This window comes from Salmo trutta, chromosome 32 (genome assembly GCF_901001165.1).
Source record: "Salmo trutta chromosome 32, fSalTru1.1, whole genome shotgun sequence".
Taxonomy (NCBI): domain Eukaryota; kingdom Metazoa; phylum Chordata; class Actinopteri; order Salmoniformes; family Salmonidae; genus Salmo; species Salmo trutta.
This window is the reverse complement of record NC_042988.1, coordinates 10,961,208-11,249,565: the sequence shown is the minus strand read 5'-3', so window position 1 is coordinate 11,249,565 and position 288,358 is coordinate 10,961,208. Positions and strand designations below refer to the sequence as shown.

The 288,358-nt window shown below is 43.8% G+C and overlaps 9 protein-coding genes, 1 long non-coding RNA gene and 2 other non-coding genes across 29 annotated transcripts in view; 8 read left to right on the top strand and 4 right to left on the bottom strand.

The window, feature by feature from the left end:
- Window positions 1-34,034, top strand: part of LOC115171062 (rho GTPase-activating protein 23) — a 60,754-nt gene extending 26,720 nt beyond the window's left edge. For 3 of the 7 annotated variants that reach the window (XM_029727540.1, XM_029727541.1, XM_029727537.1), the window contains exons 3-25: window positions 3,668-3,692; window positions 4,207-4,293; window positions 5,175-5,253; window positions 7,840-7,900; window positions 9,552-11,139; window positions 21,502-21,657; window positions 22,422-22,533; window positions 22,667-22,706; window positions 22,907-23,044; window positions 23,498-23,806; window positions 24,045-24,106; window positions 24,223-24,341; window positions 24,508-24,626; window positions 24,846-24,998; window positions 25,284-25,362; window positions 25,503-25,576; window positions 25,813-25,902; window positions 26,126-26,251; window positions 26,404-26,445; window positions 27,080-27,173; window positions 29,207-29,238; window positions 29,467-30,923; window positions 31,393-34,034. In XM_029727540.1, the coding sequence (XP_029583400.1) occupies window positions 3,668-3,692; window positions 4,207-4,293; window positions 5,175-5,253; window positions 7,840-7,900; window positions 9,552-11,139; window positions 21,502-21,657; window positions 22,422-22,533; window positions 22,667-22,706; window positions 22,907-23,044; window positions 23,498-23,806; window positions 24,045-24,106; window positions 24,223-24,341; window positions 24,508-24,626; window positions 24,846-24,998; window positions 25,284-25,362; window positions 25,503-25,576; window positions 25,813-25,902; window positions 26,126-26,251; window positions 26,404-26,445; window positions 27,080-27,173; window positions 29,207-29,238; window positions 29,467-30,923; window positions 31,393-31,468 (5,118 nt within the window). In that variant the 3' untranslated portion in view covers window positions 31,469-34,034. Of the gene's footprint in view, window positions 1-3,667; window positions 3,693-4,206; window positions 4,294-5,174; window positions 5,254-7,839; window positions 7,901-8,719; window positions 8,924-9,551; window positions 11,140-21,501; window positions 21,658-22,421; window positions 22,534-22,666; window positions 22,707-22,906; window positions 23,045-23,497; window positions 23,807-24,044; window positions 24,107-24,222; window positions 24,342-24,507; window positions 24,627-24,845; window positions 24,999-25,283; window positions 25,363-25,502; window positions 25,577-25,812; window positions 25,903-26,125; window positions 26,252-26,403; window positions 26,446-27,079; window positions 27,174-27,501; window positions 27,527-29,206; window positions 29,239-29,466; window positions 30,924-31,392 lie in introns of those variants that run through there. The other 4 variants (XM_029727538.1, XM_029727539.1, XM_029727544.1 and 1 more) reach the window with 4 other exon arrangements.
- A 2,470-nt stretch (window positions 34,035-36,504) lies between these two features.
- On the bottom strand, window positions 36,505-38,485 carry LOC115171064 (protein HEXIM-like). Its single transcript, XM_029727546.1, has one exon. It carries the CDS (start codon window positions 38,124-38,126, stop codon window positions 36,996-36,998), a length of 1,131 nt encoding a protein of 376 aa, XP_029583406.1. The 5' UTR covers window positions 38,127-38,485; the 3' UTR covers window positions 36,505-36,995.
- Window positions 38,486-42,150: 3,665 nt separating this feature from the next.
- On the top strand, window positions 42,151-72,445 carry LOC115171063 (1-phosphatidylinositol 4,5-bisphosphate phosphodiesterase delta-3-A-like). The gene is made up of 15 exons (XM_029727545.1): window positions 42,151-42,889; window positions 57,121-57,288; window positions 64,075-64,303; window positions 65,252-65,381; window positions 66,230-66,455; window positions 66,789-66,990; window positions 67,104-67,248; window positions 67,716-67,868; window positions 68,092-68,232; window positions 68,348-68,501; window positions 68,737-68,853; window positions 69,238-69,416; window positions 69,605-69,740; window positions 70,197-70,346; window positions 70,440-72,445. Exons 1-15 carry the CDS (start codon window positions 42,793-42,795, stop codon window positions 70,586-70,588), a joined length of 2,376 nt encoding a protein of 791 aa, XP_029583405.1. The 5' UTR covers window positions 42,151-42,792; the 3' UTR covers window positions 70,589-72,445.
- A 3,215-nt stretch (window positions 72,446-75,660) lies between these two features.
- nmt1a (N-myristoyltransferase 1a) lies at window positions 75,661-89,953 on the top strand. Of its 4 annotated transcripts, none has more exons than XM_029727535.1 (12): window positions 75,661-75,821; window positions 78,047-78,158; window positions 78,427-78,571; window positions 85,286-85,404; window positions 85,583-85,674; window positions 85,879-85,995; window positions 86,187-86,357; window positions 86,468-86,576; window positions 86,734-86,904; window positions 87,155-87,322; window positions 88,011-88,148; window positions 88,533-89,953. In XM_029727535.1, exons 1-12 carry the CDS (start codon window positions 75,712-75,714, stop codon window positions 88,551-88,553), a joined length of 1,473 nt encoding a protein of 490 aa, XP_029583395.1. In that variant the 5' UTR covers window positions 75,661-75,711; the 3' UTR covers window positions 88,554-89,953. The 4 variants fall into 4 exon arrangements, with proteins under 4 accessions (XP_029583395.1, XP_029583392.1, XP_029583396.1 ...); XM_029727532.1 differs by having other exon boundaries at window positions 78,047-78,164; XM_029727536.1 differs by having other exon boundaries at window positions 75,662-75,821; window positions 78,050-78,158.
- A 10,414-nt stretch (window positions 89,954-100,367) lies between these two features.
- On the top strand, window positions 100,368-107,241 carry LOC115171060 (uncharacterized). Its single transcript, XM_029727531.1, has 8 exons — window positions 100,368-101,593; window positions 101,847-102,043; window positions 102,168-102,367; window positions 102,488-102,587; window positions 102,681-103,043; window positions 105,341-105,497; window positions 106,357-106,484; window positions 106,678-107,241. Exons 1-8 carry the CDS (start codon window positions 101,041-101,043, stop codon window positions 107,047-107,049), a joined length of 2,070 nt encoding a protein of 689 aa, XP_029583391.1. The 5' UTR covers window positions 100,368-101,040; the 3' UTR covers window positions 107,050-107,241.
- A 2,380-nt stretch (window positions 107,242-109,621) lies between these two features.
- LOC115171059 (all-trans-retinol 13,14-reductase) lies at window positions 109,622-123,007 on the top strand. Its single transcript, XM_029727530.1, has 11 exons — window positions 109,622-110,036; window positions 110,905-111,087; window positions 111,780-112,021; window positions 115,750-115,951; window positions 116,156-116,353; window positions 116,435-116,554; window positions 117,271-117,409; window positions 119,488-119,597; window positions 121,846-122,015; window positions 122,204-122,363; window positions 122,551-123,007. The coding sequence occupies exons 1-11, from the start codon at window positions 109,877-109,879 to the stop codon at window positions 122,694-122,696; spliced, it is 1,830 nt and encodes a 609-aa protein (XP_029583390.1). The 5' UTR covers window positions 109,622-109,876; the 3' UTR covers window positions 122,697-123,007.
- Window positions 123,008-126,787: 3,780 nt separating this feature from the next.
- Window positions 126,788-129,449, top strand: cdk21 (cyclin-dependent kinase 21). Of its 2 annotated transcripts, none has more exons than XR_003871140.1 (7): window positions 126,788-127,107; window positions 127,523-127,783; window positions 127,971-128,103; window positions 128,299-128,466; window positions 128,654-128,814; window positions 128,924-129,078; window positions 129,193-129,449. XR_003871140.1 is itself a non-coding variant. In XM_029727529.1 (7 exons), the coding sequence occupies exons 2-7, from the start codon at window positions 127,551-127,553 to the stop codon at window positions 129,268-129,270; spliced, it is 906 nt and encodes a 301-aa protein (XP_029583389.1). In that variant the 5' UTR covers window positions 126,907-127,107; window positions 127,523-127,550; the 3' UTR covers window positions 129,271-129,449. The 2 variants fall into 2 exon arrangements, 1 of the variants encoding a protein (XP_029583389.1); XM_029727529.1 differs by having other exon boundaries at window positions 126,907-127,107; window positions 128,946-129,078.
- Window positions 129,450-132,161: 2,712 nt separating this feature from the next.
- LOC115171054 (supervillin) lies at window positions 132,162-171,022 on the top strand. 5 transcript variants are annotated; one of them, XM_029727522.1, is made up of 33 exons: window positions 132,162-132,261; window positions 142,131-142,820; window positions 143,626-143,790; window positions 144,005-144,178; window positions 144,747-144,781; window positions 146,259-146,320; window positions 147,579-147,727; window positions 149,728-149,959; window positions 150,440-150,987; window positions 151,285-151,393; window positions 154,790-154,840; window positions 155,051-155,113; window positions 155,290-155,364; window positions 155,453-155,606; window positions 155,703-155,798; window positions 155,893-155,973; window positions 156,149-156,350; window positions 156,503-156,675; window positions 156,845-156,964; window positions 157,206-157,342; window positions 157,559-157,706; window positions 158,073-158,218; window positions 158,481-158,656; window positions 158,755-158,893; window positions 159,255-159,698; window positions 161,550-161,652; window positions 161,770-161,977; window positions 162,083-162,216; window positions 166,372-166,527; window positions 166,805-166,948; window positions 169,451-169,563; window positions 169,799-169,954; window positions 170,365-171,022. In XM_029727522.1, the coding sequence occupies exons 2-33, from the start codon at window positions 142,486-142,488 to the stop codon at window positions 170,422-170,424; spliced, it is 5,088 nt and encodes a 1,695-aa protein (XP_029583382.1). In that variant the 5' UTR covers window positions 132,162-132,261; window positions 142,131-142,485; the 3' UTR covers window positions 170,425-171,022. The 5 variants fall into 5 exon arrangements, with proteins under 5 accessions (XP_029583382.1, XP_029583380.1, XP_029583384.1 ...); XM_029727520.1 differs by having other exon boundaries at window positions 155,450-155,606; XM_029727521.1 differs by having other exon boundaries at window positions 132,164-132,261; window positions 142,134-142,820; window positions 155,450-155,606.
- Window positions 170,844-179,808, bottom strand: tmem98 (transmembrane protein 98). Of its 4 annotated transcripts, none has more exons than XM_029727526.1 (8): window positions 179,661-179,808; window positions 177,255-177,492; window positions 176,871-176,942; window positions 176,495-176,626; window positions 176,256-176,289; window positions 176,050-176,165; window positions 175,893-175,952; window positions 170,844-175,720 (listed from the first exon to the last, which is right to left on the bottom strand). In XM_029727526.1, the coding sequence occupies exons 2-8, from the start codon at window positions 177,383-177,385 to the stop codon at window positions 175,519-175,521; spliced, it is 747 nt and encodes a 248-aa protein (XP_029583386.1). In that variant the 5' UTR covers window positions 177,386-177,492; window positions 179,661-179,808; the 3' UTR covers window positions 170,844-175,518. The 4 variants fall into 4 exon arrangements, with proteins under 4 accessions (XP_029583386.1, XP_029583387.1, XP_029583385.1 ...); XM_029727527.1 differs by having other exon boundaries at window positions 179,667-179,808; XM_029727525.1 differs by lacking the exon at window positions 179,661-179,808 and adding an exon at window positions 178,198-178,324.
- Window positions 179,809-188,733: 8,925 nt separating this feature from the next.
- trnac-gca (transfer RNA cysteine (anticodon GCA)) lies at window positions 188,734-188,805 on the top strand. Its single transcript has one exon. It is a non-coding gene; the product is annotated as a tRNA-Cys (tRNA).
- Window positions 188,806-193,435: 4,630 nt separating this feature from the next.
- Window positions 193,436-194,803, bottom strand: LOC115170607 (uncharacterized). The gene is made up of 3 exons (XR_003871072.1): window positions 194,519-194,803; window positions 194,304-194,379; window positions 193,436-193,625 (listed from the first exon to the last, which is right to left on the bottom strand). It is a non-coding gene; the product is annotated as an uncharacterized LOC115170607 (long non-coding RNA).
- On the bottom strand, window positions 194,756-194,827 carry trnac-gca (transfer RNA cysteine (anticodon GCA)). Its single transcript has one exon. It is a non-coding gene; the product is annotated as a tRNA-Cys (tRNA).
- Between the last annotated feature and the right edge of the window lie 93,531 nt (window positions 194,828-288,358).

Genomic DNA, 288,358 nt, shown 5'->3' with positions numbered 1-288,358 from the left:
CAGGGTCCTCAGGGGTGACTGCCCATCATTAGGGCCCCATCAAAGACCTGTATGATGTAACTCCCCTCATCATGGATACATGCCTGATGATTGTCCTAACGGACTGATCAGTGCATGCATGGTAGCTGTCCCTAACCCTACATCTATATCCACAGAGAGAGAGAGAATCAGAGAGAGATGTAGAGATGAGGATAGTGCATCTCCGTCTCTCGGTCCTCAGCCCCACCACAGGCCCACATGTGTCCAGACGGGTGGTCAACTCAGCTGGGGAGCCTCCCTGGCTCCTGGCTCTATTCTGGGGCGGCAGCCCTCCTTTCTCTGGCCATAAACCCCCACTATTGTCTGTGGAGGCAGGAATGAGCCCACTCAGCTCTGCCTAAAGCCAGGCAGGAGCCAGTCACCCCAAACTGTCCACTCAGCTCAGTGTGTGTGTGTGTGTGTGTGTGTGCGCGCATGTTTGCGCCTACATCAGTCTATCACTCTATCAAACTGCACCTATGATAGACAGACTGTGTGCTCAGTGCTGCCCTCGTCTGTCTGATGCATACAACTACACGTGTTTGGCTCTGTGTATGACATCACCACCTGCAGACAGTCAAACCTGTCAGAGTGTCTCTGCTGTGTGTGTGCTGAACGTTAGGAGCTCATAAACCAGAACAGGTGTGTTTGTCTGAGAGACCTGGCTGGGATACCACTGAAGTCACTCTTCACATGCTAATCAGCTTGTAAAAGAAGAGCTACATGGTTCACGTGTCATGTAGCTTACCATGCTAATCACCTTCTGAGAATCCGGAGGCAAACGAGTAAACTCCTATTGCCTTCTATTCTTCTTGCTAATGTGCAATCATTGGAAAATAAAATTGATGACCTACGATTAAGATTATCCTACCAACGGGACATTAAAAACTGTAACATCTTATGTTTCACCGAGACGAGGCTGAACGAAGATACGGATAATATAAAGCTAGCGGGAGGTACCATGCACCGGCAGAACAGAGACGCTACCTCTGGTAAAACGAGGGATGGGTGTGTGTGTCTTTTTGTCAATAACAGCGGGTGCGCGATGTCTAATATTAAAGAAGTCACGAGGTATTTCTCGCCTGAGGTAGAGTACCTTATGATAAGCTGTAGACCACACTATCTACAAAGAGAGTTCTCATCTGTATTATTCATAGCCGTCTATTTACCACCACAAAGCGAAGCTGGCACTAAGACAGCTCTCAACCAACTCTATAAGACCATAAGCAAAGAAGAAAATGCTCACCCAGAAGCAGCGCTCCTAGTGGCCGGGGAGTTTAATGCAGGCTAACTTAAATCAGTTTTATACATTTTTACCAACATGTCACATGTGCAACCAGGGGGAAAAATTCCTAGACCACCTTTACTCCACACACAGAGATGCATACAAAGCTCTCCCCTGCCCTCCATTTGGCAAATCTGACCATAATTCTATCCTCCTGATTCCTGCTAACAAGCAAACACTAAAGCAGGAAGTAGCATTGACTTGCTCAATATGGAAGTGGTCAGATGACGCGGATGCTACACTACAGGACGGTTTTGCTAGCACAGACTGGAATATGTTCTGGGATTCATCCAATGGCAATGAGGAATACACCACCTCAGTCATCGGCTTCATCAATAAGTGCGTCGATGACGTCGTCCCCACAGTGATTGTACGTACATATCCCAACCAGAAGCCTTGGATTACAGGCAACATCTGCATCGAGCTAAAGGCTAGAGCTGCCGCTTTCAAGGAGGGGGAGACTAATCCGGATGCTTATAAGAAATCCCGCTATGCCCTCAGACGAACCATCAAACAAGCAAAGCGTCAATACAGGATTAAGATTGAATCCTACTACACCGGCTCTGACGCTCGTCGGATGTGGCAGGGCTTGAAAACTATTACGGACTACAAAGGGAAACCAAGACGCGAGCTGCCCAGTGACGTGAGCCTACCAGATGAGCTAAATGCCTTTTTATGCTCGCTTCGAGGCAAGCAACACTGAAGCATGCACGAGAGCACCAGCTGTTCTGGATGACTGTGTGATAGCGCTCTCGGTAGCCGATGTGAGCAAAACCTTTAAACAGGTCAACATTCACAAAGCCGCTGGGCCAGACGGATTACTAGGATATGTACTCAAAGCATGCGCAGACCAACTGTCAAGTGTCTTCACTGACATTTTCAACCTCTCCCTGACCGAGTCTGTAATACCTACATGTTTCAAGCAGACCACCATAGTCCCTGTGCCCAAGGAAGCGAAGGTAACCTGCCTAAATGATTACCGCCCCGTGGCACTCACGTCGGTAGCCATGAAGTGCTTTGAAAGGCTGGTCATGGCTCACATCAACAGCATCCTCCCGGACACCCTAGATCCACTCCAATTCGCATACCGCCCCAACAGATCCACAGATGACACAATCTCAATCCTACTCAACACTGCCCTTTCTCACCTGGACAAAAGGAACACCTATGTGAGAATGCTGTTCATTTACTACAGCTCAGTGTTCAACACCATTCTGCCCATGAAGCTCACCACTAAGCTAAGGACCCTGGGACTTAACACCTCCCTCTGCAACTGGATCCTGGACTTCCTGACGGGCCGCCCCCAGGTGGTAAGAGTAGGCAACAACACGTCTGTCATGCTGATCCTTAACACTGGGGCCCCTCAGGAGTATGTACTTAGTCCCCTCCTGTATTCCCTGTTCACCCACGACTGTGTGGCCAAACACGACTCCAACACCATCATTAAGTTTGCTGACGATACAACAGTGTTAGGCCTGATCACCGACAACGATGAGACGGCCTATAGGGAGGAGGTCAGAGAACTGGCAGTGTGGTGCCAGGATAACAACCTCTCCCTCAATGTGAACAAGACAAAGGAGCTGATCGTGGACTACAGGAAAAGGCGGGCCGAACAAGCCCCCATTAACATCGACGGGGCTGTAGTGGAGCGGGTCGAGAGTTTCAAGTTCCTTGGTGTCCACATCACCAACAAACTATCATGGTCCAAACATACCAAGACAGTCGTGAAGAGGGCACCACAAAACCTTTTCTTCTTAAGGAGACTGAAAAGATTTGGCATGGGTCCCCAGATCCTCAAAAGGTTCAACAGCTGCACCATTGAGAGCATCCTGACCGGTAGGCACTACAGAGGTAATGACATCCAGGACCTAAGCTTGACCTAAGTTGTTGTATTCAGCGCAGTTGTTGTATTCAGCGCATGTGACAAAGTTTGATTTGATATGTTTTGCACAGAGACAGACACTGCATGAACAAGAGCTTAGGGGACACGTTGAGCGTTTGGCAGCTTCCATTCACACAAACAATCACACGTGCACACCAGAGGAGGCTGGTGGGAGGAGCTATAGGAGGACTGGCTCGTTGTCATGACTGGGATGGAATTAATGGAACGGTATCAAACGCATCGTACATATGGAGACCACATGTTCGACTCTGTTGCATTTTTCCATTTCAGCCATTACGATGAGCCCATGTTTCGTCACCCAACTCCACCCTTCCTAATACCTGTGTCATTCTGGTTTCCTGGAAAGAGGTGGACGTTCTGTGAACAGGTGTTTAGCTTGCCATGGAGCTTTGTTCCCTGGGTGACATTGTCTGTATGGGCCTGGATATCAGTGTTGATGTTGTTTTTCGTTGTCTTCACAGGACGAGGAGAACGGGAATGGAAAGGGTAAGTTGTCTCCCTCACTCAACACCATCACCACTAGACTCTGGTCTCTCGATGATGTCACCGCCCCTCCTAGCCAGGGTCCCCCTCTAGCTACACTGCTCCCCCTGCAGGAGAGAGCCCCACTGCTGCCGATGACCTTGTGGCCCCAAAACACTGTTCCTAGAACAGTTTGATTCTTTAGCTTGTAATGCCTACTGTTAAGAAAAGGGGGAGTGAACCTGAACTTGGACCTGTGCATAGAGTTGTCCTTTTATTGAGTCTCAATTGGATTATTGCCAGTATTTATGCTCATGTCATGATATTGACGCATATAGTATATTCCCACTAGGCTCACACTGGTTGAATCAACGTTGTTTGCACATCATTTCAAAGAGATTACGTTGAACCAACATTGAATAGACGATGAATTGACGCCTGTACCCGGTGGGCAATGATTTATTTCATAGTTATCATCAGGTCCTATTTAATCAATTGAAGAATGAAGTGACAGTAACATACTGTATGTGCCATGTAGGGAGAAGTAGGTTGGAGCCAATGGACACCATATTTGTCAAGAATGTGAGAGAGCGAGGTCCCGCTCACCAGGCTGGCTTGTGTACAGGTAAGGAAAATGTCTGTTTTGAAAGAGAACGAGAAAGAGAGGGACGGGAAATTGAGTGTGTGCAGGAACAGTCTGATTTGCAATGGAAATAACCTTAGGAGCGTCAGACATGATCACACATAGATGATGAGAGGGAGAGAGAGGCAGGTGCTTCCAATGATTCAACAAGGATACCAGACCATGTTCAGCAAAAACACACACACACATTAAAGTTGCATTATCTTCTTAGGAAATTAGTAATGATACTGATGAGAACAGAATGACACAGACTGACAAATACCCAGCCGTGTAAGTTGGAGCTAATTAGAGATGTTTTCCTGTTGTGTCTTGCAAGCTAAGCTGTGCAGCATTCCGCCCCCTGCAGCCCAGCCAAGCTAAACCATTACGCCTATATAAATATATACACACAGTCTCACACACACACACACACACACACACACATACACACACACACACAAACTTGCACCATCAAAACACATCCACACACTAACGTGTGACTCATCCTTTCTCCTGCCAAACACACAAACAGATACAGGCATTTTGCCTCAGGCCTATGATCCGGTATATCAACACAACAAACCCCTAGGCGACACCGTGTCCTTCCTGACTTCACAGAACCTACTGCAAGCACATAGTTCTATATTTCCATACACAAATCCTCAGTCCCTATCTCAACCATCCCCCACCCATCCCCCAGCAGGAAGTCTGGGTCTGGGGTCTCCCTGACTTGACCCACCAGGATATCCCTCTGCAGGAGTCCTGTGTCTGGGTGGGGGGGGGGTTGCTCTCGTTCTTTTTTGATTGAGAGTGTATCACTGAATATCTGTGCTGTGTTTGGTCATACTGGGATTTAAATATGTATGTACGTATGTGTGTTGCAGGGGATCGGCTGGTGAAGGTGAATGGAGAGAGTGTCCTAGGGAAAACCTACTCCCAGGTGATTGCCCTCATACAGAACAGGTAAGAGCCACTGTACTGCGTGTGCGTCTGTGTGTACCCACAGTATGTACAGCGCATTCGGAAAGTATTCAGACCCCTTGACTCTTTCCACATTTTGTTATGTTACGGCCTTATTCTAAAATGGATGAAATAGTTTTTGTCCCCTCATCAATCTACACACAATGCCCCATAATGACAAAGCAAAAACAGGTTTTTAAAAATGTGTTAAATCCACTTCAATCAGTGTAGATGAAGGGGAGGAGACCGGTTAACGAAGGATTTTTAAGATAATTGAGACATGGATTGTGTATGTGTGCCATTCAGAGGGTGAATTAAAAATAAACTGAAATGTCACATTTACATAACTATTGAGACCCTTTACTCAGTACTTTGTTGAAGCACCTTTGGCAGCGATTACAGCCTCGAGTCTTCTTGGGTATGACGCTACAAGCTTGGCACACCTGTATTTGGGGAGTTTCTCCCATTATTTTCTGCGGATCCTCTCAAGCTCTGTCAGGTTGGATGGGGAGCGTCGCTGCACAGCTATTTTCAGGTCTCTCCAGAGATGTTCGATCGGGTTCAAGTCCGGACTCTGGCTGGGTCACTCAAAGACATTCAGGGACTTGTCCCGAAGCCACTCCTGTGTTGTATTGGCTGTGTGCTTAGGGTTGTGGTCCTGTTGGAAGGTGAACCTTCGCCCCAGTCTGAGGTCCTGAGCACTCTGGAGCAGGTTTTCATCAAGGATCTCTCTGTACTTTGCTCCGTTCATCTTTCCCTCGATCCTGACTAGTATCCCAGTCCCTGCCGCTGAAAAACATCCCCACAGCACCATCCCTACATGCTTCACCGTAGGGATGGTGCCAGGTTTCCTCCAGACGTGATGCTTGGCATTCAGGCCAAAGAGTTTATTCTTGGTTCATCAGACCAGATAATCTTGTTTCTCATGGTCTGAGAGTCCTTTAGGTGCCTTTTGGCAAACTCCAAGCGGGCTGTCATGTGTCTTCCATCTGGCCACTCTACCATAAAGCCCTGATTGGTGGAGTGCTGCAGAGATGGTTGTCCTTCTGGAAGGTTCTCCCATCTTCACAGAGGAACTCTGGAGCTCTGTCAGACCAAGGCCCTTCTGACCTTGCAAGGCCCTTCTCCCCTGATTGCTCAGTTTGGCTGGATGGCCAGCTCTAAGAAGAGTCTTGGTGGTGGCCACTGTTCTTGAAGACCTTCAATACTGCAGACATGTTTTAGTACCTTTCCCATTTACAATACATTTACATTTACGTCATTTAGCAGACGCTCTTATCCAGAGCGACTTACAAATTGGTGCATTCACCTTATGATATCCAGTGGAACAACCACTTTACAATAGTACAGCTATATCTTTTTTGGGGGGGAGGGTAGGGGGGGAGGGTTAGAAGGATTACTTAATCCTATCCCAGGTATTCCTTAAAGAGGTGGGGTTTCAGGTGTCTCCGGAAGGTGGTGATTGACTCCGCTGTCCTGGCGTCGTGAGGGAGCTTGTTCCACCATTGGGGTGCCAGAGCAGCGAACAGTTTTGAGTGGGCTGAGCGGGAACTGTGCTTCCGCAGAGGTAGGGAGGCGAGCAGGCCAGAGGTGGATGAACGCAGTGCCCTTCTTTGGGTGTAGGGACTGATTAGAGCCTGAAGGTACGGAGGTGCCGTTCCCCTCACAGCTCCGTAGGCAAGCACCATGGTCTTGTAGCAGATGCGAGCTTCAACTGGAAGCCAGTGGAGTGTGCGGAGGAGCGGGGTGACGTGAGAGAACTTGGGAAGGTTGAACACCAGACGGGCTGCGGCGTTCTGGATGAGTTGTAGGGGTTTAATGGCACAGGCAGGGAGCCCCGCCAGCAGCGAGTTGCAGTAATCCAGACGGGAGATGACAAGTGCCTGGATTAGGACCTGCGTCGCTTCCTGTGTAAGGCAGGGTCGTACACTGTTTTCTGTAAAAACAAAAAATACATTTGCAAAAATTTCGTGAAAAAACAGTTTTTGCTTTGTCTTTGAGGTATTGTGTGTAGATTGATGAGGAAAATGATTTAATTAATCCTTTTTAGGATAAGGCTGTAACGTAACATAATGTGGAAAAAGTCAAGGGGTCTGAATGCTTTTCGAATGCAGTGTATGTGTGGGTGTCGTTTATGTACGAGACATGTCTCGTGCCGTTTACTTTGCATTTTCTATGTATGTATAGCATGATTCTGGAATGTGGAACATGTTCAGTTGTGTAAGTCTTCCTTGACTTGTGTGAGTATTTCCTCCTAAAGAGAATAGCCTGGAGCAATGAGTGTCCAGAACACATCCGCTGAGAGCAGTAGAGTCACCAGGGTCATCGTCAGCAGGGTCTCCTGTGACATGGTTGCTGATCAACTCCTCTCAAAGCAAAACAAAACCCTTCGTCACAACAGGGGGAAAGTCTTCTCTTACTGTAACAGGATAGAGTTTGGAAAAAATGTGGAATTATATTGTTTTTCCTACCCTTCCATCTGTGTTCCTTTTTCCCTTCTCCCCTTCCTCCCTCCTTCTCTCCCCTCTCTTCGGTTCCCCCTCTCTTTGCCCTCTCTCCCTCTCTCCTTTCTTCTCATTCTCTCCACAGTGAGAGTGTGTTGGAGGTCTCTATAATGCCAAAAGATGAAGACGTGCTGCAGCTGGTAAGTGTGAGTATGATATTTCAACCATACTACACCCTAATAGAAATACTCATAAGTTAATACCTGATGAATTCATTGATCAATTCGTTGATTTAAGAATACTAATACTAAAGAGAGATAACATCTTGGATGTTCCATTACTTCGAGTCGAAATTCTCAGCTCTCAGGAACTAGCTAGGCCGTGACGCAGACGCTTTCTGGTCTGTCCTTAGATTACAACACACATTCATTCACGCTATTATCCAAAGTTCTGTGAAACGTCACATGAAAAGCAGCTACCTACACACGCGCACACACACACACACACACACTCACATATTTTGCCTCAGTTCATAAATTGCTCCACCACTTACTCACATGACCAGACATGCAGAGCATGTCACCGCCTCTCCTCTGGACCAGGAGGAGCAACCCAGGGGCACAACGCTGACACAACCGCCCAGACCTGGGCGCCCGACCTGGGCTTCTCTCTCACACACACAACCCCCTACCCACCAAGCACCCTGTCTTTCCCCTTCCAAATACTGCCCCTCCTTCAACCCCACTACCACTCCCCCACCCCTCCACTCCTTCACCCTTCTCTCCTCTCACTCCGCCCCTCACCACGGGCATCGGTTGCATTCCAGTGGTGACATCACCAGCTCTAGCCATGCCCCCTTCCACCCTCCCACAGGGTAGAGTGAGGGAGAGAGAGAGAGAGAGAGAGAGAGAGGGAAGAGGAGAAGGAGTTTGGAAGGGCTTGTCTGAGGACAGCACACTGAACAAAGAAGAAAGTTCGACAGACAGCAAGAAAGAACAGCGAGAGAGACAAAAAAAAGGAGTGTGAAGAAGAAGTCGAGACGTAAACTGGAGAAAGGAGAGAGAGGGAGAGCGCGGTAAATCGTAGCAACGGGAGTGTTAGTGTCTGTGGGAAGCAAACAGACTCGTGCATTGAGGAGTTCCCCTCCTCTCCTCTTCTCCTGACTTCAAGCCAGGATAGATCCTGAGAGACACTGCCAGACTGAGCGTGGGCCTGCCCTGCTCTCTGAGGTAAAGCCTGAACACTTCCTCTTTAAGTGTTGTCTTTTGATATGAATTCATTTTGGGCAAAGAGGTTTTAAGTCTGTAGCTTTGTAGTTTCTTAATCGGTGTTGCGGCTGTAGCTTGAGGGGCTAAACGCTGAACAACACTTTAGATGTGTGGTGTTGTTGCGGGTGTATTGGATCAAGCTAGCTGTAACAGTGAGATTCTGTGCTTGTTTTGATAGATCCAGATTTGTTGTTGTTTTAAGTCAGTGTTTTGTTATGGTGGTATATTTGGAACATTGCTCTGTGTCAGTGTGGCTGCAGATGGCTGCTGTGTTGTGGCTCTTGCTCAAGGCGCGTGCTAGTGCCTACAGCTAACTAGTAGCTGTGTTTGTGTTGGAGGCTGAGTTGGGGCCCCTAAGAGTCACTATGGCTGAGCAGACTGAGGTGGTAGGAGGATGAACACGGATGATTCTAGACGTCGCTTGCTGTGTAACATCATAGTTAACAAGGAGATTTAGAGGAATGCTGTGCCGGTGAAACCTGTGACTGTCAAAGCAATTGTATCGCTCCTTCCTCACCTCTGACCTCTGTTCGTCACCTGAACTCCTCCTGTTTGTGTCTCACCTCTCTCCCTCTGTCTCCCCCTACAGGCATACTCCCAGGATGCCTACCTGAGGGGCAACGAGCCTTACACAGGGGGAGCCCGGAACCTTCCGGTACCCCCGCCCCTCTGCTACGCTCCCCGCGCCAAGTCCCAGCCTCCCGCTGGGGCCCCGGCCCCCATGGGCCAGAACCAGCTGGACAACTGGAGCCGCTGGGCAGGCTCCGCCAGCCCTTTGTCCCCCCTGGACAACCGCTCCACCGTGGGCAGCCCGGCCAGCTGGCAGGAGGGGCGGGGCGGACAGCCGGTGGGCCACAGTACCCCCCCCCACAGGACGGAGGAGATCCAGTACGGTGTGACCGGGCAGCAGCCTACGGGACAGACCAGGGGCCGCTCCTACTCCTCATCTTCCTCCTCAGGAGGGCCCCTCAGCAGCCCTCTGCGTGTCTACTACGTCAACCACAATGCCACCGCCACCACCGCCTCCTCTCAGCCCCGGAAGGGCAGCCAGGCCTGGGCCAGCCCTCCCCAGCCCAGCCCCAGCCACAGCCATCACTGCCAACAGGCCCTGTCTGAGTGGTACTACAGCCAAGCTGCTGAGCAGCGCCAGGACCGCAGTGGCAGCATGCACCAACGCCACCGCAGCTATTCTCAGGACAGGCTGTGTGAGACAGGCCCCGGGCGCCACCGCCGGGGTCCGGGCGGCTGGCCCCACAGTGCCTCCCAGGACACCCTGATGCTACTGCAACAGTCAGGCCCCGGCCCCCACGGGGACCCTTCTTGGACCTACGGAGACTGGGAGGGGGCCCGGGACCAGAGTCACCCCTCCTCCTACGGCAGCAGAGCCCGGTCGGAGAACCTGCTGGTACAGTACGACCGCTATGGCCGCTCGCTGGAGATGCTGGGGTCGCCCCGTTTCGAGAGGCCTGCCTGGCTGCAGCAGGCCTCACAACAAGCACCCAGAACTGAGGCCTATCAGAGGCAGGGGAACCATTGCAGTGTCGCGCCGGCCCCCTCTATGGGCCGACAAGCACAGCCGCACCACAAAACCCAATCACAGTCCCACCCACATACCCAGCCCCAACAGCCAGCCCCCCAGAGCAGACGTCTGCCCACCGGACAGAGCCTGGACGACCAGCCAGTAGGTTACCGCAGCTACAGCCCCTCCTTCAACCGCAAGACAGGCCGCATCATGCAGCAACCCTCCTTCAGGGACCCCTCCTACCTTGGACCCCACCTCAGCTGGGCCCCCACCCCCAAAACCAGCCCCCCTGAGGGTGTTGTCCCCTCAGTTCCATCCCCCCTGGCCTCCACCACCCCTGAGCCCCTTGACAAGGCCTACCGCCCCACCAACCATGAGAGAGGGGCAGTGGAAGGCCAGGTGGAGGTGGTAGCTCAGACCCAGGAGGTCAAACTGAGACAGAAACCCCCCACGGGGCGAAGGAGTGCCCACGCCATGCGCCACCCCCACTACACCCTGCCTGTAGATGGCACGGAACCCCCTGCGTTCCCCCCTGACCCCCACAACGCTGCCCCCGCTCCTCGCCCCTCAGGAGATAGTGCCCCGCACCGTACCAATGGCAACCTGGCCCCCCTGTCTCTAGAGGATGACGCAATGGCCTCCATTCCCTTTATAGGTAAGCACCTCCACCATCACACACTCCTCTTCCTCTCCCTACCCCTCCATGTGACTTGCAGACCTCATCACTCCCACTTCTGTTTAAGACACAAACATATTCCTCCTGATTGATCTTACTGGAAACTAACTGTTCGTAAAAACAGACAAGAAGCTTACCAGAAAGATGGGAGGACGTAGACTATGACTTGGCCTGTATTTAGAGAATAGAAGTGGTCTGCCTATGTGGCCAGGCTCCGGGCTTTTCCTCACTCTGTCTCCAGTCTGTGTCTTTGTTTGTGTTGGGTAATACTGGCACTTCCCGCAGACATGCAGACGGTATTAGTAGTGTTTGATTGAATCATAATTTACGGGACTTCACTAACCCCCCCCCGCCCCCCACCCAGTCTCTCAGATTGCCTTTCCATTCACAGGAGATGAGGTGGAAGCTGACTTTATGTCTCACAGGCGTGTGTCTGTGATCGCGGAGTACGTCTGTCTGTCCAAATCTGTCGATGTGCCCTTGAGCAAGGCACTTAACCCTAGTTGCTCCTGTAAGTCGCTCCGGATAAGAGCGTCTGCTAAATGACAACAACAAAATCCTAATAGTATATATGAACTGGTTGGAAATCTAATAATAACCATAACTTTTGGCATTATGCCTGGATTTACTGAGATGACCCTCTGGGCTTTGTAACTGTTTGAATGTTTGTGTATTTGTGTACTACGTGTGTGTTCTACTGTAACCACACATTTGTATGTATGTATGTATGTATGTATGTATGTATGTATGTATGTATGTATGTACAGTGTGTGTGTATGTGTTTGTGAGAACAGAACAGGAAGTATCTGGTCGTGTCTCAGCTCGTTGCCTCTGCTCTGGTGCTGAAAGAACACATGATGAACATAACAGAGCCTCACTAAATAGCCAACTGCTCCAACATGTACAGTACTAATCAACAGACCATAGCCTCTAGCCCTACGGTCAAACCACAGGCAACCAACCAACCACAGCTAAGGCACGACCAGGCCAGGGCCACATGCAGTACCTATAGGAAGTCTACACCCCCTTGAACCTTTTTCACATTTTGTTGCGTTTACACAGTGGGATTGAAATAGATTTAATTGTGGTTTTTTTTGGCATTGATCTACATAAAATACTCCATGTCAAAGTGAAAAGAACATTTTGCCAATTTTAACAAATGAATAAAAATGGAATAACTCAAATATACTTGTTGCATAAGTATTCAACCCCTTTGTTTAGGCAAGCCTAAATGAGTTCAGGAGTAAAATGTGGCTTAACAAATCACATAAGTTACACTCTGTGTGAAATAATAGGGGTTGACATGATTTTTGAACGACTAACCCTTCCTCTGTCCCCCATACATACCACATATGTATGTATTATCCCTCAGTCAAGTATTGAATTTCAAGCACAGATTGAACTACAAAGACCAGGGAACTTTTATAAAGCCTCATAAAGAAGGGCAGTGATTGGTGGATGTGTATCAATAACAAATCAGACATTGAAAATCTCTTTAGGCATGGTCAAGTTAATAATTATGCTGTGGATGATGTATTAAATCACCCAGACACATCAAAGATACAGTCGTCCTTCTGACCTGAGCTACAAGACAGGAATGAAACTGCTCAGGGATGTTACCATGAGGCCATTGGGGATTTTAAAACAGTTACAGAGTTCAATGGCTATGATGGGAGAAAACTGAAGATGGGCCAACAACATTGTAGTGACTCCACAATACTGACCTAAATGACAAAGTGAAAAGAAGAATTCAAATATACAGAATATGTCACGTCCTGACCATAGTAAGATGTTATTTTCTATTGTAGAGTAGGTCAGGGTGTGACAGGGGGTGTTTTTCTATGTTTTGTATTTCTATGTTCAGGTTCTAGTTTTATATTTCTATGTTGGGTTTGTTTGGGATTATCTCCAATTAGAGGCAGCTGGTCCTCGTTGTCTCTAATTGGAGATCATACTTAAGTAGGGTTTTTTTCCACCTGGGTTTTTGTGGGAGATTAATTTTGAGTAGTGTATGTTTCACCTCTGTGTCCTGGTTTGTTGTTTTGTTTATACAGTTTATTTATGTATTGCATAGTTTCACAGAGTAAATAAAATGTGGAACGACACACACGCTGCACTTTGGTCCGCTCATTCCTACGACAACCGTGACAGAATAAAAATATTGCTTATATATGCGATAAGGCACAAAAGTAAGATTGCAAAGGAATACACTTTTTGGCCTAAATGCAAATCCTTATGTTTGGTCCAAAACATCACTGAGTAACTGCCTCCTTATTTTCAAGCATGGTGGTGGCTGCATCATGGTATGGATATGCTTGACTTGGGCAAAGAGTGACCAAGTTACAGTTTTGACTTAAATCTGCTTTAAAATCTATGGCAAGACTTGAAAATTGCTGTCTAGCCATAATCCCCAACACCTTGACAGAGCTTGAAGATTTTTTCAAAGGATAATAGGCAAATGTCGCACAATCCAGGTGTGCAAAGCTCTTACAAGACTCACAGCTGTAATCGTCTGCCAAATGTGCTTCTAACATGTATTGACTCAGGGGCATGAATACTTATCTAATCAAGGCATATTAGTGTTTTATTTTTCATTCATCTTTGACTTTAGAGGTTAGGGTATTTTGTGTAGATCGTTGACAAAAATGACAATAAAATCCATTTTAATCCCACTTTGTAACACAATAAAATGTGACAAAATCCAAGGGGGGTGTAGACTTTCTCTAGGCAAGGTAGGCTACTCCCTCAGATGGTCAGGACAACAACCGAGGTCAGCAAAGTGCAAAGCAGATTCAAATGAGCTGCGTCGGAAACTTGTACCTACGTTTGAAATGGAGAGATAGATAGATGCCCTCAATGTGGGGCCAAGCCGTGACGGAACATAGAGAGAGAGGGAGACCTATAGATGAAATGGTTTAATAGGGAAGAGAACCAGAAAACAGAGAAACTTCTTGCTCCTTCTCTTCCCTCCTGCTCAGAGCAGCTGAAAATTTACCGAAACTAGGCAGTCAGGGCGGCAAGCTGAGGCACGTTTCACGACCAAACACTGAAACTTAAAACTTCTCTCTTGCTGTTTCTCTATCTCTCCGTTTTTTCCTCTCCCTGATAGGATCTGTGATCTGGTTGTTTGGGAGCATGATTTAATAGGCTGCTGTTCTGTTGACTGTAGATGATGAGGCCGTGTAGTAGACAGACACACAAAAGCACAGAGTCTGTGCTGTCCAGGATGGTGGTTGGATTCTCTTGCCCTCTAGTATCGGTAGTTTGACTTAGCGTTCTCTATATGGTGCTTCCACTCACTGTAGTCTCCTTTTGAATAGTGTTGGTAGCTTGCGGTAACAAAACCAATGAAAGGAATTACATATTGGAGCATTTTTACTGTAAATCCTAGTATTGGGTCTTATTAGGATGGCAGGTTATACTGTCCCCCCTGAGCCTCCTTTTTGGGGGAACCCAGTGTTGTAGATGGTAGGACAGGGGGCCTGGTGGTAGTGGAACCCCCTGTGAGGCACAGTACAGTAGGGATCCAGACTGTCTCTGTCACACTGCCAGCCTCAGACATGGCACTCTGTGCCCACAGCCCTCAATGCTGCCTTTGTGTACCACTATGCCCTCCCCACAACAGACACACAGAGCCACTACCCTCCACCCAACACATACACACACACATACACACTCACACTGAGCTGGCCAAAACATGGCCTATTCTCTCAAAGAAATCTCTCTTTCATCCTCTCTCTGTGTCTCTGTGTGAGCGGGTGAGGTCATGGCGTCTCCTATAGAGAAGGGGAAGTGGTAGTAGGCTATAGCAGTGTGCTGTGGTAGTATAGAGCCCTGCTCCATTCTAAGGCCGGTATTGTGGTGGCTCCCACTCAGGGCTCCTCTCTCTACTGGCTCTGCTGTGCTGGTTCTGTTAATGATGACCTTTGTTAAACCCACAGGCAGCGAGAGCGGCTATTTCTGGGCTCGGCTGTAAACAGGCAGATTCCACATCCCAGATTGGAAATGTTTCCGCCTCAGCCCCTTCTCCTACTGCCTCTGTTGGGCTGGCCCTAGCACCGAGACTGGTACAGAGAGAAGAGGAGGGGTGAGGAAGATGTCGAGAAACAGAGGGAAGCAGGTGGAAGGCAGTGAAAGTGGAAGCAGATAGGAACGAAGGGGAGAAAATGATGTCTGCGGAGAAGTATGTATGTCAGAGAAGAAACATGGGGGAGAGAGGGACGAGTCTTGCATGACAAGTATGTTTTGAGCACCTTGTAACAATACAAGAAAGCATAACATTAAGTTTCAAAAGTTCATGTTAAGCCTATAGGGGTTGGTTTGGAGTTGAGAGCCAAGTCGGTTTTGAGCCGTTGCTTCCATTTGAGACTGAAGATCTGCTGCCCTCTGCTGTTTAGTGAAGGTACTCAGACAGGCGCAGCAGCCGTGGTTATTAGTGAGGACAGCATTAGGACCTGAAGCTACAAAAGTTAAACATGGGCAAAACCCTACCCTTCCCTCTCTACATGCAAACACTAGTCTGGTCCATAATCCTCTGTGTCAGTCAGAAAGTGTGTTGTGGCCTGCTGGTTTCACATCCCCTTGTGTGTGTGTTTTAGAATGGTTGAGATGAACGTTGTAGGGTTATCTTGGACAAGGTTGAGTAGGTTACTTTCTAAATGACATCCGTTAGTTACTAGTTACCTGTCCAAAATTGTAATCGGTAATGTAACTTTTGGATCACCCAAACTCTGTAACAATCTGATTACTTTCAGTTACTTTTAGACTACTTAAGAGGCATTAGAAGAAGACAAAAATGAATATTACCAATTGAACGACATCTGTTGCAGGATAAATCAACTTTAGAGTTTACATAGCTGGCCATACATGGATGTTGCGTTTCACTTTATGGTGTATGTAGGCTTCTTTAAACCCATTGCTTTGTACTTTAATACAGATAAGTTTCAAGTTTTGATGTTACGCGCACAACAGTGAAATGCCTTTCTTGCAAGCTCTAAACCCAACAATGCAGTAATCAATAATTAGTGCAAAAGATAACAAGGTAGAACAAAAACACACAAGAAAAAAAATCATAAATAAGAAGAACACTAGAAAGTAAGAAGCTATATACAGGGTCAGTTCCAGGGTCAGTAGCTATATACAGGGTCAGTTCCAGGATCAGTAGCTATATACAGGGTCAGTTCCAGGGTCAGTAGCTATATACAGGGTCAGTTCCAGGATCGGTAGCTATATACAGGGTCAGTTCCAGGATCAGTAGCTATATACAGGGTCAGTTCCAGGGTCAGTAGCTATATACAGGGTCAGTTCCAGGGTCAGTAGCTATATACAGGGTCAGTTCCAGGGTCAGTAGCTATATACAGGGTCAGTTCCAGGGTCAGTAGCTATATACAGGGTCAGTTCCAGGGTCAGTAGCTATATACAGGGTCAGTTCCAGGGTCAGTAGCTATATACAGGGTCAGTTCCAGGATCAGTAGCTATATACAGGGTCAGTTCCAGGGTCAGTAGCTATATACAGGGTCAGTTCCAGGGTCAGTAGCTATATACAGGGTCAGTTCCAGGATCAGTAGCTATATACAGGGTCAGTTCCAGGGTCAGTAGCTATATACAGGGTCAGTTCCAGGGTCAGTAGCTATATACAGGGTCAGTTCCAGGATCAGTAGCTATATACAGGGTCAGTTCCAGGATCAGTAGCTATATACAGGGTCAGTTCCAGGATCGGTAGCTATATACAGGGTCAGTTCCAGGGTCAGTAGCTATATACAGGGTCAGTTCCAGGGTCAGTAGCTATATACAAGGTCAGTTCCAGGGTCAGTAGCTATATACAGGGTCAGTTCCAGGATCAGTAGCTATATACAGGGTCAGTTCCAGGATCAGTAGCTATATACAGGGTCAGTTCCAGGATCAGTAGCTATATACAGGGTCAGTTCCAGGATCGGTAGCTATATACAGGGTCAGTTCCAGGGTCAGTAGCTATATACAGGGTCAGTTCCAGGGTCAGTAGCTATATACAGGGTCAGTTCCAGGATCAGTAGCTATATACAGGGTCAGTTCCAGGGTCAGTAGCTATATACAGGGTCAGTTCCAGGGTCAGTAGCTATATACAGGGTCAGTTCCAGGATCAGTAGCTATATACAGGGTCAGTTCCAGGATCAGTAGCTATATACAGGGTCAGTTCCAGGATCGGTAGCTATATACAGGGTCAGTTCCAGGATCGGTAGCTATATACAGGGTCAGTTCCAGGATCGGTAGCTATATACAGGGTCAGTTCCAGGGTCAGTAGCTATATACAGGGTCAGTTCCAGGGTCAGTAGCTATATACAGGGTCAGTTCCAGGATCAGTAGCTATATACAGGGTCAGTTCCAGGGTCAGTAGCTATACAGGGTCAGTTCCAGGGTCAGTAGCTATATACAGGGTCAGTTCCAGGGTCAGTAGCTATATACAGGGTCAGTTCCAGGGTCAGTAGCTATATACAGGGTCAGTTCCAGGGTCAGTAGCTATATACAGGGTCAGTTCCAGGGTCAGTAGCTATATACAGGGTCAGTTCCAGGGTCAGTAGCTATATACAGGGTCAGTTCCAGGGTCAGTAGCTATATACAGGGTCAGTTCCAGGGTCAGTAGCTATATACAGGGTCAGTTCCAGGGTCAGTAGCTATATACAGGGTCAGTTCCAGGGTCAGTAGCTATATTCAGGGTCAGTTCCAGGGTCAGTAGCTATATACAGGGTCAGTTCCAGGATCAGTAGCTATATACAGGGTCAGTTCCAGGGTCAGTAGCTATATACAGGGTCAGTTCCAGGGTCAGTAGCTATATACAGGGTCAGTTCCAGGGTCAGTAGCTATATACAGGGTCAGTTCCAGGATCAGTAGCAATATACAGTGTCAGTTCCAGGATCAGTAGCTATATACAGGGTCAGTTCCAGGATCAGTAGCTATATACAGGGTCAGTTCCAATACCATATTTACAATGTGCAGGCATACTGGATTGATATAGGTATATATGTATACGGGTAAGGTGTGTAGGCATCAGGATATATGATAAACAGTAGCAGCAGTGTAAATGAAGATTGTATGTGAGTGTGTGTGCGTGTGTAAAGTCAGTATAAATGTGTGTGCATGGTATGTGTATGAAGTGGTGTCAGTGTGTGTGATTGTGTAGAGTCCTATGAGTGTGCATAGGGAGTGCAAAAACATATAAACAAGTTTCTATTTAGCAGTCTTATGGCTTGGGAAAATTAGCTGTTCAGGAGCCTGTTAGTGTCAGACTTGATGCAACGGTACCTCTTGCCATGCGGAAGCAGAGAGAACAGTCTGTGACATGGGTGGCTGGAGTCTTTAACGATTTCCCGGGCCTTCCTTTCACACCGCCTGATATAGAGGTCCTGGATGGTAGGGAACTCAGCCCCAGTGATGTACAGGGCTGTCCGCACCACCCTCTGTAGCTCTATGCTGTTGGCATACCAAGCAATGACGCAGCCCGTCAAGAAGCTGTAGAACTTGAATTTCAGGGCCCCAACCTTTTCCAACTTCCTGAGGGGGATGTGTGTGGATCATTTTGAGTCCTTAGTGATTTGGATCCAGAGGAACTTTAACCTCTGAACCCGCTCCACTGCAGCCCCGTCGATGTGGATGGGGGCCTACTCGGACCCCCATTTCCTGTAGTCCATGATCAGCTCCTTGGTCTTAATGACGTTGAGGGAGAGGTTGTTGTCCCGGCACCACACTGTCAGGTCACTGACCTCCTCCCTGTAGGCTGTCTCGTCGTCGCCGGTGATCAGGCTTACCACCGTCGTGTCGTCAGCAAACTGGATGATGTTATTGGAGTGGTGCGTGGCCTCGCCGTGTTGGGTGTACAGGGAGTACAGGAGGGGACTAAGCACACACCCCTGTAAACGATTAGGCTATATCGTGACATTAAAAAAACTAAGTCTGTCAGATTTCCAGTCATTCCAATTAATTGAATACTCCTTGATCTTCAAGAATAGGACTTGGAAATATAGATTAGCCAAATAGTTTTACCTGAGCATGACGCAAAAACAAAGGACTTATTAGCCTACTCTGTTTATCATTTTGTTGTTTCGAGCTGAAAAAGAAATGCTGCTTTGAATACTGCCAAAAAGTGCTATTTACATGTGAAAAATGAATGCCATATGCTGAATTTGCTTTAGGCCTAATGTTTACGTTTCTGTTGGGGACACTATGATATCTGAATCATTTGTAGCTGTTTAAATCTATCAAAAGTGTGCAAGTTTGAGCATGTGTCTGTTAGGCCCAGGAATTTAGTTTTTATCAGCACAAATTAGATTGAGCAATAAAAGCCCCACTTGTGGTCTTCTTAAATTATGCTTGTTTTTGACAGTATGTGGAGCACAATACCACGGGGGAGTTTAGGAGGGAAGAAGTCCCTCAAACTGTTATTCCAAATGCTGGAATCTGCACCATGCAGCTGTTGCAAGAGTGATTTGTTTCACCTACTGGCTGTCCACCAGTCGCAAAAACAATACGTGATAAGCAGCTTAAACCTCTAAAATTCAACCATTATTGGGTTAAAATACACAGTCATCTACAACGACGACAATCCGTAAGAAACAAGTAGCTCGAGCAGCAGTGTGTGTCACATCAAAGCGTTATGTATGTAGATATCGATTATAGGTGATATCCGTATCGCCCGTAGGCTACACCGCTGCTGTCGTCCTTACCTCCAAGCCTTTATTCAAGTAGGATGTATAATCTTTGGATGCTGACAGCAGTCGCACCATTGGAAGACAGCTTGGACTAAAACCTACCAAGGCCTATTCCTGCTCTTTTCCCGCTATCCATCAAACGCATTTGGTGTGATCATCATAGGGGTCTCTGACTTGTGGTCAGACTCTCTCAGGTGGAACAAACTTAAACCTGCGCCTTTTTCAATGCTGATTTCAATGTCTTTGAGAAAACAGAAAGGTGTCATAAACATTTTTTTCGGTAACGTCCTTTCTGAATTTAAAAGTAATCCTACAAGTAATCAGCTAGTTTTTAATCATCTAATCATCTAGTTTTTCTAAGGAATCTGTAATCTGATTACAATATTTTTGCTGGTAACGTAACGGATTACATTTTTTTTTTTTGTAATCGGTTATATGTAACACGTTACATGTAATCCATTACTCCCCAACCCTGATCTTGGATATATTACTTATGGTTGTTTCATGTATATCTGTCATTCAACCTTGAAATGACTGCTTTCATTTTGAAAACGCATAGCAGCTAACCAAGACATTATCACTGCAAGCAAGACATAGTTTCCTTTTTTTGTGTGTGTAATGCACTCATACCAACGAACACAGTGAATCACACACACCCTTACACATACTTCTCAACCCACTAGTTGATAAAGAACTGAAACCTAGCGTTTTTACATGGTACCGAAGCCTTTTCCGTTTCTATTTGAAGAACTCTTCTCATGGAGGCAGCAGACACAGGTACAGCATAGGGCGTTGGTTTAATCTCTCTTTATGCCATTTTACTTTCCACCTTTATTATTTTGTCTATTGTCCGTGTGTGTGTGTTTTTACGCAATAGAGCTGTAATATTGCTCATTTACAGTTACGTTATTGAAGTTCTAAATGGCAGTTTTGCCTTCAGTCTTTTCTGAGTATTTTCTTCCATTTTCTCTTTGAGGATGCTTCATAGAAGACATGTTATAATCTGTGGGCATTGTGTTTATGTGTTAGGAGGACAAAGAAAGTGAGTAAGTAGTAATGTGTCTTGTCAGTGGTTTCTCAGAGAAGCTGAGCATTCCGTGTGAAAACAGTATCTTTTTCCTTTATAGTAACCCAGTGGTGGTACCTCATTGCTCTCCCTTCCTTCAACTCCTCGCCCCTCCTCCCTCTATCCCTCTTCTCCTCCCTCTATCCCTCTTCTCCTCCCTCTCGTCCTCTCACCCTTGATTCCGCCCTTCCCTAACCGTCCCTCTACTTCCATTGCTCCCTTCATCCTATCCTGTCTCCCGCCTCTGCCCTTTTCCCTCTCCTCCTCCCTCTATCCTTCCCTCTCCTCCTCCCTCTATCCTTCCCTCTCCTCCTCCCTCTATCCTTCCCTCTCCTCCTCCCTCTATCCTTCCCTCTCCTCCTCCCTCTATCCTTCCCTCCCCTCCTCCCTCTATCCTTCCCTCTCCTCCTCCCTCTATCCTTCCCTCTCCTCCTCCCTCTATCCTTCCCTCTCCTCCTCCCTCTATCCTTCCCTCTCCTCCTCCCTCTATCCTTCCCTCTCCTCCTCCCTCTATCCTTCCCTCTCCTCCTCCCTCTATCCTTCCCTCTCCTCCTCCCTCTATCCTTCCCTCTACCCCCTCCCCCCTCCATACAGATGAGCCGACGAGCCCCAGCGCTGACCTCCGTGCCCGCCACGTGCCCGCCTCCTCCGTGGTGTCCAGCGGCATGAGCTCAGCTCCCGCCATCGTCACCAGCCCCGCCTCCCCCACCTTCACCTTCCCCCTAACCAGGCTCTTCTCACACGACTGCAGTGAGTGCCCCCCTTGAGCCGGACTACCCCGGACCGACCCCCCTGCATGCAGCCATACCAGAACCCGGCACACCTCTCTGCAGTGTCTGGTACCATGCTAGCAGACATGCCACCTCCACATCTATGGAGAGAATGGCTTACTGTACACAGGATGCTCCTTTGTTTCTCTGCATGAGTTGATTGACAATTTTTCCATGGCGAGGAGGTATAATGGCCTCCAGTAAATAGGCCTTGTGTACTTCTTTGTGCTTGGTAAGATGCATGCGCGCCCTAAAGCAAATGTAGTCACTCCTCGGTGGACTAACCGCCTAGGCAGATGCATGTGCGTCATTGAAGTGAATGGGGTTACTCTCTACTTTTTGGAGAAAGTGTGTTTTGTACCAATGGGGTCCACATTTCCTCTGTATAGACTAGAGCATGAAGTCCAGTGGTCCTCGTACACCCAGCTTTAGTCCAGTCTGTCCAGTCTGACAGACCGACTCCCCTTGCATGACGGTAGTGAGCGAAGTGACCTGAGAAGACCTAACCTAACCTGACTCCATCCTGCCAGCCCACCTCTTCACCCGCTACCTCACGCCAGCCACCTCACCCAACCACCCTCCACCTCTCTGTCAACCGCTCTCCCACGTCTGTTAACCCCACACTCCTCTGACTACATCCTCTGACTACATCCTCTGACTACCACATCCTCTGACTACCATTACATCTACTTTCTTCTCTTTCTTTCCCTCTCTCTCTCACTCGCTCCGTCTCCCACTGAGCAGGCAGTATTAAATCCAGTCGCCGTTCCTCCTATCTTCTAGCCATCACCACGGAGCGCTCCAAGTCATGTGACGAGGGACTCAACACCTTCAGAGAGGAGGGCCGCGTCTTCTCGTGAGTAATGGATCACCGGGGGGAGACGCGGGAATCGATTAGGAGGGATTCATCTGAATCATATGATCAATTCATTTCGTAGTAAATCTTTCAGTAGTCATTTTAAATGAACCCTCTGTTTTATTCTCCATAGGAGGCTGCCAAAGAGAGTGAAGAGTTTCTTCACTGATGGGGTGAGCTTTTCCTTGTTTCACAATAATAGTTGGTTGTACCCTACACGTGACTACACTGCAGATTGCAGAGGACCTTCCATTTCTGGCAGCTAGGAGAGTGTGTCTGAAACCATTTAGTTTTTTAGTGTGTTTATCCTAAAAACCTGTCGCGGAGTGGTGTGTAACTTTTGACCGTGTGTGTGTGTGTGTGTGTGTGTTAGTCTCTGGACAGTCTGGGTGCAGCGGAGGAGGTGCGCTCCAAACGCCACTCCACCTCAGAGCTGGGCAGTATCAGCTACAGTGACATATGGAGAGAGGGATGGCTGCACTACAAACAGATCTTGACGGAGAAGGGCAAGGTGAGAGAGAGGGAGGAGAAAGAAAGAACGAACGAGTAGAGGAATAGGACCTACTGCATTTTAATGAACCATTTCTCCTCTCTCTGTCCTTTCTGTCTCTCACTCCATTTCTTCTCTCTCTGTCCTTTCTGTCTCTCACTCCATTTCTCCTCTCTCTGTCCTTTCTGTCTCTCACTCCATTTCTCCTCTCTCTGTCCTTTCTGTCTCTCACTCCATTTCTCCTCTCTCTGTCCTTTCTGTCTCTCACTCCATTTCTTCTCTCTCTGTCCTTTCTGTCTCTCACTCCATTTCTCCTCTCTCTGTCCTTTCTGTCTCTCACTCCATTTCTCCTCTCTCTGTCCTTTCTGTCTCTCACTCCATTTCTCCTCTCTCTGTCCTTTCTGTCTCTCACTCCATTTCTCCTCTCTCTGTCCTTTCTGTCTCTCACTCTCTCCATTCCGTTGTGTGTTACAGAAGGTGGGTAGCGGCATGCGTCCGTGGAGGCGGGTCTTCTCGGTGTTGCGCTCCCATTCGCTCTTCCTTTACAAGGACAAGCGGGAGGCGGTCCTGCGGGGCGCCACTCTGGGAGGCGATGCCGACGAGGAGCAGCCAATCAGCATCCGGGGCTGCCTGGTGGACATAGCGTACAGCGAGACCAAGCGTAAGCACGCGCTGCGTCTGACCACTCAGGACTTTTGTGAGTACCTGCTGCAGGCCGAGGACAGAGAGGACATGCTGGACTGGATCAAGGTCATCAGCGAGAACAGCAAGACCGACAATGAGGTGGGTCAGATGGCACCACTCTCACCTCTCAACTGACCTTTCCCCTCTCAACTCTGAACCTAGAACCCTCTGACCTCTCAACTCTGACCCTACAACCCTCATATCTTATGTCACACGCTGCCTTCTGTTTATAGATCTCCTGTAACATTGTTGTACATGTCACCTTTCTTCACTGGTGTTGCTACAGTGTATAAGGCTGTATTGATGAGGGAATGGACCGTGTGTTTGTCTGTCTCAGGAGCTGGGATTCTCAAGACAGGCTCTGATCAGTAAGAAGCTCAATGACTACAGGAAACAGAGGTGAGGGACACATGCCTGTCACTATACAGCAGTAGTGTTTGATACATCCATCTTGCTTGTCCTGCCTGGTAGAGTCAGTTTGTAACAGTCTTCTCTCTGTCTCCCCCTGCCTCCAGTCCAACAGGCAACAAGCCGGACTCCTCTCCCAGGGTGTCCCGTGCCAAGCCTTCCTTCCTGCTGACCAAGATGGAGAACGCTGCCGGGGTGCCACGCTCACCCAAACCTGAGGGCAAAGGTCAGAGACAGGAACCAACCAGCAGTGGTCATTCCAAATGGATGTTTGTTCTGACTCTGTCTGTCTGTCTGTCTGTCTGTCTGTCTGTCTGTCTGTCTGTCTGTCTGTCTGTCTGTCTGTCTGTCTGTCTGTCTGTCTGACTCGCTGTCCCTCTGTCTGTCCCCAGATGAGAGCAACCCCCCTAAGTCGCCATGGGGGATCAACATCATGAAGAAGTCCAAGAAGTCAGGGCCCAAGGCTTTTGGAGTGCGGCTAGAAGACTGCCAGCCAGCTGCCAACAACAAGGTCAGCCAGAGCCTCCCTTCCTCTAATCTTATCATCTGTAAATGTAGCATTTTGTGTGTGTTTATATGCCCTGTTAAAGTATTTACTGAAAATGAATGGCATATGGACATGCATGGGTCAGTGTGTGTCTACTGTTTACTATGATGTATCTGTGTGCTGGTAAGGTATGTGTGTCCACTCCTGTCCGACCCTCCCCTCTCTGTCTGTCTGTCCTCCCAGTTCATCCCGATGATCGTGGAGATCTGCTGTGGGCTGGTGGAGGAGATGGGTCTGGAGTACACCGGCATCTACAGGGTCCCAGGGAACAATGCAGTGGTGTCCAGCCTTCAGGACCAGCTCAACAAGGGGTCAGACATCAACCCTGCAGAGGAGGTGAGCGGAGCAGGACCCCAGTCGCACGCACGGGCACACACACACACACACACAACCTAATGTACAGTAAGCAATAGGCATAGTAATCCATGACTGGATTAGATAGACACAGTATATCTAGTCATCTGTGGGATGGTGTTAAACAGCATCAGTGGGGTACAAATGTTCAGCAAAGGGAAAGGATGGTATGACTATCAACTATTCTATCCAACCGTGTCTCTAAAGGCCCTTTAGTATTGCCTTTGACCTCTCTCTCTCTCTCTCCCTGTTCTTACCGCTTCACAGAAATGGCAGGACCTGAACGTGATCAGCAGCTTGCTCAAGTCTTTCTTCAGGAAACTTCCGGAGCCTCTCTTCACTGATGGTGAGTCCCCATTTTTGTTAGATGATCTGTCAGTAAAGGCATGAATAAACTCTCATTCATCCTCCTTTTAACAGTTACAGTTGAATGTTCGTTTTTATTTCAATGTTCTGTAACTGTTCATGTAACTCTTATCCTCACAGATAAGTACAATGACTTCATCGACGCTAACCGGATGGAGAATGCCGGGGACCGGCTAAAGACCATGAAAAAACTGGTATGTGAACGTTTGCATATCCGGTATAGTCTTTCCCTGGAAGGATGATATGTTCAAGGGATAACAGATTACACAGAATACTCAGAAGTGTTGACGTATTTCTCCTTCTCTCTCTCTCTCTCTCTGTCTCTCTCTCTCTCTCTGTCTCTCTTTCTGTCTCTCTGTCTCTGTCTCTGTCTCTCTGTCTCTGTCTCTCTCTCTGTCTCTGTCTCTCTCTCTCTCTCTCTCTCTGTTAGATCCGTGACTTACCGGACCATTACTACCACACTCTGAAGTTCCTGGTTGGCCATCTGAAGACGGTAGCTGACCACTGTGAGAAAAACAAGGTCTGGATACGTCTATCGTAGTGTTGTAACGCGAACGGCTTATTATAGGCTGCGTCCTAAATTGCACCCTATTTCCCCATATAGTGCCCGGCATTTGTCCCGGACCCAATGGCACTTTATTCCCTATGTAAAGTGCCCTACTTTTTACAGTAACAGATGATAGTAACGGATGATGAAGGAAGACGGATTTATAATGAGATGTATTGTTTCTGTGTGGGTGTAGATGGAACCTCGTAACTTGGCCCTGGTGTTCGGGCCCACGCTGGTGCGGACGTCTGAAGACAACATGACAGACATGGTGACTCACATGCCGGACCGCTACAAGATAGTAGAGACGCTCATCCAACATGTGAGTGAGCCTCTAATCCCAACCAATGACAAACCTGTTTACTGGCTTCATGTTAACTCTCCTCCGATGAGCTGGCGCTACCCTGTCGGAATATCTTCTCACAGGTCTCTTCTTTCTCTCTGTCTCCTCTCTCTCTCTGTTTCCTCCCACAGTATCTCTGGTTTTTCAGTGAGGACCTGGACAAGGATGAGAAGGTACAGTGGGACTTACTCTGCAAACTGTGGAAACTATGTGAACATTTTAACATCTTGACCATGTTCTGTTATAATATCCACCCGGCACAGCCAGAAGAGGACTGGCCACCCCTCATAGCCTGGTTCCTCTCTAGGTTTCTTCCTAGGTTTTTTGGCCTTTCTTGGGAGTTTTTCCTAGGGAGTTTTTCCTAGCCACCGTGCTTCTTTCACATGCATTGCTTGCTGTTTGGGGTTTTAGGCTGGGTTTCTGTACAGCACTTTGAGATATCAGCTGATGTACGAAGGGCTATATAAATACATTTGATTTGATTTGATATGTGGGGACAGCTGTTCAGTTCACACGGTCATGTTGGAGCTCACAGTGTAATCTGCTCCAGTAAACAGCCCAAATAGAATCCCGGGGATGTGCTATGATACAGTATATCTTACCTATGCGTCATTGCCTGCGTCTCATATTGCACCCTATTCCCTTCGTAGTGCACTACTTTTTTTACCAGAACCCTATGGGCCATGAAAAAATAGTGCATTATATGGAGGATAGGGTGCCATTTGGGACACAGTCACTGATTCTGATGCAGGACTTAAATCCAGTGTTCATGTGTTGTTTATGACTCGATGCCTTTCTCCCCTTCAGACTCCGGTAGACACGAAGGACCTGGTGCCGGCCCCCAATATCGACCACTTGCTCTCCAACATCGGCAGGACCGCTCTGCTAGGGGAGGCGTCAGGTGAGGGCCCGCCCACCACTGCCCAAATACATCCAATCACAACCTGCACTGAGCTACTGACAGCCTGTGCAGACCAATCACGGTTCATACTGTGGCCGAACTGGCCAATCAGTGACTGTCAATAGTCATTGACAGCCACACAGTTGAACCAATCCCATACAATCAGGAAATAGGCATGACATACATTTGAAATGATTTGCCCTTGCCGAGTTTCTCTCTTTCCTGATTTGATCACTAGACTGTGCTTCTTTCCTCTCACCTGGTTTTCTTTTCTTCTTTATTACTCATCTTTCACTTTCTCTTCTACATCGCTGCATCCCTCTCTTAGCTGAGCCTGTGGAGCAGCCACTGCGGTAGGATGGGATTTCCCCTGCCAATTCCTGTGTGTGTTTGTGTGTGCGTGTGCATGCGTGCGTGAGAAATAGTGAGTTTGGGTGTGATGGTGTTTGTTAGTAAAAGGTGGGTGGGTGTGTTTGGTATGTGTCAACATCTTCAGAGGAAGTTGCTCTCGGCTCCCTCTCAGTGTCCGCTTGACTAAGGCAGGAGTTGTGTGTGAGGATGACCCTGTACTGTCACCCAGTCTGACTAACGGATTAATGACTTTGTGTTCTCTGTCACTGAGAGAGAAAGCCCCTCTACAGTGGTCTCTCCATCTGTCTGTCCTGTTTACCTCACCTGCTCCACTCATTCTGTATAGGACCTCTCATGTGTTACTCTGGGGGTTTTGTGTGTGTGTGTGTGTGTGTGTGTGTGTGTGTGTGTGTGTGTGTGGTAAACAAACAAAGAATAGTAAATAGTAAACAAACAAAAGATTTGACCAACTGGGGATATTTTGTTGGTCCCCACAAGGTCAAATGGGGTTTAGGGTTAAGGTTAGAATTAGGTTTAGGAGCTAGGGTTAAGGTTAGGTTTTAAGGTTAGGGTTATGGAAAATAGGATTTCGAATGGGACTGAATTGTCTCCCCACAAGGTTAGTTATACAAGACTGTGTGTGTGTGTGTGTTTGAGTGAGAGCATATATGAGTGAGAGCGTGTGAGTGATTGCATGTGAGAGCGAGAGCTTGTGAGTGTGAGCTAGTGTGAGATAGTGAGTGTGAGTGGTGCTAGTGAGAGCTAGTGAGTGAGAGCTTGTGAGTGTGAGCTAGTGAGTGTGAGTGAGAGCTAGTGAGTGTGAGTGAATGAAAGTGAGAGCTAGTGAATGTGAGTGAGTGCTAGTGAGTGAGTGAGACCGTGTGAGCGAGACCGTGTGATCGCGACCGTGTGATCGAGACCGTGTGAGCTAGTGAGTGAGAGCGAGAGTGTGAGCTTGTGAGTGTGAGTGAGAGCTAGTGAGAGAGAGCTAGTGAGTGTGAGTGAGAGCTAGCGAGTGTGAGTGAGAGCTAGCGAGTGAGAGCTGGCGAGTGAGAGCTGGCGAGTGAGAGCTGGCGAGTATGAGTGAGAGCTAGTGAGTGGGAGTGAGAGCTAGTGACTGAGCGGTAGTGAGTGAGTGTGTGACCGAGTGTGTGGTGATTGAAAAACCCTTTACTCAACCTTGTTTTCTGCCTTCCCTCCTCCCGACGCTTCCTTCACCAGTTGATGTCATCAGTGTTTGCCGTGATTCCTTAATGCTGTTGTTTTTCCCCACCCTCGCCCCTCTCTCCAACAACCCTGGTCACATACCAGTCAGTTTGATCAACTCCATGACATTCGGTGGTTTGTGATGACACGTTGTTCTGTGTGTTAATGGTGTGTGACCAGTGTCTGTAAGGTTCTGTTCCCCGGGGGAAGGTGACGGGTAGAGGGTGGGCACAGAGGATTCACAACTCTCTCCTAATTGGATTGGTGTTACATTAGAGCAGTCATATTTCCTGTGTTATAACAGTGTCAAAATGGTGTGTTTTAAAAGCTCTAGATAGCAGAAAGGTTTGTTTTCTGAGCAGCAGCTCTGTGCCCCCTGATCACTGCCATTCACGCTCCTCCTCCCCTCAGATGTAACACAGACCAGCTTTACAGTGTACCTTCCCCTCTGACACTCTCTCTTTGTCCTCTCTTAGACTCAACCAACAGTGACTCAGCTAAATCTAAGGTAAGGCCTCAGATAGCCAACTATGCTGTTTTACACCTTTTTTTTAACATCTGGCCACTCATATCACACAGGGCACCTTCACAGACACAAAATAATCTTCTTCACTACCACAAAAAAACATTCAAAGAGCTGAAGCAAGTAACAACATTTTTCTTCACACCATCTAGTTATGGTTGAGGTTGTGTAAATCATCCGACCTTTGACCTATGTGACTTTGTTTTGCCTCAGGGGTCGTGGGGGTCAAAGCGAGACCTCACTGCCAAGGACTTTCTGACCCTGTCCATCATGTCCGCCGTCACCGGACGCAAGCGCAGGAATCGCCACAACGGCCGCCTCGTGGGCAGCAGCACAGACGACGACTCGGAGCACGAGCCAATCAAAGCCAGCCACCTGGGGGCGGAGGAGGGAGAAGAGGCGGGGCTGGTGGTGGCAGGAACAGACACCGCCCCACGAGCAGAGGGAGAGGAGGAGGAAGATGAGGAGGAGGAGGAAGAAGAAGAATCTGTAGTAGAGAGAGTGAGAGAGAAGGTAGAGGAGGTGATAGTTCCCAGCATGCCATGCGGTAGTGAGAAAGAGAAAGCAGGGCAGACGGTGATGCTGCTCCCTGAGGAAGAGGCGGTGACAGCGGAGGTGAAGGGCAGGGTGTGGCGGGGGCCAGAGGACGCTCGCTCTATCGTCTCCGGTTACTCCACCCTCTCCACACTGGGGCGGAGCCTGGCGTCTGAGGGCCGGTGCGATGAAGCTGACGACGAGCGCAGCGAGCTGGTGAGCGAGACGGACAATGAGAGCGGATTCGCCTCGCGCTCCCTTACCCAGGAGAGACCTGAGAAACACCCCCCTGCATCCATTACACCCACCCTCACACCCCCTACCCCCCCACAGCCCCCCACAGCAGCACAACGAAGCTTCCTCTACACACACTACAAACCCCACCCTGTCTCCCCCATGACCCAGCACACCACCCCCACCCCATCCACACATACTCAGGACCCTGGGGAGAGGAGCGAGGGTGGGGCGCGATCCACCACCCCCTCCTCCTCCTCCTCCTCCACCACCCACAGACTACACCCCCGGCCCTCCTTCAACTCCCACAAGCTGATCCAGTGTGACACGCTGGCCAGGAAGAAGCTAAAGGACAGAGGGAAGACCAAGGCTCATTCTCTGGACCTGCTGGACCTCCCTGGGCCTTCAGGAGAGGAGGGAGACGGGGTACCAGGGGCCCAGAGGAACCGATCCAGGACCAACCCTTCCTCAGGGAGCAGCCAGGAGAGCCTACGTCCACCCCGGCCCAAAGAAGCCCTGCCCCCCAGCGAGGCTGCATCTTTCACCCCCAGCGGGACGGGTCAGGGGCGAGGGTCTCTGGCTGACCAGGTGCGTGCGCGCCTGCTGGGCTCGGCTGATGACCTGCGTATCGTGGGGCTGAGGAAGCCACTCTCCCCGGAGACGAGGAGGAAGAGACGGGCCTGGAGAAGACACACTGTGGTGGTCTCACCTACCGAGTCGGGCGACAAGAGGCCTGCGCTAGCCACCAACAAGTTCCCCATGTCACTGGCCACTTCCAACCAGGGCAAACCACAGGGATCACCCCTCGACCACCAGGAGCTTGACCCAAGACACCCTCTTCCCCTGGGCCAGAATCCCCCCGTCACACGCCGAGCACCCGCCTCCAGGTTCCATCAGTACCTGTAAGTATGGACAAAGACTGATAGGCCTGTAAGTTACAAGGCCCCTGGCCTCCTTCTCAAAGTCTCCCTCCCCTGAGCTGCTGAGCCAGGGCTACTGTGTTAGAGGGTCAGATAGTGCTGACCCCGAGTCAGTTGCATGATGGCAGTGGGTAGTGGACAGCAGAGCCACAGACAGACACAAGGGGTCTTGAGACAGGTCTGAGAACAGTTTCCGGCCTCCAGTCTACTCCGTTTGCATGGCAAGGGGCATTCCAGTATTTGCCAAAGCTTATTTCTTTTGTGTGTTTTAAATAAAAAATTAAATAATGCAAAACTGCAATGGGGCAGCAGACACACAGACAGACAGACAGACCTCATCACAGTTGATATTAAAGCCAAGAACTCTCCCTCATGCAGGCAGCAGACAGACAGTGTGTTACTGAATAATAGGATCCTTCCTGTCCTCTCTGTTGCTTCCTGTCTGACACAGGAAGTGGGTTGTCCTCTCCCAGTGCACAGGGAAGAGCATGCCAAACCAAGCCTACCCAGGGTTCCTCACAGAGTGACACTTTCAACAGGACTGTGAGCTCTCTCTCTCTGTCTTTTACACTCACACACACACTAGCTGAGAGATCAGCACATACACTATAAGAGTACAAGCAGTATTGGAATGTGAGTTTTAAGGGAGAACTCTGTCTAACCTTTGGCCCCAGCACTGACTTCTATATCAGTCTTCCTTAATATTCTGTTACTATGACGACCACAGAACAACTGGCTCTAACACTCATCTAGTTGCCAACACACAGAAATAACATAACTCACACACACACGCACACACACACACACACACACATGCTCACACAGCAGTTATGGTCTGTAACCAAGATGTTTGTCTGTCTTCGTTAATGTTTGTCTGTCTGTACATATGTGTGTTTGCCTGACAATACTCGTGAGTATGTTTGAGTGTGCAGCTGTTTGTGTGTTGAACTATTTTGTAACATTTGTAAAAAGCCTTGTTAAGTTAACCTTGTAAATATATATATTACATTATCTTTATTTTTAAAAATTGTTTTATGGTTTACATAAGTGCACACAGGTGCACCATAATTTCCTTCAAGATGTTACTTGAAATGTTTCCCTTAATATATAATTTTTTTGTTGTTTTATATACAGTAAATATTCTATATATATTTTTTGTATGAAAAGAATAAGTACTTTTATTGTGATTTGACTTCTCGGATGTACTTGTTTTTAAAACAAACAAAAAAAGAAACAACCTGAACCTGACTTAAAGCCTGTTCCTTGTTTCCTCACAGATGGCCTTTCTCTGTGACTCACAGTACTATGCAGAAATACCTTCTCTCATTTAGCAAAGATACAATAACTCATCCAACATTAACTTTCTCCAGTCAAAATCCTTAGTTCTGGCCGTTGAAAGGCCTCTCCGTTTCATGGCTGGATAGCATCCATTTCCGCATTTGAAGAAAGCAATGTACTCTCCCCTTACTGACACTACTATCTACCTTATGCTGACAATGCTTATCTTATTTGGCAGCAAACAGGGCTTTATCTACCATAATTTAAGTCACAATAACCTAATTTAAGTCACAATAATGTTCGTATGCATCTCAGCTCTCTTATCAAAGAACGATCACATACTGTCCTTGCATCAACTCTATCATAACTGTCTTTTCAATTGGATTAAGTATTAGTTGGTAATAATTTGCTTGACCAAACCTGCCTATGTGTACCAGAGGAAACGTTTGTTTTCATTTTATGGGTGACCGAGAAAGCGCAAAATATTGACAACATGCCCTGTTAAACGTCAAGGAATATAAATGCAACCTGCATGTTACACAAAGTTACATTTTGTAAAGTCTGTCAATTATATTGTATTTGTTATATTATCAGGAATATTTCAAGTATTAAACCATCTACACATGATTTTTCATGTCATATTTTACATTTCCATGAGGTTAGACTCAAGTGAATAACCACTGTGAGTGGGGTGCTTCAGAATTCCTGGATACAAATGACTGATTGCAGAAATGTGGTTACCATAAGTAGCCATTTTGGGGTCTGCTGTGTTTCTAGACTGACATACCATTCTCTTGGCCATGGTCCAAGATGAGTTTCCATTTCCCAAATACTCTTTATTAACTGTCCCTCGACCAATGTCATATGGGACTTATTCTTTGGTTCCCCCTTTGACTGACAGGATTTTCGTCATCATAAAATGTCATTGACTTTTAGTTAGTCTTGTCTTACCTCAAGAGTTGCCCTACAAGTGCCTGATTTCTAGAGTGTTTTTGTTCTGCAGTGCCATGGTCAGACCTCACCTTCCCATTAACCCTCATTATTCCAGACTCTCAAAGCCAGAAGCCTCAACCTTCACATCTAGTTATAAGCCAGACTGAATCCATTCTCTTCTCGTTGCTGTGCTTACATCTTATCCGCTGAGCCAAAGACGTGTATCATCCATACGAGCAGCCTCTCTGGGAGGCCATTAAAAGCAACACTGTGTCTGGCCAAGGACTTGTCTATGCAGTCTGTTTGCATCTAACAAGCACTAACAAACAGCGGAATACCTGATGCTGTAAGGAGAGGGGAAGTATAGTGCTCTCACCTGCTTTTCTCACACACAGAGGTTCTTTCATGTGGACAGTGTTTTGTATGGTACACATAACAAGCCCTAAGTAAAGGGTAATCAATACCTAGAACAGGGTAATATGGTACCAACTCATTTGCATTAGATTTTGTTTGATGAACTAACTGTATACATTTAAACTGTCAGTCAATAGGAGACGTACAGCTGAGCTTAACAGAGCTGAACCAAACTGCTCATGCCTTCATCAAAAAGATAAATACAAACATTTTAGAAAATTTGGACAACACTCAATGTGTGTTTAGCTGTCTGTTTCTTGAAATGTGATATACCTTATGTTTGTTATTATGTCTGATAATATTTTGTACATATTGTATTGTGTAAAGTACGTTTTGAATTGCTTTGAGTAAACAATCTAAGAAAATTTCCTGACTAAAGGTTATCCACCTGGAACCATTTCATTCAATGGCATTTTGCTTCAAAGCAAGGTTATATGATGTAAATAAACAGAATTAAGTTTAAAAAAATGTTTTGCAGTTGCTTGATAATTTTGGAAATGTTTAATGTCAATAGTATTATGTGATCATTGCTGACATGTGCCATTCCAGGCAACAGTTTCAGATATTTCATTGAAATTGGGAAGGATGTCATTCCACATGAACAAAATGAATTCACAAACAAAAAAAGTGGAACCAGGTTTGTGACACCACTGATTGACATTCACCCAATGCATCCTGCACCACAATAAAAAATGCTGTACATTTATTTTCATCACGGATGAACCTTGGAACTACATTACCCATAATTATTCTGTAGAGCACTCAGTCTTGCACCACACTTCCCTGCAAGTATCCAGAGAGGACCTGACAACTCGAAATCGGTGCAAATTATATCAGATTCAATTAAGATTCCTGAAGTTTTGTATACATTTGTTTCAGTGTATTGTATGTCGGTAAACCTCGTTTGATTGGGGGAATTTAAGTGTGTAAATCTGCGTAAAACCTAGCTAGCTAACAAGTTAGCAAAGTCCTGCTAAAAACAACGAAGTCGTTAGTTTGCTAGCTGGCCTAGCATGGTAAATATATGCATATTTTGACCAGCCATATAGCTAGTTACCAAACTTGCGTTTTAAACAGAGGTACGTTAACAATTAGCTAGCTATCTAAGCACAAAGAGCTCTAGCTGGTAAGCGATTTCATTTGCTCTGCCCACAGCCCACGTTGAACCACGGATATATTTGTCAAATGCATACGGTTGCAAACTAAGCATGAAAATGAAATACACGTCCTACTCATTATCTTGTAGCCATCACTGAAATCAAAATTCGTAGCAGCAGTCAAATGGCTGCCAGTATAAGCTCTAGACAGGATCAATACAACGTCGAAGGAGGAGCTCAGGAAAATGTGTGGATTCCAAGTAGGCCACGAGAAAAGCTAGAGTTAAATAATTTATTAATCATACAACAATTTATCGCTGCAGTCTTGGTATTTAATCATAGTTTAAACATACATAAAATGTACCATTTTGGAATATATTGACACAGAAGTGTATTTCCAACTTTGTGTCAATGTTCTTGACAACATTTTATCTCTGAGTCTGAAACCAGGCTAAATGGGTCAGCATTACTTATCTATTTTTCATTATTAGCTTTCCTCTCTTTAAAGGGATAGTTCACCCAAATTACATATTGGTTTCCTTACCATGTAAGTCTATGGACAAGGTATGACAGCAATCCATGCATTGGTTTGTTTTACCTGGCCACTGTTTCATACATAAGTAACTTAATTGAGCAACACTCAATGTTGGATACTTTAGAATGATTTGGACCTGAAGAACAAAAAATACTAATTTCATTGACCTGCATTGGACTTGTTTATGAATGGTAGGCTTAACATTCACATTGAATTCAATCTAATTGTATGAGTAATGAAAAAGTGACAAAGTTCTTCCCTGACATTCGTTGATCACCCTTGGCCCAATAAGTTCCATATCCCAAATTATACCATGGAAGTAGGGCAATGCAACTCCAATAGGACCCTTGCCTTGTTTAGAAAGACTATTTTAGCAGTCGGAGTCATGTGCTCGATGAGCTTTAGCCTGCAACATTAGGTCCATTTCACATACCACTGAGACAGGTCAAGAAGTGACCTATTGAGCGTTGGAGTACAAAATAGCTTTTGTAAGGATATCATGTCGTGAGACCTCACAAAACCATCAGCTACAGCTAGACATATATCCAGGGTTGGGTACAGACCCTGGTTCGATTCCAGACTGTATCACAACCGGCTGTGATTGGGAGTCCCATAGGGCGGCACACAATTGGCCCAGCATCGTCAGGGTTTGGCCGGAATAGGCCGTCATTGTAAATAAGAATTTGCTCTTAACTGACTTGCCTAGTTAAAATAAAAAATACTTTCTAAATGTAATCCTTTACTAGTTACCTGTCCAACATTGTAATCAACGTAACTTTTGGATTACCCAAACTCTAACTTAATCTGATTACTTCCCCTCAATTAGAATAAGTCTAAAAGGAGCTATCGAATGCATTTGGTGTGATCAGCATAGTGGTCAGACTCATTCAGGTGAAACAAACTTTAACTTGTACCTTTTTTTCAATGCTGAATTGAATGTCATTGAGCAAAAATGTGTTTTTTAAAAGTAAATCAAGAAGTAGTCTTTTTCAAAAGTATTTCTAATCAGTTACTCCCCAACCCTGCATATCTAAATATATGGCTGTGTACATACAGCCTACTGTAGATTCTTGGCAGTTTTTGTTTACGAAGGGTTGCATTATGCAACCTGCATATAATTTCTATAGTGATCATGAGTGAAGCAGTCACAACTTACCTGATTTGGTAATGGCTCATCTAAGAGTATAGTAGGATAGTAAGGGCACATCTGAATGAATCTGGAAAAACTAGGGTATTGAGCATATTCCATCACTTTACTTCTGCCTAAATAGTGAAAAGAAATTGATGTAAGTCGATAGCTGTAAAATGGCTTGCAGATAATAGCCAAATACTTAGTTGGTATCAGGCAAAATCTTTATTTACCCCCTACGAAGAAAAAAAACAATTGTTTGCGTACATGTTAATTTGCACATTTAATTTTGGGAAAGTTATTTGAAATTCTCAAAAGAAGCATTTTTTAACAAATGTTACATTTGGACAAATAGTCCTGCTGATTTAACAAATTGTGGGATAGAGTATTTTAATGCATGCATACCAGGGAAACAAAAACGTATTTCCAAATACATTCTCTTTATAAAAAAGAAAATAATTTAAAATATATACATTACTTATTGAAAAAGTTTAAACAGGCGCCTTTACAGTCCAAATAGAAAAGAAAGCTCAAATATTGCAACGCAATTTACGGACTGTCACTGAACCTTCCAGAGTTAACAAACCGATTTCATAAAACTGGTGACAATTTTCTTAAAGTCCTGTTTAGTCCCCTCATTTCCATATTTGACCTGGTTCTATCCATTTCTAGTCACCTAATGTGACAATCTGCTCCCGCTCCTTGCTCTGCTGGTTATGCGGACGTTGCTCACTGTTCTGCGCCCTCAGTCTCTCCAATTCACCCTCCAATTCTCTGATCCGCGCCGAATCCGACTGGGGCACCTGGCTATCATCTGTGATGTCCGGATTGGTTACGCGCCGCAACCGGGTGTTCTCTTCCTCCAGACGGGACATGCACTTCTCCAGCTCCAGGTATTCTTGAACCAGCTCTTGCTTGGACATGTTTTGAAGACTCTCGATGTGGTATTTCTCGTAGGTCTCGGAAAAGTCTCTCTGAAGAAACTCCCCACCTGCGTTTCCAGGCCTCCCGATGCCATCGCTGCCACCACCGCTGCCGTAGTCCTCCTCCTCCTCTACATCGAAAAGCTCGTCCTCACTTGCGGAGTCCTCTGGGCGAGCACCAGTCCCCAACAGACGTCGGGGACCACTTTCGGTATTCAGATCCGGTTCCTCTCGGTCGTGTTCATCCATAAGGAACTGCGTTGTATTGTAGGGGGCAACGGGCAACCCCTTCGCGAACATCTCTGCTCTCACTCGGGACGCTCGTTCTGTCTCTCGCTCGTCAAGCTTTTTCTTTTCTTCCCAAGACAGTTTAAAATAGGGCTTCCATTGACGCTTCTTTTTGGATGGTCGACGCCTGTGTTTCTTCTTGCCCTGACGAGCATCTACTGCTGCCCCGGCGCCTGGAGAGCCAGAGTCGGTCCTCTTTCCACACTCGCCTTGCACTTGACTCAGGGTCTCCTCGTGCGGTCCATCTCCACTATTTCCGTGGGCTACGAGGCCTCCCTCTCCGGCTGCATCTGCTCCAGGTTCCTGGCAAGGCTGTGTTGCTGCTGGGCACTTAGGAAGTGCATTTCCGGCAACGAATCTTGGGCACACCTCCCTCTGCCCGCCTTGCATTTGCCACAACTTGTCTGCAGGGATAACCCCGCCGTCACTCTCTGCTTGCTGCTGTTTATCTCCATATCGCCCCCTACCGCCAGTCTCGAGTCCACGGCTCTCATTGGTTTGGGGATGCTCCACAACTCTTCCTCTCCCACTTGATGGGGTATCTGAAGTTTTCAGGTGATGGGTCTTCTCAATGCTCGGTTCTGTCATCCTGATGTATGCTGGTGGGCTGTTCGCCTTACCACATGTCAACCGTTGTCTCTGTGCGAATTAAACTAAATGTTAATTAAAATATATTTTGCGAACTTTTGCTAAGTATACTGTTTGTCTTAATATGAGCAACATTTACTTGACAAGAAATGTTTAGCTAACTTTCGAAACGTTCACTATCGCTACTCTTAAAAACAAAGTTATGAATGGTAACACTTGTTACTTCTCGAATGATTCGTCAGAGCTACTGTAGCTAGCTAGCGAACTAACGTTAACTATTTCGGTGCCGCTAGCAATCCTTCTCAAGTTCGTATTTCACCTCCACAACAGTGACTGTCCAGTATGCTGCCACAGAAGGAGTTCGCGGTTTTATATCAACTCTACCACCGCCAGTGCGCATGCTGCTTTTCTTGACTCTACTTGTTTTGTGGTATCTGTAGTTCCAATGTAGGTAAATTACTAGCGAGACCATCCATGACCAACTACCTAACCCACAATTCTAGTGCATTTATCGAAAGTTTAAGCCAATCAAGTTTTAGGATATAGGACCACCCTCTCATTGCTGCTATTGGACAAAATTGCATATTCACTGTTGCTAAGCTTAAACCATATTATTATTGGTTATCCTGAGAGTCAATCAAGTGCACATTGGGCCCAAGAGGAAAGCAGTCCGGGGCATTCTTTCAGACGCTACCATGTATAAATGGAGGGGGGGAGTAGTGAACGTTTTGAAGAGTCTGTGAATTAATCTTCATTAATCGATATCCCACTTATAATATATACTACTAGTAAACTATGTCAGAAGAGTATGTCGTGGCTTTTGTCTATTAATTATTTTTTTGCTGAGTATCACTCCCACAATCATTGAGACAATCCTTTCTTTCTAAAGGTAATGAACCCGTCATCCTGAACAAACTAGTCCTTTTTTACAGACCGTGTAGAAAAACGATTAACTAACGGCTATGCACTATGTTCATTTTGTTAATACTTAAACAATTACACAATTATTTTATGTGGTTTTAAATAGTGTAAGGTTTTTCTTTATTTGTTTTTTTATTATTCTATCTGGTGCGGAGCGATATTTCCCTCGCCTTCCACTAATGCGCAAGGATAGGAGTGTGGAACGATGCGTAAAGAAGCGACATTTTATTCATCGAGAGCTAGTTAGCCAGTAGGAAGTCACACTCAATTGAACGGAATAACAAACAATGGTGAAATGTTAAAATAACACAATTGCCCACTTTTTAGAGTTACGTTTAAGCTTACTGTCGACTGTTAGTTATCAGTTGATTAAACGTGCCTCTCTTTGACCCAGTTTCTATATTAAAAACTAAAGGTTTGCCGACTGAGGTTAGCTGACTAGCTAATGTGCTGACCAGCGTCACACATCATGCATGTGCAGTGAAATATACAACTTTAGACCCAAATATTGTATGGTCTTGGCAAACGCATTCATACCCGTTAACATTAGCATATTGTGAAATATACGCTTCTCATTGCAAGCTGGTTGAAATCATTAATTAGCATGTGAGCTTGCTCGACCAGTAGCTAGGTACCAGGACCAATAATAACTAGTTACCTAGCCAATTCCTTATTTTCATGGATGTTACCATAACCATGTTCTAACTAAGCAAACATCCTGCACTAAAGTGGGAGTATCGGTGGACACAGTATTGTAATATAGCTAGCTGGCTAACAACATTCAAAACATACAATCAAACTAAATGTTGAGCTAGCACTGATTTGCTAGCTAGTTAGTAGCATGCAGCTACTAGCTAGGATAGCTGGTAGTTAGGTCTACTGTGGTTGAAATAGCTAGTCTGTTAAATACCTAATATCTCTGCATAAATGTGAGCAGCATAGATCACTTCAAACTGTCATAATTTAGTAATTACCTTTTCAAACACAGCATATTGCATAACAAAAACACAGTTGAATGCATTTGCAAATCTCACTAAAAGTATGCACACAAGACAACAGAAATGACAGTGTCTGTATATTTTGACTGATATGCAAATGTGCTTATTCTCTGCAGGCTAAAGATTCCACCCACATGGAGAGGGCACATCTCAGTGGCATTTTACATGGTTCCTACTTTGTATGTGATGGCTGCTGTAGGCAATATGCATGTAGGTCTACTTTTCAGTGGGTAGGCATCCCCTCCCCCTCATACCATAGACCCTTCTCTCAATCACATTCAGTCTTATCCTGATTTTCTCCTAAATTGTCATCTTCAATCATTCCCCCACTCACAACCCCTTGCTCTCTCTTACAGTCTTTAGTCCTCTCTTTCATCTATTATTTTTGCTCCATTGCTTTCTCTTACTGAGCATCTCTCCCTTCTGTCCTCTTTTTTTTCTTGGTCCTTTCATCATAATCTTTCTTGGAGCAGTTGATGCAAGAGTTGGCTATGCCCGAATGTATAGGCCCAAACTAGGAGGAACTTTAGCTATGAGGCGCAATTCCTGTAATGTGTTCTCTGTCAACCTGGTTAAATAAGGGTTAACTAGTTTGGTGTGAGGTGCTTGCTAGCTATAACTCTCAGAATTAAAAAGACTAATATATAGTAAATATGCCTTTGTAAGTTGTGCTAAATACATTTCTACATATGTAGCAAGCTCACCAGTACAAAAATGTACCACACACTGAAAGTAGGCAGACCAGACGTTATTCAGTCCAAGGCAAACTTTTGGCAATTGACAGATACCAGCCAAACTTGTGTATCTATCAGCTGTCATATTACCCATTGTTTACTGAAAAGGGAGTGATTGCTGGGGGGGACCAGGGGGGAGGGTAGGGTTTGTCAAATAGGGTAGTGGGTGTTTACAGAGGCAGTGGCGTTCGATGGAAGCTCTAGATGCCTGGGCAGGAGCACAGCAACTCCTGGATCAGAGCCTCTGAGAGGATTATTGGAAATGAGTTAATCTCTCACCCTATATATACTGCAACATGGCTGGGTACAATTGAGAATGGGTCAAAATATCTATTCTATAGCCATTTGCGATTTTCCCATAACATATCAGAGCCATATACTGTATTTAGATAAATATATGGATATGCATTATATTGTTCTATCCTTTGTCTCTGTTTTGATATTACACATCAAAGCTTACAGAGCCTGAATGGTTGTTCTAAAATGGATGCCTTTGGATCAGGTGTCATTAGTTATTAGGGGACCCAGTGCCGTTCTGTGAGAGAGAGAGAGAGTGAAGAAGCTTGCATCTATGCTGTAGGGATAGGTCTGTAGATGGCCTGTGAAACATGCCTCTCTCCCCTGGTCCTGGAACCTACAGCTGAGCTCGCTCCTTCTCCTAATTATCCTCTTTATACCCTTATCGAAACCTAATTAAGTCCCAACCCCACGGGTTTGCCACTGCAGTATCGCAGACCAAGACCTGTTCATCTAATCCACAGTTAGTGTTTCCCCCCGGCTTACTTACAATGACATATAGCACATATTAACTCAAGTGCCCTTCAAAAGCATTTCTATTTGCACAAATTGACTTTGTATGTTAATAATATATGGATGCAGAAAAAGTAATAAATCATAATTTGGGCCCAGAGCTATTTGATCATGCTCATCACCACTGCAGCCTGGCTTTGAACAGAACAGCAGGATAGGCTATAGAAATAGCTTTATCTTCAGAATTAGGCCAGGCTACTTGCAGCCTCTGCGATATTATGAAACCGTTTAATCAATGTGTTAGAGGCATATTCAAAGTATACGGTTTATGCGTTTTGGCACTTTACTTGAATGATTTAACTGAATTTGGTTGTAATAAAGCGATAGCCAGATGATCCATTATTCTCATGACAGCGGCTTTCATACTTTAGTATTTCCTGCCTACACCCCACCCACCCATAATGGAGTTGAGATGACAGATTTGTACAACCATATATAACCGCTAGGTGGCGCCCAATGATAAGACTTTGAACGTGGGCTGCAGGTGGGTGGCGCTGTGTGTGTTAGTGGAAGTAGTAATGCAAAAAAATCCAGTGTGAACGTAGCCTGTGTTTGGAGTGCGAAACACTGCTTTAAGCCACCCGTCATTTTGGAGGGAGGAACTGAGCTAAAGAACACTAAATAAATGCAGATTGTAGGCTATATAGGATTAATTGCAATTCTTCATGAACCATGAAGTATAGTCTAGGCTATTAGATCGATTAAAATACCATAATAATAGACCCTACCTATGAAATAGGTCAGTGAGATTGTGAAACTTTCTTTTGTTCATTACCATAATGCCCCTGATAGGCTGCTATGTTAAAATAAACTAGGCTTCACCCTGATAGGCTGTTATGTTAAAAGAATGTAGACTATAGGCAGGCAGGGTATATGAACGTGTGACTGTGGGTACAAGTGATTTGATTTGCGTCTGTGGGTATAGTTTTCAAGAGTTTCTGCGCCCCTGGCTGAACTCAGATTACGCATTGCTATTAAATCACGCTGGTAGGGACTTCACATGGAAATGGAATTAATTACTGTTGTGCGCTACCCTGGTGACGCAACGGAGTAGCACACAACCCAAGACTTGCTGAAGAGTTATAAAAACGGCACCTGCACTGGGAATTTGCGCTCCCCCAATACATACCCCTGACTTTTTCATATCAGTCAAGAGAACAACGGACAGAAAACTACAACGAGAACAGCATTGGAACTTGCATCATGTTGGGCAGGAGCAAGCAACCTCCTATCGCCGTGCATCATGAACCCAAGGCAGTGGAATCCCAACCCAAGACGCAGGACCCACTTAGGAGACTGGGTAAGAGAATAGGGATTCTCATTGGTTTTAAAACGTTTCTTCTTCTGTCAATATTACTCTAATTTGTTTCCTTGAATCTTGTTTAACCTGTGTTCTGTCAACATTACTCTCTTTTGTTTCCTTGAATCATGTTTTAATTTTGCTACAACAGATATAAGAACACAGTTCAGTTTTGCCTGTTGATTGTTTGACAAGTTATTACTTATTGTTTGGTGTATATGTGTGTTGCTCTGGTCCATAAGGGGGAAGAAATCAGTGCAGGGGTAAGGTTAATGACAGTTAGGCTATTGTGTTCCACATCCATTGGTTTTTATTTTTCCAAGTTATCAGGAGGCATTGAATGTTTACATATGGACATTAAGACTTCTTCTCATTGACAACTTATAATGCAATGAAGATAAATGGAGAACAATATGCCTTGGCGGTAATCAGTTTTGCTAAACGAAATAAACTATTGCTTGAAATCCACTTATGCAATGGTCTTTGTAAACATACACACACAGAGGTAGAGAGAGAGTGTGTGTGTGTGTGTGTGTGTGTGTGTGTGTGTGTGTGTGAAAAGAGAGCTCAACTCAAGTGGAGAGTGTGTGTGTGTGGGAGCTGACAAGTGGTCATGTGTTTGTGCGGTGTCCAACAGCTCCCTGACCCCCAGGCTCTCCACCCCACTCCCACAGATCCTCACTCACCAACGAACAACTCTGACTCAGTGCCTAGCTCTCCCACCACCCTCTCACCATGGCCACCACACCCCCCTTCTTCATCCAACCCCCCCAGCTCACGGTCACACCTCAACTAAAATAGAGAACTGCTGAGGATGGACAGAGCACCTGTCAAAGCCTCTGGATAGATGTCAATCTAGATGACAGAACCATGTGAACACTATGTGTGTGTGTATTTACATGTCACACAATCAAAAATAACTGTCTGCGTTGAGTCTCCTCAATGAGCCCACACCCGAAGCCCAGGTGTGTCCCATTTTGCTGACGACCCTCCCGGCTCCGCCCACCGACATCCTATTAAGGAAAACAAGAGCAAAGAGAGAGAATTCAGCAGACAGTGGGAGGGTCGACACACAGAGTGGGGCCCCCCCCCCCCCATAAAACCAGGGACCCCAGAACACAACACCAACACAAAATACTGCAGACAGAGTGGAAGGGTCATCACATTTTTTATTTATTTTTATTTCACCTTTATTTAACCAGGTAGGCTAGTTGAGAACAAGTTCTCATTTACAAGATATGAGTCTCCAGCTTCAGTGAAATGTGCAGTTTGTTCCAGTCATTGGCAGCAGAGAACTGAAAGGAAAGGCGGCCAAAGTAGGAATTCTCTTTGTGGGTGACCAGTGAAATATACCTGCTGGAGCGTGTGCTATGGGTGGGTGCTGCTATGGTGACCATTGAGCTGAGATAAGGTGGGACTTTACCTAGCAAAGACTTATAGATGACCTGGAGCCAGTGGGTTTGGTGACGAATATGAAGCGAGGGCCAGCCAACGAGAGCATACAAGTCGCAGTAGTGGGTAGTATATGGGGTGCTTTGGTGACAAAACGGATGGCACTGTGATAGACTGCATCCAATTTGCTGAGTACAGTGTTGGAGGCTATTTTGTAAATGACATTGCTGAAGTCAAGGATCGGTAGGATAGTCAGTTTTACAAGGGTATGTTTGGCAGCTTGTTGAAGGAGGCTTTGTTGTGAAATAGGAAGCCGGTACTAGATTTAATTTTGGATTGGAGATGCTTAATGTGAGTCTGGAATGAGAGTTTACAGTCTAACCAGACACCTAGGTATTTGTAGTTGTCCACATATTCTAAGTCAGAACCGTACAGAGTAGTGATGCTGGACGGGCGGGCAAGTGCGGTCAGCGATTGGTTGAAGAGCATGCGTTTAGTTTTACTTGCATTTAAGAGCAGTTGGAGGCCACGGAAGGAGAGTTGTATGGCATTGAAGCTCGTCTGGAGGTTAGTTAACACAGTGTCCAAAGAAGGGCCAGAAGTATACAGAATGGTGTCGTCTGCGTAGAGATGGATCAGAGAATCCCCAGCAGCAAGAGCGACATCATTGATGTATACAGAGAAGAGAGTCAGCCTGAGAATTGAACCCTGTGGCACCCCCCATAGAGACTGCCAGAGGTCCGGACAACAGGCCCTCCGATTTGACACACTGAACTGTCTGAGTTGTAGTTGGTGAACCAGGCGAGGCAGTCATTTGAGAAACCAAGGCTGTTGAGTTTGCTGATGAGAATGTGGTGATTAACAGAGTCGAAAGCCTTGGCCGGGTCAATGACATCAGCCACACATTATTAACACATATCAATGGCTGTGTTTGCCAATTGTTGCAGTTTGGTGTATTTTAGTTAGTACATAGCCTATATCTTTTTTTTATTGTTGGACATAAAATCAAATTTATTTTTCAAATCAAATTTATTTATATAGCCCTTCGTATATCAGCTGAAATCTCAAAGTGCTGTACAGAAACCCAGCCTAAAACCCCAAACAGCAAGCAATGCATGTGAAAGAGGCACGGTGGCTAGGAAAAACTCCCTAGGAAAAACTCCCTAGAAAGGCCAAAAACCTAGGAAGAAACCTAGAGAGGAACCAGGCTATGAGGGGTGGCCAGTCCTCTTCTGGCTGTGCAGGGTGGATATTATAACAGAACATGGTCAAGATGTTAAAATGTTCATAAATGACCAGCATGGTCAAATAATAATAATCATTGTAGTTGTCGAGGGTGCAACAAGCACGTCCGGTGAACAGGTCAGGGTTCTGTAGCCGCAGGCAGAACAGTTGAAACTGGAGCAGCAGCATGGCCAGGTGGACTGGGGACAGCAAGGAGTCATCATGCCAGGTAGTCCCGAGGCATGGTCCTAGGGCTCAGGTCCTCCGAGAGAAAGAGAGAATTAGAGAGAGCATATTTAAATTCACACAGGACACCGGATAAGACAAGAGAATACTCCAGATGAAACAGACTGACCCTAGCCCCCCGGCACATAAACTACTGCAGCATAAATACTGGAGGCTGAGACAGGAGGGATCAGAAGACACTGAGGGATCAGAAGACACACAAAAGACCGGCAAATCAGCTCCAAGTGATTTTGATTTTGGAAATCTGTTTCAAAGTATTTTCACGCGTAATATAGAGATACTGTATATGTGAGTGTACACAAATTTAAGCAAGGTTTAAAGTGATTATTTTTGTAAATCTGTTTGGGCTTCTTGTGGTCAATATGCAGTCTATAAATTATTTGTAATTATGTTCCAGCCCCCTGACCACCCGCTCAAGAAAAAATCGTCTCGCAGCTGAATCTAGTTGATGATCTCTAGCCTATATGATCATATGAGAATTTAATGATCTGTTTTGGTTTGGGTGACATCATATGTATGATGTTAATTTTCTACACCCACAATAACACCTGCTAAATATGTGTATGCGACCAATAAAATGTGATTTGATAGGGTCAATGTTGTCTTGCGTGATCTGTGGCATTTTTCCTTAGCTCAAAGTTAAACATCACTCACTTTATGTGATATAACTATGAGGTAAAATGTCAATTAAAGTTGTGATCATTTTACAGTGGGGAAGTTACAATTTATGGTTGTGTATTGGGGATTTGATTTGCTGTGGTAGATATGAAAAGTTTATTTCCAAAACGCTATCTACCAATTTTTCACATTTTGTGTTTTTTCATCAGAAATGATTGCTTATAGGTACAGTGAGGGGAAAAAAGTATTTGATTCCCTGCTGATTTTGTACATTTGCCCACTGACAAAGAAATGATCAGTCTATAATTTTAATGGTAGGTTTATTTGAACAGTGAGAGACAGAATAGCAACAAAAAAATCCAGAAAAACACATGTCAAAAATGTTATAAATTGATTTGCATTTTAATGAGGGAAATAAGTATTTGACCCCCTCTCAATCAGAAAGATTTCTGGCTCCCAGGTGTCTTTTATACAGGTAACGAGCTGAGATTAGGAGCACACTCTTATAGGGAGTGCTCCTAATCTTAGTTTGTTACTTGTATAAAAGACACTTGTCCACAGAAGCAATCAATCAATCAGATTCCAAACTCTCCACCATGGCCAAGACCAAAGAGCTCTCCAAGGATGTCAGGGACAAGATTGTAGACCTACACAAGGCTGGAATGGGCTACAAGACCATCGCCAAGCAGCTTGGTGAGAAGGTGACAACAGTTGGTGCGATTATTCGCAAATGGAAGAAACACAAAAGAACTGTCAATCTCCCTTGGCCTGGGGCTCCATGCAAGCTCTCACCTCGTGGAGTTGCAATGATCATGAGAACAGTGAGGAATCAGCCCAGAACTACACAGGAGGATCTTGTCAATGATCTCAAGGCAGCTGGGACCATTGTCACCAAGAAAACAATTGGTAACACACTACGCCGTGAAGGACTGAAATCCTGCAGCGCCCGCAAGGTCCCCCTGCTCAAGAAAGCACATATACATGCCCGTCTGAAGTTTGCCAATGAATATCTGAATGATTCAGAGGGCAACTGGGTGAAAATGTTGTGGTCAGATGAGACCAAAATGGAGCTCTTTGGCATCAACTCAACTCGCCGTGTTTGGAGGAGGAGGAATGCTGCCTATGACCCCAAGAACACCATCCCCACCGTCAAACATGGAGGTGGAAACATTATGCTTTGGAGGTGTTTTTCTGCTAAGGGGACAGGACAACTTCACCGCATCAAAGGGACGATGGACGGGGCCATGTACCGTCAAATCTTGGGTGAGAACCTCCTTCCCTCAGCCAGGGCATTGAAAATGGGTCGTGGATGGGTATTCCAGCATGACAATGACCCAAAACACACGGCCAAGGCAACAAAGGAGTGGCTCAAGAAGAAGCACATTAAGGTCCTGGAGTGGCCTAGCCAGTCTCCAGACCTTAATCCCATAGAAAATCTGTGGAGGGAGCTGAAGGTTTGAGTTACCAAACGTCAGCCTCGAAACCATAATGACTTGGAGAAAATCTGCAAGGAGGAGTGGGACAAAATCCCTCCTGAGATGTGTGCAAACCTGGTGGCCAACTACAAGAAATGTCTGACCTCTGTGATTGCCAACAAGGGTTTTGCCACCAAGTACTAAGTCATGTTTTGCAGAGGGGTCAAATACTTATTTCCCTCATTAAAATGCAAATAATTTTATAACATTTTTGACATGCGTTTTTCTGGATTTTTTTGTTGTTGTTATTCTGTCTCACTGTTCAAATAAACCTACCATTAAAATTATAGACTGATCATTTCTTTGTCAGTGGGCAAACGTACAAAATCAGCAGGGGATCAAATACTTTTTTTCCCTCACTGTATCTTCATATGTGTGTAAAATAGATCTTACATTTAATTCATACATTTTAGATGTGTATGAAAATGTTTTTTATGTTGCCAAACACTATCTATTGTTTAGCTAGAATGGAATGATCGTATATGTGATATATATATATACACACACACACACAGTGGCAAGAAAAAGTGTGTGAACCCTTTGGAATTACCTGGATTTCTGCATGAATTTGACATAACATTTTATCTGATCTTCATCTAAGTCACAACAATAGACAGACACAGTGTGCTTAAACTAATGACACACAAATTATATTTTTCTTGTCTATAATGAGTACATCATATAAACATTCACAGTGTAGGTTGGAAAAAGTATGTAAACCCCTAAGCTAATAACTTCTCCAAAAGCTAATTGGAGTCAGGAGTCACCTAACCTGGAGTCGAATCAATGAGACGAGGTTGGAGATTTTGGTTAGAGCTGTCCCATAAAAAAACACTCACAAAAATGTAGTTTGCTATTCACAAGAAGCATTGCCTGATGTGAACCATGCCTCGAACAAAAGAGATGTCAGAAGACCTAAGATTAAGAATTGTTGCCTTGCATAAAGCTGAAAAGGGTAACAAAAGTATCTATAAAAGTCAGTCCACGGTAAGATAAATTGTCTATAAATGAAGAAATTTCAGCACTGTTTCTACTCTCCCGAGGAGTGGCCGTCCTTCAAAGTTGACTGCAAGAGCACAACGCAGAATGCTCAATGAGGTTAAGAAGAATCCTAGAGTGTCAGCTAAAGACTTACAGAAATCTCTGAAAGATGCTAACATCTCTGTTGACGAGTCATCGATATGTAAAACACTAAACAATAATGGTGTTCATGGGAGGACAACACGGAAGAAGCCACTGCTGTCCAAAATAAACATTGCTGCACGTCTGAATTTTGCAAAAGAGCACCTGGATATTCGCTACTGGCAAAATATTTTGTGGACAGATGAAACAAAAGTTGTGTTGTTTGGAAGGAACACACAACACTATGAGTGGAGGAAAAAAAGGCACAGCACACCAACATCAAAACCTCATCCCAACTGTAAAGTATGGTGGAGGGAGCATCATGGTTTGGGGCTGCTTGGCTGCCTCAGGGCTTGGACAGCTTGCTATCATCGACTGAAAAATGTATTCCCTAGTTTATCAAGACATTTTGCAGGAGAATGTAAGGCTGTCTGCCAATTGAAGCTCAACAGAAGTTAGGTGACGCAACAGGACAACAACCCAAAAGACAGAAGTAAATCAACAACAGAATGTCTTGAACAGAAGAAAATACACCTTCTGGAGTGGCCCAGTCAGTCCTGACTTTAATCCGATTGAGATGCTGTGGCATGACCTCGAGAGTGGTTCACACCAGATGTCCCAAGAATATTGTGGAACTGAAACAGTTTTGTAAAGAGGAATGGTCCAAAATTCCTTCTGACCGTTGTGCAGGTCTGATCCGCAACTACAGAAAACGTTTGGTTGAGGTTATTCCAACGAAAGGAGGGTCAACCAGTTATTAAATCCAAGGTTTCACATACTTTTCCCAACCTGCACTGTGAATGTTTACACGGTGTGTTCAGTAAAGACAAGAAAAAGTATAATTGCTTGTGTTTTATTCGTTTATTAAGCAGACTGTGTTTGTTTATTGTTGTGACATAGATGAAGGTCAGATACCAATTTATACAGAAATCCAGGTAATTCTAAAGGGTTCACATACCTTTCTTCCCACTGTACACAGTGCCTTCGGAAAGTATTCAGACTCCTCTTTTTCTACATTTTGTTACGTTACAGCCATATTCTAAAATGGATTAAATAAAAAAAATCAATCTACACACAATACCACATAATAACAAAGCGAAAGTAGGTTTTTAGACATTTTTTCAAATGTATTAAAAACAGATACCTTATTTGCGTAAATATTCAGACCTTTTGCTATGAGACTCAAAATTGAGCTCAGGTGCATCCTGTTTCCATTGATCATCCTTGAGATGTTTCTACAACTTGATTGGAGTCCACCTGTGGTAAATTCAATTGATTGGACATGATTTGGAAAGGCACACACCTGTCTATATAGGGTCCCACAGTTGACAGTGCATGTCAGAGCAAAAACCAAGCCATGAGGTCGACGATATTGACCGTAGAGCTCCGAGACAGGATTGTGTCGAGGCAAAGATCTGGGGAAGGGTACCAAAACATTTCTGCAGTATTGAAGGACCTCAAGAACACAGTGGCCTCTATCATTCTTAAATGGAAGAAATTTGGAACCACCAAGACTCTTCCTAGAGCTGGCCGCCCGTCCAAACTGAGCAATCGGGGGAGAAGGGCATTGGTCAGGGAGGTGACAAAGACCCGATGGTCACTCTGACAGAGCTCCAAAGTTCCTCTGTGGAGATGGGAGAACCTTCCAGAAGGACAACCATCTCTGCAGCACTCCACCAATCAGGCCTTTATGGTGGAGTGGCCAGACGGAAGCCACTCCTTTGTAAAAGGCACATGACAGCTCGCTTGGAGTTTGCCAAAAGGCACCTAAAGACTCTCAGACCATGAGAAACAAGGTTCTCTGGTCTGATGAAACCAAGATTGAACTCTTTGGCCTGAATGCCAAGTGGCACGTCTGGAGGAAACCTGGCACCATCCCTATGGAGAAGCATGGTGGTGGCAGTATCATGCCATGGCGATGTTTTTCAGCAGCAGGGACTGGGAGACTAGTCAGGATTGAGGCAAAGATGAACGGAGCAAAGTACAGAGAGATCCTTGATGAAATCCTACTCCAGAGCGCTCAGGATCTCAGACTGGGGTGAAGGTTCACCTTCCAACAGGACAACGACCCTAAGCACACAGCCAAGACAATGCAGGCTTCGGGACAAGTCTCTGAATGTCCTTGAGTGGCCCAGCCAGAGGCCTGGCTTGAACTCAATTGAACATCTCTGGAGAGACCTGAAAATAGCTGTGCAGCAACGCTCCCCGTTCAACCTGACAGAGCTTGAGAGGATCTGCAGAATACAGGTGTGCCAAGCTTGTAGCGTCATACCCAAGAAGACTTGATGCTGTAATCACTGCCAAAGGTGCTTCAACAAAGTACTAAGTAAAGGGTCTGAATAATTATGTAAATGTGATATTTCAGTTTTTGATTTTTAATACATTTGCAAAATTTCTAAAAAGGTTTTTGCTTTTTTTATACATTATTTAGAATAAGGCTGTAACATAACAATGTGGAAAACGTCAAGGGGTCTGAATACTTTCCGAATGCACTATATTTTAAACAAATACATGTCTGTCATTGAACAATGCCATGATAGTACAAAAACACACCAATCTCTCATTTCTTTAAACATCAAAAGCTAATTTACAAACATTTCTGAAAATGGATATATGGGGGTTTGGAATGAAACTCTTTATAGGTGTGATCTCAGAAAATCAGTGCCTTAATGTCAACCCTCTCAGCCTAGTTGTCCCATTCTTTGATGTGCTCTCCTCTCCTTATCAGGGTTCAACATTTTCCTTGGCTTCTGTCCCAGTCTGTGTCTGAGAGCATTGTTTTGATTGAGTTCAACACTGCTGTTTCGACCTCAGTTGGCTCATTTCTTACCTAGTATCAATACAACACTTATGTTTACAGCTGGTCCCATGGAGCCAGTACTTAGTTCCACAGACAGACATGGAGAAAGATAAAGTCTGAGACTGGAGTTGTGACTCTCCTACATCAAATGTACTACATGTTGACTGATATATTCAACCATAATTCTATCCTCCTGATTCCTGCTTACAAGCAAAAACTTAAGCAGGAAGTACCAGTGACTCTCAATACGGAAGTGGTCAGATTGCGCGGATGCTACACTACAGGACTGTTTTGCTAGCACAGACTGGAATATGTTCCGGGATTCATCCAATGGCATTGAGAAGTATACCACCTCAGTCATCGGCTTCATCAATAAGTGCATCGACGACGTCGTCCCCACAGTGAACGTACGTACATATCCCAACCAGAAGAAATGGATTACAGGCAACATCTGCATTGAGCTAAAGGCTAGAGCTTCCGCTTTCAAGGTGAGCAACACTAATCCGGACGCCTGTAAGAAATCCTGCTGTGCCCTCAGACTAACCATCAAACAAGCAAAGTGTCAATACAGGAATAAGATTGAATCCTACTACACCGCTTCTGACGCTTGTCGGTTGTGGCAGGGATTGAAAACTATTACGGACTACAAAGGGAAACCCAGACGTGAGCTACCCAGTGACGCGTGCCTATCAGGCACGCTAAATGCCTTTTATGCTCACTTCGAGGCAAGCAACACTGAAGCATGCACGAGAGCACCAGCTGTTCTGGATGACTGTGTGATAATGCTCTCAGTAGCCAATGTGAGCAAGACCTTTTAAACAGGTCAACATTCACAAAGCCGCAGGGGCCAGATGGATTACCAGGACGTGTACTCAAAGCATGCGAGGACCAACTGGCAAGTGTCTTCACTGACATTTTCAACCTCTCCCTGACTGAGTCTGTAATGCCTACATATTTCAAGCAGACCACCATAGTCCCTGTGCCCAAGGAAGTGAGGTAACCTGCCTAAATGATTACCGCCCCATGGCACTCACTTCAGTAGCCATGAAGTGCTTTGAAAGGCTGGTTATGGCTCACATCAACAGCATCCTCCCGGATACCCTAGACCCACTCCAATTCGCGACCGCCCTAACAGATCCACAGATGACGCAATCTCAATTGCACTCCACACTGCCCTTTCCCACCTGGACAACAGGAACACCTATGTGAGAATGCTGTTCATTGACTACAGCTCAGCGTTCAACACCATAGTGCCCTCAAAGCTCATCATTAAGCTAAGGACCCTGGGACTAAACACCTCCCTCTACATCTGGATCATGGACTTCCTGACAGTCCGCCCCCAGATGGTAAGGGTAGGTAACAACACATCTGCCATGCTGATCCTCAACACTTGGGCCCCTCAGGGGTGTGTACTTAGTCCCCTCCTGTACTCCCTGTTCACCCACGACTGCGTGGCCAAACACAACTCCAACACCATCATTAAGTTTGCTGACGACACAGCAGTTGTAGGCCTGATCACCGACAACGATGAGACAGCCTATAGGGAGGAGGTCAGAGAACTGGCAGTGTGGTGCCAGGACAACAACCTCTCCCTCAGTGTGAGCAAGACAAAGGAGCTGATCGTGGACTACAGGAAAAGGCAGGTCGAACAGGCCCCCATTAACATCAATGGGGCTGTAGTGGAGCGGGTCGAGAGTTTCAAGTTCCTTGGTGTCCACATCACCAATGATCTATCATGGTCCAAACACACCAAGACAGTCGAAGAGGGCACGACAAAACCTATTCCCCCTCAGGAGACTGAAAAGAATTGGCATGGGTCCTCAGATCCTCAAAAGGTTCTACAGCTGCACAATCGAGAGCATCCTGACCGGTTGCATCACCGCCTGTTATGGCAACTGTCGGCATCTGACTGTAAGGCACTACAGACGGTAATGTGTACGGCCCAGTAGATCACTGGGGCCAAGCTTCCTACAATCCAGGACCTATATAATGGCGGTGTCAGAGGAAAGCCCATAAAATTGTCAGGGACTCCAGTCACCAAGTCATAGACTGTTTTCTCTGCTACCGCACGGCAAGCGGTACCAGAGCGCCAAGTCTAGGTCCAAAAGGCTCCTTAACAGCTTCTACCCCCAAGCCATAAGACTGCTGAACAATTAATCAAATGGCCACCAGACTATTACATTGACCCTCCCCATTTGTTTTGCACACTGCTGCTACTCGCTGTTTATTATCTATGCATAGTGACTTCACCCTTACCTACATGTACAAATAATTCTAACCTGTACCCCCGCACACTGACTCTGTACCGGTACCCCCTGTATATAGCCTCGTTATTTATTTTGATTATTTTTTACTTTAGTTTATTTGGTAAATATTGTTCTTAGCTCTTGAACTTCACTGTTGGTTAAGGACTTGCAAGTAAGCATTTCACGGTAAGGTCTATGCTTGTTGTATTCGGCGCATGTGACAAATAAAGTTTGATTTGATTTTGATGTTTATTACAAATGAATGATCACATTTTATAATGGGTTCTCTGTTTTACCCTGAGACATCTGGCTGTGTCTCAGGGTATTAGGTCCAACAATGCCCAGAAATCTCCCTATCTATTCTGTATCTTCACTATCTTCACTTACTTATTTCCTGTCTTGTTCCTCTCTCCACGTCTCCCTCCTCCATATCCCAATTTTTGTCATTCACTTCTTCTGCTGTAGTAAGTCTCTTCTCTTTCCTTCTTTTGCTCTCTCTCTGTTTTGAACCCCCATCTTGTTGTGTGCTTGGTTTCACATACCTTTTTTATCGTTGCTAGCCAGCCAGGTTGTTATGCTGGCCCAAATGACAAAGTGCGTGTCAACAAAATTCTCCTTGGCTTGCTGTAGGAGCTGTGATGAACAGGGTACCCAGCTCATGGGCCTCAAAGCCCCTTCTTTCTCCCTTCACACCCACATGTGCTTCATTACAGCAGTGTTACTGTATGGAGTACTTGATACTAAAACTCTCTCCTTCTTGGCTCGGTTGGCAGTGGGGGTATCCTGCATCCCTGAACATTTGCATATGTAACCAAGTGCACAGATTTTTCATCCGTATTCCTGGATGGGGAGGTATAGGGACGGGACCGAGAGAAAACGATGGGGTTGAGGTCAGTGAGGTGACAACAGTAGGTCCAGGAATAATAATTTAACAGGCTCATAAGGGTTGGGGTTAGTGGTGTGAGGATGGGCAGAGCGAGAACACAGCTCAGTTAGGACAGCTTAGCATGGTCACTGACCTGCTGTTAATAGGGTCCTTGTGCTCAATGCTCAGCCTGTGGGAATTCCTGGCATGTGGTAACAGCTTGGTGACTGACTGTGTCAAAAACACGGTTGTTATGGTGGAGGGTTGGGGAGGAGGAGGAGAGGGGTTCTCTTTGTGTTTGACCAACGGCTTTGGAGAGAGAGAGAGACATGGCTGGGCTCAGTTTGCTTCCCCCCTTTTCTACTTAGAGGAGGGGAGGGGAGTGGAGTGGGTGAGAGCACTGAGCTGCTCATGGATACAGTCTCTCATAGCCCACATCTGCATTCCAAATGGCACCCTGTTCCCTATATAGTGCACAACTTTTGAGCAGGACCTAAATGCACCCTATTCCCTATAGTGCACTATTTTTGGTACTACTATGGGCCCTGGACAAAAGTAGTGCACTTTGTAGTGACTAGAGGTCAGCTCTGGAAGCCTGTGAAGAGCTCAGTCAGAGACTGGCATGGTATTGTCAGTATGAAGAACTCTAAAAGGGATTTTAGCTGATTCAAGAGAATAATAGATGAGGGCATCCATGGCCACAGTTTTTGAAATAAATCTTTGAGGATATACTTGAGAGACTTAGAGAGGAGGAAAGGGAGGGAGGACGGGAGAGAGTTTCTTTCAGAGCACTCCTTTTGAAATCCTATTTTCTAGGTGAAAACACAGTTGAACAGTGTACGAGGTCCCATTCATCTACTGCAGAGAAGGAAAGAAGCATCCAACTGTCAGACGGAGAAACAGAGGAAATACTGTCTCTTTGTTTTCAGTAGTGTCTGAATGCAGTTCCAAGGACAGAATACCATGTACACTTACAACATGACGGCGCATGTCTTGTTACAGCTCTGCCGATCTTTCCCCTCCAATTTTCCATATTTGTCTGGTAACTCAGCTCTTAACATAGATGATAAAGCTGCTCAACATTTCTGATGTTGGTGGTTGGTTTTTCTCTAAAAGGTCCCTTGTGACATGCACGTCAGGGATGGCAGGCTGTATCTGTGAATCACATTAGTATCAAGTAGCCATTAGCAGAGAGCGGTTTCCCTGGCTAGATGAGCTGCTGCAACTCCAGACTGACTGACTGACTGGTTGTTTGTGACAAACTGTTTCTGCAGCTCTGTAAACCCCTTTCCGGTTCTCTGTTGGACTGCCTCTGGCCTGCGAGGGAGATTCATCTGTGGAATATTGGCATTTGTTCCAAATCCTAGCCTTCTACTTCTTCTTTTTGTTGTGCAGCGTTCCAAAGTCTGGCTTGGCTCATGCCGCATACCGCAACGAACCATGGAAAATAAACAACATGTTCTAACACACATGTAGAAAAGTGTGTCTTCTCTTCAAGTCAGTCGATTCCGTGGTGATTTCCTGCTTCGGTAATCTGAATGTCAACCTTGATGCAGCGTTGCTCCTTTCAGAGGTTTGTATATGAAACAAAGTCCTATGTTTAGGTCCTAGTTATGAGATCATGGCCTGTGTTTGTGAGTCATGGAGACCGTGCTTCCAAAGGAAGATGACTGGTGTATGTATAAAGGTGAGTGAGTCATCCCTGGAACTCCCACTGCTGCCAAGCCCTCAACACACAACACAACCACAGTAGAGATATTGAAATGGGTTGTGCTTGACTGGTTTGTTAGCATACTTGTTCTCTTTCATAAATAACTCCCAACCCTCCCTTTTCATCCTCACATGATACTGAGTGTTTATGAGTCCCTATACAGTAAAATAAATGCCACAGTCATTTTACTGTAACAGCATGACGAGGGAAGGCCAAGAAGGAATATGGCTCAGACTTCTACTGCCATTTACGACAGTAGAGCAGACAGACTGAACTCTCAATGAACTGCCAGCAGAGCTTGGTGTGGATGGCCTACCATTGAATTAGACTAGAGTGAATGATATAAGGGTGTGTTAAAAAATGACATGGTATCAGTGACATACTATATTACATCCTACTGGAAAGTTCACAGTGATACTGCACGTTACCAAAAAGGGTATAACAGTGTATTTGACCATGACCTTGCGTGTGTGTGTGTGTGTGTGTGTGTGTGTGTGTGTGTGTGTGTGTGTGTGTGTGTGTGTGTTTCCAGGGGTGCTGGATGATGAGAATGTCCGTGCGATGATGCACGGTTCCAACATGGTGAAGGTACGCTCCCAGAGGTGGCAGAAGAGCCGCAGCCTGCGTCTGCTGGAGGACGGGGTCTCCGTGTGGTGTGAGTCCACCAAGAGCTCCCGCAAGGCCAAGGCACAACAGACCTGTGAGTATACAATGGGGGACAGATGGGTGGAGGGAGGGGTCAGATGAGGAGGGGGGTAGATGAGGGGAAAGGGGAGGTATGGGGAGAGAAAAGAGAGAGATGGATGAGGGGAAAAGAGTAGGTATGAGGAGGGGGAGAGAAAATAGAGGGGTGGGCGAGGAGAGAAAGGAGGCATAAGGGAGGAGAAGGAGAAATGATAAGGGTTCGGATTAAGGGAAAGGGAGGGTAGAGGGTAGGTGTAGATTGAGAAGAAAAGAAGAGAGTAGTGGGGATGGGGAGTGGTCACGAGAGGGGGATGTTTTGGTCTTTTTGCTTTTCAGGATCTGAGGCTTTCGCGATAGTTGGAAAGGAAGCTTAACCGGTATCAGATTAGGAGAAGTAGCCATGTATGAAGGGAAGACTATATACAGGAAAATAATCATGTATAAACAAACGAACAGGACTTCCATAAGCACACTCCCTGTTCTAGTCCATTCAACCCTCCTCTTAGACCTGATTCGGTAGACTAATTTAGCCAGCTCTTTGTCCTAAGCTGTTTAGGCTTTTCATGTTGACCAACAATAATGCCCTCTTATCTACATTTGCCTTTAATCATTTAAAGGGATACTATGCTGTGAGCCAGGATTTAAGTCGGATGCTATAACCTGTGTAATTGTATGATACAGGTAACTGCCACAATAATGGAACCACTTGAGTAAATAAGGAATACAAAGTATATTGAAAGCAGGTGCTTCCACACGGGTGTGGTTCCTGAGTTTATTAAGCAATTAACATCCCATCATGCTTAGGGTCATGTAAATAAAGGCTCAGCATGCCATTATTTTGGCTACCATGTCCCCATAGGATGACAATGCTCCCATCTACAGTGCACGAGTTTTGATGAGCATGAAAACGTTGTAAACCATATGCCATGGCCGCCTGAGACAGCGTTTCCACCACCATCAACAACACATCAACTGGTGGAATTTCTCTTTGAAGAATAGTGTTGTTATCCCTCCAATAGAGTTCCAGACACTTGTAGAATCTATGTCAAGGTGCATTGAAGCTGTTCTGGCTCGTGGTGCCCCAATGCCCTATTAACACACTTTATGTTGGGGTTTCCTTTATTTTGGCAGTGTCACCTGTAGTAATGCATCCATATAGTACACACAAAATCTCCATACCTGCTGAAGGTTCACATCGGTCAACCACTGTTACAAAGAGGTGTAAAAGGACACAAGCTGCATTAGAAACAATGAACATAGATTTGTTATCCGTTAGCCTCAACATATGGGTTTACCTCAGCACGCTAATCTTTTGCAGGCAATGAGCCAATCAGAAAGGGAAGCAGGCACTTCATATTAGTGCTCTAATGATCACAACCCCCTTAAAGAGAAAAAGGAAATGTTGGCAGTAATCCTAGATGTTTTGGCCCATTAAACTGTGGGAACGCTATTTCTAATCATAAACCTTTGACTGTTTCCCCTTCCTCACATGCACAGATACACACAAACACACACATGCGCACACAGTCAAACACACACACACAGTTTTGTATTGCTATCTTTCTGGGGACCAATGAATTGATTTCCTTCCAAAATCCTATTTTCCCTAAATCTAACCCTAACCTTAACCTAACCTAAACCCTAAGCCTAGCCTTAACCCCTAACCCTAAAACTATACCTAACCCTAACTCCTAAACCTAACTGTAACCCTGACCCGATTCTAACCCTAATTGTAAACCTAACCCCTAAGCCTAAAATAGCATTTTTTTCTCATGGGGACTGGCAAAATGTCGAATTTTCCTTGTTTTACTAACCTTGTGAGGACTTCTGGTACCCACAAGAATAGTTAAACAAAAAACACACACATACACACATTTAGGTCCCGTGTGGCTCAGTTGGTAGAGCATGGTGTTTGCAACGCCAGGGTTGTGGGTTCGATTCCCACGGGGGACCAGTACAAGGGGAGAAAAAAATGTATGAAATGTATGCATTCACTACTGTAAGTAGTGAATTTATTCCCATTCAAAATCTTGTTTTCCTGAACACTTAACCCTAAACCCGTAAACCTAAATATAACCCTAACTCTTAAACCTAACCTATAACCCTAAACCTAACCCATAACCCTAATTCTAACCTTAACCCTAATTTTAACCCTTAACCTAACACCTAAGCCTAAAATAGCCTTTTTCTTTGTGGGGACCGGAAAAATGTCCCCAATTGTGCTAACTTTCCTTGTTTTGATATTCATGTGAGTTATGGTCCCCACAAGGATAGTAAAGCCAAAAACACACAAAGTTCAATGGTTTAAGGAGAAGGATAAGTGGGCAGCCGGTGAAGCGCTTAGAGTACTCAGGCCTCCTAAAGCAGTAGTAAATCTCAGTATAATTTAATAGATATACACCTACAAGGTTTGCCTCTTAGATTGCTCTTGAAATATCCCTCCGGTAAATATCCCTCCTCTCCATGTTCCATAGGACAAATATAGGGCTCCTCTGCCCTGCCCATAGGAATCTGATGGCACAGGCTAATTATTGTTGTTGGCATGCATGACGAAGTGTGTGTGTGTGTGTGTGTGTGTGTGTGTGTGTGTGTGTGTGTGTGTGTGTGTGTGTGTGTACACGCTTATGTCATATTATAGCCCTACCAAATGGGTAAACCTCTTTGACCTCCCGATTGCAGAGTTTGGCCGTGACCTGCCAACCACCACTACACTACTATCTTTGAGATTTGTCATTTAAAGAGTCTAAACATGTCTCTGACTCACATCATTTTATGAATTAGTGCTGGCGGTCCTTAGAGCTTTGGAGTTGCCGAAGTCAATCTGATTATTTATTTTTTCTTTTCATTTTTGAGTCATGCTGTACAAACATATTATACTAGTGATCTAGATAACACGCATGCAAACACACCCACCTACACACAGAGTGGAAACACACATGCAAACACACCCACCTACACACAGAGTGGAAACACACATGCAAACACACCCACCTACACACAGAGTGGAAACAACACAGACAAGTTTATGTCCCCTCAATTCCAAAGTCGAGGTAATGATTACAAGGTTTAAGAGATGCTTTGTGACGGGTTATAAATGTCAAGGTCAGGAGAGTACATTCATCATGTCGACTCAGACAGCATACAGCCACATTGGTTCACTTCAAGTGGAACACAACACTTCCTTAATACCTTCTAACACCCACTAGTCTGTCTGATAGCACTGCTGCTAACCTAACACACCCTGGGCTGGGAGGCAAGCTGAGGGGCAAAGGTTAAGAATGGGATAATGCTGATGGGAGGTTGTAATTGCATGACATCCTTGTAACTCTCTCTTTTGCTCTACCTTCATCTCTCTCTTTATTTTTTTCTTTCGCTCTCTCTCTCTCTCTCCTCTTTCTCTTTTTCTCTTTCACTTGTTGCACAATAAACCCCCACTATGTCACTTCAGCAAGGACTATTCCTCGGTCATGAAATTCAGATTATGTCCCCAGTTCTCTCCCATCGCTGTCTCTCAGGGACCCAGGAAGCACCCGCTGCTGTGGGAAATAGATACGGCCAGATCTATGTGTTTAGAGAGTTGGGCCAATGCGGTTTCTGCATTATGATGCATTTACATGACACTTCAACATTCTATGGCAGCCATGTTAGCTCCCCATTAACATCACATGGGGAATATGTAAACAATGCTGTGTAACTGAATGTCTAGAATTCGAGCAATATTCAAAATTCTAAAAGTTTCCAAACTCTCTAAATATACAGTGCCTTCAGAAAGTATTCAGATCCCTTGACTTGTTCCACATTTTGCTACGTACACACAATACCCCATAATGACAAAGCGAAAACAGGTTTTGAGACATGTTTGCAAATGTATTAACATTTTTAAACAGAAATACCTTATTTACGTAAGTATTCAGACCCTTTTCTATGAGACTCGAAATTGAACTCGGGTGCATCCTGTTTCCATTGATCATTCTTGAGATGTTTCTGCAACTTGATTGGAGTCCACCTGTGGTAAATTAAAATGATTGGACATGATTTGGAAAGGCACACACTTGTCTATATAAGGTCCCACAGTTGACAGTGCATGTCAGAGCAAAAACCAAGCCATGAGGTCGAAGGAATTGATTGTCCATAGAGCTCCAAGACAGGATTGTGTCGAGGCACAGATCTGGGGAGGGTACCAAAAAATGTCTGCAGCATTAAAGGTCCCCAAGAACACAGTGGACTTCATCAATTCTTAAATGGAAAAAGTTTGGAACCACTAAGACTCTTCCTAAAGCTGGCTGCCCGGCCAAACTGAACAATCGGGGAGGTGACCAAGAACCCGATGGCCACTCTGACAGAGCTCCAGAGTTCCTCTGTGACGAAGGGAGAACCTTCCAGAAGGACAACCATCTCTGCAGCACTCCACCAATCAGGCCTTTATGGTAGAGCGGCCAGACAAGCCACTCCTCAGTAAAAGGCACATGACAGCCCGCTTGGAGTTTGCCAAAAGGCACCTAAAGGACTCTCAGACCATGAGAAACAAGATTCTCTGGTCTGATGAAACCAAGATTGAACTCTTTGGTGAATGCCAAGCGTCATGTCTGGAGGAAACCTGGCACCATCCCTACGGTGAAGCATGGTGGTGGCAGCATCATGCTGTGGGGATGTTTTTCAGCGGCAGGGACTGGGAGACTAGTCAGGATTGAGGCAAAGATGAACGGAGCAAAGTACAGAGATCCTTGATGAAAACCTGCTCCAGAGGGTCACTGAAGGATGTGTTTAGGGTTAGGGGTTCTCTCTTTTCTGGAGAGACCTGAAAATAGCTGTGCAGCAATGCTCCCCATCCAACCTGACAGACCTCGAGACGATCTGCAGAGAAGAATGTGAGAAACTCCCCAAATACAGGTGTGCCAAGCTTGCAGCGTCATACCCAAGAAGACTCGAGGCTGTAATCGCTGCCGAAGGTCCTTGAACAAAGTACTGAGTAAAGGGTCTGAATTCTTAGGTAAATGTGTTACTTCCAAAATTTGGAAAGATTTATAAAAACCTGTTTTTGCTTTGTCATAATGGGGTATTGTGTGTAGATTGATGTGGGGAAAAACTATTTAATCAATTTTATAATAAGGCTGTAACCTAACAAAATTTGGAAAAAGTCAAGGGGTCTGAATACTTTCTGAAGGCACTGTATGTCTCCGGAAAAGGCCTCATGTACAGTAGGATGAGAGGCCAGGTGGCTGATGTGGGGGTCAGGGGTTGTGACGTCATCTTCCCTCAACCAGGCCACAATTAGAGCCAGTGTGGTGGTGTTGCGGTATCACTTCAGTCACACCTGGCTAACGCTACAGAACATCGACAGGCTACAGGACAAAGGCAGGCTGACCACTTCAGCAGACAGCTACTGATAACACAAAAGCGGCTGTGTCGAAGGACATATGCATGCTCATTAACACACACACACATGCATGCAGACACACGCACACACACACACACAAATGCTGACTACAGGGGTCTCAAGCGCCTTTGGGGTCTGGCACCTGCAGCTCAGCATGATCCCCTCTGTTCAGATGGGCTTTAGAGAATATGCACCGCACTTAACACTTCGGCTGTGCCAGTTTCACACACACACCACACACACACACACACACACACACACACCACACTTCCCCCTACTCTCCGCATTGAAATGTCACCCTTGTCATGGAGCGATGGGTCAGGAATTTGTCAGCGATTTTGAGGAGGTGGAGAGGCGTGGGCTGTTCAGCAGAAAGAGGCCGTTGTCAGAAGAGACAGTTGTCTAGTGGCTGCCCCTGGCTCTGGCACAGTCAGCCCTGTGGCTGAGCTATCGTTGCTCTGTGTGTCACTATTTTCCTGGAAAGCTGATCCCAGTGTAGAAAGGCATTGCTAAATGTACTTAAATAAACAGACTGATTCTGAAAGCTACTCCACAAACCCAACCACAAATACATGATAATTCCATCTATTCAATTAATGAAGGGATATGGGGTTTGTCGTTGTAGTGGAGATAGTCTTATGTTTGAAACCTTCACTGGGCTCTATTCTGGATGTGTTGCAGGGAGGGTAATGGGGTAGTAGGCTGGTGTTGTGTTGCTGGGCAGAGGGTCAGCCATCACGTGTAAAGCCCTGCCCACTCCCACAGATGTTACTGTTTATAAATAAGAGCTGAAATACATGCTAATCTCTTTAGAAATCAATGAGAGCTGAAATACATGCTAATCTCTCTAGAAATCAATGAGAGCTGAAATACATGCTAATCTCTCTAGAAATCAATGAGAGCTGAAATACATGCTAATCTCTCTAGAAATCAATGAGAGCTGAAATACATGCTAATCTCTCTAGAAGTCAATGAGACGGCATCCTTCTTTCTTCCTTTTATCTCTTTACACACACAAACACGCCATGGCATTGGGCCAAAGGTCCTGCCTACACTTGAGTGTCAGTTTGACTGCTGTGCCCGGAGTGTCGTTGGATCTTGTCATGCAGATGAATGTAGGCCTGAGTCGTAAACATATTCTGCAGCCGCAGCTGACGCAGGTCTGTGTCTGTACAGGTCTTATTATTTAAGAGCCAAATCAGGACCCCAGAACCGAGATGCCATGTCACACTGCTACGTCGGTGTTACCACACTCCCCCTGAAGTTCACGACCTTTCAGCTCCGAGCCTCCCTCCAAGTTCCACGTGTTTTGGTGCCCTGTTTGTAATTCTGTTTATTCGTACACCCAGATTAATACAATCCCCCTCTCTGCTTCTCCCACCGTCTCCTTTCCCACCTCCCCTCCCCCACCTCTCCCTGTGCCAGTCTCAGTGACAGAGGTGGAGTGTGTGCGTGAGGGCTGCCAGTCTGAGGCTCTGCGGAGGCTATCCGGGTCGGTACCAGAGAATCAGTGCTTCACGGTGGTGTTCAGAGGAGCCAGGAAGAGTCTGGACCTCCTCTGCTCCTGTGAGGAGGAGGCGAGGCGCTGGGTCAAAGGGATACGCACACTGAAGGAGCGCGTGGCCAACATGACCCAGAAGGAGAAACTGGACCAATATCCTTTACCCCCCGTGGGCCTTTGTTGCGCTGTGCCAGGCTGCCAGCTTTCGACTCAAGGTAAATATAGTGCAGGCTGGGCAGCCAGGATCGCTATGGTGACTGACTTTGAACATAACACTGTCACAATCACCATCCCGCATCCACAGCATACCTAAGATGTGCAGCAATGGCCCAGCAAAAAGCACCGTCTAAATATAGTCTGAATATCCTGTCAAACATGATCCCTGGTCTAGCCGCTGGGTTGTTAGCGACACGGGGGTACGACAGACACACCTGTGTGAAACGCAAAGCCAGATCATGAGAACAGCTAGAGCAGTAGGTGCTCTGGGACATGTCCAGGCTAGAGCGGTGCGGTTTTAAACTGGCAGGTCCCAGCGGTGTTTGCAGTAGATTGATAAAGACCATCCTTGCAAAAGCTCCTATTGTTGTGTGTGTCCTGGAAGAGGGAGGTGTCATATAGGCTCCTCTCTCTACGTCAGCCCTGTGTTCTATTCCATTAGAGGCCTTGGAGGAGGCTTTTAGTATTCTGTGTTCTATTCCATTAGAGGCCTTGGAGGAGGCTTTTAGTATTCTGACTTCAGATGGATGTTGGCACAACAGGACGTGTGTATCTACAGTCAACACACATCTGAATCATAGGCTGGAGTGTATTCCATTTCAATTCCTGGTAGTTGAATTAGACACTGATCCTCCTCGGAACGGTTACACAATTGGTTTCTGGATTGCTGTAAATTAAGAAATGATGTAATTGACCCTTACCCATAGTTGGATGTGGGCTGTAATGTGCCTATAAACACTATGCATGTGCATCAACTCTGCCTGTATGTATAGATGTGTTATGTGTCTATACATACTGTATATACCATAGTATGTACTTTTAAGGATGTGTTTCGGGTTAGAGGTTCGGTATGCTCCCCTGGTTACTCTCCTTAACCCCCCACACCTGGATCCGTGGCTACCTGAGACGGGCTGATGAGAACGACGATGGGAAGATGAGTTACGACGAGGTCAAACGCCTGCTGCAGATGATCAACATAGACCTGAATGAACAGTACGCACGCTCGCTATTCAAGGTGAGCACGTGCTGTATGCGTGTGCAGCATTCAGCATGCTTGTACGTTAATGTGTATAGACCTTGACTTCATGGGTGTGCGTATGTGTGTGAGCGAGATGTTGTTGTTGGTTGAGGGCCATTGTTTACCCAGTGTGCTGTTTGGGGCTGCGTTTCACTCTCAGCCTGGAGTCTGTGTTCAATTACCAGCCCAGTGGCAAGCCAACCAGGGAGGCCTTTCGTTCTCTTTCTCACTCTCTTACTCACACTCTCATTCTCTCTCCCTCTTCTCTCTACTGCTGTCTATCTGTCTCCCCTTCCTCCATCTTCCCCCTCTCTCTTCTCCCCCTCTCCCCATCCCCTTCTCAAATGATCAGGCAGCCAGTCATTTCTCCATAGTTGAGGATTACTGCTGGCTAAGTCTCTCAGCTCCCCTCTCCGTTAATGTCCAGGTGTTTTCCTGCTCCTTCCTTCTCCAACCCTGCCTTCTCCAACCCTGCCTCTCCTCAGAGACTGAATATCAAACCAACTGCAGTGCAGTAATGTGTGGAGTGTATGTTTGTCTGTATGGTATGAATTATGGGAGTGGACGGGGTTGCTGGGCATTTGATAATATTAACATGGCTCACCTATAAGAATTGAAGATATTAACTTTGATCTAGTTCTCTGTTTTTAGGGAACCGCTTTGAAAATGTGTGGAGGGGTTGTCTATGTGAGAGTGTTTTAATCAGATCAGCCCTAACCAAGGTCTCTCTGTCTGTCCGTCCGTCCATTCGCCCATCTGTCTCTTTGTCCCTCCCTCCCTCTCCTCTGTCTGTCTGTCCCTCCTCCTCCTCTATTCGTCCATCCGTCCGTCCGTCCGTCTCTCAGAAAGCTGACCGGTCATGTGACGGCCGTCTGGACCACGTAGAGATCGAGGAGTTCTGCAGGGAGCTGATGAGGCGGCCGGAGCTGGACGCGGTGTTCAGACACTTCTCTGGTAACGGCTGTGTTCTGTCCACCGCTGAGCTGAGAGACTTCCTGGGAGACCAGGGGGAGGACGCTTCACTGATCCACGCTCAGAGCCTCATCCGCACCTACGAGCTCAACGACTGGGGTAGGCCGAAGAAACATCATTTTAGCCTTGGATTTTTCGGACCTTACATTTCACATTTTATTCATTTAGCAGACGCTCTTATCCAGAGCGACTAATCCAGAGCGCATACGTTTTCATATCTTTTTATACTACATTCCTTATATTCACTGTGCTTTTATTTATCTCAATGTTTTATGCATTTATATTTTACATCATTTAATTGCTGCAAATTCAGGGCCAGTTCCGCACCTGACTTTATTTTCCCACAATCGTATGAGCATGTCTATACCCGTCTCTTCCTGTTCATAACCCTCGTAGAAGGTTGATGATTTCATGTGCGCCTCTTCCCTGCAGCCCAGAAAAACCAGTTCATGACCCAGAACGGTTTCACCGTGTACATGCTGTCCCTGGAGAACCACGTGTTTAACCCCGACCACGCCAGGGTGCACCAGGACATGACCAGACCTCTGGCCCACTACTTCATCTCATCCTCACACAACACCTACCTCACCAAGGACCAGGTCACCAGTGCCAGCAGCGCTGAGCCATACATCAGGTATTGAATACACACACATGCGCACACACAAACATACATATGCATGCGCATAGACACAAAACACATAGACACACATGCACACACACACTAAGAATATGTACTGTGTGAACCAGAGCTCTGAACCAGGGCTGTCGCTGTGTGGAGCTGGATTGTTGGGACGGGGACAAAGGAGAGCCTGTCATCTACCACGGACACACCCTTACTTCTAAGGTGCCCTTCAAAGAGGTAATCGAGACCATCGCCCAGTATGCCTTCAAGGTGAGCAATTTTTTTTTTTTAAATTACAACAAAATAAATACAACAAAAAGTGAGCGCACCTGGCCTGTGAGAGCCCGTTAGTGGGTTGGGGGGATGATGGACAGATGGTTGTGTGGTTTATAGGGAGGCCAAATGTTTCACCTTAACCATCATGCCCATATGTCTTCCGTATGTGACTCTTTATGGAAAGCAAAGTGTTCCTCATCTCAACAAAATAGAGTTAACAAGTAAATGGCAGCAGGCCAGTGGCTGAAAACAAATCTAGACTGTTGACTTTCTGCCTCTGCCAACATGCAGTTCAAGATACAGTCATAGTCTTGGCTCAGAGTCTAATAAGACTGTCCAACAGCTTCTTGGCCTCAGTGTAGTCCAGAATAAACCCTGGCTTATTACCTAATGAGCTTATGGTTTCTCTTACATTTTAATGAGTGGCCTCTTATGAACCAACCCCTTGTTTTTTCCCGTAGGCCTCCCCGTACCCCCTGATCCTGTCCCTTGAGAACCACTGTACGGTGGAGCAGCAGACGGTCATGGCCAGACACCTGCGCACCATCCTGGGCAAGAGGCTGCTCACCAAGCCCCTCAAAGACCAGCCTCTGAAGGACCTGCCCTCTCCTGAGGTATGGCACACACCCCTGTCCCCAGCTCTCTACTCACCCCTGTCCCCAGCTCTCTACTCACCCCTGTCCCCAGCTCTCTACTCACCCCTGTCCTCTTCTGCCTAAGAAACCCGTTGTCTTTTTCTACTCTCTCTCCCATCCCTCGCATGTTTATGGGACGATTGTGGAATACTAACAGGAATATTTACATATGTTTTGAAGCATCTCTGTCTTCCCTCTGCAGGAGCTTAGGGGTCGTATCCTGGTGAAGGGGAAGAAGGATGTTCATCACCTGAACCAGATGGGGATGACCAGCAGCTTTGATACCAGCTCGGACGACGAGGCATCAAGCAGAAACAAAAAGGACAAAAAGGACCCTGCCAAGGTGCTACACATTTACCTTCCATGTGACTGAGACGGCACTGTAAGTCTACAGAAATTGATCAGGAACATACAATATATCAAGCTTTTCTCATGTGCACTCTGTGTTTCTGGCTCAGGCGGTCTCTTCTAAGCTGAGCCCGGAGCTGTCTGAACTGGTGGTGTACTGTCGAAGTGTCCCCTTCCACGGGTTCCAACACTCTGCCCAGAAACCACCCGATGAGATGTCATCCTTCAATGAGAATGACGCCCTCAAACACATCAAGGACACAGGCAAGGGGCTTATGAAGACATAACTCGAACCGAACCGTTTTCTGTGAATCAGTTCCTGTTGAGATCCTATAATGACTCATAGTTCTTACTGGCGCTGTAGTTGTAGAGAAAGTCCTTGAATACACGGGTGCATTTGTGCATCATGTTGTCGTGCATATTTGTGTGTGTGTGTCTTTTTATTTGCGTTTGAGGTATTGTAATGGAGCTCTTACCCTGTCCTCTCATCACCTTCCAGGAAAGCTGTTTGTCAGACACAACAGCAGGCAGCTGAGCCGGATCTACCCCTCCGGGCAGCGCCTCCAATCCTCCAACTACGACCCCCAGGATATGTGGAACGGCGGCTGCTCGCTGGGTCAGCACTCTGGGCTGGAGGGGGGGTGGGAGGTGGGATGGAGGAGGGAGTTGGTACAGGTGGCTCATTTATTTAACATTATCTAGCCTGGACGTCCCTGGAGATAGAAAGCTATTTTACATTGGGCCTCCTCTGAGAGCATTGCAAATGTTTGGTATTTGCCTCCTATTCCTCACTTCACTTGTCATAATAACTGACCTCACACTCTGCTGCCTGGTAAAGTGTGTTCTGTTGTTCATGTGTTGCGGTAGGTTGTTGTCTCTTTTCACACCCCTGCCTGTTCTCTCTCTCTGTCTCTCTCTCTGTCTCTCTCTCTGTCTTTCTCTCTGTCTTTCTCTCTCTCTCTGTGTGTGTGTGTGTGTGTGTGTGTGTGTGTGTGTGCAGTTGCTCTGAATTTCCAGACTCCAGGGGAGCAGATGGATCTGAACCAGGGCCGCTTCCTGCCTAACGGTCGCTGTGGATACATCCTCAAGCCCAGCTTCCTGTGCAGCCCCAGCTCCCACTTCAACCCAGAGATCACAGGAGGTGGGCCAGGACACATCCCCACACAGCTCACCATACGGGTGAGAAACCTGCTGGGAATCAGATTCTGTTGTGGTGGTTTATATGTTGGAATAGTAGGGCACATTTTAGTTAGCAGTGTTATGGAAGCAGACCAAGGTAGTAAAATACTTCACTTTATTAGTAATTTTCATATTAGAATTTTATATACAAAGGCACAAAAAGTAATTTTGGGGGATTTTGTGTTCAGATAATATCAGCACAGCAGCTCCCTAAGATCAACACAGACAAGCCCAACTCCATTGTGGACCCGCAGGTGTGGGTGGAAATTCACGGGGTGGCCATTGATAATTCCAGAGACAAAACCCACAGAATCGACAACAATGGTAACCTTCCACTCATCTATTGCACATCTATTATACTCCCATTATAAACATGGATCACAAGGGTTGTATACACCCTTGAGTTCACATATTAACCATATTAGAATATAATTAGAAGAACATAATAGTACTAGGAACACTTGACGTTTTATCATGAAATGACATAAGTATAGAGGGAACCTGTATGACTCCCAACACCCATGGCACTATTCCAAACAGAAAATTGATCCGGAACATTATTCTGTACTCCCATATTTATTTTTACCATAATGATAATAAAGCATGATAGATACCCCAGCTACTCCATTATCTTTGCTCAGTACAGGTTTTCTCAGACATGTGAGCACCAGAAAATGATACTTCTCACGTAGAGTGCCATTATCTTGGTCTGTGGAGTAGTTTCAGGCTGTGAATGGTGGTGGATGGCAGTGTCTGACAGCTCTCCTATGCCCCCTGCAGGTTTTAACCCACGCTGGGACAGCACTTTGAGCTTCCAGCTGCAGGTCCCTGAGCTGGCCCTGGTACGCTTTGTAGTGGAAGACCATGACCACAAAGCCAAGAACGACTTTGTGGGCCAGTACACCTTGCCCTTCACCAGCCTCCGTACAGGTACTAGGATACTGTCTCTGTATTGTAGGGGTGTTTGTGTAGCTGGTGTGTCTGTGAGGTGACACTGACACCAGTGGGTCTATTTTTCTCTAGGTTACCGCCATGTCCACTTGCTGAAGGCAGATGGCTCCAGCCTCTCTCCATCCACCCTTTTCATCCATGTCAAGGTGTCCGGTAAGGGGGTCCCCATCAAGACTGTGTCCGAGCGCATGGCCTTGGCTAAGAGCAAGGGCAAAGCATGACCCATATCTACCTGAACTTGTGCCACACTTATCTGATAAGCGCCATGCTTATCTCTTGGGGGGGAAAGTCTCCCTAATTGGGGGGGAAAGTCTCCCTAATTGGGGTGAAAAGGACAAGCTGCTGCCTGCCTATGTCCCAGTGCTCTTTTAATACACCCAATTTAGAATTGGCAGGACATATAGGGCTCCCTGGCTACAGAGAGGAAGACATCATTCCTTCTCAGTCAAACCTGGATGGGAGTCTTGCCTGTTGATGAATAGTGTTAGCTGGGAGAGAAACTCACTGGCGTGTTGCTATTGTGGGAGTATTCTGTACTCTCGTCAGTGAATTCAGAGTGTTCATGTCTGTTTCCATAGAGACATGACTTTGGCGCTGACCTGTTTTACACCAGAACTCTACCTGGCAGCCGTCTGCCTACTATGAAGCCAATATAGAGTTTTTTTTTTTTTTTCACTCAAAGCCAGGTTTGTGTCCTGGAGTCCCTGGAGCAGATTATGAAGATGTTTCCCAACATTTTTTACATATTTAAAGTTAAGAAGTATTTAACTTTTTTGCTACTTTTAGCTGATGTGTGGTGAGCGTTCTGGCACAAAAATGGTCACCGGCATCACCCAGGTGGGTGCCGCACATTGATGGTGGATGAGGTGAGTTTCCCCCTACCATGTAAAGCTCTCGGAGTACCTCAGTTGGTAGAAAAGCACTATATAAATCCAATCAATTATTCAAACTTTTTTACTATTACAGAATATTATGTTTGAAACTTTTAGAAACGTTTTATCAGGGCAAGACTTTTAGTTGTGCTCCTTTTTCCAGGACAACGATAGTGTTTATTGACTAAATTTAATCTGTAAATTAAGTCTAGTTGTTGTGGTATTGGTCTGTCACACCTGGCATGACACAGTCCAAAATACTGAATGAATGACTTAACCTTAGTGACAGAATTAATACATTTCAACACTTAATGTTTTTGTAATGTATTTGCAACAAATTGTGTTAGTTGCAATTGATGAAACACACTTCTTTCTGTGTGAAATTGCTGATAGAAGTTTTTAGATTATATTTAACATTGTTGTAAAATGTTATATTCTAATGTAGTTACAGTATTCTAATTCTCTCAGTAAAATGAATTCATTTGCATACTGTATGTACTTTCTCTGACACTAACTTCCTTTTGCTAAATAAAAACAGCATCAAAGTCACAGAGGGTCAAATCAAGACTAATGCATCAAAGAAGCGTTTTATTACCGGGCATCATGATTACGTTGAATACATATAATGGAAGTATTAGCTTTCATGAATTTCCAAGGTCAATTCTCATTTCAAAGCAGTAATCCATAATGCACTAGTAGAATGTATTGTTACTGGACTTTATTATGTGTATTCTTTCTTCTGATCATCTAAATTTAAATTCAAAGTCACTTTAATTTTGAAAACCGGCAAATGGTTTTGACAGTTTGAAATGCCTTATTTGCTTTATTTCAATGGAAACAGCTGTTAGTATTCTTTCTTGTAGTTGCTAAGACAGTATATACTTACCTGTTTACCTTAGTGTCTCTTTCATTGTGTACTTTTTTGTGACTTATTTCTGTGGGCATCAGATTCATATGGGTCAGTGTTAAATCCAGTCACCAAATCTGAAAGGTCTCCCAGTCTATTTAACAACAAAAAGCACTTGAATCCAAACTTTGAAGATGGTGTGTCTTTATAGTACTATAGAAACAAATAATTTCCCTGAGCTTCAGGGGCAATATTCTCATTGACATTAGTATAGTAAGTGACATTAGTACAGTATTTCTTTGTCTGTGTGAAAGCTAAGAGAAGCATGTTCAGTTTTTATAAAAAGTATTTTAACCCCATTGTGCCCTTCTGTATTTTCAAATTTGGCACACTATTTCAATGTTTTTGTGCTTGAATGGTGTTTGTGTGAGAAAACTGATTTATTTTTGAGGGAAGTGAAGTAGGAGATAGTATGCACAACATACTGACACACAACACACACAGAGCCACCACCTGCCATATAAATGAGTCGTATAAATGTCTAGTTAGTCTGTAGTGCTGGATTCATTGGAGACCATCAAACTCATTTAGTATCAGTGTAGATGATTAAACCCCCATTTGTAAGTTTTACTCGTTTCACCTATCCAGATGTTGTAAAGATGTATGAGTAATGTGAAATCAAGACAGAAATCAGTGCGTCATACTTGAGTAAGGGAATAGATACCTTAGTAGAAAGTTACTCAAGTGGAAGTCACCCAGTAAAATACTACTTGAGTTAAAGTCTAAAAGTATTTGGTTTTAAATATATTTAAGTATCAAAGGTAAATGTAATAGCTAAAATATGCTTAAGTGTCAAAAGTAAAAGTATAAATAATTTCAAATTCCGTTTTCTTGGTTTTAAAATTTACGGACAGCTAGGGCATACTCCAACATTCAGACATTATTTTCAAAAGATGCATTTGTGTTTAGTGAGTCAACCAGAACATAGGCAGTAGGAATGACCATGTGTTCTCTTGATAAGTGTGTGAATTTCACAATTTTCCTGTTCTGCTAAGCATTCAAAATGTAACGAGTACTTTGGGTTGTCAGTGAAAATGTATTGAGAAAAAAGTACAATATTTCTTTAGGAATGTAGTGAAGTAAATGTTGTCAAAAATATAAATAGTAAAGGCCAGTGACACAAGCCTACCAGACGAGCTGAACTACTTCTATGCTCGCTTCGAGGCAAATGACACTGAAACATGCATGAGAGCACGAGCTGTTCCGGACAATAGTGTGATCACGCTCTCCGCAGCCAATGTGAGTAAGACCTTTAAACAGGTAAGCATTCACAAGGCCGCAGGGCCAGACGGATTACAAGGACGTGTATTGCGAGCATGCGCTGATCAACTGGCAAGTGTCTTGACTGACATTTTCAACCTCTCCCTGTCTGAGTCTGTAATACCAAAATGTTTTAAGCAGACCAACATAGTCCCTGTGCCCAAGAACACTAAGTTAACCTGCCTAAATTACTACTGACCCGTAGCACTCACGTCTGTAGCCATGAAATGCTTTGAAAGGCTCGTCATGGCTCACAACACCATTATCCCAGAAACCCTAGACACACTCCAATTTGCATACCGCAAATACCGCAAACAGATCCAGAGATGGTGCAATCTTTATTGCAATCCACACTGCCCTCTCCCACCTGGACAAAAGGAACACCTATGTGAGAATGCTATTCATTGACTACAGCTCAGCGTTCAACACCATAGTGTCCTCAAAGCTCATCAGTAAGCTAAGGACCCTGGGACTAAACACCTTCCTCTGCAACTGGATCCTGGACTTCCTGACGGGCCGCCCCCAGGTGGTAAGGGTAGGTAACAACACATCCGCCACGCTGATCCTCAACACGCTGATCCTGAGCACGCACCTTCAGGGGTGCATGCTCAGTCCCCTCCTGTAATCCCTGTTCACTCATGACTGCACAGCCAGGCACAACTCCAACACCATTATTAAGTTTGCCGATGACAGAACAGTGGTAGGCCTGATCACCGACAACGATGAGACAGCCTATAGGGAGGAGGTCAGAGACCTGGCCATGTGGTGCCAGGACAACAACCTCTCTCTCAACGTGATCAAGACTACAGGAAAAGGAGGACAGAGCACATCCCCATTCTCATCAACGGGGCTGTAGTGGAGCAGGTTGAGAGCTTCAAGTTCGTTGGTGTCCACATCACCAACAAACTAACATGGTCCAAGCACACCAAGACAGTCGTGAAGAGGGCACGACAAAACCTATTCCCCCTCAGGAGACTGAAAAGATTTTGCATGGGTCCTCAGATCCTCAAAAGGTTCTCCAGCTGCATCATCGAGAGCATCCTGACTGGTTGTATCACTGCCTGGTATAGCAGCTTCTCGGCCTCCGACCACAGGGCACTACAGAGGGTAGTGTGTACGGCCCAGTACATCACTGGGGCCAAGCTTCCTGCCATCCAGGACCTCTATATCAGGCGGTGTCAGAGGAAGGCCCTAAAAATTGTCAAAGACTCCAGCCACCCTAGTCATAGACTGTTCTCTCTGCTACCGCATGGCAAGCGGTACTTGAGCGCCAAGTCTAGGTCCAAGAGGATTCTACCCCCAAGCCATAAGACTCCTAAACATCTAATCAAATGCCCCCCCCCCCCTTTACGCCGCTGCTACTCTCTGTTATTATCTATGCATAGTCACTTCATAACTCTACCTACCTGTACATATTACCTCGACTAACCGGTGCCCCCACACATTGACTCTGTACCGGTACCCCCTGTTTATAGCCTCGCTATTGTTATTTTACTGCTGCTCTTTAACTACTTGTTACTTTTATTTCTTATTCATATTTTTTAAACTGCATTGTTAGTTAGGGGCTTGTAAGTAAGCATTTCACTGTTGTATTTGGCGCATGTGACTAATAACATTTGATTTGAGATAACCCAGAACTCTTCTTAAGTAGTACTTCAGAGTATTTTTACTTAGCTACTATACACCACTGGTATCATGATTATACCATGGTCAGGTGACAAGATTTGCTTGCACCCCCATACTGTCTATGAATGGCACATATCAACACAGGTGAGTCCAATGATGTATCTAATCCCTTGATTGCTGATGCCATATTAGCACTTCCCAGAATGACCTGTCCTCCATAGGAATGAATGGAAGTGTACAGTATCACAAATAAATATTTTAAGGACCAAATTACATGTATTCAAGTAACTTTGTTGTTGTAGTGGGGACAGTAAAATAGCTCCTTTCTAAAAACAATACTTAAAGGAAATTTGTTTTATTAAATTGTTTCAATTTTTATTTTTAGTTCACATCTGAGCTATCATCTAGTGTATATATAAATCATTGAGTGAGTCACAACTACGTGGCATTGCTTAATAGACAACTAAGGCTCAATCCTGTTTAGGGACATGTACCTTATGAAGCCTTTTGCATCCATTTTCCTGCTTCGAAAGTGTTGTTAAAATTAAGATTTCAATTTCACAACCTGTCACATGAATAACTACAGGAACCAGAATGCACCACAACAGTCGGCCAATAGTATCGCAGGTTGTGTTGAGGCGTTGAATGCACGCGGTGGTTCTTCACTTCCTGTTTAAAGATGGCGGATGAGAATGAGACAGCGCCGAAGCCGGAGAAAGAAGAGGAGGTAGAAGAAGACCATGGACACTGCAGTGATTGCGAAAATGAAGAGCATCACTTTGATGATGGGTAAGGGTGCAAACTTATTTTTGTAGCATTATAGAAAATGTGTCATGCTCTTGCGCTCGTTTTAAAGATACGATGCGAGCTAAGCTTGAGCATACCAATTCAACTAATCCCTCCCACTTTCTTTTGGACGATTGGTGATAACGGTTTACTAATTGCCTGCTTGTCTCTCTGATTGGATCTAAATTGGGTATTTTCCTGTTGTGGGCGGGGTTTCATGCCATTCCTCCTTTGCTTTTATCGCGAGGCATAGTTAACTAACATTGGTCACTGTACAAGAAATTGAACCCATTATTATGATACATTAAATACAGTTATGCGGTGAAGACCAACACAAATCAGATTGTAGTACAACATTTAACTGGAACACTTGGCATTCGAATAGAGAACAGCGTCCAAATGTTAAATACCACGTCGTAAGTCAAATGCGAAACTAATAACGTTAGTTAGCCAGCTATGCCTTTTTACGACGATGACTTGTTAGCTAGCTGACTCCCGAACTTGTGACACTGTCTGTCAAAGAAATCAGCATATTATTTACCCTGATGATGCATCGTTTGTTTTCCTTTTCAGCACAGCAACACCAGCATGATAGGTGCTAATTTGTTTAGCATAGTTGGTTCATTCCCACCATGCGCTGCATTTTCTGTCCCCAGGAAATGTCTCTTCTTATTTAGTATAAAATGTGGATTCCAAAAGGCTTTAAATATATGGTCGGGTGTACTTTATCATAACACATAAATATGGCCCTTGAAAGGGAATGTTATGCATTTTTGAACATTATTTATCAACTTCCATGAGAAATGTAAGCCTGATAATATTTTAAATCTACATTATTTTAGAGCCCTTGTTAAATTATATTGATAAGATAATTTAACAAGGGCTCTAAAATAATGTAGATTTAAAACGTTTTTTCCATGGTTATTGTATTTTTTTATTTAAGATTTTCTTTGTGTCCCTGATAGTTTGTTGTAATTCTGCATTTAAGAAAACAATATTTTTCTAAAATGACACCACATTCAGGAAGTTGCATAATTTCTTTGGTGGGAAAACGGGGGTGCAAATGTACAACAATATAAACAACCATTTTTATCTATTTTTCCATGCTTCATGTTGTTAGTCTGTATGGCCCACTCATACATTTCTACCCTGTTAGGCTAAATTATAGAGAACTAACCACATTTCATATGTTTAATAGAGAAGTTAAAATCCGGTTCAAGTGTTCACTATTATGCTAGCTCAATCTTGCTCACTCACAGAGCTATGGCTAATTTGAGTTCAAATCCCCCCCCCCCCCCCCCCCCCCCCCCAAGAAAATAAGTGCCAGAGTTTGAGCTCTAGAGCTCCCTTATTTTGCCAGGAGAAAATTAAAGTAATTACTCAACATTCCTTCTGTAAATTGCAGGGTTGACCTAACCATATAGTGACATGTAGCTAGCTTGCTATTTGTTTATCTGGGATGCAACCATTGTCAAAACTCCCTTGCTTGCATTGAAGCTATATTTGTTCTTCCAACAATCAACAACAACCAATTTAAACTGAGTGTGGATTACAGCCCTTGTGTGGCTTGACGATGTCAGCGTGTATGCAAGCATCTGGAACCCTGCTAGGTAGATAAGTTAGCTATCAAATATTCATGTTAATGTTAGTTAGCTAAATGAAATGAAAGGGTGAATGGTTCTGGATGGTAGTTAGGCTCGACTGCTAGAATGGAAGCCTGTCGAATAAGCCATTGAATGCTTGGTCGTCTATTGTTCCTGTCAGTGTCCCCTTAACGTCCCTCATACACACGTACACACAGACGCATAGCCACACATACTCCCCCCGGGGGTCATGTGATTCACCATCTGTCCTGGTGTTACAAATACAGGCCAGTCCCTAGCCTCACTCCCCTCTTGGAAGCTAATGGGATTATCCCCAGTTCTTGTAAGTATGCTGCTGTCTCCCTGTCCTGCCCAGGAAATGGGACTCGGGGTGGGGGCTCTTCTAGAGTCATTGATGATCAGGGGATGGAGGAATAACTCCAACCAATTTAAACTAGCTTGGGGATGAACTGTAAGTTATGTGTTTTTGAGACAAAAGGTCACCACATGCTAGTTGCCAACCTATCTTAAAAAAAAAACCTGTGTATTCTAGGTTGGTAATGAAGAGGACTGAAACAGTTGTGGCACTCTGCTGGCCTATGGAAAGTCTTATAGTTACATGTTTTTGTTGTTGTTGTCCTATGGTAGTGAGAAGGGCCAGGGAGATGACAGCGGTGCCAAGAAGAAGAAAAACAAAAAGAAGAAGAAGAAGTCTGGGGCAAATAAAGAACCTGCCGAGGAGGATCCGCTAGCCAAGGTAGATGTATGTACATGTGTGTAGGCCACATGAGTGAGTGTGGGGGCAAATGTTTTTGCTTTGTGTTTGTGTCCCTCTGTTCGTTCCTTTTGCGAGAGTAGTGCTAGAAAGACCGACATTGACTTATTGTTCTGTAACTTTTGAAAATGGACTCTACAAAACTGAATGGAGATTAGTGGGTGTGTTTGTCTGTGTAGACATTGTTTTGCATTTGGCAATTTATTTCCTTTTCAACCCTACATTACTCTTTCTCTCTCTCTCTACACAGGTGAACTCGCTGCCTGCTGATAAGCTGCAGGAGATCCAAAAGGCCATTGAACTGTTTTCTGTAGGTCAGGGCCCTGCCAAAACCATGGAGGAGGCAAGCCGACGCAGCTACCAGTTCTGGGACACACAGCCCGTCCCCAAGCTAGGTATGACATTTGGCAGGGGTACAGAGATGTCTCCACAACCTCACTGTAGTGACTAGTAGGGATTAACATGGGTAACCGGGTTACCGGGAACTGTACCGGGACCACTCTTCACATTTCCCGAAAAAATTAAATGACAAGACATGGTCCAAGCAAGAAATTACATAATTTTCCCCCAATGTCGCACTAATGCAATTCCTCAAAATACACATGTGCAGTAGCAGATTGGCAAAAATAAAATGGCACAATATCCAAGCAGGTTGTCTCATGGAAGCCTTGAACCTAGCATATTTACTTCACAAAGTCGCCGTAAATTCAAAGTTCATGCATAATTGACACTGCCGGACTTCAGACGAGACCCGAATGCAGTTTAGATTTCTTATCAGAACTGAAAATTCAACCATGGTCTGACCCAAGCTCGGTGAGCTGGAAACACGAGCCCTGGTCTGACATCACAGAAATGAAATGAACCTGAAACAAAAGCCACATTTCTAGAAAACGGTAGCGGAGGCGGGCAGAAGCGGAGTAAAAAGAGAGGAGAAAAACAGCCATTGGGCCTAGAAAAAGCGCAGAGAGAGAACACACCATAGTGATGCAAGTGGCTTTTGGTTTTCACTCGCGTAGCAGCCTGTTCTACTCCTGACCTAAAGCCTGTGACTTGTCTGATAATCAATGGGATTTTGTGTCACTGATTCGCTCTATATTTGGTTAATTGATCACTGTCTGGACAAGTGGAAGTGGTAGCTCATTTATTCGTTTGCTGATCTTTCACTGATCAGAAACATTTAGCTTGCAAAAATGTAGCCTAAATCAAGTGTATTATTTATCTTTTGACTCAAGTAGTAGCCTTATAGAGCCTAGGCTATTGTCCTATCATCCCAATCCCACTGAAACCCAAAATTCTGACTCCTGTCTCGCATGATCAAAGAACTGTATATTTTTTTAAGAGTTGGTCCCTGTTAAGATACCTTGATATTTAAACAATTTCCTGTCCATCTCCCCGTTATTCATGAGCTGATCTGCTATCTCTGTAATCATCAAGTCAATTTAGCCAAATAGGTTATATTCTGTCATTTGTTGAGTTTATCGAGCAAGCTTAGCGACTTTGGTCTTTGACTTTTCTTTGGCTGCCGTTAAAGTTTTGTATGATTCGACAATGCTATGGCATACTCGGGGTGTACTCTCTGCGTGCTGAGCACGCTCAGTGTCGAGCCTAGATCTACCGCTTAATTAGTTGAGGAACATAATAACCCTCTGAATTTATGAACGGCCTGTTTCGCAATTCAGAACAACGTTATTGGTGATCAAAGTCCCATACACACTCGCCCTAGTTAGATAACTTATGGCCTCTACAAGTTTGTCTATCATCCCATCTGGTAGTGCCTGTCTTGACTGCATCAATTCGATGTAAAGAAGCTAGCTATGTTAGCCAGCTAATTTTTAGCTAGCTATAGTGCATTCGGAAAGTATTCAGACCTCTTGGCTTTTTCCACATTTTGTTATGTTACAGGCTTATTTTAAAGTTGATTAAATAGTTTTTTTCCCTCATCAATCTACATACAATTATCCATAACGACAAAGCAAAAACTGGTTTTGATAAATTTTAAATATCACATTTACGTAAGTATTCAGACCCTTTTACTTAGTACTTTGTTGATATACCTTTGGCAGTGATTACAGCCTCCAGGCTTCTTGGGTATGATGCTACAATCTTGGCACATCCTTCTCTGCAGATCCTCTCAAGCTCTGTCAGGTTGGATGGGGAGCGTTGCTGCACAGCTATTTTCAGGTCTCTCCAGAGATGTTCGATCGGGTTCAAGTTCGGGCTCTGGCTAGGCCACTCAAGGACATTCAGAGACTTGTCCCGAAGCCACTCCTGCATTGTCTTGGCTGTGCACTTAGGGTCCTTGTCTTGTTGGAAGGTGAACCTTTGACCCAGTCAGGTCCTGAGCACTCTGGAGCAGGTTTTCATCAAGGATCTCTCTGTCTTTTGCTCCGTTCATCTTTCCCTTGATCCTGACTTGTCTCCCTACCGCTGAAAAACATCCCCAGAGCATGATGCTGCCACCACCTTGCTTCACCGTAGGAGTGGTGCCAGGTTTCCTCCAGACGTGCCGCTTGGCATTCAGGCCAAAGAGTTCAATCTTGGTTTCATCAGACCAGAGAATCTTGTTTCTCATGGTCTGAGAGTCCTGAGAGCAAACTCCAAGCAGGCTTTTTACTGAGGAGTGGTTTCTGTCTGTCCACTCTACCATAAAGGCCTGATTGTTGGAGTGCTGCAGAGATGGTTGTCCTTCTGGAAGGTTCTCTCATCTCCACAGAGGAACTCTGCAGCTCTGTCAGTTCAGCTCTGTCAGTTCTCCATCATGTTCTTGGTCACCTCCCTGACCAAGGCCCTTCTCCCCCGATTGCTCAGTTTGGCCGGGCATCCAGCTCTCGGAAGAGTCTTGGTGTTCCAAACTTGTTCAATTTTTTTATTTCACCTTTATTTAACCAGGTAGGCCAGTTGAGAACAAGTTCTCATTTACAACTGCGACCTGGCAAAGATAAAGCAAAGCAGTGAGACAAAAACAACAGAGTTAAACATGGGATTAGCAAACGTACAGTCAATAACACAATAGAAAAATCTATGTACAGTGTGTGCAAATGTAGTAAGATTAGGTAGGTAAGGCAATAAATAGGTCATAGTGGCGGAATAATTACAATTTAGCATTAACACTGGAGTGATGGATATGCAGATGATGATGTGCAAGTAGAGATACTGGGGTGCAAAATAGCCCAAAAATAACAATATGGGGATGAGGTGGTTGGGTGGGCTATTTACAGATGGGCTGTGTACAGGTGCAGTGATCGGTAAGCTGCTCTGACGCTGATGCTTAAAGTTAGTTATGGAGATATTTCTCCAGCTTCAGTGATTTTTGCAATTCGTTCCAGTCATTGGCAGCAGAGAACTGGAAGGAAAGGCAGCCAAAGCAGGTGTTGGCTTTGGGGATAACCAGTGAAATATACCTGCTGGAGCGTGTGCTACGGGTGGGTGTTGCTATGGTGACCAGTGAGCTGAGATAAGGCGGGACTTTACCTATCAAAGACTTATAGATGACCTGGAGCCAGTGGGTTTGGCGACGAATATGTAGTGAGGGCCAGCCATCGAGAGCATACAGGTCGCAGTGGTGGGTAGTATATAGGGCTTTGGTGACAAAATGGATGGCACTGTGATAGACTGCATCCAATTTGCTGAGTACAGTGTTGGAAGCTATTTTGTAAATGACATCGCCACAGTCAAGGATTGGTAGGATAGTCAGTTTTACGAGGGTATGTTTGGCAGCATGAGCGAAGGAGGCTTTGTTGTCAAATAGGAAGCTGATTCTAGATTTAATTTAGGATTGGAGATGCTTGATGTGAGTCTTGAAGGAGAGTTTACAGTCTAACCAGACACCTAGGTATTTGTAGTTGTCCACATATTCTAAGTCAGAACTGTCTAGAGTAGTGATGCTAGTCGAGCGGGTGGGTGTCAGCAGCAATCTTTTGAAGAACATGCATTTAGTTTTACTTGCATTTAAGAGCAGTTGGAGAACACGGAAGGAGAGTTGTATGGCATTGAAGCTCGTCTGGAGGTTAGTTAACAAAGTGTCCAAAGAAGGGCCAGAAGTATACAGAATGGTGTCATCTGCGTAGAGGTGGATCAGAGAATCACCAGCAGCAAGAGCGACATCATTGATGTATACAGAGAAGAGAGTCGGCCCGAGAATTGAACCCTGTGGCACCCCCATAGAGACTGCCAGAGGTCCGGACAACAGGCCCTCCGATTTGACACACTGAACTCTGTCTGAGAAGTAGTTGGTGAACCAGGCGAGGTAGTCATTTGAGATACTAAGGCTGTTGAGTCTGCTGATAAGAATGCGGTGATTGGCAGAGTCAAAAGCCTTGGCCAGGTCGATGAAGACGGCTGCACAGTACTGTCTTTTATCAATGGTGGTTATATCATTTAGGACCTTGAGCGTGGCTGGGGTGCACCCATGACCAGCTTGGAAACCAGATTGCATAGTGGAGAAGGTACGGTGGGATTTGAAATGGTCGGTGATTCCATTTAAGAATGATGGAGGCCACTGTGTTCTTGGGGACATTTATTGGTACCCTTCCCCAGATCTCTACCTCGACACAATCCTGTCTCGGTGCTCTACAGACAATTCCTTCGACCTCATGGCTTGGTTTTTGCTCTGACATGCACTGTCAACTGTGGGACCTTTATATAGACAGGTGTGTGCCTTTCCAAATCATGTCCAATCAATTGAATTTACCACAGGTGGACTCCAATCAAGTTGTAGAAACACCACAAGGATGATCAATGGGAACAGGATGCACCTGAGCTCAATTTTCGAGTCTAATAGCAAAGGGTCTGAATACTTATGTAATACTTATGTCTTTTTATGCATTTGCGAAGATTTCTAAAATCCTGTTTTCGCTTTGTCATTATGGGGTATTGTGTGTAAATTGATGAGAACCCTCCCCAATTTAATCCATTTTAGAATAAGGCTGTAACATGGAAAAAGTCAAGGGGGCTGAATACTTTCCTAATGCACTGTACCTAGGCTATTTGAGGCTATTTTGCTGCTCTTCCTGTCCTTGTTTACTACAACTCCATTCAGAATAAACAGCAGCCTACCTGATGATTGCTTGGTGTAGCTTTCACCTTCTCATTTAGCTAACTGAACTCTGTAATTTAATAATTCCATTTTGCATTGATTAGAGATCTCCCGAGTTGCTTGCTACACATGGAGCTAGTGCCATGTTGATTGGCTGACAATAATAACAAAAGCGTGTAACCAGTATAGGCTACGTTGTCTTTTTTATGGGACGCACGTCATAAAAACTACATTCAAAAGGTTGTTTTATTGACTTAAGAATTTCAAATGTCATGGTATATCCTTGTCACAAACTGAAAAATGTGTATATATATAAATGCAACATGCAACATATCATTGATTTTTACTGAGTTACAGTTCATAAAAGGAAATCAGTCAATTGAAATGAATTCATTAGCTCCTAATCTACGTAAAGTGGTTGTTCCACTGGATATCATAAGGTGAATGCACCAATTTCTAAGTCGCTCTGGATAAGAGCGTCTGCTAAATTACTTAAATGTAAATGTTTTCACATGACTGGGAATACAGACATGCGTCTGTTGGTCACAGATTCCTAAAAAAAGTATGGGTGTGGATCAGAATCAGGCTGTATCTGGAGTGACCACAATTTGCCTCATGTAGCGTGACACATCTCTTTCGCATGAAGTTGATCAGGCTGTTGATTGGCCTGTGGAATGTTGTCCCGCTCCTCTTCAATGGCTGTGCGAAGTTGCTGGATATTGGTGGGAACTGGAACACGCTGTCGTACACGTCGATCCAGAGCATCCCAAACATGCTCAATGGGTGACAAGCCTGAGTATGCAGGCCATGGAAGAATTATTAATTGTCTAATTTATACCTGCCCATACCATAATCCCACCGCCATCATGGGGCACTCTGTTCACAATGTTGACATCAGCAAATCGCTGGTCCACACGATGCCATACACGAGACCTGCCTGGTACAGTCGAAACCGGGGTTCAGCCGTGAAGAGCACACTTTTCCAGCTTGACAGTGGCTATCGAAGGTGAGCATTTGGCCAGTGAATTCGGTTGCAGCGCTAAAATGCAGTCAGGTGAAGACCCTGGTGAGGACAACGAGCATGCAGATGAGCTTCCCTGAGACTGTTTCTGACAATTTCTGTAGAAATTATTTGTTTGTTCAAACCCACAGTTTAATCACCTGTCTGGGTAGCTGGTCTTGGACGATCCTGCAGGTGAAGAAGCCAGATGTGGAGGTCCTGGGCTGGCGTGGTTACACATGGTCTGCTGTTGTGAGGCCGGTTGGACGTACTGCCAAATTCTCTAAATGATGTTGGAGGCTTATGGTAGAGAAATTAACATAAAATTCTTTGTTAACAGCTCTGGTGGACATTCCTGCAGTCAGCATTCCAATTGCATGCTCCCTAAAAACTTGAGACATCTGTGGCGTTGTGAAACATAACTTTACATTTTAGTGGCCTTTTATTGTCCCCAGCACAAGGTGCATCTGTGTAATGATCATGCTGTTTAATCAGCTTCTTGATATGCCACACCTGTCAGGTGGATGGATTATCTTGGCAAAGGAGAAATGCTCACTAACAGGGATGTAAACATATTTGTGCATAACATTTGAGAGAGAGAAGCTTTTTGTGCATATGAAACATTTCTGGGATCTTTTGTTTCAGCTCATGAAACATTTGACCTAGACTTTGCATGTTTTATTTTTGTTCAGTGTAGATTAATTACATTTAGACAGGCTTTTCATTGTTAAAATAGGCTTATGATTTTATTCTAAAAAGCGGTAGTAACCTGAGGAGATTTGATATGAGTAGTCCAATTGGACCCTCTGTTTTTGGATTAAACCTCCTATAATGGCTCCCAAGTGGCGCATAGGTCTAAGGTATTGCATCTCAGTGCTAGAGGCGTCACTACAGACACTGGTTCGATTCCGGGGTAGGGTTTGGCCGGGGTAGGCCATCATTGTAAAATAAGAACAAATTCTTATCTGACTTTCCTAGTTAAAGGTTAAATTTAAAAAAGTATGCTTTGTATATTTACATTGAATATGCAGATTGCTTAAATCCTCTTACATTGCGTTTTGTTGTTTACCTTAGGGGAGATGGTGACATCACATGGTTCCATTGAGCCTGACAAAGACAACATCCGGGAGGAGCCCTACAGCCTTCCTCCAGGCTTCACGTGGGACGCCTTGGACCTGGGCAACGCCGCTGTGGTGAGCAGGCTCCTCTACAACCCCTCCACCCCAAACTTGAGTGTCCCAAAACAATATAGTGATAGCAATCAAAATACTTCACTTGTGGTTATTCCAACAGCTGACCCCACTTTACCCTACTCAATTTAACCCTAGACCTTTTTCCCATGGCTCAGTCTCTTATTCTTCCTCCTCTTAGCTGAAGGAGCTGTACACTCTGCTCAATGAGAACTACGTGGAGGATGATGACAACATGTTCCGCTTCGACTACTCTCCAGAGTTCCTGCTCTGGTAACTCTTTATTACTTAGCTACGTCACCTTTGTTACTCAGCTAGTCTCATTTATGTAACAATCTCTTTCAATAGAGAGCTATTTTATGTTAGTTGTGTCATCTTTTAAAGGCAGGAGGAGTTTTCTGACCAGGAAAACTTGGCCCTCAGGTTTTCTTTCATAGTTGGGAACTGACCTGCAATTGTAATGTCTCTCTCTGTCAGGGCTCTGCGCCCCCCCGGCTGGCTGCCCCAGTGGCACTGTGGGGTGAGGGTGAACTCCAACCAGAAGCTGGTGGGCTTCATCAGTGCCATCCCTGCCAACATCCGCATCTATGACCAGTCAGTGAATATGCATCATGCTCTTGTTCACATACTTTTATTACTCCCATACACTGTAGTATTTTAATATAGCTAACAATAGGAATGTAATATTAATTTGCTCCTTGACTATATCATTTCATGTGTTAATTTGCTGTAAGAAGTCAGACATTAAGAGGCCTTTGTCACTTTAGACTGTTTTTGTCATTTAGAGATAAGAAGATGGTGGAGATCAACTTTCTGTGCGTCCACAAGAAGCTGCGCTCCAAGCGGGTAGCGCCAGTCCTGATCCGAGAGATCACCAGACGGGTCAACCTGAAGGGCATCTTCCAGGCTGTCTACACCGCTGGCGTGGTACTGCCCAAACCCGTGGGCACCTGCAGGTGGGTCACTGAGAGACATACCAACCACACCAGACAGATACCCATCCAACCAAATGCATATGCTCTTAAACACAAAAACAAAGTGATTATAAAATCTGTTATCTGTATAGGTACTGGCATCGCTCTCTGAACCCACGCAAGCTGATCGAGGTGAAGTTCTCTCACCTGAGCCGGAACATGACTATGCAACGCACCATGAAGCTGTACCGTCTGCCTGAGGTGAGTCAGTGAGCAAAGCTCCATCTAGAGGTTATCCTCTGCACAACACCCGACCGCTCAGCCATCACCTGATGCCTCTATTTGAAATGTCTATTGTGTTGACATAAAACCCTCCATTGAAAAGGATTGCCATGACCTTCCATCTCCTTCCCTCCAGTCCCCAAAGACGTCTGGCTTGCGGCCGATGACCAGGAAGGATGTTCCGGCGGTGCATCGCCTGCTCCTGGAGTACCTGAGCCAGTTCCACCTGGCCCCCGTCATGAGCCCCGAGGAGGTGGAGCACTGGCTGCTGCCCCAGGAGAGCATCATCGACACCTACCTGGTCGTAGTCAGTACCATTGATAAAACGTACACTACCATAGACACCTATAACATTACAACACCTTACACGCTTAGTATATATGGTCTACACTAAGTAGACCATTACACACGACCATATATGGACAGATACCCTCTAGACTCTTCTACCTCTAGACAACATTGTTCACATTATGTCAAAGCTCTGGAAATGCATTTCACACTCATCTAAAATGGAGTGAATGTAAAGTTGGAGGATGTGTGTCTTCTCCCTGTGGCAGTCCTCTGGGGGCAAGGTGACGGACTTCCTGAGCTTCTACACGCTCCCCTCTACTATCATGAACCATCCAGTGCACCGCAGCCTCAAGGCAGCCTACTCCTTCTACAACGTGCACACCACCACCACCCTGCTGGACCTGATGTCTGACGCACTCATTCTGGCCAAGTCGGTGAGTTGGTCCTCTTCAGGTGGCTGGGGGTTGGGGGTCAAATGGAAGTTGGATTTGAGTACCAGGTTAAATATTTACTGTGTACACTGAGTATACCAAACATTAGGAATACTCCTAATATAGCGTTGCACCCCCACTTATTTGCTCTCAGAACAGCCTCAATTTGTCGGGCTATGGTCTGTACAAGGTGTCAAGTGTTCCACAGGGATGCTGGCCCATGTTGACTCCAATACTTCCCACAGTTGTGTCAAGTTGGCTGGATGTCCTTTGGGTGGTGGACCGTGCTTGATACACACAGGAAAATGTTGTGTGAAAAATCCAGCAGCATTGCAGTTCTTGACACAAACTGGTGTGCCTGTTACGTACTACCATACCCGTTCAAAGGCAGTTAAATATTTTGTCTTGCCCATTCACCCTCTGAATGGCACACATATCTTAGTTGTCTCAACTGAAAATCCTTTGTCGGTCTCCTCCCATTGATCTACACTGATTTGAAGTGGATTTAACAAGGGACATCAATAAGGGATCATAGCTTTCACCTGGATTCACCTGATCAGTCTGTCATGGAAAGAGCAGGTGTTCTTAATGTTTTGTATACTCAGATAAAGATGAATTATACACAACTCAATCCCTCTCCCCCATCTCTCTGTATCCCCCTCTCTCATCCCTATCTATTGTCAATATCCAGAAAGGGTTTGACGTTTTCAATGCACTGGACCTGATGGAGAATAAGACTTTCCTTGAGAAGCTCAAGTTTGGCATCGGAGACGGAAATCTACAGTATTATCTGTACAATTGGAAGTGTCCTAGCATGGGATCAGAGAAGGTGCGTCATGATGCCCATAGTTCATATTTACTGTTAGTTCAGTCAGTTCCTAGAGAGATGACTCTTTTTCGCATTGATATAAATTATTCATGGTAATATGACGATATTGAAACAGTGTTTTGTGTTACCTAGACTACTGTAAACCAATGGGTCATTAGATCATGCCTATGGCGATATCCACCACTAAGAGCTAAATAGTTTATTTTTTTCTAGTACAAAAGGAGGAAGTGTAATGAGAGAGGGAGGGAACCATTGACTTGATTATCTTGCTATCTCAGTTAAGCCAGGCAGAGAAGTATACAGGCCTCACAGAACTCATCGTGTGTGTTCTCATTTTAACTTCTGGTGAAACTATCATAAGCTTCCTTTTTCTGTGGTTCACAGGTTGGCTTAGTACTACAGTGACATCCCTCTTCACCCCCCCCCCACTGAGCGTCACAGTTAGGCCAGGAGACCACAAAACGCACTGACCACCTGACAGATGGACCGATGGACTTCCTGCTTCAGGAAAGAGAACCCACCGCCCATTTTTACTTCTTGACCTTTGAACTTTGACCTGCACTACCGCTGCCAGGCAGGGAGTCGGGGGAGTTGGTCCTTCTCCACGCTCTCTCTCCCTCCCATCACATGGACCTTAAGCCATTTTAGTTACCATCCCAACTGAAGTCTGTCATGATTGTACCAGATATCTTATACACACACCGCACAATTCGCCAAATAACACACACATGTAACTACACAACATACATGTACTGTAAGACAAACATGATAGGAAAATTATACTAACACATACTGACCCAGGGGTGGGCAACTCCAGTCCTCGGGGCCTGATTGGTGTCACAGTTTTTCTCCATCCCTAGCAAACACAGCTGATTTAATCAAATTGCATTCTAAACTGAAGATCATGATTAGGTGATTATTGGAGTCAGGTGTGTTAGCTGTGGCTGGGGTAAAACTGGGACACCAATCAGGCCCTCGAGGACTGGAATTGCCCACCCTGTAGACGCTAACATTTTATATTCCTTCATGTGTGCGATGCGCTTTTTCAAAACAAATCTCTCATCATCCCCGAAGTACAGTGTTAGAGAAAAAAATCGAAACAATCAAAAACATTTAAAAAGGAAGAACTAAACAAAAAAAATAGGTCATTAATATCCGAAGTGGACACAAGACAAGGGCTTCTGTCAATGTTTTTCTTCTTTTGCTATTGAGGCTTGAAACTGCAGATTTACTATCAACCCCTCAATTTTCTTCAATGTAGGCGTTCTAGACTTGACTCTGTACACAGCTGACCGAGGGGTAAATGAGGGGTTTTGTCCTTCATCTTTTTTTTTTTATATATATATTTTTTTGTCCCATCTTTACTAACTGTCGTGACTCATTCAGAAGCCCTGTTCAGAAGAAAATACAACGATGACCGTTTAAATGGAACAGCTGTCAACTAGAACTTAGTAGTTCGGACTGTTATTTTTTTGTTTTAAGAAAAAGCTGCGGTCAGGAGAGCAGATATTTGGAGTAGGGAAATGGTTGGGTGGGGGCTGCTGAGACGGGGCACGGAAGGGACTGGATACTGTTTGTGGGTATAACACCTCTGAAATTGAGAATTGAAACTGTCAAGGATTCTGGGACCTGGGCCGGGGAGGGGGCTGGGTAACACCCCAAGTAAACGTTTTGTTTTTATTTAGAGTGTTGGATGGGATGCAAACCGAAATTAATAACGGGTCTCATGGTTTTATGATGCAGAAAAACAAATGTGAAGATGCAGGGGAATTTTTGTGCAAAATAAAATATAGAAGTTGCTGTGAGGTTTTGTAATGGTTGCTCTCAGGTGATTTCTATCCTTTAGTTTATCATGAAGATATTCACTGAGTTACTTCTGCCTTACCCATCACCCCTTGGTGGTCAAATTCGACTTGAGGTGTGACGCCAAAATCAGTCAAAACAATTCATTTGGATTCTTGTTATACTTGTGTTTCTTGTTCTGTAAATAATTTCCCATGAACCATTTGGTTTGAGTTTGCTATTTTAGTGCAGACATAAAGGTTATAACATTCAAAGGAATTTGACAGAAAATGGAAGTGGGTTTAAACATCTTCCTTTACTAAACGTAGAGATGTTTTTGAGTTGGCTCAAATGGTTTCAGACTACAATCATCTTTCTAATTACTGCACCAGTGCCCAAAATGGATGTATACTGAACAAAAATATAAACGCAACATGCAACAATTTCATTGATTTTATTGAGTTACAGTTCGTATAAGGAAATCAGTCAATTGAAATAAATTCATTAGGCCCTAATCTATGAATTGCATATGACTGGGAATACAGATATGCATCTGTTGGTGACAGATATCTTTAAAAAAAACAAAAAGGGCCTCATAATGGCCTCAGGATCTCATGGTATTTCTGTTCATTCAAATTGCCATCGATAAAATGTGTTTGTGTTCGTGTTCTGGAGCTTATGCCTGCCCATACCATAACCCCACCATGGGGCACTCTATTCACAACGTTGACATCACCAAACCGCTCGCCCACATGACACCATACACGTGGCCTGCGGTTGTGAGGCCGGTTGGAGGTACTGCCAAATTCTCTAAACAACTTTGGAGGCTTATGGTAGAGAAATTAACATTCAATTTTCTGGCTACAGTTCTGGTGGACATTCCTGCAGTCAGCATGCCAATTACACACTCCCTCAACTTGAGACATCTGTGGCATTGTGTTGTGTGACAAAACCACATTTTAGAGTGGCCTTTTATTGTCCTACCACAAGGTGCACCTGTGGATTATCTTGGCAAGGGAGAAATGCTCACTAACAGGGATATAAACAAATTTGAGCACATTTGAGAGAAGTAAGCTTTTTGTGCGTATGGAACATTTCTGTGATCTTTTATTTCAACTCATGAAACAGCACACTTTACATGTTGCGTTTTATTTTTGTTGAGTGTATATTTGATCAACAAAACAGAATTGTATCCATTGTGTCATGCGCAAACATCTAATTTACCTCTCATGGAGATATAACATTTGTAAGGCACGACACACTCCAATTCCACCACTATGTTAATACTTTCCTCTGACTTAAAGACTTGGCCGTCTATCTTAATTTATTTAGTAAAGGTCGGCCTTTTGCTATGTGGTGACACTGCAGCATACACCCAAGCCAATCACTAAAAGTACAGATTCTTTCACTTTCTTTGTGTATTATTAATTGCTTGTGAGGCCAATTTGTATATACTATAAATTGTATCCTTGCTATGCCACATGTTATTTTAACCACTACCTTACACACGTGACCTCTGTTTTAGGTTCTTACTGGCTCCCAGACAACTATACCACTAGCTTTCTGAAATCATTGGTTTAGGATTGAGATTGATCTGAACCTGCAGCTCTCAGATAAGACTGGTTTGGCAACTTAACATTCTGATTAGATCAAGATAACCTGAAGAAAGAGGACCTTTTGAGACTTTATATTACTATGCAGGTAGGTTATGTTATGGCCTTTTCAACTTTGCTCTTTTTCTTTGATTGTTTCAAATCTGTTGAAACTGAAAAAATATAAAATGCGTAAGAGTTGATCAGATATAGATGGAAAACAAAGTTAAAAATACAAATGCATTCCCTCGTTATCACGATTCACAGAACTAAAAATCATCAGGTTCCCTTTAAATTGTCTTCATAATATCTTTAGGTTTTTAATAAATTAGATGGTTAGAACATAACATTACAACATCATGACAATCATTCCTAGTAATGAAAAATATCAATGATGATGTAATTGTAGCATTGTAAAACCTCTCTCCCCTTCCTCCCTCAGTTATAAAGCATTCTACCTTCCTCACCAACCAACCCTTGTCCTTGAATCAGGTATCATGAAAAGGATGGACATTGTGGTGGCTAATTTCTGCATTACCAAATGAGGAGAGTTACAAACACACCAGTCTGAGTTAAACTACATCTTTAATAATTAAGATACTTTTGCAAAAGTACTTTGATCTTCAATAATGCACTCTCTCGAATGAACCAGGAAGGTCTCTACACAACAATACAATGAGCTTTTTATACCAAAGAATCCACCCCTTCAACGTACATTGACGAACCACAAATCTTAGTAACAGTTCACAAAGGTTAAGTTTTGTCTGAAAGATACCTATAAAACATAACAGACAGCAACTGCTATATCAACAGAGTCATTGTATAGAACAGTGTCTGGTCTCCCTAGAACCGTCCCTCCCTGGTATGGTATAGAACAAAACTATGAGCTCATGTCCTCTGGAATGCTTTTTAGGCGTTCTTATCAAAATACATCATAAATCTCCTCTGTCAGTGCAAAATACATCATAAATCTCCTCTGTCAGTGCTATCTCATAGAGGCCCATCCTCAGTAAGACACCTCTTGTTCCCACTCCTGGACAAGCTCACTGAGGGGAGTGACCTGCGCACAGACATTGTGGAGACAAATAATTGGTTCCCCATTAATCACGCCATCCCTTCACATGGTTTAAGAATAGGTAAAGACACATTCACATATGAAGACAATGTTCCATCCTGTCCTCCCTGTCTGATATTCTGCATAGCAACAGAGACATGTAAAAAACAAGTCTGACCTCTCCCCTCTCTGGGCCCCAAGTTGACTGAGCCCCAGCTAAGGGAAACGTGCAACTGAAAGACACCAGAGTCCAAAGGACACTTTCTAATGACAAGTATCTCACATAAGCATATTATACGAATAAAACATCTTAATTATCTATGTTACCCAACTAATTCTGATTCATCCACCACAACATAGACTCCAGCATATATAGTAACCATCTGGAGATTAATATTAACAGGCCCGAGAGAGAGACCGGGGGGCTACGTAGAGGTAAGTGCAACAGCATCCTGTCTTTGACTCTTGGGTGGACTAATGTATAAGATGTACAGTATGTGCCTACCTGTGTCATACACGTTTGTTTATACTTTTTAAAACAAGTAAAGTAACCTAATATTTTGTTTGCATTGTACAGATAGAAAAGAGATATGCTGTTGCTACTTTAGTTGCCGTCTCCATTTTCTGCGCCTTGTTTCTGTTGACCAACTATATACACTGCTCAAAAAAATAAAGGGAACACTTAAACAACACAATGTAACTCCAAGTCAATCACACTTCTGTGAAATCAAACTGTCCACTTAGGAAGCAACACTGACAATCAATTTCATATGCTGTTGTGCAAATGGAATAGACAACAGGTGGAAATTATAGGCAATTAGCAAGACACCCCCAATAAAGGAGTGATTCTGCAGGTGGGGACCACAGACCACTTCTCAGTTCCTATGCTTCCTGGCTGATGTTTTGGTCACTTTTGAATGCTGGCGGTGCGTTCACTCTAGTGGTAGCATGAGACGGAGTCCACAACCCACACAAGTGGCTCAGGTAGTGCAGCTCATCCAGGATGGCGCATCAATGCGAGCTGTGGCAAGAAGGTTTGCTGTGTCTGTCAGCGTAGTGTCCAGAGCATGGAGGCGCTACCAGGAGACAGGCCAGTACATCAGGAGACGTGGAGGAGGCCGTAGGAGGGCAACAACCCAGCAGCAGGACCGCTACCTCTGCCTTTGTGCAAGGAGGAGCAGGAGAAGCACTGCAAGACCCCTGCAAAATGACCTCCAGCAGGCCACAAATGTGCATGTGTCTGCTCAAACGGTCAGAAACAGACTCTATGAGGGTGGTATGAGGGCCCGACGTCCACAGGTGGGGGTTGTGCTTACAGCCCAACACCGTGCAGGACGTTTGGCATTTGCCAGAGAACACCAAGATTGGCAAATTCGCCACTGGCAGGGGCCCTGTGCTCTTCACAGATGAAAGCAGGTTCACACTGAGCACGTGACAGACGTGACAGAGTCTGGAGACGCCGTGGAGAACGTTCTGCTGCCTGCAACATCCTCCAGCATGACCGGTTTGGCGGTGGGTCAGTCATGGTGTGGGGTGGCATTTCTTTGGGGGGCCGCACAGCCCTCCATGTGCTCTCCAGAGGTAGCCTGACTGGTTTAATACCACACTTCACTGGCAGACTGCCAGGCATAGGTTACTTCCATGAACTGTCAAATACAACAGAACATATTCAATTGCCCTTAAAATTATTTTTCTTTAAAAGTGACTAGACCATAGTTGAGACAAATGGAGAGGAAACCAGTGATTGATAAGGCCTACACTTGTAGGGAAAACATACAACCCCTTTTTTGAATTTTATCCAATATAGTCCATCCAATATATTCTAAAACGTGTGACATTGTTTGTTCACGCAATGCTATAATGGTGGAGACTACTCACAGTAAAACACAAGTATACTGCTCAAAAAAATAAAGGGAACACTTAAACAACACATCCTAGATCTGAATGAAAGAAATAATCTTATTAAATACTTTTTTCTTTACATAGTTGAATGTGCTGACAACAAAATCACACAAAAATAATCAATGGAAATCCAATTTATCAACCCATGGAGGTCTGGATTTGGAGTCGCACTCAAAATTAAAGTGGAAAACCACACTACAGGCTGATCCAACTTTGATGTAATGTCCTTAAAACAAGACAAAATGAGGCTCAGTAGTGTGTGTGGGCTCCATGTGCATGTATGACCTCCCTACAATGCCTGGGCATGCTCCTGATGAGGTGGCGGATGGTCTCCTGAGGGATCTCCTCCCAGACCTGGACTAAAGCATCCGCCAACGTTGGTGGATGGAGCGAGACATGATGTCCCAGATGTGCTCAATTGGATTCAGGTCTGGGGATCGGGTGGGCCAGTCCATAGCATCAATGCCTTCCTCTTGCAGGAACTGCTGACACACTCCAGCCACATGAGGTCTAGCATTGTCTTGCATTAGGAGGAACCCAGGGCCAACCGCACCAGCATATGGTCTCACAAGGGGTCTGAGGATCTCATCTCGGTACCTAATGGCAGTTAGGAATTGCTCAGACAAAGCCAAGTATATTTGTTTTCTCCCTCGTGTCCTGTAAGATTATTTAATTTATTTCTTAGTGTTAATTTTGGTACCTAAACAAACAGCTATTATTATACATTTTAAACAAAGTCAGCACAAAGGTGATGCATTCAGCAACAAGGGCACAGTTGTGGAAAAATAAGGCTATCTGCACATCGCCATCCATAGTGTTGTTCTCTTGCTCTGAGAAATAGCCCCCCTCCCCTCTTCTTGCTATGTCGCCTTTTTTAATGTTTTATTATGGATCCCCAAGGCAGCAGCTACTCTTCCTGTGGTCCAGCAAAACTAAGGCACCTATACAATTTTTTTTAAACATTACAATACATTCACAACACACTGTGTGTGTTCCCTCAGGCTGCCACCACTACCACATATCTACAACACAAAATCCATGTCTACGCGTGTGTATAGTGCATATGTTTTTGTTCGTGTGTATGCATGTGCCTGTGTTTGTGTTGCTTCACAGTCCTCGCTGTTCCATAAGGTGTATTTTTATCTGTTTTTTTTAATCAAATTTTACTGCTTGCATGAGTTACTTGATGTGGAATAGAGTTCCATGTAGTCATGGCTCTATGTAGTACTGTGCGCCTGCCGTGTTCTGGACTTGGGGACTGTGAAGAGACCTCTTGTGGCACGTCTTGTGGGGTATGCATGGGTGTCTGAGCTGTACTCCAGTAGTTCAAACAGACAGCTCGGTGCATTCAACATGTCAATACCTCTCACAAATACAAGTAGCGATGAAGTCAATCTCTCCTCCACTTTGAGCCAGGGGAGATTGACATGCATATTACTAATTTTAGCTTTCTGTGTATATCCAAGGGCCAGCTGTGCTGCCCTTTTCTAAGCCAATTGCAATTTTCCTAAGTCCCTCTTTGTGGCATCTGACCACATGACTGAACAGTAAATCCAGGTGCAACAAAACTAGGGCCCGCAGGACCTGCCTTGTTGATAGTGGTCTTAAGAAGGCAGAACAACGCTTTAATATGGACAGCCTTCTCCCCATCTTAGCTACTGTTGTATCAATATGTTTTGACCTTGATAGTTTACAATCCAGGGTTACTCCAAGCCTTTGATGACCAGTGAGGAGCAACAGGGAGGTGAAGGCCCTCAGCAGCTTCTACACCAGGGGTATTCCACTCTTCCCCTACGAGGTTCGGTTTTCTGTTCTACCTGGGGCGGGGACTTTGAAGCAACACAAACATAGGCACAGACACATGCATATACATACACACTATACATACACATAGATTTAGTACTGTAGATATGTGGTAGTGGTGGAGTAGGGGCCTGAGGGCACACAGTGTGTTGTGAATGTATTGATGTATTGTAATGTTTTAAAAAATTGTATGAACTGTCTTAATTTTGCTGGACCCCAGGAAGAGTACCTGCTGCCTTGGCAGCAGCTAATGGGTATCCATAATACATACGAATAATTAAGTGCACCCACAGGTCTAAATCAGTCCCTCATTAGAGGGCAACAATTTAAAAATGCAGTGGAACTGGCTTCGAAGTCCAGAGTCGAGTTTGAGGGTTCGACACCTTCTCTGAGTAGAGCACGACTTGGGAAGCCTGCAGGGGGCACCGTCAGGCTCTGGAAGGAGACCTGGTCATTGTCAACAGCGAGAAGGAGCAGGTACAGTCTAAGATATATATATATATATATATATATAAATAAAATCTTAAAACAAAGATCTATGCAGACAGTACTCCTTTTTCTTTATTTTCCTGATATAGTCACCTGTTGTAGTGTCCTGGGGTAAGGAAATATTTTTGTCTTTAAATCTCTTCAGCTCTTGAGCATACTATTGTTTTCCAAGGACGTTCTTGCAGAGAGGGTTGGCAGCATCAGTTCCTCTTCACTTCACAGGATTGTTCTCACTGATTCATAGAGAGGGTACGTGGATCTGGGTGGGTCAAACTCCCTTAGATTAAGTGCTTATGATCAGTTGATCACTATCTATAATAGCTTATGCTTGACTATTACAGAAAACCATTTGGCCAAAGCCATATATTTCAAATAAATATATGTCTCAGAGTTTGCAATAAAAGTCTGACTGTTAAATCTTGTTCTTTTACGTTTTTTCCGGTGGCCGGGGTTTTTCAAGGTTGTGGCTGTATCCTCAGGATGACTGTCTGAAACACAACCCACGGGGAGAGGACTGTCTTCCACTGGCAGATTTGTCCTGCCTCAATGCTGAAAAGAGCATATGCAAAATGCCAAGTTTTTTCTAATAGTGTTGTGGGAGTCTAAACCTTTGCATAGCAAGCACATTTTCTAAATTAGTATTCTGTTCATTTGGAAATGAGTAAACTGTGCACACTTCAAGAATCATGATTTGTCAATGCTCATGTCAGAGATAGATTGAAGTACAATGGCACTGCAGATCTAGAATGAGATTCTATATGATTGGCACAAAGTACTGTAACATCCAATGAATGAATGCAATAAATATACTGAACAAAAATATAAACGCAACATGCAACAATATCAAATATTTTACTGAGTTACAGTTCATATAAGGAAATCAGTCCATTGAACGAACATGCTCAATGGGTGACATGTCTGAGTGTGCAGGCTTCCAGAAATTGTGTTCATGTCCTTGTTACATGGGGCTGTGCATTATCATGCTGAAACATGAGGTGATGGCGGCGGATGAATGGCACAACAATTTTATTTATTTCACCTTTATTTAACCAGGTAGGCCAGTTGAGAACAAGTTCTCATTTACAACTGTGACCTGGCCAGGATAAAGCACAGCAGTGCGACACAAACAACACAGAGTTACACATGGAATAAACAAACGTACAGCCAGTAACACAATAGAAAAGTCTATATACAGTGTGTTAAAATGAAGTAAGATTAGGGAGTTAAGGCAATAAATAATTAAAAATTAGCAATTAAACACTGGAGTGATAGAAGTACAGAAGATGAATGTGCAAGTAGAGATACTGGGGTGCAAAGGAGAAGAAGAAAAAAATAACAATATGGGGATGAGGTAGTTGGGTGGGCTATTTACAGATGGGCTATGTACATGTGCAATGATATGTAAGCTGCTCTGACAGCTGATGCTTAAAGTTAGTGAGGGAGATATGAGTCTCCAGCTTCAGTGATTTTTGCAATTTGTTCCAGTCATTGGCAGCAGAGAACTGGAAGGAAAGGCGGCCAAAGGAGGTGTTGGCTTTGGGGGTGACCAGTGAAATATACCTGTTGGAGTGCGTGCTACGGGTGGGTGCTGCTATGGTGACCAGTGAGCTGAAATAAGGCGGGGCTTTACCTAGCAAAGACTTATAGATGACCTGGAACCAGTGGATTTGGCGATGAATATGAAGTGAGGGCCAGCCAATGAGAACGTACAGGTTGCAGTGGTGGGTACTATATGGGGCTTTGGTGACAAAATGGATGGCACTGTGATAGACTGCATCCAATTTGCTGAGTACAGTGTTGGAGGCTATTTTGTAAATGACATCGCCGAAGTCAAGGATCGGTAGGATAGTCAGTTTTACGAGGGTATGTTTGGCAGCATGAGCGAAGGATTCTTTGTTGTGAAATAGGAAGCTGACTAGATTTAATTTTGGATTGGAGATGCTTGATGTGTCTGGAAGGAGAGTTTATAGTCTAACCAGACACCTAGGTATTTGTAGTTGTCCACATATTCTAAGTCAGAACTGTCTAGAGTAGTGATGCTGGATGGCGGGCAGGTGCGGGCAGAGATCGGTTGAAGAGCATGCATTTAGTTTTACTTGCATTTAAGAGCAGTTGGAGGCCACGGAAGAAGAGTTGTATGGCATTGAAGCTCGTCTGGAGGTTTGTTAAGTGTCTAAAGAAGGGCCAGAAGTATACAGAATGGTGTCGTCTGCGTAGAGGTGGATCAGAGAATCACCAGCAGCAAGAGCGACATCATTGATGTATACAGAGAAGAGAGTCTGCCCGAGAATTGAACCCTGTGGCACCCCCATAGAGACTGCCAGAGGTCTGGACAACAGGCCCTCCGATTTGACACACTGAACTCTGAGAAGTAGTTGGTGAACCAGGCGAGGCAGTCATTTGAGAAACCAAGGCTGTTGAGTCTGCCGATAAGACTGTGGGGATTGACAGAGTTGAAAGCCTTGGCCAGATCGATGAATACGGCTGCACAGTATTGTCTTATCGATGGCGGTTATGATATCGTTTAGGACCATGAGTGTGGCTGAGGTGCACTCATGACCAGCTCGGAAACCAGATTGCATAGCGGAGAAGGTACGGTGGGATTCGAAATGATCGGTGATCTGTTTGTTAACTTGGCTTTAGAAAGGCAGGGTAGGATAGATACAGGTCTGTAACAATGGATCTCAGGATCTCGTCACGGTATCTCTGCATTCAAATTGACATTGATAAAATACAATTGTGTTCATTATCCATAGGTTATGCCTGCCCATACCATAACCCCACTGCCACCACGTTGAAATCCGCAAACCGCTTTCCCACACAACGACATGCACGTGGTCTGTGGTTTGACTCAGTTGGCCTTACTGCCAAGTTCTCTAAAACGACATTGGAGGCAGCTTAGGATAGAGAAATTAACATTCAAGCCTCTGGCAACAGATCTGGTGGACATTCCTGCAGTCAGCATGCCAATTGCACGTTCTCTCATCTTGAGACATCTGTGGCATTGTGTTGTGTGACAAAACCACACATTTTAGAGTGGCCTTTTATTGTCCCCCAGCACAAGGTGCACCAGTGTAATGATCATGATGTTTAATCAGCTTCTTGATATGCCACACCTGTCAGGTGGATGGATTATCTTGGCAAAGGAAAATACTGACAGGGATGTAAACAAATTTGAGCACAACATTTGAGAGAAATAAGCATTTTGTGCATATGGAAAATTATTTTATTTCAGCTCATGGGACCAACACTTTACATGTTGCGTTCATATTTTTGTTCAGTGTATTTTGTCAGCTCTTTCAAACCTGTCAGGGGGCTGGTCAGAGCTATTACATTTTTATATTTATCCATTAAAAGCAAAGGGGTCGAGTCTCTGGGGAAACAATTATCTTTATGACATTTCCTCTCTGCTGTGTCCAGGCAAATGTTATGTGCAATTTATGACACCACTTATTTCAATATGAACAATTCACTTGTCTCGATCACTGGCACCATTACTGCTGAATAATTACAGTCAAATCTCTGTACACTGACTGGCCTCACACCGTTCTCTTTTTTTGACGCTTGCGGCCTCTTGCTGATGACGTTTTATTTAGGGGACGAAAGTTAGCTAGAATCGATAGCTAGCTACAAAGCTTCAAAATGTATATATTAATGTTTTACGCATTGTAGCTTTGGTTTAAAGTCCCAATCCCGCGTAGACTTCAAGTATCGTTTCGATCATTTGCAGTGAAATGTTGGTGACGTTAACTAATTGAATTAATCTAATCATTTACAGAGATAGCTTGTAGGAAATGATTAGCTAGCGAGCTTGTTTTGTTGCTAGCAAGAGTAATGGGAACAACAATGGGAAAAGGGGATACCTAGCCAGTTGCACAACAATGTATTCAACTGAAATGTGTCTTCCGCATAATATGGTAGTAATGTAACTAGTTAGTGATCCAGCTTAGCTAGCTATGCTGACATTGTTTTTTGAGTTGCCAAGATAGCTGTAGTTTTAGGGTAATTAGCTAATATGATTGTTCTTAGTAAAATTCATATTACTCAGTGTGTATCTCTGGTTGACGCTCCAAGTGAGAGAGGCTTCGAGATGTTGTGGTCATATCAGTTATCAGAGAGGAAGAAATAAAGCAGTAACTTACACTAGAAAATCTTTGACAATACCCAGTTTTGGTGTTTTTTTTAATAGACTAGCTACATACCGTCCTATAGAGCTCTAACCTGTGGTTGGTGTCTAAAGTCAGAGACAGCCAGGTAGAGCTGTGCAAAGATGGATGTCCAGTTGTCCATCAGCTTCCTGAGGGACAGACTGGGTGGGGCCATTGAGGAGGCAGTGCGTACAGCAGTGGAGTCTGTGCTGTGTGAGACTGTGCGTCTGTTAACCGGGCTCCAAGGGGACCAGCAGCATGGACTTTCCTCAGTGACCCAGAGGGACCAGGACACCCTGGGACTGAAGCAGAGGTTAGAGGCCCCCAGCGGGGGTGACTGGAGGGTGCAGGCTGGGTCTTCAGGGGCATTCTGTAACACAGGACCGAGGGGTAGTGGTGGGTGCGGCAACACTAAGAATCCAATGGGTCAGACTACTTGCTCAACCTTCCAAGCATCACGAAGGACCACTGTGGAGCCCCAACCCCAAGAGGTGGTGGAGGACTGTGCTGGACTGCCTGACCCGTTTGACCTTGTGTCGGCTGGGCCAGTGATGGTGGACTTTGAGGAGGGTCAGGGCATGGGGATCCCAGAGGAGTGGGAGCTGATGAACAGAGTGTACAAGACGGAGCACAATGAAGACATGGCCCTTATTGAAGGGGGCGGTACCACTCAATGTAAGTCCTGACTCAATGTAGTGAAAGATGGTTATGATGTAGTTTCACAGAGAAAAGGCAGCTTTAGTGAGAGCCTCTCTTGATGTCTTGACTTGCAGTATTTTCATGTAGCCTCGCAAGCTGCCTGATATCGCAAGCTTACATGAATGGTATATCCGTACAGTGAACCATTCATGTAAGCTTGCGAGATCTGGCGGCTTGCTAGGCTACCTCTCATGCGCTTCCTCATTGTCTCCTCTCTGCTAATGTTCAGTTGCAGAAGACCACAGGCTGCATGAAGGAGACCAGAGGACTGTGGCTGTGCCCCTGGAAGGAGAGATGGCTGCCAAGCCCCAGGACACATTGCACCCCTGTTTCAGCCCAGCCCACATCAAAATAGAGCGACCTGAGATAGAGAGATGCTGCATGGCTGAGGAGGCCCTTGCTCTGCATCTGCCTCATCCTGCTAATGTGAGTAAAGCACATCTACTCAGTCCTCAAACGCCGACCTCGCAATCTCATAAACAATATTAGGCACTAAATGTTCACTGACATAATGTGTGCCTCAGTCCTTATCTAAACCTGTCATTCTCAGAGTGGTGTGGAGGCCGGTGAGTTTGGGCAGGAGCAGGTGGAGGCTGGTCCACAGGACTTTGTAGGTCGCCTGCGCCTATGGCTGGAGCAGCTATGTCCTGAGGTGGTCCGGGAGTACGAGAGGGAGGGCTGTCTGTGTGAGCTGTCCCGCAGGAAGCTTATCAAGTTCTCTGTGTCCTTCATCGTGGAGGAGTTTGGATTGTGAGGAGCTGATTGTGTGTTTGGGCCGAGAAGGGATGTGACTGAGAGATTTTGCTCTTCTATTTAGACTCAATGTTTTGTGAGTGTTTCTGACGTTTAATCTCCTGTCCTTCTCTGCAGCTACCCTACCTCTGCTCAGAAGACCATGCTGGCAGAGCACATAGTGGAGCTCTTCCCAGGACTCAGGCTCTGTGCACCCTCTGCTGGCATCAATGGCATAGTGAGTTAGTAAATTGATTAGCGGTGTAAGATTCACATAATTCTCAGTTACTGAGTAGACGATTATGTCTTATCATTTTTTCTCCTTGTGTAGGAACACTTGTACGACCCTTTGTCCCGTACGGGTTACATTGAGACGCGCCTGCGCAACTCTCGACGCACCCTTGAAGACCACAAGAAGAAGTATGTGCTGAAGAGGCGTCGGCCAGAGCCAGGCCTGGCGGACCCTCCTGGACCTAGATCGGGGCCTGGGCTCCTGGAGAGACAGTCCAGCGAGGAGACCCAGAGGTGGATAGAGCTGATGAAGAGAACCAGGCCCCTGACCAGGAACCTGCCTGCCATCCACAGTGCTATGGACCTCACATTCAACGCACGCAGGAGGTGGATCAGCAACACACGGCCTAGTATGAGGGCTGTGTTGGCTGAGTACCCACGTTTTCTTGACGTTCCCGCCACGGTGAGTCCAGTCTTCATGGAGAAAGCTACGGATGCTCTCTAGACTAGAAAGGCCACAGATAAACTTGTATTAGGGTCATTCCATGTCATTTTAGCCAGATATGACACCCATCTCAAATTGTTATGAAATTGTTTCTGAAGTTAGAAACAGATAAGATCAGCATTCCTGCAACATTATTTTAATGAAATATAATTAGATTTCTGAGAAATTAAGCTAACTGATTGCACCCAAAATTGCCTTTATTTTAAAAATTTATAGGATTCATATAATATTCCATAAATATAGTACCTAACATCCAATTTGAACCCAACTTTGTTCTAACAATGAGTAAGATACTGTGTGAGGAATCAAAGAAGTGGTCAAAAGCCACTCACTGACCCCCCCCCCCCCCCCCCCACACCAATCCCAGCCCAACAAAGAGTATACAGTATCAGTTCTCTATGTCTGACGAGTAGTATGGAGCTGCTGCTCAGAGAATTGTTTCTTCATCCTATGTAATCTGCCCTCCATCCTACATCCCGATATTACCAGGTTTGACCACTAGAAGGTGCTGTTCCTGCTATTAGATGATAACCCCCCCCCTTCAATGTTAAAGGGATAGTTCACCCAAATTACAAAATTACACATTGGTTTCATTACCCTGTAAGCAGTCTATAGACAAGGTATGACATCAGCCAATTGTTTGGTTTTGTTTACCTGGCAAATGTTTAAAATGCAAACTTTTCAGCATCGGTGGCACAAATCCAATGCAAGTCAGTGGTACCTATTTTAGCATTTTTGCGTTTCATATCCAAATCATCTACAGGTAACTGCCAAAATAAAGGAAATACCAACATAAAGCGTCTTAATAGGGTGACCAGAACAGCTTCAATGCTTCTTGGCATAGATTCTGGAACTCTATTGTAGGTATGCGACACCATAATTAAAAAAAAATATATATATATATATTTTTTTAATTATGGTGTCGCATACCTCCAATAGAGTTCCAGAATCTATGCCAAGAAGCATTGAAGCTGTTTTATATATATATATTACCTTTTTATTTAACTAGGCAAGTCAGTTAAGAACAAATTCTTATTTTCAATGACGGCCTAGGAACAGTGGGTTGACTGCCTTGTTCAGGGGCAGAACAGCAGCTCGGGGATTCGATCTTGCAACCTTTCGGTTACTAGTCCAACGCTCTAACCACTAGGCTACCTGCCGCCCCAAATGGTGGTGGAAAACGCTGTCTCAGACGCCGCTCCAGAATCACCCATAAGTGTTCAATTGGGTTACGATCTGGTGACTGACATGGCCATGGCATATGGTTTACATCGTTTTCATGCTCATCAAACCATTCGTGCCCTGTGGATGGGGGCATTGTCATCCTATGGGGGCTTATCCATGGTAGCCAAAATAATGGCCTGACCAGTATTTTTATATATGACCCTAAACTTGATGGGATGTTTGTTGCTTTATTAACTCAAAAACCACACCTATGTGGAAGTACCTGCTGTCAATAGACTTTGTATCCCTCGTTTACTCAAGTGTTTCCATTATTTTGACACTTACCGGTATAAGTAACATCATTGAGTTACAAAATAAATGTTAAAATACTTGAGGCTGATTTTGAACATGAAGCGTGAAAATGCTAATATAGGTACCATTGACTTGAATTAGATTTTTGCCACAAATGCTTAAAAGTTAGCATTTGAAACAGTGGCCAACAACCAAAGCATGGGTTGCTGTCATACATTGTCTGTTGACTGCTTACAGGGTAAGGATACCAATATAATTTTGTAATTTGGGAACTGTTCCTTTTAACATTGAGTTTGGGGGGTGGGGAGCTTCTAAACAATGTTTTAAACATAATAGCAGGAACAGCACCATCTATTGGTCAACCTGGTAATATCAGGACATAGGATGGGACATAAACATAACTTCAATGACAAATTTCTCTGAACAGGGGGATAGAAAACGTCACTAAATTCACTGAGAACACATTAGATAGGATGAAGAAACAATACTCTGTTCCGCAGCTCCATACTACTTGTCAAACACAGAGAACTGATACTATATACTCATTGTTGGGGTGGGATTGTCGTGGTGGGTCCGTGTGTGGCTTTTGACTATTCCTTTGGATTCCTCATGTCTATTTATTGAATGTTATATGAATCCTATAAATTCAAATGGCCAATTTGGATGCGATCAGTTACCTTAATTTCTCAGAGATCAAATTATATTTAAACAAAATAATGTTGCAGGAATGATAATCGACTAAGTGTATTATTGGGATCTGAAGGTGTTTGTTTGTTCAGATTGACCTGGAGTTTGAGAGGATGTTCCCAGGTAAAGGCCACTCCTTCCTGGCCCAGTGGTCGTCGTTCGTGTTGCCCAGGGTGTACCAGATCGCAGAGTGTGAAAAACACCCGGACATCTCTGCACTTCTCCAACTGGCTGCCACACAGCAAGGAGGTCAGGGGTTAACTACACTGAACAAAAATATAAACGCAACATGTAAAGTGTTGGTCCCATGTTTCAAGAGCTGAAATATGAAATCCCAGAAATGTTCCATATGCGGTTTATTTCGCTCAACTTTTATGCACAGATTTGTTTATATCCCAGTTAGTGAGCATTTCTCCTTTGCCAAGATAATCCATCCACCTGACAAGTGTGACATATCAAGAAGCTGATTAAACAGCATGATCATTACACAGGCACACCTTGTGCTGGGGACAATAAAAGGCCACTTTAAAATGTGCAGTTTTGTCACACAACACAATGTCTCAAGTTTTGATGGAGCCAAGCTGACTACAGGAATGTCCACCAGAGCTGTTGCCAGAGAATTTAATGTTAATTTCTCTACCGTAAGCTGCTTCCAATGTCGTTTTAGAGAATTTGGCAGTACGTCCAACCGGCCTCACAACCGCAGACCATGTGTAGCCACACCAGTCCAAGACCTCCACATCTTTTTTTACCTGTGGGATCATTTGGTTGGGGTGCTGAGGAGTATTTCTGTCTAAAACTAATTCTGATTGGCTGGGCCTGGCTCCATAGATTAGGGCCTAATACGATTTTCAATTGACTGATTTCTTTATATGAACTGTAACTCAGTAAAATATTTGAAGTTGTTGCATGTTGCGTTTCTTTTTTTTATTCAGTATACACGGAATAGACACTTTACAGTGAACCTCCTAATCAGCCATTGACAGACTGACTGGAAATTAACTGTATGATTTACTCAGTGGTTAGAGTAATTGGAGAGTAGATTGCTGTGTTTTAAGTTTTTTTTAATGCTAAGTTTCACATTTGTTCCCCACTGATTCCTCTGCAGACTCCTACACCCTGACTATGCTGAAGGTCCTGATCTATGTACTAACATCAACAAACACCAGTAGAGCCTCCTTACCCTCCAGGAGCAGTGTCAGGCAGGTCATTCGGTATCTGGTGGACATTGTACCGGTGAGCAACACAGTATTTTTCTTCCTGGTCAGACTGAGCAGTGAACCCAGACATTTCCTCATTGCCATATAGATTAAGTTTGTGAACTAGTGGAATTTTAGAAGGAAATGTTTGGCAACTTTAGAAGGAAAGGTAACAATGACATTTTGAAAGAATCCCCTTGAAAGACCTTTCCTCCTTTGTTCCTCTACAGATAGACACCATGGTGTCCTCCTTATTCTGTGACCGTACCTCCTTGGAGGGCCCAGAGTCTGTGTCCCACGCTCAGCCCTACATATTGAGCGTGGGGCCCCTGGAGGCCCCTGGCCGGCAGCTTTGCATCGTGTTCCCTGTTGATAGGATTGCAATCCCCCTGCCTCAGGAGGGCCTGAGCAATGCACTGGACAAGCTTTTCAAGCTTCTGCGTGTGTTTGAACTGGGGTACCCAGATCAGCTAGCCTCCCTGTATGGCTTCCTTGAGCACCTGTATGGGCTGGAGATGACCCCACAAGATAACCATGACTCCCCCAGTGGCAAGGGGTCAAAAGTGCTTGAACTTTTATCACGGCTCCACATGCCCTCCTGACAGAAGGCATAGGTCTACACAAGAATTGAACTTGCCCCACAGACTTACCTTTTATTTTTTTGATTGATATTTTATTATAGCCATCCTTTACTATGTTCTGGATTTGCCCCAAAATTAAAGTATGTCGGACTGAACACTGGTGTTATACCTTCATTATACCGTACCAGTCAAAAGTTTGGACACACCTACTCATTCAAGGGTTTTTCTTTATTTTTACTATTTTCTACATTGTAGAATAATAGTGAATACATCAAAACTATGAAATAACACGTATGGCATCATGTAGTAAGGAATTTCTTTCCTTAATGCATTTGAGCCAATCAGTTGTGTTGTAGGGGTGGTATACAGAAGATATACCTACTTGGTAAAATACGTGAATCAGGCCTTCATGGTCAAATTGCTGCAAAGAAACCAGTACTAAAGGACACCAATAAGGAGAAGAGACTTGCTTGTGCCAAGAAACACGAGCAATGGCCATTAGACCGGTGGAATTCTGTCCTTTGGTCTGATGAGTCCGAAGTTGAGATTTTTGGTTCCAACCGCCGTCTGTAGGTGAACAGATGATCTCTGCATGTGTGGTTCCCACCGTGAAACATGGAGGTGGTGTGGTGGTGCTTTGCTGGTGACACTGTCAGTGATTTATTTAGAATTCAAGGCACACTTAACCAGCATGGCTACCACAGCATTCTGCAGCGATACAAGGGCTATTTGACCAAGAAGGAGAGTGATGTAGTGCTGCATCAGATGACCTGGCCTCCACAATCACCGACCTCAACTCAATTGAGATGGTTTGGGATGAGTTGGACCGCAGACTGAAGAAAAAGCAGCCAACAAGTGCTCAGCATATGTGGGAACTCCTTGAAGACTGTTGGAAAATCTTTCCTCATGAAGCTGGTTGAGAGAATGCCAAGAGTGTGCAAAGCTGTCAAGGCAAAGGGTGGCTACTTTGAAGAATATAAAATAAACTTCCCTGTGGCTCAGTTGGTAGAGCATGGTGTGTGCAACGCCAGGGTTGTGGGTTTGATTCCCACGGGGGGCCAGTACCAAAAAAATGTTTTTAAAAAAATGCATGAAATAAAATGTATGCATTCACTACTGTATGTCGCTTTGGATAAGAGCGTCTGCTAAATGACTAAAATGTAAATGTTAACAAATCCAAAAATATTTTAACATTTTTTTTGGGTTACTACATGATTCCATATGTGTTATTTCATAGTTTTTAAGTCTTCACCATTATTCTACAATGTAGAAAATAGTAAAAAGAAAGTCAAACCCTTGAGTGAGTAGGTGTTTCCAAACTTTCACTGGTACTGTATATTCACTGAGTTTCTCATTGACAATGCAAATACTTGCATAAAACTAACATCTTGTATGAATTTTCTGTGTGGGGAAATTATACTGTATTTTGTACTTTAGGATACCTGTTCAGTTTTTGCTCAATTGCTTTAGTATTTAACTTGCTCATGATACTGTTGTGGTTTACTTTTTTTAAAAAATATCTATGTTTCACTGTCCAATATTTTAATATGTGAAATACTGGTGAGGATTGTAATGGTATCATTTTCTGTCCTGTCAACACATTTAAGTAATGCATGACTAAGTGATATGTTCTTTGTGAAGTCTATGTTCAATCGGTGGCAGCAGTCTAGTATGACCTCGTTTGAACCTGCCTATGGGCCATCACTTCACCAGGTGAAGCCAGTGAGGGAGGAGTGCCCAGCTCAAATCGAACAACAATCTGCGCCATTCCCTTATGTTGTCAACAAGGCAGCATAATCCATCGTTCAGAAACATCTCTTTTCCATAAAATATATGTTCACATTTTCAAACTAGTTTCATGTGGAAGGCAGATACGTTGTCAAAAGCAATCACTTTTGCAATTGAAAACAGAATCCTACTCATTACTCCACGTGCTGACCTACGTCACTTTTGTTTTGCGCCTGTTTTGAGCCGATTTATATTGAACAGAAATATAAACGCAACATGTGCAGTGTTGGTTTCATGAGCTGAATTTTTCCATATGCACAAAAAGCTTCACAAATTTTGTGAGCAAATTTGTTTACATCCCTGTTAATGAACATCTGGCTTCTTCACCTCTGGGGTCTGAGACCAGCCACCGGGACAACTGATGAAACAGGAGTATTTACGTCTGTAATAAAGCCCTTTTGTGGGGGAAAACTAATTCTGATTGGCTGGGCCTGGTTCCCAAGTGGGTGGTTCTATGCCCTCCCAGGCCCACCCATGACTGCACCCCTGGACAGTCATGTGAAATCTGTAGATTAGGGCCTGATGAATTTATTTCAACTGACTCATTTCCCAGTATGAACTGTAACGCAGTAAAATCTTTGAAATAGTTGTGTTTATATTTTTGTTCACTATATAACTATTTTCCTAACAACCTGATCATCAACCTGTTACGTGAATTATCCTAACCTGCTGCGAAAAGTCAAATCTGACGTTAATTCGACTAAAACGGAGTTTTACGTGCAGCCGGCTAATGCCTGGGAGGCAGCTCGCTTCCAAAACGAATGCAATCACTTTTCACCCGGTGGAAACTACGCGCGTTGAGCCCGGGTCCGTTTAATAGAATCCTCATTATACCGCCTGGGCGAATCAGCTGTGGGCGTCGTTTTTACACTATTTAGTAATCCTGATGTTTTTTTGGGCTGAAAACGACGGAGATACGACCACAGACACTTGAATTAAACACGTGCTGTCTGTCATGCGTGGAAGGGTTCCAAGTGGCTCTGAACCACTGCAGACCTTGTTCGCACGCGGAAGTGTCCACTTCGAAAAGTGAGAAGGTGCCCTGATTAAAATTCGTAAAATGTGGATCATTGTAGTAATCATTTGTGCGGCTCTAGCTGCATTCCTATACAAATATGTGTTCCGTACACCCGGACCAAATCCTTTCGATATCGACACTCGTGCGCCGCTTAAACCACTGGTCACCCAAAAGAAGGAGAAAAACAAAGTTCTGAAGCAGGGTGAGTCTCGTGGACACAAGGCTTGACCGATCACCAATGCATGCACGAAATATAGTTTCCTAGGAATATGTGCGCAAATAGATATACATTATGTAAATATTTTTTTGGCAGTCACCCTTGTCCTGTGTATGTTTCGAAAGTTATATCTAGTTGCATAATTAAAGTGTTCTGTCGTTCACATGTATCGCAAGAGCATTCGCATTCATTTGTAGTAGGAAAGCAGGTCAGGCAACTATTTCGTCTGTTAGAACCGTTGACAACGTTTTACAATATCCTATGGCTGCACTGATTGTCAACGACGGTACTGCGTCACAAGCTGGCCAAAGCTGCTATACTGCACTCGTGACTAAACTCATTGTTGAAATGAAATTCACCCCGCACTATATCATGTTTATAGCTGCTACTCAAACACTTGTTTCAGTACAACTAGTTAGGGTTTCATCCAATTTAGGACAGATTTTCATTCGAATATTCAAAAATCTGTATAAAACCACCAGACGTGTTTCCATCACACGGACTTTTTGCGGATAAAACGCTGTGCGTAATTAATCAGTGCACATAATTAATTTATCGCATAATTATTTTTACCGACATAAAAAGAACCCACTATGTCGAACGAACAAATTCTGTTTACATTTATGCCTATATAATTGTACTGCATTTGAACGTTTCCATGAAAATGCGGCCGAAACTTTTTTTCATGGGTCAGGTAATTAATTCATCTGCATGAAATGGTTAGGTGGAAACGTGGTTATAGGCTGTCTGCACACTCCATGGGACAATATTTCTGCGACACATCGTTATTTGTTTAATGTAAGAAGATATAACTATCTGTTAATTGTATGTTTTTATTACTCTTCACTACCAGGTTTCTTGGCCAGTAAAATACCTGAGAAACTAGATGCCATTGTCATTGGCAGTGGAATTGGTGGTCTTGGGGTGGCGGTGCTGCTTGCTAAGGTTGGAAAGCGGGTCCTGGTTCTGGAGCAACATGATCGGGCTGGAGGCTGCTGCCACACCTTTACAGAGAAAGGCTTTGAGTTTGACGTGGGTGAGAAGGCTCTTATCAGTTTACCTTTCCTTACCTAGAAGGCAGCTATCAGTTTACCTTTCCTTACCTAGAAGGCAGCTATCAGTTTACCTTTCCTTACAAAATGTGGTAGATACCTTCCCTTACTCAGAGGTGGTAGTGGCGATGAACCTAGTCTATTTCTGTTGTTGACCTTAACCAGGGATGGGCAACTTTGATGGTGGTGGGGTTCTGCATAGTAGCTTGTGGTTCTGCATACCTACATCAGATACGACACATGCAGACAGAGCCGGCCCTAAGTAAAATTTACCTACACATTTTGGAGCCCTCCCCCTCTTGACAGCGAAATGAGAAAAAATGACATTTTCCTGCAGTTCTACACATTTTGCCATGGGGCGTAGAGGAAAAATGGCACCTTATGTATTCTACTATTCCAACTCTCAACAGTAAGTTGAGACCCCAAATTAGTTCCTAAAAAAAAAAAATGAACGCATGTCCTGACCACATGTCCTGACCACATGGGCTGACCCTAGCCTGGTTTTGTCTCAACAACAAAACAATTGTGAGTTTGTGTCTAAGTGTGAAACACTGTAAATGCAAACTATGTATCAATAATACTGTCTTAAAAGCCCCATGTGATGTGAGCTGGACATCCTAAATATATAAGACAATCTAATAATAAAATACATCTATCAATCATGCCTCCACCTCAGGTATCCACTACATCGGGGACCTGTTGGAACATAAGCCCTTCCGCTGCATGCTTGACCAGCTGACCAATGGTCAGCTGCAGTGGGAGCCCCTGGACAACCCCTTTGACCAGGTGGTGTTGGGCCCTCCTGGAAACAGGCGCACCTACCCCATCTACAGTGGCAGGGACCGTTTCCCCGACGAGCTGAAGAAGTTCTTTCCTGGGGAGGAGGCGGCCATCGATGAGTACATGAGGCTGGTCAAGGTATGGTGCTGTTACATGATGTCATCAATAACTTCATACCGTAGACATCAGTTGACAAGTGTTTGAATGGAGCAGTAAAGGTGATTGTTTGGTATTTGATGTTTAAGGTCAATTAAGTAATCAGCTTTGCAAGATGAGTAGACTACTATGCTGCTGGTTGTTCTAATGTTGCTGCTGTTATTGGAAATTGTGGTTTATGCTGACTGAGCTCAGAACCTTTTCCCTACTTATTTCAGGGATAGGTTGGGCTCTATGCCAAATGCAGGGAATTGTGAGATTGTACTTTGGCAAAGAGGAGCTACCATGTGGGGACTGGTCTGTTATGGTTGTCATCTGTGTTGAGGGCCAGGGTTGTGGAGTCAAGAGTGTGCAAAGCTGTCATTATGGCAAAGGGTGGCTACTTTGAAGAATGTCAAACATAAAATATATTTGGCTGATGGCGCCAGACAGGAAGGCTGCCGTCTTATCGGCTCTTAACCAACCATGCTATTTTGTTTGTTTTTTTGCGTTGTTCGTAACTTGTTTTGTACATAATGTTGCTGCTACCGTTACTTATGACCGAAAAGAGCTTCTGGACATCAGAACTGCGATTGCTCGCCTCAAACTGGATGAAGAGTTCTTCTTCAATGAGTCGGATGGGAGGGATATAATACAGACTCCCGGCCAGGCCCAGATCCCCGTTATTCGCTGGAGAAGGAAACGGAGACTTCGCAGAAAGAGATCAGGGTGCCTTGTGAGCATCAGGTGGCGAGTGGCTAATCTGCCCTTGCCTTCCATCCTGCTAGCTAACGTTCAATCGCTGGAAAATAAATGGGGACTAACTGAAAGCACGTTTATCCTACCAACGGGCTGGACGAAGACATTAAGAACATACAGCTGGCGGGTTATACACTCTATAGGCAGGACGGAACAGCAGCATCTGGTAAGACATGGGGCCGGGGCCTACGCATTTATGTGAACAACGGCTGGTGCACGATAGCTAAGGAAGTCTCAAGGTTTTGCTCACCTGAGGTAGAGTATCTCATGATAAGCTGTAGACCACACTATCTACCTAGAGTGTTCATCTGCATTTTTTGTAGCTGTCTACATACCACCACAGACCGATGCTGGCACTAAATCCGCACTCAATGAGCTGTATACCGCTATAAGCAAAAAAGAAAACACTCACCCAGCGGTGGCGCTCCTAGGGGCCGAGGACTTTAACGCAGGGAAATTTAAATCTGTTTTACCTCATTTCTATAAGCATGTTAAATGTGCAATCGGAGGGAAAACAATTCTAGACCACCTTTACTCCACACACAGAGACGCGTACAAAGCTCTCCCTCGCCATCCATTTGGCAAATCTGACCATAATTCTATCCACCTGATTCCTGCTTACAAGCAAAAATTAAAGCAGGAAGCACCAGTGACTCAGTCTACTTAAAAAGTGGTCAGATGAAGCAGATGCTAAAATACTGGACTGTTTTGCTAGCACAGACTGGAATATATTCCAGAATTCTTCCGATGGTATTGAGTACACCATCAGTCACTGGCTTCATCAATAAGTGCATTGAGGACGTCATCCCCACAGTGACTGTACATACATACCCCAACCAGAAGCCTTGGATTACAGGCAACATCCGGACTGAACTAAAGAGTAGAGCTGCTGCTTTCAAGGAGCGGGACTCTAACCCGGAAGCTTATAAGGAATCCCGCTATGCCCTCCGACGAACCATCAAACAGGCAAAGCGTCAATACAGGACAAAGATCGAATCGTACAACACCGGCTCGTCGGATGTGGCAGGGCCTGCAAACTATTAGACTACAGAGGTAAGCACAGCCGAGAGCTACCCAGTTGGAGGCGGCCAGATGAGCTAAATAACTTCTATGCTCGCTTCATGGAAAGTAACACTGAAACATGCATGAGAGCATCAGCTGTTCCGGACAACTGTGTGATCACTCTCTGTAGCCGATGTGAGTAAGACCTTTAAACAGGTCAACATTCACAAGGCCGCAGCGCCAGACGGATTACAAGGACGTGTACTCCGAGCATGCGCTGACCAACTGGCAAGTGTCTTGACTGACATTTTCAACCTCTCCCTATCTGTCTGTAATACATGTTTCAAGCAGACCATGATGGTCCTTGTATTCAAGAACACTAAGGTAACCGGCCTAAATGACTACTGACCCATAGCACTCACGTCTGTAGCCATGAAATGCTTTGAAAGGCTGGTCATGGCTCACAACACCATTATCCCAGAAACCCTAGACCCACTCCAATTTGCATACCGCACCAACAGATCCACAGATGATGCAATCTCTATTGCACTCCACACTGCCCTTTCCCACCTGGACAAAAGGAACACCTATGTGAGAATGCTATTCATTGACTACAGATCAGCGTTCAACACCATAGTGCCCTCAAAGCTCACCACTAAGCTAAGGACCCTGGGACAAAACACCTCCCTCTGCAACTGGATCCTGGACTTCCTGACGGCCCACCCCCAGGTGGTAAGGGTAGGTAACAACACATCTGCCATGCTGATCCTCAACACGGGGGCCCCTCAGGGGTGCGTGCTCAGTCCCTTCCTGTACTCCCTGTTCACTCATGACTGCATGGCCAGGCACGACTCCAACACCAAGTTTGCTGATGATGCAACAGTGGTAGGCCTGATCACTGCCACCGATGAGACAGACTATAGGGGGGAGGTCAGAGACCTGACCGTGTGGTGCAAGGACAACAACCTCTCCCTCAACGTGATCAAGACAAAGGAGATGATTGTGGACTACAGGAAAAGGACTGCGCACGCCCCCATTCTCATCGACGGGGCTGTAGTTGAGCAGATTGAGAGCTTCAAGTTCCGTGGTGTCCACATCACCAACAAACTAACATGGTCCAAGCACACCAAGACAGTCGTGAAGCGGGCACGACAAAACCTATTCCCCCTCAGGAGACTGAAAAGATTTGGCATGGGTCCTCAGATCCTCAATGTTCTACAGCTGCACCATCGAGAGCATCCTGACGGGTTGCATCACTGCCTGGTATGGCAACTGCTCGGCATCCGACCGCAAGGCACTACAGAGGGTAGTGCGTACGGCCCAGTACATCACCGGGGCCAAGCTTCCTGCCATCCAGGACCTTTATACCAGGCAGTGTCAGAGGAAGGCCCTAAAAATTGTCAGACTCCACCCACCCCAGTCATGGACTGTTTTCTCTGCTAACGCATGGCAAGCGGTACTGGAGGGCCAAGTCTAGGTCCAAAATGATCCTAAATAGCTTCTACTCCCAAGCCATAAGACTCTTGAATATCTAATCGAATGGCTTCTCGGACTATTTGCGTTGCCCCCCCCCCCCCCCCCCCCCCCCCCAGAACGCTGCTGCTACTCTGTTTATTATCTATGCATAATCACTTTAATAACTCTACCCCCTGTATATAGCCCTGCTATTGTTATTTACTGCTGCTCTTTTGTAATCATACTTTTTTTTTCTTTTCTTAACTGCATGGTTGGTTAAGGGCTTGTAAGTAAGCATTTCACTGTAAGGTGAAGTCTGTATTCGGTGCATGTGACAAATAACATTTGATTTGTTTTAATACTTTTTTGCTTACTACATTAGTCCATATGTGTTATTTAATAGTTTTGATGTCTTCACTATTATTCTACAATGTAGAAAATAGTCAAAACAAAGAAACCCTTGAATGAGTAGGTGTTTAAACTTTTGACTGGTACTGTATGTATTCCATCTACAGAAAGCAGGACACAACATTTGGTTCCTGGGTCTGCTGAAGCTCATTCCTGTCCCCCTGGCCAAGTTCCTGGTGTACACAGGCCTGGCCAATCGTCTGTCATTCTTCTTCCGCATGGCGTCTCGCAGCGTGACAGAGGTGGTCAATGAGCTGACTAAGAACAATGACCTCAGGGCCATCTTCAGCTACATCTTTGGCACTTACGGTAGGGTAGACGGCTGTAGTTCCTGATAGTGGAGAGCATAACCACAGCCATCTCAAATGATAGACTGTGTTCCTATTCCCTATGTGGTTCACTAATTTGTGCTATTTGGGGGGGACACATTCTCTCCACATGGACCAAATTAATTGCATCTCTTTTTGTAGTGTGTTTGGTTTTATAGGACTCCATTTTGTTGTGTAACTGCAGGTAACATGCCCAAGGATGCCAGCTTCTCCATGCACAGCCTGATGGTCTGCCACTACCTGACTGGCGCCTGGTACCCAATAGGAGGAGCCAGTGAGATCGCCTACCACATGATCCCTATTGTTGAGAAAGCCGGGGGGGCCGTGCTCGTCCGCGCCCCAGTCAACCGCATCCTGTTCAATGACAACAAGGAGGCTATTGGTGAATAGGATTGGTTGAAAGATGAATTGATTGATCACACAGATGGTCAGATTTGACCACCTCTGGTTCCCATGGTTTTAGGTGTGAGCGTGATAAAGGGTCAGGAGGAGATCCATGTACATGCTCCAATGGTCATCTCCAATGCAGGCATCTTCAACACCTACCAGCAGCTGCTGCCTAAGGAACTCCAGGCCATGCCAGGTGGGTGAGGGTATTAAGGTGCATGTTCAAGATGTCTGTGTTTAAAAAGACTGAATTGTTAGTTGACACTTGTCTAGATAATGTTTCTTTGATCTTGTGATGCCTAACCATTAGATGTAACAGTTCACCACTGGGCATCGGTCCCCGGTTCAAATGTTTAAGATATGGGTGCATCGAGACCCCAAACCAATCCAAATGTAGCATGCATCGGTCAGAAAATCGATTCAAATGTTACAAATTGTAGGTATAGTAATTTTATGGGGCTCAAATTACTTTCTTTCTACCTTCCGAAAATACCTCATCTTTTCTGACACATGTTTCCTCTCCTTCAGTGTCAAACTAAGCGTGGAATTATGTTGACAGTCATTGATCTTGAAGTCATTTTGCATGCCTAACAACCCCAGGCAATGTCAGTAGCCTAGTTAAACTGCACGCTGTCCATAGCTTTGCGCACTGACCAGTGAGAGGTAGGCCTAATCATAGACCTATACATCACTTACACACACAGCTCCATCAGCTGCAGATTTGAAGTTAAAATGAATGTGTTTATGCAACAAATGTTAGTGCATCGAACCGCATTGATTTGTTCCTCTAATCAAACTAAAACTTAGCGTGTCGGAGCCCATGTGTCTTGATACGTATAGAATCTTCTTGAAAGGGAAAGATGCACATCCCTACTAATCATGAATGTTGTATGATCTTGTGATGCCCTTCAGCCATCCAGAAGCAGCTTGGTATGATGAAAAACGGGGCAGGAGGTCTGAGCATCTTCCTGGGCCTGACCGGAACCAAGGAGGACCTGGGCCTCAAAGCAGACAACTACTGGATCTTCACAGAGCACAACATGGATGAACTGTAGGTCCTTCCTCTGTTGGTTTAACCCGAAATGTTTGGCGTGTCCCCGTATGCCCCACTGTCTAATGACTTGTCTATTTATTTTAATTTACACCTTATTTGGTCCTTATTAACATATATCTGATGTGTTGCGTAGGCATACATTGTGTAATGTATTGTGGTTTGGACTTTGAGAGAAGTGTATTAATGTGACATAGCCTACGGTACATGAGACTGTGATGGTGAGTCTATGTAGTCACGTATTCTGTATTTCACTACCTTTTACTGTGTGTATCAAAGATTGTGCTGTTACAGTAATCTGTTTGGTATAAACTAAAATGTGATGTTGTCAAAATAGACAGTATCAGTTCACACTCACCACTACACTAATTTCACATGTTTGAAACCTCAATAGATATTCGCACTGTTTAACAAGCACGGTCTACAGTGCATTCGGAAAGTATTCAGACCCATTCACCTTTTCCACATTTTGTTACGTAACAGCCTTATTCTAAAATGTAAAATATTTTTTCCCTCATCAATCTACACACAATACCCCATAATGACAAAGCGAAAAATAGTTTTTAGATTTTTTTGCAAAGGATTAAAAAAAAAAAGTACACCTTATTTACATAAGTATTGAGTCCCTTTGCTGTGACACTCGAAATTGAGCTCAGGTGCATCCTGTTTCCATTGATCATCCTTGTGATGTTTCTACAATTTGATTGGAGTCCACCTATAAGGTCCCACAGTTGACAATGCATGTCAGAGCAAAAACCAAGCCATGATTTAGAAGATATTGTCCGTAGAGCTCCGAGACAGTATTGTGTCGAGGCACAGTTCTGGGGAAGGGTACCAAAAAATGTCTGCAGTATTGAAGGTCCCCAAGAACACAGTGGCCTCCATCATTCTTAAATGGAAGAAGTTTAGAACCACCAAGACTCTCCATAGAGCTGGCTGCCTAGCCAAACTGAACAATTTGGGGGGGGGGGGGCCTTGGTCAGGGAGGTGACCAAAAACCTGATGGTCACTCTGACAGAGCTCCAGAGTTCCTCTGTGGAGTTTGGAGAACCTTCCAGAAACAACCATCTCAGCAGCACTCCATCAATCAGGCTTTTTGTGGGTAGAGTGGCCAGACGGAAACCACTCCTCAGTAAAAGGCACATGACAGCCCGCTTGGAGTTTGCCAAAAGGCACCTAAAGGACTCTCAGACCATGAGACACAAGATTCTCTGGTCTGATTAAACCAAGATTGAACTCTTTGGCCTGAATGCCAAGTGTCACATCTGGAGGAAACCTGACACCGCTCATCACCTGGCTAATACCATCCCTACGGTGACGCATGGTGATGGCAGCATCATGCTGTGGGGACGTTATTCAGCGGCAGCGACTGGAAGACTAGTCAGGATCGAGGGAAAGATGAACGGAGCAAAGTACAAAGAGGTCCTTGATTAAAAACCTGCTCAGGACCTCAGACTGGGGCGACGGTTCCCCTTACAACAGGTCAACGACCCTAAGTGCACAGCCAAGACGACACAGGAGTGGCTTCAGGACAAGTCTCAATGTCCTTGTGGCCCAGCCAGAGCCTGACCTTGAACCCGATCAAACATCTCTGGAGAGACCTGAAAATGGCTGTGAAGTGACGCTCCCCATCCAACCTGACCGAGCTTGAGAGGATCTACAGAGAACAATGGGAGAAACTCCCCAAATACATGTGTGCCAAGCTTGTAGTGTCACACCCAAGAAGACTCGTGGCTGTAATAGCTGTCAAAGGTGCTTCCAGAAATTACTGATTTAAAGGGTCTGAATACTATGTAAAGGTAATATATATATTTTTTATGACTACATTTGCAAACATAACAAATGTTTTTGCTTTGTCATTATGGGGTATTGTGTGTAGATTGACGAGGGGAAAAAACAATTGAATACATTTTAGAATAAGGCTGTAACGTAACAAAATGTGGAAGAAGTGAAGTGGTCTGAATACTTTCCAAATGCCCTGTATATGTGCATCAGAATCTGAGAAGGGTGAAGTGTTCTTCACTGTAGTGTTAAAGAGCCTACAGTATCTTACTAAACCCATTATCTGGATGTTACAGGGTTGAGACCTATCTGAAGGGAAACAGGGAGGAGTCAGCGAAAAGTGTTCCCGTCCTCTTTGTGGCTTCTCCATCAGCCAAAGATCCCACCTGGGAGGAACGATCACCAGGTACAGAAACAAGACTGGTGTTAGCACTGATATTCACCATAATATACTGCTCAAAAAAATAAAGGGAACACTTAAACAACACAATGTAACTCCAAGTCAATCACACTTCTGTGAAATCAAACTGTCCACTTAGGAAGCAACACTGATTGACAATAAATTTCACATGCTGTTGTGCAAATGGAATAGACAACAGGTGGAAATTGTAGGCAATAAGCAAGACACCCCCAATAAAAGAGTGGTTCTGCAGGTGGGGACCACAGACCACTTCTCAGTTCCTATGCTTCCTGGCTGATGTTTTGGTCACTTTTGAATGCTGGCAGTGCTTTGAGTAGCATGAGACGGAGTCTACAACCCACACAAGTGGCTCAGGTAGTGCAGCTCATTCAGGATGGCACATCAATGCGAGCTGTGGCAAGAAGGTTTGCTGTGTCTGTCAGCGTAGTGTCCAGAGCATGGAGGCGCTACCAGGAGACAGGCCAGTACATCAGGAGACGTGGAGGAGGCCGTAGGAGGGCAACAACCCAGCAGCAGGACCGCTACCTCCGCCTTTGTGCAAGGAGGAGCAAGAGGAGCACTGCCAGAGCCCTGCAAAATGACCTCCAGCAGGCCACAAATGTGCATGTGTCTGCTCAAACGGTCAGAAACAGACTCCATGAGGGTCCGACGTCCACAGGTGGGGGTTGTGCTTACAGCCCAACACTGTGCAGGACGTTTGGCATTTGCCAGAGAACACCAAGATTGGCAAATTCGCCACTGGCGCCCTGTGCTCTTCACAGATGAAGCAGGTTCACACTGAGCACATGTGACAGACGTGACAGAGTCTGGAGACGCCGTGGAGAACGTTCTGCTGCCTGCAACATCCTCCAGCATGACCGGTTTGGCGGTGGGTCAGTCATGGTGTGGGGTGGTATTTCTTTGGGGGGGGGCCGCACAGCCCTCCATGTGCTCGCCAGAGGTAGCCTGACTGCCATTAGGTACCGAGATGAGATCCTCAGACCCCTTGTGAGACCATATGCTGGTGCGGTTGGCCCTGGGTTCCTCCTAATGCAAGACAATGCTAGACCTCATGTGGCTGGAGTGTGTCAGCAGTTCCTGCAAGAGGAAGGCATTGATGCTATGGACTGGCCCGCCCGTTCCCCAGACCTGAATCCAATTGAGCACATCTGGGACATCGTCTCGCTCCATCCCCCACGCCACGTTGCACCACAGACTGTCCAGGAGTTGGCGGACGCTTTAGTCCAGGTCTGGGAGGAGATCCCTCATGAGACCATCCGCCACCTCATCAGGAGCATGCCCAGGCGTTGTAGGGAGGTCATACAGGCATGTGGAGGCCACACACACTACTGAGCCTCATTTTGACTTGTTTTAAGGACATTACATCAAAGTTGGATCAGCCTGTAGTGTGGTTTTCCACTTTAATTTTGAGTGCGACTCCAAATCCAGACCTCCATGGGTTGATAAATTGGATTTCCATTGATCATTTTTGTGATTTTTGTTGTCAGCACATTCAACTATGTAAAGAAAAAAGTATTTAATAAGATTATTTATTTCATTCAGATCTAGGATGTGTTGTTTAAGTGTTCCCTTTATTTTTTTGAGCAGTGTATATTATTTCATTATTTTTATCTTTGGAAATGAATCAGCCACTGACTGACTACTTATTTAAACCCTTGGCCCCTATAAGGAGTATAATCCATTGACTAATGTCCTACATCTTACTCGGTTCGGAGGCAAGTTTTTTTCCAGGTTGTACCAGTTGAGGCTGCCTGGACATCTCTCCTCCAGGTGTTTCTAGGTTGACCCTTTCTTTTCCCCTGAGGGTTGCCATGTTGGATGTTAGGCCTAGTTCTCGTTTTATTCCTGATGTGAGACTGTCTTTTGTTTTTGTGAAACGTTTTATTTACTTAATGGAAACACAGACAAGACAACAGTTGGAACAAAATACTAAAGACGACACAACAGGATTCAGTAGTTTTCTATTAGGTACCAGATGGTTGCTCTGTCCAGGCTATCAAATGCCTTTTCAAAGTCTTAAGTTGATTTGTTCCATTCTATTGACTGTCCAATGTTAATGCATTAGTGTTGCAATGTGTTCCTGAACCCAGCCTGCTGGTCGCTGATCTACACCATACCAAAACATTTTGAAATTTAGATTCTTGGAAGTGCACACAACTACAATATCTGATGCCATCAGATTGAAGGCTGAACAGACATGTTTCGACCCCTTTTCTTTTCCCGTTCTTCACAGGCAAGTGCACCCTGAGTCTGGTGACCTTTGCTAACTATGAGTGGTTTGGGGAGTGGAAGGATGACAAGGTGACCAACAGAGGGACTGATTACAAGGAGCTGAAGCAGATATTCTGTGACTCGATTCTGGAGGTGGTGATGAGCGTCTTCCCCAAGATTACCAGGGACAAGGTAGAGCATTTAGCCCATTCATACTAAACTCTGGTAGACTGCTTTTTCCAGGAAACTAACATCTCTATGGAGGATGCACTAGTAAGCTGTAACATAGACACACTTCCTTTTCAATTCTGACAAATGGTGTAACTTAATACCTCGATTGGAAACATACATCTCCCTTGTCTCTCTCGGTCTGTCTTTAGGTTGAGTTCATCGAGGCTGGAACACCCATAACAAACACACACTACATTGGAGCCTCAAAAGGGGAGATCTACGGAGCAGACCATGGCACCGCTCGTTTCAGCGCTGAGTGCAATGCCACCGTGAGGCCCCAGACACCCCTGAAAAACCTCTACCTCACAGGTCAGAAACTTATACGGCTGATAGTTCCAAGGACATGTCATAGAGAAGCTATATATCTGTTTTCGATAGGCTAACTAATGGCTTAGCATTTGGATAAGTCATACGTTTTGACTTCAGTATTAAAGGTCTATATTGGCTCTGGTTTCTACTGCGCGTTGATGTTCCGGTGTTTGTGTTCTGTGTACAGGTCAGGATGTGTTTGTGTGTGGCTTTGCTGGTGCACTGGCTGGGGCTCTCACCTGTGGTTCTGCCATCCTCAACCGTAACCTGCACCTGGATGCCATTGCTCTGGCCAAGAAGACCAAACGTGTCGACACTAAGAAGTTGAAGTAACACGCTACTCACCACCACCCTCAACCCATTGTTGCTCCGGGTGAAGTTTCCCTTAAGTACAGGTCTAGGATCAACTTCCTCTCCCCCAATCCACATTAGTTGGGGAAAATGCCCAAGATCAGCGTCTAGGGGCAACTTCACCCTACTCCACCCAACTCACCAAAGCTACAATAACACAAGCCCAGGGACAGGCTTCAATCTCTTGTCCTACAGTCAACACAGTGAAAAGATGGTTACTGTGTGTTTGAGTGTGTAACTATTCTTATCAATGAGTGTAGAGAACTCTGCTCTCTCTCACTGTTAAGGGAAAAGAAAATTGAAAGTTGAGGAGTCTTTCAATCAAATGTATTTTGTAAAGCCCTTCTTACATCAGCTGATGTCACAAAGTGCTTTACAGAAACCCAGCCTAAAACAGCAAGCAATGCCGCTGTAGAAGCACGGTGGCTAGGGAAAAACTCCCTAGGGAGAAACCTAGAGACGAACCATGCTATGAGGGGTGGCCAGTCCTCTTCTGGCTGTGCCTGGTGGAGATTTATTAAAAAACATGAGCTGGTGTACACCCAGAAAAATGTGTTTGTGTGGAGGTGCTGACTAACGGTGAATAAACTATCAAAAAAAGTCGCACACTCCATATATAAACTCCCAGCAATTTAATGGGTATTTACCAACGTTTCGGCATCACTGTGCCTTCCTCGGGGTAGGAAGGCACAGTAACTGTTAACAAAAACCAATAGTGTATGGCATAGTAAATATATTATGCTATTATCATATAAATCAATATTATGCATCAAAATACATTGTTTCATTTCATATTTGTTACATGTAATCTTTTGGTTCAACTTTCCTGTATAATGAGCATCATCAACAGGGGGAACATATTAGGTGTACGCTAATAAGCTGTAGAAAGAATATTAATTTGTAAGAATTGTTCAGGAGAAGGGCCTGAGATCAGTCAATATTCAGACCTCTAGGGGTCAATGTTTTTAAATAGGATGCCCAGTAAGCCTCCCTTTGTAGTAGTAGGATCTCGATGTTACGTCCTCTCCTTGGTAGAGCAACATGCTCAATGCCTGTGCATTTTGAGAGAGGAGATTGGATGGTTAGCCTCAACAAAGTGAGCTGCTATTGGATAGTCAATGTTCTTACACCTGATTGAGCTGCGGTGTTCAGCTATGCGTTGTTTTAATTGTCTGTCCGTTTGTCCTACGTAGGCTTTTCCACATGAACAGGTGATGAGTTTGGAATTAATTTAGTTCCTGCTGACTTCCTTCCCAGAGCACAAATACCATCTATGTATCCCTTACATAGGAGTATTTTAGAAAGTAAGGGGTGTGTCTTTTATAAAGGAGTGCTTCTTCAAATTGTCCCACATACAGGTTTGCATAGTTGGGGGGGGGGGGGGGGGGGGGGGGGAGGGGAAGGGGAAGGGGACCCATGGCTACTTCCTGAATTTGAAGGAAAAAGTCTGACTCAAAGACACAGTAGTTATTGGATAATACCAGTTCAGTAAGTTGTGAGATGCAATCATTGGATGGAGCAAGGGCGGAGTCTCTCTGCTGAAGGAAGTGTTGCAGCGCCTGCAAGCCTCCAGTGTGTGGGCTGTTAGTGTACAAGCTCTCCACATCAAAAGTGGCCAGCAGGGTGCCCTCTAGTATCCTTCCTAAGCCCTCTATCAATGAGATCATGTGACTAGTGTCTTTGACATAAGATGGGAGATTCTCACAGAAGAGATTATAACAGAACATTGCCAAGATGTTCATAGATGACCAGCAGGGTCAGATAATAATAATCACAGTGGTTGTAGAGGGTGCAACAGGTCAGCACCTCAGGAGTAAATGTCAGTTGGCTTTTCATAGCCGATCATTCAGAGTATCTCTACCGCTCCTGCTGTCTCTAGAGCGTTGAAAACAGCAGGTCTGGGACAAGGTAGCACGTCCAGTGAACTGGTCAAGGTTCCATAGCCGCAGGCAGAACAGTTGAAACTGTAGCAGCAGCACAACCAGGTGGACAGCAACGAGTCATCAGGCCAGGTAATGTTGAGAGAGAGCGCGAGAGAGAATATACACACAGGACACCGAATAAGACAGGAGAAATACTCCAGATATAAGACTGACCCTAGCCCCCCAACGCATAAATTATTGCAGCATAAATATTGGAGGCTGAGACCGGAGGGGTCGGGAGACACTGTAGCCCCGTCTGACGATACCCCCGGACAGGGCCAAACAGGCAGGATATAACCCCACCCACTTTGCCAAAGCACAGCCCCCGCACCACTAGAGGGATATATCTTCAACCACCAACTTACCATCCTGAGACAAGTTCGAGTATAGCCCACGAAGATCTCCCCCACGCTACGAACCCGAGGTGGGGCACCAACCCGGACAGGAAGATCACGTCAGTGACTCAACCCACTCAAGTGACTCAGCCCTCCTAGGGATGGCATGGAAGAGCACCAGTAAGCCAGTTACTCAGCCCCTGTAATAGGGTTTGAGGCAGATAATCCCAGTGGAGAGAGGGGAACCGGCCAGGCAGAGACAGCAAGGGCGGTTCGTTGCTCCAGTGCCTTTCCGTTCACCTTCACACTCCTGGGCCAGACTACACTCAATCATAGGACCTACTGAAGAGATGAGTCCTCAATAAAGACTTAAAGGTCGAGACTGAGTCTGCGTAGCAGTGAAAGTTAACATTATGTTTCCAAATGACACCACCAAGAGGTAAAATATATAGTGGTCCTAAAATGGAGCCTTGAGGAACACTGAAATGTACAGTTGATTTGTCTGAGGACAAACCATCTACAGAGACAAACTGATATCTTTCCGACAGATAAGATCTAAACCAGGCCAGAACTTGTCCGTGCAGACCAATTTGGGTTTCCAATCTCTCCAAAAGTATTTGGTGATTGGTGGTATCAAAAGCAGCACTCAGGTCTAGGAGCAGATGCAGAGCCTAGGTCTGACGCCATTAAAAGATAATTTACCACCTTCACAAGTGTAGTCTCCCTTTTGCGGGATGCGCGGGGGATATGGTCACTAGTGTAACCAGGAGGAGAGGCCTCATTTAGCACAGTAAATTCATCAGCCTTAAGCCATGTTTCAGTCAGGCCAATCACATCAAGATTATGATCAGTGATTAGTTCATTGACTATAACTGCCTTGGAAGTGAGGGATCTAACATTAAGTAACCCTATTTTGAGATGTGAAATATCACAATCTCTTTCAATAATGACGGGAATGGAGGAGGTCTTTATTCCAGTGAGATTGCTAGGGGCGAACACCGCCATGTTTAGTTTTGCCCAACCTAGATCGAGGCACAGACAGGGTCTCAATGGGGATAGCTGAGCTGACTACACTGACTGCTAGTGGCAGACTCCAGTAAGCTGTCAGGCTGACTAGCTAACTGGCCTGCAGGCTGTGGATGCTGTCAGCATCAGATCTGTAAATTGGGTGTAAACTCAATCAACATTTGGAAATTATTGCTCAGGGATAGATTGCTTTTTTTAAAATATATATATTCATAAATCAAGTGTTCAGATGTGATTAGCACATTTCATATTTTCACTCGTAATATATTGAGAACAAAAGTGTTGGGTGGAGTAGATTAAGTTACCAATACTTTTGATACCAGTACCAATACAACTGCTGCAAACATGTTAATAATGTGTTATAACTCAATATACTGTGGATAACAGTGGCTTCTGTCTTAAGCTTCCAACCAGCTATGCGAAATGAACCCTAATGTAGGGGGAAACTGTAACTCTCTCTATTGGTGCAAAAAAGCCATAACACAACAAAATTGTGAACCAGGTTTAAAAGCTCTGTAACACTAACCATTATAAATGTCTAATGCCTCCGTTTGAACACAGATGTACAGACTGGACTGTTTTGAATTAACATGCCTTGCTTCAAATGTACAAAGTTAATTACTCATTATTAAACATTGCATACAAAAACATCTTCACGCTGATCATTGTAAAAATGAATTATTCCACTCTAAATGTATGGGGAGACTTTGTAACAATAGCACAAACTGTGATAATGAAGGACTCATTCATCAGAGATTGAATAGATATTTTCCCAACCTTTCTGTCATTATCATCCCATAGAATTCTATTGATACTGGCTGGCCTGGAATATTGCTTGATTATTATGATGATAAAAGTCTCAAAATGGGTTTACCATTCTTTCACCAATATCCCATGAATAAACTGTGGTGTATATATTAATAAGAAAATGTTCATAATGTGCAAGACATGATGGCACGTGCACAGAGGTCTTCTGCAAGACGTCTGTCTGGAGGTGATGAGAGATCTGATTAGTTGAGGAGAATTAGGGGCCGTACCAGAATGTGGTCTCATCATTTATAAGCATCTTGAAAATGTATAGCATATCTCTGCAGTTTATGGTGTGAGAAGGTAAGCTAATCACAATTCATTAAATATTAGCTAGCTAAGTATAGCTAACCACACATTGCACAAAGCATCTTTGAGATTCCCTTTTGATTAACTAGCAAGTGGTTCCTAAGTGGTTGCTAGGTGGAGCTGGAGGAAGATTGCTGGCTACTTAGCTGCTGGCTAGCTAGCTAACGTGAACTATGTAGTGGCAATGCATAATAACATCATTGTCTCGTGTAAAGCGTACTAAACTCTTCAATAATTAACTTCACTCTTGCATAAGTAGTTCATTTAGCTAGCTCAATAAGTATCGTGAACTTATTCACCTCCCAGGCCTCTGGCTAACGTTAGCCAGTAAAAGGCCTAGGCTTGTGGAAGCAGTGTATTACTTGACAGCGTGTTTACATGCATTTACGCATGGTCTATTCCATCCTAGTTGCAACCAACTACGAAATCGGCCGGTCATGGAGGTCAATGGGTGCGATGAACTTCAGAATTATGAAATACTTGCAGAGATAGGCGAAGGCGCATATGGCAAAGTGTACAAGGCCAGAGAGGTCCGCAATCAACAGCGACTCGTAGCGGTGAAGAAGTTGAACATACCCGGACACACGGAGAGTGGGATCCCTGCTTTCATGATCCGAGAGGTGGCGCTCTTGCGTAAGATTGGGTATTTCAACCATCCCAACATTGTAAAGTAAGTTCATTTTTCTGGAATATAATTATATCTGAAAATGTTTGCATAGCCTATGAATTATACATAATTATCTTTAGGTTTAAAATCAGTTTGATGGTGTTTTATAATTGTATACCATGGTGTCATGCCATTTCATTAGCAGAAATGGTTCACAATGATTGACCTTAATTGCTGATCTTACTGAAAGGTTGTTGGATGTATCTGCTGGTCTGAAGAACAGGAGTTTGGACCTGATGCTGGTGTTTGAGTACATCGACCAAGACCTGTCTACCTTCCTCACCACGGCCCCCAGCACTGGACTGAGTCTTGACAAAATTAAAGTGTGAATTCTCCCCCTTACATACCTGCATCTGAATAAAATCTCAATGAATCCAAAGCACTCCATTAAGAATTAGTATAACATTTTACTGTACTCTCTTTTGAACTTTTCATAACAGATGTCCTCATATCTTTTCAGAATAAGCCACAGTCAGAGTGTTTGAGCAATGCTGTCATGCTGCTTCCTGTCTGTACAGGATGTGATGGTGCAGCTGCTGCAGGGGCTGGACTTCCTGCACACCAACATGCTGGTGCACCGCGACCTGAAGCCGGAGAATGTACTGGTTAGTAGCCGTGGAGAGGTGAAGATCGCTGACTTTGGGCTGGCGCGCATCTACACCTATCACATCGCCCTTACACCCTGTGTAAGTCTACAGAGTAGAACATCCTCCTTTTCAATGCACAATCTGTTCAATTGTCACGGTGCCATTGTCCCCCAGCCTAACTAAGGTAAAGGAACTATACTTTTTACTTTTAAGTATCTTTCTCTCTGTGTCCTATCCAACGTCTCACACCCTCTCCCTTCCTTTCCCTCCCTCTCTCTCTCTTCAGGTGGTGACACTGTGGTACAGGGCCCCCGAGGTGCTGCTCCACTCTGGTTACATGTCCTCCGTGGACATGTGGAGCGCTGGCTGCATTTTTGCCGAACTGTTCCTTTTGAGACCGTTGTTCCGTGGATACACTGAGGCTCAGCAGCTCCAGAAAATATTTGAGTGAGTTTTTTCTTCTACTGTGCCCTACTTTTGATAGGTCATTTATGATAAGCATTTGAATAATGTATGATGTGTGTTTTACCAGTGCCTTGTGTTGGGGGTGTGTCTGTGCTCTTCCCCATGTCCCACAGGGTGATTGGCTTGCCCAGCGAGGAGGACTGGCCCAGGGAGAGCCCCATCTCATACTCTCGTAGCTGGTGCCCCAGAGACCCCTGCACACAGCTCTTATCCAACCTGGGCCAGGAGGAGAACAACCTACTCCTTGTATGTACAATATACACATTTTGAGTCATGTTTCTGTTACAAGGCATTTACCATGTTACTGAATCATTGAATTTTATTGTACTTTTAAAGCACACACTTGCTCTCTGCCTGCAGCAATGTCTAGAGTTCAGCCCGACCAATCGCATCTCAGCTTCCAGAGCCCTCTCCCACCCTTTCCTGGTGTGCGCCTGAGGACTCATAACCTGGCAGGATGTGGAGAGGATGGAGGAGAGCTGGGACAGAAGTTCATTTCCCTTGGAATCCTTTTAGCCTATAGAACACTGACGGTTCTCGTGCCGTAAGATCCAATGTACCTGTATCGAAATGTATAATTTTTTGGAATGGAAATAAAAGTGAAAATATTTAGAAGGTAAATCTGCATGTTAATCAATAAAGTGGGCACCATGTCACTGTTTTGGTAAAAAGTTGAGAGATGGGGGTGGAGAAATTGAACTAATCTCAAATTCATAGACAGAGCTAAGGATGCAAAGACTGACCATCCATGATATCAAAATTATAGATTTAACTGTGTTTTAAAGCTATATAGTGTTTGTTAACATTATGTACAAACATTGAAGTTAAACAGGCTTATTTATTGGGCTCCGATGGGGTGCGTCAGTTGAACTAAGCTAATTAGGTATTTATAAGTTATATTCTTTAACAATCAATGGGTATATATCATCAATTTAAAAGTCAAAACATTTATGTAGTGTTGCCCCTTTAAAAGTAATTTGTTCTCAACATGAATATCCAAATCTTGACTGGTTTTATCTGAAATGCATTTCTGAAGACTAGTTTCGTATTATGAAAAAATACATTTATATCAAGCGATGTAGAAACTGCGATTCTTATGGCATGAAAACCCAAAGTGGAAGGAAAAGGAAATGACAACAAATGTATTGCTTTACTACAACAAATTAGTTTATAACTAGAATCCTTAATTGCTACATCTATATATATATCTTTTTTTTTACTTATACATGAATAATACATACCCATTCATTCTTGAAGAATATAACTTATAAATGCCTCATGAGCTTAGTTCAACTGTTGTACCCCATCAGAAACCAAAATATAAGCTTGTTTTACTCCAATGTTTGTGAACGATGTAAACGTAAACAAACACTGTATAACCTCAAAACATGTTTAAACCTATCATTTTTATATCATAGGTGGTCAGTCCTTGCATCCATAGCTCTGTCTTTGAATTTGAGAGTAGTTACATTTCCCCAGGCCCGTCCCTCAGCTTTTAACCAAACCAGAGGTGGGTGGCCACTTTGTTATTGTTTCAACAACAAAAAATGCATTGTTGCTTGATTTGTTTTCCACTCTGTATTTGATACCAGGCAGTCAGAATGCAGAAACAAGAGCTGCTAGAACATTTTGCAGGAGAACAAAATGTTAATCATTCAGAATGTGTATGCTTTCATTTATTACTGAGGCATTTTGTTGTTACAAGTGATATTATTCATCTCCAGCTGCTGCAGTGGATGACAGTGCTGTATGAGCATATAAGTGAATGCATTATTTTTTATATTGTTCCAACTGCACCTTTGGTTCTTTATGGCCCTTTTTATTTCCTGTATATATTTTCTTTGTTTAGATACTTGGAAAGGTCATACCTGTACATCTGTTTTATTGGCCATAACATACACTTTCTTTTTAAGTTTTGAGGTGCAATTTTAATGTTAGGGGCATTTTTTCAGGACAGAGAACATTCGGTGATCTTGTTTTATTTGAGCAAATGTAAATTCATTTGATTATTAGTACTTTCGACAGTGTTACTGATTTCACTCATTCAATTGAGCAGCACCTGTTATTGGACTTGGTTTGATTTCACCCACATCTTACAAGTATTTTAATGAAGATATGTTCACAATATCATGTTACCAAATGTCTGTTTTACTATTTTGTACAAGAAACATGGCTATAAGGTTATCCCACCTCCACGACCTTAAGTGGTTACAGACACAGTGCTGTTTACCCTTTCCTTTCATGACCGTTGATCTTAGTATGGCCACACAGGGTCAAGTGCAATGATGTTTATAAGGTCAGATATATTCTTATTGTTCAAGACCTGAAGTGGCCCAAGCTAGAGTATGAATCAAACGTCAGACTTCCTCTGGCATACTGCACTTAGGGAGAGGTTATTCTAAGTAGTTGTCCGTGACTTGCTGTTATTTTAGAAGTTGTATCTTTGGCCTCTTCAGATGTGGGACTGCCCGTGCTGCATCCATCCCTCTCCCTTGTTGCCTAATTTGTACAGGGCCTCTGTCCCAGCTCTCTGATCTGATCCCCCTTTCAATATATTCTGGGCCTTGTACTCTTGTTAATTTAAAGGCAGAGTCAACGATATGACGTAACTGGGCCTTGTACTCTGTTAATTTAAAGGCAGAGTCAACGATATGACGTAGATGCACAAAGTAAACAGCATAGTGGGTCAATTTCCGCAACAACTAAGAGCATTGGAGCGCAATGCTAAACTTCACTGTTTTGGTCCCGTGGCTTCCACGTTGTAAGTGTGATGCGAACCTGTGCGCAAGCGCAGATACAGTTAGACCGTTTGAGAGCGAAGTCTTGCATCTCACTCATTGCAATATTTGCGTTACTTCTTGTGCAACGTCATTTCACTAACTTTAAGTTAAGTGGCAAATTGCCTGTTTGGGAACTGGAGCCAGTGTTTTATACTGAGAGTTGGTAGGGTACTTCTCAAATGAGTTTGCCTTACAGTATTTTGTGTTAACTTTCAAACAGGCGCATTTTATTCCTGAGTCATATTTATATAAATACAAGTGTCTTTAGGTTTCAAGTTATCTTTATTCAAGTGTATCTTGATCCATGAAACGGCCAGACTTGACATTGTAGATGTAGCCTATGCTGTTGCAAAGAAGTTAACACATCCAATCATAGCTTAAACGATAGAGATGACCATGCTCTATTGACAGTGTGCTGACATTGTACTGGTTCTGTCAGATGCTGTCTATAGCTCTCCCAGCCTTGGCCCCTGCATGTGGCATGCCGCAGAGCCCGGGCGAGGGGAGGGGGTTATATTTTTAACCGGGACACGCTGCGCTCTGCGCTCGCCGTAAATGGTCTTTCACGCTCTCTGTTGCTGCGGCGCACAAATGCCCAGTCCCTGCTGTTGTTAGTGACCATAGCCGGTCCCCTACGATTCGAGTACATGTAAGTACCCTAGCAAAATTCCTTTATGTTGGCTTCTAAAACAAAACATGTTGAAAGCCAACTTACAATGGGAATTGTTTAGCTTTTCGTTCATTGTAAATGACACCGTGAGTTTTAGTGCGCTTTGGCACAACTAGATTACAACAGTTGATTTGAGTCAAATAAACGGACACATTTTCGGACATAGTTCATTTAAATAATTTGCATTTAAATACACATTTGATCTATTAATCGTATAGCTACACAGTTAGAAAAACCTCTTCAGTGCGCACGAGTGGCAAGGAAAATAGACCCTCGAATTGGGTCCATTACGCGTCAGTAACTGACAAGGAATTGTGTCCCGATTGCAAGGTCTTCCCCCAGGTTTTTTTTTTCGTTGGCATTTGGTATCAAATAGTGATTATAATCTGTTAATAGATCTGTAATATCAAACTGCGGAGAGACTTGTTCGGCCTAATGTCATTATCTTACCAAACATTTGACTTGAGACTTGTTTGCATAGGAAAATTGCTCTCATTCTTGCCATGACTCATGTCTTGTTTTGTCATAGTGTTTTTTTTTTCTTCGTTTGCGTTCTTTCATACTATACTGTGAGATCCTATTTTTGGATAAATATTTGGTGGTAATGATGTTTGTTGCCATGGTGTTTTCTTAAAGTGGTGAGCTACTGACTTGTGGCTGATGTAGAGGGTGAAAGTTAGAGTGGACTGGCATACCAACTAGGACTGAACTACATGTACAGAAAGGAACAGTGATGTCATCATTGTAATTCATCACATGTAATTCATGTGATTTAGGCTAGATCTTTTGGATGCCATCTGGCATTGGTGGAGCAAAATTTCCCCAATTGTTCACACTTGGATGTCACACAGTATACAACTGTTAATGTGTCATATCATTCCATGGGCGGAGGGGCGGGTTACAATATGAGGGGCGGAGGGGTGGGTTACAGTATGAGGGGTGGAGGAGGAGGTGAGCTACAGCTGCTCTAGAGGCATTATGTTCCGTAGTGTAGATAAGTCCTAGAAGCTGCAGTTGTTATCATTTCTAAACTCAATTAGAGTGTATTTGTATAGGCTCTGCAGAAGTCTGCCCCAGTGATTGCAGCATTCTGAGCTATTTAAACCCAGAGCATTTTATTTTAAATACAAGGCTCTGGTTAAATCTATCCCCAATTCACCTGCATCACATGTCCATTGTGCCCAGTGATTTTCCAGAACATGGGTACAGAGAGAGGTAACACCCCTTAAGCCTTCCACATGCTTCGGTTCGGCTAGCGCCTAGCTAGAAAAAAAGTGGCAATAGTACTGTTTTGTCCATCTTGAGACGCCGTAGCCAGTATACACTTCCTCAAAATAGTCAGAAATAATCTAAGATAACTCAAGAAATCTGTCATTCATTTTGACATTTTCTGCCAAGGAGATCTTTTTACATCGAACTAAGATGTTTGGTGCAGTATTTCTCAAGTGAAAAAATGTTGCATGAAAACGATTGGTCTCTCATTGAATGACAACAAACACTTCATTTAAGAATCCATATTGTTCACCAATCACCGTAGAAGGGGCGTAGACTTCGGCTACCGACTTCGGCTTGCCTCGAGAAAAAATGTAATGTGCACAAACAGCTGAAAAACCCCTTGCCCAAAAAGTTGTCATAATATATGCACAAACTGTTCATAACTGTTTCAGCTGGGAAGCATGCGGACGCCTTTAGAATGGGAAGAGTGGATGGGAAGCCACCGCTCAACTGCCCTTAAGTTACTCTGCTGCCCAGTGGGGGGCTACAGATCTAATCGCGTGTAATTCCTCTCTGTCTCTTTAATCTGGCCTTCACAGTCTGTTCCTTTCCTGAACTTGGTGACATCATCTGATGTAACTCCTTTAACTTCAGTGGGGGAAGATGTGAGTTCAGAGACCACATGTTTGGAAAAAATTAATTGCATTTGTACTGGAAGTTCTAAGGTTTAGTATGGACATTATCTATGAATAATCCTTTTATGATTATAGATTACTGTGTGGGCATTTTGAGTTCTGTTAAACAAAAAAACAAATGCTAATAGGATAAGGGGCAGTGGCGATTTTTGGTAGGGCGAAATCTTTAAAATGTGTGATGCATTCCAGCAAAGCCAATACACAACACTAAACAGTACATTAATTGCACTATAACGGTGACAAACGGTACCCACAAACTGTTAGGGCCTACATAAAGCTGTCTCAACAGCAGAGTCCCAACAGCAGTACCAACACCTTATCACTGCTACACCTGGCTATCAGCTGAGCCTTGTCTGGCAGTGAAACAGTTCATTCAGCCTCATTTACTGCCTTTAAAAAAAACATAGCTGATATGGCTGACTTGCATAAACAAATGTGGTTTCTACTGACAATTGAGATGTACAAACTATGGCATAAGGGGACAACAAACGGATAAGAGGCAATCCGTTATTTCGATTAAGACATCAATGAGCGAGCTAGAACGGACGTAGTCAATATGTTCAGCACTTTTGAAATGTACAGCGATAGAATTCAGAACATGGGCCGTTCTTACAGTGTTCTCCCTGTACAACAAGTCAGAACCGTGGGATAAATTAAGGGGGCATAAGCAGACAATGAAAACTCTTACAATATTCAATGATTATATTTCTCAAAACAGGTTATAGGCTACATGTGCACCACCAAGTCAGAACAGTAGGTGAAATTAAGAGGTGAAAATAAACCAAATTATTAGGGTGAGGCACATGGGCTACTAACATCTTACTACACAACATACACTTAGTATTACTTTCTTAGCTACAGTATACATATCTCCCTGGCATATTACATCATTTATGCAGCAGCATACAATATATTTTTGGACTCACCTTGTTGTGCTGTGATCACTTGAACAGGAAGTTGGCGCAGAGGTTCATCTGCCGTTCTCTGGATTTATGGTGCTTTCAAGACAACTGGGGATTAAAATAATAATAATTTGAATCATGATGATGTCAGTGATCTTCAGGTCGTAGCTCTAGAAAGAGGTCTGAGTTCCAGATTTACAATTCCAAGTTGGATGCAGTTCAAAACGTATTTTCCCAGTCGTAGCTCACTTTTCCCGAGTTCCCAGTTGTTTTGAACTCACTAAAGTCAGATTATGCAGTTCCGAGTTAACAGTTGTTTTGAGCGCGGCACAAATCATGCTTAATTGATAGCATGGCCAATGTTGAATGTTTATAATTTTAAACTAGGAAAAAATATATTTAATCTTAGACTTGGGACCACACAGCCACTCCACTGAATAGCAGGCTAATGATTGCTTTCTAATGCTTGCAGTTGCTTTGCAATGCTTGCAGTTAGCCACTGATTCCTTCCAAACCACTCATTGTCGAATTTGCGATATCCAACTTGTCATGTAATGTTTATGCCCAATGGCCGATGAGCACCGATACGTTTTATCTATAATTTCTGTTCATTATTTCTCTTCATATTGGGGCAGCAGGTAGGCTAGTGGTTAGAGCATTGGGCCAGTAACTGAAAGGTTGCTAGATTGAATCCTTGAGCTGACAAGGTAAAAATCTGTCATTCTGCCCCTGAACAAGGCAGTTAACCCACTGTTCCTAGGCCATCATTGTAAATAAGAATTTGTTCTTAACTGACTTGCCTAGTTAAATAAAGGTTAAATCATTTTTTAAAAATATGACAGGGATTAAAAAGGATTTGCCAGTAGATTGTCGACTTGATTCATGATGATGACTGCTAGCTAAGATTTTATCTGTGGCCAATGACCTTGAGCCTTCTTCGATGGGCACTTCTAATGTAACTCTATGGCAGCACCCAAGGGGCTTGAATTTTGGAGGTCTACCCTTAGACTTGGTGGTGACGTAGTGTCCACATGAGTGACAGAACACTGAGCCAATCACGACGCAATACTCTGTATTTTTCTGCTGGCTTGCCCCACCACCACAGAAAGCACTGAGCTAGGCTGAAACACCTGCATTTTGGAGCTGCCTTACTCAAGAAAATAAAAAAGACACCATGTTTGTATGTGGCTTTATTAACTCAATGATATATATATATATATATATATATATATATATATATATATATATATATATATATTAGATTGTTTTCAAACTGATATGTGACAAAATAACATGAAAAACAGGCAAGCCTCCCTTTTTATTTTTGGGACTCTGCCCCACCTGCCCTGAATGACGGGTCGCCACTGGTAAGGGGATACCTAGCCAGTTGCACAACTGAATGCATTCAACCGAAATGTGTCTTCGCAATTTCACCCAACCCTTCTGAATCAGAGAGGTAATATGTCCTGCATCACAGAAGGTTGGTGGAAACTTAATTGGGGAGGACGGGCTTGTTGTAATAGCTGGAGCTGTGCAGGTGGAATGGTATCAAACACATGGCTTCTATGTGTTTGATGCCATTCCATTTGCTCCTTTCCAGCCATTATTATGTGCCGTCCTCCCTTCAGGAGCTGCCACTGTCCTGCACTACATGACCAAAAGTATGTGGACACCTGCTCATCGACCATCTCATTCCAAAATCATGGGCATTAATATGGAGTTGGTCCCTCCTTTGCCGCTATAACAGCCTCCACTCTTCTGGGAAGCCTTTCCACTAAATGTTGAAAGATTGCTGCAGGGACTTGCTTCCATTCAGCCACAAGGGCATTAGTGAAGTCGGGCACTGATGTTGGGTGATTAGGCTTGGCTCCCAGTCGGCGTTCAATTCATCCCAAAGATATTCGATGGGGTTGAGGTCAGGGCTCTGTGCAGGCCAGTCAAGTTCTTCCGCACTGATCTCGACAAACCATTTCAGTGGACCTCGCTTTGTGCACGGGGCATTGTCTTGCTGAAACAGAAAAGGGCCTTCCCCAAACTGTTGCCACAAAGTTGGAAGCACAGAATCATCTAGAATGTCATTGTATGCTGTAGCGTTAAGATTCGGGGCCTAGCCCGAACCATGAAAAACAGCCCCAGACCATTATTCCTCCTCTACCAAACTTTACAGTTGGTACTATGCATTCGGGCACAGAACACAGAACAGCGCAAATTGTCTCTAACATGAGTAGAAAGAGGAGTAGGAGGCCCCGGTGCACAACTGAGCAAGAGGACAAGTACATTAAAGCGTTTAGTTTGAGAAGCAGACGCCTCACAAGTTCTCAACTGGCAGCTTCATTAAATAGTACCCGCAAAACATCAGTCTCAATGTCAACAGTGAAGAGGCGACTCTGGGATGCTGGGCTCTAGGCAGAGTTGCAAAGAAAAAGCCATATCTCAGACTGGCCAATAAAAAGAAAAGATTAAGATGGGCAAAAGAACACAGACACTGGACAGAGGAACTCTGCCTAGAAGGCAAGCATCCCGAAGTCTCCTCTTCACTGTTGACGTTGAGACTGGTGTTTTGCAGGTACTATTTAATGAAGCTGACAGTTGAGGACTTGTGAGGCATCTGTTTCTCAAACTAGACACCCTAATGTACTTGTCCTCTTGCTCAGTTGTGCACCGGGGCCTCCCACTCCTCGTTCTATTCTGGTTAGAGCCAGTTTGCATTGTTCTGTGAAGGGAGTAGTACACAGCGTTGTACGAGATCTTCAGTTTCTTGGCAATTTCTCGCATGGAATAGCCTTCATTTCTCAGAACAAGAATAGACTGATGAGTTTCAGAAGAAAAGTCTTTGTTTCTGGCCATTTTGAGCCTGTAATTGAAGCCACAAATGCTGATGCTCCAGATACTCAACTAGTGTAAAGAAGGCCAGTTGTATTGCTTCTTTAATTAGAACAACAGTTTTCAGCTGTGCTAACATAATTGCAAAAGGGTTTTCTAATGATCAATTAGCCTGTACGCCTATGTAGATATTCCACAAAAAAATCAGCCATTTCCAGCTACAATAGTCATTTACAACATTAACAATGTCTACACTGTATTTCTGATCAATTTGATGTTATTTTAACGGACAAAAAAAATTGCTTTTCTTTCAAAATCAAGGACATTTCTAAGTGACCCCAAACTTTTGAACGGTAGTGTACTTTTGCATATATAGTGTACATTAAGGCTGTTCGTAGCAGTTCTTCAATGCCCTGTGTGTCCTCAGGGTCAGCGTGGGACTGGGTGAAAGAGGGACATAAAAGATAGTGTCCGTGACTACTTTACCTCAGCTCTGTTTACAATGACATGTGGGGAGATACGATACTCACCTTCCGTTTTACCTCATTAAAACCTCTCTGTGAACTTACTTTTGAAAGTTGATTCAACTTTATCTTGGCAATAGTGTATACAGTATCATTGCTCTGTGTATTCCTAGCGAGTACTAACTAGTCTGTTCTTCCGGGTGCTTTAGAACAAGCTTGTTAACTAGTGTTACTGGATTAGGGACTGATGATCCATGCTGAGCTCAAATGGCAACCAACCTCTCTCACCCAATCCAGCCCTGCCTAGCCCGTCACATGACCTCTGCACCGGTCTGCCAAAAAGATGGACACTGTTTCCTTCTTCATTGTCTTACTCTCACTCAATTACATGGTATTGGGACGTTTCTCATCTTGCCCTCTGTTACTCTTGGGAAGGTAAGGCTGTCTCTATTCTTGTGGTAGTCGATTTTGTGGTTGTGTTGAACTTGACCTCATACACAAACGTACACACATACACAGACGTAGCACACAAACACAGCTGCCCTTCTGATCTTGATGTCCCGTGGGGATCACTGCGTCTGACAGCTCAGCTTTCGGTGCATGGCCTTTTGCTGTCGTCCGCGGCAACGTCAGATTTGCAGATTCACCTGGCTCTATGTTAGTCACTTGCTCACACTGTCTGAGAGCTGTAGTCAAAGTCAGGGGTGAATGCAAAATCAATTTAAAAGTCAATCATGTCTTCCATTTATAAGCTTGCAATCTGGAAGACACTCTGTCTCACACCATTCCCAATACTCCCAGAGCAAGCGGTGTATCTATAGTGTAACCGATGTCTGTGTTTATCTGTTTATGGTGAAACCATGACTGTTACAGACCACCACAGAGTACAGTGCCCTTTAGGCCTGCAGTACCTCTGCTGTACTAAGTCCTATGAGTCCCGTAGCTCGCTCTGCTCATTGTTCCATAGGCCCCATTGTGTTTCAGCTGTGGTGGGAAAGGGACAGGAATGCTGACGCTAACATTTAGCCATTTCAGAACACCACTCACACACCAATTTTTGGCGGCCTAGCAAATGGCTCAAGTCCCTACTGATTGAGAATACAAATGTGGTGATGTCATTATTTATATACAGTTGAAGTCGGAAGTTTACATACACCTTAGCCAAATATATTTAAACTCAGTTTTTCAAAATTCCTGACATTTCATCCAATAAAAATTCCCTGTCTTAGGTCAGTTAGGATCACCACATTATTTTAAGAATGTTGAAATGTCTGAGTAATAGTAGAGAGAATGATTTATTTCAGCTTTTATTTCTTTCATCACATTCCCAGTGGGTCAGAAGTTTACATACACTCAATTAGTATTTGGTAGCATTGCCTTTAATTAAATTGTTTAACTTGGGTCAAATGTTTCGGGTAGCCTTCCACAAGCTTCCCACAATAAGTTGGGTGAATTTTGGCCCATTCCTCCTGACAGAGCTAGTGTAACTGAGTCAGGTTTGTAGGCCTCCTCGCTTGCACGTGCTTTTTCAGTTCTGCCCACACATTGTCTATAGGATTGAGGTCAGGGCTTTGTGATGGCCACTCAATACCTTGACTTTGTTGTCCTTAAGCGATTTTGCCACAACTTTCGAAGTATGCTTGGGTCATTGTCCATTTGGATGACCCATTTGCGACCAATCTTTTACTTCCTGACTGATGTCTTGAGATGTTGATTCAATATATCCACATAATTTTCCTACCTCATGATGCCATCTATTTTGTGAAGTGCACCAGTCCCTCCTGCAGCAAAGCACCCCCACAACATGATGCTGCCACCCCCGCGCTTCACGGTTGGGATGGTGTTCTTCGGCTTGCAAGCCTCCCCCTTTTTCCTCCAAACATAACGATGGTCATTATGACTAAACAGTTCTATTTTTGTTTCATCAGACCAGAGGACATTTCTCCAAAAAGTACAATCTTTGTCCTCATGTGCAGGTAAACTGTAGTCTGTATTTTTTATGCCGTTTTGGAGCAGTGGCTTCTTCCTTGCTGAGCGGCCTTTCAGGTTATGTCAATATCGGACTCATTTTACTGTGGATATAGATACTTTTGAACCTGTTTCCTCCAGCATCTTCACAAGGTCCTTTGCTGTTGTTCTGGGATTGACCAAACTACGTTCATCTCTAGGAGACAGAATGCGTCTCCTTCCTGAGCGGCATGACGGCTGCATGGTCCAATGGTGTTTATACTTGCGTACTATTGTTTGTACAGATGAACGTGGTACCTTCAGGCGTTTGGAAATTGCTCCCAAGGATGAACCAGACTTGTGGAGGTCTACAATTTTTTTTCTGAGGTCTTGGCTGATGTCAAGCAAAGAGGCACTGAGTTTGAAGGTAGGCCTTGAAATACATCCACAGGTACACTTCCAATTGACTCAAATGATGTCAATTAGCCTATCAGAAGCTTCTAACGCCATGACATCATTTTCTGGAATTTTCCAAGCTGTTTAAAGGCACAGTCAACTTAGTGTATGTAAACTTCTGACCCACTGGAATTGTGATACAGTGAATTATACGTGAAATAATCTGTCTGTAAACAATTGTTAGGTACCTAGATTACTCGTGTCATGCTCAAAGTAGATGTCCTATCCGACGTGCCATAGCTATAGTTTGTTAACAAGTCATTTGTGGAGTTGTTGAAAACCAAGTTTTAATGACTCCAACCTAAGTGTATGTAAACATCCGACTTCAACTGTATGTTTAGTGGTTCCGATCCTTGTTTGTGTTCAAACAGCCAGGCAACCTAGTAACCAGGATGGAGGTTTTGCATGTATTTGCTTGTTGAGAGAGACATTAGACTGTCAGATGAGTGATTATGGACAGTCCTGCTCAGGGATATTTCTAGGGACATACATTCCCAATGACATGTTTAGTACCATGTTATTGGTAGAGGATCCGAATGAATACTGTAGCCTACATGAACCATGATTGGGTTTGAACAACCAGCAAACTATACCAACTCTGGTGAGGCCTATTTGAAATATTATTTACTTTGTAAATGTAATATTTTGTTTTGTTAGTGAACTTAGTACTTGCCGGACAGCGTCTCCAACTTTTCAGCTCGCTAACATAAGAAGGCACTAACTAACGTTGAAAGCAAGAGGGACTGATCTTGTCCAACTTGCAGACAGTCAGCCATGTACTGTAGGACTGAAGTGGAGCTGACTGGCTGGCTGGCTGGCTGGGAGTAGTGTAGGGTTTCAGTGCAAGGGGAGATTCCTGCTTTGCAGAGCAGCCTACAACAGGTCAACTTACAGGGCTTCAGCAGGAAAGAGGAGGGAAGGGAGACGGACGACAGGGGCATGGGAAGGAAAAGAGGGGGCAATTATAATGTAGCTGGATGCCTACAAATGGCATGCTGCTATAAAATGAGATGAAGCAAGACACTGATTTTATAAGGGACATTTCAGCTAGGTATGGTTTGTTTTGGTCCAATGCTATGTGGAATTGAGAGAGACTTGTGTAAATTCTGGCTACTGTAAATTATTTCGCTTTTTTGTCATCATAGTGTCATGTTATTTGATTTAATAGTGCACTTGTACGCTGGTGCTCTGTTTATGTCATAGTGGTTGACTTAACGAAGAACATGCGGATGTGAAACAAACAGTGAATGAGTTATTCAACTGGTAGTGAATGAATGTGTGGCTAACTGATTGAGAAAGTGAGATTGTGCAGTGATCTGATGTTTCTATTGCTCCCTCTGTCTCAGCAGTGCGATGAGCTCAAAGGAAGGATTCATCTGTCTGACAGCCTGCTGATTGGAAGAAGACATTCCCAATGCCAACGACGGAGGTGCTGATTGGTTCCACATGCCAACTTTGGACTTTCTGATTGGTGAAGCACATTAGGATATCTGACTGGTGTTTGGTTGTTTGGAGCACACACTAACTTACTGGAGGAGGATTTGGTTTTTGAACATCCATTTATCCTTTGGTGTCTGATAGCTGAGAAGTGACGTAGGAGGGAATCTCTTGAGGTTTGAGTCATCAATGCCCAGGTCATTGTTAAAGGAGACCTACTGAGACCTTCTGACTAACGGACAGACAGGGAGTGGAACAGGCAGCATGGACACTATAGAGAACCCCGACTTGGAGCCCAGATCGGAGCGGATTGCCCGCTACAAGGCCGAGAGGAGGCGTGAGCTGCAAGAACGCTATGGCAACATGGAGGAGCTTCCATCCAAGTGGGTGAGGAGGGATGGGACTCTCATGAACTCAGACGGCGCACCTCCCTCCACAGACAGGACCCTCTCTGGGGGGGTGAACGGCAGAGCGGGGGGGCCGGAGGGTGGCCAGAGGGGCCTCCACTGGGAGAGCAACACCCCTCTGGAGACTGAACCTCGGAGAGTCTCCAACGGCTTTGAGGCAGACACTGCTGCAGACCCAACATACTTCCAAAGGTGAGTCCCTTCCATGTGTAGCCATTAGCCAATCAAAAAAAATATGTATTTATTTATTTATATAGCCCTTCGTACATCAGCTGATATCTCAAAGTGCTGTACAGAAACCCAGCCTAAAACCCCAAACAGCAAGCAATGCATGTGAAAGAAGCACGGTGGCTGTAGTGTCAGTAGTGGAGAGCCGTCTCAACCCCATCAGGAAGACAAGTAAACAAAGAGTGATGCAGCAGACAGGTTGCATACACTGACAATTTTCTTTGTTTCTGTCTGTGATGTCATCCCACATGCTGACTCAGACCACTGAACCTAGTTATGCTGAAAGTATGCAGGTAATGCCTGCTGGCCAGTGAATTGCTGTGTTATACAGTATCAGGCCATGTGCCTTTTCCCTGTTCCTTAACAACAGATTGATGAATAGAAACAACCATATTATGTGTAACCACCTCTTAAAACAACCCCCTTCCAGTCACCAAGCTCCTTTTCCAGTGAAAAGTCTTTCCTGTGACCTTTCAGCCTCGTAAAACAGTTGTCAGAGTTCACCTGTGCTTTATGGCCTTTGTTGCCAATTCAAATGGAGCGAGCTAAACCTGACTTCCAGCGTCATGCAGTACTAGTACAGCAGAGATCACATTGATTCCTCCATGTCTGTTTTATATCCTCCTGACCTGGACTCCCTTTCCTTTAAGAGGTACAATACTTTGTCAGGGGTGCTCTTTAGGAATTGGTGCAGTTGTGGTAGTTTGCCACTTTCCTTACGCCACCTCTCTCCCACCTCCCTCCTCCCCAACTCCTCCCCCGCCTCCAGGAAGTGTTCTTCTGGGTCTGCCGGCATGTTGAGTGGGGTGGAGCCCCTAGCTCCCCCGGGCACCCCTGGACACGACGCGGCCCAGCTGCAAACGCGGGTGTCGGTGGGTCAGTTGAGGAGTGCCCTGCTGCAGCAGACCGGGACTGGAACACAGCCTGAGAAAGTGTAGGGTCTCCTGCATGAAACGGCCTGTGTGTGTGTGTGTGTTGTTATTTTGAATATGTGTCGGCGTCAGTCTTCTATTTGTTTCTGTTTGTATGCGTCTACAGTGTGTGTTAGTGGGAGTTGTCCCACTGCTTCCAGTTGGAGATTTTTTCTCATCTCTCTCTCCCCTTCTCTCCTGATGCTCACCCTGTTCCTCTGTGGTTGGGGATAGTAGTCCTGAGAGTGGCCGTGCAGCCTCTTCCCTTGACCTGGTTGTAAAGCCGGGCTCGGAGGGGGGACGGCGGCGCACCCGTCGCTATGTCCCTGGGGTGTCAGGCGGGGGCCGCAAAACCAACGAGCGCTTCAGGACACAGCCGATCACAGCCTGTGAGGTGCAGGAGAGCGGCGGGTAGGGACTGTGTGCTGAGGCCAGCCATATCAACCATGTCATATCAGAGCATGCAGGTCAAGCCTGGGGCTCTGCCCTAGTTTGGTTACTCTTCAGGTGGAGAGGTTTGCAGTGTTTTGTGCCATTGCCGTGGTTTGTTTCTTTGCTGATTGTTTTGATAGTGTGTGATAATGGTTTGCATGCATGTAAATGCTTTCCAGATATTTACTGTCCTCTCATATCGGAGCATCTCTTTTGGTGGTCCTTTTGATTATTTATTGAAATAGTTTGGCCTTGGTACACTGGCAAGAGGCATGATTTGCATGTATGTTTGCATCCGTTCATGGCGCTTAATAGCAACCATGACATGAACAGTGTTGCACATGCAGATATGACCCAGGAACCTGGGTCTGTGTGTGAGATACAGTAACCCGCACAGACATCAGAGAGAGAGTGAAAAGAGAGAATTACACCAGGCAGGAATGAGCATGGTCAAACTCCATCAGCCAATGACCTCGTGTTGATTCTCTCTCTCTCTCTCTCTCTCTCTCTCTCTCTCTCTCTCTCTCTCTCTCTCTCTGTCCCACAGGCTGCTAGAAGCAGAGGAAGAGGAGAACGCTAAAGGTACCGAACCCCGCCCACCTGGCTCTCACATGGCCTGTTTTATTTTGCCACACACAAACGGCTGATCCATTGCCTATTGTACATCCTCTGTACTGCCTCTGTGTTAACTGAGTGGGGGGAGAGAGGGACAGAGAGAGAGGGAGAAACAGAGAGGGACAGAGAGAGAGAGAGAGAGAGGGGGTCACAGGCATAGTGCTGTGTGGCTTGCCAGTGATAATGTTTAACACAGGGACAAAGAAGAGCGTGTGCTCTCTCTCTCTCTTTCTCTCTCTCGCTCCCCCCCCTTTCTCTCTCTACTCTCTCTATATCACAGAAATGCAGACATGGGCGATAGGAGGTGGCAAAGCTCTCTGATCAGCACTTGTCTCTACAAGTAGCGTGTGATAAAATGGCTCAGCAGGCTACTGTAATAGGCGTTTGTCATCACACAGTTGCTGAAAGAGAGCGAGACAGACAGACAGAGGGAGAGAGAAAAGGGGGGAGGACAAACCTATATCAACGAATAGTTACTGTATAACAGTGCATTTATAACAGTAAACCTGATGAATATACTCTGACCTCTACTTACACTCAACCCCACTCCGGAGTTGCCTTTACAGAACATCTATAATAAACAGAACATAAAATAAATCAAGGGCTTTTATTTTTAAACACTCCACCAGACCCAGATGGGAACAGGGTGACGGTAGAATGTTGAAGTTCCTCGGTGATGATGGATTTATGAGCCATAAAAGCATGCCCGAGCACCACACCGCCACTATAAAAAATAGTCCCCACTTGTACACAGTAGCTGTCCAATAAGTCCTCTCTCATGCATTAATTTGACTGTCCACCTAAAATACGTGGTTCAATGGCCATTGAGAGCGGTGTTAGAAACAACAGGGACAGTTGACACTCACTCGATCAGCGTTACTGCCTAACTACCCAACTGCCTGGTCAAAAGGATGAACTGCGTGGTCGTTAAGTTCAGGACAGGTGAGAGGAGAAGTAGGCAGCTAGCGGTGCCAGCTGGGAGATAGTGGTGGTGGTGCCATCTGACAGTGTAGTGAGTGCCAGGTGCAGGGCGATGGTCTCACGCGAAGGGATCAGTCACAGAGATCTGTCTATCTCATTGTGTCGCAGCGGACTGACGGCTTGACTGACAGGTAGCCTCTCTGGACTGTATCTCTCCCCAGGCTACTATGAGCAGGTTAACTGTTTTTGCTGTATGACAGGGACTGCTGTATGATCACAAGGTGTGTGGGCTGCTGTTACATTTTTTTGTTTGCCTATTTTTATTTCGAGGGTTCGGGTTAATGTGTTTGACAGGCTCAGTGATGCCAAAATGATATCCCTGCTGATGACACAGACCGCTGACAGGGATTTAGCATTTTAACATGGTGTGTCTTTGAGTGTGTATGCACTTACCTCTAATGTATTTACCTCTGTTTGCCTGACTTGATGTATATATTTAATGTCATGTATTTTCCCCCCCCAGCTGATGTGAAGACAGACGACAGAGCCAAGATGAGTGTGGCGGCCAAGATGTCTCTGTTTAAAGTAAGCACGTCCATCTATCTCAACCTTGGCTGTGAAACAGGACCCCCTCCCAGGACCCCCTTCCTGTTCCCTTCTACCATGCTGTCCGTCTCCATGCCTGATCACAAAAGGTCATCACCATGGAGACCAAGGGGGCTACACAGGGCTTATGTCTCACAACAGTACATCAACAGACACAACAGAGCCCATGTTGAGAGGAGAGAGAGAGTTGTTTATTATCTACTTCACTTGCTTTGGCAATGCTAACATATGTTTCCCATGCCAATAAAGTCCCTTGAATTGAATTGAGAGAGAGAGAGAGGCTGCTCACCTTACAGTCACAGAGCAACGCATGATGAGCCAGCAGGCTGAGCTGAGCATGCAGAACTGAATACACTGAACGAATGTTGAGGAATATGAATGGCCAAACAGGTGCTGCTCTCTGATCCAGACAGGGCCTTGTGTATTAGTACTGTACTTTATATCGCTACATGGTGCCTAAATAAGACCAGGTATGCAGGCAGAGGACATATAGGAAGCCAGACCACAGAGTGCATGCAGATGTACCCTTCTGTTCTTAGTTTACTCCCATTGGTCAATGTTTTATTGTTTATGTAGCCTTTGGCAGTCTGTTTTGTTAATCAAGAGAGACTGCCCCCCCCCCAATATTTCACTTCCTGGTGGGTTTTAGTCACGTAGCATCTGTCAAAACCTAGGTGAAAAGTAGCCAGGGACTATCAAGCCATGAACAGCCATTAACAGGTGGTTATAATTAGCAAGCAGCTAGCTTCTGTCAGGCTGGCTGGTGGAGGAGGGAGGCAGGGCCAAGAGGGAGGGGACCGAGGGAAGGGCCAGGGAGGTAACGGTACACTACTGAGGGAGCTCTGGTTACAGTGTGACCTGCAGGCCTGGCATTCTATCCCTCTCCTCTACCTTCTTACATAGGCCACCCACAGCACCTTACAGATCCCTGGTTTATTCACCAGCTATCCCACCCATTTCCGCTGCCTACTGCACCTCCATTCACATGCCAGGAAAGAGAGAGTCTTTCAATGAAAGATATGAAAAAGGAGAGGACATTTTGTCATTTCTCAGTCACTATTATATGCTCTGTTTGATCTAAATGTTGATTATACACCTGTGGCAAAGGCGTTATTGTTCAACGTGTAATATTACCTGTCAAATCAGATATTACCTATCAAATATAAACATAAATGTTATGAATGACTATTTCTCTCGCTCTTTCTTTCTCTCTTCTCCGTCTTTCTCTCTATTGCAGGAGCTAGAGAAGTCAGCAGCCCCTGAGGCCTCCTCCTTTCTGAAGCCTCGCTCTGGCAGCGTTGCGTATGAGCGCAGAGTACGCCGTGGCAACGAGCACCGCTCACTCACTCAGCCAATCACCTGTGAGGAGATGGTGGTGGCCACCAGGTGAGCATGGTCAAGGGTCACACCTCGGTGGTCAATGTACAAGGATATATTGTATCTGTTGGGAATGAGGTGGCAGACCGTATGAAATAAACGTTAGCCTCTCACACATTAAAATTCCTTGCCAAGTGGGTTGTGGAATCCACATGGAAGGCTGGTCATGAGATCATAACTGATTATAGTTGTGATACGGTTTATGGTATTTGGTTTATGTATAGCATTCTAGATAATGCATTTTGGTATGGTACCGCTTAGGTGTAAACTCCCCTAAAGAGGGGACTAGTGTACGTTTGGTACCGGTTCCGACCGACATTTTCACTTAAGAATCAATGTGTGGACACCGTAGATCGAAATGGCTTGCATTCAGCAATAGCCCTAGTTCTCTTCCGCCTGTGTGACTCAGGCTGTGAAATCTTACACCACTTGAAGCTGGGCTGTCCCACCTACCATTTCATTCGCTCTTCCGACTGTCCATCAACTCCTGGCTGAACGCATCACAGCCACTGACAAAGCACATGCCTGCAATCCTTTAGATCCTAGCGCAGCGGGAGAGCGTGGGTTCGTCTCTCTAGCACATTCAGATAACGATTTATAACCAACTTTATCAAAGTAATCTAAAATAATTCATAGATATTAAACAAAAAACTATTTATATTTCTCATAGATGGACAAGATATGAGATGAAAGGCCATTTCATAACGAGTTCAGGAAGCCAAGCTAGAGCCCTGTGCGATGTTCAGAAGGGTGGGGGCAGACGTTTTAACCAAGAGAGACCTTAAGAAAATATGCCACATTTTTCTAACACTAAACATACAAATATGTATTTTTCAGTTATAAGGAAGGTGAAATCTTATAGTTAAGTCATTTTATAATTTGATTGTACTATATTTAGAAAGCATTTAAGTCATTTCAAGTCTTATTCATACAGTTTTGTTGAATAGAAAATACATAATATAAAACATTTTATATTTGTATCATATTTGTACCGTGTCCTTGAGCTTGTGTCCTCAAAAGTGACTACACCTCAGGAATTTAGTACAATTTTTATCAGAAAGGTGAGATTTTAATCTTTCTCGCAGTATAAACATTACTAGGTATTGTTTATGGCCCTCTCATGATAAAAAATTATTTTGGGTATGTCTATTTAGGTAGAGAGCTAGATTTTGCCATTACATTGAGCAGGTCAGAGAGGAGGCTAAAACACTGATTTACTGCCGTGCATTAAAAATATCTCACATTGTGTTCCACAGTTCCTATCAATCCACTTTTAATTTTTTTATTTAAAAAGCGTAAAAAAATGTTTTTATTTATTACAAAAAACACAAGGAAGGGGTAACATTAAAGTATTAGAACATGAAGGACAAACAATACAGCGTCAAGACACTATCAAACATGTATCAGTCTTTCCGCAACAGAGCCATCCTTATGTGTGAGGCTGCGTGTGCATGATAGTGATATAAAATATATGTCATAGTTTCCTTTTCCATGATCACAATCTTGTGAAACCCGAACACTCCAAGATCACCCCACAGTTCCCCAATAGCTGTCCCTCAACCATCCGAGACCCCTCCCACAGTCCCCCCCGGAATATAAAAAAATAAAAATACAATGAATTCCATTCCCCACCCCCAAGAACCCCACAATGCACCAACAACCAAGAGAATGAACTAAAGAGAAAAAAGAAAAAGACAGCAAACAGCAAACAATGCAATTTTTTTTTAAACTAAATAATAAATTTAGAACAAAGGACTGTATATGTTTGTGTGCATGTCTGGCACTATTACATGTATGTGTTTATTTGAGAGTGTGTGTGTATATGCATGTGTATAAACACCTGCACGGCATCAGCCTCAGGCAAACCGGCATTAGTTGTAAAAACACTGCCACTTAGTGTCAATCCACATTTTAATTAACAGGGCTGTTTCTCTGTTTTAACTATTAACTATTCATCCATGACTTCCATTCACCACCTTCTCCTACCTATCTACCCCATGTCCCTGCAGCACCCCCCAGCCAGCAGAGTCAGGTGAGGCCCAGGCTGTGCAGGCCGAGGCGGAGGCAGTGGAGGACGATGAGAACAATAAGCTGACTATGAGCGAGAAGCTGGCTCTGTTCAACAAGCTGTCCCTGCCAGGGAGCCAGGGGGACGCCGCTCCCCATGCCCCCCCAGAGAGACGCAGGCAGAAGGGGGCACGCTACCGCACACAGCCCATCACCGTGGAGGAGGTCAGCCTGGTGAGTGGGAGTGGGACCAAGACATACTCAGAGGAATGGAAGGGGGAATATTAGAGATGATTGGCAATTGTGTGTGTGTCATTCTTTAACCGAGAAATGTGGATTGTGACACAGGTGAGTGTGTGTGTGTGTATGAGTGAGTGTGTGTGTGTGTGTATACTGGATGTTGATGTGAGCATGAGGGAGTGAGTAAGTGTACGTGTACACCGAATTGAATGTCCCACTCTGTGCTTCTAACTGTTGTGAACACTGGATTGATCAATAGTTTTAATTGATCAGTATCAAGCCATTATCGACCATAACATTACACTCGCGTCCAATTCAATCACACTAAAATTAGACAGGCCCAAATTGATGACTCAGAAATATGTAGTAACCTCTTCTTCTTATAGTTTTCATACTAATTTACACTATTGTGATGAGTAGAATCTATCATCTCCATGTCTCTGACAGTATTCTTCTCGCTTTGTCCTCCCTCAGCTCCAGAAAGGCCCCATCCAGCTGCCCCCGCTGCGCCTGTCCCCCACCCTCTCCGACCGGCAGCAGGAGCAGTCCATCAATCTGAGGTCCAGTGAGGTGCGTCAGGCCCAGCCTCGACCCGGGGCCGACGTGGAGCCTACCACAGGACCTGACCCGTCCCAGCAGGGCCTGCAGCAGCGCAGGGACTCTGAGCCAGGAGAGATCAGAGGCATCCTGAGGAAGAGCGCCTCTGGAGGACCAGTATGGGACCGAGACAGAGACACTATGTGGGAGGACAGACAGCTGGACCAGAACGGAGGAGGGGAGAGGGGGAACAAGGTGGAGGAGAGGAGGGCAGAAAGACATGATAATGTATCAGTGCCTTGTAGAGAAAGACCAGCCTCCTCTGCCCCCTGGAGACAGAGGAACAGGAACAGGAGGGAGACGGTGGCCGTGTGTGGCCCAGCCAGGCCCTCCTCAGAGCAGGGTCACCCCCAGGAGGAGAGGCCTTCCCTCGCTGAACAGAGAAAGCAGATGGACCCCCCTGGGAACACCTCTGGGAGAGACAGGTACACAACTAACACAAGAGCCAACATACAGGCCTTTTAAATGATGTGTTTGTGTGTAAACGTTGAGGGAACGTTGTGACCCTGAGCGTGTATTGACATTTGTGTGCTGCAGGAGGGATCTTTATTGCTGAGTGTCATGGAAGGTTTGTCTTTGTGTTTTTAGGTGTGTATGTGTGTGTGTGTGTGTGTGTGTGTGTGTGTGTGTGTGTGATGGCGAGCATGTGTGCGAGCAAGCATGAGCACGAGAGAGAGATTTGCATGGCTATTTTTTTAGACCTCCCCTCTGCCTCTGTGCAGGCTGTCAGATGCTTCCAGGGAAGAGGAAGAGGAGGAGAGGGGGGGCAGGGTGAGAAGAGACACTCCTCCCAGACAACACGTCCAGGTGACCTTGGCGGACCAGAGGAAGGTAAGACCAGCGGCCATTTTACTGGACCTCGCTTTAGTCTAAACACACAGACACACCTCAGTCAGAGCAGGCAGCTACTGGGAATGGTGGGCAGTGGATAGATGCTGACATCACTGTTTTGCATTGGAAATCTTACACGGACTGAGCTCATGTGTTTTGGAGCCAGTTGGTTGGCTGTTTATAGTTGATTTGGGTCTGTGTTTAGCCTCTTGAATATGTTGGCTCAGAATTACAGTGGGGCAAATCCAGTCTTAGCCTGGAAAGCAGAGCAGCGGACAGCTGTGGACATATCATTCTCAGTCAGATAGATAGATAGATCCACAGGAGGCTCCCAGACAATCCCTAGTCCCCAGGGTCTGTGATACTATGGCTTGGCCCACTGTAACACTCCACACCAGCCCAGCCCAGAGAAAAGGCCCTGGCTTCCACTTGTAATCTCTAATCCTCTGGGTGGCTGTCTGGAACCAGTGGGTTTAGTGTAACCTGTCAGTCAGGGAAAGAGGGGAGGATGAGGGTCACCAGGGGGATAGATCACAGGGGAGATGGCCTGGATTTGGGATGCATTTTAAAAGAGGGGAAGCTGTCCGCACACTGCCCGGAAATTATATCGAAATAGTATATTTATTTAGAAAAAGGTGAAAAAGTTAAAAGGTGCGTAGTGCGTGGCCAGGTAGGAGGAGTTAGCTGTCCTTTCTGTTCTGAAGGTAGAAGAGATATGTTGTGTCGGCTGGTTCAGAAAGCAGAGGGCTTAATATGAGAGTTTGTTATAGTTTTGCCATTCCACTGAAACCAAAAGAGCATCATAACATCATAGCACCTCTACACCAGCCCCATACCTTACTATGGTATGTGTTTAATATCATAGCACCTCTACACCAGCCCCATACCTTACTATGGTATGTGTTTAATATCATAGCACCTCTACACCAGCCCCATACCTTACTATGGTATGTGTTTAATATCATAGCACCTCTACACCAGCCCCATATCTTACTATGGTATGTGTTTAATATCATAACCTCTACACCAGCCCCATATCTTACTATGTATTAAATCACTGAGAGCTACAGTGGGGCAAAAAAGTATTTAATCAGCCACCAATTGTGCAAGTTCTCCAACTTAAAAAGATGAGAGAGGCCTGTAATTTTCATCATAGGTACACTTCAACTATGACAGACAAAATGAGAAAAAAAATCCAGAAAATCACATTGTAGGATTTTTTATGAATTTATTTGCAAATTATGGTGGAAAATAAGTATTTGGTCAATAACAAAAGTTTATCTCAATACTTTGTTATATACCCTTTGTTGGCAATGACACAGGTCAAACGTTTTCTGTAAGTCTTCACAAGGTTTTCACACACTGTTGCTGGTATTTTGGCCCATTCCTCCATGCAGATCTCCTCTAGAGCAGTGATGTTTTGGGGCTGTCGCTGGGCAACACGGACTTTCAACTCCCTCCAAAGATTTTCTATGGGGTTGAGATCTGGAGACTGGCTAGGCCACTCCAGGACCTTGAAATGCTTCTTACGAAGCCACTCCTTCGTTGCCCGGGCGGTGTGTTTGGGATCATTGTCATGCTGAAAGACCCAGCCACGTTTCATCTTCAATGTCCTTGCTGATGGAAGGAGGTTTTCACTCAAAATCTCACGATACATGGCCCCATTCATTCTTTCCTTTACACGGATCAGTCGTCCTGGTCCCTTTGCAGAAAAACAGCCCCAAAGCATGATGTTTCCACCCCCATGCTTCACAGTAGGTATGGTGTTCTTTGGATGCAACTCAGCATTCTTTGTCCTCCAAACACGACGAGTTGAGTTTTTACCAAAAAGTTATATTTTGGTTTCATCTGACCATATGACATTCTCCCAATCCTCTTCTGGATCATCCAAATGCTCTCTAGCAAACTTCAGACGGGCCTGGACATGTACTGGCTTAAGCAGGGGGACACATCTGGCACTGCAGGATTTGAGTCCCTGGCGGCGTAGTGTTTTACTGATGGTAGGCTTTGTTACTTTGGTCCCAGCTCTCTGCAGGTCATTCACTAGGTCCCCCCGTGTGGTTCTGGGATTTTTGCTCACTGTTCTTGTGATAATTTTGACCCCACGGGGTGAGATCTTGCGTGGAGCCCCAGATCGAGGGAGATTATCAGTGGTCTTGTATGTCTTCCATTTTCTAATAATTGCTCCCACAGTTGATTTCTTCAAACCAAGCTGCTTACCTATTGCAGATTCAGTCTTCCCAGCCTGGTGCAGGTCTAAATGTTGTTTCTGGTGTCCTTTGACAGCTCTGTGGTCTTGGCCATAGTGGAGTTTGGAGTGTGACTGTTTGAGGTTGAGGACAGGTGTCTTTTATACTGATAACAAGTTCAAACAGGTGCCATTAACACAGGTAACGAGTGGAGGACAGAGGAGCCTCTTAAAGAAGAAGTTACAGATCTGTGAGGGCCAGAAATCTTGCTTGTTTGTAGGTGACCAAATACTTATTTTCCACCATAATTTGCAAATAAATTCATAAAAAAATCCTACAATGTGATTTTCTGAATTTTATTTCTCATTTTGTCTGTCATAGTTGACGTGTACCTTTGATGAAAATTACAGGCCTCTCTTATCTTTTTAAGTGGGAGAACTTGCACAATTGGTGGCTGATTAAATACTTTTTTGCCCCACTGTACCTTGCTTTACTTATTTATGGGTGCAGCTTCTGCTGGTGCTAATGCCCAGGAATGGGCTGAATGGCTCTGAATGACATGGAATGTTAACAGATAGACTGAGAGGCTTCCATGAACACCCTCTTGACCCCATTAGGCCCCCTTAGCTGGACAGTGTTGACAACAGTTCACTGGGTTGTGTGTGTGTGTGTGAGTGCTCTCCATACATTTTCTCATTGCTCTTCACCCTCTCTTTCTCCCGTTTGACATCTCTTTTCACCTGCTCGCTCCTCTCACCCTCTCTTTCTCCCGTTTGACATCTCTTTTCACCTGCTCGCTCCTCTCACCCTCTCTTTCTCCCGTTTGACATCTCTTTTCACATGCTCGCTCCTCTCACCCTCTCTTTCTCCCGTTTGACATCTCTTTTCACCTGCTCGCTCCTCTCACCCTCTCTTTCTCCCGTTTGACATCTCTTTTCACCTGCTCGCTCCTCTCACCCTCTCTTTCTCCCGTTTGACATCTCTTTTCACCTGCTCGCTCCTCTCACCCTCTCTTTCTCCCGTTTGACATCTCTTTTCACCTGCTCGCTCCTCTCACCCTCTCTTTCTCCCGTTTGACATCTCTTTTCACCTGCTCGCTCCTCTCACCCTCTCTTTCTCCCGTTTGACATCTCTTTTCACATGCTCGCTCCTCTCACGCTCTTTTTTTCTTGGCTTTGCTGACCACACCCCCTCTCTGCTCCTGTAGGAAGACAATGAGATCTCCCATGATGCACCAGTTGTCAACCCTCAGTGCTGGGTAAGCGGAGTGCTGGCTCTGTGGCACCCTATTCCCTACATAGTGCACCCTATTGCCTACAAACCTCTGTGTTTAGTTATTTGAACCTAACTTATTACCCTGGTTTGTTGACTATGCTGCTAGTCCAAGTCATATTAAATCTATTCTATTCTGTTCTACCCAATCCTGGGCTTATTCCTTTATCCTCCTCCCCTCCTCCCCTTTTCCCAGGTTCCTGTCTTTTCCTCTGTCTATTCTAACAGTACACCTCAATATGTCATGTGCTACAATCAGGTGAGTGTGTGTTCAAGTACACATTCAGGTGTGTGAGTGTGAAGTGTGTCCATTGCCCTCAATTTTCCATTTAAATGTGCTTGTTTGAGTGCTGTGATTTGAGTTGTGTTGATACTGCAGTGAAACATGTTGACATAGTTCCCCCTTCATATATCCTGTTTTTTCTCCCTCCCCAGACCAGCTCTTCCTATGAGGCCCAGGAGGTCTCCTCTCCCACCCAGACCCGCTCTCAGCCCCAATGGAGACAGAAGGTGACACATACACACAAAAACCCCCACACACACATAATGGTAGGTGTTACTGTATGGCATCTGATCCCGGTCTCTGCCCGTGCAGCAGGCTAGACCAGTAGAAGCGGAGGAGCTGCCACAGGCGTCGGTGGCTGAGCGCATGAGAACCCTACAGGAGAGTGAGGAGCAGTGGAAGACCAGAGGGAGAGGAGCCGCCAACGACTCAGCCCAGTACACTGTGGCCGGACGCATGGCGAAAAGAGGTGAGGTTTCCCTCTTTCTCTCTCTCTCGCTCTCTCTTTCTCTCGTTCTCTCTTTCCTTCCCTCGCTCAGACCTGTGTGGGATTGTCCCATTGCAGGTTTGGTGACCCCTGTATCAGACATAGACGAGACCCCTCCATCTCACACTAAGAGACCCTCCACAGAAGCCACAGCAACAGCATGCCCATATGAAGGTAAACATACCCCATCCACAAAAGAGAAAAGATGTTTGTGTCTGGCTTGTGATTGTAGATCCTCTTCCCTGCCCTCTGGTTCTCCTCTCAACAGAGATCTCCAGTCACCCTGGGATGGAGGTGGAAGAGGACACAAAGCTGGACAAACTGGATTCCATTGTGGACAGGCTGAATAGTACGTCTTATTATCTATTCTAGGAGGATTTGTACAAACCTCAGATTAAGAGAGGAAGTCTATCCACTAGTGTCTATTGTCTCACTTCCTGTGTTTTTCTCAGTGATGCTTTGCGTATCCTAATGAAGTAGAATACCTGTAACTTCTCTCATGTTGTCCCCCTCTCCTCCCCCAGCCGCTCCCCAGGATACGCCCCTGGAGGTGACCTCAGTGGGAGTGAAGAAGGTCATGACCCCTGATAACCAGGAGTCGTGTGGTGGTTTCTACAGGGAGGTGTCTCCCCACTCACCCTCTGCCCTCCCTGCTGGGGCTGGAGCTGCCACTGGAAGTGACCCAGAACAGGACCTGAGTGCCCTCTGCCAGACCAACGCACCCATGTGGGTTTGTTTGTGTGTGGGGGGGTGTGTGTGTATGTGTTTACATGTACACTTCTATCTAATTGTATGTGTGTGTGTGTGTGTGTGTGTGTGTGTGTGTGTGTGTGTGTGTGTGTGTGTGTGTGTGTGTGTGTGTGTGTGTGTGTGTGCAGGCTGACATCAGAAGTAGCACAGCACAGGCGGTCGGTGCGTCCGTCCCGTAGGACCCAGGGCTCCCGGAACCCTCTGCGTGCTCTGGCGGCCCGCGATGACATCAGACAGGACTTCATGGGAGAGAGAGTCACCATGGCTACCGTGAACACTAACAGGACACAGGTGGAGACGAGTGAGTGATGTTAACATATACCAGAGAGATCTCTCTCTCTCTCTTGCTCCCTCTCTCTTTCTCTATATAGTTTTCTCTCTCTCTTGCGATCTCTGTTTTTTTCTTTCTCTCTCTCTCTCTCTCTTTCTCATCTCTGATCTCTCTGTCCCATGTCTGTCCTGAACTCTAGCAAGTCTGGCCAGTACAGAGGACTTCAGTAACGTCCACCTGCATGATGTCACTTCCACAGAATCAGTAAGGAACAGCAACAACCTGCCCATCAGCAACCTCATGCTCATTCACATCAAAGGTCAGTACAGATTGTGTGTGTGTGTGCATGTGTGTGTGGATACAAACTCTCTATTCAACATGTCCCGTGTGGCTCAGTTGGTAGAGCATGGTGTTTGCAACGCCAGGGTTGTGGGTTTGATTCCCACGGGGGACCAGTACGGGAAAAAAATGTATGAAATGTATGTATTCACTACTGTAAGTCGCTCTGGATAAGAGTGTCTGCTAAATGACTAAAATGTAATGTAAATGTACGGTGCCAGGTTGGCATCATGTGCAAGTGCGTCTGGTGGAGCCCACAGCCAGGTCTCTGAACAGTGGAGACTGCTTCCTGCTGGTCACACCCACTCACTGCATCCTCTGGAGCGGAGAGTTCGCCAACACCACAGAGAAAGCCAAGGTACGACTTCCACACGACACACACATTGTATCACATACTGACTGGCTACTCTCAATTCCTTGGCCACTAACTAAATCCCTGGCTTGTATTGTTCATGAGGGATTGCTGTTGGATGTCTTATTCATCTGTAATTCAAACCATATATGACTTTTGAATAATACCTTTGAAGTACATTCTGATGATGATGTTTGCTTGTCTTCTGCTGTCTCTGTCCAGGCGTCAGAGCTGGCATCGTTGATCCAGACACAGGGGGACCTGGGCTGCCTGGCCTGTGGGGTCATCCACCTAGAGGAGGGGGTCAATACTGACAACAGCCTGGCCTCTGACTTCTGGAACCTTCTGGGAGGAAAGACACAATACAGAGGTCGGACTAGAACTAGTCACCAACTAGTCTGTCACTCACTCAGTAGACAAAACCACAGTCAGTCAGTAAACTAAGTCAGTCAGTCAGTCAGTCAGTCAGTAAACTAAGTTAGTCAGTCAGCCAGTAAACTAAGTCAGTCCAGTCCAGTCAGTCAGTCAGTCAGTCAGTCAGTAAACAAAGTTAGTCAAACAGTCAGTAAACTAAGTAATTAAGTAAGTCAGTCAGTCAGTCAGTCAGTCAGTCAGTCAGTCAGTCAGTCAGTCAGTAAGTAAACCAAGTAAGTAAGTATACAGAACCAGTAAGTGACCATTTGCGTCTGTCTTTGTGTACTGTATGTGTGATCGTATATGTGTGTGTTCCCTGTAGGGGCGGGAGCCCCAGAGGAGGATGAGCTATATGAGAGTGGGGTGGTGGAGTCTAACTGTCTGTACAGGCTGGTGGAGAACAGACTGGTACCTCATGAGCAGGCCTGGGCAGCAATCCCTACTGTCTCCCTACTGGGATCCACTGAGGTCAGTCCCTCCCTGGATCCCCCTGTGTGTTTCCGTGGCTTCTCAGCCATTACTGCCTTGGTGCTACATATCAATCAATGAGTTTTAACTCAATACAAAGATTATAAACTGGAATGCCATCTGTCCACTTTTGTGTGATTTTCAACACTACAGGTAGAATCTGATCTCTGAATGGTTCTCTCTCTCTGCCTCTGTCTCTCTGCCTCTGTCTCTCTGTCTCTGTCTCTCTCTGTCTCTGTTTGTTCCCCTGTCTCTCTACCAGGCCCTGGTGTTTGACTTTGGCAGCGAGGTGTACCTGTGGCATGGGAAGGATGTTTCCCCTGGCGACAGGAGTGTGGCTGTACAGCTGGCCCAGCAGGTGTGGGGTGGTCCCTACGACTACAGCAACTGTAGGGTCAACCCACTGGACCCCACACACTGCAACCCCAGCATACAGCCGTAGGTACACACCACACATGCGCTTACATAGTAAAATACCTCATTTAAATACATACTGTTGTATTCATTGATACATTATGTGTGTGATTTGTGTACAGGCAAGGTGAAAGACGGCCCGACTGGGCCCTGTTTGGCTGTGTCTCTGAGCACAAGGAGACAGCCCTCTTCAGGGAGAAGTTTCTGGAGTGGGCTGGAGATAAGGAGGAGACCACTGCAATGGTGGTAGAGGAGGCACAGGTTAGTTAGAGAAAGATTAAATCAAATTGTATTTGTCACATGCGCTGAATACAACAGCTGTAGACCTTACCGTGAAATGCTTACTTACAAGCCCTTAACCAACATAACGTTTGAAGAAAAATAGGAGTTAAGAAAATATTGACTAAATAAACTAAAGTTAAAAAAAATATTTAAAAAAGCAACAATAAAATACTAATAACGAGGCTATATACAGGGGATACTGAGTCAATGTGCAAAACACATGACTCAAAGCCAAATAGGACCCATCCTGTACAGATTCAGAGTGACTGTGAGAAAGATGCCTGGTCTTTGACTGTATTTCTCCTCTCCCTTCCTCTCTCTACTGTTTCTCTCTGTGCAGACTGCCATGCCAGTGTTGCCCCAGCAGCCCCAGCAGCAGTTAGAGTGTGTGTCTCTGTGTGCGTGTGATGCCAAGGCGCTGGTGGCAGGGCAGGGGGTGGCGCTGCCAGGGGACATGGTGGTCCCTACAGTCCTGGAGGGGATGGACGTTCAGAGGGGGCATGGGGTTGTACCCCTGGTGGACGGGCAGCAGGTGGAGCTGAGCACTGTTGCCGTGGATACCTGGCACATTCAGGAGTTTGAGGACAGCGAGGCCCAGCTGGAGAGCCCAGGGCAGCTTCATGAAGGAGACACGTACCTGGTCCGCTGGACCTATACTCTCAGCCCAGCGGATCAAAGCGGGCAGCCTGGGAGGGAGTGCTCTGCTGTCTTCATCTGGCAGGGCCGGCACTCCAGTATCAATGGGCGAGGCGCGTCTGCACTCAGGGGTCATGAGGGAACACAGGTGGGTGGTTCTTCCAATTCAAATCTTAAACCACCCATAGCCTCAGTTAAAAACATAGAACATAAGAACATGCAAATTCATGTACCTTCTCCGCTGTGCAATCCGGCTTTCGAGCTGGTCACGGGTGCACCTCAGCCACGCTCAAGGTACTAATCGATATCATAACTGCCATCGATAAAAGACAGTACTGTGTAGCCGTCTTCATCGACCTGACCAAGGCTTTCGACTCTGCCAATCACCGTATTCTTATCGGCAGACTCAACAGCCTTGGTTTCTCAAATGACTGCCTCGCCTGGTTCACCAACTACTTCTCAGACAGAGTTCAGTGTGTCAAATCGGAGGGCCTGTTGTCCGAACCTCTGGTAGTTTCTATGGGGGTGCCACAGGGTTCAATTCTCGGGCCGACTCTCTTCTCTGTATATATCAACGATGTCGCTCTTGCTGCGGGTGATTCCCTGATCCACCTCTACGCAGACGACACCATTCTGTACACATCTGGCCCTTCTTTGGACACTGTGTTAACAAACCTCGAAACGAGCTTCAATGCCATACAACACTCCTTCCGGGGCCTCCAACTGCTCTTAAATGCTAGTAAAACCAAATGCATGCTTTTCAACCATTCGCTGCCCACACCCGCCCGCCCGCCTGACTAGCATCATTACTCTGGACGGTTCTGACTTAGAATATGTGGACAACTACAAATACCTAGGTGTCTGGCTAGACTGTAAACTCTCCTTCCAGACTCATATTAAACATCTCCAATCCAAAATTAAATCTAGAATCGGCTTCCTATTTCGCAACAAAGCCTCCTTCACTCACACCACCAAACATACCCTCGTAAAACTGATTTTCCTACCGATCCTCGACTTCGGCGATGTCATTTTCAAAATAGCTTCCAATACTCTACTCAGCAAACTGGATGCAGTCTATCACAGTGCCATCCGTTTTGTTACCAAAGCCCCATATACCACCCACCACTGCGACCTGTATGCTCTCGTCGGCTGGCCCTCGCTACATATTTGTCGCCAGACACACTGCCTCCAGGTCATCTATAAGTCTATGCTAGGTGAAGCTCCACCTTATCTCAGCTCACTGGTCCCGATAACAACACCCACCCGTAGCACGCGCTCCAGCAGGTATATCTCACTGGTCATCCCCAAAGCCAACACCTCCTTTGGCCGCCTTTCCTTCCAGTTCTCTGCTGCCAATGACTGGAATGAATTGCAAAAATCGCTGAAGCTGGAGACTTATATTTCCCTCACTAAGTTTAAACATCAGCTATCCGAGCAGCTAACCGATCGCTGCAGCTGTACATAGCCTATCTGTAAATAGCCCACCCAATACCTACCTCATCCCCATATTGTTTTTATATACTTTTCTGCTCTTTTGCACACCAGTATTTCTACTTGCACATCACCATCTGCTCATCTATCACTCCACTGTTAATTTGCTAAATTGTAATTACTTCGCTACTATGGCCTATTTATTACCTTACCGCCTCATGCCATTTGAACACACTGTATATAGACTTTCTTTTTTTCTAGTGTGTTATTGACTGTTCGCTTGTTTATTCCATGTGTAACTCTGTGTTGTTGTTTGTGTCGCACTGCTTTGCTTTATCTTGGCCAGGTCGCAGTTGTAAATGAGAACTTGTTCTCAACTAGCCTACCTGATTAAATTAAAAAAATTAAAAAATAAAAATTATAGGATGTCTATGGTTAAACCTGCCTAGCATTTCAGAGGCTTGAGTTTAACCAGTGTTATTGCTGAGAAGGATGCCTTTGGTTGTTAAGTACAGTAGGCTCTCTGACTGATGTTTCTACCTGTGTTGTTGTTGTTGTCCTGTTGAAGGTGATGGTGCCTCAGGGGCAGGAGCCTCCATGTTTCCTTCAGCTCTTCCAGGGAGGTCTGGTCATCCACAAAGGCTGCAGAGCGGACACCACCAACCACACAGGTGGGATATTACCTTGGCTTTACCTCCTCTGATTTAGGTGGTGTGTGTGTCTGGTTGTGTGTCTATGTGTTCTGCATAGATGTGTGTTCCTAACTGCACTCTCTCTGTGTCCCGTAGGGGTCTGGCGTCTGTTCTGTGTGCGCGGGGAGCTGCCTGAGGAGGCCAGTCTGTTGGAGGTGGACTGTAGCTGTGACGGCCTGCGCTCCCGAGGTTCTCTCATACTGCTCAACAGTCAACAGGGGGCGCTCTACCTGTGGCACGGCTGTAAGGTCCACGCCAGCTCCCGGGAGGCGGGCAAGAGGGCTGTGGAGCGACTCACTCAAATGTAAGTCTCCCTTCATGGATGTTGTGCTTCTGTATGTATTAATTAGTTGGAATGCAAACAGTATTAATATGTGGTTATGTGTACTTTCTGCTGTCTGTGTCTTAGGTGCCCTCCTGAACTGGGCCTCAGCAGTGATAGCCCTTCGAGGGTGCAGGAAGTGGAGGAAGGGGCGGAGCCTGTGGAGTTCTGGAACGCTATTGGGCAGCAGGACAGGAAGACCTATGACTGCATGCTACAAGGTACTGAACACACCTCTCAGCTCCTGTTCATACCTGAACAAAACACACCACTCAGCTCCTGTTCATACCTGAACAAAACACACCTCTCAGCTCCTGTTCATACCTGAACAAAACACACCTCTCAGCTCCTGTTCATACCTGAACAAAACACACCTCTCAGCTCCTGTTCAGGCATGAACAAAACACACCTCTCAGCTCCTGTTCATACCTGAACAAAACACACCTCTCAGCTCCTGTTCATACCTGAACAAAACACACCTCTCAGCTCCTGTTCAGGCATGAACAAAACACACCTCTCAGCTCCTGTTCATACCTGAACAAAACACACCTCTCAGCTCCTGTTCAGGCATGAACAAAACACACCTCTCAGCTCCTGTTCATACCTGAACAAAACACACATCTCGGCTCCTGTTCATACCTGAACAAAACACACCTCTCAGCTCCTGTTCAGGCATGAACAAAACACACCTCTCAGCTCCTGTTCAGGCATGAACAAAACACACCTCTCAGCTCCTGTTCAGGCATGAACAAAACACACCTTCACATACAGTGCCGTGAAAAAGTATTTGCCCCCTTTCTAATTTTCTCTATTTTTGCATATTTTTGATATTGAATGTTATCAGATCATCAACCAAAACCTAATATTAGATAAAGGGAACATGAGTGAACAAATAACACAACAATGACATACTTATTTCATTTATTTAATAAACCAAGTTATGCAACACCCAATGCCCCTGTGTGAAAAATAACTTTGGCCCACTCTTCCATGCAGAACTGCTGAAACTCAGCAATATATTTGTGGGTTTTCAAGCATGGACTGCTAATTTCAAGTCCTGCCACAACATCTCAATTGGGATTAGGTCTGGACTAGGCAATTCCAAAATGTAGAAAATGTGTTGCTTTTTAGCCATTTTCATGTAGACTTGCATATGTATTTTGGTGCTGTGTGTTGTTATCTCTCATCTGCGCTTCAGCTTCAGCTCACAGACAGATGGCCTGAGATTCTCCTGTAGAATTCTCTGATGCAGAGCAGAATTCCACCAGGACCTGAGTTAGCAAAGCATCCCCTAACCATCACACTACCACCACAATGCATGACCTTTGGTATGAGGTTCTTACTGTGGAACGCAGTGTTTGGTTTTAGCCAGACATAATGGAACCCATGTTCTCCAAAAAGTTATACCTTTGAATCATCTGTCCATAGAACATTCTTCCAAGAGTCTTGATGATCATCCAGATGTTTCCAGGTGCTTTTTGGCAAAATTGAGTCAACTTTTTGGACAACATTTGTATTTTGTATTTTATTAGGGATCCCATACTCTTCCTGGGGTCCAAAGCACCCACATTACATATAAAACAAAAGATAAAACAGTGAACTATGTTTGTACTGAATGAGCTAAAGATTAAACAGGACATCATATAACATCCTTACACCACCACATATCCACAACACGAAATGTTCAATACCACCACACAACAATATCACAATGTACAGTGTGGGAAAAAAGTATTTGATCCCCTGCTGATTTTGTACGTTTGCCCACTGACAAAGAAAGGATCAGTCTATAATTTTAATGGTAGGTTTATTTGAACAGTGAGAGACAGAATAACAACAAAATATCCAGAAAAACGCATGTCAGAAATGTTATAAATTGATTTGCATTTTAATGAGGGAAATAAGTATTTGACCCCCTCTCAATCAGAAAGATTTCTGGCTCCCAGGTGTCTTTTATACAAATAACGAGCTGAGATTAGGAGCACACTCTTAAAGGGAGTGCTCCTATCCGCAGCTTGTTACCTGTAAAAAAGACACCTGTTCACAGAAGCAATCAATCAATCATATTCCAAACTCTCCACCATGGCCAAGACCAAAGAGCTCTCCAAGGATGTCAGGGACAAGATTGTAGACCTACACAAGGCTGGAATGGGCTACAAGACCATCGCCAAGCAGCTTGGTGAGAAGGTGACAACATTTGGTGCCATTATTCGCAAATGGAAGAAACACAAAAGAACTGTCAATATCCCTCGGCTTGGGGCTCCATGCAAGATCTCACCTCGTGGAGTTGCAATGATCATGAGAATGGTGAGGAATCAGCCCAGAACTACACGGGAGGATCTTGTCAATGATCTCAAGGCAGCTGGGACCATTGTCACCAAGAAAACAATTGGTAACACACTACGCCGTGAAGGACTGAAATCCTGCAGCGCCCACAAGGTCCCCCTGCTCAAGAAAGCACATATACATGCCCGTCTGAAGTCTGCCAATGAACATCTGAATGACTCAGAGGACAACTGGTGAAAGTGTTGTGGTCAGATGAGACCAAAATGGAGCCCTTTGACATCAACTCAACTTGCCATGTTTGGAGGAGGAGGAATGCTGCCTATGACCCCAAGAACACCATCTCCACCGTAAAACATGGAGGTGGAAACATTATGCTTTGGGGGTGTTTTTCTGCTAAGGGGACAGGACAACTTCACCGCATCAAAAGGGACGATGGACAGGGCCATGTACCGTCAAATCTTGGGTGAGAACCTCCTTCCCTCAGCCAGGGCATTGAAAATGGGTCGTGGATGGGTATTCCAGCCAAAACACACGGCCAAGGCAACAAAGGAGTGGCTCAAGAAGAAGCACATTAAGGTCCTGGAGTGGCCTAGCCAGTCTCCAGACCTTAATCCCATAGAAAATCTGTGGAGGGAGCTGAAGGTTCGAGTTGCCAAACGTCAGCCTCGAAACTGTAATGACTTGGAGAAGATATGCAAAGAGGAGTGGGACAAAATCCCTCCTGAGATGTGTTCAAACCTGGTGGCCAACTACAAGAAACGTCTGACCTCTGTGATTGCCAACAAGGGTTTTGCCACCAAGTACTAAGTCATGTTTTGCAGAGGGGTCAAATACTTATTTCCCTCATTAGAATGCAAATCATTTTATAACATTTTTGACATGCGTTTTTCTGGATTTTTTGTTGTTATTCTGTCTCTCACTGTTCAAATAAACCTACTATTAAAATTATAGACTGATAATTTCTTTGTAAGTGGGCAAACGTACAAAATAAGCAGGGGATCAAATACTTTTTCCCCCCACTGTATGCGTATGCATGTGTCTGTACCTCACAGTCCCCGCTGTTCCATAAGGTGTATTTTTACCTGCTTTTTAAATCTTATTCTACTGCTTGCATCAGAGTTCCATGTAGAGTTCCATCAGAGTTCCATGTAGTCATGGCTCTTAGTAGACATGTATCAGAGAATTCTACAGGAGGTCAGGCCATCCGTCTGTGAGCTGAAGCACAGCTGGGTCATGCAGCAAGACAAACACACGGCCTTCCCTGTAGCTCAGTTGGTAGAGCATGGTGGTTGCAACGCCAGGGTTGTGGGTTCGATTCCCGCTGGGTGCCAGTATGGAAGAAAAAAAAGGTATGAAATGAAATGTAAGTAGCTCTGGATAAGAGCGTCTGCTAAATGACTAAAATGTAAAATGTAAATTAAGTCTACATGAAAATGGCTAAAAAGCAACGAATTTGAAGTTTTGAAATGGCCTAGTCAAAGTGCAGACCTAATCCCAATTTAGATGTTGTGGCAGGACTTGAAACGAGCAGTCCATGCTTGAAAACCCACAAATGTTGCTGAGTTAAAGAAGTTCTGCATGGAAGAGTGGGCCAAAATTCCTCCACAGCGATGTGAGAGACTGATCAACAACTACAGGAAGTATTTGGTTGCAGTTATTGCAGCTAAATGTGGCACAACCAGTTATTGAGTGTAAGGGGGGCAATTACTTTTTCACAGAGGGGAATTGGGTGTTGCATAACGTTGTTAATTAATTAAATTAAATAAGTATACGTTTTTTTTGGTATTTGTAAACTCAGGTTCCTTTTATATTATATTAGGCTTTAATTGAAGATCTGATAACATTCAATCCTAAAAATATGCAAAAGTAGAGAAAATTACAAAGGGGGCAAGTACTTTTTCACAGCACAGTATTTAACAGAATACCTGAAAGCTCAGAATAACCTGAACAGATATCCCAGCCCAAATGTCTTCGTTTTAAATGAACACACATATGACTAATGTAAGAAGGTATACACCAGCTGAACTTGACTGAGTGCTGGAAGGTTGAGAGGTTGGTGTGATGAGATGCTGTGTGTTGTTATCTCTCAGATCCAGGGAAGTATAACTTCACGCCACGCCTCTTCCATCTGAGCGCCCGTTCCGGAACCTTCCAGGGGGAGGAGCTGCAGAGCCCTGCCCGGTTGCCAGGAGTTGTCATGGCGATGCCCTTTGTCCAGGAGAGCCTGTACTTTGTGCCACAGCCAGGTGAGTGTCCGCTCAATGCCCAAACACACATGTACATGTATGCATGCAAGCACTCATAAACACAACTTCCATTGTTATCACGGGGATTTGAGGTACAAAACACTCACCTAATATCCCTCCTTTTCTTTCCCTTTCTCACTGTTTCTCTCTCTCTCTCCCTCTCTCGTTCTCTCTAACTCTCTTTCTCGCTCGCTGTCTCTCTCTCTCCCTCTCACTCACTCTCTCTCTCTCTCTCTCTCTCTCTCTTTCTCCTGCTCTCTCTCTTATCCCTCTCCAGCCCTGTTCCTGCTGGATAACTGTATGGAGCTGTATCTGTGGCAGGCAGGTGAGCCTGAGGACAGTCAGACCGCTGGCTCAGCCTGTATCCGCTGGGCTAATGAGAGGAGGTGTGCCATGCAGACAGTGCTCCAGTACTGCAAAGGTGAGAGCATGTAGACAAAGCAAGTCAGCTAATAGAAGAGTTGATTTATATATATTTTTTTATTTTACCTTTATTTATACAGGTTTTTCTCATTGAGATAACATCTCTTTTCCAAGAGAGACCTGGTCCAATAGCAGCAGGGGAAACAACGTTTCAGACAAAACAACTTACTAACACAACATTAAACACAACTATAAACACACATACAGTACAACAAAAACATTTTACGTAAAAAAACACGAAAGTCTTGACTAAAAACAGTTGTCCTAAAGACAATTACACTCTTCTATGATATATACATCGATCAAGTGTTTAAACTCCACCAACGAAACAAGATCATAGAATTTGTAAATGTTCAGGAGAGAATTCCAGGACTACGGAGCTGAGTAACTAAAACTATTTCTACCATGACCTGTTCTAATTTTTGGTACTGTTAGAAGCAAATGAGAATGGGACCGTAATTGATATTTATTTACTGACCTGACTAAAAAAGAACAGAGATAAAATGGCATTTTACCCAATATGTCCTTATAAATCAGTGTATACCAGTGTTTAAGCCTACGCAAGGTCAATGACGACCAGCCAACAGCGCTGTAGAGATCACAATGATATGTTAGACGTTTTTGATTTGTGATGAACCTGAGGGCTGCATGATACACTGAATCAAGTGCTCTCAGGGTAGTGGCTGAGGCCTGCATATATATAACATCACAAAAATGTAAAACCGCCAGTAATGTACATCGTACCAGCTCCTTCCTGGCCTCAAAAGAAAAACAAGCCTTTTGCCGGTAATAAAAACCTATTCTCAGCTTGAGCTTCCTTATCAAGTTCTCTACAGGCACAGTGAAGCTCAGCTTCTCATCAACCCACACACCCAAATATTTGTACACTTTAACTTGCTCTGTAGTATGTCCAGCCAATGTAGCAGTGACATGATTAGTAACATGCCTGGCACTTGAAAATACCATGCATTTTGTTTCACTCGAATTTAGAACCAGCTTTAAATCATACAGATTCTGTTGTATGATGTTAAATGCTCTTTGGGCATTTTCAAAAGCTAAAGATAAACTACTACCACTTGAATAAAGAACAGTATCATCTGCATAAAAATTAACATCCGCTGTTTCAATAAGATCCCCAATGTTGCTGATATACAAAATGAACAACAGTGGTCCCAAAATAGAACCTTGCAGAACACCTGAGCACACCTCTACGGACTTACAACCATCTGTCATTACACATTGTGTACTATTTGATAGGTAATTTCTAAACCAATCTAGAACATGACCAGTAATTCCACAACATTTTAACCTTTGCACTAACACAGCATGATCCACGGTGTCAAAAGCCTTCGACAAATCAATAAAGACAGACGACACAATGTAACTTCTATCAAGAGCACAGTGGATGTCATTTAAAACCTTCAATGTTGCTGAAACAGTGCTGTGGCCAGACCTAAAACCTGATTGCATTCCATTTAAGATGTTGTTTTCTTGGAAGAAGGCCTTTAGCTGCCTACTAACTAAGGACTCCAGTACCTCAGACAGTACAGACAATTTTGATATAGGTCGATAGTTGTCAAGTAGCGAAGGATCTCCACCTTTCAGGAGAGGCAGTACAAAAGCAGATTTCAATAACTTGGGGATTTCCTTAACATTAAGCGTGAGGTTAAAAACACATTATAAGGGGGGAGAAATGATGTCTGCAGCTAGATGCAGGAAGCGGGGGTCTAGTTCATCAGGACCAGGGGATTTTTTCCATCAATTTCTTTCAGGGCTTTACACACTTCTGAAACAGAGAAGGATGAAAAGGAGAACCTGGTGGAGTGCACAGGGGTGTCAGGTAAATTCATAGGGCTCAATTATACCTTTGACCTTTTCCAATAAACTGCCTGCATCCAAAATATGCTGATTCAAGGCTTTCAGAATGGAGGTTCTCTCAGTTACAATCTGTGTGTCTACCAACAATTGTTTGGGAAGCTGTTTATCTTTTTTGCACTCCAAACCTTTCACTACTTTCCAGAATTTGGATGGATAATTTAAATTATGTGAAGTAGATTTCAGGTAGTGGTCTGCTTTCAATTTACGGATCATAGCCACACCCATATTTCGAAGACGTTTAAAAGCCATCCAATAATCTGCCAAACCAGTCCCTCTTGCTTTAGCCCACATAGCATTTCGTTCCCTTCTGTTTTTTGTAAGTTCCTTAATAAACCATGGGTTCTCTCTGCCCTTAATCCAGAATTTTTTAAAAGGGGCATGCCTATAGCATACGTCCTGGAATGCGTTGTGGAAGTAAGAAAAGGCTAGTTCAACATCAGGGATTAATTCCATCCTATTCCATTCAATGCTATAAATTAAAAAAGCAGTGGAACTGACTTCGAGGTCCAGATTTTAATCTGAGGTGTTTAGATGGTTGGAGTGTGTCGGGGATATGCTGTAGTTTGGGTTTAAGTTGTTCTGTGGTTCTCTGACGGTTTTGGGTGTGTTGGTGGTGTTTTAGAGAGGAACCCGAGGCGCCCCCTTCAGGCCTACCTCATCCAGGACGGAGTAGAACCCCTCACCTTCACCAACGTTTTCCCTCGCTGGGAGAAGAGACCCACACCCACCACACAGGTACAGGAAAAGAGGACTATTTGTCCTCCTCCTCAAAATCATTTTCATTATCAATAATAGCATCTGTACGCATCAGTAGCATCATCGGTGATAACTTCACAACAGCAGTAAACACAGTTCAATATTATCTGGTTGGGTAAAGACTGTTGTGTCATAGCAACACCACAGTCTTTGTCTTTCAAAGTCAGGTATGTTTTAGATTTAGATATGCTGACTTGTGAATGCTGTTGTCCAGGGGAAGGCTGGGCGGGTCAAGCTGACCTTGGTGCAGGACGCCCTGGCCCAGCTCAGTAAGACCCAGTACCCCCTAGAGGAGCTGCTTCAGACCCCTCTGCCAGAGGGCGTGGACCCCCAGCGCCTGGAGATATACCTCTCCGACCACGACTTCCAGGTTGACACACAAACACGCTAGTCCTGTGTGGCTCAGTTGGTAGAGCATGACCCTTGCAACGCCACGATAATGGGTTTGATTCCCACTGGGGCACTCATATGAAAGTGTATGCACGGACTATGTATTCACACTTTGGATAAATTTGTCTGCTGAATGTTTCGTACAGTATTATAACGTTATATTAAACAGAGTGCAGCTACACCTGACAGCCACTAGGGCGCACCACTAACGTCTTAATGATATGGCCAATTGAAACATCTTCTTGTGGTAGTCTCAAGATGATAAAACCTTGTGACATATGTAGGTTCTATGTCAATATTTCACAAAACGTTCATCCCTAAGACCAGTGGATGCTTGCTTTTCTCCAGTATTCTCCAGTATCTGAAGTAATGTCTGTTTATATGTTTCAGACTATTTTGAAGATGAAGATGAGTATGACTCCCTCCCAAACTGGAAACAAATCAGCCTGAAAAAAAGCAAAGGACTCTATTGAAAACCTAAACAAACACAAAAAGATCCCATTTTATTTATGTCAACATATCCTGAGGAGAATTTTTTTTTGTATTTTCTATTTTTAAGAGAATGATATTTTCTGGTCAGGTGATGACAATCGTGTACAGTGTTTTCTTTGTAGCTGTATTTAAGTTGTATCTGTGTGTCTTCTTTAAGTATGGTGCTTTAGGGCCTTATTCGTTCTCAGCCAATCGCTCTCGCTTGCAGCGAGACAAGACTGCCTATACCTTCAAACAGAAGGACAACCATCCTTATCCCCAATCAATCAACTGGATCCATGTTCTTATTCCTAGAGTTTACATGAGTGTGTGGTTTTCTTACTGACTGTGGATTCCCTCAGAAATGTTAATTAAAAAGAGGAAGAAACAGCATTACACATTTTCCTATGAAACTTTCATTTACCTGTACAAATCAATGAAGGGGAAAAAAAGAGAAAGGTGAAAAAGACAGGATATAAGGAAACATCCCTAACGAACGGTGGGTGGGGAGGAGAAAACACAGGAGAGCTTACATACAAAAGCAATCAATTGTAATAAACAACGGAAACCAGGAAAATAAAGGACTGGCCACTTTCTTCATGTTTCATCTCAATCAATATCATTCCATCACAGAGCTCTGCTTATCTGATGTAGGCTGCAGTTTACTGGCAGTCTTCTCTTAGGCTGAATTTCAGAGCTTGAATTATTTCAGAGCTTGAATTATAAGAAGGAAAAAGGCACAAAAGGCATATCTTCTCAGAAAGACAAAAGTGAAAAAACACCTGATTTGACCGTGTGCTTAACAATATAGTTTTGCCTATAAACTCTAATGTGTGTATTTACAGTCTCCATGCTGTCTTGTTGCGTAAGTGTGTGTATCACTGTGTACAGTTGCTCCTTAGGTTAGCAGTGTGTGAACTCTGTTACAGTTGCTCTGTAAGCTTGAGTGTGTGGTGCAGTGTTCGCAGCTCTGTGAGCTGTGTTAGGGCTGGGCAGTGTGTGTGTAAAGCTGGGTTATACTGTGATTACTGCTCTTGGGTTTCAGTTCAAGCTACGGTATTAGGCATGCGTGGAGAGGCAGCTAGCCATGCTCCAATAACATCGCACCACCGGTCAGCATAAAGCCGCCCAACACCTTCAGCTGGTAGGGAGGCTTGTCTTGACTCCGGGTTCTAAGTAGCAGTGTATTGCTCTGAGTAAGAGTGTATTTCTCTGAGTAGCAGTGTATTGCTCTGAGTAGCAGTGTATTGTTCTGAGTAAGAGTGTATTGCTCTGAGTAAGCGTGAAATTCTCTAAGTAAGAGGGTATTGCTCTGAGTATCAGTGTATTGCTCTAAGTAAGAGTGTATTTCTCTAAGTAAGAGTGTATTGCTCTGAGTAAGAGTGTATTGCTCTGAGTAAGAGTGTATTGCTCTGAGTAAGAGTGTATTGCTCTAAGTAAGCGTATATTGCTCTGAGTAGCAGTGTATTGCTCTAAGTAAGAGTATATTGCTTTGAGTAGCAGTGTATTGCTCTAAGTAAGAGTGTATTGCTCTAAGTAAGAGTGTATTGCTCTAAGTAAGAGTGTATTTCTCTAAGTAAGAGTGTATTGCTCTGAGTAAGAGGGTATTGCTCTGAGTAAGAGTGTATTGCTCTGAGTAAGAGTGTATTGCTCTGAGTAAGAGTGTATTGCTCTGAGTAGCAGTGTATTGCTCTAAGTAAGAATGTTTTGCTCTGAGTAGCAGTGTATTGCTCCGAGTAGCATTGTATTGCTCCGAGTAGCAGTGTATTGCTCTGAGTAGCAGTGTAATGCTCTAAGTAAGAGTGTATTGCTCAGAGTAGCAGTGTATTGCTATAAGTAAGAGTGTATTGCTCTGAGTAGCAGTGTATTGTTTTGAGTAAGAGTGTATTGCTCTGAGTAGCAGTGCATTGCTCTGAGTAAGAGTGTATTGCTCTAAGTAAGAGTGTATTGCTCTGAGTAGCAGTGTATTTCCCTAAATAAGAGTGTATTGCTCTGAGTAGCAGTGTATTGCTCTAAGTAAGCGTATATTGCTCTGAGTAAGAGTATTGCTCTAAGTAAGAGTATATTGCTTTGAGTAGCAGTGTATTGCTCTAAGTAAGAGTGTATTTCTCTAAGTAAGAGTGTATTGCTCTGAGTAAGAGGGTATTGCTCTGAGTAAGAGTGTATTGCTCTGAGTAAGAATGTATTGCTCTGAGTAGCAGTGTATTGCTCTAAGTAAGAATGTTTTGCTCTGAGTAGCAGTGTATTGCTCCGAGTAGCAGTGTATTGCTCCGAGTAGCATTGTATTGCTCCGAGTAGCAGTGTATTGCTCCGAGTAGCAGTGTATTGCTCTAAGTAAGAGTGTATTGCTCAGAGTAGCAGTGTATTGCTATAAGTAAGAGTGTATTGCTCTGAGTAGCAGTGCATTGCTCTGAGTAGCAGTGCATTGCTCTGAGTAGCAGTGTATTGTTTTGAGTAAGAGTGTATTGCTCTGAGTAGCAGTGCATTGCTCTGAGTAGCAGTGCATTGCTCTGAGTAAGAGTGTATTGCTCTAAGTAAGAGTGTATTGCTCTGAGTAAGAGTGTATTGCTCTGAGTAGCAGTGTATTGTCCTAAGTAAGAGTGTATTGCTCTGAGTAGCAGTGTGTTGCTCTAAGTAAGAGTGTATTGCTCTAAGTAAGAGTGTATTGCTCTAAGTAAGAGTGTATTGCTCTGAGTAGCAGTGTATTGCTCTGAGTAGCAGTGTATTGCTCTAAGTAAGAGTGTATTGCTCTAAGTAAGAGTGTATTGCTCTAAGTAAGAGTGTATTGCTCTGAGTAGCAGTGTATTGCTCTAAGTAAGAGTGTATTGCTCTGAGTAAGAGTGTATTGCTCTAAGTAAGCGTATATTGCTTTGAGTAGCAGTGTATTGCTCTAAGTAAGAGTGTATTTCTCTAAGTAAGAGTGTATTGCTCTGAGTAAGGGGGTATTGCTTTGAGTAAGAGTGTATTGCTCTGAGTAAGAGTGTATTGCTCCGAGTAGCAGTGTATTGCTATAAGTAAGAGTGTATTGCTCTGAGTAGCAGTGCATTGCTCTGAGTAGCAGTGTATTGTTTTGAGTAAGAGTGTATTGCTCTGAGTAAGAGGGTATTGCTCTGAGTAAGAGTGTATTGCTCTGAGTAGCAGTGCATTGCTCTGAGTAAGAGTGTATTGCTCTAAGTAAGAGTGTATTGCTCTAAGTAAGAGTGTATTGCTCTGAGTAAGAGTGTATTGCTCTGAGTAGCAGTGCATTGCTCTGAGTAAGAGTGTATTGCTCTAAGTAAGAGTGTATTGCTCTGAGTAAGAGTGTATTGCTCTGAGTAGCAGTGTATTTCCCTAAATAAGAGTGTATTGCTCTAAGTAAGAGTGTATTTCTCTAAGTAAGAGTGTATTGCTCTGAGTAAGAGGGTATTGCTCTGAGTAAGAGTGTATTGCTCTGAGTAAGAGTGTATTGCTCTGAGTAGCAGTGTATTGCTCTAAGTAAGAATGTATTGCTCAGAGTAGCAGTGTATTGCTATAAGTAAGAGTGTATTGCTCTGAGTAGCAGTGTATTGCTCCGAGTAGCAGTGTATTGCTCCGAGTAGCATTGTATTGTTCCGAGTAGCAGTGTATTGCTCCGAGTAGCAGTGTATTGCTCTAAGTAAGAGTGTATTGCTCAGAGTAGCAGTGTATTGCTATAAGTAAGAGTGTATTGCTCTGAGTAGCAGTGTATTGCTCCGAGTAGCAGTGTATTGCTCCGAGTAGCATTGTATTGCTCCGAGTAGCAGTGTATTGCTCCGAGTAGCAGTGTATTGCTCTAAGTAAGAGTGTATTGCTCCGAGTAGCAGTGTATTGCTCTAAGTAAGAGTGTATTGCTCAGAGTAGCAGTGTATTGCTATAAGTAAGAGTGTATTTCTCTAAGTAAGAGTGTATTGCTCTGAGTAGCAGTGTGTTGCTCTAAGTAAGAGTGTATTGCTCTAAGTAAGAGTGTATTGCTCTAAGTAAGAGTGTATTGCTCTGAGTAGCAGTGTATTGCTCTGAGTAGCAGTGTATTGCTCTAAGTAAGAGTGTATTGCTCTAAGTAAGAGTGTATTGCTCTAAGTAAGAGTGTATGAGTGTATTGCTCTAAGTAAGAGTGTATTGCTGTAAGTAAGAGTGTATTGCTCTGAGTAGCAGTGTTTTGCTCTAAGTAAGAGTGTATTGCTCTAAGAGTGTATTGCTCTGAGTAAGAGTGTATTGCTCTGAGTAGCAGTGTATTGCTCTAAGTAAGAGTGCTTTTTTCTGAGTATCAGTGTATTTCTCTGAGTAGTAGTGTGTTGCTCTGAGTAAGAGTGTATTGCTCTAAGTAAGAGTGCTTTTTTCTGAGTATCACTGTATTGCTCTGAGTAGTAGTGTATTGCTCTGAGTAAGAGTGTATTGCTCTAAGTAAGAGTGTATTGCTCTGAGTAGGTGTGCATGTATTTCCCAGGCCTTTGGTCCTATTGGGTGTCTAGGGTTTTCCCCCACATGGATTAGTTGACTAAATTTAAGCTTCCATGTGACTGTGCACTCCTAACGGAGAGGATTATAGCTCACTGCTGGGAGATGGAAGACACCCAGGAATGAATATCAAGGGGGCAGTCGTCCATGGCAACAACTACACACAAGCCTGTCTGTGAGCTCTCCACTTACAATACAATCTGAGTCTGAGAGTGTAACATAAAATCTATATAAATCCTAATCATAACATGCATTATGGTTATACATAACTATATACAAAACCAGAAACATGGTAAAAGTGAAAGGATCAAGAGCAAAATAGCACAAGGATTTGGCAACCCATCCGTTTCTAAAACCAGCTCTTTTCTTTTATCTGGCAACCCATCTGTATGTAAATCAGCACAGAACAACAGTGGGAAAGAGCATTGGGAATGTGTGTTTTGGGAATGTGTTGAGTTTTTTTTATTGTGTGTTTATCAAGCATTGTGTATGCGTGAGAATGTGTCCGAGATGTGCATTAATGTGTCTATTTGTATGATGTACAGAGAAGGAGTGTATGTGCCTGCTTGCCAATGTCTATGTGAATGTGTGCGTGCATGTGCGTATGTACATGTCTGTGTTCTAGATAGCCTGCTCTCTCTGCACGTCTATTCCAGGTAGACTCCGTTCCGGTTCAGACGCTAGCGCCGCCTCCCGCAGCACCACCATGTGATCCTCAGCGGCGTGCAGTGATTGGTCGATCCAGTCCATGCTGCCAGACATGTGACAGGCGTTGCGTGTCACCAGCACCAGGTGACTGACTGACAGGAGGAGGGCGGTGGCCCTGAGGGGACAAAATAGACAAAGGACATTTAGAATTTCTCCATCAGAGACCTCTTATCATATGAGTTCCATCAGCAGAGCTATGGTCTATATTGTCTATTTGCCCAGTTATCTTGGTCCCCTCAAACCATTATAAATGATGTCATCTAACAAAAGCAAACTTCATTAGGTACCTGGCATCAAGAAGTATGGGGTCCAGTGGAGGGTACATTGACCGCACAACGTCATCCACCCTACAGACACACACGGGATGATGGGAGGTCATGAAGGACGAAGCACGGTCAGATCATTTAAGGGTTACGTGATAGCACTGTATAACCTGACAGTTACCTCGGACTGATGCGTTTAGCCACAGTGATGATGTCACTGAGGCTGGCTGGGGCTTTCACCTTAGCGCCTGAGCCCATTGTCATGGCAACCAGCTTTTCAGTCAGGGTGTGGCAGATCTGCCAATGGAGAGAGTGTGTAAATATCATTGAGTTAGATCGTAATGAAAACGATGTATTCATGCAGGGCGTACAGCACATAGACATTACCTTTAAGATGGAGATACAATGTGAAACCAATCCACTGTTAGAGAAAGAGAGAAAAGCTGTAAATAAGGGCTCATTTTTGTATGATCATGTCAGAGATCTATCACTTATTTGAACTTGATGATGTTATGATCATGTTAAAGTTATTACTCTTGTAACCACGGAAGGCTATATATACGAATAGCTACAACAGCTGGCCTGATCTACTCCTGGCACATGTCAGTGTCACACGGCAGACGTACGAGGCGTCCTCGATCCAGTCCTCGTTCTCCAGGATGGCCTCGATGTGAGGGTTGGTGATGACCACGTCGTCCAGCTCCAGCTCAGACGGCTCACTCTGGGTCTCCATGGCACCGATCAAGTCAACATTGGGTCTGTGGGGAAGGAGAGAAGTTTTGATGAAGGGAAGAGAGAGAGAGCGTGTGAGAGAGAAAGGGAGGGAATGTGTATTGAATAGGTGTGTGAGAGGGAGGGAATGTATTCTGAATAGAAGCGTGTGTGTGTATGAAAGAGAGGGAACGCGAGGGAGAGCGAGAGAGTGAGACAGAGAAATATTACTGGCTCTAGAACTTTGCCCCTGTATGTTGACTTAGTATTAATCGCGTGTATCGTTTTGACCTTAGTGCTGTGAAGTCGCTCTGTTCAATCCATAGACTTATAGCTTCAAACCAGCAGGTCAGTCCATTGGGCCTGGGTAAGAGTGGGATACAGTTGAATCAGCTATATCCAGGACCCCTTACCACCACCTAATGCATTGTAGGGCCTAGGCCACATACCCCATCACTAGGGCCAAGAATTTTCCTGGTCTGGACAAACTCAGGGCACTACCCATAACCACCCAAAATGCCACTGTCCCCTCCCCTCCCAGATGAAGCTAGCTAGGTATACTAGGCACGGCTAAGAGTAAGGCCCTAACCCTGACGACCCAAGATGCCACTGATCCCTCCCTCCCTCCTCTCCCAGATGTATTGTATGTAGCTAGTAGGTATACTAGGCACTGACTTGGAGTTGAAGTGGTGCAGCAGGTGGTGGGGGTGGCAGTAACGGTGTCGACACACCACCACCAGGGCAATGAAGGAGGCCAGGAAGATGGTGGCCAGCACCCCAATGGCCACGATCACCACCGTCTCCATGGTGACGACGGGTCCCAGGTTGTCGGCAGTCGGCAACAGGGGGAGAGAAAGGGGTTCTGACCGGGGTTCTGGTTCTCTGGGCTTGGTGGTTATGGCTGGTCGCTCATCTGTGGAGGAGTTGGTCATTAGTGGTTGGTAGTTTAGAAGTTACAGACAGTTGATTTATAGACGTATGGTTACATCTTAAAGACGTTTTAGCTGAGAAGCTATCTGAAAACGACCTACTTCAACTTCCATTTCGACCATGTGCAACTACGTAGTTAGATATAGCCTAGTTCACAAACCACAGAGAACATGCCCTGTGACTTGGTCACTAAATATGAAACACCTCCAAAAGCAAACAGAACTCAGATCTTTATCTGAACTCATAGAAAGCTATCAGCGGACAAGCCCTTTGTGTTTGTTTTGTTTACTGTAGCAGAGTACATACACCCATTAATATAACACAGTTAGTTGATCATAACATCTGAATCTCAACATAAAATAATATAATCATACATTATAGGAAGATATTAACATATTATTGCATGTTTGGTTTTTTTCGGCGCAACCACATCATACAAGAAACCCATGATAAATGATGTGACTGCTTTATAACCTATTTCAGATCCAAACCAGAGTTTCTCAAAAGCTTTTAATCAGAGTTATGTGAGCTGTTTACGGTGTACTGTGAGTGTTGTGTTTTTGGTATCTGACGTACTTTACGACTAGCTGTTCAGGATCCAAATATACACACAGCAAAAGAAACAATATCCTTTCAAAAGAAACAATATATTTTCAAAAGAAAAAATATCCGCTGTCTACCCTCTTACCCTTTTTGGGGTTCTCAGGTCCTAGTTGTGCGAATCTGGAATGTACTTCTGATGGTCTTACCACAGTGAGTAGTTTTCACACAGGATGTGTCAAACAAAGACTACACAAAATACAGTACCTGTCCTCTGCCTGGTATAGTCACTCATTAACCTAGCCTTGCCCTACCTGGGAGCCCAATGTGTGTGTGTGTGTGTGTGTGTGTGTGTGTGTGTGTGTGTGTGTGTGAGAGAGTCTCACTACTACTATAAGAGGCCATGAGCAGAAAGACAAAATTACTTCTGGTACAGCATAATAGCTTTGTAATGAGTTGGCACTCATACAGTGGAGAGACACCATTGAAACACAGCTTTTGTACAGTCACTATGGGCAACGGAATTACCGAATTACAACATTCCCAACCAACATTTTGATCCAGATGAGTATATGAGATTACGCTTTGGAATGTTGTAATTCTTTAAGCAGGTTAATTTACAGCACACTGGCCGTATCATACAGTTCTTTCGCCGCTCTCTTTCAATCAAGTATTTCGGACTCCTTTTCTGTACAAAGGCCAACGGTCACTTCAGAGGCCCTCACTCAGGGTGGAGTTTTGACTGGTTTCTCCACACTGTTTCCATTGCAAAAGGAGGATTTGATAGACAGATGACTGTTTTATTCTGTCATTTTGGGCAGATCCATTGGACCAAACACTATTCATTAACCTGACCAGCCCTACCAGCCTATAGTGTGTCATGCGTAACATTGTAGTACTTCAATTTAAGACATCCTTCAACCGTTTGACCAAAGAATATTCTGTGGTCACCATCTTTGATTGTTATGTAGTGAGACACAGTAGACTGGAGCCTGGAGACATTTTGTAGGCTTAATGTAAACATCTCTGTGCCCCCTCACAAAGGGCCACATTCTGTTCCAGATTGCAGTTCCCACACCCCCAAATTCACTACACCAACAATGTTGATGATGGAATAGTGAGAAAGGGGTGTATCCAGTCATTTGAGGAATATCTGCAATGTGAGACCAAGCTCTTTAAAAACAAAGATGTACTCGAATCGAGTTGAACTTCCAACTACAGATCATTCATGGAACAATGTTCCGCAAAAAAAGCAACAGCGCCTCATCTCATCATCTCCAATCTTTGAAATGAATACATAAATAATGATAAATAGATATTTCTATTCACTAGTCAAAGTTACAGTTTCCCAGTTGTGTTGTGGTTTATGCACTTCCTACATATCAGAACTGCATTTGCAATATTTGCAGAATTGTTAGGTCAGTGAACCCCAAATAACCCCCCAAATCCTTATTGTTCCTCAAGGAACAGTTCAAATTTCATAGAGTAATACAATTCATTAAATTAATTCCCCCCAACCTAATATAATTCACACTTGCATCATCCTATTCTGAATACGGAAAGTAAACTAAACACACCTATCATAAATGTGTTAGAGAATAATAGATTTACCTGTACATTTTGTCCGTTTTCTTGAATTGTAGCTTTGAGAAACAAAGCACCTTTTCCCCTAGGCGAGTGGAGATGGCACCGACCTCTCCAAACCGGGAACGCGCACAGGCCATACGTGAACGGCTCAGCAGTGAGCAGGCAGCCGGTGAGTGAGTAGTGATGGAAGTTCGCCTAATTTTGCAAGAGTGAACTCAAATTAGCAGTGCCGTGCATGAGCAAATAATTAAGGTTACGCGCGCACAAGAATGTATGGTCTGCTTGCTGAAATACTTTGTTTGTAACCGGCTAAGAAATAGGCCTATTTTATTTATACAGGGTTTATAGGCATACACAAGATTTAACCTGTAAATCTTCCTGTAGCCAGGGTTTTGTAATAAGAAAAAAAGTTTATAATCAGAGATATGTAGTTTATATCTGAGACTTTATTATGTGACATCAGCCAGGCTAACTTCACTTGGATTCTGATTAAACTATAAAAAGGAACTTCGTTGTACGAGACTCTCATCGAACCCACGGGCCCTTCAGAGGTGATAAATAATTAGGGTTATAGTTTATTGTTAGCCTACCTTTTTGACGTTATTGACGTAGCTCTGACCAATCGGCTGAGTACTAGGCCTAGCTTGTAAGACCAATTAATACGCTATATACAGCCTATTAGCAACAGATAGGTATAGTATTATTATCATAACATTCATTTCTTTGGTAAAATGTTTGATAACTCTAGAATGCATGCGTTTTTTGTTTTACCATTTCCGATATTGGCCATTAATTAAAAAAAATGCAACATTTAGCAGATCTTCAAAAACCCGCTAGATGGCGTACCCGTCCATCAGATCTCGGAAGCCTACATCTTTTGTACGACTGAAAGGTAAGCTTTTTGTAAAAAAAAAAAGAAGAAAAAAAATCATTAGCTAAATGGAGGGGAGCATGTCAGTCAATATAGTCGTAACATTATGGCTAGGGTTACACACTCCCTGAATCAATTATGAAATCAAATACATGCAAGCCATAGGTTCAATGGTTGAGGACTCCTTCAAACCCTTGCCTTCGGGTATCAAGTAGGGGTGCTGAGGGTGCTGCAGCACCTCCTGAAAATTCTTAATAAAAAAATATATTAATCGTTTTATTTAGTAGTGCACTGGGCCTTTAATAGTCCTGTATTAGTGGACGATATATCATCTGCAGCACCAGCGAGGGCAAAAAGATTAGTCCCCGCCCCGTTGGAGGAAAAATGTACAGCACCCCCAGGCCCAAATGACTTCCTGCAGCTACACCTAAAGTCCATTGAGACAAGAAAGATAGTGTAATGAACAGTCAGATAGCCCTCTGTAGCTCAGTTGGTAGAGCAGGGATCATCAACTGATTTTTACTTGAGCGGATGGTCAGGTGGCCGGAACATAATTACAAATCATTTGTAGACTGCAAATTGACCGCAAGAAGCCCAAACAGACATAATATTTGGCTAAAATATAATCATTTCAAACCTTGCTTACGTTTGTATATGATCACATATATCTCTCAATAATGTGTGGGCCTTCCCTGTAGCTCAGTTGGTAGAGCATGGTGTTTGCAACGCCAGGGTTGTGGGTTCGATTCCCACGGGGGGCCAGTTCAGGAAATAAAAATGTATGAAATGTATGTATTCACTACTGTAAGTCGCTCTGGATAAGAGCGTCTGCTAAATGACTAAAATGTAAATGTGTGGGAATACTTTGAAACAGATTTCCTAAATTAATATCACTTAGATCAGATTTGCTGGTGTTTTTACAGTCTTTTATGTCCAGCAATAAAAAATACAAATTAAACATTTATTCTTTTTGGTTTTTCAGAAAACTTGGGGGGGCCAAATAAAATCACTTGCCTGCGGGCCGCCAGTTGTGGAACCCTTTGGTAGAGCATGGTTCTTGCAATGCCAGGATAGTAAGTTCGATTCCCGGTACCACCCTTGCGTGAAATGTACAGTACGCACGCATGACTGTAACTTGCGTTGGATAAAACCATCTTGCATATATTTATATATTATAACCTTGCTACGATCCCACTGAAAGGGTCAGGCCCCTTGATCTCACAGAATAGGCACTTAGGATTAGAGACACATAGCCCCTTGTGATAGATCTCTATGGGTTGCTTTTGTTTGTAGTCTCTCTGCTAATGCTGCTGTGCTACTCCTGCTCAAGTGTGTAATGACAGTATCCAGTGCACCAGATAGCAGTGATGGAGATAATAATATGCTACACTGTTATGTCTGTTTCCTGCAATAAAGTAAGGTTCTCTTTGCAGAGACTATGGTTGGTTAGAGTGTTTACTCCACTGTTCCTATCAGAATAATGTGTTATGGTGGAGTGGCTGCTAGTGCAGGAGTGTGCAGGCAAGCAAACCCTACAATTCCAGCATATCATATGTAGTTTGAGTTTGAATAACCCTGGCACAAAAGGAAAAATAATCAATAAAAACACGTTTTGGTACACTAGTTCAAGAGAAGCACCTTGTGTTTTCAGCGGGAATGTAACATAGTTATGTGTAACAGAAGCACGGTGATTCCATGCCAGCAGGAGCGGAATATATTTTGGGTATCAGATTGTTCTGGCAATTCTCACATAAAAACTTCATTGGGAGAAATGATGTTTGAAATGCTTTTTACATTTGTATCACAATTTCTTTTGAAAATGATGATGAAAGTGGCCATTTTAGGCCCCTTTTAAACCTACAGTAAACATGCCTCCAGTAAGACCCTATGATCTGTGAACCGTATATGATACAGACAACATCTTGGTGTCGTTATACTCCTTATAATGTCCTCTATGTCAAAATAAAAAAGCATTGTTTTTTTATATTTATATTAATATTATTCATGTTGAATAAATTCGTGTGAACATTTTTATTTCAGAATATAGACATACTCCGTATTTTACTGCACACTATAAGGAGTATCCTGACACCAAGAGGTTGTCTGTATCATGTACGGTTCACAGATCATAGGGTCTTACAGGAGGCATGTTTACTGTAGGTCTAAAAGGGGCCTAAAATGGCCACTTTCATCATGATTTTCTAAAACATGGTTTGTGATCAAAAATGAAGTTCCTATGTGAGAATTACCCAAACAATCTCACATACCTAAAATGTTTTCCGCTGGTGTGGAATCGCCCAGCAGAATGATGGCCGGGTGTAGTTGTCACCCGATGGTAGTAGGGAATATAAATGATTCACTTCACAATACACACATCCATCTCAGGCCACAGCTCATTATCTCACATTAAGGGCATCTACACTGTACACTCAAACAGTAACATACAGGTTCATCTCGGCACCCAGAACTCATGTGCTGTTGGCCATTTACTCAATTTCAACATTTCAAAATGAGAGTCATGAGAGACTACATACAGGTGTACCTTCCCTGTACAGTTCTGCTAACCAGAAAGTAAGTTTCCCCTTTCTTACCCCATTCAGTATTACTCTAGGCAGGCTTTGAGATGGACCACCTCACACCTCAGAGTGCGTAGTGTTAATAGAATCCTCAGCCAGAGAGTTGTGCAGCAGTAGTCGTGATAATAGCAGGACTAGTCAGTCAGCAGCTGCTGTGTGAACATAACAGCAGATCCAATCTCCTGCTAACAGTCAGAGGGGGAGAGAAGGAAAAAGAGAGTGAGAGAGAGAGAGCGAGAGGGAGTGGCAGAGCGAGAGAGAAAGGGAGAGAGAATTGAATGGAAATTGAGAGAGAGATCGTTACAACACTGTATATAAACATAACATGTCATTTGAAATGTCTTTATTCTTTTGGAACTTTTCTGAGTGTAATGATTACTGTTAATTTGTTTAAAAAAAAAATCTATTTCACTTGCTTTGACAATGTTTCCCACTCCAATAAAGCCTCTTGAAAGGAATTAAGAGAGAGCCTGGCTCTGATTGTTGTGTAATTGAACTATTTTCTGTCATTAAAACTGCCTGGCTGGCCTTGCTGCACAGTGTGACTTAGAGCTGCAGATCTAGCTAATGTCAGGCTGAAGGAGATTGTGACCATAGACCATAGAGGAAGTTGAGAGTAGTGCAACTTATCTCTCTGTGGTAGCCAGCCCTGTTGGAGACTAGAGGATACAATAGAAATGGCCAGGTATGGTCTTGTTATCTGGGATTTTGATATGCCAACCTGTAAGGCAGCTGCAGGACAGGGCATTGCTTTCTACTGGTTGTACTGTAGTGTTTTAAAAACAACTTTTACTTTCTCCCCAATTGGTAGTTACAGTCTTGTCCCATCACTGCAACTCCCCTATGGACTCAGGAGAGGCAAAGATCGAGAGCCATGCGTCCTTCGAAACACGACCCTGCCAAGCCACACTGCTTCTTGACACACTGCTCACTTAACCCAGAAGCACCAATGTGTCAGAGGAAACACCGTCCAGCTGGCGACCTAAGTCAGTTTACTGGCTTTGAGCTTACTAGAGTGCAATGGGACATGGAAATCCAGGCCGGCAATCCCTCCCCTAACCTGGACGACACTGGCCCAATTGTGCGCCTTCTCATGGGTCTCCCAGTCACGGCCAGCTGTGACACAGCCTGGGACTGTAGTGACACCTCAAGCACTGCAATGCAGTGTCTTAGACAACTGTGGCACTCGGGAGGCTCTAGTGCACTACTTTTGATCAGGGTCCTTAAGCCCTGTGATCTCTCTTCTCTCTCTGCGTCACACAATTCAGACCCACATCAGGGCACAGGACTGGGCTCAGTGTGAAATGGATGCTGGGCGCTGTTTGTTAGATCGCCACAGCATGGTTTGCCTCCATCACACACTATTTAGACATTTTGATATTGATTAGTCACAGTTATGTTAAGTTAGACTTCCTTCAGTTCTTAGAAAAGCAGCCATTGCTGCTAAAGCCTGACAGATATGCTTTTTTGGGTCCGATACCGATTATTTTTGGGGGCAAAACTTACCGATACCGATATATCTGCTAGTATACTGTTTTACAGCAGCGAAATTCAAGTGTAATTTTTCCACACTGAATTTTCATAAATTGTCATCCAAAAGATAAATGGTCCAATAATTATTCTTCAAATGTTGTTTTCGTACATTGTGACAATAATGATACATCATGAGAATGCCCTCAAGTGTTCAGATAAACATGAGATTCCCATTTTCCACCCTATTTATTGAATCATGGTTATTGGTGAAGATAATATTGGTGAACTGATATATCGGTTGGGCTCTATTTGCTGCTGAAAATATCTCCATTGTCCTTTTCCCGGCATCTGTAGTCCTCTGCGTCTGCCTGCATTGGGACACAAAACCTGTATAAACACCATGGGACCACGCAGCCATCATACCGCTCAGGAAGGAGACGCATTCTGTCTCCTAGAGATGAACATACTTTGGTGCGAAAAGTGCAAATCAATCCCAGAACAACAGCAAAGGACCTTGTGAAGATGCTGGAGGAAACAGGTACAAAAGTATCAATATCCACAGTAAAACGAATCCTATATCGACATAACCTAAAAGGCCGCTCAGCAAGGAAGAAGCCACTGCTCCAAAACCGGCATAAAAAAGCCAGACTACGGTTTGCAACTGCACATGGGGACAAAGATTGTACTTTTTGGAGAAATGTCCTCTGGTCTGATGAAACAAAAATAGAACTGTTTGGCCATAATGACCATCGTTATGTTTGGAGGAAAAAGGGGGAGGCTTGCAAGCCGAAGAACATCCCAACCGTGAAGCATGGGGGTGGCAGCATCATGTTGTGGGGGTGCTTCGCTGCAGGAGGGACTGGTGCACTTCACAAAATAGATGGCATCATGAGGTAGGAAAATTATGTGGATATATTGAAGCAACATCTCAAGACATCAGTCAGGAAGTTAAAGCTTGGTCACAAATGCGTCTTCCAAATGGACAATGACCCCAAGCATACTTCCAAAGTTGTGGCAAAATGGCTTAAGGACAACAAAGTCAAGGTATTGGAGTGGCCATCACAAAGCCCTGACCTCAATCCTATAGAACATTTGTGGGCAGAACTGAAAAAGCGTGTGCGAGCAAGGATGCCTACAAACCTGACTCTGTCACACCAGCTCTGTCAGAAGGAATGGGCCAAAAATCACCCAACTTATTGTGGGAAGCTTGTGGAAGGCTACCTGAAATGTTTGACCCAATTTAAACAATTTAAAACCAATGCTGCCAAATGCTTATTGAGTGTATATAAACTTCTGACCCACTGGGAATGTGATGAAAGAAATAAAAGCTGAAATAAATCATTCTCTCTACTATTATTCTGACATTTCACATTCTTAAAATAAAGTGGTGATCCTAACTGACCTAAGACAGGGAATTTTTACAAGGATTAAATGTCAGGAATTGTGAAAAACTGAGTTTAAATGTATTTGGCTAAGGTGTATGTAAACTTTCAATTTCAACTGTATATAAGAATGGATTAACTTTTTCAATGATAGTTAAGGATACTGTAGGCCTAGTTACCACATTGGATTTATTAACTACAAAAAGGTAAGAAGGATTTTTAATTCTGGTGCCGCTCTGCACACACAAGTATGTTAGCTAGCTAGCTCAAAGGACATTCAAAATTCCTTCATAGAAGCCACTCCTCGGTATAATTCTGTGGACCTAATTCATATAATGCATGTCATAATAAGATGCCCAGCACTTCAAGCCTCCTCCTCAACCCTCTCTCGCTCTCTCCCCACCCGCAGAATTTCAGTCGCATCTTGCGCCATAGGCTACACTTGTCTGTCCATGACGCATGTAAACAACTAACTTGCCTGCTCTATCCGCAATGATTGGTGAACTAAATGAATGAGCTAAATGTAAAAAATGGTCGATTTCACAGGTTAAAAAAGGAACGGAAACTAATGATATGAACCAGTACTTTTTGGGGGTTTGAGCCGATTCAGAACTTTGTTTTGCTGGTCGGAACAGTGGAACGAAACAAATATTTTGAAAAATGATGTTCAGAACAAAACAACTGGAAAATAATTCAGGTTCCAACCCCTGTTATGTGATTGATGAGGATGCTGAGTTACTATACTGTAGATCCTCACTATCTAGGGTTGTGATTGAAGTGTTGCTAAATGTGTATGTGCAGAAGAGCGTATCTCATCTATACATTTTGAAAGTTCTATGGTGTCATCGCTTTACTTCAGAGATTATCTGTTATGTGTTTTAATAAGACAAGCAGTTAAACGAGAGACTATTGAAGGATTGATCCATCAATACAATATTGGGATCAATACTGATCAATATCATTGCCTTACCATGGTGGATCAGTGTTATTGGTATCTGTGAAATATGCTGATCTTGTGTGTGTGTGTGTTCTGCATATTGCCATCAAATTAGGTATTTTTACAATGATAAAATATGTCCACCCATACCTGTGCCTTGAGAGGGTTCCCGTACTAAACTGAGTGGTTTTGTCTTCCCTGCCTTTTCTTTTGGCACTTTCTTGTCTGAGAAAACTGAGAAACCATGACAACGTCATCTGAGCCCCCTGCCCATAACAAGCACCTAATGGTCCATGAGAATGCTGCCCATTGGAATCTGTTGTTCTGTTGACATGGCAATGGACAGGAGAGGGAGTCTTGTCTTGATGTAAGGTATTATGACTATGTGGACTGTGGGTGAAAGGACTTGTGAAGAGCAGGAATGATGAAAGGAAGGAATTCCAAATGATGATGATGATTACCGAGCTGATGAGAAGAATAAGGACTACTCTCCTCTCGTTGTTACTCTGCTACTCCCAGGGGTCAAGAGCTGGGGTCACAGTTAATGAGGTTCTGGACCTTGCTTTATAGAGACGCATCATAATTGAAATATGTGTTTGAGAGAGAGAGGAAAAAGAACGACAGCGCATCATTTTTCCTTTGATGATGGTTTGGTCTGTGTATGTGCTTCCAGTTGTGTTTGCATCATTATGTGTCTCTCTGGCCTGTCAAATCTATAGAAAACCCATTATCTGTGAAAAACGACCCTCAAAGTCACTGGACTTTGGCTCTCAGAACTGCGCTTTCTCCATTCTGCTAGAATTAAAAGAGAAAAAGAGAGAATTTAGTGTGAACTTTCCTAGCTGTGCCCTCTGGCTTTTTCAATCCTACAGCTCCTCCCGTCTTACATGGCTTTACGTTCCATAAGCGGCTGAGTGAGAATTGCAGGGCAAGCTTTCCCCGACACTGAGACAGAGCCGATGGGGATGAGTAGAGGACACTGTAGCGTCCTTGAAAATCAGAACAATTCAGCACGCTTTTAGTCAGAGAGCTTTTCTTTGTTGTTCTTTGTCTCGCTACTCTGTAAATACAGGACTGTTGAGAATCAGCTTCTTGGCAGAGAGTATGTACAAAATAAAGTTCATAGACATTGGATAGTGCTCAGTTGAGACTTTATAAAAAAAACACACATAGTGTTTAGAGTTTAGAAAAGTTTATTAAAGTGGCACTCCACAATATAACAACAATTGACAAGATATCTTTTAGATGAAAAACCAACATTGGAGACTACCCAGGGAGAGTCTTGAGGAACTATAAACATCCATGATACAGTATCATAAGCTTTTGTTGTCAGCCGTATTCAAACCTGCACAGGAACCTCAATGGATGTCTAGTCCATTGCCTTAATCACTCAGCCAGGACAACCTGATAGTCTTGACACACAAACAGTGCCCTGATGCTGACTCTTATCATTGAGTGTTCAGAAGCAGCATGAAGGGGGCACAATGCAGGGTCTCGGTGTGTGTGTGTCTGTTATTGTTAGGGTTCAACAGTTCGTATTCAGAATGACTGATGGAAAGATGTGTTTTGTGCGACTGTATCAGAGTGGCAGTTTGTATGTGACCATCACGCAACTTCCTTTGTTTGCTATTGTTTGCTCAGCAGAGCAGTGCATGGCATGGCCCATGCTACAGTGTGAAGTTGAGTGGCTCTCTGTTCTCTGATGCTGTTGACACACACGCACACACAATAACTGATACTCAATGAGAGAAAGGAGGTGGTTCCCCAGTCTGATCACATGGCCCCGGCAGTAATCACATGGCCCTGGCCTAAAACCAACAATACAATGATAACACCTCTGTTTGCACTTCATTGCAACGGGGGTATAGCTCAGTGGTAGAGCAATTGACTGCAGATCAATAGGTCCCTGGTTCAAATCCGGGTGCCCCCTCGTTTTCTCTTGGATTTCTGTTGTAGTCAAACGTCACAATACATTTGCTTCAATTTGATGATGTTTTCTCTGTCTCCAGTCACTTATTAGATCAGATAACCTCGCGATATCGGTCAGTCAGCAAACAGCACCTCTGAGAATGGAGATGTTTGACAAATGATAGCTCTCCCCCTCCATCTGGGTCCTCATCTGTCAGGGATCACTCCATCCTCCTCCTGTCCATCTGCAGGAGCGATTGCTTCTGTCTTCCAATACACCTTTCAAACCAATACGTTTTTTTGCCAACTTTTCTTTATATGTGAAAGGTATTGCCGGACACAAAGCCTCTACTTTTATTTCCGCCAACCGACCTAGTCATGATTGTGGTAAAGTTCTGCTTACGGCTTACATGCTGACAAGACCGCAGGTGCCATCACGCGCATGTTGATTTTGTCCACCCACACCAGACAAGATCAGGTCATGCAGGTTGAAATATCAAAACAAACTCTGAACCAACTACATTAATTTGGGGACAGGCTGAAAAGCATTAAACATTTATGGCAATTTAGCTAGCTAGCTGTTCCTAGCTAATTTGTCCTGGGATATAAACATTGGGTTGTTATTTTACCTGAAATGCACAAGGTCCTCTACTCCGACAATTAATCCACAGATAAAAGGGTAAACCGAGTTAGTTTCTAGTAATCTCTCCTCCTTCAGGCTTCTTCTTCTTCTTTGGACTTTATATGATGGTTGACAACCAACTTTAAGGTGCATTAACACTACCAACTGGACCTTAGTTCATCTTTCAATCACCCATGTGGGTATATGCTCCTAAAAACTAATGAGGAGATACGAGAGGTGGGACTTGCAGCGCGTCAAGTGTCACGAATAGAACCAAGTTCTATTTGAGCGCTTGGCTACCCAGGCACTTGTTGACGTGCGTGAGCAGGGTGGGTGCAATGAGAGAAAAAAAAGAGACCGTGTTTGTATGCGGCTTTATTAACTCAATAATATACAGTGCCAGTCAAAAGTTTGGACACACCTACTCATTCATGGGTTTTTCTTTATTTTTTACTATGTTCTACATTGTAGAATAGTAGTGAAGACATAACTATGAAATAACACATATGGAATCATGTAGTAACCAAAAAAGTGTTAAACAAATGAAAATATATTTTAGATTTTAGATTCTTCAAAGTAGTACCCTTTTCCTTGATGACAGCTTTGCACACTCTTGGCATTCTCTCAACCAGCTTCACCTGGAATGCTTTTTTAGTGGGATTATCATTTAACATGCAAAACTGAATGACGGGTCGCCACTGCTATAATGTAGCCTAAATCAAGTAGGCCTATTATTATTTTGCTTGATCGCATATAAGCAACTCCAAAAGCCTGCGGAGGTTGTGAAATATGAACACGAGACACACATACTTTAGAAAATATAGATTGCTATTATTTTCTATCGGTATTATGAAGATACTCTCAATGTAAGACCCTACGCCTACTCCCTACGAAAGCAGAGTGAGGGTAGGAAACACATGAAACGTGGAACAAAAATAGCATAGACTTGCCTTGGGCTCTGTTTCAAAATATATCTTTTTTTATATGAAAGCAGTTCCACATGTTGCCTTGACGCGAGCTGTGTGGTAAAAATATTATTTGTATTTTATTCTGTTATATTTCATTATGTAGCCTACTGTAAAATATGTGTGTTGACTGTGATCAGGGTAGCCTTGTCTGTTTAATGAACAAAGATACCTATTGATTTCATGTGCATGGCGCAGCTACGTAGCCAATAGGCTGCACAGACACCCACATCGGCCACGTACTGCCACTCTTAAAGTTGCCGGCATGTGCACGGGAGATAATAATCTGGTAAAAATGGGACTGTATGAATTGGATTTAAAAAAAACATTGTCTCATTACTCAAACTCTTCTCCCTGTATTTCAAGGCTCACTGTAGAGAAATCGCTCTCCCCCGGCTTCCATCCATGATATTGTCCTTATTGAGTATTCTCCCCTACATTTTTAATTTAAGTTAACACAATTACTCCCCTATGAATTGTTTATCACTCCACCTTCAGATCTTTCTCTCCAATCTCAGAGAAATTGTTCCCGCTCAGATCTTGTATTCAATCTTTGAGCGATTTCTCCTCTCGCTGAGCCTAAGTGTGGGTATGAGAGCTTGCGTCCCAAATCGCACTCTACTCCTTTTATATAGTGCCATTCGGGATACACACAGAGACAGCAATGATAGTTAAGGGAGGACTTTTATCACTCGCCCAGATTGGTATAATTGGACGTGTTCAATGGTGCCGTGAAGCCATGCAGTAAGAGGAGTCGAAGGAGAGAGCCAGCCTTCATCATCCAGATGGGAGAAGTAAAGTGAATTAACAGACCCAACATTCAGAGAACCCCTGTGGAGTAGAACACCCTCTGTGTGGCATTTAACAAAGCAGACCTGCATCAGCTCATCCAGTACTGCCTGGGAGATGGGGAGAGCGGCAGAATTAACTTGAATTTGAGTCTCCAATTTACATCAATGAATGATGTACGTGAAAGTCATTGTATGCGCTTATCTCGACTCTGAATCGACCCATAAGAGAGAGAAATATGAATATGACTACATTGGTATGTTACACGGGCAGGCATGTTATTTTCCTGATGGAGGTGGTGAGTGGGCGTTTGAAAAGGAGCCCGGCTGGAAGCGATGTGTGTAACAGCCGTGCTCTGCTCGACACTGCAGCACTGATGAAATCCACTCTGTGGTCTATTGATCTGGCCTGCAGTTTGATTGATGCTGTCTTTAAAAATTCATTAAGTTGAGGCATGGGGGAGCTGCAGGGCAGCGGGTGCTCCTGTAGGGCACGTTTGTCTATGTTTACAGAGCCACCAGCATTCACTCAACAGCAGGAAAAGACACTAGGCCTAATGAGTCTGTGTGTTGTTGTGTTACTCTGTACCACACACACACACACACACACGTGATTTGAAATCCCTGTAGTTTTGAAGTGCATATGTTGGAATATGCCCTCATCTCTGTGAAGTGCTTGGTGTGACTACGTTTGCTATTGATTCCTGCATGTACCTAGAGCTCTGCACTGCTGCTGCCTGTACCCATAAATCACATGACAACTACAGGACGACGACCTCGGGGATTCACTCTCATCGACCCCTACATCCATTTAAACATGTGGCGATACTACAGAGTTGGGTCAAAAGTAGTAGTGCATTATGTAGGTTGCCATTTGGAATGCAGACCACGTGTCAGAGTGAGGCCACAGAGGAGCAGGCAGCACACAAAGAGTTAATGATCATCAGAATAGAGCAAGTCCCCCCTCATAGGGAAAACAGCAGGTTGATGAGGGATGCCGTTTACTATTAAGACACGCTGTTAGTTAAGACTGCATGCTTCAATTAGCTGGGTAGTGCTTAAAGGACGGACTGGGAAGGGGCCTGGGGTTAATGTTCTACTCAGGGTTAGAGGGAGAGAATGGACTGTACGGCAGGGGAGGGAGAGGGGGAGAGCGTACTTGCCTCTAGTAAGAATGCTGCAGAGGGAAGCCTTGACTTGCACATGAAACTCTGCCTGCCTGGATGTTGGTTGTTTGAAGCAGGGAAATTAGAATTTGGGTATGGCTGTGCTCCTGCTTCAGCCCTGGATCTCGCCCACTCTGCTGTTCCAGAGTGGGAAGAGTTTACATACACACACACACCGCTCCACTCCAGCACAGAACTCGCTTGCTTCTGTGTGTGTACACTCTTAGAAAAAAAGGGTTCTGGAATGGTTCTGCGGCTGTCCCCACAAGAGAACCCTTTTTGGTTTCAGGTAGAACTCTTTTGGGTTCCATGTGGAACTCTTTGTAAAAAGGGTTCTACGTGGAACCTAAAAGGGTTCAACTTGGAATCGAAAGGGGTTCTCTATGTGGAAAGCCGAAGAGCCCTTTTTGGGAACCATAACAATAACCTTTATTCTGAGTGTTTGTGTGTGTGTGCTCTTATACAGCTAAGAACTTACTAGAGTTTAGTATGAGAGACTCCTTCATTGAAGATGGATGATTGTCCAACAGTGTTCTCTAGAAGGCATTTGTAGCTCTGTTGAAGGGGGTGCTTGTGTGCGTGCATGACTCCAGTTGGATTGTGTGTGGGGGAGTGCATTTACACGTGTGTGTGTGTGTGTGTGTGTGTGTGTGTGTGTGTGTGTGTGTGTGTGTAAGAAGCGAGTGGTTTATGAGTAGAGTAGACTGCATGTGTATAAAAATGGGCCCCTGGCTTTCTAATCCCCATATTATTTTCATTACTGGGTTAGATTGAAAAATGGCACCTCTGGCTGCATGCAGCAGGTTACAGTGAGGGTAAAAAGTATTTCATCCCCTGCTGATTTTGGACGTTTGCCCACTGACAAAGAAATGATCAGTCTATAATTTTAATGGTAGGTTTATTTGAACAGTGAGAGACAGAATAACAACAACAAAAATCCTGAAAAACGCATGTCAAAAATGTAATAAATTGATTTGCATTTTAATGAGGGAAATAAGTATTTGACCCCTCTGCAAAACATGACTTAGTACTTGGTGGCAAAACCCTTGTTGGCAATCAGAGGTCAGACGTTTCTTGTAGTTGGCCACCAGGTTTGCACACATCTCAGGAGGGATTTTATAGACTGATAATTTCTTTGTCAGTGGGCAAACGTACAAAATCAGCAGGGGATCAAATACTTGTTTCCCTCACTGTACATAACAGTCATGTAAAAACCTGACAAAATAATTTGTTCTTCCTTGGAATTTGCGTCACATCCCATATATTCCCAAAGGAAACTTTTCAAAATGCTGGTTTTTCACCTGCAGAGATAAACAAAGAGATAAGCATGGCTTGTGTGTTTGTGGAGAGGTCTGTCAGCCAGTGAGTCAGCAAGACATCCAGCCAGTCAGTGAGAGCCTTATGGAATAATGAGTCCCCATTGTTCTGAAGCATAGTTTTTTTTTATCGCTTTGGAACTATTTTCACAAGTATGTGGCACATTTTCACAACTCAGTACAAAATCAATAAAATGCAACTTAATGATATCTTTAATTTAGTCGTTTTAACTACCAGTTAATCCAATAGCAAACAATGCAAGATACGTGTTTCAAAGCGCCCTTAGAAGTGCTAAAGTAATATGCTACAGTACTGTAAATTATAGTAGATTACACAATTCACATTAGGTAATACATTACCACATTACCACATTACCTAACAAAATTGACAGAAAATCTATAATTTCCATAATATCTATCCGATGTGTGATCAATGAAGACATCCTCTACAATCATTTATGCAACAAACAAAAAAACAATCAGATATAATTGCGACATAGGTGTACTGTCTGTAAAAAAAACATGTATAAATTAAATAAGATAAATTAAATGAAAATAAATTAATGTTTAGCATGCATTAATTTGCATCAAGCCTGTCTTGAGCATTTGGCCATAAATTCTCATCCACATCACAGTGAATGTCCTCATTGTTCATGCACTCACCATTTCCACCACTGCCCACTCCTGCTGGTTGGTCAGCACATGGCCACGACCACCAGCCTGGGGTCTTCTATCAATTCTTAGGGTAAATCAGAGTGTATTGTCAATAGATCATGTTACAGTATTATTACAGTATGTTTTGTGAATTTGCATGCATTGCAATATGTCATTTACTGTAAATGTAATGGTTGAGCATAGTGCATATCCTGCAGACTTACCGGTTTTCTTGCTGAAATGTTCTCATGATCAAATTGACATGGTCAACGACAATGGCCCGGACGACATTAGACACAACAGTTTCCTGCCGTCTGCTTCCCTCTCTCTGATGTTCACCTCTTAGATGTGGCCCATGACCAAGCTGCCTGTAAATTACCATAAAATTCATGGTAACCCTTTTAAGGTGTACTGTTGTCTTGTATTTGTGATAGGTAATTATGGAAATCTAAGAGAAAATGAGGGGGCACCCGGATTTGAACCAGGGACCTAATGATCTGCAGTCAATTGCTCTACCACTGAGCTATACCCCCTGTTGAAAGCTTGCTGCAAGTGTTATCATTATGTTGTTGGTTTTAGGCCAGGGCCATGTGATCACAATTACCAGGCCAGTGCACCGCCCTCTTTTCACTCTTTCAGGCTCAGGTCACATCAGTGTGCTTCTCAGGACACAGAGTTCTCTATGAAAAAACAATCAGGTTGTTGTGGCTGAGTGGTTAAGGTGATGGACTAGAAAGCCAAAATTTACAAAATAAACTAAAGTAAAAAATTAAACACAAAGTAACACAAATAACAATGTGTGGGGGTACAAGTTGGGTCATTTGTACATGTAGGTAGGGGTAAAGTGACTATGCATAGATAATAAACAGCAAGTAGCAGCAGTATAAAAACACATGAAGTGGCAAAAGACAGAAATAACTGCACAACTCTCATCTCCTTCTCCCTCACTCCCTACCTTTAACATCAGTAGTGTTCCCCTCAAAGCACCACCCCTGGTGCTGCTCTCTCTCTGAAGTCCACACTCTGTCAATAGAGTCTCTGCTTCCTTCGGACGCCATCGTGCCAGGGTCTTCAAAAATCTAAACCCCAAGACCCAAACCAAGGTGGCAGTATACAATGCTGTTTGTTTCTCCACCCTGCTTTATGTCTCAAAGACCTGGACCCCATATAGGCGCCACATCAACATCTTGGAAGCCTTCGACATCAGGTGCCTCCAATGCGTCTTTGGGAGGACAGACTATCCCATAATGAGATTTCACCAACGCCAAGTCGACCTGTATCGAAACAAGCATGGCTAAAGGACACCTCTGTTGGCTTGGCCACGTAATCCGAATGCCTGAACACTGCCTCCCACGCCAAGTTCTCTACGGCCAACTGAGTGCAGCCAAACGCTCTGCGGGAGGTCAGACAAAAGCGCTTTAAAAGGCCACAGCATGGACCCGCCGAAGCTCTGCAACATTGATCCCTCAAGCCTGGAAAACCCTTGTACTCGACAGGTCCACCTGGCAGTCCACCTGTGCCAGGGAGGTTCAGCACCTGGAAGGTGCCATCCTATAGAAGAGAAGTGAGAAACGCACCCAGAGTCTCCAACGCGGAGCTGGAATCACGCTTTCGGAATTCCAACATACGTGTTCCACCAGCAGCAGATTGTGCGGCTCCCGCAACGGTCTCCACAGCCACATGAAGTTGCATCAGGGCCAGAAGTGTTGATCCCAACCACCCCTTCCCCCAATCATGCGCGCGCATGCGTGCGTGTATTCGTGCGTGCGTGCGTGCGTGTGTGTATTCTTATTGAACGTTTACCCATCCCTAGCGGACTAAACTCCACTCCATGGTGAAGGATGTTTATGATGAACTTCCCCAACAGACTGGAGCAGAGACCAGGCTTTGTGAAATCTAGCTCTGAGAACATTGGTTAATTCTTTAAAAAAAATCTATATATAATGAAACGCCTATGAAACACCTATGTTTGTCCTCTGTAGTTCTTGCCTTTCTTCGTTTGCTGAAATCCATATTTTTTGGGTCAAATACACCACTGACATTTTGCTAATTTCTGTTTCTTGAAGATCAAATCAAATCGTATTAGTCACATGCGCCGAATACAACAGGTGTAGACCTTACAGTGAAATGCTTACTTACGAGCCCCTAACCAACATTGCAGTTTAAAAAAATATGGATAAGAATAAGAGATAAAAGTAACAAGTAATTAAAGAGCAGCAGTAAAAAAGAACAATATTTACAGGGGGGTGCCGGTACAGAGTCAATGTGCGGGGGCACTGGCTAGTTGAGGTAGTGTGTACATGTAGGTAGAGTTAATTAAAGTGACTATGCATAGATGACAACAGAGAGTGGCAGTGGTGTGGAGAGGGGAGGGGGGGGCAATGCAAATTGTCTGGGTAGCCATTTGACTAGAGTTCAGGAGTCTTATGGCTCGGGGGTAGAAGCTGTTTAGAAGCCTCTTGGACCTAGACTTGGCGCTCCGGTACCGCTTACCGTGTGGTAGCAGAGAGAACAGTCTATGACTAGGGTGGCTGGAGTCTTTGACAATTTTTAGGGCCTTTGACACCGCCTGGTATAGAGGTCCTGGATGGCAGGAAGCTTGGCGTCAGGAATGTACTGGGCCGTTTGCACTACCCTCTGTAGTGCCTTGCAGTCGGAGGCCGAGCAGTTGCCATACCAGGCAGTGATGCAACCAGTCAGGATACTCTCGATGGTGCAGCTGTAGAACATTTTGAGGATCTGAGGACCCATGCCAAATCTTTTCAGTCTCCTGAGGGGGAATAGGTTTTGTCGTGCCCGCTTCACGACTGTCATGGTGTGCTTGGACCATGTTAGTTTGTTGGTGATGTGGACACCAAGGAACTTGAAGCTCTCAACCTGCTCCACTGCATGTTGAGAGAATGGGGATGGGGGCGTGCTCGGTCCTCTTTTTTCCTGTAGTCCACAATCATCTCCTTTGTCTTGATCACGTTGTGGGAGAGGTTGTTGTCCTGGCACCACATGGCCAGGTCTCTGACCTCCTCCCTATAGGCTGTCTCATCGTTGTCGGTGATCAGGCCTACCACTGTTCTGTCATCGGCAAACTTAATAATGGTGTTGGAGTCATGCCTGGCTGTGCAGTCATGAGTGAACAGGGAGTACAGGAGGGGACTGAGCATGCACCACTGAAGGTGCGTGCTCAGGATCAGCGTGTTGAGGATTAGCGTGGCGGATGTGTTGTTACCTACCCTTACCACCTGGGGTCGGCCCGTCAGGATGTCTAGGATCCAGTTGCAGAGGGAGGTGTTTAGTCCCTGGGTCCTTAGCTGATTGATGAGCTTTGAGGGCACTATGGTGTTGAACGCTGAGCTGTAGTCAGTGAATGGCATTCTCACATAGGTGCTCCTTTTGTCCAGGTGGGAAAGGGCAGTGTGGAGTGCAATAGAGACTGCATCATCTGTGTATCTGTTGGGGCGGCATGCAAATTGGGCTGTGTCTAGGGTTTCTGGGATGATGGTGTTGATGTGAGCCATGACCAGCCTTTCAAAGCACTTCATGGCTACAGACGTGAGTGCTACGGATTGGTAGCCATTTAGGCAGATTACCTTAGTGTTCTTGGGCACAGGCACTATTGTGGTCTGCTTACAACATGTAGGTATTACAGACTTGGACAGGGAGAGTTTGAAAATGTTAGTGGAGACACTTGCTAGTTGGTCAGCGCATCCTCGCAGTACACGTCCTGGTAATCCGTCTGGCCCTGCGGCCTTGTGAATGTTGACCTGTCTAATGGTCTTACTCACATCAGCTGCAGAGAATGTGATCCCACAGTCTTCCGGTACAGCTCGTGCTCTCATGCATGTTTCAGTGTTATTTGCCTTGTTATTTGTTATTTGCCTATTTGCATAGAAGTAGTTTAGCTCATCCGGTAGGTTCGTGTCACTGGGCAGCTCTCGGCTGTGCTTCCCTTTGTAGTCTGTAATGGTTTGCAGGCCCTGCCACATCCAACTAGCGTCAGAGCCGGTGTAGTACGAGTCGATCTTAGTCCTGTATTGATGCTTTTCCTGTTTGATGGTTCGTCAGAGGGCATAGCAGGATTTCTTGTAAGCTTCCGGGTTAGAGTCCCGCTCCATGAAAGCGGCAGCCCTTGCCTTTAGCTCAGTGTGGATGCTGCCTGTAATCCCTGGCTTCAGGTTGGGTTATGTATGTACGGTCACTGTGGGGTCGACGTCATTGATGCACTTAGTGATGAAGCCAATGACAAATGTGGTGTACTCCTCAATGCCATTGGAGGAATCACGGAACATATTCCAGTCTGTGCCAGCGAAAAAGTCCTGTAGCTTAGCATCTGCTTCATCTGACCACTTTTTTATTGATCTAGTCACTGGTGCTTCCGGCTATAATTTTTGTTTGTAAACAGGAATCAGGAGGATGAATTATGGTCAGATTTGCCAAAAGGAGGGCGAGGGAGAGCTTTCTATGCATCTCTGTGCGTGGAGTGTAGGTTGTCCAGAGTTCTTTTCCCTCTGGTTGCACATTTAACATGCTGATAGAAATTTGGTAAAACTGATTTAAGTGTCCCTGCATTAAAGTCCACGGCTACTAAATCAAATCAAATTTTATTTGTCACATACACATTCGTATTGTGCCGCTAGAGGTGAAATTCTTGGACCGGCGCAAGACGGACGAAAGCGAAAGCATTTGCCAAGAATGTTTTCATTAATCAAGCAGATGTTAATGTGAGTGTAGCGAAATGCTTGTGCTTCTAGTTCCGACCATGCAGTAATATCTAACAAGTAATCTAACAATTTCACAACAACTACCTTATACACACAAGTGTAAAGGAATGAATAATAATATGTACATAAAGATATATGAATGAGCGATGGCCGAACGGCAATGGCAAGATGCAGTAGATGGTATAGAGTACAGTATATACATATGAGATGAGTAATGTAGGGTATGTAAACATTATATAAAGTGGCATTGTTTAAAGTGGCTAGAGATGAGTCAGTATGTTGGCAGCAGCCACTCAAAGTTAGTGATGGCTGTTTAACAGTCTGATGGCCTTGAGATAGAAGCTGTTTTTCAGTCTCTTGGTCCCCGCTTTGATGCACCTGTACTGACCTCGCCTTCTGGATGATAGCGGGGTGAACAGGCAGTGGCTCGGGTGGTTATTGTCCTTGATGATCTTTTTGACCTTCCTGTGACATCGGGTGTCAGGTAGGGTGGAGGTGATATGGTCCTTGACTAGTCTCTCAAAAGCACTTCATGATGACGGAAGTGAGTGCTACGGGGCGATAGTCATTTAGCTCAGTTACCTTAGCTTTCTAGGTAACAGGAACAATGGTGGCCCTCTTGAAGCATGTGGGAACAGCAGACTGTGATAAGGATTGATTGAATATGTCCGTAAACACACCACTAGGAGCGCTGGGTGAGCAGGGTGAGCGTTTTAATGTTTGCTTATGGCGAATACAGCTCATTCAATGCTATCATCGTGCCAGCCTCTGACTGTGGTAGTATGTAAACATCTACAAAGAATATAGATGAAAACTCTCTTGGTAGGTAGTGTGGTCTGCAGCTTATCATGAGAAACTCTACCTCAGGCGAGCAATTGCTCAATACTTCCTTAGACTTCCTCATAGGAGACGGTAGCGTCAAAATTATGTACAAAAATAGTTTAAAAAAAAGTTATAAACAAAAAAAAACACAATCGAAAATTATGTACAAAAATAGTAAAAAAAAAAGTTATAAACAAAAAAAAACACAATCGGTTGCGGGCACGTAAAATGTCTGCCTTCTGTTCCGGCGACATGGCAACTGAACTCTCATCTCCTTCCGCCTCACTCCCTACTTTACATTGGAATCTTCCCGTGCAGGTTTGAATCCTGCTGACAACGGAATCTTTTAATTTGTATGATGACTGTCTCTCCTGTCTCGCTTTGCTGGTATGGCTATTTCCAGTTTGGGCATGGCTTTTACTACACAGCAGCAGGAATTGTCCATAATCTCAAATTTATGGGAAGAATTCTGCTGGAAAAATATTGTAAAATTTTTTGGGACCGCCAACAATCCAGTCAAAATACTCGACTAACAACACATTGGAGAAACAGCAAAAAAACTGAAGCTAATCAGAACGAGCCCTCAATCATACAGTGCTACGCCCCAAGCAAAGATAAGGACGAGGAGACAAAGGATATTTTCTACTGTTAGGTTCTAATTCTCAGAGTAAAAAACTCAGCGGACATTATGAAAGCTTACACTCTACCCACCTCCCTCCTCTTCCTTCTCTTCCACTTTCTTTGTCAGTGGGCAAACGTACAAAATCAGCAGGGAATCAAATACTTTTTTCCCTCACTGTATATACCTTCCTCCTATTACCATTCACTTCTGGTGTAGACCCTCTAAACCTCAGCACTCCCTCAGTGACGTTAATAAGTATATTTCATATTCTCAGAACCCAACACTACCATAGACTACAAAACATGTTGGACAAGCAGAGGGAAAGACGTAACAATACTCATGGTAGATTTCAATGCTAAGATAGGATCAGACAACAGTGGCTTTGAGGAAATCATGGACTTGGCGAGATGAATGAGAATTGGGAGATGTTTGCAAACATATGCGCATCAAACAAGCTTGTCAAGAGAGGGAGTGTGTTTCCCCATAAGAGAATACACAAAGCAACATGGATCTCCCCAGACCAGAGGACAGAGAATCAAATAGATCACATTTGTATAGTGCAGAAGTTTAGGAAATCAACGCAAGACATTTAGATTGAGATTTTATTGGGATCCCCTTTAGCCGATGCCAATGGCGAAAGCTAGTCTTCCTGGTGTCTGACACAACGAAATAGATACTACAGACATTACAGACTTACCTAACTACATATACATATTCCTTAACTAGGTTATAGGTCAGGTATGGGAGAGGCATTGTGTTGTTTTATACATTTTTTAAAGCTAATATTGCTGTTTGCTTGAGTAATTTGAGATGAAAGGGAGTTTCTTGTGATCATGGCTCCATATAATACTGTGCATTACATTGAATTCATTCTGTATTTGGGGACTGTGAAGAGTCTAGTGGCAAGTCTAGTGGGGTAAGTATGTCAGTCAGAGCTATATGGAAGTTGATTATACAGACAAAAAACTAGAATTGATGCAATCAATCTCTCCTCTACTTTGAGCCAAGAGAGACTGACATGAATAATGTTGACATTAGCCCTGTGTGTACATTGAAGGGCAAGACGTGCTGCTCCGTTCTGGGCCAGCATGGAGGTCCAAAGGAGAGTGGATGCAGCCTACCACCACTACCTGGTTCTGGCTAAGCTAAGGCTGAAACTTAAGAAGATCTGGCCATCAAAGAACAGAAGAACGCATTACAACGTGGACCTCCTAAAGGAAAAGGAAACTACTGCGCTGTTTTGCATCACCCTCTTTAACAGATACCAGGTCCTGCAAGAGGCAGAGGAAGAAAATCTAAAGAGGACGTTGAGGCTAAAAAGCCAGATCAGCCTTCGTCTCTCTGAGGAGGAACATCTGAAGCTCCAAGAAGATAACAACCCACACAAAAATCGGGCTTTTTAATACTAATGTCCAATCAGTATTGGTCTATCGATCAGAAACATGGAGAACATCAAATCAACAATAAATGACTACCCAAAGGTTCATAAACAAGTGTCTCATTCCAAAATCATGTGCGTTAATATGGAGCTGGTCCCACTTTTGCTGCTATAACAGTCTCCACTCTTCTGGGAAGACAGTGGAGGGAGGAATAGCAGTAAGGATAGCTGTAAGAGGAAGAAGAGTAGGAAGGTGGGTAGAGTGTAAGAGTAGGAAGGTGGGTAGAGTGTAAGAGAAGGAAGAGTAGGGAAGAGTGTAAGAGAAGGAAGAGGAGGGAGGTGGGTAGAGTGTAAGAGTAGGAAGGTGGGTAGAGTGTAAGAGTAGGAAGGTGGGTAGAGTGTAAGAGTAGGGAGGTGGGTAGAGTGTAAGAGAAGGAAGAGTAGGGAAGAGTGTAAGAGAAGGAAGAGGAGGGAGGTGGGTAGAGTGTAAGAGTAGGAAGGTGGGTAGAGTGTAAGAGTAGGAAGGTGGGTAGAGTGTAAGAGAAGGAAGAGTAGGGAAGAGTGTAAGAGAAGGAAGAGGAGGGAGGTGGGTAGAGTGTAAGGGAAGGAAGAGTAGGGAGGTGGGTAGAGTGTAAGAGAAGGAAGAGTAGGGAGGTGGGTAGAGTGTAAGGGAAGGAAGAGTAGGGAGGTGGGTAGAGTGTAAGGGAAGGAAGAGTAGGGAGGTGGGTAGAGTGTAAGAGAAGGAAGAGTAGGGAAGAGTGTAAGAGAAGGAAGAGGAGGGAGGTGGGTAGAGTGTAAGGGAAGGAAGAGGAGGGAGGTGGGTAGAGTGTAAGAGAAGGAAGAGTAGGGAGGTGGGTAGAGTGTAAGAGAAGGAAGAGTAGGGAAGAGTGTAAGGGAAGGAAGAGTAGGGAGGTGGGTAGAGTGTAAGAGAAGGAAGAGTAGGGAGGTGGGTAGAGTGTAAGGGAAGGAAGAGTAGGGAGGTGGGTAGAGTGTAAGAGAAGGAAGAGTAGGGAGGTGGGTGGGGTGTAAGAGAAGGAAGAGTAGGGAGGTGGGTAGAGTGTAAGAGAAGGAAGAGTAGGGAGGTGGGTAGAGTGTAAGGGAAGGAAGAGTAGGGAGGTGGGTAGAGTGTAAGAGAAGGAAGAGTAGGGAGGTGGGTAGAGTGTAAGGGAAGGAAGAGTAGGGAGGTGGGTAGAGTGTAAGAGAAGGAAGAGTAGGGAGGTGGGTAGAGTGTAAGAGAAGGAAGAGGAGGGAGGTGGGTGGGTGGGGTGTAAGGGAAGGAAGAGGAGGGAGGTGGGTGGGGTGTAAGAGAAGGAAGAGTAGGGAGGTGGGTAGAGTGTAAGGGAAGGAAGAGGAGGGAGGTGGGTGGGGTGTAAGAGAAGGAAGAGTAGGGAGGTGGGTAGAGTGTAAGAGAAGGAAGAGGAGGGAGGTGGGTGGGGTGTAAGGGAAGGAAGAGGAGGGAGGTGGGTGGGGTGTAAGAGAAGGAAGAGGAGGGAGGTGGGTAGAGTGTAAGAGAAGGAAGAGGAGGGAGGTGGGTAGAGTGTAAGAGAAGGAAGAGGAGGGAGGTGGCTAGAGTGTAAGGGAAGGAAGAGGAGGGAGGTGGGTGGGGTGTAAGAGAAGGAAGAGGAGGGAGGTGGGTAGGGTGTTAGATCTGCTTAGATAAATCAGATCTGTTCTGGAGACACAGACCTGACATGGAAACTGAACTGAAACCAAGCGGTGAGCGAAGAGAAGCTGATCAAAAGGGAGGAGGAGAGACCGGCGGAAAATTGAAACTCATACTCCTCCAACTCCTCCTCCCCCACCCTCTCTTTTCCTGTCTTCTGTTCAGCTCACTTTTTTGACAGAGGAATCTAGCTTCCTCTCCTAACGATGGTTCAGGTTCTTCGGGTGCATTGCAATGAAGAAGTTGAACTTTGCACTTAACACTGTGTTAACACTAGTTTCCTTAACACACTACTAATGGGAGATTACACAGAGCTCCGAGTTAAAATAACTGTGGTTGCAACAAAAAGAACACCGGAATAAATTAGCAATATTGTCAAGCCGGCTTGATACTAGACAGCAGAAATTGTAATTGTCTGCGTTCACTACTCCTGCCCCAATGAAGTAATAATATATCCTACCAGCAGCATCAAAATCCAAAACGGAAAAAGATAAATGGAATGACATATTACAATTGAAATATGATTCGACTGAAAATGTAGTCTATGTCAAAACACGTTTAATTGCAGACAATTACCCAAAATGATGCCTACATTGAGGCTAATCTTCTGCGAAAATGAAGACCAACTTTTATTAATTACCACATTGTAAATACAAGTGAAATGGATTGCAGCAACATGTGATAGACAAATTCAATATCAATATAAAACGAAGCACTTTGCATCTGTTTCTTTGATTAAGATAACAACTTCCAAATACAATACAAGATTATTGTATAAAAATAGTGTTGCCTACAACACAATCAATATGTTGTTTAAAATGTCAAATGTGTACCCTACAGTTCAGGAATATTTTATTTTCCCCATTTGATAATATATTGACATTTTGTGAAATCATTAAGGGATTACAGAATTTGGAAAATATATATTTTTTCATTCATAAAATGTGTAGTGTAGGCTACATTGCCATAGTAAAGTTGCCGTGGTAAACAAGTAAATTACATATTTTATTTAAATTGTATGGAATGATTTGAAAATAGACCAATCACTCTTAGTTGACCAAAAGAGCAGGATTAAATTGTTCCGTCAAAATATTATTGAAAAAAAGCGAATCGAATCAGAGTCAAGAGGACGTATCAAGACCGAGACCGGGAGGGGGGCGTCACCATAATAATAAGAGACCTCTTACTGTGCAAAGGTGCATTTTTCATTGATAGGCTGGTCAGAACTGCTGTGAGCCTTTCATCATGTTCCGCTCTGTCCGAGCGAGTCGTCCGCGTGGACTATGACGCCACTCAGCCGATCCAACGGCTGGGACATGCGTCTTTGGAAATGCTCAGGACTGGAAACGTTTAAACAGTACCGGCCAAACGTTGCGAGTGCCCAACTCTCTGGTGGCAGGGGTATCTGCCAGAAGCCTCAGACTTGTGAGCCATCCAACTGAGCCAGCGACTGCTCCCCTGATGGTAAGATGTGTCTCTCTCTACAGAGTGCCTCATTCAAGTTAGTCATGTCCACACAGATCCTTATGTCCCCATTGGCTTTTGGGACCACCACCATCCCTGCACACCAGTCAGTGGGACTGTTTTAGACATAGCCCCAATTTCCTCCATCCTCCCCAACATCTTTCTTTACTTTGGCCAATAAAGGGATAGGCACATGGCGGGGGGTGGTAAGGGCATAGGGGACTGCATCCTCTATGCCCTTACCACCACCCGCCGTGTGCCTATCTAAGAGGACTGCATCCTCTATGCCCTTACAACCACCCGCCGTGTGCCTATCTAAGAGGACTGCATCCTCTATGCCCTTACCACCACCCGCCGTGTGCCTATCTAAGAGGACTGCATCCTCTATGCCCTTACCACCACCCGCCGTGTACCTATCTAAGAGGACTGCATCCTCTATGCCCTTACCACCACCCGCCGTGTGCCTATCTAAGAGGACTGCATCCTCTTTCAAGCAGATTTTGTAGTCACCTTCTAGCCTTCGTAGGCCAGCAAACACTTTTGGGAATGTATTTTTGAAAACCTCCCCTGGGTCTTCCAGTTCGCTCACTTTATCAATGAGTTGCAATACTTCAATTGCTGGCAGACCCAGCAGAGGTCTGGCCAGAGAGTCAATGACGAAGACAGGCTGGATGGCACTTTTGTCTTCACTCTTCAGTTTACTCACAAACTGCCCTAAAACTGGTAATATCTTATTACTGGGCCTGTACAGTTTTTTTGATTATAGGGAGCAAAGGGGTCATCTCTACTGTAGCTATACAGCCAAGTGGGGATTGCTGTCACAATGATACAGCCTTCACATTGAGTTTAATGTCTGAGTGCCAACCAGCATTGTTTTATCTTACTTCTCCCAGCTGTAGCTGCTGCTCCTGTAATTCAATAGAGAATCTATTCATGCTGTATGAAAAAGTAGTGTGTGATCAGGTAGAAATAAAGTCGTAACACAAGATAGCAGTTTATGTAGTCTTTCTTGGTACGCAAGAGCAGAGCCTTGAGAAGCACTTATTCTTCAAGCAAAAAAATGTATGCTTCCATTTAAGGTAACTTTAATGTAAGCTAGGAGAAAAAAATATGTTCAGAGAAGTACCACAGAATGCTTGTTGCCGAATGGCCATTAATAGCTACCCCAACAAAAAGCACTTACTGCAGACAAAACCAGTCAATGCTTTTGTTAGGGTTGCTGTTGTGACGTGTAGGTACATGTAGACTCATTAAAAAGTATTTTCTGTAATTCAATGCAGAATCATACTCCAACTTAATAGCACTTTCTGCAGTGTGATAAAAAAAGGTGCTCAAGTTGAAGTAGAATTCAGCATGTTCAAGAGCAGAGCCTAGTGGCAAAACACAGTTATGGCTAGCCCAAACAGATGCACTTATTCTTACAGCAAAAAATGTATGCTTCCATTTAAGGTAACTATAATGTGAAGCTAGGAGAAAAAACATGTTCAGAGAAGCACCACATAATGCTTGTTGTCGAATTGCCATTAACAGCTACCCCAACAAAAAGCACTTACTGCAGACGAAACCAGTCAATGCTTTTGTTAGGGTTGCTGTTGTGACGTGTAGGTACATGTAGAGTCTGACTAAAAAGTAGCTGATGTAAATCAGTGCAGAATCAGACCGTAAGTTAATAGCAATTTCTGTGCCTGATAAAATAAAGGTGCTCAAGTTGAAGTAGAATTCAGCATGTTCAAGAGCAGAGCCTAGTGGCAAAACACAGTTTTTGCTACCTCAAAGAGAAGCACTTATTAGCTATGGATTCAAATAACACTTCTGTTTGAAGTAATCTTTCAATTGTCAAAAAAAGGATAATACTGACATTCAGGTGATTTTATGCCGCATAAGTCACGTCAAACTACCCCAACAAGTAGCACTTACTGCATTATATAGACAAGTCAATGCTAGTGTTCGGGTACCTATTGTGACAGGTTTGGTAGGGAAAAGGCCACAGTCGTAGAGCTCTGGTAAATACGACTTACTGCTTTCTCCACGATGCCCATTTTTACTGGAGCTCATTCATTAGGTTGGTAGTCTTCCAAGGAGAAAAGCAACAAATAAATAGTTGTCGTCGGGTGGCCATTAACAGCTACCCCAACAAAAAGCACTTACTGCAAACAAAATTGGTCAACGCTTTTGTTAGGGTTGCTATTGTGACATGCAGGTTTCACATTAAAAAGTAATTGCTGTAATTCAATAGAGAATCTATTCATGCTCCATGAAAAGTAGTGTGTGATCGGGTAGAAATAATGCACGTAACACAAGAAAGCAGTTCATGTAGTCTTTCTTGGTACGCAAGAGCAGAGCCTAGTGGCAAAACACAGTTATGGCTAGCCCAAACAGATGCACTTATTCTTACAGCAAAAAATGTATGCTTCCATTTAAGGTATCTATAATGTGAAGCTAGGAGAAAAACCTTGTTCAGAGAAGCACCACAGAATGCTTGTTGTCGAATGGCCATTAACAGCTACCCCAACAAAAAGCACTTACTGCAGACAAAACCGGTCAATGCTTTTGTTAGGGTTGCTGTTGTGACGTGTAGGTACATGTAGACCCATTAAAAAGTAGTTTCTGTAATTCAATGCAGAATCATACTCCAACTCAATAGCACTTTCTGTAGCATGATAAAAGAAAGGTGCTCAAGTTGAAGTAGAATTCAGCATGTTCAAGAGCAGAGCCTAGTGGCAAAACACAGTTATTGCTACCTCAAAGAGAAGCACTTATTAGCTATGGATTCAAATAACACTTCTGTTTGAAGTAATCTTTCAATTGTCAAAAAAAGGATAATACTGACATTCAGGTGATTTTATGACGCATAAGTCACGTCAAACTACCCCAACAAGTAGCACTTACTGCATTATATAGACAAGTCAGTGCTAGTGTTCGGGTATCTATTGTGACAGGTTTGGTAGGGAAAAGGCCACAGTTGGAGTTCTCTGGTAAAGACTACTTACTGGTTTGGTCGAGAAAAGGCCACAGTCGTAGAGCTCTGGTAAATACGACTTACTGCTTTCTCCACGATGCCCATCTTTACTGGAGCCCATTCATTTAGTTGGTAGTCCTCCAAGGAGAAAAGCAACAAAACAATAGTTGTCGTCGGGTGGCCATTAACAGCTACCCCAACAAAAAGCACTTACTGCAAACAAAATTGGTCAACGCTTTTGTTAGGGTTGCTATTGTGACATGCAGGTTTCACATTAAAAAGTAGTTGCTGTAATTCAATAGAGAATCTATTCATGCTGTATGAAAAAGTAGTGTGATCAGTTAGAAATAAAGCACGTAACACAAGAAAGCAGTTCATGTAGTCTTTCTTGGTACGCAAGAGCAGAGCCTAGTGGCAAAACACAGTTATGGCTACCCCAAAGAGAAGCACTTATTCTTCCAGTAAAAAATGTATGCTTCCATTTGATGTAACTTTATTGTGAAGCTAGGAGAAAAAACATGTTCAGAGAAGCACCACAGAATGCTTGTTGTCGAATGGCCATTAACAGCTACCTCAACAAAAAGCACTTACTGCAGACAAAACCGGTCAATGCTTTTGTTAGGGTTGCTGTTGTGACGTGTAGGTACATGTAGACTCATTCAAAAGTAGTTTCTGTAATTCAATGCAGAATCATACTCCAACTCAATAGCACTTTCTGTAGCGTGACAAAAGAAAGTTGCTCAAGTTGAAGTAGAATTTAGCATGTTCAAGAGCAGAGCCTAGTGGCAAAACACAGTTATGGCTAACCCAAAGAGAAGCACTTATTCTTACAGCAAAAAATGTATGCTTCCATTTAAGGTATCTATAATGTGAAGCTAGGAGAAAAACCTTGTTCAGAGAAGCACCACAGAATGCTTGTTGTCGAATGGCCATTAACAGCTACCCCAACAAAAAGCACTTACTGCAGACAAAACCGGTCAATGCTTTTGTTAGGGTTGCTGTTGTGACGTGTAGGTACATGTAGACCCATTAAAAAGAAGTTTCTGTAATTCAATGCAGAATCATACTCCAACTTAATAGCACTTTCTGTAGCATGATAAAAGAAAGGTGCTCAAGTTGAAGTAGAATTCAGCATGTTCAAGAGCAGAGCCTAGTGGCAAAACACAGTTATTGCTACCTCAAAGAGAAGCACTTATTAGCTATGGATTCAAATAACACTTCTGTTTGAAGTAATCTTTCAATTGTCAAAAAAAGGATAATACTGACATTCAGGTGATTTTATGCCGCATAAGTCACGTCAAACTACCCCAACAAGTAGCACTTACTGCATTATATAGATAAGTCAGTGCTAGTGTTCGGGTATCTATTGTGACAGGTTTGGTAGGGAAAAGGCCACAGTTGGAGTTCTCTGGTAAATACGACTTACTGCTTTCTCCACGATGCCCATCTTTACTGGAGCCCATTCATTTAGTTGGTAGTCCTCCAAGGAGAAAAGCAACAAAACAATAGTTGTCGTCGGGTGGCCATTAACAGCTACCCCAAATAAAAGCACTTTCTGCAAACAAAATTGGTCCACGCTTTTGTTAGGGTTGCTATTGTGACATGCAGGTTTCACATTAAAAAGTAGTTGCTGTAATTCAATAGAGAATCTATTCATGCTGTATGAAAAAGTAGTGTGTGATCAGTTAGAAATAAAGCACGTAACACAAGAAAGCAGTTCATGTAGTCTTTCTTGGTACGCAAGAGCAGAGCCTAGTGGCAAAACACAGTTATGGCTACCCCAAAGAGAAGCACTTATTCTTGCAGCAAAAAATGTATGCTTCCATTTAAGGTAACTATAATGTGAAGCTAGGAGAAAAAACATGTTCAGAGAAGCACCACAGAATGCTTGTTGTCGAATGGCCATTAACAGCTACCTCAACAAAAAGCACTTACTGCAGACAAAACCGGTCAATGCTTTTGTTAGGGTTGCTGTTGTGACGTGTAGGTACATGTAGACCCATTAAAAAGAAGTTTCTGTAATTCAATGCAGAATCATACTCCAACTTAATAGCACTTTCTGTAGCATGATAAAAGAAAGGTGCTCAATTTGAAGTAGAATTCAGCATGTTCAAGAGCCGAGCCTAGTGGCAAAACACAGTTATTGCTACCTCAAAGAGAAGCACTTATTAGCTATGGATTCAAATAACACTTCTGTTTGAAGTAATCTTTCAATTGTCAAAAAAAGGATAATACTGACATTCAGGTGATTTTATGCCGCATAAGTCACGTCAAACTACCCCAACAAGTAGCACTTACTGCATTATATAGACAAGTCAGTGCTAGTTTTCGGGTATCTATTGTGACAGGTTTGGTAGGGAAAAGGCCACAGTTGGAGTTCTCTGGTAAAGACTACTTACTGGTTTGGTCGAGAAAAGGCCACAGTCGTAGAGCTCTGGTAAATACGACTTACTGCTTTCTCCACGATGCCCATCTTTACTGGAGCCCATTCATTTAGTTGGTAGTCCTCCAAGGAGAAAAGCAACAAAACAATAGTTGTCGTCGGGTGGCCATTAACAGCTACCCCAACAAAAAGCACTTACTGCAAACAAAATTGGTCCACGCTTTTGTTAGGGTTGCTATTGTGACATGCAGGTTTCACATTAAAAAGTAGTTGCTGTAATTCAATAGAGAATCTATTCATGCTGTATGAAAAAGTAGTGTGTGATCAGTTAGAAATAAAGCACGTAACACAAGAAAGCAGTTCATGTAGTCTTTCTTGGTACGCAAGAGCAGAGCCTAGTGGCAAAACACAGTTATGGCTACCCCAAAGAGAAGCACTTATTCTTGCAGCAAAAAATGTATGCTTCCATTTAAGGTAACTATAATGTGAAGCTAGGAGAAAAACCTTGTTCAGAGAAGCACCACAGAATGCTTGTTGTCGAATGGCCATTAACAGCTACCCCAACAAAAAGCACTTACTGCAGACAAAACCGGTCAATGCTTTTGTTAGGGTTGCTGTTGTGACGTGTAGGTACATGTAGACCCATTAAAAAGAAGTTTCTGTAATTCAATGCAGAATCATACTCCAACTTAATAGCACTTTCTGTAGCATGATAAAAGAAAGGTGCTCAATTTGAAGTAGAATTCAGCATGTTCAAGAGCCGAGCCTAGTGGCAAAACACAGTTATTGCTACCTCAAAGAGAAGCACTTATTAGCTATGGATTCAAATAACACTTCTGTTTGAAGTAATCTTTCAATTGTCAAAAAAAGGATAATACTGACATTCAGGTGATTTTATGCCGCATAAGTCACGTCAAACTACCCCAACAAGTAGCACTTACTGCATTATATAGACAAGTCAGTGCTAGTTTTCGGGTATCTATTGTGACAGGTTTGGTAGGGAAAAGGCCACAGTTGGAGTTCTCTGGTAAAGACTACTTACTGCTTTGGTCGAGAAAAGGCCACAGTCGTAGAGCTCTGGTAAATACGACTTACTGCTTTCTCCACGATGCCCATCTTTACTGGAGCCCATTCATTTAGTTGGTAGTCCTCCAAGGAGAAAAGCAACAAAACAATAGTTGTCGTCGGGTGGCCATTAACAGCTACCCCAACAAAAAGCACTTACTGCAAACAAAATTGGTCAACGCTTTTGTTAGGGTTGCTATTGTGACATGCAGGTTTCACATTAAAAAGTAGTTGCTGTAATTCAATAGAGAATCTATTCATGCTGTATGAAAAAGTAGTGTGTGATCAGTTAGAAATAAAGCACGTAACACAAGAAAGCAGTTCATGTAGTCTTTCTTGGTACGCAAGAGCAGAGCCTAGTGGCAAAACACAGTTATGGCTACCCCAAAGAGAAGCACTTATTCTTGCAGCAAAAAATGTATGCTTCCATTTAAGGTAACTATAATGTGAAGCTAGGAGAAAAACCATGTTCAGAGAAGCACCACAGAATGCTTGTTGTCGAATGGCCATTAACAGCTACCTCAACAAAAAGCACTTACTGCAGACGAAACCAGTCAATGCTTTTGTTAGGGTTGCTGTTGTGACGTGTAGGTACATGTAGACTCATTCAAAAGTAGTTTCTGTAATTCAATGCAGAATCATACTCCAACTCAATAGCACTTTCTGTAGCGTGATAAAAGAAAGTTGCTCAAGTTGAAGTAGAATTCAGCATGTTCAAGAGCAGAGCCTAGTGGCAAAACACAGTTATGGCTAGCCCAAACAGATGCACTTATTCTTACAGCAAAAAATGTATGCTTCCATTTAAGGTATCTATAATGTGAAGCTAGGAGAAAAACCTTGTTCAGAGAAGCACCACAGAATGCTTGTTGTCGAATGGCCATTAACAGCTACCCCAACAAAAAGCACTTACTGCAGACAAAACCGGTCAATGCTTTTGTTAGGGTTGCTGTTGTGACGTGTAGGTACATGTAGACCCATTAAAAAGTTGTTTCTGTAATTCAATACAGAATCATACTCCAACTTAATAGCACTTTCTGTAGCATGATAAAAGAAAGGTGCTCAAGTTGAAGTAGAATTCAGCATGTTCAAGAGCAGAGCCTAGTGGGAAAACACAGTTATTGCTACCTCAAAGAGAAGCACTTATTAGCTATGGATTCAAATAACACTTCTGTTTGAAGTAATCTTTCAATTGTCAAAAAAAAGGATAATACTGACATTCAGGTGATTTTATGCCGCATAAGTCACGTCAAACTACCCCAACAAGTAGCACTTACTGCATTATATAGACAAGTCAGTGCTAGTGTTCGGGTATCTATTGTGACAGGTTTGGTAGGGAAAAGGCCACAGTTGGAGTTCTCTGGTAAATACGACTTACTGCTTTCTCCACGATGCCCATCTTTACTGGAGCCCATTCATTTAGTTGGTAGTCCTCCAAGGAGAAAAGCAACAAAACAATAGTTGTCGTCGGGTGGCCATTAACAGCTACCCCAAATAAAAGCACTTACTGCAAACAAAATGGGTCAACGCTTTTGTTAGGGTTGCTATTGTGACATGCAGGTTTCACATTAAAAAGTAGTTGCTGTAATTCAATAGAGAATCTATTCATGCTGTATGAAAAAGTAGTGTGTGATCAGGTAGAAATAAAGCACGTAACACAAGAAAGCAGTTCATGTAGTCTTTCTTGGTACGCAAGAGCAGAGCCTAGTGGCAAAACACAGTTATGGCTACCCCAAAGAGAAGCACTTATTCTTGCAGCAAAAAATGTATGCTTCCATTTAAGGTAACTATAATGTGAAGCTAGGAGAAAAACCATGTTCAGCGAAGCACCACAGAATGCTTGTTGTCGAATGGCCATTAACAGCTACCTCAACAAAAAGCACTTACTGCAGACAAAACCGGTCAATGCTTTTGTTAGGGTTGCTGTTGTGACGTGTAGGTACATGTAGACCCATTAAAAAGAAGTTTCTGTAATTCAATGCAGAATCATACTCCAACTTAATAGCACTTTCTGTAGCATGATAAAAGAAAGGTGCTCAAGTTGAAGTAGAATTCAGCATGTTCAAGAGCAGAGCCTAGTGGCAAAACACAGTTATTGCTACCTCAAAGAGAAGCACTTATTAGCTATGGATTCAAATAACACTTCTGTTTGAAGTAATCTTTCAATTGTCAAAAAAAGGATAATACTGACATTCAGGTGATTTTATGCCGCATAAGTCACGTCAAACTACCCCAACAAGTAGCACTTACTGCATTATATAGACAAGTCAGTGCTAGTGTTCGGGTATCTATTGTGACAGGTTTGGTAGGGAAAAGGCCACAGTTGGAGTTCTCTGGTAAAGACTACTTACTGGTTTGGTCGAGAAAAGGCCACAGTCGTAGAGCTCTGGTAAATACGACTTACTGATTTCTCCACGATGCCCATCTTTACTGGAGCTCATTCATTTAGTTGGTAGTCCTCCAAGGAGAAAAGCAACAAAACAATAGTTGTCATCGGGTGGCCATTAACAGCTACCCCAACAAAAAGCACTTACTGCAAACAAAATTGGTCCACGCTTTTGTTAGGGTTGCTATTGTGACATGCAGGTTTCACATTAAAAAGTAGTTGCTGTAATTCAATAGAGAATCTATTCATGCTCCATGAAAAAGTAGTGTGATCAGGTAGAAATGAAGCACGTAACACAAGAAAGCAGTTCATGTAGTCTTTCTTGGTACGCAAGAGCAGAGCCTAGTGGCAAAACACAGTTATGGCTACCCCAAAGAGAAGCACTTATTCTTCCAGTAAAAAATGTATGCTTCCATTTGATGTAACTTTATTGTGAAGCTAGGAGAAAAAACATGTTCAGAGAAGCACCACAGAATGCTTGTTGTCGAATGGCCATTAACAGCTACCTCAACAAAAAGCACTTACTGCAGACAAAACCGGTCAATGCTTTTGTTAGGGTTGCTGTTGTGACGTGTAGGTACATGTAAACCCATTAAAAAGAAGTTTCTGTAATTCAATGCAGAATCATACTCCAACTTAATAGCACTTTCTGTAGCATGATAAAAGAAAGGTGCTCAAGTTGAAGTAGAATTCAGCATGTTCAAGAGCAGAGCCTAGTGGCAAAACACAGTTATTGCTACCTCAAAGAGATGCACTTATTAGCTATGGATTCAAATAACACTTCTGTTTGAAGTAATCTTTCAATTGTCAAAAAAAGGATAATACTGACATTCAGGTGATTTTATGCCGCATAAGTCACGTCAATCTACCCCAACAAGTAGCACTTACTGCATTATATAGATAAGTCAGTGCTAGTGTTTGGGTATCTATTGTGACAGGTTTGGTAGGGAAAAGGCCACAGTTGGAGTTCTCTGGTAAATACGACTTACTGCTTTCTCCACGATGCCCATCTTTACTGGAGCCCATTCATTTAGTTGGTAGTCCTCCAAGGAGAAAAGCAACAAAACAATAGTTGTCGTCGGGTGGCCATTAACAGCTACCCCAAATAAAAGCACTTACTGCAAACAAAATGGGTCCACGCTTTTGTTAGGGTTGCTATTGTGACATGCAGGTTTCACATTAAAAAGTAGTTGCTGTAATTCAATAGAGAATCTTTTCATGCTGTATGAAAAAGTAGTGTGTGATCAGTTAGAAGTAAAGCACGTAACACAAGAAAGCAGTTCATGTAGTCTTTCTTGGTACGCAAGAGCAGAGCCTAGTGGCAAAACACAGTTATGGCTACCCCAAAGAGAAGCACTTATTCTTCCAGCAAAAAATGTATGCTTCCATTTAAGGTAACTATAATGTGAAGCTAGGAGAAAAACCATGTTCAGAGAAGCACCACAGAATGCTTGTTGTCGAATGGCCTTTAACAGCTACCTCAACAAAAAGCACTTACTGCAGACAAAACCGGTCAATGCTTTTGTTAGGGTTGCTGTTGTGACGTGTAGGTACATGTAGACCCATTAAAAAGTTGTTTCTGTAATTCAATGCAGAATCATACTCCAACTTAATAGCACTTTCTGTAGAGTGATAAAAGAAAGGTGCTCAAGATGAAGTAGAATTCAGCATGTTCAAGAGCAGAGCCTAGTGGCAAAACACAGTTATGGCTAGCCCAAAAATATGCACTTATTCTTACAGCAAAAAATGTATGCTTCCATTTAAGTTAACTATAATGTGAAGCTAGGGGAAAAAACATGTTCAGAGAAGCACCACAGAATGCTTGTTGTCGAATGGCCATTAACAGCTACCTCAACAAAAAGCACTTACTGCAGACGAAACCAGTCAATGCTTTTGTTAGGGTTGCTGTTGTGACGTGTAGGTACATGTAGACTCATTCAAAAGTAGTTTCTGTAATTCAATGCAGAATCATACTCCAACTCAATAGCACTTTCTGTAGCGTGATAAAAGAAAGTTGCTCAAGTTGAAGTAGAATTTAGCATGTTCAAGAGCAGAGCCTAGTGGCAAAACACAGTTATGGCTAGCCCAAACAGATGCACTTATTCTTACAGCAAAAAATGTATGCTTCCATTTAAGGTATCTATAATGTGAAGCTAGGAGAAAAACCTTGTTCAGAGAAGCACCACAGAATGCTTGTTGTCGAATGGCCATTAACAGCTACCCCAACAAAAAGCACTTACTGCAGACAAAACCGGTCAATGCTTTTGTTAGGGTTGCTGTTGTGACGTGTAGGTACATGTAGACCCATTAAAAAGAAGTTTCTGTAATTCAATGCAGAATCATACTCCAACTTAATAGCACTTTCTGTAGCATGATAAAAGAAAGGTGCTCAAGTTGAAGTAGAATTCAGCATGTTCAAGAGCAGAGCCTAGTGGCAAAACACAGTTATTGCTACCTCAAAGAGATGCACTTATTAGCTATGGATTCAAATAACACTTCTGTTTGAAGTAATCTTTCAATTGTCAAAAAAAGGATAATACTGACATTCAGGTGATTTTATGCCGCATAAGTCACGTCAATCTACCCCAACAAGTAGCACTTACTGCATTATATAGATAAGTCAGTGCTAGTGTTTGGGTATCTATTGTGACAGGTTTGGTAGGGAAAAGGCCACAGTTGGAGTTCTCTGGTAAATACGACTTACTGCTTTCTCCACGATGCCCATCTTTACTGGAGCCCATTCATTTAGTTGGTAGTCCTCCAAGGAGAAAAGCAACAAAACAATAGTTGTCGTCGGGTGGCCATTAACAGCTACCCCAAATAAAAGCACTTACTGCAAACAAAATGGGTCCACGCTTTTGTTAGGGTTGCTATTGTGACATGCAGGTTTCACATTAAAAAGTAGTTGCTGTAATTCAATAGAGAATCTTTTCATGCTGTATGAAAAAGTAGTGTGTGATCAGTTAGAAGTAAAGCACGTAACACAAGAAAGCAGTTCATGTAGTCTTTCTTGGTACGCAAGAGCAGAGCCTAGTGGCAAAACACAGTTATGGCTACCCCAAAGAGAAGCACTTATTCTTCCAGCAAAAAATGTATGCTTCCATTTAAGGTAACTATAATGTGAAGCTAGGAGAAAAACCATGTTCAGAGAAGCACCACAGAATGCTTGTTGTCGAATGGCCTTTAACAGCTACCTCAACAAAAAGCACTTACTGCAGACAAAACCGGTCAATGCTTTTGTTAGGGTTGCTGTTGTGACGTGTAGGTACATGTAGACCCATTAAAAAGTTGTTTCTGTAATTCAATGCAGAATCATACTCCAACTTAATAGCACTTTCTGTAGAGTGATAAAAGAAAGGTGCTCAAGATGAAGTAGAATTCAGCATGTTCAAGAGCAGAGCCTAGTGGCAAAACACAGTTATGGCTAGCCCAAAAATATGCACTTATTCTTACAGCAAAAAATGTATGCTTCCATTTAAGTTAACTATAATGTGAAGCTAGGGGAAAAAACATGTTCAGAGAAGCACCACAGAATGCTTGTTGTCGAATGGCCATTAACAGCTACCTCAACAAAAAGCACTTACTGCAGACGAAACCAGTCAATGCTTTTGTTAGGGTTGCTGTTGTGACGTGTAGGTACATGTAGACTCATTCAAAAGTAGTTTCTGTAATTCAATGCAGAATCATACTCCAACTCAATAGCACTTTCTGTAGCGTGATAAAAGAAAGTTGCTCAAGTTGAAGTAGAATTTAGCATGTTCAAGAGCAGAGCCTAGTGGCAAAACACAGTTATGGCTAGCCCAAACAGATGCACTTATTCTTACAGCAAAAAATGTATGCTTCCATTTAAGGTATCTATAATGTGAAGCTAGGAGAAAAACCTTGTTCAGAGAAGCACCACAGAATGCTTGTTGTCGAATGGCCATTAACAGCTACCCCAACAAAAAGCACTTACTGCAGACAAAACCGGTCAATGCTTTTGTTAGGGTTGCTGTTGTGACGTGTAGGTACATGTAGACCCATTAAAAAGTAGTTTCTGTAATTCAATGCAGAATCATACTCCAACTTAATAGCACTTTCTGTAGAGTGATAAAAGAAAGGTGCTCAAGTTGAAGTAGAATTCAGCATGTTCAAGAGCAGAGCCTAGTGGCAAAACACAGTTATGGCTAGCCCAAAGAGAAGCACTTATTCTTACAGCAAAAAATGTATGCTTCCATTTAAGGTATCTATAATGTGAAGCTAGGAGAAAAACCTTGTTCAGAGAAGCACCACAGAATGCTTGTTGTCGAATGGCCATTAACAGCTACCCCAACAAAAAGCACTTACTGCAGACAAAACCGGTCAATGCTTTTGTTAGGGTTGCTGTTGTGACGTGTAGGTACATGTAGACCCATTAAAAAGAAGTTTCTGTAATTCAATGCAGAATCATACTCCAACTTAATAGCACTTTCTGTAGCATGATAAAAGAAAGGTGCTCAAGTTGAAGTAGAATTCAGCATGTTCAAGAGCAGAGCCTAGTGGCAAAACACAGTTATTGCTACCTCAAAGAGAAGCACTTATTAGCTATGGATTCAAATAACACTTCTGTTTGAAGTAATCTTTCAATTGTCAAAAAAAGGATAATACTAACATTCAGGTGATTTGATGCCGCATAAGTCACGTCAAACTACCCCAACAAGTAGCACTTACTGCATTATATAGACAAGTCAGTGCTAGTGTTCGGGTATCTATTGTGACAGGTTTGGTAGGGAAAAGGCCACAGTTGGAGTTCTCTGGTAAAGACTACTTACTGGTTTGGTCGAGAAAAGGCCACAGTCGTAGAGCTCTGGTAAATACGACTTACTGCTTTCTCCACGATGCCCATCTTTACTGGAGCCCATTCATTTAGTTGGTAGTCCTCCAAGGAGAAAAGCAACAAAAAAATAGTTGTCGTCGGGTGGCCATTAACAGCTACCCCAACAAAAAGCACTTACTGCAAACAAAATTGGTCCACGCTTTTGTTAGGGTTGCTATTGTGACATGCAGGTTTCACATTAAAAAGTAGTTGCTGTAATTCAATAGAGAATCTATTCATGCTCCATGAAAAAGTAGTGTGATCAGGTAGAAATAAAGCACGTAACACAAGAAAGCAGTTCATGTAGTCTTTCTTGGTACGCAAGAGCAGAGCCTAGTGGCAAAACACAGTTATGGCTACCCCAAAGAGAAGCACTTATTCTTGCAGCAAAAAATGTATGCTTCCATTTAAGGTAACTTTATTGTGAAGCTAGGGGAAAAAACATGTTCAGAGAAGCACCACAGAATGCTTGTTGTCGAATGGCCATTAACAGCTACCCCAACAAAAAGCACTTACTGCAGACGAAACCAGTCAATGCTTTTGTTAGGGTTGCTGTTGTGACGTGTAGGTACATGTAGACTCATTCAAAAGTAGTTTCTGTAATTCAATGCAGAATCATACTCCAACTCAATAGCACTTTCTGTAGCGTGATAAAAGAAAGTTGCTCAAGTTGAAGTATAATTTAGCATGTTCAAGAGCAGAGCCTAGTGTCAAAACACAGTTATGGCTAGCCCAAACAGATGCACTTATTCTTACAGCAAAAAATGTATGCTTCCATTTAAGGTATCTATAATGTGAAGCTAGGAGAATAACCTTGTTCAGAGAAGCACCACAGAATGCTTGTTGTCGAATGGCCATTAACAGCTACCCCAACAAAAAGCACTTACTGCAGACAAAACCGGTCAATGCTTTTGTTAGGGTTGCTGTTGTGACGTGTAGGTACATGTAGACCCATTAAAAAGAAGTTTCTGTAATTCAATGCAGAATCATACTCCAACTTAATAGCACTTTCTGTAGCATGATAAAAGAAAGGTGCTCAAGTTGAAGTAGAATTCAGCATGTTCAAGAGCAGAGCCTAGTGGCAAAACACAGTTATTGCTACCTCAAAGAGAAGCACTTATTAGCTATGGATTCAAATAACACTTCTGTTTGAAGTAATCTTTCAATTGTCAAAAAAAGGATAATACTAACATTCAGGTGATTTGATGCCGCATAAGTCACGTCAAACTACCCCAACAAGTAGCACTTACTGCATTATATAGACAAGTCAGTGCTAGTGTTCGGGTATCTATTGTGACAGGTTTGGTAGGGAAAAGGCCACAGTTGGAGTTCTCTGGTAAAGACTACTTACTGGTTTGGTCGAGAAAAGGCCACAGTCGTAGAGCTCTGGTAAATACGACTTACTGCTTTCTCCACGATGCCCATCTTTACTGGAGCCCATTCATTTAGTTGGTAGTCCTCCAAGGAGAAAAGCAACAAAACAATAGTTGTCGTCGGGTGGCCATTAACAGCTACCCCAACAAAAAGCACTTACTGCAAACAAAATTGGTCAATGCTTTTGTTAGGGTTGCTATTGTGACATGCAGGTTTCACATTAAAAAGTAGTTGCTGTAATTCAATAGAGAATCTATTCATGCTGTATGAAAAAGTAGTGTGTGATCAGTTAGAAGTAAAGCACGTAACACAAGAAAGCAGTTCATGTAGTCTTTCTTGGTACGCAAGAGCAGAGCCTAGTGGCAAAACACAGTTATGGCTACCCCAAAGAGAAGCACTTATTCTTGCAGCAAAAAATGTATGCTTCCATTTAAGGTAACTTTATTGTGAAGCTAGGGGAAAAAACATGTTCAGAGAAGCACCACAGAATGCTTGTTGTCGAATGGCCATTAACAGCTACCCCAACAAAAAGCACTTACTGCAGACGAAACCAGTCAATGCTTTTGTTAGGGTTGCTGTTGTGACGTGTAGGTACATGTAGACTCATTCAAAAGTAGTTTCTGTAATTCAATGCAGAATCATACTCCAACTCAATAGCGCTTTCTGTAGCGTGATAAAAGAAAGTTGCTCAAGTTGAAGTAGAATTTAGCATGTTCAAGAGCAGAGCCTAGTGTCAAAACACAGTTATGGCTAGCCCAAACAGATGCACTTATTCTTACAGCAAAAAATGTATGCTTCCATTTAAAGGTATCTATAATGTGAAGCTAGGAGAAAAACCTTGTTCAGAGAAGCACCACAGAATGCTTGTTGTCGAATGGCCATTAACAGCTACCCCAACAAAAAGCACTTACTGCAGACAAAACAGGTCAATGCTTTTGTTAGGGGTGCTGTTGTGACGTGTAGGTACATGTAGACCCATTAAAAAGAAGTTTCTGTAATTCAATGCAGAATCATACTCCAACTTAATAGCACTTTCTGTAGCATGATAAAAGAAAGGTGCTCAAGTTGAAGTAGAATTCAGCATGTTCAAGAGCAGAGCCTAGTGGCAAAACACAGTTCTTGCTACCTCAAAGAGAAGCACTTATTAGCTATGGATTCAAATAACACTTCTGTTTGAAGTAATCTTTCAATTGTCAAAAAAAGGATAATACTGACATTCAGGTGATTTTATGCCGCATAAGTCACGTCAAACTACCCCAACAAGTAGCACTTACTGCATTATATAGACAAGTCAGTGCTAGTGTTCGGGTATCTATTGTGACAGGTTTGGTAGGGAAAAGGCCACAGTTGGAGTTCTCTGGTAAAGACTACTTACTGGTTTGGTCGAGAAAAGGCCACAGTCGTAGAGCTCTGGTAAATACGACTTACTGCTTTCTCCACGATGCCCATCTTTCCTGGAGCCCATTCATTTAGTTGGTAGTCCTCCAAGGAGAAAAGCAACAAAACAATAGTTGTCGTCGGGTGGCCATTAACAGCTACCCCAACAAAAAGCACTTACTGCAAACAAAATTGGTCAACGCTTTTGTTAGGGTTGCTATTGTGACATGCAGGTTTCACATTAAAAAGTAGTTGCTGTAATTCAATAGAGAATCTATTCATGCTCCATGAAAAAGTAGTGTGATCAGGTAGAAATAAAGCACGTAACACAAGAAAGCAGTTCATGTAGTCTTTCTTGGTACGCAAGAGCAGAGCCTAGGGGACAAAACACAGTTATGGCTACCCCAAAGAGAAGCACTTATTCTTGCAGCAAAAAATGTATGCTTCCATTTAAGGTAACTTTATTGTGAAGCTAGGGGAAAAAACATGTTCAGAGAAGCACCACAGAATGCTTGTTGTCGAATGGCCATTAACAGCTACCCCAACAAAAAGCACTTACTGCAGACGAAACCAGTCAATGCTTTTGTTAGGGTTGCTGTTGTGACGTGTAGGTACATGTAGACTCATTCAAAAGTAGTTTCTGTAATTCAATGCAGAATCATACTCCAACTCAATAGCACTTTCTGTAGCGTGATAAAAGAAAGTTGCTCAAGTTGAAGTATAATTTAGCATGTTCAAGAGCAGAGCCTAGTGGCAAAACACAGTTATGGCTAGCCCAAAAAGATGCACTTATTCTTACAGTAAAAAATGTATGCTTCCATTTAAGTTAACTATAATGTGAAGCTAGGGGAAAACCTTGTTCAGAGAAGCACCACAGAATGCTTGTTGTCGAATGGCCATTAACAGCTACCTCAACAAAAAGCACTTACTGCAGACGAAACCAGTCAATGCTTTTGTTAGGGTTGCTGTTGTGACGTGTAGGTACATGTAGACTCATTCAAAAGTAGTTTCTGTAATTCAATGCAGAATCATACTCCAACTCAATAGCACTTTCTGTAGCATGATAAAAGAAAGTTGCTCAAGTTGAAGTAGAATTTAGCATGTTCAAGAGCAGAGCCTAGTGGCAAAACACAGTTATGGCTAGCCCAAACAGATGCACTTATTCTTACAGCAAAAAATGTATGCTTCCATTTAAGGTAACTATAATGTGAAGCTAGGAGAAAAACCTTGTTCAGAGAAGCACCACAGAATGCTTGTTGTCGAATGGCCATTAACAGCTACCTCAACAAAAAGCACTTACTGCAGACAAAACCGGTCAATGCTTTTGTTAGGGTTGCTGTTGTGACGTGTAGGTACATGTAGACCCATTAAAAAGTAGTTTCTGTAATTCAATGCAGAATCATACTCCAACTTAATAGCACTTTCTGTAGAGTGATAAAAGAAAGGTGCTCAAGATGAAGTAGAATTCAACATGTTCAAGAGCAGAGCCTAGTGGCAAAACACAGTTATGGCTAGCCCAAAAAGATGCACTTATTCTTACAGTAAAAAATGTATGCTTCCATTTAAGTTAACTATAATGTGAAGCTAGGGGAAAACCTTGTTCAGAGAAGCACCACAGAATGCTTGTTGTCGAATGGCCATTAACAGCTACCTCAACAAAAAGCACTTACTGCAGATGAAACCAGTCAATGCTTTTGTTAGGGTTGCTGTTGTGACGTGTAGGTACATGTAGACTCATTCAAAAGTAGTTTCTGTAATTCAATGCAGAATCATACTCCAACTCAATAGCACTTTCTGTAGCGTGATAAAAGAAAGTTGCTCAAGTTGAAGTAGAATTCAGCATGTTCAAGAGCAGAGCCTAGTGGCAAAACACAGTTATTGCTACCTCAAAGAGAAGCACTTATTAGCTATGGATTCAAATAACACTTCTGTTTGACGTAATCTTTCAATTGTCAAAAAAAGGATAATACTGACATTCAGGTGATTTTATGCCGCATAAGTCACGTCAAACTACCCCAACAAGTAGCACTTACTGCATTATATAGACAAGTCAGTGCTAGTGTTCGGGTATCTATTGTGACAGGTTTGGTAGGGAAAAGGCCACAGTTGGAGTTCTCTGGTAAAGACTACTTACTGGTTTGGTCGAGAAAAGGCCACAGTCGTAGAGCTCTGGTAAATACGACTTACTGCTTTCTCCACGATGCCCATTTTTACTGGAGCTCATTCATTAGGTTGGTAGTCTTCCAAGGAGAAAAGCAACAAATAAATAGTTGTCGTCGGGTGGCCATTAACAGCTACCCCAACAAAAAGCACTTACTGCAAACAAAATTGGTCAACGCTTTTGTTAGGGTTGCTATTGTGACATGCAGGTTTCACATTAAAAAGTAGTTGCTGTAATTCAATAGAGAATCTGTTCATGCTGTATGAAAAAGTAGTGTGTGATCAGGTAGAAATAAAGCACGTAACACAAGAAAGCAGTTCATGTAGTCTTTCTTGGTACGCAAGAGCAGAGCCTAGTGGCAAAACACAGTTATGGCTACCCCAAAGAGAAGCACTTATTCTTCCAGTAAAAAATGTATGCTTCCATTTAAGGTAACTTTATTGTGAAGCTAGGAGAAAAAACCTGTTCAGAGAAGCACCACAAAATGCTTGTTGTCGAATGGCCATTAACAGCTACCCCAACAAAAAGCACTTACTGCAGACAAAACCGGTCAATGCTTTTGTTAGGGTTGCTGTTGTGACGTGTAGGTACATCTAGAGTCTCATCAAAATCTAGCTCCTGTAATACAATGCAAAATCAGACACTTACTTAATAGTACTTCCTGTGCCTGATAAATTAAAGGTGCTCAAGTTGAAGTAGAATTCAGCATGTTCAAGAGCAGATCCTATTGGCCAAACACAGTTATTGCTAGCCCAAAGAGAAGCACTTATTCTTCCAGCAATGAATGTATGCTTCCATTTAAGGTAACTTTATTGTGAAGCTAGGAGAAAAACCATGTTCAGAGAAGCACCACAGAATGCTTGTTGTCGAATGGTGGCCATTAACAGCTACCCCAACAAGAAGCACTTACTGCAGACAAAACCAGTCAATGCTTTTGTTAGGGTTGCTGTTGTGACGTGTAGGTAAATGTAGACCCATTAAAAAGAAGTTTCTGTAAGTCAATGCAGAATCATACTCCAACTTAATAGCACTTTCTGCAGTGTGATAAAAGAAAGGTGCTCAAGTTGAAGTAGAATTCAGCATGTTCAAGAGCAGAGCCTAGTGGCAAAACACAGTTATTGCTACCTCAAAGAGAAGCACTTATTAGCTATGGATTCAAATAACACTTCTGTTTGAAGTAATCTTTCAATTGTCAAAAAAAGGATAATACTGACATTCAGGTGATTTTATGCCGCATAAGTCACGTCAAACTACCCCAACAAGTAGCACTTACTGCATTATATAGACAAGTCAGTGCTAGTGTTCGGGTATCTATTGTGACAGGTTTGGTAGGGAAAGGCCACAGTTGGAGTTCTCTGGTAAAGACTACTTACTGGTTTGGTCGAGAAAAGGCCACAGTCGTAGAGCTCTGGTAAATACGACTTACTGCTTTCTCCACGATGCCCATCTTTACTGGAGCCCATTCATTTAGTTGGTAGTCCTCCAAGGAGAAAAGCAACAAAACAATAGTTGTCGTCGGGTGGCCATTAACAGCTACCCCAACAAAAAGCACTTACTGCAAACAAAATTGGTCAACGCTTTTGTTAGGGTTGCTATTGTGACATGCAGGTTTCACATTAAAAAGTAGTTGCTGTAATTCAATAGAGAATCTATTCATGCTGTATGAAAAAGTAGTGTGTGATCAGTTAGAAATAAAGCACGTAACACAAGAAAGCAGTTCATGTAGTCTTTCTTGGTCCACAAGAGCAGAGCCTGGTGGTAAAAGACATTTATGTCTACCCCAAAGAGAAGCACTTATTCTTCCAGCAAAAAATGAATGCTTCCATTTAAGGTAACTTTATTGTGAAGCTAGGAGAAAAACCATGTTCAGAGAAGCACCACAGAATGCTTGTTGTCGAATGGCCATTAACAGCTACCTCAACAAAAAGCACTTACTGCAGACAAAACCAGTCAATGCTTTTGTTAGGGTTGCTGTTGTGACGTGTAGGTACATGTAGACTCATTAAAAAGTAGTTTCTGTAATTCAATGCAGAATCATACTCCAACTCAATAGCACTTTCTGCAGTGTGATAAAAAAAGGTGCTCAAGTTGAAGTAGAATTCAGCATGTTCAAGAGCAGAGCCTAGTGGCAAAACAGTTATGGCTAGCCCAAACATATGCACTTATTCTTACAGCAAAAAATGTTTGCTTCCATTTAATGTAACTATAATGTGAAGCTAGGAGAAAAAACATGTTCAGAGAAGCACCACAGAATGCTTGTTGTCGAATGGCCATTAACAGCTACCTCAACAAAAAGCACTTACTGCAGACAAAACCAGTCAATGCTTTTGTTAGGGTTGCTGTTGTGATGTTTTGGTACATGTAGAGTCTGAGTAAAAAAGTGGTTGCTGTTATTCAATGCAGAATCATACTCCAACTTAATAGCACTTTCTGTAGCCTGATCAAATAAAGGTGCTCAAGTGGAAGTAAAACTCAGCATGTTCAAGAGCAGAGCCTAGTTGCAAAACACAGTTATGGCTAGCCCAAACAGATGCACTTATTAGCTATGGATTATTGGAACGCTTTTGTTTGAAGTAATCTTTGAATTGGCAAAAAAAGGATAATACTGACTATCAGGTGATTTTATGTCGCATAAGTCACGTCAAACTACCCCAACAAGTAGCACTTACTGCATAATATAGACAAGTCAATGCTAGTGTTCAGGTACCAATAGTGACAGGTTTGGTAGGGAAAAGGCCACAGTTGGAGTTCTCTGGTAAAGACTACTTACTGGTTTGGTCGAGAAAAGGCCACAGTCGTAGAGCTCTGGTAAATATGACTTACTGTTTTCTCCACGATGCCCATCTTTTCTGGAGCCCTTTCATTTAGTTGGTTGTCCTCCAAGGAGTCAGACTGAAGTGATTTTCTAACCTGGGATGTGCTCATGTTAAAATTTTGGGGACACCAACTGATTGCTTTACCATTCGTAGCCCAGCCTCTTCCACACCTATTGTGAAATAAGTATTGTTCTTCATGCTAATGTGATTAGGCAGCTTACCACTGAGGTGCTTGAGCTTGATGAGTCGTCTTCCACATTGTCAGCTGATTGTTGATACGAAAAAGTAGTGTGTGATTAGTTATAAACAAAGAACTTAACACATGAAAGCAGTTTATGTAGTCTTTCTTGGTACTCAAGTGCAGAGCCTGGAGGCAAAACACATTTATGTCTACCCTAAAGAGAAGCACTTATTCTTCTTACAAGAAATGTATGCTTCCATTTCAGGTAACTTTAATGTGAAGCTAGGAGAAAAACCATGTTCAGAGAAGCACCACAGAATGCTTGTTGTCGAATGGCCATTAATAGCTACCTCAACAAAAAGCACTTACTGCAGACAAAACCGGTCAATGCTTTTGTTAGGGTTGCTGTTGTGGCGTGTAGGTAAATGTAGACTCATTAAAAAGTAGTTTCTGTAATTCAATGCAGAATCATACTCCAACTTAATAGCACTTTCTGTAGAGTGATAAAAGAAAGGTGCTCAAGTTGAAGTAGAATTCAGCATGTTCAAGAGCAGAGCCTAGTGGCAAAACACAGTTATTGCTAGCCCAACGAGAAGCACTTATTCTTCCAGCAAAAAACGTACATTGGTTCCTCCTTTAAAAATTGCGAGCTTACACCTCTGGACTAAGAGGTACCCAGCGTCACGGCCTCATTGCTCCAGTCCACCACAGGGGGTAGTTAGAGCACTCATTATACATTTGGGTCCCATAGTTTTTATATGACCAATCATATTGAGTGGTTCCTATGACGAATTTGACGCGGGCCACACATCCCTGGTGACTTCAGCTTAGATTGCTGACAAAACATTATTGGGAAGCAAATATATGTAGTTATAACGTCATAACGAGTCAAGCAAGAAATGTACAATTGAGAGGAATATGTTAGTTAATGTTGAGACAATTGATTGTGCATATTTTTTGGTCATAAACTTAATTTGCAAATATTGCTATTTAGCAAGTTTTTCCCCAGCCATATCCAATACCAGGTGTATGAAACTCATTCATTATAGCAAGCATGGAGCAGGTTTCGAACCCTCAACATTCTAGCCCGAAGTCCAGCACGCTATCGACTGTGCCCAAATATATTAATTGGGGTTGGGACCAATTGTGGCTAAAAACACTTGGTCAATTGGAATCTTTAACATGGAAAGGGAAAAAAGTATTATTATTAGTTTTTTCACAAGCATAGCAGGATGGGCTATTAGCTGATCAATACACTATTCAACCTTTACAAAATATTTGTCTTATAGCCGAGCTAGGTGTGAACGCCTCCTCTCCCCAACTTGAGCTAGGTGTGAACCTCCTCCAATTTGCAACAAATCATTTTTAGGACTATCTAGAAAAAGCAACGGAGATGCCCAATAGGTTTCTAAGAAGAGGCTATTCTCCACAATGTGTGGATGATGAAGCTCTTAATTTGGCGTTGGGGAAAGCACGAGATGAATTGCTACAAAAAGACCCGCTAAAGAACACTCTGTAATGTTCACAACTACATATACTTTGAACTCGCGAAAAGTGGTAGATGCGGTCAAGAAACACTGGCATGTTTTATGTATGTGATAAATTGGTCTGTGCCAACTGCCAGCCACAAAAGAAAATCAGCCAGAATGTTTTTGGATTTTCAACCTCCAGACATTATTTCCTAAAGCTCTTAATGATGAAATGCCTATGTATGTTATGCTGTGAATTTGAACATGAATTATGCCCCTATTTCAGATTACTCTGACGTTTTTCTTACACTGTACCCAATGATTTATGAAAACTTGCTTGGTAGGTCAATGTCTTCATTGTGGTTTTACAGACGTGTTTAATACGTTTTATGTACACACTTTATTTGAATATTTATGAAATGCATATTGTTATATTTGGTAGAACTTATTTGTTTTTCCTTCGCCTCCAACCCCTTTCGATGCGTGGAATGGATGTGGGTGGGGCTGGGTCCACATAAGGGTGCTAATTTAAAAAACTCACAAAATCTCTGACGAAGACCGTAAGGCCGATACGTAAAGCTTATTAAAGAACAGTGATACTATCAAGAGCAGTGTGCGGGTTCCTACTTCCTTTTCCTTATCTTATCCGGCTGTTGCCATGCACCAGCAAAAAAGAAAGCTCAGATGTGCGAGTGCCTTTTGAATTTGACTTTACAAAGAACAAGAGGGCTAAATTGGAGTCTATTTCTTCGGAGCCTAGACTTATATAAAATGACTTAACTGGCTGAGGTAGGCTATGAGGCTTAACAGCCTAATAGAAGTAGGATTGTTTTTATTAGGCCTACTTACAATTGCAACTGGTCAAACATGTAGCATCCTACATAAAACAATAATTTAAAGAAAAAAAGTCTGCACGTTCGAACTAAAACAATGTAACTAAAAAGAAGGCACACATTTGTAATTCCCAAACTCTAAAAGTAATTGGAAAGGTAGATACTAATTATGTATGACATAGTGGTTACAATGGTGAATGTAGCTCATCATGCAAATGATTACTATTAGCAGGACAATAGACTTTTTATAGCCCGGCTTCTGTTGTGAAAATCCCTCAACTTGCAATGTATTCGATGCTTAAGTACTCTAAAGTGTTACCTTTCTAATTCAAAACAGCATTTCTTCATCAACATCTTTATGCTTTTGTTAATCTTCTTGATCTTCTTCCTTTTTTTCTGGAGCAATTTTGAGCAAATTTGCTCAAAAGCTACTCCAACAAAAAGTACTTTCTGCAGACAAAACCAGTCAATGCTTTTGTTAGGGTTGCTGTTGTGACGTGTAGGTACATGTAGAGTCTGACTAAAAAGTAGTTGCTGTAATTCAATGCAAAATCAGACCCCAACTTAATAGCACTTTCTGTGGCCTGATGAAATTAAAGTGCTCAAGTTGAGGTAGAATTCAGCATGTTCTGGAAAGCAGAGAGCTATGACCTATAAGTAACACAGTTAAGACTACTCCAAAGAGAAGCACTTATGAGCAATGGATTCAAATAAAGCATCTGTTTGAAGTAATCTTTCAATTGGCAAAAAAAGTATAATACTGATTATCAGGTGATTTTATGCCACATAAGTCCCGTCAAACTACCCCAACAAGTAGCACTTACTGCATTATATAGACAAGTCAATGCTAGTGTTCGGGTACCAATTGTGACAGGTTTGGTAGGGAAAAGGCCACAGTCGTAGAGTTCTGGTAAAGACTGCTTCCTGCTTACTCCATGATGCCTATCTTTACTGGAGCCCATTCATTTAGTTGGTTGCCCTCCAAGGAGTCAGACTGAAGTTATTTTCTAACCTGGGATGTGCTCATTTTAAATATTCGGGGACACCAACTGATAGCTGTGCCGTTCGCAGCCCAGCCCCTTCCACACCTATTGTGAAATAAGTATTGTTCTTCATGCTAATGTGATTAGGCAGCTTACCACTGAGGTGCTTGAGCTTGATGAGTCGTCTTCCACATTGTCAGCTGATTGTTGATATGAAAAAGTAGTGTGTGATTAGTTAATAAGAAAGAACTTAACACAGGAAAGCAATTTATGTAGTTTTTGTTGGTACTCAAGTGCAGAGCCTCATGGCAAAACACATTTATGCCACCCTAAAGAGAAGCACTTATTCTTCCAGCATAAAATGTATGCTTCCATTTCAGGTAACTTTAATGTGAAGCTAGGAGAAAAAACATGTTCAGAGAAGCACCACAGAATGCTTGTTGTCGAATGGCCATTAATAGCTACCTCAACAAAAAGCTCTTACTGCAGACAAAACCAGTCAATGCTTTTGTTAGGGTTGCTGTTGTGACGTGAAGGTACATGTAGACCCATTAAAAAGTAGTTTCTGTAATTCAATGCAGAATCAGACCCTAAGTTAATAGCACTTTCTGTGGCCTGATAAAATAAAGGTGCTCAAGTTGAAGTAGAATTCAGCATGTTCAAGAGCAGAGACCAGTTGCAAAACACAGTTATGGCTACCCCAAAGAGAAGCACTTATTAGCTATGGATTCAAATAATGCTTCTGTTTGAAGTAATCTTTCAATTGTCAAAGAAAGGATAATACTGACCATCAGAAAACAGAAAACCCCAAAGCAACCATTTCTGACAGAGGAAGACCTGTCACGCAGAGTTTTTGGGGAAACCCAAGAGCAGACTCAGACAAGGAGACTGGGATGAGGTAACCAAGGTACTTATTGAAACACAGGGGGAAGATGGAGTGCAGGCCAGGGGAAGCTTGGGCGGGTTGCAGGAAAACAGGTGCGGTGGCTGAGGCTGGAGCGAGAGGTGTTGGGAGCAGTAGAGTGGGGGATCCAGGACAGAGTAGCAGGACGTGCGACTGGAAACAATGACCAGAGATTACGATCTGGCAGCGTGGAAGTGGCAGGTCTGAGTATTTGTAGAGGTCTTGATTATGAAACAGGTTGCAGCTGGTGGGGATCTGCCCTGATTCCAGCACACCTGTCTCCACACACACACACACACACACACACACACACAACACACACACACACACACACACACACACACACACACACACACACACACACACACACACACACACACACACACACACACACACACACACACACACACACACAGAGAGAGAGACACAGACACAGAGAGAGACAACGACATAGACACAGACATAGAGACAGACAGAGACAGACAGAGAGAGAGACAGACAGCGAGAGAGACAGAGAGATACGCTTGGCACCCAACCAGAGCGATAAGCCTGGCACCCGACCAGGTTTATCTAGGTGTGAGGTGTAGAAATCACGTAGATGGGAGGGGTCCAGAATGTGACGGCGGGGCACCCAGCAGCGCTCCTCAGGCTCGTATCCTTCCCAGTCCACAAGGTACTGCCAGCTGCGACCCGGACGGTGCACGTCCAGAAGCAACCGGACGTCCAGAAGCAACCGGATTTCTACACGTGATTTCTATAGGCAGGATGGTCATCGATGAGCCGACGGGGTGGAGGAGCTGCTGCAGGAGGAGACAGGGGACTGGAGCAGACAGGTTTAATCAGAGATACATGGAAGGCAGGGTGAATCTTGAGAGAGGCTGGGAGTTTCAGGTGCACAGCAGAGGGGTTATCGACACGATCAATCTCAAAGGGACCAATGAATTGGGGAGAAGGTTTCTTGGAAGCCTCCTTCAAAGGCAAGTCCCTCGACGAGAGCCATACCTTTTGGCCTGGAGTGTAGACTGGAGCTGAGGCACGGCGACGGTTGGCTTGGGACTGGGTCCTGGCAGAGGCACGGAGAAGGGCAGCCCGGGCCCTCCTCCAGGTGCGATGACAACGGCGCATGTGGTCATGGACTGAGGGAACTGCCACCTCGACCTCTTGGACGGGGGTCTGATTGTTTGATTGACAGACAGCTGAAATGTGTGCTCTCCTGTGACATTTCCTGCATTCTACATCCTTTGCTGGGCAATCTTTCCAGCTGTGGAAAGGGTATTTCCTACGTTTGCGACAAACACTTGAACTGGCTGCTGGTCCTATCTGTGATTGTTTTCTCCATGTCTGTCTCTGTTCTGCATTCCCCTCCGTTTCTTTAGCACGACAGTGACAGTGATCCGCTAGCTTGTGAACAGCTGTGATAAAGCTGTCTACGGTTTCACCCTGCTCCTGTTTGCACACATTAAACCTAGTACTCTCAAATATAATGTTTTGTCTCCCTACGAAATGAGTTTCAAAACTGTAGTAACAGCACTGTAGTTAAGTTTGTCTTCCTCAGTTAACAGTGAAGCATTTAATATCTCCTTGGGTTCATCACCCATAGAGTAAATCAGTGTATTAACTTGAAATGCTTAATTTTTCACGTTTAAGCCTGAAGCTACTCTGTACCTTTCAAAGCGCCTGATCCATTTCGGCCAGTTTTGAATGTCCATACAATCAAAATTCTCAGTGGGGCTAATGTGAAATCTGTCAGCACTAGCCACTGGCCTGTCCATGTTTGTGTGAGAGCTTGAAGATGCAAACCCTGAAATCCTGCCAGTTTCTTCCTCTTGCAACATGTTGCTAGTAGTCCTTGCTCATTAGCTAGCCCAAGGATGATCTTCACTGTTTATCTCCAACACTGTGCCCTCCTTGCTTTGATACTGTCTGTCGGCCTGAATATATGATTTACTTGGTACGTCCTTCACGTTTATGTGATTATTAAAACCACTTCTGACACCATGTAGTATTATCTAAAATAAGGAGGCACGACAACGAGGTTCTAACTTCAGCCTGTTTTACTAGCCTAGTCTGCACATGTAATACATATGTACAGATACCCACAAGGGCCATCCTACTACAAAAGGAAAGGGTTAACACTGAAGAGAAAAACATATCCAATCAGGATTTTTCTTTGGTGGTCTCTCGGGAGATACATCTAGCTAGCTAAGTTAGCCATTGGCTAGGCCATGAGAAGCTTCATAGAAGGCATCTGCCATTCAACTTTATTTGGGCAACATTTTTGAGTGACACTGGAATCAACCAATCACATTGTAACTTGTTACGGGTGGGACAGTTTTTATAAAAACCTATGGAAACTAGCTTTTGCTAGCTTTTGTTGTAGGCTGGTTTGCAGTGGCTGCAGCAGGTATTATCGAAGAGGATGTTGTTGCTAATTTGTTAGCTTCTCCTTTTTCAAGAATAACTTTCAACAAGAAGTTAAGTTTCAAATTATCATCATCTGGTGAGTGGAACTGTATGTTTTTTTGCAGCTCACATGCTGTTATTAGCCATCTCTTTGAAAATAACTTATGTGTGTGAAACATTGTTGCATTTAAACTTTAGATCACCGGTTACTTTTTGTGCTAAATGTGACTTTTTCTTTTTCAATGGGAAGTAAATGTTTAAATATTTCGATCGGGAAATGCATAGCCTATTGATTGTGTCTTTGTATTCTTATGATTGGAATCTACTGGCTTTTGTCCGAGTGAATGGACTGCTGTCTTTCCATCGTCTCTATGCAGTGGTGTAGTGGTGCCTGGAGAAGTGGGTCCTGGGTGAAGGAAAGGCACCCTGTATGATATATCCTATGTTTTCCTATAGATTTGTCATATTTTCACTTTCAAAATCCCACTCTTTAAAATAAAAACAACTAAAATGTAATGTTCTAGGTCCCCAACAATGTTCAGAAATAGCTTTTTTCTAAAGATGGAAAATAAATAATGTACAGTATTAAAAGGCTACTCTGCCACTTTTAACTTGTGGGTTGTTTTTATGTAGTATTTAGTGTTGTCCTACACAATTTGTATAAACCACATCCGGAGACTATTTTTGAGGTCTGGGAAAAATCGAAAAAATATATTTTGGGAGGGTGTAGTTGCCCTTTAATTCAATTGAGCAAAACAAATGTCCTCCCCATTGATACGAGTCAGCATTATATCATTCTGTCAGGTAGGCCTACATTGATATGCAACAGAAGGGATTAAGAAGTGAGTATAGGCAATGCCCACTGAAAAAGTGGCTTTAGGGCCTATACCTGCATATAGCCTCCTTTACACAACTGGTTGCTGTCCTTTCAGCATCACGAGCCTGTCACACACTGAAGGCCTAGGTCCAATAGGTTCGCCACTGTGCAAACATGTCTATAATAGATATAAAGACTGCTATAATTTCCCCCTGTCTCCCCTTACTAATCGTGAGTGCCAACTTTCCAACAATTTCCCCCACTCTTCCCTACCAGCAAGCCAAGGACATTCTGAGAAAGTTTGAAGATATGAAAGTAAAGGAGGTTAATGTTTCGAGTAAAGTAGGAATCCCAGATTTCAATAGGCAATAAGATATTAATGTTTTAAGAATGTAGTGTATATATTTGGCCTGGTGAAGCCGTTTATGCACTGATTAAATAGAAGCTGATAATTATGAGTTTTTTGCATTGCTAGTGTCTGCTGGTCTCCGGAAAAAATTAGGAGTCCTGACTGTCGGAGACCTAGTCAAGACTGAGTAAAAATGTATCTGACGCCAAGACACTCAATATGTGGTCTCGAGACCGGACTCGAGACTGAGAACTGTCTTGAGTACTTCAACACTGCAATTGAGATCAACTGTGCGGACGATTTTAGAGCATATTGATGGTTTAAGGAGAGATCAACTGGCAACAATCTGGTGGCCATCGATGGTTGCAATTGGCTCCATATGTTTCACCCTATGATTTTCCTGCCTTTACTGCGGTTATACCACACTTTGCAGGGCCTGATAGAACACCATATTATAAACACATAATTCATGAATCTTTTGGAAATTATTTGCAGTCAATTGCTCTACCACTGAGTTATACCCCCTATTAAACTCATAGCAAACAGAGGTGTTATCGTTGTGTTGTTGGTCTTAGGCCAAGCCTATGAGATCACCACTACTAGGCCAGGGCACCGACCTCCTTCCTTTGAGTATCAGTTTCCTTCAGTGGGTGTCAGTGCACTGTTAGATTAATGACGTCATCAGGTTGTTGTGGTTAAGGTGATTAATTAAACAGGGCAATGGACTAGAAGACCTTGTAGCTCAGTGGCGTTTGTCTGTTGCCAGTGCGTCTTGTTTGTCAAGCTTACCAGCATCTGTTCCTGTCAGCTCCTGTCTTTTCCCAGCCTCTCTTTTCCTCGCCCTCCTGGTTTGTGACCCTTGCCTGTCCTGACCCTGTACCTGCCCACTTGAACTCTGCCTGAGCCTGCCTACCGTCCTGTACCTTTGCTCCACCTCTGGATTACTGAACTCTGCCTGTCCCTGACCCTGAGCCTGCCTACCGTCCTGTACCTTTGCTCCACCTCTGGATTACTGAACTCTGCCTGTCCCTGACCCTGAGCCTGCCTACCGTCCTGTACCTTTGCTCCACCTCTGGATTACTGAACTCTGCCTGTCCCTGACCCTGAGCCTGCCTGCCGTCCTGTACCTTTGCTCCCACTCTGGATTATCGACCCCTGCCTGCCTTGACCTGTCGTTGCCTGCCCCGGTGGTTACAGTAAACATTGTTACTTCACACAGTCTGGACTTGGGTCTTACCTTGATTCTTGATAGCTTGTAATGTCAGGGTTGTGGGTTCTATTCCCGGAACCACCCATAAGTATGCTTGCATGACTGTAAATTGCTTTTGCTGAAAATGTCTGCTCAATGGCATATAAATCCATTGGTCTTCCCGCTCAAGTTTGAATCCTGCTGACAACAAAAGCATTAGCATACCCGTGTTGAATTATCATAGCAAACATACAGTGCATTCGGAAAGTATTTAGACCTCTAGATTTTTTCCCAGATTTTGTTACATTACAGCCTTATTCTAAAATGTATTAAATTGTTTCACCCCCCTCATTAATCGACACACAATACCCTATAATGACAAAGCAAAAAGTACATTTTTTTTGTTTTGTTTGCAAATGTATAAAAAAATGTAAATATCACATTTACATAAGTATTCAGACCTTTTACTCAATACTTTGTTGAAGCACCTTTGGCAGCGATTACAACCTCGAGTCTTCTTGGGTATGACGCTACAAGCTTGGCACACCTGTATTTGGGGAGTTTCTCCCTATCAAATTTATTTACATCAGCCGATGTCACAAAGTGCTATACAGAAACCCAGTCTAAAACCCCAAACAGCAAGCAAGGTAGCTGTTGAAGCACACGGTGGCTAGGAACAATTCCCTAGAAAGACAGGAACCTGAGAGGAACCAGGCTCTGAGGGGTGGCCAGTCCTCTTCTGGCTGTGCCAGGTGGACATTATAACAGCACATGGCCAAGATGTTCAAATGTTCATAGATGACCAGCAGGGTCAAGTAATAATAATCACAGTGGTTGTAGAGGGTGCAACAGGTCAGCACCTCAGGAGTAAATGTCAGTTGGCTTTTCATAGCAGAGCTTTCAGAGATAGAGACAGCAGGTGCGGTAGAGAGAGATATTCGAAAACAGCACATCCGGGACAAGGTAGCACGTCTGGTGAACAGGTCAGGGTTACATAGCCGCAGGCATAATAGTTGAAACTGGAGCAGTAGCATGACCAGGTGGACTGGGGACAGCAAGGAGTCATCAGGCCAGGTAGTTCTCCGGGAGGGGAGAGAAAGGGAGAGAAAGAGAATTAGAGGGAGCATATTTAAATTCACACAGGACACCGGATAAGACAGGATAAATACTCCAGATATAACAGACTGACCCTAGCCCCCTAGACACATAAACTATTGCAGCATAAATGCTGGAGGCTGAGACAGGAGGGGTCGGGAGACATTGTGGCCCTGTCCGACGATACCCCCGGACAGGGCCAACCAGGCAGGATATAACCCCACCCACTTTGCCAAAGCACAGCCCCCAAACCGCTAGAGGGATATCTTCAAACCACCAACTTACTACCCTGAGACAAGGCTGAGTATAGCCCACGAAGATCTCCCCCACGGCAAGAACCAGAGAGGGAGTGCCAACCCGGACAGGAAGATCACGTCAGTGACTCAACCCACTCAAGTGACGCACCCCTCCTAGGGACGGCATGGAAGAGCACCAGTAAGCCAGTAACTCAGCCCCTGTAATAGGGTTAGAGACAGAGAATCCCAGTGGAGAGAGGGGAACCGGCCAGGCAGAGACAGCAAGGGCGGTTCGTCGCTCCAGTGCCTTTCCGTTCACCTTCACACCCCTGGGCCAGACTACACACAATCATAGGAACTACTGAAGGAATGAGTCTTCAAAAAATACTTAAAGGTTGAGATAAAGTCTCCGTCTCTCACATGGGTAGGCAGACCATTCCATAAAAATTGAGCTCTATAGGAGAAAGCCCTGCCTCCAGCTGTTTGCTTATAAATTCTAGGGACAGTAAGGAGACCTGCGTCTTGGGACCGTAGGTATAGGTATGTACGGCAGGACCAAATCGGAAAAATAGGTAGGAGCAAGCCATGTAATACTTTGTAGGTTAGCAGGAAAACCTTGAAATCAGCCCTAGCCTTAACAGGAAGTCAGTGTAGAGAGGCTAGCACTTCTCTGCAGATCCTCTCAAGCTCTGTCAGGTTTGATGGGGAGCGTTGCTGCACAGCTATTTCCAGGTCTCTCCAGAGATGTTCGATCGTGTTCAAGTCCGTGCTCTGGCTGGGTCACTCAAGGACATTTAGACTAGTCCCAAAGCCGCTCCTGTGTTGTCTTGGCTGTGTGCTTAGGGTCGTTGTCCTGTTAGAAGGTGAACCTTCGCCCCAGTCTGAGATCCTGAGCGCTCTGGAGCAGGATGTCATCAAGGATCTATCTGTACTTTCCTCACTTCATTTTTACATTTTTTACAATTTATTTAACCTTTATTTAACTAGGCAAGTCAGTTAATAAGAACACATTCTTATTTACAATGACGGCCTACCAAAAGGCAAAAGGCTTCCTGTGGAGATGGGGGCTGGGATTTAAAAAAAAATATATATATATAAATAAATATAGGACAAAACACACATCACGACAAGAGAGACAACACAACACTACATTAAAGAGAGACCTAAGACAACAACATAGCAAGGCAGCAACACATGACAATACAGCATGGTAGCAACACAACATGACCACAACATGGTAGCAACACTAAACATGGTACAAACATTATTGGGCAGGCAACAGCACAAAGGGAAAGAAGGTAGAGACAACAATGCATCAGGCAAGCAGCCACAACTGTCAGTAAGTGTCCAATGATTGAGTCTTTGAATGAAGAGATTGAGATAAAACTGTCCGGTTTGAGTGTTTGTTGCAGCTTGTTCCAGTCGCTCGCTGCAGCAAAAAGATGAAAAGATGAGCGACCCAGGGATGTGTGTGCTTTGGGGACCTTTAACAGAATGTGACTGGCAGAACGGGTGTTTTATGTGGAGGATGAGGGCTGCAGTAGATATCTCAGATAGGGGGGAGTGAGGCCTAAGAGGGTTTTATAAATAAGCATCAAACAGTGGGTCTTGCGACGGGTGTACAGAGATGACCAGTTTACAGAGGAGTATAGAGTGCAGTGATGTGTCCTACAAGGAGCATTGGTGGCAAATCTGATGGCCGAATGGTAAAGAACATCTAGCCTCTCGAGAGCACCCTTACCTGCCAATCTATAAATGATGTCTCCGTAATCTAGCATGGGTAGAATGGTCATCTGAATCAGGGTTAGTTTGGCAGCTGGGGTGAAGAGGAGCGGTTACAATAGAGGAAACCAAGTCTAGATTTAACTTTAGCTTGCAACTTTGATATGTGCTGAGAGAAGGACATCTTGCCGTACCATCTTGCCGTACTCCCAAGTACTTGTATGAAGTGAATACCTCACGCTCTAAACCCTCAGAGGTAGTAATCACACCTGTGGGGAGAGGGGCATTCTTCTTACCAAACCGCATTACCTTTGTTTTGGAGGTGTTCAGAACAAGGTTAAGGGTAGAGAAAGCTTGTTGAAGACTAAGAAAGCTTTGTTGTAGAGCATTTAACACAAAATTGGAGGAGGGGCCAGCTGAGTATAAGACTGTATCATCTGCATATAAATGGATGAGAGAGCTTCCTACTGCCTGAGCTATGTTGTTGATGTAAATTGAGAAGTGGAGCCATCTTTCCCTCGATCCTGACTAGTCTCCCTGCCTCTAAAAACATCCCCACTGCATGATTCTGCCACCACCATGTTTCACCGTAGGGATGGTGCCAGGTTTTCTCCAGATGTGACACTTGACATTCAGGCCAAAGAGTTCAATCTTGGTTTCATCAAACCAGAGAATCTTGTTTCTCATGGTCTGAGAGTCCTTTAGGTGCCTTTTGGCAAACTTCAAGCAGGTTGTCATGTGCCTTTAACTGAGGATTGGCTTCTGTCTGGCCACTCTACCATAAAGGCCTGATTGGTGGAGTTCTGCAGAGATGGTTGTCCTTCTGGAAGGTTCTCCCATCTCCACAGAGGAACTCTGGAGCTATGTCAGTGTGACCATCGGGTGACCAAGGCCCTTCCCTCCCGATTGCTCAGTTTAGCCAGGCAGCCAGCTCTAGGAAGAGTCTTGGTGGTTCCAAACTTCTTCCATTTAAGAATGATGGAAGCCACTGTGTTCTTGGAGACCTTCAATGTTTTGGTACCCTTCCCCAGATCTGTGACTCGACACAATCCTGTCTTGGAGCTATAAGGACAATTCCTTCGACCTCATGGCTTGGTTTTTGCTCTGATATGCACTGTTAACTGTGGACCATATTTAGACAGGTGTGTGCCTTTCCAAATTATGTCCAATCCATTGAATTTACCACAGGTGGACTCCAATCAAGTTGTAGAAACATGTCAAGGATAACCAGTGGAAACAGAATGCACCTGAGCCTCAATTTTGAGCCTGATAGCAAAGGATCAGAATAATTATGTAAATACATTTTATTTGTAATTTTTTTCTAAAGACCTGTTTTTGCTTTGTCATTATGAGGTATTGTGTGTGGATTGATGAGGAAAACAATTTATTTAATCCATTTGAGAATAAGGCTGCAACATAATACAATTTGGAAAAATTCAAGGGATCTGAATACTTTCAGACTGCACTGTACTGTAGGTGTTATCGTTGTTTTGTTAGCTTTACTCTGTTAGGTAAGCTATAAAAATAACTCCCAGCAATTTATTGGGTAAAACACCAACGTTTCGGTTCTCACTGGACCTTCTTCAGGGTGTTTACTCTGTTAGGTGACACAACGTTGAGATCACAAAACTCTATTTTATGATAGAGGGTGCTACACTGGTTCTTACAAAGCTCATTGTTTACCAAATCATCTGAAACAATAGCTCTAGTTTATTCCTAAACCAAACTGGGAAAAGAGAGATAGATGATTGTGGCTACATCACAGACTCAGTTTGTAGTGAGCTTTCCGATCACTTTGCTCTATTGATCCACAGCACATGTTTAATGATGCTAGCCTTCGGTTGTACAGAGCAGAGCTTTGATGTGTTCTCCGCTGAGCAGTCCTGACCCTGGGCCTGTGCGGGGGGGGGGGGGGGGGGGGGGGGGGGGGGCTGTCAAGTTGTTTCTGGAGGTAACTTTAGGTGGTGAAGCCATAGTCACAAAAAATAGCAGCTTAATTACCACACTAAAGGCCAGGGTTCCCTGGGCCAGAACAGATAAATTAGCAAAATTACTCTCCTGCAGTGTCACACTAATTATGGAGCAAAGACTCCTCAACAAAAAAGATCATTAACAAATGATATTTTAGAAAGATAGTTAGGGAGAGGAAATGGAGTGACGGAGAGAGTGAGGGAGAGAGAATGAGAGAGAGAACCATTAAGTGAACATTTCAGAGTTAAATCTGCTGGAACGATGAAATGTGACTAGCTTGAGTGAGATTTCTAATCCGTTTGCGACTGAGCGGGCCAGGTTTGCATATGTTGGCATATATCTGTTTATGTTTATGTGTGTATCTGTGCACAAACGGGAGAGGCTAAGCTTGTGGTTTGAGGCACAATAACAAAGGTATAAACATGGGAGGTGTGTGTGTGTAGTGCAGATCTGAGATGGAGTGTATCGTAGCCAGACATCCATCCGGCTGTTTGTCGTGTGTGTGTTTGTCGTGTGTGTGTTTGTTGTGTGTGTGTTTGCTGCCTGCTCAACCATGCTAATTAAATGCCTCTCCTGCGCACCACATCTCCTCTGCAGTGGCAGCACTACAGACAGACAGACAAACACAGAGCAGACATAGGGGAGCTATAGCACTCTGTTTAAAACACAGATGGGGGGGGGGGAACTCTGTGTTCTAGAACGTTTAGTTGTATGGGTTGCACATGCATTGTTGTCTCACATTATAGACTTACCGTTCTGTGTTGCACAACATTGTTCATCCTCAGACTATGCGCCCTGGACTTTTATCCAAGAACTGCACATTGATCTTTGCACTCCCTTCTGTGCTCTGCCACGGACCGACATATATATTTCCCCCATTGAACATCATTCTGTAAAACTGTTTTATTTTCATATATCTTTACATGCATACGTTATAATGTAGCGTATAGTGTTTATAGTGTAGTCTGTCGTTTTTAGCCTCAGTGTTCATAGTGCACACTGTATGTGGATTGTTTAAATTCGGTCCGTATACCCTGTTTATTGTCTCTCTGTATATTAGGTTTATTGTCGCAGCACCATTTCACAGAGTCAAATTCCTGTACATGCAAATGTATTTGGCGAAAAAGGTGATTCTGAGTCTAACAAATGCCAGTGTTTTTGTTGGGATATACAGTGAAATGACAATTTATGTAAAATTCATGAAAATTGATTTGAAAAACATTAGACATTGGATATATTTTTCTCCTGTATCCCAGCTCTGTCTGGATGGCCTGTTGTTCACAGGCTTTCTCTGAGTGCTATGACTCAAGTCTTGGTCTGTTTAGGGTTTTTTGCTTATTGTGTAAGAATTCACTCCTCATTCTTCGAAGAACAGAGTCTGTAAGGTCAATGTTAGTTCAACGTCTAAAGCAAAAGAAATTGTTCATACTCCGCTTGTTTGTCAGTTGTTTTTTATTCAGAGGGTTCGTTTTCGAAAGAGAGAGAGAGTAAAGATAACTGCTAGTGACAGACGGGGCAGGCTACACGGCGGGGTACAATCACAGCCCTGTGGTTCCTGAGAGCGGAGCGTAGCAAAGTGTTAATCCGGACATTTACCTCCACGCCGTTTCAATACTTCTGATGTGATCTGCATGTACATGCTCTCCCATGTCAATTACACAATACACACGCAGGCCCGGCGCTGCCTCCCTCGGCCCTGCGCACATGTCGACTTACAACACCGCACCGTAAAGTGATGCCAAGGCAAAGACCCTTACTGGGTAAAATTTGTTTGAATCAATGTTGTTACCATTTCATTTCAACTTGAACATGAAATGTGATGACGGTGAATCAAAGTGGAAAACTGATTAGATTTGAAAAGTCAGCAACGTAAGGGAATTGAGTCTTTTTTTCACCCAACTTTTAACCTAAATCCAATGACATGGTGGCTTTTTTTTTCTTCTTTCGTTGAATTCACGATAGTTGACACCTCAACCAAATGTAAATCAAAACTAGACGTGGAACTGACGTCTGTGCCCAGTGAGACCTCTCTTCTTACTCACTTCCCCCTAAACAAAGAAATAAATAACTCAACTTAACATACGAGATGTGCTGTTGCCTGCAGTGTGGGTTTCTATGGGCTTTAAATAGGTGTAAATTGGGTTTCAGTGTTCAAACAATACACTCCCAATACACACTCACTCAGTCTAGGGGCTCTGGGCGGAGAGCTTTCAGAGACGGTATGGTTATTTCATTATGATGATCCATTTTATAGTTCCACAAGGATAAAAAAAAAGAAATAGATACAGACTGAAACCATGCTCTTGCCATAAAATGGCCCTCCATACACTAATGTATCAAGTAACACTTAAAGTAATTCAAGATGACTCATTACATTTTTACATTTTAGTCATTTAGCAGACGCTCTTATCCAGAGCGACTTACAGTACTACATTTCATACATTTCATTTTCATTTCATGCATTTTTATTTTTATTTTATTTATTATAATTTTTTTGTTGCACTGGCCCCCCGTGGGAATCAAACCCACAACCCTGGCGTTGCACACACCATGCTGGCGTTGGACACACCATGCTCTACCAACTGAGACAGTAAACTAATAGGATGTAGAAGAGCCTGTACTGTATACCTACCTGGCATATTACATATTACATCAAATAAAATGTTATTTGTCACATGCGCCGAATGCAACAGGTTTAGAATTTACCGTGAAATGCTTACTTACGAGTCCTTTCCCCAAAAAGTTATACTTTTTTTTTTTTTAAGGAAATAGTAACACAATAGAATAACAATAATGAGTGGACACCTGCTCGTCGAACATCTCATTCCAATATCATGGGCATTAATATTCAGTTGGACCCCCTTTTGCTGCTATCCTCTCTCCTGGATAGGCTTTCCACTAGATGTTGGAACATTGCTGCGAGGACTTGCTTCCATTCAGCCACAAGAGCATTAGTGAGATCGGGCGCTGATGTTGTGCGATTAGGCCCTGCTCGCAGTCTGCGTTCCAATTCATCCCAAAGGTGTTTGATGGGGTTGAGGTCAGGGCTCTGTGCAGGCCAGTCAAGTTCTTCCACATCGATCTCGACAAACCATTTCTGTATGGACCTTGCTTTGTGAACGGGAGCATTGTCATGCTGAAACAGGAAAGAGCCTTCCCCAAACTGCTGCCACAAAGTTAGAAGTACAGAATTGTCTAGAATGTCATTGTATGCTGTAGCATTAAGATTTCCCTTCACTGGAACTACGGGGGTCTATCCCGAACCATGAAAAACAGTCCCAGACCATTATTCCTCCTCCACCAAACTTTACAGTGGGCACTATTCATTCGGGCAGGTAGCGTTCTCCTGGCATCCGCCAAACCGAGATTCGTCTGTCAGACTGCCAGATGGTGAAGCGTGATTCTTCACTCCAGAGAACACGTTTCCACTGCTCCAGAGTCCAATGGTGGCAAGCTTTACACCACTCCAGCCGACAATTGGCATTGCGCATGGTGATCTTAGGCTTGTGTGCGGCTGCTCGGCCTTGGAAACCCATTTCATAAAGCTCCCGACAAACAGTTCTTGTGCTGACAGTTCTTGTACAGATACTTAGTAGTAGGTACCAACACAACAGATTATCAGTCATCCTCCCAAAACAGCCAGTCTTCCATGTCAGTATCCCTGTATTCCCATCCGGAGTGCCATACGAGTGACAGATTGTGCCCACTCTGTTCCCACTGACCTGCCATGCTCCAGGAGGGGCCTGGGTTCTGGCTGTAGCACCGTTTTCCTGGAAGACACAGCACAGCTCTGTTCTTCACTGGTGCATTCTAACAAGTGCCAGTGTTTTGTTTGGATATACAGTGTAATGACAATTTATATAATGTTTGCTCTGTCTGGATGGGCTGTTGTTCACAGGCTTTCTCTGAGTGCTATGGCTCATGTCTTGATCTGTTTTCTAGCCCCTGGTCTTATTGGTTGCAGAGCTCTGCGTTATTAGCACTACTTCGTCAGAAGTCCAAAACGGTGCTAGAAAGTGTAGGCTCTGTTGATGTTGGGTTAATGCATGTTTTCATTTGGATGGGGGGATTTATGCCTACCAATCTAATTTGAGTGTTTGAACTTCTAATTTGAGAGTGTTTGAACTTCTAATGCGGCGGATTATAGTTGGGTGTAGTTTCGTTGCATCCAATGGCAGTGTCCGTGATAAGCTAACGCTGCTTGTGGATTTGACAGCTCAAACGCAGTTCACCTCCGACACCACCTAAACAACGCTATGTCAATGTGATTGAATCTAGCCCTTAGTTTTAGAGAGAGAGAGAGAGAGAGAGAGAGAGAGAGAGAGAGAGAGAGAGAGAGAGAGAGAGAGAGAGAGAGAGAGAGAGAGAGAGAGAGAGAGAGAGAGAGAGAGAGAGAGAGAGAGAGAGAGAGAGAGAGAGAGAGAGAGAGAGAGAGAGAGAGAGAGAGAGAGAGAGAGAGAGAGAGAGAGAGAGAGAGAGAGAGAGAGAGAGAGAGAGAGAGAGAGAGAGAGAGAGATACTGCTAGTGACAGACTGGGCGGGGTACGGCCTTAGCGCTGTGGTTCCTGAGAGCGGAGAGGAGTGTTCATCCAGACGTTTACCTCCACGCCGTTTCAACCCTTCTGATGTGATCTGCATGTACACCCTCTCCCATGGCAATTATACAACACAAACGCAGGCCGCGCCATCTCCCTTGGCCCTGCGCACATGTCGACTGTGATGTACATCTAGATCTGCATGCGCAGAGTGAGAGGGAAACACACGCACACACTCACACATACACATACACACACATACACACTCACACACACGTCCTGCTCTGACTTACAACACCGCACCGTAGGAACTTGAGTCAGGACAAAAACCCTCTTCTTACTCACTTCCCTGTAAACAAACAAAGAATGAACTCAACATAACATACGAGATGTGCTGTTGCCTGGAGCGTGGAGGTTTAAATGGGGTTTCAGTGTTCAAACAATCCTCCATACACTCCCACTACACACTCACTCTGTACAGTCTATCTAGGGGCCCTGGGCAGAGAGCGTTCAGAGACAGTATGGTTATTTAATTACCATGGCATTTCCATTTCATAGTTCCACAATGATTAAAAAAAAAATCAATACAGACAGGAAACATGCTCTTGCCATAAAATGGCCCTCCATACACTACTTCATCAAGTAACACTTAAAGCAATTAAAAATGACTCATGTTCTCCATAGTAATGACTGAGACGGTAAGCTAATAGGATATAGAAGAGCCTGTACTGTAAACCTCCCCAGGCTTCCTCTGGCATATTACATATTACAGGCCTACTGGTTATTACAGTTTTAAACCATTCTGTGAGGATTGTTTTGTCTGAAATCCTTTTCTTTAAAGGAAGGAACTTGACGTGAAAGGTTTATAGAACAGCTCTTGTGTGATGATCATATGGGGGGGAAGTCATACTGTCATAGAGGTATCATACTGAGAGAGACTTGTTCTGTTGTAGGTCTGCTCTGAATACATATACTTAGTAGTAGGTACCAACACAGCAGATTATCAGTCATCCTCCCAAAACAGCCAGTCTTCCATGTCAGTATCCCTGTATCCCTGTCCAGAGTGCCAGACCATCATGTCCTCCCGTGTCAATGGTCTGGGCCGGGCCAGACTCTCCATGAGTGGAGCAGTGTTGAGTTAGCATGTTGGTGAGTGACAGATTGTGCCCACTCTGTTCCCCCTTGACCTGCTATTCTCCTGGAGGGCCCTAGGTTCTGGCTCTAGCACAGTGTTCCTGGAAGGGACAGCACAGCTCTGTTCTTCACTGGTGCAGCCAGGGAGCCAACAAGGCGAGAAAGAGGCTACAGAGGGAACAAAAGGGGGGCTGTTTGTGTCTCTTTGGCAGGGATTGTGTGTGTGTGTGTGTGTAGCAGATGGGGATGCGCCGCTGAATAGCTTGCGCCGCTGAATAGCTAGGTTTTCGCGTGGCGAGAATGGTAAGACGCTATAAGAGGGTGGTCACATGTGCTAGCAAGGCAGATGTCCTAAATTCGAGCCTCAGTTTGAGCCGAATCAGGAGGAAGTGGTACGTGCTAAGCAAGCAGTGTGACGTCCGTTACACTTGAGTGTGAAAATGTTCAGCTGCCACGGTCATGTTGTGGGCAGCCAAGATGCAATGTCCCAAATAATGTGTAAAATATACCTGAAATAGGCTCTATCTGAGTCAGGCATGCTCACACAGGCGAACAGTCCTCATAGCAGAGGTGAATTGTTCCATAGAAGATTGGTCTCTCCTGGGACCTCCCCCTGTGACGTGTGCAGCTTCGTCAAGCTGAGCCCCAAGGCAGCCCCAGATGCTCATGGGAAATGTCAAAGCTCGTTGAGAGAGAGGCAATAAGGGTGAAATTAGATAGGGACAGAGATCTATGTCTGGGGAACTGTAACTAATAACTTGCATCCTTACACCTGACTAAACAGCATATTGTGTAGAAAAGGGAGAAGAGGAGAGCGACAAGGAGACATGGTGAAGATGAGGGGAGTTGTTGAGGGAATTGGATCGTCTTGTACCTTTACACTGGGAAAACAGATGGAAACACAAGTAGCTACACAGACAGAGCGGGAGAGAGAAACTCTCTTTGAAACTTGTAATGTTAACTCTTTGTTTATTATCTATTTCACTTGCTTTAGCAATGTAAACATATGTTTCCCATGCAAATAAAGCCCTTTGAATTGAATTGAATTTATAGAGAGAGAGACAGGGAGTGTTCATCCTCTCAGTGATAGCTTTCCTAAGCTGTGACCCTCTGGCTGTTTGTGATGAAAGGTTAGCGGTTAGCATGTTAGCATCACCTCTTCCTCGATGCTCCTTCCTGTGTTTTTAAAGACTGGTTTACACCTTCGGTCTCTTTCTTCCATTTGACTGGTAATCTCAGGCTTACAACCCCCCCTCCAGTCACACACACACACGAACGCACGCACGCACGTACACACATACACACACACACACACAGATCTGCACCCACAGTAAATCCTTTATAATCCTGATTACATTGTAAATACTCCCACTCCCAGTTGGGCTCTTTGACATTTATGTGTGGAAAAGAATGTGAAATGTCAGAATAATAGTAGAGAGAATGATTTATTTCAGCTTCTATTTCTTTCATCACATTCCCAGTGGGTAAGAAGTTTACATACACTCAATTAGTATTTGGTAGCATTGCCTTTAAATTGTTTAACTTGGGTCAAACATTTCGGGTAGCCTTCCACAAGCTTCCCACAATAAGTTGGGTGAATTTTGGGTACGTTCATCAAAGTATGTTCATCTCTAGGAGACAGAACACGTCTCCTTCCTTAGCTGTATGACGGCTACGTGGTCCCATGGTGTTTATACTTGCGTACTATTGTTTGTACAGATGAACGTGGTACCTTCAGGCATTTGGAAATTCCTCCCAAAAATGAACCAGACTAGTGGAGGTCTACAATGTTTTTCTGAGGTCTTGGCTGATTTCTTTTGATTGTCCCATGATGTCAAGCAAAGAGGCACTGAGTTTGAAGGTAGGCCTTGAAATACATCCACAGGTACACCTCCAATTGACTCAAATTATGTTAATTAGCCTATCAGAAGCTTCTAAAGCTGTGACATAATTTTCTGGAATTTTCCAAGCTGTTTAAAGGCACAGTCAACTTAGTGCACAGGGAAAAAAGTATTTGATCCCCTGATTTTGTACGTTTGCCCACTGACAAAGAAAGGATCAGTCTATAATTTTAATGGTAGGTTTATTTGAACAGTGAGAGACAGAATAACAACAAAAATATCCATAAAAACGCATGTCAAAAATTTTATAAATTGATTTGCATTTTAATGAGGGAAATAAGTATTTGACCCCCTCTCAATCAGAAAGATTTCTGGCTCCCAGGTGTATTTTATACAGGTAACGAGCTGCGATTAGGAGCACACTCTTAAAGGGAGTGCTCTTAACCGCAGCTTGCTACCTGTAAAAAAGACACCTGTCCACAGAAGCAATCAATCAGATTCCAAACTCTCCACCATGGCCAAGACCAAAGAGCTCTCCAAGGATGTCAGGGACAAGATTGTAGACCTACACAAGGCTAGAATGGGCTACAAGACCATCGCCAAGCAGCTTGGTAAGAAGGTGACAACATTTGGTGCGATTATTCGCAAATGGAAGAAACACAAAAGAACTGTCAATATCCCTCGGCCTGGGGCTCCATGCAAGATCTCACCTCGTGGAGTTGCAATGATCATGAGAATGGTGAGGAATCAGCCCAGAACTACACAGGAGGATCTTGTCAATGATCTCAAGGCAGCTGGGACCATAGTCACCAAGAAAACAATTGGTTACACACTACGCCGTGAAGGACTGAAATCCTGCAGCGCCCGCAAGGTCCCCCTGCTCAAGAATACATATACATGCCCGTCTGAAGTTTGCCAATGAACATCTGAATGACTGAGAGGATAACTGGTGAAAATGTTGTGGTCAGATGAGACCAAAATGGAGCTCTTTGACATCAACTCAACTCGCCGTGTTTGGAGGAGGAGGAATGCTGCCTATGACCCCAACAACACCATCTCCACCGTCAAACATGGAGGTGGAAACATTATGCTTTGGGGGTGTTTTTCTGCTAAGGGGACAGGACAACTTCACCGCATCAAAGGGACGATGGACTGGGCCATGTACCGTCAAATCTTGGGTGAGAACCTCCTTCCCTCAGCCAGGGCATTGAAAATGGGTCGTGGATGGGTATTCCAGCATGACAATGACCCAAAACACACAGCCAAGGCAACAAAGGAGTGGCTCAAGAAGAAGCACATTAAGGTCCTGGAGTGGCCTAGCCAGTCTCCAGACCTTAATCTCATAGAAAATCTGTGGAGGGAGCTGAAGGTTCGAGTTGCCAAACGTCAGCCTCGAAACCTTAATGACTTGGAGAAGATCTGCAAAGATGAGTGGGACAAAATCCCTCCTGAGATGTGTGCAAACCTGGTGGCCAACTACAAGAAACGTCTGACCTCTGTGATTGCCAACAAGGGTATTGCCACCAAGTACTAAGTCATGTTTTGCAGAGGGGTCAAATACTTATTTCCCTCATTTAAACGCAAATCATTTTATAACATTTTTGACATGCGTTTTTCAGGATTTTTTTGTTGTTGTTAGTCTCTCACTGTTCAAATAAACCTACCATTAAAATTATAGACTGATCATTTCTTTGTAAGTGGGCAAACGTACAAAATCAGCAGGGGATCAAACTTCTGACCCACTGGAATTGTGATACAGTGAATTATAAGTGAAATAATCTGTCTGTAAACAATTGTTTGAAAAAGGAGTTGTGTCATGCACAAAGTAGATGTTCTAACTGACTTGTCAAAACTATAGTTTGTTAATTAACAAGAAATTTGTGGAGTGGTTGAAAAACGAGTTTTAATGACTCCACCCTAAGTGTATGTAAACTTCCAACTTCAACTGTAGAATGTGTTGATAAGTGGTTCAGAGTGAACCTGTCCAAACAACTGGACTGAGGTTTTCCTCACGTTCCTCCTGTTTGGTGAGCAGGGGTCTGTCTGTCTGTCCGTCCATATGGGTGTACATGGCTCTGTATGCGTACCAAATGGCACACTATTCCCTATATAGGTCGCAGTTGTAAATGAGAACTTGTTCTCAACTGGCCTACCTGGTTAAATAAAGGTGAAATAAATAAAAATAATCATATTTATGGCCCGTAGGCCTCTGGCCAAAAGTTGTGCACTTTAAAAGGAATAGGGTGCCATTTGTGACTCACCCTCTGTCATGTTGTGGTTTGTCAGGCGAGGAGCACTTATCCATCACAGGAAACACTGCTCATGGAGACAGGAGAGCTGTAGAGTTGACAGCACAAACGAGGGTCAGCTTGCTGCCTCTCTTTCCACTACAGTTATCTGATTCCATCCCATGACCGCGAGAGAAAGTTTTAGCTAGCTATCGCCCCACATTTACTCATAAATAGGCACACACACACACCAGGAATGCTAGTTTCATCTGACCACAGGACAGTAGGTATTCAGGGAGGATGGAAACCTTATAGGGTCGTCACAAAACCCATTCCCTCTAGAACATTGAAGCTATGTGTTGTGTTGTTATCATCAGAAAGCTGTTACTGTTTGGACTAGAAGCTACAGGAACTACAGGCTGCTCCTCTGGAATCAGATGGAACAGAACTCTGTGTACGTGTTTGACCTGCAGATAGACTATCTATTGTTGGGTGGTTCTAGACAATAGATTCTATATATAATTGGGTAACACTTTGCTTGACGCACAGCGTCATAACACGTTATGACATGGTCATAAACATTTCATAATGTGTCATAACAGCTGACATAACGTGTCATAACCATAAGCTGTCATAATCATAACGCTGTCATGACACATATATTTACACCTGTTGTGGCATATATTGCATTATTTATGGCTGGTTATGACACCTACATAAAAGTGTCAAAACCCACAAAACCTACCACACAAGGCAAAACATTCCATTACACCATAGCCTACTTGTCAACAGTATGTTTATGTTATATAACATTTTCTGAAATTGACCATATTAAACTATCATTGTAATTGCACACACATTGATGTCAGACATGCACCTACCCAAATGGACTGTTGCTGATGACTGGGATGAATGCAGGAGCAGATTTCAGGAGCAAGACACCCTCTTTTTGAGTGATGGCTGACATAAGGGCATGTACGTGATAGGCCTATCTGGCTTTTTGATTATGATGGTCATAATCCTTCTTGACAGCATCATAAAGTGTATGTTCTTGGTCCAAGTAAAGTGACACAGGATGGTCATAATTCTTCATGACAGTGTCCTAAAGTGTATTTTATGCAAGTTATTTAAAATATGAAGAAAAAATTACTATAAAGAATTCATCACAACAACAACAAAGGGCTTAAGAAACAAACTTTCAAATGAAAGGAAACATCTTGGCAGGGAAAATAAATGTGGGTTTTGACACTTCTGTTGGTGTCATAATCAGCCATAAAATAACGCAATATACAGTACATTCGGAAAGTATTCAGACCCTTTCCCCTTTTCCACATTTTGTTACATTACAGCCTTATTGTCATAGTCATGTATGTAGGTGGCAGGGAAGTCAGGCGCAGGAGAAATGAAAAAACAAACTACAAAACCAAAGTACAAAATAACGTGGGTAACATATACCCGTCGCACACCGATACAAATGCACGCGTAACATAACATAACATCATAAAACAATCACCGACAAGGACATGAGGGGAAACAGAGGGTTAAATACACATGTAATTAATGGGATTAGAAACAGGTGTGTAGGAAGACAAGACAAGACCAATGGAAAATGAAAAACTGATCAATGATGGCTAGAAGACCGGTGACGTCGACTGCCGAGCACCACCCGAGCAAGGAGGGGCATCGACTTCGGCAGAAGTCGCGACACTTATTCTAAAATGGATTAAATACTTTTTCCCCTCACCAATCTACACACATACCCCATAATGACAAAGCCAATACAGGTTTTTAGAAATCTTTGCAAATATATTAAAAATAAAAAGCAGAAATACCTTATTTCCATATTCAGACCCTTTAATATGAGACTCGAAATTGAGCTCAGGTGCATCCTGTTTCCATTGATGATCCTTGAGATGTTTATACAAGTTGATTGGAGTCCACCTGTGTTAAATGCAATAGATTGGACATGATTTGAAAAGGCACACACCTGTCTATATAAGGTACCACAGTTGACAGTGCAGGTCAGAGAAAAAAACAAGCCATGAGGTTGACGGAATTGTCCGTAGAGCTCCGAGACAGGATTGTGTCGAAGCACAGATCTGGGGAAGGGTAACAAAAAATGCCTGCAGCATTGAAGGTCCCCAAGAACACAGTAACCTCCATCATTCTTAAATGGAAGAAGTTTGGAACCACCAAGACTCTTCCTAGAGCTTGCCGCCCGGCCAAACTGAGCAATTGGGGGAGAAGGGCCTTGGTCAGGGTGGTGACCAAGATCCCGATGGTCACTCTGACAGAGCTCCAGAGTTCCTCTGTGGAGTTGGGAGAACCTTCCAGAAGGACAACGATCTATGCAGCACTCCAACAATCAGGCCTTTAGGGTAGAGTGGCCAGATGGAAGCCAATCCTCTGTAAAAGGCACATGACAGTCCACCTGGAGTTTGCCAAAAGTCAGGATCGAGGGAAATGCAGCAGTGGTTTCGGGACAAGTTTCTTAATGTCCTTGAGTGGCCCAGCCAGAGGCCGGACTTGAACCCGATTGAACATCTCTGGAGAGACGTTCAAAATAGCTTTGCAGTGACGCTGTCCATCCAACTTGATGGAGCTTGAGAGGATCTGCAGAGAAGAATGGGAGAAACTCACCAAATAGAGGTGTGCCAAGCTTGTACTGTCATACCCAAGAATACTCGAGTCTGTAATCGCTGCAAAAGGTGCTTCAACAAAGTACTGAGTAAAGGGTCTGAATACTAATGTAAATGTAATATTTATTTTTACATTTTATTTTTTAATACATTTGCACAACCTTCAACAAAAACAGTTTTTGCTTTGTCATTATGGGGTATTGTCTGTAGATTGATGAGGGGGAAAAAATATTTAATCAATTTTAGAATAAGGCTGTAATGTAACAAATTGTCGAAAAAGTCAAGGGGTCTGAAAACTTTCCAAATGCACTGTATGCACACAATGAACTTAGAAACAATCTGGACACTAAGGGCTTTATAAAATCCCTTAGTGGGATTGCACATGCAGCAGCTACTCTTCCTGGGAACCACATGATTATACTGTAAAGTGTGTGTGTGTGTGTGTGTGTAATGGGTGACGTGTTCTAACTGTAATACACCATTTACTATGGAAAGGTGATTACTAGAGAGTAGGCCTATGTATATGGCTGAGAAAAAGAGAGGGAGAGTGAGAGTGTGTGTGAGTGAAAGACTGAGATTATGATCCTGACCACAATTGTATCCTATTTGTTCCCCCCTTTCTCTCTCTCTATCTCTCGCTCTCTCTCTGCCTCTGTTACTCTGTTCCTCTAGGTCAGTGAAATAGAGGGAAGATTTGTGGAGTCGGGGCTCAGCACCATAAGGCAGAGAAGAAGAGAAGTTGAAGATGATTGGAGGGATGGAGATGTGGAGCGAGGAGGAGGGATGAGTGGAGTGAGAGGAGCGTGGGGAGAGAGAGAGGAAGAAGAGAGTAGAAAGGAGCGTGGCGGGAGAGGAACATGGAGAGGAAGAGGACCATGGAGAGGGAGAGAAGAGGAAGAGCGCACCAGAGAGGGGAGCCTATGTTTCCATGGAGTGCATCTGCCCCAAGACTCACCATTCACCCTTGTACCACACAGCTTATTTTGTGCAATTTCAGGCTGTGTGGACCGAGTTGCTATTCATAATTTTAAAGCAGGCCACTCCCTGGTGAAGTTTGAATTGCACAAGAAAAGGTGTGTTGTGTGCATCCGGAGTGGATGCACTGAAAAGAGTGGGAGATGTGTAGAAACCTCCTTTGGGTGCTCTACGTGTTGTAGGTTAAATGCAAACACTTAAGTGACAGTGGGAAATATGAATTTGTCCTACATATCTTATAGGGAAATTGTGTCATTTTCTTTATTGTCTCTGAACAGTAGTTGTGTTTTGTAGCTTCTCTTTATCTCTATCTAATACTTGTTGCATTCACTGAATTGTTGTCAAAGTATTCTACTATTTCTACATTTTGTTTATGTACTAAATGTTACTGAGAGAGTCTCTGAATATTTGTTTGCATTTTTACATTGTTACAGAACTAAAAATAGTTGCCAATCAAATAGCCTACTCATGTGGGTTTTGAAATCATTTCTGTGTAAGGTTCTGTATTTATTTTCTTAGTCAACCTTGTGTTCTGTTTCATTGTGTTCTTGAACGTAGCCCTGTTTCTTTGTGTTCTTGAACGTAACCCTGTCTTTCATTTTTGTTCATTGATTTCACCTGTGTTAGTTACTCACCTGGTCTCATCAGCTCCTTATTTAGTTCAGTTCATTCTGTTTGTGCCTTTGTGAGGTATTGTTCGTTTTTGACTCTATTAAGCCTTTTCCTAGCTCGTTTGTGAGAATCAGTTATAGCCTTCAGTCCTAGTTTTGATTCACCTGCCTGTTTTCTTACCTGTGTATGACCATTGCCTGCCTGTGACCACAATTACTGCCTTCTGCGAAGGCGAAATAAACACCTGCCGCACTCTGTGTGTGAATCTACACCTTTTTCTCCCTGAGTATTCATTACATTCTGAGTATTGTCCTCTTGTCACATTTGGGATTATTATATTATACTTGGTACATTTTTAGTGAGTCATTTAGTCAAATTTACTACAATTGAAACACTCTAGTTTTTTTTAGTTGTGCGGAGTGTTAATTGTTTTTTGATAGTGAGTCTCATGGAAGATACGATTCGTGTTATTCCTATTGACATGAATGTGGTGTCATGTTAAAAGGTTGTGCGCTTTAAAACTAAGTTAACTTGTAATTGTCATTGTTTCTTTGTTTTTGAGCTATGTCTGTTTGAAATGTGTGAGGAAAATGTGCTTTATCTTAAATTCTCAGCAATCTACAGCAGTAATCTAGAATTCTATTGAGGTCTTAAGGGTTAATGCTATACTACCCTCTGATACAGTAGATTGCCAAATCCATCCTCCGCCTCTTTTCTCCCTCTGCTCTGTTATCCCTCTATCCTTCCTATTATCCTCCCTTACACCTTCTCCCTTTCCTCCTCCATTCATCCATCTTTTGTATAGTCAGTGGATGGCTCTGATGTGGTTCATCACTCTCCAACAGGAGGCTTTATAGATGACTGTCCAAATTCAATATAATGTACCAGCTCTAAGCCATTACCATAATAAACACATGAATAAATAAAACAATTGCCTGGATGCGGTTTGAGTTTGTGTGGATGATACAATGATCTGATTGGTGACTTTTACAGCATGCTCTGATCAACACTGGCTACATCACCTACACCTACTGCTACAGATGTAGGATCTTAGTTTGATCACTCTTTTGTTGCTGAGAATTTTCCTGCAAATCAGGAAACGCAAACTTGTGGTGTATTTGAGTTTTAAAAAGGCTTCTAAAGTTTATTTCCACTTTGAAATTTCAGACTTGATTTGCCCTAAGACATTTTGATCAACCCTTACAAAAATGTTAATTAATTATAATTATTCACATTTCCTGTTGCTGCAGAATATTTTCCTGCTGTAGCAAACTGGCTCAAATTAAGATCCTACATTTGTATCAGTGGAGGCTCCTCAGAGGAGGAAGGGGAGGACCATCCTCCACAGTGAATTTCATAAAAATGTAAATTGTGAAACATTTCAAAAGTTATCCTTTTAAAATTAAACTATACTAAATATAATCACGCCACTAAATAATTGATTAAAATACACTTTTGCAAAGAAGGTCTACAGTAGCCGCAACAGCACTCTGTTGGGTAGCACCATGGTGTAGCCGGAGGACAGCTAGTTTCTGTCCTCCTCTGGGTACATTGACTTCAACACACAACCTAGGAGGCTCATGGTTCTCACACCCTTCCATAGACTTACACAGTAATTATGACAACTTCTGGAGGACATCCTCCAGCCTGTCAGAGCTCTTGCAGCATGAACTGATATGTTGTCCACCCAATCAAAGGATCAGAGAATTAATCTTGTACTGAAACCATAAGCTGTAACGTTACTGCATGATTGTAGTGGGTTTACTAATGTGTTAGTTCTATTAGCTATGCTTACTTTGACATTACTTTAGTTAATATGGTGACAACGATGTAGGCTGTGTGTAGCGGTTATGATATGGTTTGGCTTGGAAAGTTTTTTTTTGCCTGGTCACATACAACTGATGTGGATTGAAGTCCACAAGCGAAGGGAAAAGGTGAGAGGAGGAGAGCACATAGATGCGAGAAGGAATACAACTTCGCTGCTATGAAAGTGAACTGTGTTTACGCTTGATCGGGGGTGTATTGATTCAGCCGATTCTGTTGAAAAACTTTTCTTAAATGGAAGTAAATGGAACAAAACGGGGATAAACATACCTGAATTTGTCCAATAGAAACTCTTGTTTGCAACTGTTGGACTAATGATTACACCCTATATCAGCTAGATGCAGGCAAGGGTGTGCAAGGCGGTATTGAATGTCACTGCCTGTCCATGTGTCACTGTCTGTCACCTCAAATGTGTGTCTCGACTTGTGTGCACCTAATCTCAGCAAAAAAAGAAATGTCCTCCCACTGTCAACTGCGTTTATTTTCAGCAAACTTAACATGTGACTAACAGAAATGGAATAATGTGTCCCTGAACAAAGGGGGGTCAAAATCAAAAGTAACAGTCAGTGTCTGGTGTTCCACCAGCTGCATTAAGTACTGCAGTGCATCTCATCCTCATGGACTGCACCAGATGTGCCAGTTCTTGCTGTGAGATGTTACCCCACTTTTCCACCAAGGCACCTGCAAGTTCCCGGACACTTCTGGAGGGAATGGCCCTAGCCCTCACCTTCCGATCCAACAGGTCCCAGACGTGCTCAATGGGATTGAGATCCGGGCTCTTCGCTGGCCATGGCAGAACACTGACATTCCTGTCTTCCTGGAAATCACCCACAGATCAAGCAGTATGGCTGGTGGCATTGTCAGGCCCACAAGCCCTCATGGCAGGATGAGCCTGGAAGGGTACCACATGAGGGAGGAGGATGTCTTCCCTGTAATGCACAGCGTTGAGATTGCCTGCATTGACAACAAGCTCAGTCCGATGATGCTGTGACACACCGCCCCAGATCATGACGGACCCTCCACCTCCAAATCGATCCCGCTCCAGAGTACAGGCCTCGGTGTAACACACATTCCTTCGACGATAAACGCGAATCCGACCATCACCCCTGGTGAGACAAAACCGCGACTCGTCAGTGAAGAGCACTTTTTGCCATTCCTGTCTGATCCAGCGACGGTGGGTTTGCGCCCATAGGCAACGTTGTTGCCGGTGATGTCTGGTGAGGACCTGCCTTACAACAGGTCCTACAAGCCCTCAATCCAGCCTCTCTCAGCCTATTGTGGAGAGTCTGAGCACTGATGGAGGGATTGTGCATTCCTGGTGTAACTCTGGCAGTTGTTGTTGCCATCCTGTACCTGTCCAGCAGGTGTGATGTTTGGATGTACCGATCCTGTGCAGGTGTTGTTACACGTGGTCTGCCACTGCGAGGATGATCAGCTGTCCGTCCTGTCTCCCTGTAGCATTGTCTTAGGCATATCACAGTAAGGACATTGCAATGTATTGCCCTGGCAGTCCTCATGCCTGCAGTCCTCATGCCTCCTTGTAGCATGCCTAAGGCACGTTTACGCAGATGAGCAGGGACCCCTCTTTTGGTGTTTTCAGAGTCAGTAGAAAGGCCTCTTTAGTGTCCTAAGTTCTCATAACTGTGACCTTAATTGCCTACCATCTGTAAGCTGTTAGTGTCTTAATGACCTTTCCACAGGTGCATGTTCATTAATTGTTTATGGTTCATTGAACAAGCATGGGAAACAGTGTTAAACCCTTTACAATGAAGATCTGTGAAGTTTTTTAGATTTGTACAAATTATCTTTGAAAGACAGGGTCCTTAAAAAGGGATGTTTCTTTTTATGCTGAGTTTACGTTGTAAACTTTAATTCATAGGCAAGGTTGTAGCAACCTCATGATTGGTAAAGGGAAAATGTGAGTATCATGTAGTAGCCTAAACCTAAAATAAGGCCATGCTGATGAAAAACATTGTCCTCCCTCATCTTAAACGGCACTGACTGCCACTGATCTGTATATGTTTTTTTTCTAGCTGTGTTCTATTCATGTGGGATGTGCAGAGACTGTAACGTGAGGTGGGGGGGGGGGGACTGGTTGTAATGCAAATGTAATTTCCTACCTGCTGTCATGTATGAATAGAGATGGAAGATGGGGTAAAGGGATCTGTGTGGGAGTGGGTGGTATGGGTGTGCGTACATGCGTCAGTGTATGGATGGGGCAGCTGGGCCTGCTTGTAACTCATTCTTATTCAGATGGCGAAATTGAGGATCTTGGGACGATCTGCACCTGCAATCACACAGCCGTCATCATACGTTTTGAGTCCTGATACCTTTTCTAACGTGGAACTACCAAACAGCCCCTGGCTTATGTAGTCGTGTCTCTCCTGTTGTAACTAAACTTTTGATTGGAATACAGAAAGCACTGCAGTACTCCTAATAACACACATAATAAATGCAAGCCTCAAGGTGCTTACACCTAAAAACATAGACTAGAACGAACAAAAGTTCCCAAACGTTTCTAAGCTCCATACCACAGTGGAAAAAAAGAGCAGAGGTAGAGGTAGAAAGATGAGGGGTACAGCACAGTGTATGCAAGGACAGTGTTGATAAATGATTGTAATGCATTATGCCTCAAACTACTGCTTCATTATTTCACCTGTCTGACACGTTGTTGCATAATTTATGTTCTGTTGTTGCCGTGGCTCCTAGGGTAAGTAGATGGGAGGAGGAGGGGAGGGAGGGGGTAGGGAGGATGATGGAGAAGGGAGAAGAGGGGAGGGTGAGGAGTGAGAAGGGGTGTGAGGCTCTGACTGACACCTCCGGGGAAGATGTGTACAAGGAGTAAACTGTGCTCATGCATATATTAGTTGTATGTAATCATGACTGTTAGTGGTTGTCTCATTGAGATAGAGGATTCTAGATGGATATAACACATTTCAGCATGGACATGGCCATTGAGGGTTTCCACCATTTTAAAGTAGTCAACGGGGTGGGGATTCCAATGGGTTGGGAGCGAACAGCCAATGATCGGAGCATTGTCGTCTTCTTCAAATTGGGTTACCTAAGCTTATGCCGGACATACACTACACGATTTCGCCACAGATTTTCCAAGTTTTTGCCGTCCCAGATTAATTTTAATGATTGGAGTGAACTCCTATGAACTTGGGCTAGGATCAGGGACTTGCGTAGTTTCAATGGGTCAAGGATGCACCGATGAAGGCTGTTCTGTTCTCCAGACCCATGTCGGATGTCCCTATAATTTTTGGACGTCAGACATTTTGGTTGTGCATCTTCTAGTATGAGCACTGCTACAACGTGACTCCAACCACCCTAGTCATGGACTGTTCTCTCTGCTACCGCATGGCAAGCAGTACCAGAGCACCAAGTCTTGGTCCAAGAGGCTTTTAAACAGATTCTATCCCCAAGCCATAAGACTCCTGAACATCTAATTAAATGGCTAGCCAGACTATTTGCATTGCCCCCCCCTTTTTACACTGCTTCTACTCTCTGTTATTATCTATGCATAGTCACTTTAATAACTCTACCTACATGTACATATTACCTCAATTACCTCGACTAACCGGTGCCCCCTCACATTGACTCTGTACTGGTACGCCCTGTATATAGCCACGCTATTGTTATTTTACTGCTGCTCTTTAATTATTTGTTACTTTTATTTATCTATTTTATTCAGGTATTTTTCTCAAAACTGCATTGTTGGTTAAGGGCTTGTAAGTAAGCGTTTCACTGTATTCGGCGCATGTGACAAATACAATTTGATTTGATTGGGCAAGGACTGCTGCCAATAGCCAATGAGCATTCAGCATGTGAGACCAAAACAATGATGGCGAAGAGGAAAGCAACAACAACACTCACCTGTGTGGATCGATGTGATGGAAGACAGATTGGTGGAGTTGTGGAGAGAACGCAACTGCCTTTTCAAAGGGGGAGTTCTTAATTGTTTATGTTATAATTATGTTCTAGAAGGGTCCAGACACTTTCTCAATGGGTGAGTTCTTAATTGTTTATGTTATATGTCATGCTCTAGAAGGGTCCAGACACTTTTTTATGATTTGGCTTGTTTTTGAGAAACTTACCCCAGCTGTGATTCACTTCCTCATTGCTAGTATTAGGCCACCCAAAATACATGAAAAAATAAGGTCATTTTAGAAACGGACACGCTCTCAGTATAGTGATGTAGGTCTTTGGACATTGTACACATTAAATTGTGTCATTCTGAACTTCCGCAACATTATAATCCAGGGCAGAGCGCTGGGACAGGACAGCCCCAACTCATACATCCGAAGCATCAGCCTCCACCACAAACTGACGGGACGGGTCAGGATGAACAAATATGGGAGCAGTTGTGAAGAGGTGCTTGAGGTCCCGGGAACGCCCGGTCAGCAGCTGGGAACCATGTGAAGAGAACCTTGGGAGAGGTGAGAGCAGACAGGGTGGAAGCCAGGATAAAGTGGCAATAGAAGTTGGCAAATCCCAGGAAACGTTGCAGCTGCACTCTGGACATAGGCTGGGCCCAATCCACCACCGCTCTCACCTTCCTACATTCCCTGCAGCGATGATGTAACTAAGGAAGGGGATGGTAGAGCGATGGAATTCGCATTTCTCTGCTTTCATAAAAAGCTGCATCTCCAGGAGGTGCTGGAGGACCTGTCGGACGTGGAGCACGTGTTCTTGGGCTGAGTGGGAGAAAACAAGGATGTCATCGAGGTAGACTAAAACGAACCGGTTAAACATGTCGAGGAGAACATCATTAACCAAGGGCCTGGAACACGGCAGGGGCATTGGTAAGTCCAAATGGCATGACCAGGTATTCGTAGTGGCCGCAGGCCATGTTAAAGGCAGTCTTCCACTCATCCCCTTCATGTATCTGCACCAGATTGTAGGTGTTCTACAGGTCCAAATTGGAGATAACAAAGGCCCCCTGGAGCGGCTCAAAGGCCGATGCGATAAGTGATAGCGGGTAGCGGTTTTTCACTGTGATCTCATTGAGGCCCCGGGAGTTGATGCACGGGCGCGGGGTATGTCCTTCTTCTCCACAAAGAAGAATCCTGCGCCAGCGGGGGAGGCAGAAGGACGGATACACCATTCAGCTTGGGAGTCCTCTACGTACAGTTGAAGTCGGAAGTTTACATACACCTTAGACAAATACATTTAAACTTAGTTATTCACAATTCCTGACATGTAATCCTAGTAACAATTCCCTGTCTGAGGTCAGTTAGGATCACCACTTTATTTTAAGAATGTGAAATGTCAGAATAATAGTTGAGAGAATGATTTATTTCAGCTTTTATTTCACATTCCCAGTGGGTCAGAAGTTTACATACACTCAATTAGTATTTGGTAGCGTTGCCTTTAAATGTTTAAACTTGGGTCAAACATTTCGGGTAGCCTTCCACAAGCTTCTCACAATAAGTTGGGTGAATTTTGGCCCATTCCTCCTGACAGAGCTGGTGTACCTTAGTCAGGTTTGTAGGCCTCCTTGCTCGCACACGCTTTTTCAGTTCTGCCCACAAATGTTCTATAGGATAGAGTTCAGGGCTTTGTGATGGCCACTCCAATACCTTGACTTTGTTGTCCTTAAGCCATTTTGCCACAACTTTGGAAGTATGCTTGGGTCATTGTCCATTTGGAAGACCCATTTGCGACCAAGCCTTAACCTCCTGACTGTAGTCTTGAGATGTTGTTTCAATATATCGACATAATTTTCCTCCCTCATGATGCCATCTATTTTGTAAAGTGCACCAGTCCCTTCTGCAGCAAAGCACCCCCACAACATGATGCTGCCACCCCCGTGCTTCATGGTTGGGATGGTGTTCTTCGGCTTGCAAGCATCCCCCTTTTCCTCCAAACATAAAGACGGTCATTATGGCCAAACAGTTCTATTTTTGTTTCATCAGACTAGAGGACATTTCTCCAAAAAGTACAATCTTTGTCCCCATGTGCAGTTTCAAACCATAGTCTGGCTTTACTTACGGCGGTTTTGGAGCAGTGGCTTCTTCCTTGCTGAGCGGCCTTTCAGGTTATGTCAATATAGGACTCATTTTAATGTGGATATAGATACTTTTGTACCTGTTTCCTCCAGCATCTTCACAAGGTCCTTTGAGTGTTGTTCTGAGATTAATTTGCACTTTTCGCACCAGAGTACGTTCATCTCTAGGAGACAGAACACGTCTCCTTCCTTAGCGGTATGACGGCTGCATGGTCCGATGGTGTTTATACTTGCGTACAATTGTTTGTACAGATGAACGTGGTACCTTCAGGCGTTTGGAAATTGGTCTTGGCTGATTTCTTTTGATTTTCCCATGATGTCAAGCGAAGAGGCACAGAGTTTGAAGGTAGGCCTTGAAATACATCCACAGGTACACTTCCAATTGACTCAGATAATGTCAATTAGCCTATCAGAAGCTTCTAAAGCCATGACAAACTTTTCTGGAATTTTCCAAGCTGTTTAAAGGCACAGTCAACTTAGTGTATGTAAACTTCTGACCCACTGGAATTGTGATACAGTGAATTATAAGTGAAATAATCTGTCTGTAAACAATTGTTGGAAAAATGACTTGTGTCATGTACAAAGTAGATGTCCTAACCAACTTGCCAAAACTATAGTTTGTTAACAAGAAATTTGTGGAGTGGTTGAAAAATGAGTTTTAATGACTCCAACCTAAGTGTATGTAAACTTCCGACTTCAACTGTAGGTCTCCGGACCCGACAGAGAGTACAATCATCCCCGAGGTGGTGTGGTGCCTGGAAGAAGTTCGATCCCCCTGTCATAGGGTCGGCGCGGAGGAAGTGAAGTGGCCCGGCCTTACTCCAAACCTCCTGGAGGTCCTGGTACTATGATGTGATTGTGTCACTGGAGCCAAGATAATCCCAATATCGCGGGAACGTAATGTGACTTAATCAGCACAAATTGGATTGCCTGGCTGTGGTTCCTTGACACTCGTAGGTTGATGGGAGTGGTATTGTGAGTGACGCGGCCTATAGAGCGCCCGTCCAGCGCTCTAACGTCCATGGGAATGGAGAGGGGCTGAGTGGGGATGCCCAGCACACACACCAGGGTAGCGTCCAAAAAACTCTCATCGGCCCCAGAGTCGATGAGTACCCGGAGCGATTTTGACTGGTTCCCCCACAGCAGGATGGCATAGAAAGGGGTTCGATTAAGGGGAGAGGAAAAGTTATCCGTATGACCCACCAATGTACTCGCCCCTTCTTGATGAGCCTGGGTTTTTAATGGGCAGGTAGCTACGAAATGTCCCGTAGCTCCACAATATAGACAGCTCTGGGTGTGAAGTCGGCGTAAGCACTCAACTGGAGACTTCGGGGGCGAGGTGGGAATCGAGGATGAATGAGGGTGACGGCACAGATTCCTTCTCCCTCCTACGTTCTCAAAGCTACCCATCAATCTGGATGGTCAAGAGTATGAGGGAGTCAAGGTCCATGGGCAGCTTCCGGGCTGCGAGCTCATCTTTGATCACCTTCGATATTCCGTGAAGGAACATGTCGAACAATGCTTCCGGGTTCCAGGCAGTCTCAGCCTCCAACGTGCGAAAATCCACCACGTAGTCTGCCGCACTATGGGAGTCTTGAATTAGCTGGAGCAGCTTACGAGCAGCCTCTCTCCCGGACAACAGAGAATCAAACACCTTCCGAACTTCCACCACAAACTCCTCCAGACTGAGGCAGACAGTGGACTGTTGCTCCCACACCGCCGTGGCCCAGGCGAGTGCCCTCCCGGACATCAGCATTATGATGTACACTATCCTCGAACGGTCCGAGCGGAACGAAGAAGGCTGCAGCTCGAAAATGAGGGCGCACTGGGAGAAAGCCCGGCAGGTTCCGGAATCTCCAGCGTAGCTCTCCGGAGGAAGTAAGCGTGATTCTCGGGCCACTGGGGTAGGCTGGGAGATTATGGTTGTGACTTGCTGCCCAGTGGGGAATCCGCGGAATTGCTCCAGCAATGTATCGAACGCCTGGTCATGGATTTCGGCAAGGATATGGAGTAAGACATAAGACATTCCATGAACTCCTCGTGTCTTCCAATGGTGGCTCCTTGAAGGGAGACAGCATTGTGGAGCTGGTCTGAGTCTGCTGGGTTAGTCATGGCTAGTTCGTACTATCAGAACTCAGGATAAGACCCAGATGGAGACAGCTAGAGTCACAGATGTTTATTGACCCAAACAGGGGGCAGGCAAAAGACAGGTCAAAGGCAGGCAGAGTTCCATAATCCAGGGCAGAGTCAATAAACTACAGAACAGCAGGCAGGCTCTGGGTCAGGACAGGCAGAGTTTCGTAAACGGGTCAGAGTCAGGCAAGTACAGAACGGCAGGCAGGCTCGGGTTCAGGGCAGGCAGAATGGTCAGAACCGGGGAAACTAGGAAACAGAACTTGAGAAAGTAGGGAGATGGGAGATGGGAAAACACGCTGGTAAGACCTGAAAAGACAAGACGAACTGGCAACAGACAAACAGAGGACACAGGTATAAATACACAGTGGATAATGAGGAAGATAGGCGACACCTGGAGGGGGGTGGAGACAGGTGACACTGTGTATGTGTGCCATTCAGAGGGTGAATGGGCAAGAAAAAGTTTAAAGTGCCTTTGACAGTGGTATGGTCTTAGTTCCAGGTGTACCGGTTTGTGTCAAAAACTGCAACACTGCTGGGTTTTTCACACTCAACAGTTTCCTGTGTATGTCAAGAATAGTCCACCACCCAAAGGACATCCAGCCAACTTGACACAACTGTGAGAAGCATTGGAGTCAACATGACCCAGCATCCCTGTGGTACACTTTGGACACCTTGTAGAGTCCATGCCCCGATGAATTGAGGCTGTTCTGAGGGCAAAAGGTGCAACTCAATAAATGTTTGGTATACTCAGTGTATTTAGCCTAATGGGGAATTGATAGATACTAACAATCAAAGGGCAAACCATTCAATAAATGCACACAAATTGGTGCAGAGATTGCATTCTGGAGAGAGACGTGCCTTGTGCATCTTAACCACACTCCCCTTCTTTTTGGACTGTGCCATCCCCGTGGCCTCTGTAATGGATTAGTCCACTGAGACAGGCGCGAATTAGACAGGTGTCTCGTGTGCCATTACAAAAGATATATATTTGCGACTGCTCGACTAAAACAATCAACAGCCTATCGACCAGACAATCGACTAGTCGACTAACACACACGCACGCACACACACACACACACACACACACACACACACACACACACACACACACACACACACACACACACACACACACACACACACACATACACACACACACACACACACACACACAGAGCCTGGATGTGTACAGAAGCAGAGTCATATATTTAGCCAAATATATGGTTCTGTACCAAAGTATGTGTGTATTCTTTGGTTCTATATTTGGTGAAGTGTGTGTGTATTATTCATTTATTTGATTTGCTGGAGATATGCTGGGGCAACTCTGTCTGATGGCATAATGCGGCTTTATTTCTATATCATGGTTGAACTAATGTTGCTAAGGCATTATGTAAAAGAATGGTAATTTTAAAAGCCATTACTTGATGTCTCTCTCTAAGTCTCGATTGATATCCAAGATATCCAAGATATTCGCTGCTTATCGAATAGCCTGCAGACATCCTTTATTCACATTACAAACTATTGTACTAACTGTACGATCTCACAAAATATTGAATATATCCTGAAGGATGACTGAGTATCTTTCCACAGCTCCGACATTATGTTATGAAAATAAACAAATCAGAAATATCCGCCATCCCTGGTGTTTGTACTAATGAGTTAGCAGTAGATGATGACATTGTGACTGTCAAAGATGCCTTGATTCAGACAAGGGAATGAGTATCTACTCTTGTCTTTCAACTCTCTTCCATTTGTGTGTGTGTGTGTGTTCGTTCGTGCTTGCGTGTGAGGCGTGTCTGTGTTTTATAAAAGAAATTGGCGGTGTAAGTGAATGTTTTATGTTTTGGTAATTTAACACTCTGACCCCTTTTTAAGCATTCCAGTTTTTTTGTACAATCCTATTTTGTGCTTGTTTAAATAAATGGAGCGTAATTCTATGTTAAAACTATTTAAATCTAGTTTGAGAGGTGATCTGTTAGGGTGTTTCCATTCTCTCTCTTTTTACCGTCTCCCTCAGACATTTGAAATTCAAATAGGCTTAATTTCCATATCATGGTTGATCTGATGTTGCTAAGGCAGTATGTAAAAGGATGGTAATTTTTCAAAGCCATTACTTGATGTCTCTCTCTAAGTCTCGATTGATATCCAAGTGGTCTATTCCTATATGACACACACACACACACACACACACACACACACACACACACACACACACACACACACACACACACACACACACACACACACACACACACACACACACACACTGAGCCTGGATGTGTACAGATTTGTAAGTCGCTCTGGATAAGAGCGTCTGCTAAATGACTTAAATGTAAATGTAAATGTACAGAAGCAGAGTCATATATTTAGCCAAATATATGGTTCTGTACCAAAGTATGTGTGTATTCTTTGGTTCTATGTTTGGTGAAGTGTGTGTGTATTATTAATTTATTTGATTTGCTGGAGATGTGCCGGGGCAACTCTGTCTGATGGCATAATACGGTGGAATGGCTTTCATCTGCAGATCTGCTATAGCTTTCTCTTCAGCTGATGAACATTTGAGTAACCGCTGCTTATCGAATAGCCTGCAGACGTTCTTCATTCACATTACAAACTATAGTACTAACTGTACGATCTCACAAAATATTGAATATATCCTGAGGGATGACTGAGTATCTTTCCACAGCTCCGACATTATGTTATGAAAATTCACAAATCAGAAATATCCGCCATCCCTGGTGTTTATACTAATGAGTTAGCAGTAGGGAGAGCAGAACTGTAGTCATTGTGTGAAGACTGTCTGAAAATCCCAGTAAATAATGTGACTCTGTTACATGTTGCCAAGTAACATGAGATTAATGCATTTTAATAAGGCTTTTCCCACACATCGTGTTTTCTACTCGAGCTGCGAAGGCCTCTTCTAGCAAAGTAAGGCTCCTCCTGTCAAGAGCTGATCAATAAGTCTTGGAGCTGTGTAGCCTCTGCCGAGTCCCCAACAACCGGATCTTCCGGTTTACAGGGGAAATGGAAAAAGCCTGTGATGCAACTTCCGCTTTTGGATGTTAACAATGCGACACACAAACTTAACTCCTCCTCCACATTTACTGGATTGGTTGAACAATGCAGAAGAGAACCTCCACCAACAGTTTTTTTCTTCTTCTCGTCAAGACCAGTATGTAGGGGATCTAGTTTCAGGTGTTTCTTTTACGCCTGCTACGCTAGGTTAGGAGCTGTGGAACAGTAGTGGAACGACTTGGCTAATTACCTCTTTAGATGAAGTGAGGTTTGTGGGGGATGCAACCTGGCTGACATGACGTCTAATGAGTCAGCCCACAGCTCTCTGTTTTCTAACCACAATGGGTTGGGATGGCAAGGTCTATTCCCAATTAGTGTGGGATAACTTGGCTTGTATTATTGGACAAGGGCAGCCTAAATGGTAGATGATGAAAATTGTGACCGTCAATGATGCCTTGATTCAGACAAGGGAAAGACTATCTACTCTTCCCTTTCAACTCTCTTCCATTTGTGTGTGTGTGTGTGTTCAAATCAAATCAAATGTATTTGTCACATACACATGGTTAGCAGGTGTTAATGCAAGTGTAGTGAAATGCTTGTGCTTCTAGTTCTGACCATGCAGTAATATCTAACAAGTAATATAACCTAACAATTTCACAACAACTACCTTATACACACAAGTGTAAAGGAATGAATACGAATATGTACATACAAATATATAAATGAGTGTTCGTTCGTGCTTGCATGTGTGTGTCTGTGGTGTGTCTGTGTTTTATTTTAAAAAATGGCGGCGTAAGTGAATGTTTTATGTTTTGGTAATTTAACACTCCGACCCCTTTTTAAGCATTCCAGCTTTATTGTACAATCCTATTTTGTGCTTGTTTAAATAAATGGAGCGTAATTCTATGTTAAAACTATTTAAATCTAGTTTGAGAGGTGATCTGTTAGGGTGTTTCCATTCTCTCTCTTTTTACCGTCTCCCTCACACATTTGAAATTCAAATAGGCTTAATTTCCATATCATGGTTGATCTGATGTTGCTAAGGCAGTATGTAAAAGGATGGTAATTTTTCAAAGCCATTACTTGATGTCTCTCTCTAAGTCTCAATTGATATCCAAGTGGTCTATTCCTGTATGACACACACACACACACACACACACACACACACACACACACACACACACACACACACACACACACACACACACACACACACACACACACACACACACACACACACACAGAGCCTGGATGTGTACAGAAGCAGAGTCATATATTTAGCCAAATATTTGGTTCTGTACCAAAGTATGTGTGTATTCTTTGGTTCTATGTTTGGTGAAGTGTGTGTGTATTATTTATTTGATTTGCTGGACATATGCCGGGTCAACTCTGTCTGTTGGCATAATACGGCTTAATTTCCATATCATGGTTGATCTAATGTTGCTAAGGCAGTATGTAAAAGAATGGTCATTTTAAAAGCCATTACTTGATGTCTCTCTCTAAGTCTCGATTGACATCCAAGTGGTCTATTCCTATATGAAAATGTAGTGTTAATGCACATGGAGACCCTTCATAAAAGTTGTATTTGACAATGTGTAAAAGCCGGGATGAAAGACTCTTTAAAAGGGATGAAGACTCTGGGAGATTCTCAATTGGACAAAAGTCTGTCCTCTCCTGGACTCCTGCATCCTCCGTGACCCGGAACTGAAGTCTGCTCATCTCCTAGATTACCTACTTCAGGTAGTTTTAAACAACTAATAAAAAAAATTCCCTTCACATTACACATTTATTTGGGGATTCCACTCCTCTAAACGTAATTAAATGCACCAATTTGTAAGTCGCTCTGGATAAGAGCGTCTGCCAAATGACGTAAATGTAAATGTAATTTGCCTGATGACGCGCGAGTGGAGAAGGAGAGGCTCATTTCATACAAGCGCATTTTTTCCCATGTTTCCACGAGGACAGAGGAGAGAGGTGATAGGAGTTGAGCACAACCAATTGAGGTTGTTTCGCTCTTTAAAAGGGAACAGTTGACTCATATAGGGGCACCTGGTTTGATTGACAAGCTCAACTTTGGACGTTAGATGCATGTAGGCTGTAGGCCTCTGAAATCACACGTCAGCTCTCCATTCCAGAGGCTTACTGAGAGCCTTTTAAGTTTTCCTCTACTTTCTGAGAGACAGTTGTCAGCTCAGACATGATCCCACTGGCTGTCTTCTCACAATCACTTCTTAGGAGGAAGGCCCGTGTAGAGCTCAATGGCAAGGGAAAGAGAGAGAAAGAGAGCCAGAGAGAGACAAAGTGATTGAAAGAGAGAGAGAGAGAATATCCGTGGCTTACAGAGAACTCCTGAATTTGTTCCAATCTCTGTCATTATTTTACTGTACGGTGAGAAGTAAACAACTCTCATAAAACCTCAGTCTGCATTGATTCACAAACATCACAGGGAAATGGTGCAAGTTTATGAGGTATTAAGCAGAACATGGATGTGAATAGATTCTATGGATGTGAACTGTTGTGCAGTTAAAGATCAAGGCATCATATTTCTGGCTGGAAACTTCAGATTTGATGCTTTATGCTTAATTTCTTTCATGCCTTGAATTTGATATTGATTGATGAAACTGCTCTTGGAGTGTGAACATCTGCAATGGATGTTTGTTAATCAGTGTTTTCTTCAAAAGAAAGCTTGGTCTCACATTGACATGGGATATGATGGTTATCCATTATATAAAAGTGTAAGGGATGGTTTGAAATCTACAGAACGGTTACCTAGATGAAAATGAGGGAGAGTCATGCTTTTTCAATTTCAGTCAAGGGGAGGGTTTAGTATTTTTTTAAATCTAGTCCAGGGGAGGGTCATGTAATTTGTAATTGATGTAATTTCAATATTTCTCAGTGTTTTAGAATGAGTTGCTTATTAGGCTATATATCGATGTGTGCCGGATGCCGCCCCTCAGCTCTGATTCTACTCTGGGCGCACAATGTCAAGTACGCCTATAGGCTATTTAGTGTGATCTCAATCAAATGATCCATAGCCTATAGTCTATAGGCTACGAAGTGCATGCTAGGAGAAGCACAGAGCAAAGTAATATTTCTAGTAAAAAAAAGAAAATCAACAATATGTTTCTTGCCCATCAGAGTTGTTGACCTCACAATATGCCAGATTCAAGTAACTTCCATTGTGGTGCTGAAACTTGAAGCAGCAGCCACAGCACAATTAACCCGAAATGAACAGCTCATGGTGCTGAAAGTAGGAAATTCGAGTAGGCATAATTCATTTAAACCGTCTTCGTTTTAATTTAACAAGAGGGCTTTGTGTTGGAGCCTATTTATTCATATTTAAGCAATACGAGGTAGGCCTACCTTTTTGACAGACTGAATTAGGCTATAGACTGCTAAATCCATAGATTTCTCGGTCAATTACTCCACCCACCATGCACTTTAAATAGCCTACCTCCATGTCAGTGAAGTGCTGTTAAGTTAAAACCAAGACTCGAATTGAGGGGGTATGAGAGGGTATTCCATAGGCCTACCTTTTATTAAAGAAAATGACAAAAAGCACAGGTCTACCCCTTGTCAGCTTAGGATTTGGAATAAAATAAAAAGGATTTGATTATATGAAGTGATCTATAACAGCGCTTTGGTCCACAATGCTTTATGCTAGAAACAAGCTGTAAAATATCCTATCCGGGAAAGACGTGACACCGATGCATATGGGGATAAGATTGTTTAGTTTCTTTGACATTCAGAGGCTGAGCTACTACTTTCTATAGCCAAGGAGACAAAAAAAGGGGCTTTGCTTGGGAAGAAATCTAATTCTCTCACTATCAATTGATTAAGCTATTCACTTTCTGTACAATAGAAGATGTGGAAAGGTAAGCCTAACTTTTGAAAGTACCATGCTCAGATTCCTAATGATGTCCCAGATTAAATGATCTGCAAACTGGGACAGTTTCACTGCAAACTGGGACAGTTTCACTGCAAACTGGGACAGTTTCACTGCAAACAAGACACACTGATTTAAAATTAGAAAAACTTGATAAGATGAACACATAAGCTTATCTCTCTGTTCATTCTTAGCCTGCAATTTCAGTTATTTGTGTGGTATTAAAAAAGTATATAAAATGATGCATAATTGACATTTTTATAAAAGGCCATATTCTCTCAGACCTGCAAACACAATGATAGTCACGCACTGCTTTTACTATAAAGATGATCTTTCCACCCCACTCTTGTCCACGGTGGTCTGCAAACCGACAACCTTCTGGCCCGCAACCCTGTGCGTTATCAAAATTCCTGCGTTGCCATGTAATGTGTACAGGACAAAGAACAGTTTCTAAAACTGCATATCTAAGGCTCTGGTCTGTCCAAGAAGTGAAGGAAAATGGTAGGCATGTTTTCTGCTATCAACTTTATGTTGTAATTACTTTTTTGGGTTCAAGGGAGGGTCACTATTTTTTTTTCAAGCGTTCAGGGAAGTTTTAGGGAAAATATGTTTTGCTGAAGGGAGGGCCATCCCTTATTATAAATAATGTTCACTTCCTAAATGATAGATGAGGAGAGTTGTGAATAAATGGGATGTTGCAGGGCATGAGCATGAGGCTGATGTTTGCTGATGTTATGAAAACAGAGAGGCGAAGAGGAGAATCACCCCAGAAAAAGAGAGAGATGGTGAGAATAGACGAAGAGTTATATCATTGTTATTGCTTTAGTGTGCATGGAGCCTGGAGATAATGATTAGAGTGACAGGAGAGTAGAGGCAGACGTTTGTTGTAGACAGACAGAGAGAGAGACAGACAGACAGACAGACAGACAGACAGACAGACAGACAGACAGACAGACAGACAGACAGACAGACAGACAGACAGACTAGCTGTTGGGGTATTCTGCTGATTTCAATAATTGCAGTGAGGATTCTGTGCTGGATGACAGATGCAATGCTGGCCAAATGCTTATATATTTATAACAGAACAAAGGAAAAATATCACTAGCTGATATTACTCTGGCTGTCAGAGTTCAGGCTGAAGTGTCATGTTGGATCAAACAGGGACATCAAAGGCTGGGTTCTGTCAATCATGTCCTTTAAGTGTTTCGCGGGAGGGGCACACGAGTTATCTGGGATTAACCTCTACAGGATCCTACAGGATCGGTGTCCCGACCTCGGGACGGTTGAGCTAACGTAGGCTAATGCGATTAACATGAGGTTGTAAATAACAAGTCCATTTCCCAGGACATAGACAGCCAGAGTGATATTAGCTGGTGATAATTTCCCTTTGTTCTTTTATAAATATTTAAACATTTGGATAACATGCCATCTGTCTACCAGAATACCCCAACAGGTAGTCTGTCTGTCTGTCTTTCTGTCTACAACAAAAGTCTACCTCTCCTCTCATTCCCTCGATTCATTATCTCCAGGCTCCATGCACAGTAAAGCAATGCAGCCGCTTTTATCTCAATATCAAATAATTTCTGGGTAACAATGCTGTAATTGTTTTCATTTAAAATGGTAAAAGAAAAGAAAAAAAATAGCTTCTCAGCAAATTTTGCTAAGACTGTCTTGAAGTGGTCTATTTATTTCACCTTTATTTAACCAGGTAGGCTAGTTGAGAACAAGTTCTCATTTGCAACTGCGACCTGGCCAAGATAAAGCGTAGCAATTCGACACATACAACAACACAGAGTTACACATGGAATAAACAAAACATACAGTCAATAATACAGTAGAACAAAAGAAAACAAAAAGTCTATATACAGTGAGTGCAAATGAGGTAAGTTAAGGCAATAAATAGGCCATGGTGGCGAAGTAATTACAATATAGCAATTAAACATTGGAATGGTAGATGTTTAGAAGATGAATGTGCAAGTAGAGATACTGGGGTGCAAAGGAACAAGATAAATAAATAAATACAGTATGGGGATGAGGTAGGTAGATAGATGTTTATAGATCTGTTTACAGATGGGATATGTACAGGTGCAGTGATCTGTGAGCTGCTCTGACAGCTGGTACTTAAAGCTAGTGAGGGAGATATGAGTCTCCAGCTTCAGAGATTTTTGCAGTTCGTTCCAGTCATTGGCAGCAGAGAACTGGAAGGAAAGGCGGCCAAATCAGGAATTGGCTTTGGGGGTGACCAGTGAGATATACCTGCTGGAGCGCATGCTACGAGTGGGTGCTGCTATGGTGACCAGTGAGCTGAGATAAGACGGGGCTTTACCTAGCAGAGACTTGTAGATAACCTGTAGCCAGTGGATTTGGCGACGAGTATGAAGCGAGGGCCAACCAACGAGAGCGTGCAGGTCGCAATGGTGGGTAGTGTATGGGGCTTTGGTGACAAAACGGATGGCACTGTGATAGACTGCATCCAGTTTGTTGAGTAGAGTGTTTGGAGGCTATTTTATAGATGACATCACCGAAGTCAAGGATCGGAAGGATGGTCAGTTTTACGAGGGTGTGTTTGGCAGCATAAGTGAAGGATGCTTTGTTTGAAGCCGATTATAGCTCTACTATTCTTAGGTAGCAAAATGACTTTTGCTTCCCTCTAGGCCTAGGAGCACACATTTCTACTAGGCTTGAATTGAGAATATGGCCAATAAGAGTGGAAATATCGTCCGCTATTATCCTCAGTAATTTTCCATCCAAGTTGTCAGACCCTGGTGGCTTGTCATTGTTGACAAGAATTTTCGACAACAATCATTTCTTTTACTTCTTCTACATGCACTTTACGGAATTCAAAATTACAATGCTTGTCTTTCATAATTTGGTCAGATATACTTGGATGTGTATTGTCAGCGTTTGTTTCTGGCAAGTCATGACTAAGTTTGCTATCTTGCCATTGGAAAAATAGCATTTTTTCTGTCATTTATCGTAGGAGTAGGCACTGCGGCCACAGACACAGGTACCCCCAGTAATGAAGGTCCCGGAAGATCAGTCTCCAGGACAGCAAATCTATTTGTTGTTTGCATTCACTCCGGGCCTCTCGTTGGGAGTGTAGACTGCTTTGCGGGAGGCCACTGTCTTCGGCATCCATGGCTCGTGACATGCGACCATCGTTGATTGCCATGCTCCTGTTGCTGTGCTCCTTCGACTCCACTACCAGATGGGGGAGCTCCGGGCAACACCAGACAGTCGGAAAACGACAAACGACAAGGTGGAGATGCATCCAACAAGCGCAAACACCGTCCAGCCTCCGGCGTAGAAAAGGTTAACATTCCACTCTGTGTTTTCCCTAATTTCTTACGTAGGCTGGCGACCTGCATGATCAAGGAAGCCACCTCAAGCCTTTAATCCACGGCAAGCAAACAATTTCTGCATTGGAACTCTGAGTGATCCGGTTTGTCCCAAAACAAAGAGTAGTAGATAGAGCTCCTACAGAGCTGGAACCTTTCATGTATTTCTCCGGACAAGGAGGGATCCATTGCAAAACTCATCTGGGAATAACTTTGTTAGCTTAATGGCTAGCCGCATAGCGGCGCTGTCAAGCAGGTTTCAACCTGTCTGTTAAGCTGGATTCCGGGACAAGAGATAGCGGTCCTAGCTATAAGAGCTTGGATTTCTGTTGGACAACATCTTTAAGTTAAATAATTTTGTAGTACTATCATTCATGGTTTTCTGTTACACCAATAATATTATGCATTACAGTAACATAGCCATTGCTATTCTACATGTGTTTATTGAGATGTGTAGACGGAGACAATGTGATTGAACACAGCTCCAGCCCTATCCATATCTGTAGTATGTAGTCCCATCCTGTTGTTTTGCTAGCGGTAGACATGACTGACAGAACCAGGCATTTAATATCACTGCTGAGTCACGCTGTAGCAAGTGACAGACACTGCAAGGTCTGTTGAAACATATAGCCTCAGGAGCCAATACACACAGGCAGACTGGCACACACACACACACACACACACACACACACACACACACACACACACACACACACACACACACACACACACACACACACACACACACACACACACAGGCACAGAGAAAGAGAGGATGGAGGAAAGGAAAAGGATGGAGGAAAGCAAGCAAGGGAGGTGTGGAGAAGAGTGGAGTATGTGTATTAGACCATAACATTAAGCGAGTGTGGTGTGTTATTAGGTGTGACATGTTGATTCTATGTGCTACCTCTGTAGTGGCAGGGCCCAGCGGTGAGCCTGAGGCCCCACTGAGAGAGAGAGAGACAGACAAGCTCTGAGACAGACTGCAGGGCTGGACAGGGGCACACGGAAGAGGAAGTTAGTCTCACACCATGCCCTTTATATCCACACACTCCTTAGGGGGGTGATCCAAAATGGTCCGCTGAAGAAAGGGTTTCGAGGCGTAAGAAATGCCAGGTGTAAAGGTGTTGTTATGAAGTGATAAAGAGCTAGTCTCCTTCAAATCACTTCCTTCTCTTACTAGAAGATAAAAACATATTTCTGATGGCATGGATTCAGATAAACACACTCGCTCTCTTTATCTTAATTATCTGAAAGCTTAAGTGACCAGTCATTGACATTAGATTTGGCATCATTTGAATGTCTTTTAATGGTGCAATAAATGTCACCACATTTTTCTAATAACTTAAGTAAGTCATTATTCACCACTAATGTCCTGCTTCATTATATGTCATTTAAATCATTTTTAAGTTGTCAAAGTGACTGTTTTGACCTCAGACTCTCCAAACGGTTTCTGCTGCTGTCATAATGATGAGAGGGAATCTAATGAAATCTGTCTGACCCCTGAGCTGGAGAGAAACTCCAGGCCATTTTTATTTTTACTTCTGACTGTGAATCAGACACGGTCGCCTGAGAGGATTGACCATGCTGAAGTTCAGTTCTTCCATGACGATAGTTTGTGTGTGTGTGTGTTTATCTGTGTGTGTGTGTATGGGTGTGATCAAAGTCCTCTGTCAACACCTAGAAAGCGATGTATCTTTGATGTATCTTTGAACATGAAACATCTTAAGGGAATCTACCCAAGTGTGGACAAACACATAGGGTCCACTGACACCCATAAACATGACAGACTGACTGGACCACTGTAAACTCACATGAGATTCATATTCCATAAAAATATAGAGGTGAAGTGTGAGTTGTTCTCTCTGTGTATGTGTGTGTGTGTGTGTGTGTGTGTGTGTGTGTGTGTGTGTGTGTGTGTGTGTGTGTGTGTGTGTGTGTGTGTGTGTGTGTGTGTTTGTGTCTGTGTCTTCTGTAAGCACACCTCCCCCGTCCCTTAGCCGAGTGCTCTCCAGCTGAGCCTTCAGCAATAATTTATATAATTGTCAAAACCACTTGTGAGGGATTTGTGAGAAGGTCAGAGATGGAAGAGAAAGAAACAAAGAGAAAATGGAACTCTGTCTGCCGCCTTTATAGGAGTATCGATCAGAGCCTGTGAATGGTTTAGAGCTACTGAAGGAGAGGTTCCAGTGCTTTTCTCCATTTTCTGAAGTGCTTACTGATGAGAGGCTTCGTACTAATAAGCCACACACACACGCGCGCACACACACACACACACACACACACACACATTTGAGTCATTTGGCAGACACTCTTATCCAGAGCTAGGCGGGAAAACCACATATCTCAGTCATACTAAGTACATTTTTCCTCAATAAAGTAGCAATCAGCAAATTCAGAGCTAGTTAGGGGGGAAAAAAGTAAAGTGTGAATGTTAGTTCACGAAAGGGGGGGGGGGTGAGGAGGGGATGTGAGGGGGTGGGGTGGTATGGGATTATTTAAGATACTCTTTGAAGAGGAAGGGTTTCAGATGTTTCAGGAGATGGGTAGGGACTCTACTTTCCCAGCTTCAGTAGGAAGCTGGTTCCACCATTTGGGTGCCAGGACAGAGAAGAGCTTTGAACAGAGTACTTGGGTTGTAGGGTTTGAGCATAGCCTGAAGGTAGGGAGGGGCAGTTCCTCTTGCTGCTCTGTAGGTAAGTACCATGGTCTTGTAGTGGATGCAAGCTTCTACTGGAAGCCAGTAGGGTGTGTGTGGAGGAGTGGGGTGACATGGGAGAACTTGTGGCGGTTGAACACCAAGTGGGCTGCAGCGTTTTGGATAAGTTGCAGGGGTTTGATGGCACAAGTGAGGAGCCCAGCCAACAACGAGTTGCAGCAGTCCAGACAGGAGATGAAAGTGCCCTGAGTAGGACCTGCTCAGCTTCCTGAGTGAAGAAGGGTCATGTTCTACGGATATTGTAGAGCATGAACCTGCAGGAGCGTGTCACTTCTTTGATGTTTGCAGAAAACGACAGAGAAGGGGACACCGTGGAATTGTCAAATGTGATGGAGAGGTCTTGGAGTGGGCAGCACTTCCCCGGGAGGAAGAGCAGTAACTATTTTGTCGAGATGGAGCTTGAGGTGGTGGGCCGACATCCAAGCCGAGAGATCTGCCAGGCACCAGATGCTACCGGGGTGTCAGAAGGGGGGAAGGAGAAAAGTAGTTGTGTGTCATCCACATAGCAATGATAGGAGAGACCATATGAGGGTATGACCGAGCTGAGTGACTTGGTGTATAGAGCAAAAAGGAAAGGGCCTAGAACTGAGCCCTGGGGGACACTAGTGGTTGGAGTATGTGGTGCAGACACAGATCCTCTCCACATCACATGGTAGGAGCGGCCTGCCAGGTAGGATGCAATCCAAGAGTGTACAGAGCCTGACGCCCAGACCTGAGAGGCTGGAGAGGAGGATCTGATGGTTTATGAAGGCAGTAGATAGATCTAGGAGGATAAGGACAGAGGAGAGAGAGTCAGCTATGGCAGTGCGGAGAGCCTCCGTGACAAAGAGGAGAGCAGTCTCGGTTGAGTGACCCGTTTTGAAGCCTGACTGGGTCAAGAAGATTGTTCTGAGAGAGATAGCGAGAGAGTTGATCATAGACAGCACGCCAAGTGTTTTGGAAAGAAAAGAAAGAAGGGATACCTGTCTGTAGGTTTTGACGTCAGAGGGGGCGGTTTCTTGAGGAGGGGAGCAACTCTGGCAAATTTTAAGTCAGAGGGGACACAAGCAGTGGTTAGGAATGAGTTGATGAGGGAAGTTAGGATTGGGAGAAGATCTCCAGAGATGGTGTGGAGAAGGGAGGAGGGGATGGGGCGTCCTGACCTCACTTGTCACAGGATTTCATCCGGAGAGAGAAGGGGGAAAGAGGTCAAGGCGCAGGGTAGTTCTCTGTGAGTGGGATCAGTGGACTCAATAGGCTGAGTGAATGAGGAGCGGATGTCGCCAACCTTCTTTTCAAAGTGATTGACAAAGTCGTCCGCAGAGAGGAAGGAGGGAGGGGGAGGAGGTGGAGGATTATGGAGGGATGAGGTGAAAAATTGTTTCCTAGGTTTAGAGGCAGAAGCTTGAATTTTAGAGTAATAGAAAGTGACTTTAGCAGCAGATACAGAGGAAGAGAAGGTAGAAATAAGCAAATGAAAGGACAATAGGGCCGATGGAAGTTTAGTTTTCCTCAATTTTTGCTCAGCTGCCTGCAGCCCTTTTCCGTAAGCTCGCAAAAAGTCACTCAGCTACTGAGCAGGAGGGGGCCGGGAGGAAAGGGGACTTTGCGAGCCATAGGATGCGGAAAGGGAGGAGAGTCGAGTCGAAGAGGCAGACTCAGGAGACAGGAGGGAGAACGATTTAGCAGAAGGAGAGATGATAGGATGGAAGAGGAGAGAGTAGTGGGAGAGAGAGAGCAAAGATTGCGACAGCGCATGGGCATCTGGGTAGGGACTGAGTGGGTAGGGTTGGAGGAGAGGGAGAGAAAAGGAAACAAAGTAGTGATCAGAGACCTGGACGGGGTTTGCAGTGAGATTAGTAGGCGAAAAACCTCTAGTAAAGTCAGTGGTGTATAGTACTTAAGTAAAAATACTTTAAAGTACTACTTAAGTTGTTTTTGTGGTAGCTGTCCTTTACTTTCCTATTTTTTATTTTTGACAACTTTTACTTTTACTTCGCTACATTCCTATAGAAAATAATGTACTTTGTACTCCATACCTTTTACCTGAAATCCAAAAGTACTCGTTACATTTTGAAGGCTTAGCAGGGCAGGAACATGGTCAAAATCACACATGGTCAAATTCAGACACTTATCAAGATAACACATGGTCATCCCTTCTGCCTCTGATCTGGCGGACTCACTAAACACACATGCATCTTTTGTAAATGATGTCTGAGTGTTGGAGTGTGCCAATGGCTATCCCATACATTTAAAAAACAAGAAAATGGTGCCACGTGCTTTCCTTAATAGAAGGAATTTAAAGTATATTTTAGCAATTACGTTTACTTTTGATACTTAAGTATATTTAGAACCAAATACTTTTAGACTTTTACTCAAGTAGTATTTTACTGGGTGACTTTTACTTTTACTTGAGTAACTTTCTATTAAGGTATCTATACTTTTACTCAAGTATGACAATTGGGTACTTATTCCATCACTTAGTAAAGTTGAGGTCAAGCGTATTGCCTGCCTTGTGAGTGGAAAGGGATTGGGAAAGTGTGAGGTCAAAAATGGTACGGAGGGGAAAGATAGAGTTGGAAAGAAATGAATTGAAGAAAAATGTTGGGAGGTTGAAGTCGCCCAATATGAAGAGCAGCGATCTATCATCAGGAAGTAAGCTTATCAAGGTGTCAAGTTAATTGAGGAACTCTCTAAGGGCACCTGGTGGGTGATAGATTGAGTGGAAAAGTGACCGTGACAGCATGGCATTTTAATAAAGAGATGGACAGGTGAGTGAGGGAGAAAAGAGAACATCTCCAAACACACACACACACACACACACATGTTAAAACACATGCTTGCAGACAGTAATGTTAACAGCCCATCCACACACATAAACAGATTAATACCCACTGAGTCGAAGAATCACCTGTCACTACAATTTCTCTCCCCTCCCTTCAAACCAGGCTGGCATTTGTAATCAGAAATGACAACTGATGCATTTTAATCTGGAGGCGAAAGAAATGCACACCTGTTTAGGTGAGGTGCTGGCTAGCGGAGTAGAACACCAGAAAAAGAAAAGGAGAGCTGCACACTAGGAGCTCAGATGCAATAATTGAATAACCTGATAACCAACGTTTCGACAGACACCCTGATGAAGACAGCTTGTCTGTTGAAATGTTTGATATTAGGTTATTACATTATTTCATCTGAGCTCCTAAAGTGTGCGGCTCTCCTTTTCTTTTTCAACCGATGCATTTTAAACATCGAGCGTAGCGTTGCTGTGTGGGCCCTTTTTACCGTAACTTGTCATTCTACAAATCCTGCTGGGTGACGTGGTGGATGGGAAAATTCTGCATCATCAACCCCCCTTTGGGAGCAGCGCTCCACTGTGACAACATAACAACCGTAACAGCTGCATGTAAGCCATAGTGGTCCTTTCTATGTCACTATCTCACTATAGGCCCTGAATAGCCTTCAGTATTGGGCCACGCCTTCACTATGAAATAGCCAAGGGTTTTTCTTTGTATTAATTTAAGCCTACTCTCCATTATTCAGTGAAAAGGGAAACATTAATCACATGAAGATGTGAGTGAGGATACAGCAGTAGTGGTGGGTGGGTAAAATCACTGGGGGAAGCGAAGACAGGAAAAAAATCCTTATTACAACCTACAGTGCCTTCAAGCTCTGTCAAGTTGGTTTTTGATAATTGCTAGACAGCCATTTTCAAGTCTTGCCATAGATTTTCAAGCCGACTTAAGTCAAAACTGTAACTAGGGCACTCAGGGTCATTCAGTGTCCTCTTGGTAAGCAACTCCAGTGTATAGGATTGTATAGGAGTTGAACAATACTCACTAATCGTTGAACTGTGATGACAATGGCCCAGTCATCTTGAACCACGCGCCAGGTTTAAACCGCCACGAAATTCCTTAATGATTCAAATTATTGCACAACTTGCAATACGTTAGTCCAATATGATCCACTATTGATAGTGACCCTCAGGAACAACCACACTAACGTGACAGAGGAAAGAAAGGTAGACAAACGATATAATGGAATGGTTCAAAATTGAAGGAAACTAAGACTGAAGTGAAAGATTGAAATGTATGTGGGTATTACTGATGGTTGCTAACAAAAGTAGCTAATATTTACACAATAGAAATTGTAATTATTTTTTCAAGTCTGGAGATATTATTAAAACATTCTAAAGCGCATAAATCAAGTCGGTAGTTTCAGCGCTAAATTGTAATTTGCACATGGCTTCCCATAGGCTACAGCTTGAATCTCCACATTTCATCCCTGAAAGTTACCGCGGCCAAACAATTTCAATTCTGCATAACGGGACAGCGTTGCATAGAAAGGGGCATAAACACCTGTCATGTTGATATGTTTTTCAGTTTGCTGAAATTTGACTGGTTTCACATGTCTCAAGGGTTCATAAGGTAAAATAGATCTAAAACAAGTCATTTATATTTACAATTCCCTCATCCAAATGAATTACTCATTTACCTAGCTCTTATCAATAGCTCTTAGATATGTATGGAGGTTGGTGTTATTTCAAACGGGGGAAAATGAAGGAAGATGTTTTCCACTTGGAACTGACAGGTTGCTTGAACTTATAAAGGTGGTGGAATTATTAGGGAATTAAGTCAAGGTCAGAATACACATAACTGTAGACACACCTCTGCCACACCTCCATTTCATTGATCTCTACCCAAAACGAATAGCTTGCTGGCACATGGTTTACCCATGGTTAAGTTCAAAGGTTATAATACGCACAGAGAGAAAATCACAGAAAAAGGGAATAGTTCCATTTAAGAGCGCTTAACTCAGATCTAAATTCCATTTCTATAGATTATATAGGCTGAGTCTATGCTTAGTCTAACACAGTGACAACTTAAAGATACCAAAAGCGATTTAGTCCACTCAATGTAAGCTAAATATCATGTGCCTTTCCTTGGTACTGATGTGGGTGTGTGCGCGTGTGTGGAAAAAACATGGTGACTCATAGGAATGCCAATACAATCCTCCTCTCTTTCATGTTGCCAAAACAGTCTGACTGTCATACAAATCAAATCAAATTGTATTTGTCACATACACATGGTTATCAGATGTTAATGCGAGTGTAGCGAAACGCTTGTGCTTCTAGTTCCGACCATGCAGGAATATCTAACAAGTAATCTAACCTAATGATTTCACAACAACTACCTTATACACACAAGTGTAAAGGAATGAATAAGAATATGTACATAAAAATATATGAATGAGTGATGGCCGAACGGCATAGGCAAGCTGCAGTAGATGGTATAGAGTACAGTATATACATATGAGATGAGTAATGTAGGGTATGTAAACGTTATATAAAGTGGCATTGTTTAAAGTGGCTAGTGACACAATTATTACATCAAGATGGTAAGATACAGTAGATGGTATAGAGTACAGTATATACATATGAGATGAGTAATGTAGGGTATGTAAACATTATATAAAGTGGCATTGTTTAAAAAATGTAAATACAAAATATAAAACAACTAGTTCCGCATCTCGAAATGGATGGAGGCAAATCGTTGTTCTGGATCGGTCGAAAAGAGATGCTGGCCCATGTTGACTCCAATGATTCCCACACTTGTGTCAAGTTGGCTGGATGTCCTTTGGGTGGTGGACCATTCTTGATACACACGGAAAACTGTTGAGCGTGAAAAACCCAGCAGTGTTGCAGTTCTTAAGACACTCAAAACGGTGTTCCTGGCACTTACTACCATACCCCGTTCAAAGGCACATTCACCCTCTGAATGGCACACATTGACAATCCATGTCTAAATTGTCTCAAGGCTTAAAAATCCTTCATTAACCTGTCTCCTCCCCTTCATCTACACTGATGGAAGTGGATTTAATGAGTGACATCAATAAGGGATCATAGCTTTCACCTGGATTCACCTGGTCAGTCTATGTCATGGAAAGAGCAGGTGTTCTTAAGGTTTTGTATACTCAGTATATACTGTACCAGTCAGTCTAGCATGATTGGTTGCATGGAGTCAGGTCAGTGCTGGCATCATGATCTTTTCGATGAATTCATGCATGGATAGTGTGGCTGAAAAAAATAGAAGACTGAAGGAAAAATTGGGGACAAAGAGAGAGGAAATATGGGGAAAATATAATGTAATAATAATATATGCCATGAAGCAGATGCTTTTCTCGAAAGCAACTAACAGTCATACGTGGATCAATTTCACGAATGGGTGGTCCCGGGAATCAAACCCATTATGCTGGCATTACAAGCGTCTTGCTCTACCAACTGAGCTACTGTTTTGCATCAACAGCTAAATTACAAGAAGAATGAAAACATTTCCCTGAAAATGACTAATTGAGGCTTCCCCGTCTTAGGCGGTTGACGTTAATCATCATGAGCCCAGCTGGACTGAGACTGAGACTGAAATCAGGGAAATCGCTGACAGATTCTCATTGTGTTTTCCTACGCTCAGATGGCTGCTTTTAATAACGTTTTATCAGCCCGTACTGATACACACAAATCCACAAAGCACAATAAAAGACAGGCCCCCTGCCGCATACCGTATCGCTCTGCCTCTATTTTGAGAAACGACCGGCTCGTGAAATATTTGTGACCAACCACGCATGGAAGGAAACAACCAGGGAATATGGCCTTAAAAGCAATGTGTTTTCCAAAGCCTCATGGAAGTTCTGGAGAAAATGAGGATCAATTCTCTTGAATAAGATGAAAATACTGCAAACACTTTCCCTGTAATCATGGGTAATTTGAGTTATTGGCTACAATGACGATGATGATCAGGATTGTTTTATGTGAAGTGCACCAAATGCATGTGAGAGGAGGGCAGTTTATGTGATTCTTGGATATACAGTGGGGAGAACAAGTATTTGATACACTGCCGATTTTGCAGGTTTTCCTACTTACAAAGCATGTAGAGGTCTGTAATTTTTTATCATAGGTACACTTCAACTGTGAGAGAAGGAATCTAAAACAAAAATCCAGAAAATCACATTGTATGATTTTTAAGTCATTAATTTGCATTTTATTGCATGACATAAGTATTTGATCACCTACCAACCAGTAAGAATTCTGGCTCTCACAGACCTGCTAGTTTTTCTTTAAGAAGCCCTCCTGTTCTCCACTCATTACCTGTATTAACTGCACCTGTTTGAACTCGTTAACTGTATAAAAGACACCTGTCCACACACTCAATCAAACAGACTCCAACCTCTCCACAATGGCCAAGACCAGAGAGCTGTGTAAGGACATCAGTGATAAAATTGTAGACCTGCACAAGGCTGGGATGGGCTACAGGACAATAGGCAATTAGCTTGGTGACAAGGCAACAACTGTTGGCGCAATTATTAGAAAATGGAAGAAGTTCAAGATGACGGTCAATCCCCCTCGGTCTGGGGCTCCATGCAAGATCTCACCTCATGGGGCATCAATGATCATGAGGAAGGTGAGGGATCAGCCCAGAACTACACGGCAGGACCTGGTCAATGACCTGAAGAGAGCTGGGACCACAGTCTCAAAGAAAACCATTAGTAACACACTACGCCGTCATGGATTAAAATCCTGCAACGCACGCAAGGTCCCTCTGCTCAAGCCAGTGCATGTCCTGGCCCGTCTGAAGTTTGCCAATGACCATCTGGATGATCCAGAGGAGGAATGGGAGAAGGTCATGTGGTCTGATGAGACAAAAATAGAGCTTTTTGGTCTAAACTCCACTCGCCGTGTTTGGAGGAAGAAGAAGGATGAGTACAACCCCAAGAACACCATCCCAACCGTGAAGCATGGAGGTGGAAACATCATTCTTTGGGGATGCTTTTCTGCAAAGGGGACAGGACGACTGCACCGTATTGAGGGGAGGATGGATGGGGCCATGTATCGTGAGATCTTGGCCAACAACCTCCTTCCCTCAGTAAGAGAATTGAAGATGGGTCGTGGCTGGGTCTTCCAGCATGACAACGACCCGAAACACACAGCCAGGGCAACTAAGGAGTGGCTCCGTAAGAAGCATCTCAAGGTCCTGGAGTGGCCTAGCCAGTCTCCAGACCTGAACCCAATAGAAAATCTTTGGAGGGAGCTGAAAGTCCGTATTGCCCAGCGACAACCCCGAAACCTGAAGGATCTGGAGAAGGTCTGTATGGAGGAGTGGGCCAAAATCCCTGCTGCAGTGTGTGCAAACCTGGTCAAGAACTACAGGAAACGTATGATCTCTGTAATTGCAAACAATGGTTTCTGTACCAAATATTAAGTTATGCTTTTCTGATGTATCAAATACTTATGTCATGCAATAAAATGCAAATGAATTACTTAAAAATCATACAATGTGATATTCTGGATTTTTTGTTTTAGATTCCGTCTCTCACAGTTGAAGTGTACCTATGATAAAAATTACAGACCTCTACATGCTTTGTAAGTAGGAACACCTGCAAAGTCAGCAGTGTATCAAATACTTGTTCTCCCCACTGTATCTCTTATGTAAATGTGTCTGTGCCAGTAATGACTGGCTGTATTTGAGCTCAGTACTGGTGTCTAGTCAGTGTATTGCTGATGTTGTCCCAGTGTAATCTCTGTACTCCTTTATCAGGGCCTGTTCCCACTCACTGTTTTTTTGGCCAGCTCCTCTCGTCTACTGGTTACCAGGGAACAGTATCAGATAAACGTCAGGTCTTATCTTGTCACACTCCTAATTTCCTGTGGCCCCGCTCTCCCCTGTGGCAGCTGTTCCCATGGCCAGAGCCGGGCAGCCCTATACGCTCACTTGCAAGTTGCGTAGGGCCCCGCAAATTACACAAGGGCCCTACCTCCCCCTCGTGTCAAAGCGGGTGTTAATGTTTACAACTTCGATGTAGAGGATGAAGCGGAACTATCCTTCTGGTCACGAAAAGAGAAAAAAAACACCATGATAGTGAATTGCGGGAACGGCAATCAGGTAAACTTGTGTTCTCTCCAAGTTTGTTGTCAGCAAATAACAATAACGTTAAGTTGATGTGCTAGCTTGCAGTGCATCTCTCTCTAGTCTGTCTGTCTCGCTAACCTAGCTGGGCAGTGCATCTCTTGGTCTGTCTGTGTCTTGCTTGCTTGCCAGCCACTTCCAGAGCTGTGTTCTGTGACTTTGTGCCTGACAAAAGTGAGAGTGAAATCTAACTATTTATTACGTTTGATAAACGCCAACGGGCAACGGTGTTATTAAACTGCAGCTCGGAAAAAATTACTGCATCGCGCGTGAACACGAGATCATATGCGCGAGCACGAAATGAAACTCGCGCTTTCCAGCAGCAACCTCTGTGGGGCTCATCCAGACAATATATGAGCGTGATGACACTCCTCATAGGCGCACATAATTTTAAAACAAGCCAATGATTATAGATTCTCTCAGTCAAGGTTTAGTTACAACTCTGGACTAATGCAAGATGGAAAGCAATGGATTGACATCGACTAATGATTTATATATTGAATTTAAAATGTTGATTAGCTGGACATACTGGGCAACATGGATGCACATCCTTCAGTAAATAATAACCATCAAGTATTCAGCCAAGCCATAGTATAAGTAGTATTTTATATTTGAATATGTATAAAAGGAAATCTGGGGGAGCAAGTTGGAATGGGCCTGATGCGGCTGATAAAATTAATAATAGTATTGTTATCTATAATTTACAGGTGCTATGCTTAAGTTTGTCAGTAGAGGAGATGCTGGATCATCAGCCAGTACAAGCACAGACTCAGTTGATCCACATCCAGCCTCAGCCAGTACTAACACAGACCCAGTACAGTCAGCTTCAGCAAATACTAACACAGACCCAGTCCTGGCAGCTTCAGCAAGTACTAACACAGACGCAGATGAAGTACAGGCAGCCTCAGCCAGTACCAGCACAACCAGAGGTGTACAGCCAGCATCAGATACTAGCATCTCAGACCCTAATAGAACAGTTTCTGCTCCACCAAATAACCCAGCAGATTGGCCCCCAGTCTTAACAGACTTTATGAGGACTGAGTTAGTGCGCAGAGGTCCATTCAAACCAGGTCCGGATTTTCTTATCCTAAAGAGAAGTCTAGAAGAGGTTTCCATTCAGTCTTATTACAGAGACAGCTGTCAAATGGGGAAAAGATTACCAGGACCTGGCTTTCATACTCAATCAAAAACAACGCTGTGTATTGTTTTTGCTGTAAGCTCTTTTCTACAAAATAATAAAGGAAGGCGTGAATGACTGGTCAAATATCAACGCCATTCTGAAACACCACGAGGGTAGTCCTGAACCCACAAACAGTATGGATTAAGTGGAGAGAACTTGATCTGCGCCTAAGTCTGGGACAGACACTTGACCAGATACAAATGACAATTTCCCAGAGCCGTTTTCATTCCATGTGGAGCACATACTCTAAACCTTGTCATTGTAGATGCTGTCAAATCTTCAAAAGATGCAGTTGGGTTTTTTGGGCATATGCAAAAGCTCTTCACCTTATTTTCAGCTGACACACAAAGATGGAGTGTTTTGAAGAAACACGTGAACACAACCGTGAAGTCATGGAGTGACACAAGATGGGAGAGTAGGCTCCAAAGTGTTCATTCAATCAGGTATCAGACTTTTGAGGTTCGAGAGGCATTACCAGAAGCCAGACAGACGATCAACGATCCTGTGGCCAAAGTGGAGGCACAAGCACTTGCAGAGGAAGTTGGGTCCTACCGCCTCTTGATTTGCTGTGTCGTATGGTGTGAGATACTGACAATGACAAACAAGCTGAGCAAGCTTCTCCAATCTGCCTCAATGCAGTTGGATATCGCAGTGAATTTCATCTCAAATGCAAAGGCCTCCCTCACTACATACCGGGAAACTGGAGTCTCTGAGGCCCAGACAACAGCCAAAAGCATTTGTGAAGAAATGAATGTGAAGGCTGTTCTGAGAGAGAAGAGACTGAGAAACAGCAAGAGGCATTTCAGCTATGAGGCTCCTGATGAATCAGTGTCTGACGCACTGAAAAACCTTGAAGTCAACTACTTCATCATTGTGGTCGACTCTGCTGTGA

Excerpts from the sequence above, each read along its gene's own strand:
- LOC115171064 (XM_029727546.1), bottom strand. The coding sequence starts at position 38,126 with ATGACAGAACCGAGCATTGAGAAGACCCATCACCTGAAAACTTCAGAT.
- LOC115171063 (XM_029727545.1), top strand. The coding sequence starts at position 42,793 with ATGTTGGGCAGGAGCAAGCAACCTCCTATCGCCGTGCATCATGAACCC. Across the intron at positions 68,854-69,237 it reads GAACGGCGGCTGCTCGCTGG|TTGCTCTGAATTTCCAGACT; the intron begins GTCAGCACTCTG and ends GTGTGTGTGCAG. Across the intron at positions 69,417-69,604 it reads CCACACAGCTCACCATACGG|ATAATATCAGCACAGCAGCT; the intron begins GTGAGAAACCTG and ends TTTTGTGTTCAG.
- nmt1a (XM_029727532.1), top strand. The coding sequence starts at position 75,712 with ATGGCGGATGAGAATGAGACAGCGCCGAAGCCGGAGAAAGAAGAGGAG. Across the intron at positions 75,822-78,046 it reads GAGCATCACTTTGATGATGG|TAGTGAGAAGGGCCAGGGAG; the intron begins GTAAGGGTGCAA and ends GTTGTCCTATGG. Across the intron at positions 86,905-87,154 it reads TCGACACCTACCTGGTCGTA|TCCTCTGGGGGCAAGGTGAC; the intron begins GTCAGTACCATT and ends TCCCTGTGGCAG.
- LOC115171060 (XM_029727531.1), top strand. The coding sequence starts at position 101,041 with ATGGATGTCCAGTTGTCCATCAGCTTCCTGAGGGACAGACTGGGTGGG. Across the intron at positions 103,044-105,340 it reads TTCTTGACGTTCCCGCCACG|ATTGACCTGGAGTTTGAGAG; the intron begins GTGAGTCCAGTC and ends TTGTTTGTTCAG. Across the intron at positions 105,498-106,356 it reads GGCTGCCACACAGCAAGGAG|ACTCCTACACCCTGACTATG; the intron begins GTCAGGGGTTAA and ends ATTCCTCTGCAG.
- LOC115171059 (XM_029727530.1), top strand. The coding sequence starts at position 109,877 with ATGTGGATCATTGTAGTAATCATTTGTGCGGCTCTAGCTGCATTCCTA. Across the intron at positions 115,952-116,155 it reads CTACATCTTTGGCACTTACG|GTAACATGCCCAAGGATGCC; the intron begins GTAGGGTAGACG and ends GTGTAACTGCAG. Across the intron at positions 116,354-116,434 it reads TGACAACAAGGAGGCTATTG|GTGTGAGCGTGATAAAGGGT; the intron begins GTGAATAGGATT and ends CCATGGTTTTAG.
- cdk21 (XM_029727529.1), top strand. The coding sequence starts at position 127,551 with ATGGAGGTCAATGGGTGCGATGAACTTCAGAATTATGAAATACTTGCA. Across the intron at positions 127,784-127,970 it reads AACCATCCCAACATTGTAAA|GTTGTTGGATGTATCTGCTG; the intron begins GTAAGTTCATTT and ends TCTTACTGAAAG. Across the intron at positions 128,467-128,653 it reads ACATCGCCCTTACACCCTGT|GTGGTGACACTGTGGTACAG; the intron begins GTAAGTCTACAG and ends CTCTCTCTTCAG.
- LOC115171054 (XM_029727520.1), top strand. The coding sequence starts at position 142,486 with ATGGACACTATAGAGAACCCCGACTTGGAGCCCAGATCGGAGCGGATT. Across the intron at positions 158,657-158,754 it reads TGCAACCCCAGCATACAGCC|GCAAGGTGAAAGACGGCCCG; the intron begins GTAGGTACACAC and ends ATTTGTGTACAG. Across the intron at positions 169,955-170,364 it reads TCTCCGACCACGACTTCCAG|ACTATTTTGAAGATGAAGAT; the intron begins GTTGACACACAA and ends TATATGTTTCAG.
- tmem98 (XM_029727526.1), bottom strand. The coding sequence starts at position 177,385 with ATGGAGACGGTGGTGATCGTGGCCATTGGGGTGCTGGCCACCATCTTC. Across the intron at positions 176,290-176,494 it reads GACTGGATCGAGGACGCCTC|TGGATTGGTTTCACATTGTA; the intron begins GTACGTCTGCCG and ends TTTCTCTAACAG. Across the intron at positions 176,166-176,255 it reads ATTGTATCTCCATCTTAAAG|ATCTGCCACACCCTGACTGA; the intron begins GTAATGTCTATG and ends CTCCATTGGCAG.